The 203,940-nt window shown below is 40.7% G+C and overlaps 18 protein-coding genes across 24 annotated transcripts; 7 read left to right on the plus strand and 11 right to left on the minus strand.

The window, feature by feature from the left end:
• Window positions 1-3,284: 3,284 nt before the first annotated feature.
• On the minus strand, window positions 3,285-12,985 carry pcsk9 (proprotein convertase subtilisin/kexin type 9). Its single transcript, XM_033621281.2, has 12 exons — window positions 12,496-12,985; window positions 11,931-12,122; window positions 10,212-10,344; window positions 9,970-10,103; window positions 9,734-9,875; window positions 9,241-9,437; window positions 8,647-8,830; window positions 8,366-8,536; window positions 8,143-8,291; window positions 7,892-8,057; window positions 3,847-4,013; window positions 3,285-3,762 (listed from the first exon to the last, which is right to left on the minus strand). Exons 1-12 carry the CDS (start codon window positions 12,667-12,669, stop codon window positions 3,571-3,573), a joined length of 2,001 nt encoding a protein of 666 aa, XP_033477172.1. The 5' UTR covers window positions 12,670-12,985; the 3' UTR covers window positions 3,285-3,570.
• A 2,810-nt stretch (window positions 12,986-15,795) lies between these two features.
• Window positions 15,796-17,340, minus strand: bsnd (barttin CLCNK type accessory subunit beta). Its single transcript, XM_033620797.2, has 3 exons — window positions 16,847-17,340; window positions 16,664-16,731; window positions 15,796-15,946 (listed from the first exon to the last, which is right to left on the minus strand). The coding sequence occupies exons 1-3, from the start codon at window positions 17,021-17,023 to the stop codon at window positions 15,841-15,843; spliced, it is 351 nt and encodes a 116-aa protein (XP_033476688.1). The 5' UTR covers window positions 17,024-17,340; the 3' UTR covers window positions 15,796-15,840.
• A 1,401-nt stretch (window positions 17,341-18,741) lies between these two features.
• On the minus strand, window positions 18,742-26,074 carry LOC117253669 (uncharacterized). Its single transcript, XM_033621255.2, has 3 exons — window positions 25,611-26,074; window positions 25,046-25,395; window positions 18,742-19,591 (listed from the first exon to the last, which is right to left on the minus strand). Exons 2-3 carry the CDS (start codon window positions 25,309-25,311, stop codon window positions 19,420-19,422), a joined length of 438 nt encoding a protein of 145 aa, XP_033477146.1. The 5' UTR covers window positions 25,312-25,395; window positions 25,611-26,074; the 3' UTR covers window positions 18,742-19,419.
• A 10,527-nt stretch (window positions 26,075-36,601) lies between these two features.
• On the minus strand, window positions 36,602-41,202 carry LOC117253297 (uncharacterized). The gene is made up of 2 exons (XM_033620649.2): window positions 40,526-41,202; window positions 36,602-37,045 (listed from the first exon to the last, which is right to left on the minus strand). The coding sequence occupies exons 1-2, from the start codon at window positions 40,840-40,842 to the stop codon at window positions 36,808-36,810; spliced, it is 555 nt and encodes a 184-aa protein (XP_033476540.2). The 5' UTR covers window positions 40,843-41,202; the 3' UTR covers window positions 36,602-36,807.
• Window positions 41,203-46,495: 5,293 nt separating this feature from the next.
• Window positions 46,496-62,098, plus strand: dhcr24 (24-dehydrocholesterol reductase). Its single transcript, XM_033620835.2, has 9 exons — window positions 46,496-46,866; window positions 49,099-49,254; window positions 51,835-51,940; window positions 52,421-52,539; window positions 58,103-58,366; window positions 58,448-58,591; window positions 60,231-60,428; window positions 60,525-60,703; window positions 60,827-62,098. Exons 1-9 carry the CDS (start codon window positions 46,636-46,638, stop codon window positions 60,978-60,980), a joined length of 1,551 nt encoding a protein of 516 aa, XP_033476726.2. The 5' UTR covers window positions 46,496-46,635; the 3' UTR covers window positions 60,981-62,098.
• Window positions 62,099-68,564: 6,466 nt separating this feature from the next.
• LOC117254382 (transmembrane protein 205) lies at window positions 68,565-73,848 on the plus strand. 3 transcript variants are annotated; one of them, XM_078168492.1, is made up of 4 exons: window positions 68,565-68,748; window positions 69,674-69,877; window positions 71,183-71,346; window positions 71,429-73,848. In XM_078168492.1, the coding sequence occupies exons 2-4, from the start codon at window positions 69,778-69,780 to the stop codon at window positions 71,729-71,731; spliced, it is 567 nt and encodes a 188-aa protein (XP_078024618.1). In that variant the 5' UTR covers window positions 68,565-68,748; window positions 69,674-69,777; the 3' UTR covers window positions 71,732-73,848. The 3 variants fall into 3 exon arrangements, with proteins under 3 accessions (XP_078024618.1, XP_033478513.1, XP_033478514.1); XM_033622622.2 differs by having other exon boundaries at window positions 68,566-68,867; XM_033622623.2 differs by lacking the exon at window positions 68,565-68,748 and adding an exon at window positions 68,910-69,523.
• Window positions 73,849-75,113: 1,265 nt separating this feature from the next.
• On the minus strand, window positions 75,114-87,679 carry slc35d1a (solute carrier family 35 member D1a). Of its 2 annotated transcripts, XM_078168493.1 has the most exons (12): window positions 87,491-87,678; window positions 85,588-85,621; window positions 85,409-85,495; window positions 85,255-85,322; window positions 85,050-85,121; window positions 84,817-84,885; window positions 84,483-84,585; window positions 83,722-83,818; window positions 82,959-83,022; window positions 82,600-82,678; window positions 80,937-81,019; window positions 75,114-76,525 (listed from the first exon to the last, which is right to left on the minus strand). In XM_078168493.1, the coding sequence occupies exons 1-12, from the start codon at window positions 87,598-87,600 to the stop codon at window positions 76,420-76,422; spliced, it is 972 nt and encodes a 323-aa protein (XP_078024619.1). In that variant the 5' UTR covers window positions 87,601-87,678; the 3' UTR covers window positions 75,114-76,419. The 2 variants fall into 2 exon arrangements, with proteins under 2 accessions (XP_078024619.1, XP_078024620.1); XM_078168494.1 differs by lacking the exon at window positions 83,722-83,818 and having other exon boundaries at window positions 82,959-83,026; window positions 87,491-87,679.
• Window positions 87,680-89,036: 1,357 nt separating this feature from the next.
• Window positions 89,037-91,203, plus strand: aqp12 (aquaporin 12). Its single transcript, XM_033620684.2, has 3 exons — window positions 89,037-89,742; window positions 90,324-90,440; window positions 90,521-91,203. The coding sequence occupies exons 1-3, from the start codon at window positions 89,148-89,150 to the stop codon at window positions 90,643-90,645; spliced, it is 837 nt and encodes a 278-aa protein (XP_033476575.1). The 5' UTR covers window positions 89,037-89,147; the 3' UTR covers window positions 90,646-91,203.
• On the minus strand, window positions 90,643-96,420 carry rpp21 (ribonuclease P subunit p21). Its single transcript, XM_033620685.2, has 5 exons — window positions 96,263-96,420; window positions 96,033-96,133; window positions 92,535-92,617; window positions 92,226-92,360; window positions 90,643-91,167 (listed from the first exon to the last, which is right to left on the minus strand). The coding sequence occupies exons 1-5, from the start codon at window positions 96,317-96,319 to the stop codon at window positions 91,070-91,072; spliced, it is 474 nt and encodes a 157-aa protein (XP_033476576.1). The 5' UTR covers window positions 96,320-96,420; the 3' UTR covers window positions 90,643-91,069.
• Window positions 96,421-98,482: 2,062 nt separating this feature from the next.
• pak2b (p21 protein (Cdc42/Rac)-activated kinase 2b) lies at window positions 98,483-111,129 on the minus strand. Its single transcript, XM_033622361.2, has 15 exons — window positions 110,884-111,129; window positions 109,442-109,812; window positions 109,234-109,340; window positions 108,990-109,140; window positions 107,917-107,948; window positions 107,706-107,819; window positions 107,434-107,566; window positions 107,227-107,290; window positions 105,968-106,016; window positions 104,166-104,278; window positions 103,925-104,042; window positions 103,729-103,828; window positions 102,775-102,971; window positions 99,517-99,654; window positions 98,483-99,421 (listed from the first exon to the last, which is right to left on the minus strand). The coding sequence occupies exons 2-15, from the start codon at window positions 109,629-109,631 to the stop codon at window positions 99,335-99,337; spliced, it is 1,593 nt and encodes a 530-aa protein (XP_033478252.1). The 5' UTR covers window positions 109,632-109,812; window positions 110,884-111,129; the 3' UTR covers window positions 98,483-99,334.
• A 1,317-nt stretch (window positions 111,130-112,446) lies between these two features.
• On the minus strand, window positions 112,447-115,360 carry pigx (phosphatidylinositol glycan anchor biosynthesis, class X). The gene is made up of 6 exons (XM_033621274.2): window positions 115,178-115,360; window positions 114,698-114,788; window positions 114,487-114,622; window positions 113,745-113,958; window positions 113,391-113,491; window positions 112,447-113,272 (listed from the first exon to the last, which is right to left on the minus strand). Exons 1-6 carry the CDS (start codon window positions 115,239-115,241, stop codon window positions 113,135-113,137), a joined length of 744 nt encoding a protein of 247 aa, XP_033477165.1. The 5' UTR covers window positions 115,242-115,360; the 3' UTR covers window positions 112,447-113,134.
• Window positions 115,361-115,588: 228 nt separating this feature from the next.
• Window positions 115,589-120,978, plus strand: cep19 (centrosomal protein 19). Its single transcript, XM_033620736.2, has 2 exons — window positions 115,589-115,871; window positions 118,425-120,978. The coding sequence occupies exons 1-2, from the start codon at window positions 115,742-115,744 to the stop codon at window positions 118,769-118,771; spliced, it is 477 nt and encodes a 158-aa protein (XP_033476627.1). The 5' UTR covers window positions 115,589-115,741; the 3' UTR covers window positions 118,772-120,978.
• Window positions 120,493-127,937, minus strand: ing5a (inhibitor of growth family, member 5a). Its single transcript, XM_078168496.1, has 9 exons — window positions 127,661-127,937; window positions 124,495-124,566; window positions 124,173-124,339; window positions 123,951-124,062; window positions 123,780-123,879; window positions 122,311-122,446; window positions 122,134-122,195; window positions 121,681-121,796; window positions 120,493-121,597 (listed from the first exon to the last, which is right to left on the minus strand). The coding sequence occupies exons 1-8, from the start codon at window positions 127,695-127,697 to the stop codon at window positions 121,757-121,759; spliced, it is 726 nt and encodes a 241-aa protein (XP_078024622.1). The 5' UTR covers window positions 127,698-127,937; the 3' UTR covers window positions 120,493-121,597; window positions 121,681-121,756.
• Window positions 127,938-130,020: 2,083 nt separating this feature from the next.
• On the plus strand, window positions 130,021-137,057 carry plekhb2 (pleckstrin homology domain containing, family B (evectins) member 2). Of its 2 annotated transcripts, none has more exons than XM_033621904.2 (8): window positions 130,021-130,159; window positions 130,933-130,983; window positions 132,706-132,858; window positions 132,963-133,065; window positions 133,197-133,236; window positions 133,515-133,601; window positions 134,970-135,087; window positions 135,178-137,057. In XM_033621904.2, the coding sequence occupies exons 2-8, from the start codon at window positions 130,947-130,949 to the stop codon at window positions 135,312-135,314; spliced, it is 675 nt and encodes a 224-aa protein (XP_033477795.1). In that variant the 5' UTR covers window positions 130,021-130,159; window positions 130,933-130,946; the 3' UTR covers window positions 135,315-137,057. The 2 variants fall into 2 exon arrangements, with proteins under 2 accessions (XP_033477795.1, XP_033477796.1); XM_033621905.2 differs by having other exon boundaries at window positions 134,973-135,087.
• A 15-nt stretch (window positions 137,058-137,072) lies between these two features.
• LOC117253971 (vacuolar protein sorting-associated protein 4B-like) lies at window positions 137,073-145,973 on the minus strand. The gene is made up of 11 exons (XM_033621902.2): window positions 145,798-145,973; window positions 143,785-143,896; window positions 143,555-143,699; window positions 142,693-142,748; window positions 140,190-140,309; window positions 139,958-140,114; window positions 139,727-139,875; window positions 139,554-139,635; window positions 138,532-138,751; window positions 138,289-138,429; window positions 137,073-138,174 (listed from the first exon to the last, which is right to left on the minus strand). The coding sequence occupies exons 1-11, from the start codon at window positions 145,816-145,818 to the stop codon at window positions 138,073-138,075; spliced, it is 1,305 nt and encodes a 434-aa protein (XP_033477793.1). The 5' UTR covers window positions 145,819-145,973; the 3' UTR covers window positions 137,073-138,072.
• Window positions 145,974-149,009: 3,036 nt separating this feature from the next.
• Window positions 149,010-158,549, minus strand: ankrd29 (ankyrin repeat domain 29). Of its 3 annotated transcripts, none has more exons than XM_033621337.2 (10): window positions 158,372-158,549; window positions 157,765-157,875; window positions 157,378-157,476; window positions 154,064-154,162; window positions 153,732-153,830; window positions 153,294-153,392; window positions 153,009-153,107; window positions 152,602-152,697; window positions 149,556-149,654; window positions 149,010-149,472 (listed from the first exon to the last, which is right to left on the minus strand). In XM_033621337.2, the coding sequence occupies exons 1-10, from the start codon at window positions 158,381-158,383 to the stop codon at window positions 149,389-149,391; spliced, it is 897 nt and encodes a 298-aa protein (XP_033477228.1). In that variant the 5' UTR covers window positions 158,384-158,549; the 3' UTR covers window positions 149,010-149,388. The 3 variants fall into 3 exon arrangements, with proteins under 3 accessions (XP_033477228.1, XP_078024624.1, XP_078024625.1); XM_078168498.1 differs by having other exon boundaries at window positions 157,706-157,875; window positions 158,372-158,541; XM_078168499.1 differs by lacking the exon at window positions 158,372-158,549 and having other exon boundaries at window positions 157,663-157,765.
• Window positions 158,550-160,442: 1,893 nt separating this feature from the next.
• cts12 (cathepsin 12) lies at window positions 160,443-166,685 on the plus strand. The gene is made up of 8 exons (XM_033622307.2): window positions 160,443-160,473; window positions 161,901-162,046; window positions 162,126-162,245; window positions 164,313-164,477; window positions 164,572-164,793; window positions 164,882-165,050; window positions 166,140-166,245; window positions 166,386-166,685. Exons 1-8 carry the CDS (start codon window positions 160,443-160,445, stop codon window positions 166,483-166,485), a joined length of 1,059 nt encoding a protein of 352 aa, XP_033478198.1. The 3' UTR covers window positions 166,486-166,685.
• Window positions 166,686-169,689: 3,004 nt separating this feature from the next.
• Window positions 169,690-203,375, plus strand: lama3 (laminin, alpha 3). Its single transcript, XM_078168500.1, has 38 exons — window positions 169,690-169,949; window positions 170,484-170,597; window positions 172,510-172,622; window positions 172,713-172,796; window positions 172,988-173,088; window positions 175,079-175,123; window positions 175,218-175,369; window positions 175,889-175,999; window positions 176,162-176,273; window positions 176,474-176,644; window positions 178,699-178,892; window positions 178,995-179,111; window positions 179,195-179,349; window positions 179,427-179,565; window positions 180,344-180,443; window positions 180,782-180,898; window positions 180,977-181,147; window positions 181,276-181,427; window positions 182,472-182,678; window positions 182,815-182,966; window positions 183,056-183,218; window positions 186,839-186,966; window positions 187,081-187,231; window positions 188,489-188,593; window positions 188,705-188,838; window positions 188,936-189,053; window positions 190,095-190,229; window positions 190,322-190,464; window positions 190,547-190,669; window positions 192,486-192,630; window positions 192,728-192,843; window positions 193,049-193,229; window positions 195,682-195,831; window positions 195,932-196,091; window positions 196,192-196,319; window positions 196,412-196,505; window positions 196,594-196,701; window positions 198,972-203,375. Exons 1-38 carry the CDS (start codon window positions 169,761-169,763, stop codon window positions 199,115-199,117), a joined length of 5,124 nt encoding a protein of 1,707 aa, XP_078024626.1. The 5' UTR covers window positions 169,690-169,760; the 3' UTR covers window positions 199,118-203,375.
• Window positions 203,376-203,940: the final 565 nt, after the last annotated feature.

The raw sequence follows: 203,940 nt of genomic DNA on the forward strand, positions 1-203,940 counted from the left end.
GTTTCTGCTCAAACTGTGTGCTCGCACTCAGATACAATGTCGCTTGCACAGATTTCCTGCTCCACCTTCAGCTCTTCTCCTCACGCTCAAGCTGCTTCTGTGCGTTCGTGGAATTTCTGCTGTCAGATTTCTGCCTTGTGCTTGGATTGTTTTGTGTAACAACCCTGTCAAAATCCCCGACCAACAGAACGCCAGGTTTATATCATTATGTATATTCTATGTGGCTTTTACAGTAAAAAATATGGCTGCACGTGTGTAAATTAACAGTCCCCAAAAGTAGTAAAGAAAGCAAGTGAAGAACATTTAATAAAGCCCTGGAGGGTGGGAGTGGATGAACCCGGGTAAAGAGAACCCACCCGGACGGGTCACTCCAAAACTAAAGCGAGCGCACTTGCACGGAGGCAGGGATCATTTCATTGGTCAACAATAAACCTGGTGTTCTATTGGATGGGGGATTTTGACAGGGCTGTTACACAAAAAAATCCAAGAAATCTGAGAGCAGAAATCTGACAGCAGAAATTACACGAGCGCACAGAAGCAGCTTGCGTGAGAGGAGAAGAGCTGAAGGTGGAGCAGGAAATCTGTGCGAGCAACATGGTATCTGAGCGCACAGTTTGAGCAGATCTAAGTGCAAGCAGAGGCTATTTGAGTGCGAGGGCAGGGTTTGAGGGACAATATCACAAAATCTGAACGTGAAATCAATAAATAATGCTCTCAAACTGATATACCACTCTCTTGAATAAAGATAGGGATAAAGCTCCATACGGACAGAGCCTTCTGTCCATACTGTGCGTTCATTTCCTTTGTATTTGTGCAAAATTTCTGAGAGCTTACACCACACAAAATGGAGCAGTACCACTGGAGATCACGGAGGCAGAAGTCATAGAGGACTTTAAGAATAGCAAACTATATCAAAACATCTGCTTACAAACTCTCGCACAACTCGTGCAATATAATCCAAGTCGTATTTATCCAGTTGTATGTTCAGAACTTCCCAAAGAGACAGCCATTGCCAATGGGGAACTGAACTTAATCCATGCTTTGTGTTCAAAGCCAGACTCCGTAGAAAAAAGCAGTAATTTTACCCTTTACCCTTTTAGTCTGGAGCTGAAGAGAGCATAGATAAAGGGCTGTCGGTGAAGTACTGAGCATATGACTGGATAAATAAGGCCACGTAAGAGAGTTTGTAAGCAGACGTTTTGGTGTAGTTTTGCAGCCCCCCATGACTTCAGTTCATCGGGAATTCTCTCTGTTTTTAGATTCTTTGTTCACTGTGCGAGAAAAACAAATTGTTCGTCATGAATTTAGCATAACGCGGGGTATGTTACTAATATACAAATGGTCCATTAATTGGAAGATCAGTGGTTCGATCTCAAGCTCCTCCAGCCCACATGCCAAAGTATCCTTAGACAAGATACTGAACCCCAAATTGCTCCTGATGGCTGATCAATCAGTGTGTGAGAGCGTGTGAATGGTTACTTGGCAGCAGGTGGCACCATGTGTGGTAGCCCCGGCCACCAGTGTGTGAATGTGTGAATGTGACTCATAGTGTAAAAGCACTTTGAGTGGCAGAGGACCTGAAGGGCGTTACACAAGTGCAGTCCATTTACCATTCATTTGATGGGTGAAATATTCCTGTAATAGCTCATCTGATTTGATCCTGCAGACCATAAATATGTTTTTCATTGAAGACATTTTGACTCGTCACAGCAGGAAGGGCACAGGTGGAAATAACAGAATTACTGATGGCTGAGTTCCATTTAGCTGCTTCAGTTTTAAGGTCCTCAAAGTCACTCATGAGTATTATTTTTAATGCCTGTGCTTTTCCTGCAGGCCTATTGGTTAAAAAATTATGTGCACTGACACATCACCCTCACCCTCATGTCATGGCTGATGTTCTTTACTGAGAGTCCTCCTCACACTGATGACACAAATGTTGATGAAGGGCTGCAACACTTGAGCAGTAATGGTGTCAGATTTTCCTGTGCCAATCAAACCTCAGTCCACTCATCAGTGCGCCTAAGCTGGCAGTGTGGTGCTCTCCATGCTGGAATCAGTCCGTCTGAATCAGTAACAATCAGGATTTAAGTCCTCTGAGTGTGCTTGGTTTAAATGGTGTTTTTCACTCCGTTCACTGTCACATAAAACCAGTTCACTGCTCGGGTCAGACAAATGTGTTTCAGTCAAGCATAAAGCAAAGTGGTTTTGTTCTGTGTGCACCTACTGTTCCAGATGAAATGCAAAACAAAGTAAGCAGAAGATAACTGGCTCATTAATCAAGCTGCTAATCAGGCTGGTTACCCACAGCGCCGCCACCGCTGCTGCTGCTGCTGCTGCTGCTGCCGCTGCCTGGCTCCTCACCTGCAGTCACAGCTGGAAACACTCTCCTCTGCCCGTCATGACAACATCTGTGGTGAGTTGTGTGTGCTCTGATGGGTGTTTCATCTGCTGCCTGTCCTTCTGTGTGTCAACTCTTCAGTGTCCTTTATCACACATTGACACGTCACAGGGGGAAAAACACTGATGTAGATAATGACACTAATGAAGGCTGAATTCCATTTAGCTGCTTCAGTTTCAGGGTCCTGGTGTTGTGCATGACTCAGAGAGCTGTAGTTATGTCTGCTATTAAAAAAAGGCTGATTATTTGGATGCCTGTTAGTTTGAAACTGTGCTCTGCCTTCACTTTACAAACTCATTAGGTAATGTACACATGTCCACATAACTGCCCTGAGTCTTAAAGGGACAGGTCACTGCAAAATCAAAAATGCATGTGTTTCCTCTGACCTGTTGGGCTATTTGTCAGTCTAGATTGTTTTGGTGAGTTGCAGAGTGTTGGCTATATCAGCCGTAGAGATGTCTGCCTTCTCTCCAATTTAATGGGAACTAGATGGCACTTGGGTGGCACAGTGAGTGGTGTGGCTGTTAGCACTGTCGCCTCACAGCAAGATGGTTCCTGGTTCGTACTCCAGCTTCCTCCCACAGTCCAAAGACATGCAGGTTAACTGGTGACTCTAAATTGTCCGTAGGTGTGAATGTGAGTGTGAATGGTTGTCTGTCTGTATGTGTCAGCCCTGTGATAGTCTGGTGACCTGTCCAGGGTGAACCCTGCCTCTCACCTAATGTTGGTTTGAACGTAAACTGTCCCTTTGAAAAACTATAATAAGCTGTCTTATAAATCATAAAGTTTAATTTATTCCGTTTAAGAGCATGCGGACAGTATGTTGGATAAATATAACTGTGATTTTATAAAAAAACAAACCAAAAAAGGAAACTCACAGATGATGTTTGTGGAATCACTTTTTATCATAACTGTTTAGTAAAAGATACAAAAATATTTGGTTACATTTTACAAACTGTATGGTTTAAAAATAGCAAACAAGACGACATGAGATGAGGCAACGTTTGAGACATTAATACCACACTGGAGCATATTTGGACCTAATCCTAAAACTGAAACACAGACAGCGTCACAGAGGAGCTCACAGTCACTGAAGAAAAGACAAGATGACGACGGTAGAGAAAAACCAAAGCTGTTTTCAAGGTGTTTGACATCGAGGTGGTGTGAGTGGATCAGCGAGCTGTGGCGGGCTGCTCTGGTGGTCTGACACGACAGCAAACAGCAATGCCAGCTGCCCCCTCGGCTCCTGTGGCACTGTGGACACGGCATCTGTTGCCCTTAGCAACTGGCCCAAAGATAGCCGAGCCCTGAGAGACGGCGCTACAGTCTGTCAGAGTCCAGCCAGAGGGACAGGACACCTCCACCTGCAACACAACAGCAGCAACAGGTGAGGGCCTGAGGGGAAGTTTGGGACGTGATCATCACAGACATTTGTTTCACATATTCACCTGAGGTTTAACACCTGATATGTTTTCCAACAGGCGGCACTCTAAGGATGGAGCGTGGCAGCACACGGCGTGTGATGTCACCCTGTCTTTCACAGCACAACGCTTCTGATCACCGTGATGTGGACGAGAGTCAGACGAGATCTCGGCAGCGGACCAAGATGTGCAGCCTAGAGAGACACGAGCTGTGTGTTTACATGAGCTCAAACAGGCCAAAACTTTCAAACGTGTGAATTCCATCATGTGAGGCGCTCATGGATGGGTCGACATGGTCTTTGAAACTATATTCCACTCATCCAATGAGCCCTTCACAATATAGAATGAGCAGAGTACACGTGAAGTATCAAAATAGCATCTGTGTGTGCAGTGCTCGTACTCCACTGTCTTCAGGTTTTGTCCATCAATGACTCTCAGACGAGCTCACGCTGACCACACTGGAGTCATCATGAAGGCAGTGAATGAGGTTTATAATGTAATAATGTAAATTAAGAGACCATTCAGGTGTTATGACGGTTGACAACCCCGCGCTTTATACTGCACACAAAGCTGGTATTTATGTTGGCAGGGAGTACATTTTCCTTTCAGGGTGATTGCCATGGTAACTGGCATAATTGACCAAGGTGTTCTAAATGCAGCCACATCAAAAGCTCACGCTTGGTTGAAAGGTTGTTTGTGTACACTACAGTTGGACTGACTCCAGCTCATCAGCAGATATCACTTAGAAAGGAGCAGAGTGACGTTTTCATAAATATGTTGATGTACTTTGTTGCTGAGAATTAGATGAGAGGATTGATGCCAATCTCATGTCTCTCTATAACCCTTTAAAACCTGGAGCGACGTCACTTCTTTTGCTGCTTTCAGACACCGTTCGCAAGCATTTAAACCTTTAAACTCTGAGCTGACTGGTGCGATTTCTTTTTTAAACAAACATGGCGGGGCATCGGTGGCTTAGTGGATAGAGCAGGCGCCATGTCATTCCCTCTCTCTCCCCCCCCCTTCACACTTAGCTGTCCTGTCAATTAAAGGCAAAAACTCTCCCCAAAAAAAATATCTTAAAAAATGGCAGTGAGAAACTTGGTAAGAGTTGTCACACAAATAGCAAAAAAAATTAAATTAAATTTAGAAAATTATTTTTAAAAAATGAGGAAAAATGAAAAAGCTAGGGAAAAACTATTTGTTATTATTATGAGATTTAGAATTATGGTACAGAATTATTGTAATTTTTAAGCACTCTTTTTCAATTAATTCTCTTGTTTTTCTGTCTTGTTTTTCCCAGCAATATCTTTAACTTTAATTTTTAAATCCCTTATAAGAGCAGGGGAGCAACTGTGTTCTCGTTCAGAAGAATATCGTAAGCACAGATATTATTGTCCAACAACAAAATAAAGACTTCCCTTACATGTCAGACATTTTAGAAATAACAAAATACCAACAACACTAATAATAATAAATTAAACGTAATAAAATGACCAATTAAAGGGAAAAAAATGTTTCTCTGTTTTCCAAAGAGGGTTCCTATATTGTCATATTCATGTTTTATTATTTATACCTTCTTTCATTTATTTTTTTTATTTTATTTTAATTTTCCCTTTGGCTAATTTTCTCATTTTAATAATTTCTTGCAAATGTTCTGGGGTAATTTCTTCTTTGGTTGCTCACTGCCTTCGTCCTGTGCTTTTAAAAGAAATCCAGCCTATGTGCTGTCAGGGTTCAAAGGGTTAAAGGAACACTTCACCTCCTAAATGACTGTATATCAGTTATTCATCCTGTGTTATGTTGGATTTGTAAAGAAAACCTAGTTTTTCTTGCATGCCTCAGGTGAACTTAAGAATCCAAAATTGAAGAAAAATTCTTGATGAATTGAACTCATTGGGGTCCATGTTTAACAGCAGCAAAACTAAATCAAAACATCCGTTTACAAACTCTCACGCAACTCGTGCAGAATAATCCAGGTTTCATTTCTCCAGTCGTTTGCTGAGTACTTCTCAAACAGACGGCCCTTTCCAACAGGGAACTGTTAGTAAAACTTATTCACGCTCTCTTCAAAGCCGGACTTCATTGACAAAAACAGCAGCTGTAGGCGCCGCACACATGCTGTGTCTTTAACCGCCTGGAGAACGCAAGGTCGGGTGCCGTGTGCAACTCTTGTGGCTACTCTGAGCCAGCGTTCAAGAGCGCAGACACAGGTTATGTCTGAGCAACCATAGCAAGCACAGTATCGTAGCCTGCTTACCAGAAATCCTGAGTGCAGATCAGCTCTGAGATATATTAACAGAAGAAGGGAAAAATATCTGTGGGCTGTGATTGGTTGTTTGCCATCACGTGACATGCATCAAAAATAGGTGCTCAGGAACACGTCGCAACGGCATTCGAGCAAGCCTGTTCTGCATACACATTTAAAACAGTGGATTTAAGGGCACCAAAAACGCAGCATGTGCACAGCTGAACACGGGAGCTGCAGATCTACTGTTGCCTAAAGTCGCATCATAACACAAACAAACTGATCGCGGCAGCTTCTGTGTTCAAGGAGGGAAAATTATTGTTCGTTTAAGTTAAGTCTGGCTTTGAAGAGAGCATCGATTGAGGGTCATTTCTGCTCAACTTTAGATACGGAGATGGACGGAGCCTTCTCATTCGTTTCATCTGTATTTGTAATCGCCACACAGACCTTCGCCGCCTACAGCAATGCCTCCGTGTAAAGGTACATTATTATGACCTCCTTCGCCGTTGTGTAAAACTTTTGACTGTGCTCTCTAGTGCCATCTATTGGCTGTATCTATGCCATCATAACGGACGCATGGAATTACAAGGGTGGGGACATTTTTGTTTTAAACAGACGTATCTGTTTTCGTACTTTAAAGGTGTATAAATGAGCCTTACGTTTAACGTCTGTCCATTCTCACTGAGCATACGCCTGGATAAATGAGACTTGGATTATACGAGAAGAGTCATGTGAGAGTTTATAAACACGTTTGGATACAGTTTTGCTGTTGTTAAACATGGTCGCCTTTGACTTTAGTTCATCAAGAATTTGCCCTGTTTTTGGATTCTTCATTCAGTGTAACAGGAAGTGAGTAACTGATGTACAACTGATCATTTGGAGACTAAAGTATTCCTTTAAATATAAAGTTGGCAGCGGGAGATGTTTGGCTTATAGCTTAACGACTGGAAATGAGTCTAGTCTGGCTCTGTTCAAAGGTACCAGTACCTGCTCACATATTAATTAACTAGTCCATACCCATTGAGTGCACAGTTGCCCACGTACAGTTTCACATGGTGTGTGTTTGGGATACAGGTCACAGGAAACTGCAGATTAAATAGTCAACTGAACCCATTAAGAAGAGCAATGTATTCAGACAGAGTTTTTGTGAATTTGATTGTACGATTGCTTTATTGAAAGTACAGTAGGACCATTGCCAATAGTGGGATAGTTAGTGGGCTAAAACTGTACATTAGTAGTTGAGGTAGCACGTTGAAAGGCAGATAGTTAAAGTCATTGCCTTATAGAAGCTCAGTTTTAGTAAGTTTTCCAACTTTTGCCAAGAGGGAACTTTAGATATTGGTCCCTAGATTATGTTCACCCAGTTTCATGCAGATCGCTCAAACTTCCTAGGAAGAGATCCATTTGAAGTGTTTTTCAAAAAATTCAAAATGGCGGAAAATCTATATAAGCGGAAGTTATGGGTTCTTGAGGCAAATGTGTTCCTCATGAGGAGAGGCATCTCTGTGCAAAGTTTCATGTCTCTACGACATACGGGGCATGAGATATGCCCATTCAAAGTTTGACATTTCAGTCGGTTGCTATAGCGCCCCTCTTTGGCCAATTGATGTAATATTGCTTCATTGGCATCCTCCCATGACCCTCTACCACTGTGCCCTGGGGAGGGACATAACATAAACATAAAGTTCTGCCCCCTCTCTCTACCCCAATAATTTTCTTACAGTCCCTAAACGTCTGCTGGTTTACATTTAATGGACAGACATGAAAGTGGTATCGATCCTCTTTCTCTCTGCAGGAAAGCAAAGTAGTCTTATAGTTGTTACTCACCGGTCAGGTGGTGCTGCGAGCTGACACACTCAGCATCTCGTCCGGGCTCAGGACTAGCATGGACCTGGCACTGCAGACCACTTATCACACAGCAACGTGCCACAGCATACACACCTGTGCCCCCTGGAGCGTTATAGGCAACACACTCCATCCGCCCTCTGTTCACCTGTAAACACAGAGTGACGGGTTTAAACATAAGACCTCACTTTGAAGTGTTTTTTAGTGAAAAGGAGAAATCAGTGTGAACTCACAGTGATGCTTTCTCCCACGTGGACGTGGTCAGGAGTGTAGCTGCTGCAGCTCATCATCTCCTCCCCCTGACGACAGCGGCTGATGGCCCTGTCAGCACTCGTGACGCCTGACCTCTCTGACCACACTGAGCGACACAGAAGCTCCCTGTCTGCACACCCAAACAGACACACAGTGTAAGTGTGTGTGTGTGTGTGTGTGTAAGAAGTGTTGTGCATCACTGACTTGTGCTGTTGGCAGGAGGCATGGCTGCTACCAGGTTCGGCGTGACGAGGCGATGTGTGTCAGACAGAGAGAGGAAGTTGATGGTGTTGCTGACGGAATGATGCAGCATCACCTGCAGGACCTGCACCGGTGATGCTTTCTGATTGGACGACAGGATCACTGCTGCTACACCTACAGGTGCACAAACCAAAATGTAAAGCACTTCTACCACAGCTACACAGATCATTTTAGTTACTCATGTTCTGTCTTCATTTTAGGTGTGTGTGTGTGTGTGTGCGCACCAGCAGCATGTGCAGCAGCCTGTGACGTGCCACTCCTGGAGGTAAAACAGGTGCTGCAGTCACTACTGGCACTAATGATGTCATCGCCGGGTGCAAACAGATCAACGCAGCGTCCAAAGTTGGTCCCACCTGCTCCCTGTGACATGAGCTGGTCTGCAGAGTTAACAGCCCCTACAGTGATGACCTGCACACACAAGAGCATGAGTATGAGCTTCTTGTCCATGCACACTTCCTTCTCTGCAGTGATGCAGTTGGTGGTCGTCGTTTGGTAGAAAGAAAATAGTTCCTACATGAAACTGCTCTCAACAAGGTCTGTGGATTATCTTGAGTAACTGGGTCACGATTTTTGGAAAGAGACATTGATGTTGAGTTTTTAAAATGTATGGTTTTGGCGCCTTGAGCACCACAAGCCGAGTGCCATCTAGTTCCATTATATTCAAAAGAAAGGAGATATCTCTACAGCTGATATCTCCAATACTCAGCAACTCACACCAAAACTATCTAAATATCTAGAAGTAGCACTACAGGTAAGAGGAAAAATATGTGTTTTTGATTCCGGGGTAAACTGTCCCTTTAACGTAAGGGCTGTGTAACCTCTGGCTCTGAGGCAGGTGAGTAGAGGCAGGCGTCGTCTCTGTAGTTCCCTGCAGCAGCAATGACCACAGCTCCGTTAGCCACCATGTCCCGACAGGCTGCGTTTAATGAACGGCTGAAACCACCAATGAAAGGTAGCAAAACAACCACAGCATCCACAGGACGGGCCAGTAAAGTTGCTCGGATATACTCTACACCTGGGCAGGACAGAAGAGAGATGTTTAGACAAAGAAATCATACACTTAATTTGAATATATAGATATATAAACCCTGATGCTGCAGATGTTGTTGAACATGTTTCCACAAGATGGCTGCATGCAAAAGCAGCTTCATCTCCAGCTAACTACTGTGAATGGGCCTAAAGTGATCCAGTATGCTGTAAAACAAAAGCAAAAAGCTGCTGTGCTTAATGAAGGACAACCAGTGGACAGTGCTGGGAGGCACTGGTCATAACACATTTTCTGTGTGGTACAACAGACAGTAGGAGTCCTACCCGCCAAAGCTCCTGACACGGTCCCTTTCCCCTGACAGTTAAGCACACGGACCAGGTTAACAGTGGTGCCTCGAGCAACTCCAGAGTCCGACCCACTCACGACTCCCGCCATGTGCGTGCCGTGACTGTCACACTGACTGGGCTGTAGAGAAGAGAGGGTTTGACATGCTGGTGAAAGATTTGTTATTGAGCTGCACTGGCAAACATACAGGTTATTTCCTTTGAGTGTGTGTAACCTGTCTGTGAACTCTAACTCCATCCTCTTCAGGGACGCTGTTGAAATCCGTGATGAGCACTCGTCCTTCAACCTCTCTGTGAGAGCTCTGAACACTGCCATCCATCAGATACACCGCCGCCATCCCTCCATCATCTGCAGAGGACAGAGGGTAGGTGGATTTGTGATAATGATTACTACAGGTATATGTGTGTGTGTGTGTGTGTGTGTGTGTTTAAGATACAGACACAGAGGCGGACTCACTGGGTGGCCTGTATGTTCCATTTTCAGGAGTCCCACCATGAGGCTGCAGTAACCTCTGGAGGTTCCAGGGGGCGCTCTGAGCAAAGATGGACGAGTCCTCCTCGATGTAGTGAACCTGAGGGAGCTTCAGTGCCTGGTAGGAACATAGTGAAATTTTAATGTAGGTCTAAAGCAAAAAAAATAAATAAAAGCCTGCACAGGAGGTTGATGACTGTGAAACTGCCCGTTTACTATTGCAACACCTTGGACTGTTTTATGTTTTTTATTTGAATCACAGTGGATGTAATTTGGATTTTTTTGGACAGTGATCAAAGCGGATGAAGGTTCTCAGTGATGTGACTCTAGACTGGTTTGATTCTGAACTGTCCGTCAGGTTCTTCTCCTCCTCTCATGGCCCTCTTTTTTCACGGAGTCCCTCAGGGGTCTATCCTGGGTCCTCTATTATTCTTCTATTCTATTCTTCAATCTATATGCTAACCCTCAGGTTTATCACCTGCAGACATAATATAGATGTCCAATGATATCCAGATTATGCAACTCTATGTTCTGTATGTTCTTCCATTTTCTAGATCAGTGGTTACCAATTGGTGGGTCGTGGGTCCATTCTGAATGGACTGCAAGTGACTTTAGAAGGTGTGTTTGTAAAAAAAAAAAAAACCTTTATTTTGAAGTGCCATTTCCTGCTGTGGAGTGAGTGAATAACAGACAGCTACTTAACAGAGACAACAAACTAGCTTGGTGACGTGGCCAAACACAAGTATGATGCTGAATATTCTAAACTGTGTGGATCTTGAACTAACGGCTAATGACAGATCTGGAACCAGTGGCTGAACCAGTTGGGAACTACTGATCTAGATTTCCAAAAGTGTTGTACTGCTGAATGACCTCAAATTGAAGATCATTCAAATATGTTCAAAATGTTTCCCTAATATATTTATCAAAAACTATAAAATAAAGTTTTCTTTGACTAAAGTGTAAGCTGATTTGCAAGCGCAAATCAATCAACTGCTGACTCCATGGTTACGGCCTTGTAATAACTGCATAGGTGATGCAAGTCTGTATTGATATTGAAGAGTTCTGTCGATCAGTGTCAATGAGCCTCATTTCATCCACTGTGATTCATTCATTCATTCATCTTCTAACCGCTTCATCCATTCCAGCCTATCCCAGCTGACATCGGGGAGAGGCAGGGTTCACCCTGGACAGCTCGCCAGACTATCGCAGGGCTGACACATAGAGACAAACAACCATTCACACTCACATTCACACCTACGGACAATTTAGAGTTATCAATTAACCTAGTCCCCAATCTGCATGTCTTTGGACTGTGGGAGGAAGCCGGAGTGCCCGGAGAGAACCCACGCTGACACGGGGAGAACATGCAAACTCCGCACAGAAGGGCTCCCACGCCCGGGATCGAACTGGCAACCCTCTTGCTGTGAGGCGAGAGTGCTAACCACCACACCACCGTGCCGCCCTCACTGTGATTCAGGTGAGATGAAACCTTATCAAATAAAACTTCCAACAAGGTGAATATTTTCAGTACTTTCAAACCAACTGTGTATTTTTAATGAGGAGCAAAACAAATAAATCCACTGATGTTTACATGAGTTAATAGATTTTTTAGTGTCCTTATATTGATCACCTGCAAGAGGTTAACCCACACCTTTATTTATTCACCACCACATGCAGCATGCTGACAGCCAGTGAAGCAGTTACCAGGTGAAGGACGTCACTGCTCATCTTCACCAGGAAGCCGTGCAGAGCTCCGGAGTACGTCTGCAGGATCTCCAGCAGGTAACCTCTCCTGGCTGCTTTGGCTTTCAGTCTCCTGATGGTCCTCTGCACGTGAGAGTCGTGCGCCCCCTGACGCAGAACCACCAGGTACTGACCGGGCATGCGCCAAGCTGCCTGGAGCACAGCGCACAGAACACAAAGTACAGGTGCTCTGTCCCAATGCAGGTTACAGGAGAAATGAGGCATGCGCACAGAAAGTTTTTTTTAAATGTCACTCAATACTTTGTAATGAGCAGTTAATCACATTCATCCTGCTCATCTGTCAACATGGTTTTAGCTGCAGCAAATATTGTCTCGTGATTATTTGACCCTGAGATAAAAAAAATAATATATGCTACATGTATATAATATAAAAATCATCCCTGCATAATAATGAGGCGATGAAGACTTGTAACTTGTCAGGTACACAGCTCCAGGTATGATAGCAGGCTGTTTGCAGTATGTAGAAGATGCGCTTCAGTGCCCCTGACACAATGATTATTAATACCTTGTTGCACTTGAGGAACTCAGCAGCGGGCTCGGCTCCGGTTCCAGGTGCAGTCCCGTCCTCGCGGATCAGATCCACAATCATCTCGTCGTCCTCGGGGTAGTCCTGCGCGCTCGCGGCCAAAGATGCGCACAAACACAGCGTCCAGCCATACCAGGCTGAGGTGCGACGCATTCTTCAAACCTCTTGGACCGTCTCCAGAAAGATGATCAGGAGAACTAGTGAATGACACAAATCCTGTGATGTGATGAGAGTTTTTATTTCAGTCTGACTTCTCCAGATGTTTTGGTGCCTCTGATAGCCGCGCGCACTGTGTGTGTGTGTGTGTGTGTGTGTGCGTCTGACAGTCAGATAACGCCTCCAACCAAATATTCTGATTTTGGAAGAAAAAAAAAATCGAACAATTGATTCTTATAATTCAAGGCGGGGACTGCTGACGTCTCTGGGGCTCACGCCACCGCTTTTGTATCGAATGATTTCCCTCCGTTAAAAACACCTCTTACTGTGGAGGAGTCATGTTTCACGCTGCCCCTGAAACACCCTGTAGCCTAATTATTACATGTCAATCCAAAGCAATCCCTCTGAGTTCAAGTTCATCTGTTGATGCGGTTTAACGTGTGCACGACATGTGAACACTGAGAGTTCTGCATGCAGGGACTTGTTTATGAACTCATGCTGTGTGAGTGTGTGCAGAGAGGCTGACCATGCTGAGATCATACTTACATTATTTATTTATATTATTTTTCTTTTAATTTTTGTTTTGTCAAACTGTTGGTGCACCTGCAGATCTCCTAACTCTCTGTCACACCCCCCCTCCGTATGTCTCTGTGTCAGTCCAGCTCACTTCAAACAATATTGTTTATGGTTCTTACAGTTATTACTCAGCCTGTGTCCTCTGTGGCTCTTCAGAGGCTTTGTTAAGTGCACATCTGGCATTCTGTCATTGACAGGAGACACAAGTTATGACTGCAAAAGTCTTGCTGTAAAGGAGAATGATAGAAGAGTAAATATTGTGTATCTTGGTAACAGGCTGTAAAAATAACACTGTTATATTATCACCTTAAAAGTTTCTGTGATAAATGTGTTTGCAAACAGTTACTTTAGCTATTACACAGCCAGCAGCAGGGAGCGACATCATCGTTCATTGGGTAGTCATGTTTCTGTCCACCCATGAATGGTAATAATAATAATAATGATTTTGGTCATTGCCTCTTGTAAAACACAAAACATTAAAGGGACAGTTCACCCAAAAATCAAAACTGCATATTTTCTTCTTACCTGTGGTGCTCTTTAGCAATATGGATTATTTCTGTGTAAGCGACCGAGTGTTGGAGTTATCGGCTGTAGAGATGTCTGCTATCTGTCAAATATAAGAAAACATAATGGCACTCAGCTTTTGGTGCTCAAAGCCCTAAAAAAAAACATTTTAAAAACTAAACATCAGTGTCTCTTTACAGATATCACGACCCGGTTACTTGGTCAGTGTTAAGCGGGATTTATACCTCTGTGTCAAACTGATGCCGTACACTGCTCTGTAGCCTGACGTGCACCTCCCCAGAAACGTAACCATATGACACTGCGTAAACTGAAACCATTTCCCTCAGTGGAAACAAAGCTTTTATTTACTTTTATTTCATAGATGAGAAACAATAAATTATGAAGACAATAAAGCCTCCACAAAAATAGCATTTTAAGTCCTGTGTGCGATTTATCCTGGCTTCATATGTGTGGAGGAAATCTCCGCTTGTTGCTAGGCTAATTCATACAATGTAAAATGCCATAGGCTTGTGCTAATAATGTTAGCGTGTTCTATTTGTTTGGAAAACAAGTTTATTATATGACACTAGTTTTGCCGCTGAATCTTGTGAGTTGTAATGGAGACAAATTTTGTAACATCACCTTTGTTACATGTTGCTGTTGTCCCTGGCTTCATATGAGTAGAGGAAAAGTCGGCTAGCCACTAGGCTAATTTATACAATGTAAAATGCTATAGGCTTGTGCTAATAACATTAGCATGTTGTATTTGTGGAGAAAATGTGTCCAGATAAAGACAAGTGTTTGTCTGTGAATGCTGCGAGTTATAGTGAAGCTGATTTGTGTACTTGTGTTTGAAATTATTGCTATTAAGTCATGTTTAATGTGTGTTTAATGTGTGTTTTGAATCAACTAAACTTTACAGGACTTCACAGAAATCACATCACCAACTAGTGTTTTGGAGGTGTAACTGCAGAGTGACACAGACACGCCACCACACAAGTATAAATGCTCACAATGGCGTAGGCCACATGCATAGGCTACGACGTAGGGTCTGCATAGAGCTGACGCGCAAGTATAAATCCGGTTTTAGACACCGATGCATGGAGGCACACTTCAGCAATGGTATGCGACAACCCAGGCAGCCGCATATGATGATGTTCCAGGCAACTACTGTAGTTTAAATAGCAAGAAAGCCTTCATTGGGTGGATGGGTCAAACAAACTCAGGACTTTCACCCAGGAGCCTGCTGTTCATGTCCAGTGTGAAACCAAAAGTCAATCAAGTTGTTTTACTAACAGTGTAGTGTGACAGTTTGTGTAGTATAGTTTGTTTACATCTCATGCTGTTACAAGCATCAGCCTCTCGTCCATGAGTAGGTGCACGCGTCCACCTGTGCCATAATACAGTTGCTGGGTGTAGTTCGGTAGCAAAAAAAATAGTCCCTACATGAAACTGCTCACAACAAGGTCTGTGGATCTTCTTGAGTAACCGGGTCATGATTGCTGGAAAGAGACATTATTGTTGAGTTTTTCAAATGTATTTTTTGGCGCTTTGAGCACCACAAGCTGAGCGCCATCTAGTTCCGTTATATTAAAGAGAAGGCAGACATCTCTACAGCCGATATCTCCAACAATTAGCAGCTCACACAAAAACAATCTTGACTGATAAATAGCACGAAGAGGTAAATACAGGTAAGAGGAAAAATATGTAGTCTTGAGTTCTGGGTGAACTGTCCCTTTAAGAAAGTTGCTTGAGGACCCCTTTAATCACATTATGGGGCAAAAATGTGCCTGAGTGGAATAAATGTAGGCCAGCTCAGTGTCTGTCACTGTCCCTCAAATGTGCTAAACACACACAGCCTCTTTCTTTCATACAGTAAATAGTGCCATCTTCTGGATCTAAGATGCAGTGCATATTCAGCTTTATTTAGACTTCTGACACAAAATCAGTCACTTTATAAAAAAGCAAAAAACAAAATAAATTCAGCTGTTACAGGTTATAAAAATACAGCAGAGGATCTGTCCTGAGTGCAGTGTGGTGTAGTGATTTAATTGGACCAGCGAGGAGGAGGATGATGATGTCCTTGCTTCAGACCAGGTGCAGCGTAGGACAGCTGTGGCTCTTCAGGGCTTCGGGAAGAAGTCTGCTGCTACTCGACTTTTGGCCACAGAAACCTGGCAGAGCCTCAGCATGCCTAAAATTAAATCAAAAAGGGTGGGGAGGAGGGGGGAGAGACAGAAATAGAAGTCTGGTTCAAGTGTTTTGTCCTCATTTTCTTACTTTTTTTTAATCTGAGGGAGGGTTTTGCTGAGCGTGCATGTCTTTATCTGGCTGCTGAACATTCGGAATATTACAAACACTCTCATGCAGGAGCTGCGCAGTACAACCTCCTTTTTTTTTCACCCGCTGGCCACGATACAGACTGAGACTCGAGTGCTTTAATCAAGGGAACATTAATGGTCCTTGTTGGGAGGGGGGGGGGGGGAAGCATTACTCATTCTCCACCATCATGTTTCCAACTAATCCTTTCAGTCAAAACCTTCAAGCCACAATCTCTCCTTTTTCTTCAATCCCACATTTCCTCTCTTGTGCTTCTCTCCTTTGCTCTGCTGCCACAGCTACTCCATTACATCACCATTAATTTTCCCCTTAAGATAATAAAGTTAGTATCCTCAGTGTATTTGTGCAGATCTTTCCCCCCTGCAGACACATTGCATTGCTCCTGTCGCCATGTTCACCCACGAGATGATGGTCGCTAGCATCCTGAGATGCACAGACAGACCACAGGGAATCATTAAGGCCTGAATGAACACCCACTTGTCTGTGAGCCATTAGGGCACTATGCATGTGTGAATGTGTGTGTGTGAATGTGTGTGTGTGTGTGTGTGTGTGTGTGTGTGTGAGACAGTACCTTGCTCCAGCTGCAGTACACACCACATCCTCTGGACTTTTCTCTTGAATCTCAGGACCCAGAATCACCTAACAAACACACACTTGCCATGACCAAATCCATTTCTGTGTGATAGCAATCACACTTTATTTCCTGTCTTCTCTCCCCAACACACACACACACACACACACACACACAGTCTACCTTCGGATAGCACTGGCAGAGGCTCCATGCAGTCCCAACACACACCATAGTGACGCCCAGAGCGCACATTGTGGCATAGATGTGTGGCTGCTCCTGAGTCATGATGAAGAGGCCGACTGCCGCCACACACAGCCCCGCAACTATCAGCCCGTATCGATACGGTTTCCCCTCGACCATCGCTGCAGCTGCTGCTGGCTAATGAAGCTCTTATTTATGTGTAAAACTCAAGCGCCTGTCGTAAAGTTAGAAAAGGTTTGGTGTTGTTCTGTGTCAGGGCTTGAAGGTGAGGCTGGAGGAGGCGCAGTTAGGGTTCCACTCTGCTGGTTATTACAGCCTGCAGACAGCCAGTCAGGTCAGGTATAAAATTGCAGGTGTGTACCTGATAGGTCACCTTGTCTCAAGCTGCTGACAACAAGGAGGCTGGCAACTGAACATCTGAACAGTATTGAGCCTAGTGAGTGTTTGTTTGCTTGGTTTGGACATGATTTTAAGAAAGTCTTTTTGTCTCTTCTCCACCTTCCCAGAGATTTCCCTCTTTAAAGGCCCAGTGTGCAGGATTGAGGGAGGTATACTGGCAGAAATGGAATATAATAAGGCTGCTTTCCTTAGTGTATGATCACCTGGAAACAAGAATCGTGTTATCATAGAGTGAGCCCTTTATATCTACATATGCAACCGGTCCTCGTCCACAGAGATCTACATGTTGCACCGCCATGTTTCTGGAGTAGCCTAGAACGGGCAAACCAAACACTGGCTTTAGACAGGGCTTTTTGTGTCGGCTACTATAGTTAGCAACTGCTTACTTCAATGTTTTTATCAGTTCAAATCACCTGGTCCGTGTTTTTTGGAGAGGTCCATCTACATCCTAACCCTCACCTATGGTCTTACATTTTGGGTAATGACCGAAAGAATGAGATGCCAGACACAAGTGTCCGAAATGAGTTCCCTCCATAGGGTAGCTGGGCTTAGCCTTAGAGATAGGGTAAGGTGCTCAGACATCTGGAGGAAGCTCAGAGTTGGGTCAGTTGACGTGGTTCGGGCATCTAATCAGAATCCTCCTGGGTGCCTCCCATTAGAGGTTGTCTGCGCACATCCAACTGGTAGACAGCCCTGTGGGAGCCCCAGAACACACGGGAGGAATTATATATTTAATCTGGTCTGGGAACACCTCCGGATCCCCCAGGAGGAGCTGGAAAGCGTTGCTGGGAAGAGGGACGTCTGGAATACCTTGCTCCCCCTAGTGCCCCCACAACCCAGCCCCAGATAAGCAGATGAAAACAAATGGATGGATGAGACCTCGGGATAGTTTGGCTCATGGTAAAAACCTGCTGAATGTCTGGATCTTAAGTTATCAGAAAAAAAAGGTGAGCACACATTGGCTACCCGTCTCTGACATGCCAAACAGCATTGGAGAAACACCGAGTTTTAACATGAAACTGTTGTATTCAGTGGTTTTACTGGTTGAAATCGTTGGGTCCATTTGTTTTGGAGAGGTGGAGACCTCTGCAGATAATATTGCTCATGGTAAAAACTTCTGAACATCTGGATCAGAAATAAGGTGGGCACATATTAGCTGGTGCTGGGCAAGTGGCCCGTCTGCAAAGTGCTGAACAGGCTCAGAGAAACACTGATTAATAATATGAAGCTGCTTTATTCAATGAGTGTGTTTTTTAATCACCAAGTCTGTTTGTTCTGGAGAGGAAGAGACCTCTGTGGATAATACTGCTCCTGGTAGAAACCTCCTGAACAATGAACACTGAGCTGAACGCTGGTTGCAATCTGCAGTCCTCACCACTAGATGGCAGTAAATCCCCTTAAATCAAACACACTGTTCCTTTAAATAAACAATCCATTATTTCTAAGTGCGCCACCACCCACAGAGAGCTCAGGAGCTATTCATTAATTTTAGTTTATAGTAACATCACAACATAGAAGTAACAGTGGACATTCTGCAATCACAGGATATAAAGCTGTTAACATTCTGCCGTCACTGGTTAAGGCACTTTGCATTGTAGTAAGCTGTCAATGAACCTTGAGCAAAGTTATGACAGGAGAGAGTGCAGGTACAAAGAGAAGCTGTGAAGCCATGAGAAAAGTTCTTATCGTGTTTGAAGAGGAGTGCTGCGCAGCCACAGTAGTAGGTCACATAAATTCAAGCAGGCCAATAAAATATCTTAATCAGGTGTCTACAGGAGGCTTGCAGCCAGACTGTCGACATGAATCCCTTAACCCTCTTGTAAAAGTTACATAATCCTGGTCTCAAGAAAGGCCCTTAGTGTAGAGAGCAGAGCAGCTGCAGTGATCATTTCAATTCCTTTCACAATCAATCACAACACACACGTTTAGTAGACACGGAGGCCACATTGGGGCTTAGTCTGTACAAATATTAAGTCTTTAACCAGCTGCAGTCTCTTCCTGCCTCTTAGCTTGTGCTCAGGTTTGGGTTTAGGGTGGCTGTCTTAAGGCACAGAAGAGGCCCCTTGCAGCGAGTTCATCAACAGCACCAACTGCTGGCTCGAGGTTCCCACTGAGAACCGAAGACAAAAGGCACAAACACAGAGTAAAGATGTCCACTAGAGTGCGAGGTTAAGCTGCTCGCTGTTCTCCTGGCTCTTCATCACTGTGTCATAGGACGGAGGCGGCTCCATAGTCCAGGGCGGTGGGGTGGACGGGAGAGAGGGTTCGGGATCTGGTGCCCTGCTGACAGAGTCCTCTGACATCTCTCGACGAATTCTGTCCAACCTCCTGAAGAGAATGAGAGAGAGTGAAAGAGGCAATGAGAAGTGTACGTAACTATATTTCAGTCATTAGACCTCAACTGAATCTATACCTTTTATCAATGCTTACACTCCAACCAGCCGTCAACTCCTTTCAGTGACTACACTGTGTTTTGAACCCTTTTCCCACCAAATTGAATGCGTATATGGAGGTTTTTTTAACATGGGAAAACCCGCTAAAAGTAGGCGATACACTCTTTTCTCATTGCAAGTCGTCACACTCACATTTCTGATTTTCTTCTGGTGTGTCACGTTCAACATCATTTTTTTAGCCATTGAGCTCTTTAATAGAAACAGTTTGTAATTGTTTGTTATTCTTTGAAAGCATATTGTAAATATCCTTTGTTCTTTCAACATTGGGCTGTATTGTTAACGTGCCAACTGGCTAATTAAGCCTCGTTTCCACCAAAGACTTTCAGTATGGTACCTTTGGAACCAAAAGTAACCCTTAAGACGTGGTACCTAGACCCTAGTGTTTCCACCGCAAACACTACTCTTGAATGAGGGCGGGGTTGTTGACACTCACTGCTTACTCACCTTTCATTTTAGAGTTATAGTTTACTAATATATGTAAAACTCTCCGTGGTATGAATTTGAGTTGGGTGGTATCTAAATTTTGTTACCGTTAAGCCTTCCCCACATTTTCCCGGGGTATACGGTATTACCGTGACTACTTAAAATTCACTTTGAAGGGCTCAGAGGGAGTCGCCAAAATGTCGGCTTGCACCTATACCGTTCAGAAACAGAATAGCAAACATTATATAGGCCTAAGAATACTGAAAAATAACAACAAAATATGTACATTAACAACTTTTATTAACAAATGCAGCAGTCAACCAAACAGAATGAAATAACAAAAAAAAACTGTCTGTGGGCTACAGTCCACTTCCAGTACAGTAATCGACACAAATCAATTGAATTAAAACACAGCCCTATAGCATTCAATACTTACAGGCTTATCAAATAATAAAAAAGGAACAATAACTAACAAAGGCAGTAATGAAAATGTGTGCTATACAGCGTATCCTCAGACTGTGACGGGAAATACTGTTCGCTGGTTTATTTTTAGAGCCTACCTTTAGTTTGAAAAGTTCACCCTCTCCCAGTCCCAACTGTGTTGTCCGTCAGAGCAGGCTACTCCTCATTGAAAATAACATGTAAACAAACTAAAATGATAATTATAGCAGCATCATATGCTTCAAAACTATTCAAGTTTTTTCGCCAGAAAATCCAGCATGTTAACTGTTTTCCAGCTGGAGCAGGGCACGTAGTGGTTTCACAACTTCGGCCGCGGTGCTGAATATGCGCTCTGATGGAGAGCTCGTGGCACAAACACACAGGTAATTTCGGGCAGCCCCTAACATCAGAGGAAACGTTTGGCTCCATCACATTTCCACCAGAGAAGGAGGTCTTCGTCTTCCTGAATAACAGGCTCGCGACAACAGGCAGTTATTTCTGCTCTAGTCTCTATATACAGACTCTACATTCAGTGAATGTAGAATCTGTAGGCAAACCCCGGAGATCTTGCCTCCTGAAGGAGAACAAAGAGCCCTGGTTTCCTGTTGTAGGCTGTTTGTAGTCCGCGTGATATTGACCAATCACGTTTGAGCCGGCTGCAGTTGTTGCCAGGTTAAACGGAAGTCAGAAACGGAAATTTGCTTCCTCTGCCCAAATCAAACCGGACTGCCAAAAAATCAGGGGTCTGCCCCCAGAGGCTGTATCGCCGTCTGCCGGAAGTCAGACGCCGAATACAGCCGGTGGGTTCCGAAAATGTCTCTGCTCCTGCTCGCTCCTGTATGGTGCCGACCGGACCTGCCACCGCATCGGCTTTTTTTTTTGAAGGAGACTGCCCAGAGTCATCTTCTTTTGGGTGGTTCGGGTTGCGCTTCTCCCTCCTTCACTCTGACGGCCACTGGACCTGCTGCTGCTGCTGCTTGCAGAAGTTGTGAAGTGAAGTTTTTTTTTTTGAACCAACTCGCGGCTTGCCATCTTTTCTTCTCTTTCTCACATCCGAGCTGTCATGTGACGACGTCACATCCAAAAACTTTATCAAATGTCATCTCCCGACAGCAGTTGAGGGCAGTTATAAGAGAAACATTATAGACTACTATTAGTTTTAAATTGTAATAGTATTAAATTGAAAACTCATACACACATACATAGGTGCTGGACAAACACTCATTATTTAGGCATTAAATAAATTAAATTTAATATTATATCAGGCCCCTATAGAGTGTGCCAGGGCTGACGTCAAAACCCGGAAGTTTAGCATGGCGCTGGTTCCCGAAAGAGAAAGTGAATGTGATTTTTGCATTGCGTTTTGGATTATGTCAGAAAATAAGCTCTGTGGCTAACACAAGTTTATAATACTTACAGGTTGTGTTCAGCGAGATAATCTTCACATATGAACACCTTTCATACCGCATCTGAAGCTTAAATGTGATCGCCAGAAGTAAAAAGCTAACGTTAGGCTTTAACAGACTACATGACTACTCCGCGGTCGCATGACTCTTGACGTCACCGCCACTAAGCTTTCAACTGATTTCGGCCGCTTTATTTTAAAACCATTGCATAATGGGGAAATCGGACTGTTTAAGCTAAATAAGAAGCTGTAATGGCGGACTGCCAGCACTCTCGTCTGTTCGGGGGTGATGACGTTTAATGTCCCCGACAGGGTTTGTAGTCGTATTGAGCAACTTGTTAGCAACCGCCTTTTTTACGACACGTAAAAGCTTCAAAATTCACAAGAAGGGTATTTACTGATGTGTTTTATGTCGTAGAACAAAACCTGAAACTCGCTTAAGCTTTTGTTAACCACAGACCTTATTTGAGACATTTTACCAAAATCCCATTCAAAAAACGTATTGACTTTTAGACGAGAGAACCGGAAGTGCCAAAAGCGCTAACGGAGTTCCGGGTTTACTGGCACACTCTATAGGCCTATATGGGCGTAAGATTTTTTTAATGATGGTAATGAAACTGATACTGTTGCTATTTTTAGATACCGCCTACTGGTGTGGAGTTATTTCCTCTCATGCAGGTTCAGAAGAAGCTGGCTGTTGGGTGTAGAGTTTGCGTTGTGTTCGGGTGCAACTTTTTGGTCTAGACACAGGTGACGTGAGGCCTTCGTCGCCACTTGTCTATGTTGGTTGGATGTGTCTGATGAGACCTTAACTGATCATCAGCTCCTCTCAGCACTTAACACTTTAATTTGAAATTCAACTGCTTTCAGTTCTGACACTTCTTTCCTTTGAATTCCTTTCATGCTTCCACTATTCAACAACACCCTTACTTGTTCTACAGTTCATACTCCTTCAGCTGTTCCTTAACTGATAACTTTTTCAGTGGTGTATTTCAGTTCGCAGCATTCACGCCACATTTCCTTCTGATAATGCATTCTGTTGTTCGCATATTATTCCCCTGTGATAATTCACTTCATCATTCTCTTATGAGAGACATTTAATAGAACACAGTTTTGTCTCACAGTTATCAGATGGTTCAGGTTTAGAGTTACTGATCACTGAGTTTTGTCAGTGTCTGGAAACAGAAAAAGCGTGTATGATGGATGGTGCTGCTGGCGCCTCTCTTCCTCGGTGCCGGACAATGAGCAGAGCATGTCTTGTTTAATTTTGCCGGCTATCATCACCTCAAACAATGCCAGGGGAGTCTGTCAGCCACATGCATGTGTGTCTGCTGTTTTCTCCATGACCTACTTCTATAACCAGTCCATAATCAGAAAATCTGTTGCAGTCCAATTTCTCAGTGTCACAAGTCCAGTGTTTTCAACTTCCTAATGCGGTTCACTGCTCTTTGCCAAACTGTGCGCTAGAACTAATGTGCAGTGAAGTGTCCAAGAGATCTGTTCAACAACAAGAGTGTTTGTCAGCTCAGTGCTCGGATGGTGTGTCCTGGTATTTGTCTGTATGTGCTTCTATTTATCTTGAACAACACGAGGGAAGCTTGGAAATGTCTTTGCTTCCAATGTTTAAGAAAGCAGAGTTTGTTTATAGAGAAAAAGGGGTTTTCTACGCTCGCTGTCCTCTGTGCCAGGGGTTTCCAACCTTTCAGCCGTGCTAGCGGCATGGCAATATCAGCTGGCCTGTCAGTGGGTCCACCCCTTTGGACCAGATGGAAATATGTCAACAACTATTAGATGGATTGCCATGAAATTTGTTTCATAGTTCCCTGAGGATGAATCCTACTTTCTTTGGTGATCCCAGGACTTTTCTTCTAGCATTCTAGCACCACCATCAGTTGACTTGAAGTCCTTCAGGTCCAGACACACCAAACTGATATCAAAGAACTAGTAGCAACAAAGGCAGACTGTTGTGTTGCTGCACATTAGTAGTGTCACAGCCAAAAAGTTGTGCTTGAACACACCGCAAAGACTACAGCCAACTAGTACTAGCCAAGAACTCTCCACACCAGCAGGTGGCGGTAGTCTGTATTCTTCATTCAAAAAGGGACATCAGGATATCGACAGGATAGTCTGAGTGGGCGGAAGTTCGCTGCATAGATCAGCCTCTCATTGGGCGGAACGAGCCACCCGCTGAAGTCCCGCCCTACCACCTCCGGTTGCAGTTTTCAACACGTCCTTTACTAACTTTTGCGGTGTTTGATCTTGCAGGGATGTAGCCATTTTTCTGCGATGGTTCGTGTCCTGTCGGTGATATTTTTGTGGGCGTGTTACACCAAAACCTGTTTCCCCCCGGCAATATTTTTGCAAGCGCCCCGTTGCTGTGGCACCGCCCAGAACGATTGTGATTGGTTGAAAGAAATACAAGCAGCCAGGGCGTTTTTTTCTCCAATCTTAAAGTGAGAGTCGGCCCAGCCAGACCTTTCTTTTCTTGAGAAAGATCTGGTGAGCGAGACTAAGGACAGGATGAATTCAAGATGCTAATTAGCCAGTTAGCGACGCAACCCGATGTTGAAAGAACAATGAATATTTACTGTGTGCTGGTGAAAAGTTACACAATTATGAACCACTTCTGCTAACGAGCTCAGTGGCTAAAAATAATCTAACCTAGGACAAGTTTGTTTCAATCTCACGCCCTCTTGACTTCAGCCTTTTTTTTTGCTTTTATCATTTCTGTTTTTCTTGGCGTGTACGAAGTTTAACTGCCTATCAGAGTGATTTCATTCCTTGGCGGGCTATGCCGTCTCCATCACCAATTCAGTGGGAGAAAAAAAAGCTAAGATGGTGCGGGACACACTGCAAAAACTAGGGCGACAGATGCTCACCTATGGCCCAACACTGACCGACGGCTTGCAGTCGGCTTGGTGTGTCAAGGACCTTTCCTGATCCCTCTGACCCCAATTGAAGGGTACCGACCCAAGAAAACAACAACCCCCAAAACGTCTGCGTTCAAAGCACCATGGCTCTGTCTACCTATGCACGTTCGTCCGTACATTGGTAGCCTACCTTTGTATCGCCAGGGCCTGCTGTGGGCTGAAGCGTGTGCCCGTGCGGGGATGCAGGAGGAAGTGTCCTGGCACTGCCACCTGGAGATTCTTCATGGCCATGCAGAGCCCACTGACCAGCAGGGCTAAGCCCCCCAGGCCCAGGAACAGCCCGACCCCAAACAACGGGGCTGACTGTTGGGGCAGGCCCAAGCACAGGACTATGACCCCGCCACCGGTCATCAGCAGCATGCCCAAGCAGAACAGCATGCCCTGAGGGAGCGGCATCTCCGGAGCCCCCCTGCCCTGTGGGAATTCACCTCGTCCAGCTACAGCTGCACCTCCACCTCACCCTCAGAGGCAGCAGCCAGTCTGCAGGACAGAGAGAGGAGAGGGCTCAGGTACACTGCATCAAGACTACTACTGGGAATGTGAGTGTGTGTGTGTGTGTGTGTGTGTGTGATAACAGATAAAGGAGGAAGCGAGCAGAAGCAGAAGGAAGCTGACACCAGGAGAATAACACGGATATATGCAACACGTAAATCATCCCAGCGCGCGCGTGTGATAAACATCGATCCTCTGTGTACCTGATAGGAAGTCTTGGTGAGGAGCTGCTCAGCAGATGCGTGGCCTGAAAGCTTCACCATTTCTTTTCTCCTCTTCATCAACTTTCACTCTGCTCATCACGTCCGTGTGTCGCCCTGAAAACTGGCAGCAAACAGCTTCTTCAGTCCTGATCCTGATCCTGATCCTCCGCCGCCGCGCCTCTCTCATTCTGTGCTCCTCTGCCGCTTCGCCTTTTCTCCTCGCACAATAAGCATATCCGGGTTTGGAGAGATTACGGCACCGAAAATCTGTAGGAGAGGAGTTGGTGTCGCATGTTGGCCGGGCACTGTGTGCTTTTCATGTGGCAGCAGCAGCAGCGGATCCTCGCTGTGTGAGGAAGTGTTGTTGTATGAGGAAGGGTTTCCAGTGACGAGGAGGAATGGAGGGCAGGGCGGGCGCACGCTCTGAACATTGTCACTTTGCCTCTGTTTAGGCAAGCTGTTTGCACAAGGAGAGAGTTATAGTTCCAGTTCTGTGTGAGCCGATAAAGCCAGTTTGTTTTTGAGCTGAGGTGGAGCTCTGCTGGGGGTGGAGCAGGGGTGGGGGGGGCTGTGTGGAATATGAATAAGATGGAGAGGTTCAGTCACACATCAGTTATCATGAGTCTTTATTGGCAGCTGATCCTCCTGAGGTCCACAACAACACTTAACACTTAACAAAATATCCTGGTAAAACAACAGTTAACATAATCATGCACTTTTTCCATGACTTTATTTGTAACCGCCAGTTTGGGGCTAAATTTTGCTCTGATTACCTGATGATGCTCCTTTATTGTAATATTAGACCACATAATACTTTCACATCTGCATGTTTCCACACACATTACATGTGCACTAACTTGTTTAATCCCAAATTTTCCCAGACATCAAGCTATCATAATCATCCGTCAATGAAAACCCTTTGAAATAATCAATTAATCTTAAAATTTTCATGGAAAAGTAGGTGAAAAAGTGTGTTTTATAGTCAGTTACAAACGTGTTGTATCTGCCATCTAGTGACGATATTAACATGATCTCCAATGCAGTCATCGAAGTTCTGATATTTCCCAGGTCAGATATTAAAACATTTAAACTCAGTCACTGGCAGTCCCCAGCATTGCCACTAGAATACTCTATAATAATATATGTATACACCGATCAGCCAAAACATTAAAACCAGTGGTGGGTGAAGTGAGTAACATTGATCATTCTGCAACAGTGCAATGTTCTGCTGGGAGACATTTGGCCATGGCATTCATGTGGATGCCACATGACACCCTCCACCCACCCAAACACCGCTGTGGGCTAACTAACCCCGCCTCACAGCAACGGTACTCCTCGAAGCCAGCACCCTGGTGCTAGACATCACAGGACACCTTCCAGAGGTCCCAAATAAATGCAAATAATTCAGATTGTCATCTCAGAGCTACACCTGCGTTCAGAGAAGAACTCACATTAAATTAAAAATAGAGAGATTCTAACCCATATCTCTCATGATTTTCTTTTCTTTTGTTTTTTCAGTAGTAGCAATCTATAACAAAATGATGTGCTTATTCTACATGAACTAACAAAAACTGCTCAGGAATGGCCCCAGGAACGTGACAAAGAGCTCAAGGCATTGACCTAGCTTTCAAATTCCCAAGATCCCAATCTGATCAAGCATCTGTGGGACAAACCGGTACCTCAGAGGTCCTTTGTCCAGGATCAGACAGGTCAGAGCCAAGTCCGATCTATGATGGATCTCTGACCTGTCGAGGCCTGGAGAAATTGTTGAAATTGTTGAATCAATAAATGAACTTCCACCAGTACGTCCTCAGCATCAGATGTCCCCCGAGGATCTCAGTGATGATTGGATATTGTGGTGCAGTTGGTTGCTGAAGTTCAGATTTTACAAGTCTCGCGAATAAGTGTATGAGGTGAAATCATGCCACTTGCTTTATTTGCGCCGCTTTATTTGTGTATCCCTCTGGTCCCCCTCGGACGGAAAACATCCCTTTCAGTCATTTTTTATTTTTTATTTTTTGATAACTTTGGCTGTATTCATGCATACAGCATGACATTTGATCAGAAACCTTATTTTTGGTGATATTTTTGAAATTTTAAAGCCGCTCCTAAATCAGGCCTAAAATACACAAATGGCAACCTTTTACGACACCTCGCCCTCTCAGACAAAAAACGTCCCGATTGAAACCCATTAAAACAACATTTTTTGATTCCCCTTCAATTTACATAAAAAACGTGATTTTTTTCTATCTCTGGCAGTCAGGTTGGTTAGAGAGACCCAAGAATGGTAAAAAAAAACAAAAAAAAAAAAACAGATGGGGCCAGTTTCCATTTTTGGGGCCCTGCTGTCTTTTCAATGCAATTCCTGGTTTGGCCACTTGAAGCACTATAGGCCCCTAACAGGGAGGGCAAATGCAGAGTAGATCAAAAAATGGTCTTGCTGTGCTCACAAGGATGTGACAGTGTGGTCTGTATAAAAATATTGCAATATTAGTTTGTGTGTGTGTGTACATGGACTCAAAATACACAATGTCAAATCCCTATGTGAAAATATAGCTAAATGTAAAACCATAAATTCCGTATTTGTTCATCACATCCTCATGGCAACTTAGAAACATGAATTTGATGATATTAGTCATGCATTCCAGAGTTAGGGGATCAAAATGGAAGTTTTTACTAAAATGCTGAATCATACATTTTCTCCTGCTTCCCCAGCAGAGCAAACACACGCTAAATAATAAGCCGTAAAATTGCCTGTATTTTTCTCCTATTTTTTCATTACTGAGGTTTGCGAGCCATTGTTGCAAAAAAAAATTAAAATAAATGCTACGTTAGTGTTGATATGGATGTCTGAGGACTGAGGCTGTATAGATACTAAAAAAATATTGTGTGTCTGTGTGTGTGTTTGCATGTGCATGTGTGTAATTGTTTAGCTAAAAATTGCAAATTATGAGCTGCAGGTTGCTGCAAGGTTACATTACTGTTCTCTCCATCTCTCTCTCTCTCTCTCTCTCTCATACACACACACACACACACAATGAATATTTGGTATGTATAATCCGAGTAGGAGTTGGTTAAAAGATTTAAGCAAAAAAAAAAAGGTAGAAAAAAATATTAATATTTAATATTTTTATGGTTGTTTTTCAACAAGGACGAAAAACGTCCGGAAGGGGACAGGTGTTGGTGTTTATTGAAAAATCGAAACTGCACAAAAAAATAATAATGCATCAAAATTGGTGTTGTTATTAATCATTCACATATCCCAGACTGTGATAATTAGAAAAAAAAATTCATCCAACATTTATTACATAAAAGTAACAGTGACTTCATGTAAAGAAATGGCGTATAAAGGGTTAAAAATCCTCAAAATTAATGAATATTTGATATGTATAGCCTGAGTAGGAGTTGGTTAAAAGATTTAAGCAAAAAAAGTAGAAAAAATATTAATATTTAATATTTTTATGGTTGTTTTTCAACAAGGACGAAAAACGTCCTGAAGGGGACAGGTGTGATTTTTTTATAAGGGGGACCTGAGGGGTATTTTGCGTCATTCACGTCACGTCTAATTGCTTCTTTACATTGACTTTACATGTAATTCACTTGCGCAAATTGTTTTATTCACGCCGAGTGTGAACACAACCGGGCACAACACAGGAGCTCAGCTGAGTGGAGGGAAAAAGGAGAGTGGAGAGTTGGAGACAGCTGCGCTGCGGTGTCTCTGCAAAAAAGCTTCGCAGGTAAAAACACCTGTGTGACAGCTGACATTACACAAAGGACTGGATCCTCTATATAGCTCATTTTATCTGATCCAGATCAGTTAAAAAATGCCTTGATCAGCCCTGAACCCGATCTTTGAGATTCAATCGGGACATCCCTATAAAACATTGAACACCACCCTTACCTGGAAGTTTTTTGGCAGCCCTGCTGAAACGTAATTCTGAAAGGACCAAGGATGTGTGGTTTCTGCCTTTTAAACCTGACTGTGGATCCATTTTCACTCACTAACAGCTTCTCTCACTTCTGTAGACCACAAAATGTACCTATGTCCATTACTGCCAGTGAGTATTGGAGGACAGCAGAAACACAGACAGAGGTCATTTACTGTGGCTGGTTAATGATTCAGATACTGTGTCCTTAATCACTGATTTATTAAATAAAGTTAAATACACACACACATTAAAAACATGTTGCAAGATTATCCCTTGAGTTACCTTTTCCAAGACTAAAGCGTTTCAGGAGCATGCAGATATTCAGAGGTATAAAAGAAACAGTCCTAAACAACATGGTGGATCCTTAATCCTGTGATTCAGTCATCTCCAGAGTGTGTGTGTGTGTGTGTGTTCATCAGAGCAGCTGAAGCCAGTCGTCCTTGTGCTGTCAGAGATCACAACAGTGTATTTGCGGTCATCAGTTAAGTGCAGCATCTTATTTCAGAGGCAGTGAAGGCTGTGGGACTCCTCCACACAAATAATACTTCATGACAGTTGAATGAAGGCTGACAGTGACGACACATATCCATCGAATACATTATTAACAACTATGTAACTGTGAAAAATAAAGGAAACACAGTGTAATGCATGGCAGTTGATAAAACGAAAATTCTTTTGTTTTTACATCATGAATTTTTACAAATATTTTATTAATATCATGATCACCCCGCAGAGACTACAGACATGCATATTCAGTTAAATCATTAGTGGTATCCAATCACTTCTTTTTTAATGATTGTGATTAACAAAGATTTGTTTGGCAGCACGGTGGTGCGGTGGTTAGCATTGTCGCTTGACAGCAAGACATTTAGTGGATTGAACCCTGGGGTGGGGGGGGGCCCATCTGGGTCTGCAAGTTCGCAGGTATGTTCTCTGTCAACTTTTCTAGGGGTACACCAACCTCTGACCACAGTCCAAACACACACAGGTTAGGCTAACTGGTGCCTCTAAGGCTGCTGTCAGACCTAGAGTCGGCTCCTTTGGTCTGAATCAGGGACTCATGTTGTTCCAGAGTTGTATAATTGCCTAGAGTTGGTTCGTGTTCTCACGGCAGCATTTACAAGAGGACCAGATCAAATGCCTTGTGTGAGAAAGCTGCTCTTGATTGGTCAGAATTTCCATGTGGGAAAAATCCAGGAAGTAAAGCAAACGTTGAAGAAGAGTACACTTGCAAGATAAATGTGACACTTTCTAATGTCACAATGGAGGGACAACTACGCAGGTTGATTTTAGCGCTGCTCATCGTGGACTATATTGCTGTCATTGTTCATTTTAGTCAAACCATGCAGTTTGAAAACGAGGCGCGGCTCCAACTAGAAAACAATGTTTTGATGCATTGGATGTGCTGAATGTGCATATTAAGGCAGTACAGGAGGAGGTGCACATTAATAATCCTCCAGGACTGTAACATGCTCATGTTTAACCCAAACAATGTGTCATGTGACTGCAGTTGCTTCAGATCCAGGTCGGAACACCTTCTCACCACAAACCAACCTCACCAGAGTTCGTTTGGAACCGGACTGAGACCACCTCTTCAAGAAGGTCTCGGTCTGGTCGTTTTGGTGCACACCTGAGTGTGATTGCTGTGTTCACACCTGCCCGAACGAACTGCACCGAGGGGAAAACAAACTTGAGTTCAATTGAACAGGTCAGGTGTGAAAGCACCTTAAATTCGCTGTAGGTGTGAATGTGATGGTGAACGGCTATGTCTCTATGTGTCAGCTCTGAGATAGTCTAGTTCAGGGTGTACCCTGCCTCTAACCAAATGTCAGCCAGGATAGGCTCCAGCTCCAGGCTCTAGCTTTTTACATTACATTCATTTGGTGCATGTTTCTGTCAAAGAGATTCAGATTTTGAAAATTCTCCCATATTGGTCCGATGATGTCCTGCTGGGAGTTCTCCAATATACAAGATTTGAGAGATTTCATACTTTCCTTGTTTGACTTTGTACATTTGAGATTCTCACCAGCACCTAAATGTCTCATGCCAAAGGAATTTTAAAACTAGTGATTGATTTTATTTCCCCAAACAAGTTTAGGTTCTCTGTGAGCTTCTTTACACATTCCATTGAAATGTAGGCCTATGGATAGGAACAGACGTCGAAAAAACACTGAAAATCTGAAAATAATGTGCTACAAATATGCACTTTTTTTCACTAAACTATGCACAAACACTGATTTGATCCTTTAAAATAGAGGGATCGTATGGTTACTTAGAGCTCAGGCCATGTTGCCAGTTCGCTGCAGTGGTCTAATGAGCGGTGGAAAAACTCATATGGTCAGATGAGTCATTGTTCCCCTGCTTTCAACAAGCTGATGAGTACGTGTGGCACATGAACTAAAAAAAATGTCTACGGGCCTGACCGCTACTTCCCAACGTGAATTATCATCATGTCCATTATGTGGTGAAGTGTGTTAATCCTGATGGGGAAATATTTATTCAGAACGACAGTTCCGACATTCTCAGAAAAACAAAGGATCACTACGTCGTTTGATAGAGGAGAAAACAAAAAAGTAAACTGCCCTCTGCAGTCAGGAGCAGGAGGATCCCAGAGAGGAGGATTATCCGAATTTGTGGAGCTGAAGTGAAGGGAATCCTGGATTTCCTGTGTGCTTCTGTTACCATGGCAACTGATGCCCCTAAACGAACCTGCTGCAGGTGAAAATCTGCCATTACCAAAGTCAGGAACACCAACTTAATATAAAGCTCAGCCTTTACAAAGCACTTTAGCTCCTGCACTAGAAAACAAGCATTATTATCATGTACTCTTCTTCTCTGTGTTTTAATTCCAATTAAATACAGTTAATAAAAATAATTTGAGACCAGGCCTGTATTTTCAACCATTTAAAGCAACTGAGTCACCTACCGAGGAGCATACGTTTACTGACTGACTGCCTGTAAAGAAACACATTATACTCTCTAGAAAAAGCCTGGTCACATGGATATGAGTGGTGACACCCATTATCTACATGAGCATCTCATGTTCACCTGTGTGGTTTTTGTGTTTTGGAGAGAGAGGGGTGAGTGGGTCACCGTATTTTTTGTCGACTGCACTTTTAAGTTTGTGTCTGTGTGTCACTGCAGAGTCCCTCCAGGATTTTGCATGCTTTTTGGGGACGTTGTTGTGGCCTATCATACTATCATACCTGATTTAATGGCAGCTTTTCTATGAAACTGTGATGCATGTTGCAGTGGGGGGTATTTGCAATTAAACTTTAGAATCAGGTGAAAATTTCATTTATTATTTTATTTTATTTTATTCTATTTTATTTTATTTTTTATATAATTAATTAAAAAACGAAGGCAACTTGTTCCAGTGAGAATAAAACTAAAACACTATTTTGAATGTTATAAGTAACTTTAAACAAGGTGAGAGCTTTATTCAACCTTTTAGGTAAACAGGTATTCCTGTTCAGTCAATAATAGGTATTCCTAACCTATTTTCTTCATTATGCGTGCACTCACACACAAACACACAGTTTGTCACGCAGACAGGCAAGCACACCTCTATTAGCCCTGTTTCCACCAAACACTTTAACCTTTGGAACCAAAATAAAGATATTAAAAGAGTATGTCATTCAAGAGAGACCACAAAACCTAAAGTGATGGTCAAAGTTGTCACAGTGAAATTTAAGGTGTGCTGATGGATTCACGTCATCAACTCATGCATTGAGTAACATTACAAGTAAATGTTCCACCTTAAAAGTCACCGGCAGTCGGCCCATTGAATTTTTTTTTTCTCAGACTACAGCTGCTGTGAGAGGCAGCAAATCAGGCAGCAATCACCACCGGCACGGTGGTGTGGTGGTTAGCACTCTCGCCTCACAGCAAGAGGGTTGCCAGTTCGATCCCGTGGGAGCCCTTCTGTGCGGAGTTTGCATGTTCTCCCCGTGTCAGCGTGGGTTCTCTCCGGGCACTCTGGCTTCCTCCCACAGTCCAAAGACATGCTGGTTAATTGGTGACTCTAATTATCCGTAGGTGTGAATGTGAGTGTGAATGGTTGTCTGTCTCTATGTGTCAGCCCTGTGATAGTCTGGTGACCTGTCCAGGGTGAACCCTGCCTCTCGCCCGATGTCAGCTGGGACACTCAAGAGGATGAAGCCGTTAGAAGATGAATGAATGAATGAGTTTACTAATGTAAAACAGGTTGCAAAACCAGACACAACTCAGCCCTGAGCAGAGTGACCGTCCTCTACTGACCAATCAGACTGCAGTGTTCACAGCTCCACCTTTTAGTACCAGATCTGTGTGCTAGGTAGGGATGTAAGGATTACCAATATTACGGTAAATCTCGGTTAATTTTTACACAGTAAGAATTACCGTTTATGTTTAAATTAATTGCATTATCGCGGTGGGTTATCAGGATATGTAATAACAGCCTCATTCAAGTCTCGCGATGCAGGCGCTGCGTGAATGCGTAGCATGTGTAAACACAAAGAATGAAAACATGGCGGAAGCTGGTGATAGCGGCACTCAGGACATTTCCCCCCCAACTTAACGCACAAAATCTGAGGTCTGGGCGTACTTTGGGTTTCTGAAGAATGCCAAGGGACAGCTGGTGGAGGACAACTATCCTGTGTGCAGAGCATGCAGAAAGAAAGTTGCTGCGAAGGGTTAGCCTGAGTGTCAGACTGAAGCTCCCAGAACCTTCAGTCTGACATCGCCTCCATTGAAGGCGATTTACAAGGGGGAGGGAATTTGATTTTTTCCCTAACCAATCAGTAGAGATCAACGACTCACCCAGAATCTGACGTCATTAGTATCCATGTATCGGGGGGTGCTGAAAACAAGTGAGCATTGCCCGTTTAGCAGCTTCCTTAATTTGATCCTCCATTAACGTGAGTAGTGGCGAAATACCTCGATAGCATCGTTAATGTGGTCTGTAGGATCTGTAGCGGTCGCCATTGTTGCTATCCTCACCAGTTACCCACCGGCATACAGTTTGACATCAGCGTGGCGCTGATTGGCTAATTGCTAGACCCCCGGCGTTCATTGGTCCGTCCATCGTTTGGACGAGATAAATCGCAAATTTATTGCAGTATGCCAGACCAGAGATGCAAGCCTACTCAATTGAGTGGGCGGGGTCTATGGTCTGGAACCAGGCTAGCGAAGGGTAGCAACACTACAAATCTGCTGGCTCATCTCTGTGACCATCATCCACAGCTTTACAGCCAATGCAAGTTATGCTATGCAAACGTCAGTTACTGTGTGAGGGACTTCGGTTTTACTAAGATTGTCATAATGTGTAACTCTTGACGTATACGGGACATTTGAGCCGTATCTGTCCTCCTAAACGGTGACTAGGTTTTCTGTTTTCGTTTAAGACACTTAGGAGCTACCAGCTGAGTAGCTAATAGCCGTATTAGCAGCTATGTTGCTAACGTTAAGTGTTTCAAAATAAAACGGAGCTGAAAACACTGAGCGGAGCCGACAGAATATAAACAGACGTAACGTAACGCTAATCGAGATCAACTATGATTGAATCACTATGATTATGGTTATTGTATGGCGAGCTAGAATCGATATAGATGGCCAGTTATGCTTTCTCGACATAAGCTCAAGGAAACAACATAAAACGCTGCCGTGTTAACCTTTGACCGAGAACCTTAATGGGGGCTCTCGGTTTTATAAAGTTAATTAAATTCACTGCTCACAGTCTTGACCTAACACACACACACACACACATGAGAACAAGCACTCGTTTTCTCATACAGGCACTCCTCTCACATGCACACTTCTAATATGTGAATTATTCTGTGTAATGATGACCATTGCCCTTAGGGTTTTTTGGTTTCTCCTGCACCTTTGTGATATCTATTCTATATATTGTATGTTATTTGTTCTACTCTTGCATTTTTTTGTTTTATATATATTTTTCCTCTCGTGCTAATAAATACATAAATAATATATAAATTGTTTACATATTTTGCTGACTGTCAAGATGCACCAAACAAATAAGCTTTGTTCCTGTAATTTGTTTACATATTTTGTTCATTTAAAATAAATTTTTCTGTTGCTGTGCCAATCCCTTGCCCCTTTAATGTGAAAGTTTCATTTTAATATAAGATTTTGACTGTTAACATTTTAGTATGATAAGGAAGTTACAAGATTTAGTGAAGTTATTTCAATGTATCTATTTTTTGGACATTTTACAGCGCTTAAAAAATATCGTGATATTATTGTTTACCGTGATAATTTGGTCACTATAATTGAGATATCAAATTTTCCATATCGTTACATCCCTAGTGCTAGGTACCCCAACAGAGGGGGGACCAAACATGGGGACGTAAGGAACGGTTCCATTGGTACCATCCACAACTTTTCACAGTGGAAACAGAAAAAATGCATACCGAACTGAACTGCAGCGTACTGCTCGGTGGAAACAGGGCTTATCCTTTTGTGATTTATACAACACTAACATTATCACTAACCATGTATAGTTAATCTCACTCACCTTGATTCTTTCCACATTTTCAATAGATCTGAATGTAACAGCCTCTGGCACAGTGATTTGTCTTGTCTAATGTCCGTGTGTGTCAGCCATTCTCTATGTGTGTTTGCTATACAAAAGTGTTTGTGTTCTACCACAACGTTGCACGCTGTGCAAAACAGTTCACCCCTCTTCTGTGCATAACACCGGGAAATTACCTTGCACAGTCTTAGGCAATAATTTTTGTTGGTAAATGTGAGATGTTCTGAGGCACACTTGTCTGCATCTTCACAACTAGAAACAAGGAGGTGAGACTCATGGGAAACAAGATGATTTGTGAAATATGCAGGAAAGCTACAGTGATTGAACAAAATTGCCAGATCGAGCAGAATTCACAGGGATTGGTTGAATTTGCCTTGATTGTTGCGATTGCGACATCCTGGAGAGACTGATAAAGGCTGGAAGTCGCTGTGACTTGCCAAAAATAGCCCAACACCAAGACGTGGTGTTTTGACACTTCTGTTTTGTTGCTTTTTTGGTCTGCTAATGCTGAATCCGATGGGATCCACCTTTTATTTCACCGTATGTTTAGATATGCATTTACACCTGCATTGTAATTACAGAAAACTTAGGGAAAGCATGCGAGGACCCACTGTTCAACGTCAGGGAGAAACATGCTTCAAGTGTTTGATAAAGTTAGTTGCTGTCAGGAGACAGCTATTGCAGAGTCTGAGTAAAAACCCCAGGCTCATGGCTAATTATCTTGTGATGTACAGTGTCACACCTCAAAGCTGATCTCTCTTGATTGTCCAAACAGGGGCTCTGTCGCCAGGTGTGTGTCTGAGTATGCGCGTCGCAGGTGTGTAGAGCTGCACGTGGTCTTGATGGCAACCTCATAGGGAGGCGGGGGTTCCTGCCATGGAGGAGGGTGAGGCGATGGACTGAAACCACCATGGTCCATGGGAGGGTAGTCGAACTCCTCCCCACGAGCAACGTGCCTGTGGCGTTCCATTGTCCTGCACTCGAGGAAACAGTGGCAGTAAGAAATCATGTGGGAACATTTTATGAGGCCAGAGCAAACACAAATTGATATGTACAGTGCAGTTCTGAGGTGTCAGCGGTTGTAGAGCTCAGACGGAGTCGTGTTCTGTCTGTAGTGTTTCCTGCCAAATACAGGATTTGGGTTTCACAAAGGTATAATGGACATCTGGGCTGTGCGGGATGATAAAAAGCTTTTGAATTACAGACATAAACATGAGCTATGAATACACACTCTTAACAGAACAACAGGAGCTAGTCAGATGTTGAAGTTCAAATGAAACCTGCAGTCTTTGAGTTACAACAGGACCAACTCCTGAATCCAAAATCCAACGTTTATTCATTGTGTTGCTGAGATTAAGATGAGAAGATCGATGCCATTGTCATGTTTGTATGGTAAATGTAAAGGGGACTGCCGAAAAACACAGTTTGATCCTGGTCCCGAGCCTTACGTCCTGTGTCACACAGACTGTTGTGTGTCTGATGCGTGTTTTCATCGGCTCGCATTTGGTTTGGTCACTTTTTGGATAAGCTCGCAAAACCCTAACCTAAAAAGTTGTTTATTAACCTAATCTTAACCCCAAGATTGAAACTACAGGGGACGTCACACTTTACTCTCACTTCAAACAGAGATGATATTTTTTGTGTCCATTATCTAACACATGGATGCACTCAGTTTTTTGCTCCTTGTACTGCGACAATAATTCCCTGCAGATTTTCAAATGACTTTTACCCAACTGCTGATAAATTCTCAAGTTGACCACCATGACATTATACTTAAAAATGTACACAAGTAAGTGGTGCTAAAATATATTGACATTTAAATGGACTAAATTATGGCCAACATAGCAGAAGTATGTAGTATCTTGGCCCAATAGATTTCCAACCCAAAGAGGCTTGCGAGGCAAACTATCAGTTTCCATGTACATATAGGTATGAGACCAAATTACAGATTACAGGAGCACATGAAAAGTATTTTCTCCAAGCCTTCATAACTGACGTGCATCAAATAAACTGATCTTATGTATGAATGTGTTATTAGCTGACCAGTATATCTGATCCAATATTTTCATGGCACATGATATGTTATGACATTCTGATGTTAGCACGACTAGGCAAAACGTAATTCATAAAACGTAACGTAATTCATCCTCCATCTTGGAAAACTCATAAATAAGTGCACAGGGCACGGCTTAGTGGGGCTAAGACAGTCACACAGCTTACCAAAACATGCACTGCTACGTCCTGCAAAATCATGCTCAGCTGGGCGAAACCCCGTGTGTTTAGGGAATCCCAAATGTAAAGCTACAATCAGCAGCCCGTTAGCTTAGCATAAAGTCTGGAAATAGGAGAAAACAGCTGGCCTGGTTCTGTTCAAAGGTAAATAAATTCACCCACCAGCATTTCCAAACCTCACTAATTAACACTTTGAAATCTGTTTTCTTTAATCTGGAAAAAAAACGAAGTGTAAAAAATGATAAATCACGTCTCACTAGTCTTTTTTGGGGGGGGCGGGACCTGGTTGTCAGGCAACCAGAGGAGACTCTAGGAAGTTGCTGGGCCCTGACGGTTAATGGCCTCTTCATTCGTCTCCTTGTCTCCCCACTTGCTCATCTTTACAGTGTTACGTTTCCTTCTTGCTACTAGCTGCTCGCTAATTCCTCGCTAGTTCTTGTTTATCCAGTGCCAGTAGGTCGCACGTGCGGCGTCATCAGCAGCTCCTCCCACAAGTCTTCAACAGCCCCTTCCGTGGCAGAAGGCCACCTCGGTCTGTTTAAACCAAAAGGGTTCCGCAAATATGACTACCCTACGAGGCGGAAAATTGGGCACCTCGGATCAATCCGCTTCTGTGTGTTTAAACGCTCGCAGCTTGCTGTTAAAACGGCCCAACATTCAAGGAAAATCTGGCAGTGTAAAAGGGGCTTGTGCCACGCTTTGAAGCCAATATGACATAGTGGCCAAATGTAGAATTACAACTTCAGAGTCCGTCATGTGATGCCTGGGGGCCCAAAGAGAAAATCTGAGAGTACACTTGTTGAGCATCACAATAGCCCCAAAATGTTGTTTCACTGCCAGAATTTGATCCATTCAGTTCGATAACATTGCGAAAGTCTGGAAGACCCGCACCATTAGATCATTTTTATCCCCATTCAAGTTAGAGGAGGGCCCAACGACGTGCAGGATCTGGGTAAAAAAAAAAAAATTTAGGATCTGGATAATTTGATATTTTTTGGCTTCATGTGCCGCTGAGCAGCTGTCATAGGAATCAAAGGGGGGCCACCTCCAACACTGTATCTTGTTTACTTTATACATCCATGGAGCCAGGCTAGCTGTTTCCCACGGGAAGTGCCCTGAGGTTTGAAGCCAATTTTTGTAGTGGCCACACAGTGGACTACATCCATCACATGATGCCATTGGGCCAAAAAGAGTTTCCCCCCATAGATTTACATGGCAAAGACATGTCTGATACATTTTTGAGCCTCACAAGCCCCACAAAATCAGAATTTCATGCATTTGGTTCGATAACATTTCAATAGTCTAAAAGAGCTACGAGTGAATCATTTTACGCCCATTCAAGTTACCCAAGTGCTGAACCGGAAGTTTAGTGCACCTGCCATATGGGCCCAGTGATGCAGAAGCAGCACCGATCAGTTGAGTAGTTATATCTGCTGCAGTTCAATGTTTTTGGCTTTGTGTGCCAGTTATAAAGGGAAGAAATGTGACCCCACCTTCCAGTTCTTTTTATACATCCATGTGGCCTTCAGTCTTTATGCTAAGCTAAGCTAATCGGCTCCAGAGTCATATCTAGCACACAGATTTGAGAGTGGTGTGGATTTTCCTCACCTGCACTAAAGAAAGCAAATAAGAGTATTTCTTAAAATATAAATCAGTTTCTTTAACTTTATATTTTGTCGTGATTATATTTCAATAACTGCGCATCTTGACTGTAGGCAGCATTAGATGGGATCGGCCCGGGCCTACTATCAATGAAAGACTGTGTAATCCAGGGCTGAGCACGGCCTGCAGAGGGCAAGGTGGCTTTTTTTTCTTCCGAGTTTAAAGGTTCACTTGTATTTTGACCAAAATGAATGAGATTTAATATCAAAGTGGGCATTTCTCTTGAAAAAGTGGCATTGCTGGGGTCTGTGTGCAGGCCTCTCATATACTTGTGAACAGCTCTATCTCTTAAGGACCTTGAAAATTGATAACTGAACCTCTGATGTCATCAAATGTAGAGCTGCAACAGGGAGGATGAATTAGACAACATGGCAAATCGGACAGTAACAATGTCCTTTTAAAATCTTTTCTTCGAGTCAGCTAAACAGTACAGTGCAGGACATCAGTGTATTAAACTTAAATCAATGGTTATCTTATTTTCTGGCTTCAGGAGAAAATGATTTACAAATACAGATTAAACTGTGCCAAATATATTATATCTAAACATTTTTTGTACCCACCTGGGCAGAAACACTGACTGGGACTCTGGGAAACGGCTTCCTGGGGGTGTGAAGAGGGCATGGCTGCCAAAGTTGGGGGAGTCGTTGTATGGATAATGTGGACACTCCGGGTCGAACTCTCGGTGGTTGTAGTTTGCTGCACTTTTGCTGTTCATAGCCCAGAATAACCCCAGGATGAGCATGACCACCCCCAGCACCACGCAGCAGAGGGAGAAAGCCTGCATGCGGCTCTGGTATGAGGCCAGGAAGGCTGTGGAGCCCCCGGTCACAATGAGGAAGGCTCCGATGAAGATTGCTCCGTGGTGCAGGGAAGGCATCCTCCTCCGGGACCGGGACTGTTTCTGAGGTTACTGAGAAGGCTGTGACCGGCTGGATAGTGTCACTCACGTACTAACAGTCCCACGGAGTGCGCTCCCCATGCGCTCTGGCACGGACCAGACATCCAAATGATTTACTCCACAGTTACAGAAGTATTATGAGAAGGAAAAGCTCGTTGAATCTTACTTATTTGTTCCAATCATTTCTCCCATACTGTTAAAAAACTGCTCATCATAAAGTCCAAGTGTTAGTCCTCTCTCTGTAGAGCTCCAGCTCCTGGGGAAAAGAGTTAAAATTAATGGTTTCTTGCTGAACAAAGAAAAATAAAACGGTAAAGGCTCTGATGCGCATCAGGCTGAAGTGGACCAGCAGTGTTTATCATCAAGGCAGATGGACGAGAGGACGGCAGAGCCCATTAAGAAATCTTTACTGGCGCCCCACCCTCCCTCTGGCTAATGTGTCTGAAGGGTACCACTTTAGCCCTGTGTGTGTGTGTGTGTTTGTGTGTGTGTGTGTGTGTGTGTGTGTGTGTGTGTGTGTGTGACAGCAATTTCTCCAAACATAAATGGCCATACTGAAACAGAGGTATTTAGGCCCACTTCCTTTGACAAAATGAGATGTGTTGTACCCCAGTAATGGTGTTGGGTTACATAACTCGAATAAAGTTTAAAATGTTGAAGATGTCATCAGCAATCTCTAGGAACTGCAACATCCCTGCAATGTTATTTAATACAGTTTCTACAACCTTTGCAACCTATAGAATTTATTAAAGGGTTAATTAGTATTTTGCTATCTAGACCTTTAGCTGCCAATAAGGACACTGAGGTCATGTTCTGTTATATAGATTTCAATCTGAATTTGAGGAAAAAATTAGGAGTGCTGCACTCGGTTAAGGCACTATGTAATTAGCTGTAAAAAATCAGGTGCCCTTTAAGGATGGGGCAAATAGTCACATAAAGATAAAAAACAAAGACACAAAAATGCATCAGAGACTCTGACTGTAGTTAAAAACCCTTTATTATTAGTGTCCTGGCACTATTGTAAACCTAGGTATTCTTTAACTTCTTTCCTCTTCCGAGGAAATCATACTTCCCATGGGTGAAAACTCACCAAACTTTGCACAAAGGTCCAGTCTCATGCCAGATATCCTCAGCTGTAAACTCAAGCCAATAGTCCTGATGGTGGCGCTACAGCAAGCGTCTAAAGTTCAAAACTTTGAAAATTCCTAACAAATCAAACATACGTGCTACAACTTCACAACTTTCATCAAACTGTAGCCCCAATACTGAAGAAACTTTTGTACATTTAAACCTATTAAAAATTATGAAGTTCATCGCTGTTTTTTTCAAAAACTGTAAAACTTCTTAAACCTATCTCCTCCCACAATTTTTGCTCAATTGACACCAAACTTGCTACAGAGCATCTTCAGACTGTCCTGCAAAAACTGTGTTTCTCAGATTTTTGATTTATCAAAAATTGAGCCTACAGTGCATCAAAATGTTTGACTGTAAATGGTACTGTAAACATATACATGCAAATTCTTGCTAAATAAATCTTCAAAGTTCATGAAAAAAAAGACAAAATTCTAGAGTCATGGTAGATGATGTGTAGCAAATTTCAGAATTTTATCTCAAAAACTGAATTTTTGACAGCATTTTGAATTTTGCTCTCATGTGAACAATTGGAGTCAATGTAAAAATGGCAATTTTAAACATCCGTTTTTCACTTATGGACCAAATCAATCATTGTTACAAACAAATTACCAACATCTCCATGCTGTCTAGATGCAATATGTGTATTTTCAGATTTTTGTCTTAATAACTGAATTTTTTACAGTGGTTTGAAATCTGCTTTTCCATGCATGGACGGCTGCTAAACCTGCACGTCTGGCTTAGTCAATTTGTGAAGCTACACATGAATTGTAATGACTAATTAGCTCAGTGAGATAGAAATTGATCCTTAGTCTCAGAGGTTGTGAGTTCAAGCCTCAGCTGATGCAAAAGGCAGATTGTGTTGCTAAATTCCTAAATGTCTTCCAATTCTTCTGCTTGTTGCTCGGATTGCCTAAAAATGCCCGGACCCGACCCATCGCTGCGCAGCACCTATAATAGCATACAGTTATTTCATTTTCATTTGCAGTTTCTTTCAATGTGGTTTTTGTCTAGTAGGGCTTCACCAGTATGTCATGCAACCTGTATCACATGACCCCCATGTGAGCTCCTAAATTACACACCTGTTTCCAAAGCATTTTCATGTCTGTACCATGGACTTTTACACCAAGTGAGCTGGCCAGTTGTTTTTTATGTTTAAATCTGAATTTGTCAGTGTGAGAAACCTAAAGAGAGTCTTTATTCTGTAATGTGGAACAGCTAACAGCAGCATTTTATATAGATAGCTTCCCTTTTTTAGAGTCAGTATATTTAAACTCTACAATAACACCAAATAAAACAATATTCACTAAACGCATTTAAAGCAAATAAATACAACCTAAAATGAACAAGAGTCTGCACAGTCATGCTAGCAGCTCTCTGAAGCTCTATTCAGGCACAGTGATGCTATAAGATAAATGTTTAGCATGCTAACATGATCAGGATGACAATACTGACATGCTAATGTGAAGTTGGCGACGGCATAGACTTGGTTTCAGCGCTCATTTCTTTGAGACCTAGTGAGTTCTCCACTCTCACCAAAGACTGTATTCTTTATTTGGTTTCTTGGATACATGTACACCTTTACACTTCTGGTGGCTGTGGCATGATAATTTACTCCAATTGTATATTCATTGTCCTCACTGCTTGTTGTATATTCAAGCGCTCTGGCACCACATTTTGCTTCTTGATATTTCTTTATTTTTTTTAATTTTTTTTTTTTGCCTGGGAGCCAGAGGTTGAGGAAGGGACTCTGGGTGCAGGAGGATGGGGGAAGTAAACTCTGTTTAATTTTCATTATATTTACTGTATTTTTTCCTTGTCATAGAAAATTCAACAAAGAAATCGATCAAAAAAAAGTGGTTGCTAACAAGTGGCTAAATGTGACTACAGAACGTCATCACGTCAAACACAGCTTTACAGTGTCGTTGTGGTGGTGACGTTAAATCATGCGACCATGTCGTTTGATTATAGCCTAATGTTCGCGTTTTACTCATGGCGATTGCATTTAGGCTTCAAACATCATAATTTTGTGTTCACACCAAACGCAATCCGAACTTCAGGTCTTTTTTAAGGCAACAAAAAAGGTTTGTCTTAGGGTGCATCGGTACAAAAGCCTCCTGACACCCTGTGTCCAATGAGGACATCACATTTTTGGTTTACTGGACCTTATACGTCATTCTGCGTAACTTAGACCTCTCGTCCTCATTCTTTGTGTGCCATCTAGTGGCAGTAAGAGCACAATACATTAATCAGTGTAAAAACAAGATGGCAGCCGTCTCTACTGAGTCAGTCTGCAGCTGATCCCGACACAAAAGTGGACAAGGTCCAAAACTTGATCACATTCTATGGTTGAAACTTGTGTATTTATTATTAATGTGTCTAGTTTGACATGCCATACAAGCCAAGACGCTGTTCATTAGAAAGTACTCAGCAGACATTGGGAATTATTCATCAGCTCGTTGAAGGACAGTGGGGCTTTACTGGGGCTTTATTGTTTCCCATTTGAGGATTGTTGGGACTTTATTTATTTATTCATTATCGTTGACAGTCTTTAGTTCCTACTAATCTCAGATAGCTGGGAAAACTGAAAATGCATGCCAAACAAAAGTTTGGGTCTCAGGAGGATAGGCAAACAAGAGAGGACGGCAGAGGAGATACCCGTACACCAATGTAACTGGGACAGACAGATACAAAAAGGTCCACAGCCTGAGATCAGTGCAAAAATAGTCAATTCATTTAAGACAAAAAGAGGTCAAGGTGCAAAAAAAGATCAAGAGCAAATAAAAACAGCAGCAAACGTTTCAGTCCTTGACTCTCATCAATGCTCTTTCATCTCTTCACGTCAGCCTTTATTCCTGTCTCAATCAAAAAACCTTGCAGTGTCCTCAAACTGTTCAGAACTGTTCAGGCTTTTAACCAAACCAAGAGGTACGACCACATCACACCAGTTTCAGCCTCTTTACATCGGCTCCCTGTTTGTTTTAGGATTGACTTTAAAATCTCATTAATTACTTTCAAGGCTCTTCATGGCTCCAGATTACATGTCAGACCTGTTAGTCCCTTATGAACCTTTACGTAGTTTGAGATCCTCAGGCAGAGGTCTTCTGCTTGTTCCAGAGTCCAGACTGAAAATGAAAGGGGACAGAGCTTTTACCACCAGGGGCCCGAGACTCTGGAATGACCTGCCCGAGGGTATTAGTCACTGGCTTCGTCTAAGGGCGCATTCACACCAGGATAGTCCGGGGAACTCGGTTCAATTGGGCGGGGAATGCCAAAAAATTTCACACCTTCATTTGGTTCGGTTCACTTTCAAACTGCATTTTTTAAAGCGGACCAAACTGCCTGGACAACATCACGCAGTTACAACAGCTGCTTGTTTGGGGGCAGTATTGCCCAAAAAGACCACTGACCAGGAAGAAAACAAGAATGAGGAGGAAGAAAACCCTGCTCAGTGATTGGCCAGGACCCAAAACTGAAATACATCCTCTTCAGCCAGCTTGGTTACCACAAAAACAATGGAGCAACACCAAATCTATGCAGTCGTGGGGTTTCTGTTTGACTTTATATTGCTGTCAGTTTTTTTTTTACCTTGATGTGACACTGATCTGCTGACCGATTAAATCCCTGTGCCGCCATCCTCTCGCTTCTCCCGGTTCACGCTGTTGTTTTTTTTTTTGTTGTTGTTGTTTTTTTTCACTTCCTCTCTTTGGTTCACTGGATAGTCCGTTTGCATTTCCCACTGTAAGCGAACCGCACCAGGGTTCACTTGCAAGTGAACCAAGACCCTCAGTTTTCTAGCGGACCAGGGTTCGGTCATTTGTTCTGCACCAGAGTTCGAATAAGTGTTCACACCACTCCAAATGAACCAAAGTATCCATGGAAGCGGACCAGGGTTTCTTTAAAGCGGACCAAATAGCACCAGTTTGAAAATCTATCAGAAAGCATATCCTGACTTTATCTGCAGCTGTCTGTCTATTTAATTGCTGTCTTATTGATGCTATTTCCCATTTATTATCTTGATTTTAGCTTTGGTCTTTGTTATTTTATCTTTTACTAGATGACATTTTATGACATTATTCTTCTTGTGTTTAGTTTAATTGCACAGCACTTTAACTGTGCTTTGAAAGGTGCTATATAAATACAGTTTATTATTATTATTATTATTATTATTATTACTATAATAATGGGATCATTCCAGTTCAGTTATATCTGCCTGAGTTCATGCGGTGAGTGTCAGAGGTTCAGGTTCAGAGTCAGTATCTGGCTGATAGCAGCAGTGTTGTAACAGAGACCCGGGGACAGTGCGCGTGGTGTGACAGCCTCTCTGCTTTGTGATTGGTTCAACCTCAGAAAGGCTACTACTCCACAATTCACAATGGCACATATTTGACCAATGAGCGTAAAGCTTTGACGTCCAGTCCCGCCCTGTTGCCAGTTTTACCCAATGAGCGCGCAGCAGAGGAGGGGCCGACCGACCACCTAGTGCCGCTCACCTATCGCAGTGAAGAGGTGATCAGGAGCAGCTGTGCGGGCTTTCCCTTCATGAACGTCTCCACACTCAGCTGGAGTTTGACTAAAAACTGTGTCTGATAGTTTGAGTTTGGAGCTCGTGCACATCTCGACCCGGCCTGCTCAGACACCATGGACCCGCTGCTGTATTTAGCCGGAGCCGTGATCATGTTCCTGCTGTGGATCAGAGTCAAGGGTCTAGATTACGTGATCGTGCACCAGAGGTGGATCTTTGTGTGTCTCTTCCTGCTGCCGCTCTCCGTTATATTTGATGTGTATTACTATGTGCGTGCGTGGGTCATTTTTAAGATGTGCTCTGCGCCCAAACTGCACGACCAGCGCGTGCGAGACATCCAGCGACAGGTGAGCCGTCACAGCCTGACAGGGTCTGCGTGCACAGGTGTGCGCGTGTGTGTGTGTGTGCAGTGTGAATCTTCTGATTTGATGTGCTATGATATGTTTTACAGTTTAGTTAAAGGTTAAAGTAATATCTAGAGACCAGTGCGGGTGTGCAGTAGGTCAAGTTCTTTATTTAAAATATGCAGAACAGATACAGAGAAGCAAAGACAACCTGAAGTCTCAGGTTCCCTCCAAAAATGCTAATTAAATATTTGTTAAAAAAGAAAGTGCTAGTGAAACTAAGGGAGACAACATTAAATAAACAGTACTATTTGGTATGCTGTGATCATTTTAACAGTTTTATTTAAGGTTAAAGTAATTTCCAAATTCTGCATCAGTATTGATGTGCAGTAGTTCAAGTTCTTTAATTAACATAATTATGCAGAACAAATACAGAGAAGCAGTCGTTGGCAGAGAAAATCTGAAGCTAAAGATTTGTTTTAAAAAACGCAAAAAATAGTCCAAGTTAAAGTAAGGGATAGAATATATATATATATATATATATATATATATATATATATATATATATATAGAAAAAAACCCAAAATATTAGGCCTAAATAATTTAATAATAATTATACAGTCTATGCAATTAGACTCAAATAAACGGAAATGAATATGCATAATTATAATTTACGATAGATAGATAGATAGATAGATAGATAGATAGATAGATATGCATAAACAGTTTTGTAACAGTTAGTTAAAAGTATATTAGAGGTAAAAAGTCAAGTTTTGAGCTCAAGAGTTCAGTCTTAGAATGTCACTGGCATGAGCAGAATGAGGAGCGACATGTTACATGTGTTTTGCAAGGAATCTTGGGTAGTGAAAAACTCAGCGGCTGTGTGTGTGTGTCAGATGTGATGTTATAATTCAAACATTGGTGCTGATGATTTGTCTTTGCTCTCTAATCAATCAGTCATTTATTTGTTATTACATCACATTATTACAACCAGAGGATATTTTACATCGCACGCACACAATGATTAACATTTTGTTAGAACAAGCTTTTCCACCACCAGTGACGCCCCGAGGCTCGTCTCACTAACAAGTTAGAGCCATGTCTGTCACACAAATATTACAAAATCATTATGTGTCTTATAATTTTACATATCTGATGGTCGTTTTGTTGAGATGTGTTCCTGATGTGACTTTTAATGATGGGCTGATTAAACGCCCACTGATTATTTTGGATTTGGATCAATCAGGTCGTGCATGTTCACAACTTTTCCAGTCAAACTGATTGTTGTTGTGACGTTCAACAGAACATATTAATCAAACCAGCCATTACATTTCAAATTGAAATTTGGTATCTATTTGCTGGGGCATATTTTGAAAATTAAATCTCAAATGTCTTTTTCTTTTTCATTTTAATTAAGTGAAAGAATGAGCAGTCTTGAAGAAGAAAATTAAAATGCAAATAGGATGATTGATGACTAATTTTATTTATGAGTCAAATAACGCAGCCACATTCTTAAAATGAAAAAGCATTTCTGCAAAGGCATTTTAATTTAAATATTGGTCATGAATCGCTTCGATAAGCCATGTGATATGAGACAGTGTTTGTTAGTCGTGTGCTGAAGCAGTTCAGAAATGGGCCCAATATCATGAGCTAATATAGAAACTAATCATCACAGTTATGCAAAGCAATCCCAGTGTCCCCAGTATGTCCAGTGGAAGCATGTAAACTGAAGTGTTTGTTTGCATTTTCTCTGGTGTCTTTGTCTCAGTGCTGTGGTGCAGGTAAAAGTTATGCAAGGATGTAGTTGTGTGAATTTAGGTAATCTGTGTGATAACATGCTGACTGGGTAAGAGAGGGAGAGCACTGGGAGCATGCTGGTTTGAGAGCAGACACCTAATACCTTGATTCCTAAAAGCAGTTGGTCAGGAGAGAGGAATCTGACATGAAGTGGAGGTGAATTAAAGTAGCCACAGGCCCGAGAGAGCTTTATCCAAACATGTGGACTTTAGGGAATGATGAAGGAAAGAGGAAAACAGGCTGTGTGCGGTGGGATGAATGGATCTGTGTTCACAAAATATACTTTGAGGAGTTCAAATGAGCTTTATCTCCAAGACTGTCGTCAGTCTTTCATACTAAGACAGCCCTGATGATGGCTGAGGAGATGAACAATCTGATGTGCTGTGTGTCCTTTAAGAGATAATAATGTTCTTCTCTGTATCATGTGACACATTTCAGGTACGTGAGTGGAGGAAGGACGGCAGTAAGACCTACATGTGCACGGGTCGACCCGGCTGGCTCACTGTGTCACTCAGAGTGGGGAAATACAAGAAAACTCACAAGAACATCATGATCAACATGATGGACATCCTGGCGGTGGACACAAAGAGGCAGGTGGGATGATTCAGCAGACACTAGGAATAGGGAATGGGAAGCAGACATCTCGCTTGTTAAATTTTGGGACAGGGGCCCATCTTGTGATGAACATGCTCTTTCAGCTGTGCCTGCTGTGGTGGCTAAACATGCTTTCTGTGCCACCACTGTGCCAAAGCCTGGCTGGAGCTGTTAGCACGGCTGTAGACTGTCAGTCTTTTTACAGGTTTGTCATTTACTTTGCTCATGATAACATTGTATTCTCCAAAGTAACGGCTGAGATTGTAAAGACAGACATTGTTTTAACAGAGCAATAAAGACAAGGAGTCAGGAGATCAGATGGTTGTAAACCAGCCTACACTTTGCTTAATGATTTCACAGTTGACTAGCTTTTTCCTCCAAATGCATCAGACTAACCTGGAGGTTTGACTTCTGCTGAACAGTGACGCTGTGTTTTCAGGTCTAAGCAAGACACTGGACTTATTATTAACTCAAAGAGAATATGGCTGCAAGTGTTGATCATGGGCTTTAAGTCAGCACAGATTGTTAGAAGTTAAAAGCCATGAAGGATCAAGACTTTTTTCCGTTTCTGACACCTGCATTTAGGATAAATCGCAGGCTTTAAGATGATTGAACAGGTGCGCATTCATTGAATCCAAATCCATACCACACCACGCTCTTGTTCTGCACCGTCGTCACCTCCTCTGGGTCAGTTTCAGAGACATGTTGAGGACATGCATCAATAGCTTAATTAAAAATAACCACTGAGACAAACTGTCGTTAATTTATGGCCGAATTTTGCACAAGGCCAATGCATATTTAGAACTGGTGGTGCCCCCTGTTGAGCACTTTCAAAAAATAATTTTACACACATGGTTTAACATTATTATGAAACATAATAATGCAAGTGTTGTAATGATTTGACAAACAATTTCTGATTCATAGTCTGATTTGTGTTATGGCATGCACATTTTTTGCATTTGTGGCACCTCCTAGTGGTCAATTTGAATAAATCTTTAAGGGTATGTTTCAGGTACTCATGTGGACATATCCTGCAAGTTTCTTGATGATTGACCCAGCAGTTGAGGAGCTAGGAGTATTTATGTGCTGAGCCACGCCCCTTTTTAAAATCTGTTGTTCAATATTAGGGATGTTGGTGCCGATACCCGATCCGAGGATCAGACCAATCACGTTATTTTCACAAAATCGGAATTGGTAATAAAAGATCAGAGGAATCAAAACAACAAAAATGGCCTGGTTTTTCATCTGTGTTGTTCATTGTTGCCTCCGCTTTCCAATGAATTGTAACCGAGCGTCCTGGGTTCGCCTAACTGAGCGCAGCTAATGAGCAATAAACGGACAGGAGTCGAGACAACAGGTTCAGCGGCCACTGCTTCTCTCTTTATTCTGAGCAACACAGCCACACCCAACGGCGGAACCTCGTCTACCACAGCCCTATGGCAACTCTGGAGGGACAATTTGTTTACAAGTCAGAATTTGTTTACATTTTGTGCTGCTGAGCCACCGATAAGCTTTTTGGATGCTATTTAAATAAAAAACAAACCTTATGAGACAACTTGGATGCATTCTTTTTTTTTTCTTTCATAATGCTTTGCAAAGTATCAGATCGGACTCAGTTTCAAAATAAAGGACTCGGTATCGGACTCGGTTTCAAAATAAAGGACTCGGTATCGGACTCGGTTTCAAAATAAAGGACTCGGTATCGGACTCAGTTTCAAAATAAAGGACTCGGTATCGGACTCGGTTTCAAAATAAAGGACTCGGTATCGGATCGGATGCAAAAAAAATTTGATCGGGACATCCCTATTCAATGTGTTTGAAACCCAATGAAATAGGCTAACTTTACCTGGTAACGTTAGCTTGTCTGACAATGGTGTGTCCATGTACACAGCTGAAATATAAAATACAGTTATAGTGGACTTTAGTTCACTTTATTGGCTCACCATGTAACAATGAGGTAACTCGTAGGTAACGTGCAACTTTTATCGACCAAATTCAACATGAGTTTCACTTTTCTGACTATCTGCTTCCTCCAGGTTCGTCCGACCCTTTTACATAGTCACGTTCCTCTGTTTCAAATACACAAAGGGATTTATCACCTCCTGCCCTCCATCTGTATTTCGTGCATCATAATAGTCACATGATTGCAAAAAAGCTATGGAAACCTACGGCTCAGGAGGAGATGTCAAAAATCTAGTGAGGCAGACTTTAGTGGTTCCTGGGGCAAATTTGTAGAGTGAAAGTTTTGTGTAAATCTGATTACAGTTGACTTTTAGTTACAGCGCTGCCACCAGGCCGACTGGGGTCATATTTACTGAGCAGCATTTGAACACAATATCCAGTTACTGGTAAAATGTTCTTGTGTCTGTGATGAACCATCTTATTGGAACTGGCAAAAACATTTCTGAAGAAGATAAAGAATAATTCAACACAATAAGGTTTCTGTCTTTGAATTAATGACTAAACCATTTACAGGTAGAATATGACTCATTAAAATGTACCTGGCTGGATTTTGTCTCCTCAGCCTGATGGTTGATCTTTACTCAGAGTAATCTTTGGTATGTTTTTTTTTTTTTTTAGGTGGTGAGAGTAGAGCCGCTGGCCAACATGGGTCAGGTGACCGCCCTCCTCACCTCTATTGGCTGGACACTTCCCGTGCTCCCCGAGCTCGATGACCTCACTGTGGGTACGTATTACTGTGGATCATTTTCTAGGGAATCATCACAGAGTGGCATCATCATCATTTCCTGGGTTTCTAGAAAGATGATTCCACAGCTCATTGTTCAGTGAGGCAGATCCTGCATCACCTCCATCAATCACTGCTTCCTGTTTAGAGCACCAGTGACTTCTCTAATTGTGTTAGAGGATTGATGTTGTAGCTCAGAAGATGAAACTGGGGGGAAATGGCTGCAGCGTTGGAAGCACCCCTGGATCGGGTTTCGTAATGGATTTCTTGATGCCATAAACTGCGCATCAACAATCTAATGTTTTCCCAGCAGGCCGCGGTACATTCATTTATCCTGATGTGGACGTGGGCACACACTGTACATACTCACCCCCAGCAGGCCAACGCTGCTTTCTGCTTGTGTGTTTGCCTGCTGTTGGTCTCACCTGGGCAGAGATTGAATTACTAAGAGTGAATCTTTTATTCTGTCTCCTCTCTCAGGTGGTTTGGTGATGGGTACAGGCATTGAGTCATCCTCTCACATTTATGGGCTGTTTCAGCACATCTGTGTCGCATATGAGCTGGTTCTGGCTGATGGCAGCTTAGTACGCTGCACTGAGGTGAGCACTCTGTGTGTGTGTGTGTGTGTGTGTGTGTGTGTGTGAGTCCAGGTCTCAGGTTTTTCTGCTGTCACAAAGTTGGCTCATGTTTACCCAGGGATCACCATGGCAACATCATCACCGTCAGCTCAGACTGAGAAACTGTCATACAATACTTTTAACTGTTTTTATTCATATATGTTGATTTATTGTGGCAAAAAACACCAGCTGTCATCTTCCATATTCACCTCAGACTCCTGAAAATGGCAATCATATTTAAAGCTTAGGCTGCTGTCAGCCCTAGAGTCGTCTCCTTTGGTCTGAATCAGGGACTAATTTTGTTCCAAAGTTGTATAATTGCCTAGAGTTGGTTCGTGTTCTCACGGCAGCATTTACAAGAGGACCAGATCAAATGCCTTGTGTGAGAAAGCTGCTCTTGATTGGTCAGAATTTCCATGTGGGAAAAATCCAGGAAGTAAAGCAAACGTTGAAGAAGAGTACACTTGCAAGATAAATGTGACACTTTCTAATGTCACAATGGAGGGACAACTACGCAGGTTGATTTTAGCGCTGCTCGTCGTGGACTATATTGCTGTCATTGTTCATTTTAGTCAAACCATGCAGTTTGAAAACGAGGCGCGGCTCCAACTAGAAAACAATGTTTTGATGCACTGGATGTGCTGAATGTGCATATTAAGGCAGTACAGGAGGAGGTGCACATTAATAATCCTCCAGGACTGTAACATGCTCATGTTTAACCCAAACAATGTGTCATGTGACTGCAGTTGCTTCACATCCAGGTCGGAACACCTTCTCACCACAAACCAACCGCACCAGAGTTCGTTTGTAACCAGACTGAGACCACCTCTTCAAGAAGGTCTCTGTTGTTTTGGTGCACACAGTGCGACTGCTGTGTTCACACCTGCCCAAATGAACTGCACTGAGGGGGCAAACAAACCTGAGTTCGACTGAACTGAACCAAGCAGGGCAGGTGTGACAGCACCCTCAGTCTTAGTTTCAGTATGTGGCTGATATTCCCACAGTTTCTATGTCAATCAATCAATCAATTTTATTTATAAAGCCCAATATCACAAATCCCAATTTGCCTCACAGGGCTTTACAGCATATGACACCCCTCTGTCCTTATGACCCTCGCAGCGGATAAGGAAAAACTCCCCAAAAAAACCCCTTTAACAGGGAAAAAAAACAGTAGAAACCTCAGGAAGAGCAACTGAGGAGGGATCCCTCTTCCAGGACGGACAGACGAGCAATAGATGTCGTACCGAACAGATCAGCATAATAAATTAACAGTAATCCGCATGACACAATGAGACAGAGAGAGAGAGAGAGAGAGAGAGAGAGAGAGAGAGAGAGATGCAGGTAATGACAGTAGGTTACAACAACATTATTGAAAGTAATAATATTATAGTTATAGTTCTGGCTACTGTGGTACAATATGTTGAAAGTATGAATTAATATCTGGCAGTATACATGTGTGACAATAGTCATATGTGTATAATAACAGCAGAAGTATGACTAATGACTAATGATGGCAGCAGCAGCAGGAGGCATCTGGCAGGACCACGGCAGCAGCACAACCACACACATCACGCTGTCCAGGTACCGCTGCGATATGAGTTAACCTGAGAGACAGTGGAGCACAAAGGCTCCGGAGAAGAAGCCGAGTTAGTGACATCCAGAATGGCCGAGTTAGCAAGATGCAGTAATAGAATACGAGAGAGAGAGAGAAGGAGAGAAGGTGCCCGGTGTATTATAGGGGGGTCCTCCGGCAGACTAGGCCTAAGTCAGCCTAACTAGGGGCTGGTACAGGGCAAGCCTGAGCCAGCCCTAACTATAAGCTTTATAAAAGAGGAAAGTCTTAAGTCTAGTCTTAAATGTGGAGATGGTGTCTGCCTCCCAGACCGTAACAGGAAGATGATTCCACAGGAGAGGAGCCTGATAGCTGAAGGCTCTGGCTCCTGATCTACTTTTGGAGACTTTAGGGACCACGAGTAACCCTGCGTTCTCAGAGCGCAGTGTTCTGGTGGGATAATATGGCACTATGAGCTCACTAAGATATGATGGAGCTTGACCATTTAGAGCTTTATAAGTTAACAGTAGGATTTTAAATTCAATTCTGGATTTTACAGGGAGCCAGTGCAGAGAAGCTAAAACAGGAGAAATATGATCTCGTTTCTTAGTTCCTGTTAGTACACGTGCTGCTGCATTCTGAATTAGCTGGAGAGTTTTTAAGGACTTACTAGAGCTACCTGATAATAGAGAGTTACAGTAATCCAGCCTAGAGGTAACAAAAGCGTGGACCAATTTTTCTGCATCTTTTCGGGTCAGGATAGGCCTAATTTTCGCAATATTACACAGATGAAAAAATGCAGTCCGTGAGGTTTGTTTTAAATGAGAATTAAAAGACAAATCTTGATCAAATGTTACTCCGAGGTTTCTTACGGTAGTGCTAGAGGCCAGAGTAATGCCATCTAGAGAAACTATGTCATCAGATAAAGAGTCTCTGAGTTGTTTGGGGCCAAGAACAATAACTTCAGTTTTGTCTGAATTTAACATCAGGGAATTGGTGCTCATCCAAGTTTTTATGTCTTTAAGGCAGTTATGGAGTTTAGTTAATTGATTACTTTCTTCTGGCTTCATCGATAAATACAACTGAGTATCATCCGCATAACAATGGAAATTTATAGAGTGATTTCTAATGATGTTACCTAAAGGAAGCATATATAGAGTAAATAGGATTGGTCCGAGCACAGAACCTTGCGGAACTCCAAAACAAACTTTGGTACGTAAGGATGATTCATTATGAACGTCAACAAACTGAAAACGATCAGATAAATAAGATTTAAACCAGCTTAGTGCAGAACCTTTTAGGCCAATTAAGTGATCCAGTCTCTGCAGTAGAATTTGATGGTCAATTGTGTCAAACGCCGCACTAAGATCTAATAAAACAAGTACAGAGACAAGTCCTTTGTCTGAAGCAATCAGAAGGTCATTTGTAATTTTAACTAGTACTGTCTCAGTGCTATGATGCACTCTAAATCCTGACTGAAATTCCTCAAATAAATTATTATCATGGAGAAAATCACACAGCTGGTCTGCGACTACTTTCTCAAGGATCTTTGACATAAAGGGAAGATTAGATATTGGTCTATAGTTGGCTAACACCTCTGGATCCAGGGTGGGCTTTTTTAGTAGAGGTTTAATTATGTTGCCCTTTTCTGTTCTAGTTGTGTGATTACTCTGCATTTATTTCACCTCACTGAGTATCACATTTCTGCTACAGCAGATAGCCTCAGGGCTATCACCGTTTCATCTCATATTCAGAAGTACTCCACTCAGTTCTTCCTCTGTAACGTGAACATGCTCGTCACTGGGGTGGACCTTATGTTTAAACACCCCTCTCCAGGGTTATTCATTCTGTCCCCTTGAAAAACTGCAACACCCTCCTCCCTAATCTCTCAACTCAACCCTGGAATCAAGCTTAAAATGCTCGTGGCCAAATTAGTTGTAATCTCATCAAATGGTACTTCCTGTTTACAGAAACATTCCAGCTGTCTATTTTTGAACCAGAGCTACAAAATAAACACTTAATATCAAAGTTACTGAATGAGTGAAAAGGGACGGGCTTCAGCTCTGTGATATTTTAACTTCACTCATTAGTAGCTCATGTTAGGTCAGGCTGAACATGCATTACATCATATCTATGTGCAGTGTTGGATTACAGAATAAATGTAATTGTAATTGGTTACAGTTATTGAGGAAAAATGTGTAGTTAAATTTCAGTTACTCAAAATGATGGTGATTATAAATGAGTTACATCCAAATATATATATATATATATATATATATATATATATATATATATATATATATATATATATATATATATATAGGTTGACACCTCTCCCTCTTAGTGTGTTCATTAAAGGCTCCCCAAATCTTGAGAAACTTGGAGTGTGCTTTGGAAAGAGTAGACCGAAATTTCTTTAAGGTATGGACAAAAAACCATCTGTGTGTTCTAGGGCTGACCTCCGACGTCATTTTGGAAAATCGAAGCTGAGCTGAGCGAAGAAGGAAAAAAAAAAAAGTCCAGTTTCTTGCAACCCTGTTTTCTTTTTTAATTACATGATAGCTATTCTCCCTTAACTCACCAATAAAGAATACCTTTGTCCATTTCAAATAACCCGTGGCAATAATATTATCCCTGTTCTCTGATTTACTGTGAAACTTTTTTAGGCAATTCATGCAACAATCAGACCAGATGACTTCTTTACTCGGCCTAATGGGGCCGGCCTTTATTTGTCGACCACCCAAAAACAATCAATCAATTAAAAACACAAACATGAAATCTTATATGCCTAACAGACATCGCTTCTCCTTCTTTGAGTTTACATATGGCTAAAGGGGAAAAAAACAACTGTAAACAGACGGCATGATTAAAATTGCACACACAAAAAGTAGCAGAGTGGCGGGGTTAGTGTTGCGTTCAAGGTCCCCCAAAAAAACGGGAGAAAAAAAAGGCTGAATATTAGAATTTTGTTTTTCACAATCGAATCCCGTGCCATCGAACGAAGCTTCAAAGCTTCGAATTTTTTGGGTCAGCCCTAGTGTGTTCCAATACCCACACTATCATACTATATCGTATGCCAGAAAAAGATTTAGTATGTCCCAATACGTGAAATGCAGTATGTCAAAAATACCAGGATGTTTGAAGTATGCAAGCCAGCATGCTTTCTGTCTATTCTGACCCACAGTCCTCTGCACAGGGGATGATGTCATATCTACTGAGCCGCAAACAGAAGTCGCAATGACAGATGACAGCACATTCAGGTGACTGATGACCAGTCGATTGGTCATAAAAGGAATATTAATTGTTTAATTGAATAAAATAATCATAAATATAACCAACAACAAAACGGCGTAAGTTTTAAGTAAGAATGACAGAGACATGTACAGCCTTTGTAATTTTACTATCGTGAATATAATACGGTAGACTCTACAATGTGTACAGTTGTAACATTGCAAAACAACATCAGAGCTGTCAGGGTTGACATCCGTCTCTGTTTTATCTCCATGGTAATGGATATATGTCTAAGAGGGTCAAAGATCAGGACGTAACATTATGAAGAAATAGCAGAGTGCATGCAACACTATGTACTTTTAAAGGGCAGCTGCAGCACCAACTAAAACCGAAAAGAAAAAGTAGGTGATTCAGAACGCACCCCATGTCACCCTCTCTCCTTTTCTGACCCTACCTACACCGCTAATACCTTTCAAACAGTCCCTAACAAACAGAGAGCCAGACTATGTTGAACTTGTGCCACAGGCCCCTGAGCAGCAGCAACATGTTGTGTAACTGTCACACAAAATAAAGCACAAAGATGTGTGTCCTCGGGGAGAAGATGAAGTTGTTGATGCTGTGAGGTTTGCTAATGGCAACATACAAGACAAATAGCCTAACGTTAGAAACCAAGAAGGCTGAGCCCACATTAATCACTGCAGACGTGCCGTGGACATGTGAACAGTTTGTTCTTGTTCTGACAGACGATTTATTCTCACTTAGGAGGAGAACTCAGACCTGTTCCACGCCGTCCCGTGGTCCTGTGGAACTCTGGGCTTCCTGGTTGCAGCTGAGATCAAAATAGTCCCGGCTAAACCGTGGGTCAAGCTGCGCTATGAGCCGGTCAGAGGGCTGGAGAACATCTGCAGACGCTTCACTGAAGCATCGGAGAACAAGCAGAACACGTTCGTAGAGGGCCTCCAGTACACCCGGGACTCTGCTGTCATCATGACGGGAACGATGACTGACGACGCTGAGCCTGATAAGGTAAAGTGTTTATGAGCTGTACTGGACTTGTTTTCTCATGTTGGTTCACTTCTAACCTCCGTCTCTCCTCTGTGACGTCAGATTAACAGAATCGGCCTGCACTTCAAACCCTGGTTCTTTAAACACGTAGAGGGCTACCTGAAAAACAACCACACTGGAGTCGAATACATCCCTCTGAGACAGTACTATCACAGACACACGCGCAGCATCTTCTGGGAGCTTCAGGTATTCACAAAATCACACACAGGCACACAATGTTGTTTCCATGAACTTTAGGATTACATTAACGTCCTGCACGTATCTACAGATATCATCTTGTCATCATCTTATCAACCCGCTTCACTTTATTAGACTCTAATGCTCTGTCACACACACAAACTTTGTACTCACACACACACACACACACACACACACACACACACACACACACCATTAGCCATTAGTGAGAAGGGCTTGGCATCCTCTGTTTTCTGTAACAGTAAATGGTGTGATGAATTATGCATAGTATGGGTTTGACAGATACAGACAGGAGCTGGCTCGGGGCTTTTGGGTGCTCTTTGTCTTTGAAAGGATTTTGCTTTGTCGACGGTGCAGAGGGAAGTCAGATAGAAACAGGGCTGACGGACGCTGTGATTACATCGGCACTTTGTGATAGACATCGCTGATGTGTTGGACGTGGAGATGTGAAAGAGTTTATGGTGCTGGTTGGAAGGTTGTGGCTGCCCTCTGCTGGAATATAAGAGGAGTGACTTATCTACATTACACTGGAACAGATATGACAAATTATATCCTCATATAAAAATGATATAATGTGAAAATGCTGTTTGATTCATATTATTGTAATATTAAATGTTAAGGGACTGTATGAAACTATTTGGGTGGTGAGGAGGGCTAAATCTTACATTTCATTTTCAGGACCTCCACAGCATTATTAACGTTTTTGTTTGGATTTTATTTTATTTCAGTTTGTTGTAATCTATTTTTATTTTATTTTTCATTTTATTCTGTTTTATTTTATTTACTTTATTTTCATTTAATTTTATTTTATTTTACTTGATTATATTTTATTTTACTGAATTATTTTCATTTGATTTGATTTTGCTTGATTTTATTTTATTTTTACAAATTTGTGAAAATACTATTCAAGATCATTAAATCCATTTAGCCAAATTCTTTAAATTCAAGTCAAGTTACAAAAACCAAAACAAAACACACACACACAAACTTTCAGTTTTCGAGACACATTTTCAATTTTACTTATTAATATTTTTACATTGCAGCACTTGAATTATGTTTTATTTATGATTTTTTTTTTTAAAAAGAGAGGAACACAAATCACATGTTTCATATGAGTCATTTTTAAAATACGAATATTTCAACGCTATAATTGAGCAATTAATGAATTTAAATATTAAGAAGTGAATCATTTTCACAGTTCATTATTCAGTTGCTAATAAAATTCAAACTATTCCATCTACTGTTGGCGTCTGTACACACATTGAACTCTGTCTCAGCAAACAGGTCTATAAATGACAATTATTGTCATCATCACGTAGTGTAGAAAACATGAGAAAACAGTAAATAAAATGTCCACAATAAATTTCCAGAGGCAAACATGACATCTTGAATGTGCTTGTCATGTCTGACCAAGAGGACAAAACCCTTAAATATTTTATTTGTAGTCATATAAAACAGAGAAAGACACACACATTGGAGAAACAAATCATGTTTATTGCTTAATAAATTGCATAAATGATTCATTGTTTCAACACCAGTTACAGCACAGTGCATCACATAGAGTCACCTTGTCATCCTCTTTTGACCCTTTCATTTATGTCTCTGTGTATTTGCATCCTTTCTTCAGGATATTATTCCCTTCGGCAACAACCCGGTATTTCGCTGGCTTTTTGGATGGATGGTTCCTCCTAAGATCTCACTGTTGAAGCTCACTCAGGGAGAGACCATCAGACGGCTCTACGAGCAGCACCATGTGGTCCAGGACATGCTGGTGCCCATGAAGAATCTGCAGGATGCCATCATGCGCTTCCACCAGGACATCGATGTGAGACTCAGATGTGAATGAAGCCAATAAATACCCACTGTTTATCGTACATAGAGTGCTCCTTGTTGAACTCCTGCATGTCTCGTGTTATTTCAGGTTTACCCTCTGTGGCTGTGTCCCTTCCTGTTGGCACCAGGCAGAGGGATGGTCCATCCCAAAGGTCAAGAGGAGGAGCTGTATGTGGATATTGGTGCTTATGGAGAGCCTAAAGTCAAACACTTTGAAGCTAAAGCATCAACGCGTCAGCTGGAGAAGTTTGTTAGAGATGTGCATGGGTAGGTGTCAAATCGTACATGAAACTTAAGTGATATCTTTAGAACAATAGTGATAATATCGCACCCACCCAATACATTTACACTGGAGCATTGAGATATATATTTGCCGTCTGCCTCCTGCAGGTTCCAGATGCTGTATGCAGATGTGTACATGGACCGGGAAGAGTTTTGGGAGATGTTTGACGGACAGCTGTATCACAGACTGAGAGAGGAGCTAGGCTGTAAGGATGCCTTCCCAGAGGTTTACGATAAAATCTGTAAATCTGCGCGACACTGACACCCCTCACTGGTGCCTGACCTCAGCCTGGTGTCCCACATGTCACGTCTGGTGACAGCCTCTGCTTTAGGGATGTTTTAATAAATACAAAAAACAGTTTTACACAAAGATACATCTGAGAATTTTCTGATGTTGAATTAAGCTTCACAGACACAAGCTGAAGTTTATGCTATTTATGACAGACTGTGTCTTAAGGGGACTTTCCATCAATGTGAGGCAAAAGCACAACTATTGTGCTTTTAAGTCGTGAATGTATTCTGTAGTCTGATTTCATGTCTTGTGTGATTCAAAACCTGTGTGTGTTACTTGTACATGTTGGGAGCATATTGCATCCAATGTTTTGTTTTTACCTTCTTTTTAATGTGTATATTTGGCCCCATTTTATAACCATAGTTATCCATATTGTACTGTACACCTCTTATTAACAAGTTAGCCTTATCTACAAGTGCCATTCACGCTTAAAACATGACTTTCTAATCTGCTTCATACACATATTTTAAAATGTATGCTGTTGTGATAAATTTGTGGAAAAAAGAAACCAAACAAGATGTTTTGTAACTTATAGATGACTATTTTAATATCAGATTTACATCATATCACCAGGACTGTCCAAGGATTGAATGACTTGATTAAAAACTGTTTTATGCAATAACTTTCATTCTGATGCTTGTTTAAATATAGATTCTGAAGTTGTTGGGGGGAAATACTGTGCAGCACTGTTGTAATCAGGGTTCACATCTGTCACAAACATAGTCAAAGCTGATTTAATTGTTGGGAGCAGATTTGTTTGACTGTACATGGATAACAGCTCAGCTCAGAGCATCTGTTTGTTTCTTTTGTTTATCCTTCTGTATCCTTCAACTTCTTTTTTTAAATGTATTGGAACAGCATTTGGATGTCAAATGAATTTATTTGCTCTTAACAGTTACCTCACTTTATTTGAATAACTGAGTTGATGCTTTGATGGCTGGTTTGTCCCTGTGTGATCTGAAAATCATTAACCATCCTATCCCCACATTGTGTATTGATTTAGACTATTGTATGCTCTTATAATGTGGATACAATCTGGCACCAATCAAATTCATTAATAAACTTCCATTGCAACAGTGAACCATAAATGCATTTCACAATAATGCACTTGCGTTCCAAATCTGGGTACAAAGGAGAGAGAGAGAATCATTGCTTATTCAGGTCATGGTAGAAAGGGTGCTAGTATTGTTGAAACTACAAAGAGTAGGTTACAGAATCTGTCATCTTATTTTTGTAAAAAAAAAAAAAAAAAAAAAAAAAAAATTGTTTAAAAAGAGGAAAGTGAAGTGACACTGTAAAGAGTGGAATCTTCACCCTACAGATAGAAGAGCTTTCAGCTGTCCCTCTCAACGAAACTGTACAAAAAAAAAAAATTCAGTAAAGTATGTCAAAAAAGGAAATACAATGTCAAATTGTCATGTCAAATTACACTTTGTTGTGAAAAAAGTGATAGCATACTATTCAATAAAAAAAATGTAATAGTGTAGCAAGGAATAATAAATTCATAATATAGTAAGTTATTAAAAAGTCCAAACCAAATATCCTAAAAAGTGTCATACTATATTATGTCAACAAAATGTCATGTATTGTCATTGAAATATCATAAAAAACGTCATAGTATAGCATGTCATCAAAATATCATAAAAAAGGTCATAGTATGGTATGTCATCAAAATATCATATAAAACGTCATAGTATAGTATGTCGTCAAAATATAATAAAAGACATCATAATATAGTATGTTGTCAAAAATGTCATAAAAACAGTCATAGTATAGTATGTCATCAAAATATCATAAAAAACGTCATAGTATACTATGTCGTCAAAAATGTCACAAAAACAGTCATAATAAAGTATGTTGTCAAAAATGTCAAAAACAGTCATAATATAGTATGTTGTCAAAATGTCATAAAAACGGTCATAGTATAGTATGTTGTCAAAAATGTCATAAAAACAGTCATAGTATAGTATGTCATCAAAATATCATAAAAAACGTCATAGTATACTATGTCGTCAAAAATGTCACAAAAACAGTCATAATAAAGTATGTTGTCAAAAATGTCAAAAACAGTCATAATATAGTATGTTGTCAAAATGTCATAAAAACGGTCATAGTATAGTATGTCGTCAAAAATGTCATAAAAACAGTCATAGTATAGTATGTCATCAAAATATCATAAAAAAACTTCATAGTATAGTATGTCGTCAAAATATCAGAAAAAACGTCATAGTATAGTATGTTGTCAAAATATAAAAACGGTCATAGTATAGTATGTCGTCAAAAATGTCATAAAAACAGTCATAGTATAGTATGTCATCAAAATATCATAAAAAAACTTCATAGTATAGTATGTCGTCAAAATATCAGAAAAAACGTCATAGTATAGTATGTTGTCAAAATATAAAAACGGTCATAGTATAGTATGTCGTCAAAATATCATAAAAAATGTCATAGTATAGTATGTCGTCAAAAATGTCATAAAAACAGTCATAATAAAGTATGTTGTCAAAAATGTCATAAAAACAGTCATAATATAGTATGTCGTCAAAATGTCATAAAAACGGTCATAGTATAGTATGTCGTCAAAATGTCATAAAAACGGTCATAGTGTAGTATGTCGTCAAAAATGTCATAAAAACGGTCATAGTGTAGTATGTCGTCAAAAATGTCATAAAAACGGTCATAGTATAGTATGTCGTCAAAAATGTCATAAAAACAGTCATAGTATAGTATGTCATCAAAATATCAGAAAAAACGTCATAGTATAGTATGTCAACCAAATATCATAAAAATGGTCATAGTATAGCATGTCGTCAATATATCCTGAAAAACATCATAGTCATGTCATCAAAATATCATAGAAACGGTCATAGTATAGTATGTCGTCAAAATATAAAAAAAAACCCATCATAGTATAGTATGTCATCAAAATATCATAAAAATGGTCATAGTATAGTATGTCGTCAACATGTCAGAAAAAACGTCATAGTATAGTATGTCGTCAAAATATCCTGAAAAACATCATAGTATAGCATGTCGTCAAAAATGTCATAAAAACAGTCATAATAAAGTATGTTGTCAAAAATGTCATAAAAACAGTCATAATATAGTATGTCGTCAAAATGTCATCAAAACGGTCACAGTATAGTATGTCGTCAAAATATCCTGAAAAACATCATAGTATAGTATGTCGTCAAAATATCATAGAAATGGTCATAGTATAGTATGTCGTCAAAATATCATAAAAAACGTCATAGTATAGTACGTCGTCAGAATATCATAAAAAACTTCATAGTATAGTATGTCGTCAAAATATCATAAAAACGGTCATAGTATGTCGTCAAAATATCTTAAAAAACGTCATAGTATAGTATGTCATCAAAATATCATAAAAAACTTCATAGTATAGTATGTCGTCAAAAAATCATAAAAACGGTCATAGTATGTCGTCAAAATATCTTAAAAAACGTCATAATATAGCATGTCGTCAAAATATAAAAAAACGTCATAGTATAGTATGACGTCAAAATATAAAAAACGTCATAGTATAGTATATCGTCAAATTATCATAAAAAACATCATGGTAGAGTACATCATCAAAATATCAAAAACAGTCATCGTATAGTACGTCGTCAAAAATGTGATAAAAACAGTCATAGTATAGTATGTCGTCAAAATATAAAAACAGTCATAGTATAATATGTTGTCAAAATATTATAAAAATGGTCATAGTATGTCGTCAAAATATAAAAAAAAAAGTCATAGTATAGTATGTTGTTAAAAATATCATAAAAACAGTCATAGTATAGTACGTCGTCAAAATATCATAAAAACAGTCATAGTATAGTATGTTGTCAAAATATCATAAAAACGGTCATAGTATAGTATGTCGTCAAAAATACCATAAAAACAATCATAGTATAGTACGCCATCAAAATATTATAAAAAATGTCACAGTATAGTATGTCGTCAATATATCATAAAAACGGTCATAGTATAGTATGTCATCAAAATATCATAAAAAACATCATATTATAGTATGTCGTCAAAATATCATAAAAAACATCATAGTATAGCATGTCGTCAAAATATTAAAAAAATGGTCATAGTATAGTATGTCGTCAAAATATCCTGAAAAACGTCATAGCATAGTATGTCGTCAATATATCATAAAAACGGTCATAGTATGTCGTCAAAAATAGCATAAAAACACTCATAGTATAGTATGTCGTCAAAATATCATAAAAAACGTCATAGTATAGTATGTCATCAAAATATCATAAAAACGGTCATAGTATAGTATGTCGTCAAAATATCATAAAAAACATCATAGTATAGCATGTTGTCAAAATATCATAAAAAACATCATAGTATAGTATGTCATCAAAATATCCTGAAAAACGTAATAGTATAGTATGTCGTCAAAATATCATGAAACACGTCATAGTATAGTATTTCGTCAAAATATCATAAAAAACATCATAGTATAGTATGTGGTTAAAATATCATAAAAAACATCATAGTATAGCATGTCGTCAAAATATCATAAAAAAACATCATAGTATAGTATGTCATCAAAATATCCTGAAAAACGTCATAGTATAGTATTTCGTCAAAATATCATAAAAAACATCATAGTATAGTATGTGGTTAAAATATCATAAAAACATCATAGTATAGTATGTCGTCAAAAATGTCATAAAAACAGTCATAGTATAGTATGTCGTCAAAAATACCATAAAAAAAATCATAGTATAGTACGTCGTCAAAATATTATAAAAAACGTCATAGTATAGCATGTCATCAATATATAAAAAATGTCATAGTATAGTATGTCATCAAAATATCATAAAAATGGTCATAGTATAGCATGTCGTCAAAATATCAAAAAAAAAAAACATCTTAGTATAGTATGTCGTCAAAATATCATAAAAATGGTCATAGTATAGCACATCGTCAAAATTTCATAATAAACATCATAGCAGAGTATGTAATCAAAATATAAAAAACATCATAGTATGTCGTCAAAATATCATAAAAAACATCATAGTATAGCATGTCATCATCACAGATGAGTGTGCTTTAAAAATGTCACAGTATAGTATGTCATTAAAAACTGATAGTTTGGTATGCTATAAAAAATGTCATTTTAGAGTCCATTTTTTCTCAATTTCAATTTTATTTACAGCCCAACATCACAAATCACAATTTGCCTCGGAGGTTTTATAGCATCCCTCTGTCCTTGGACCCTCACAGTGGATAAAGAACAACTCCACAAAAAGAAGAAATAATAGAAATCTCAGGAAGAGCAACTGAGGAGGGATCCCTCTTCAAGGACGGACAGACGTCCAATAGCTGTTGTGTGTATAGAACTGATCAACAGTAATCCATATGACAACATCATACATACAGAGAGGGAGACAGAGAGAAGCAAGGCAGACAGTAATGATAATAGCAACAATAACATTAATTTTATTTTTTATTACAATAATAATCACAGTAATTGTGGTGCCATATGTTGTAAGTATGTATTAATATTTAACATTATATGTATATGACAATAATAATATGTAGTAGTAGGCATCAAGCAGGACCACAGCAGCAGCATAAACACATCCCATGATCCAGGCATAGCCATGATTCGAGGGAACCTGTGGGACAGTGGAGAACAAAGGCTCTAGAGAAAAAGCTGGGTTAGTGACACGCAGTAACAGGACATGAATGTTTGCAAATGTAAACGAGAACCAACTTTTTAGAATCTAAGACCGGGAGAAAGTAAAGAAGGAGAGAAGGGGCTCAGTGTATCAGTATGCCATGAAATATGCTGTAGCATTGTATGCCATCAAAAATGTCATGGTACAGTGTGTCATTACAAAGTGATGGTTTAATATGTTAATATGTAAAAATCTCATAGTATAGAGTGTCATAAAAAAATCATAGCATAATATGCTGTGAAAATGTCAGAAAAAGTATGTCATTAAAAAGTGATTTAGTCTAGTATGCTATAAAAAATCCCATAGTATCGTGTCATAAAAAAACCTCATGGTATAGTATGCCATACAAAATCTCATAGTACAGCATATTATTTAAAAAGGGAATGTACATTATGTCATAAAAATCATAATATAGCATGCCATAAAATGTCATAGTTTAGTGTATCATTAAAAAGTGACGGTATAGTATGTGATAGTAGTGTTTTAGTATAGTATCTCAGAAAAAAAAAACCCATTGTACAATATGCCATATTATAGTATTACATTTTATAAAAGTCATAGTATAGTATGTTTTAAAGAGTAATGCATGTCATTATAAAGGTAGTCTCTATATACAGACTCTACATTCAGTGAATGTAGAGTCTGTAGGCAAACCCCGGAGATCTTGCCTCCGGAAGAAGAGCGGAAGAGCCCTGGTTTCCGGTTGTAGGCTGTTTGTAGTCCGCGTGATATTGACCAATCACGTTTGAGCCAGCTGCAGTTGTTGCCAGGTTAAACGGTCCGTGCGGTGAACTAATGAGGCGGAACATAATTGGCGTCATTGCAAACTCTGAATCCATCGCAATATATATAGAAACGGAAGTTGGAAACGGAAATTCGCCTCCTCAAACCGGAATGCCAAAAAATTGGGGGTCTGCCCCCAGAGGCTGTATCGCCATCTGCCGGAAGTCAGACGCCGAATACAGCCGATGGGTTCCAAGAATGTTATAAAGCTAATAGTATGATATTCCACAAAAAAATGTCAGAGTATCACATGTCATAAAAAATGTCAGAGTATCACGTCATAAAAAAATGTCAGAGTATCACATGTCATAAAAATATCAGAGTATCACATGTCATTAAAAAGTCAGAGTATCACTTCATAAAAATGTCAGAGTATCACGTCATAAAAAATGTCAGAGTATCACGTCATAAAAATGTCAGAGTATCAAATGTCATAAAAAAATGTTAGAGTATCACATCATTACAAAGTGATAATATAGTATGTAGTCATAAAATATTGACATATAGTATGTCATTAAAGTTAAGTTAAGTTAGTTAGTTTTAGTTTATTTACTTTATTAATCCCCCTGAGGGGAAATTCAATGTTTTCACTCTTGCTTGTCAATTACACACAGGTCTGAAAGACACACACATGCACAAACAGGACCTACATCTACAAATTGGAAAGATGTCAGAGTGAGGGGGCTGCCCTTGGTGAGGCGCCCCGAGCGGTTGGGGGGTTCGGTGCCTTGCTCAAGGGCACCTTGGCAGTGCCCAGGAGGTGAACTGGCACCTCTCCAGCCACCAGTCCACACTCCATATTTTGGTCCGGACGGGGACTCGAACGGGCGACCCTCCAGTTCCCAACCCAAGTCCCTATGGACGGAGCTACTGCCGCCTCATAGTAACTCATAGTGAAGTACATCACAAACATGTCATAGTATAGTAGCCGTTTATAATGCACCTCTAACATAGGATTGATGTATAATAAGTTTTGCTGTCTGGCTCCTAACCTCCGCTCACCCCCTCCAGGCCGGGTCACAGAGGGCGTCTTTAAAAATGGCCCCCGAGTGTTAAACAGTTGCGCACGGCCCTGCCCCCCTGAGCTGCTCTATCTTCTGTCTCATCTGAGCAGCAGCTTTAAATCAAAGACTATTGTGTGTAACAACAGACTGAAGGGAGGTTTCGTCTGGAGGCTTTCTGGGAACCTGTTGTTGGAGCCGTCGGTTTTTACCAAGAGCACTTTCACTGTGACACTCGAGGTTCCGCCTCCTTCTTCTTCTTCTTCGACTCGAGTTAGCGTAGCTACTGTCAGCAGTCAAGTTAAGTGTCAGAGCCGAAGACTTCTTCTACAAGCTGTCAGGAGTAGTTAGTAACGCAGGTAGGGCTGTACTCAGACTTTATATTATTTAAATTAAAGTGTCGGCTAACTCTGTGTTTCCTCTGAAGATTACAAAGATGACGGCTGCTGACTTTTAAGGACGTGAACTGTAACTACAGTAGTTATCTAAGTGCAGCTAACGTTAAAACTTAAGCTAACGCTAGCTGCTACTCGGTTGTAATTTTATCTTCAGCTAAACGGTGGTATTATTAAAACTACAGTTAGCAAACAACAGCTGGTTTACGAAGTAGTTTGTTTGGTGAAAGGTGACTTTGAAGATTCGCAACAGCCTCGTTAGTCATTAACGTTAGCAGCTGCTGGAGTTAAATAATTAGGCACTCTTTGTTTTTAGCCTTTAGACTTGAGTTTTAGCTCATTAGCAGATTAGCGCGTTTGAGTGACTGCATGTGCACACCTGTAGTTTGATTTTCCTCTCGGGCTGACAGGAGTGCACTCAGTGGGTAAGGTCAAAACAGCAACCCAGTGATCTTGGCAACAATGCGGAAGTTTCATTTAGGGTACAGTGTGGCCTGCACTGTTTTCACCACTTACAAACACAACACAAACCTGCAGGTTGTGTTGTGTATTTGAGAAGCTGGATCGAGCTGTCGCTGCCCTCATAACAAGAGGAGTTACGTCATAGTTCTTATCTAAAGGTGTGGATGAGTACACTTACTCTGTCTGCTTATCAGCAAGTCACTGAGGCTAAACACACCAGGTTACCTCATTTCAGTTTTTACCCAGTTTACTTAGAAGATGCTGCAAGTTGTCACATCATAGTGATGTGGTTTTGATTATGTTTGCAGAGGCTCCGGAGCGTGCCGTCCAGACAAGCAAAAGAAAGCATCTTTGGCTTTTTGGAGATAACAGTGGAGACCAGACTGGAGAGGAGAGAGGCTGAGGAGGAAGCATGTCCACTGATGAGGAGCCCACGTTCACAGTCAAGCTGCTGCAGCTGCTGCTGCTCTCCACGTACTGGGGAATGCAGATTTGGGTCACCTTCATTTCAAGTCAGTACCCTGCACATAGACACACACACTGTGGAAATGTACACAGAAACACAAGTGAGGGATGTCGTGCTCCGTGCACAGTTCAGTAATGACTGCTATAGGATCACAGTGTGTATTCAGTACATCCTGTATTTAGAGCCCTCAACTCATGATTGGATCGTGCAGAATGCTTTTGTTGTGCCAAGTGTGTGAACAGGATTTCAGTGACACACCTTTGAGTCGTCTCCAACCAGTTTTTTCATGGTCGCCTTCATGCCGACATCCAGATCCAGACTTGCTTTTGTTGTAGCTCAGGCACCAATTATCCAAGATCTACGTGCGATCCAAACTGAACTTCAGGCACTCTTGTGGAGCAGGAACAAATGGACTTGAATTAAGTTTTTTTTTTTAAAAAAAGGTCTTTATTCCAAAAACATGGCTGCTTACATCAAAACACTGACCAGTTTCCACTTGAAGGACTTCATCAGGGTGCAAAAAAATGTAATGTAAATGTAGGCATCCATGTTTTTTGAATAAAGGCTTTTTAACTTAATTCAAGTGCATTTGTTCCTGCTCCAATGAGTGCCTTAATTTCTTCTTCCCATGTGCTGACCATTTTCTTCAAGAGCATCTGTGTTTTTTTTCATGTGAAAAAGACAGTCCATGAGCGCACCACTACATCATTCTCCAGTTATATTCTTAACTAAAACATGTCCTCCTGACCCTCCAGTAGGGGTGCAACTAATGATTATTTCCAGGGTCGATTATTTTCTTTATTAATCATTCAGTTGTTTGGTCTATTAAGTGTCAGAAAATGTTTCAAAATGTTGATGTTTCCCAAAGCCCAAGATGACGTCCTCAAATGCCTTGTTTTATCCACAACCCAAACATATTCAGTATACTGTTATACAGGAGTAAAGAAACCAGAAAATATAAACATTTAAGAAGCTGGAATAAGAGAATTTGAAACAGATAAATCAATTTTACTTGGCAGTTAATTAAATAGTTGACGACTACTTGACTAATCGTTGCAGCTCTAACCCTCAGTACATTCCAACACCTGTGCATCCTGCTAATATTTAACCACAAAGTCTATGTGTTGTCATGTTTGATGACTGTGGTGAACCATTGTGGCTGTGTTCTTGCAAACACAGTTGTTTTAACAGTCCACTTAAAACCATAGAGCAGAGGAGTAAGGTAGAGCTCGCATCAAGCATTTGGATTCATGTATGTGTCTGAAATTGCAGCAGAAACCCTGATATTTTATGGAGACAAGAGACAGGAGGCCCCCTGCAGTGTTAACGAGTTGTTCTGCTCTCTGCACAGGCTTTGTGATGGACAACCACCTGAACAGACACACTTATGGGTTTATCCAGAGTCGTCTCGTCCCGTTCTACCTCCACCTGGGTTCAGCTTGTGCCTTCTTTAACCTCACCATCTACGCTGTGTATCATCCCAGCGACCTGCTGGACGACAGAGAAGCCTTCCAGGTGTGTTCATTCCACATCATCACACTGCATAAAACCCATCGTAGAATATTACTTCAATCTCTGACTCTACTCTCCCCACCAGATCTTCATCTTCTTTGTGTCGGTGACGGTTGCGGCTGTGAACGCTCAGTGGTTTGGCCAAATGACGTCAGAGATCATGGCAGATATGCACCTTATTGAGCAGGCGTGCGGATTGGGTCAGGACATCGGCCTGTCGTCCAACCGTGAAGCTTACGCCAAGCTGTGTGAGACGGATGTCAAATACAGACACCTGAGCGGTCGTCTGTGGCTGTACAGACTGCTGTCCTCGCTCTGTAACCTCTGCTGCATATGCTGCAACTTCTACAGTCTGTGCTACATGGCTGAGAACCTCGGTACACTTTAAAGTGACACTTTGCAGCTGGACTGTTTCCCCCTCCCCCTCTTTCATCACTCTTATAAATCTAAATTCATTTTTGTATCAAAGCATAAGTTATATATTTAATACCTGAAGTCTCTCTCTCTATCTGCCTTATTAGTTGTGAGATACAAAAGTCAGGTAAGCCTCGCTGTTCTTGGGGAATAATGAAAGGATACAGCTTCCATGCCTCGACTTTGGCCCTTCTGTTTTATTTGTTTTTAGACAATCAGCGTCACTAAAGCTACATTTCTCTCCTGAAGGTCGGAGGGAGATAAATCAGTTCCTGCAATGACTAATGTCTCACCTTTCACCTAGTGTGGCTGAGGCAGGCGGCGGCCTTTATTATTTCCTTTTACAATTACGATACGGTACCTTTCAGGAACCTAAATATAAGGGATGTTTTTTAAAAATAAAACTTGGAGTACCAGAAACTCCATAGCTGAAATTAGCTCACTGCGTTGCACCTTATTATATGTAAGCTAAAGAAAGGTGTCTTTATTAAACAGCCTTAGAACTGCTTCCATGCTGCTTAGTCCTGCTCTTCCTGTTTGGGTGCAGTTTGAATACTTTGTTCTCAATCCAGTGACACAGGTTTGTCCGGCTTAGGTTTATGTTAACCTTAGAGCACCTGTGAGGTAAAGTGAGAAGCTGTGCTATCTTAAGCTGCCCTGGCTGCTGGTATGAAAAAGATGTGTTCAGGAATTTTTACTATGTGGTTCACAGTACTGTCTGTAGCCCATCCTAAACACACTTTGACCAGTGGTTTGTTCATTTGTACATTGCAGTTCGACTTTATTGGAGTACATGCAGAGCTCCAGCTTGTTGCCTTGTAAAGGAGCAAAGACCGTTGCTCCTTTACAAGATTTGTTGTTGCACAGCAGGTTGATCTAGTTGTGAGTAGAAAGGATGGTATGATAGAAAGTGTTAAGACTTATTGAGATGATGTGGGTCATTAAGACAAATAATAGTAGCACAGACTAACTAATTTTTCAGTCTTGTAAAATAACTTCTGTGGAAGTACTAGCTCAGAACGAAAACCTTTCGTGGAGCTTCGTATATAAAGACCTGAATGATATCTCTGCACTCAACACTTTACTCATCCCGTGTGATCTCCACGTATGTCGTTAACTTGCAGTGTGCCTCAACTGAAAATTACGTCAGATCAATATATAAATTGGTGAAGGAATTTAAAGATTTGCAAAGCTGTCGGGGCTTTAGCTGAAATTATTCAGGTGTGTTTTGCCTTGTTCTCTAACACCTCCATGTGCCATATGTGTCCAAACGTTACTGAGCTGTGGGGAAATGATGCAGCCATGACCAGAGCTGAAGCCAAATGAGTTAAGTTGTAATTGCACTAGAGTTGTGATCCTGCAGTAAACTTCTCAGGTGTCAGAGCTTTAATTTTCAGTTTGAATGTTTCTGCATTGTTTGTTTTGTGTGCAGAAAGGATCTGCGGTCACATCACTAACAAGCCCCTCGGTGCTCCTTTTTGTAACTGCTTGGTGAAACTCTTCTAACAATGTATTGCCTCCTCTTCCTGTTTTTCTAGTCTGTGTTTGTGTTGGCCTGTAACATGCCACGTTTTAGGTAAAACACACCATCACAAACAACACTAATGTCATCAGAGCAGAGGCAGCAGATCCTGAAACCTCTCTCTGAAACATTTTCTTTTTTTGTTTTGTTTGGTTCGACTGGACTGATGAAGGTGCTTATTATGTGCCCATAACTTGCAAAGACAATGCAATATTACCTAGTTTTAAACTGAACATATTATATTTTGTGTATGTTGCCTGTTAGCTCAGCCTCTTTACATTAATATAAAATCTCAATTCAAATCATTTGACAGTTTTGTGAATAAATGCAAAAGCTGTATTTGTTTCCTTTTTACCACTTTACACTAATTTGTGTATATTTATACCGGTTTATTGATATGAGATGATGGGTTGTAAGTGTAGTCTGGACTGTGTTATACTGAATGTGAGTTGCCTGAAGGCCAGTGAGGTCAGAGGTCATGAGCTATTAGTAGTGGTTGGTAGTGGGAATGTATCATAAATTATGTTGACATGTATGGTCTGTTTTTTGTATTAAAACATGTTCTCTCAGTTTTGTGCTTCAGTTTTGTGCTTCAACTTCTCCTTGTTTATATTTAGATTAATTTGTAGTATTTGCCAGGGTGTCTGCAGGTTCTTAAAATTACTTAAAATAAATTTATAAACATGAGGCCTTGAGTAATTCAGTAGTCTTACGTTTGAATTTGTGATGTCCTAATTGTCACAAATATTTGGACTAATTTATTTACCCATCTTTTAAAGCTTTTCTGTGTGAAAGTCTTTAAGTACTGTCTTTCTACTTAGTTGCACCTACCTGTTTGCAAATGTAATGTTACTCAACCATATACCAACATCAAACCTACCTCTGCATTGGACCACATATATACTACTTACCTGCAATGACTGAAAAACACCAGAATTACCGCCTTGTGGTTGTATGCCTCCGCAAACCAGTCAAGCTGCACTTTACATGCCTGTGGACACATGGATGCTTCACACACACCAATTCAGTATCTGACCAAATGTTCCCCCTCTGAGATGTGATGTTGAGGAATGGCCAGAAAGTATTACGATGTCACGGTGATGTTGACCTTTGACATCCTGGATGTAACATGTCATTACTTTATCGTTATATCCTGTTAGATATTTGTGTGAAATTTTGTCATAATTAGTGGATGAATTCTTGAGTTATGGCTTTTGGGAGGTCGCAGTGAGGTCGCAATTGACTACCAAAATCTTTCAGTTCATTGCTGAGGCTAAGTGAATGTTTGTGCCAAATTTAAAACAATTCCTTCGAGATATTCTTGAGATATCGTGTTCACAAGAACGGGACGGATGGACAACCCAAATACATACTGCCTCTGGCCGCAGTTATTGCCAGCACAGACGCATAGGAAAGGTGTTTTGTCCAAAAATCAGTCTTAAATTTGGTACAAAAAAACCTAACTGCATTAAATGTAAGTGTCTGATATCTGCTCAGGCAAAACTTACTTAACCCTGATTTTATTTGTGCAGCAGAATTACTCCTGTGGGTCCAATGTGATGTCACATATTTGGCCAGAAGGGGGAACCATTTCTTTACTGTTGTCTATCATCAGCTGCAAATACAAACAGAGGTTCAGTTACAGAACTGCACTGAATTATCCAAGATTAAATGACAATAGATGGACTAAAAAATATTACAAATATAAATGGAATTACTAATTTAAATGAGACCAGTTGGATATCAGAGGACACTGGAGAAAATAGAGTAACCTGAAGATCACCGAGAAGTCACTTTATAGTCACAACCTGAACAACGAAGCCAAAAGAATACGTCGTGTCAACAAGGTGTTTTTTTTAATGTAAAAATACATCACTGTGTTTCAGCTACAAATCCATGGTTACTGTGTTTGAGATGAGATCAACATCAACAATTCACAAGCCACTCCACCTACAAAATGAATATTAGTCTAAAAAAAGTAATAAATATAAAATGATGTACATAAAAATGTAAAAAAAAAAAAAAAAAGAAAAAGTCAACGCTTGTACCTGACTATTAAAGGTTTAGAAAACCACGTCTCTTTTGTAATACTTAAAAAACCTGAAACGTACATTTCAGAAGAATACAATAATCTCAATCCCAACAATGAATGTAACAGGTGAGGCAAATCAGTTTCACCCTTTTGCAGGCGCTACCTCAGTTAAAAGTGCGTCAACATTGTGTCAAGAGAAAAAAAAAGAACACATGGATCCCCTTGTACACATAACAAACTAAGTTTGATAAGTCTGCATAGAGAGGACCAGTCACAACAAACATTCTGTAATACTGAGGGAGCAAAATGTAAACTGTAATCTTAAAATTATCTCCCAAAAGAAGGCAACAACATTTATTTAAAGCCACAATCCTTGATGGGAACTGACGGCCCACTCACTGCCCATCCACTTTGGTTGTTTGAAGGATGAGGTTAGATCACTGTCATTACCGTTCGTCCGTAACAAGCTTATAACAGTGTATGCGCAAAAATCAAAAGAAATGTACTTAAGACTGAAACAACAGATAATGACAGTGTCAGTGCATCTCACTGTGCTTAGAAGGCAGCTGAAGTTACATTCCTTGTAAACAGCAAAACCGAAAAGGCAATAAAAAATAAGGATTGTGCCTTTAAAATAGCCATTACTTAATAGTCCCACCATTCGTCAGTACACACCCATGCTTAAATAACCACTGATGCCAGCTGTTCACTCCTGTATTCAGGAAACATTACATCATCCCAACGCTTTAACGTTCAGTTTGTCTAAGTGTTTAAAAAATGTTGTAAGATAAATAATATTGGTTCCACGTTTCCCTTCTTCTCAATGCTCACATGTACAGTATCAAAATACAAATATTTAAAAAGAAAACACCATCTTAAAAAAAACAACCCACAATCCCTCTGGAGGGTTTGTAACCATGGCAGCAGCAGGAGAGTCATGGTGACCGTGTGGCTCTGTTTCCACACAAACACACACACAGACGTTTTCCCCAGCACAGTTCCCATCATCCCACGCCTCGGCTGCTAAAATACTCCATAAATAAAAGTCGTACTAAAAATAGAGTTTTCTCGTTCATCAGCATAAAAATAATTAGATCCAGTGTCTCTGTCATACAACCACCTTGCCCTTGATGTCCAGCTTGGTGCTTTCACTTGCTTTGTTGGACTGCTCCTCTGTGAGGGTGATGTAGGAGTACACCAGGCTGCCTGCAATACTGCAACACAGACAGACACTGTGTTTAAGTATACAAACACACCTGTACAAGATCACTGAATGAAGGTTAACACACGTTAATGTTGGCATTTAATCTGACCCTCTGTGAGGCTGCAGTCGGGCTGGGCAATATAACGACTATGTACAATATATGGACACATTTTCAATCAAGATCACGCTGTTTATATTTATATAGGTTCAAGTTGCATTACGTAACGCATACCAGTGTGCATCTCTCTCTCTGCACAGCTCCGCCCCACTCACTCACACACACACACACAAGTTCTCCAGCAACACTCAGAGAGACACAGAGCTGCTCCTCTGTTTAATCTGTCTGTTCATTAATCTACAGTGCGACATCAGTCTATATGTTGCACGTGCTACTGTAAGTCAGTCTGTGAGATGACCTCAGCACATGTGCTGTCCAGCGCTGCACTGCTAGTTTGTGTGTGCGGTGGATCATAGCACCGTCGCCATTCTTCTTGGTAGTTGTGGTCTAATGTGCGACACTGAGACAGCGCCTGGATGCAGGCGACAGATCTGTTTAAAAAATGCGGCGACACCACAGACATTTCATATACAAGACGTAGGCTATAAAACACAGACAGAGTGTCTCTCGTTCCTTCCTCTCCTTTGGCCTCTCTGGTGTGCTATGTGCAGAAATATGATTAATGCTTAAGTAACTAAAAAGATTTAAATCATTTTCCAGCACTGGATTTATTTGACAGGCCACAGAAAACAACTTTTGAACTCCCCCCCAGAAAGATTTTTAAGCATGGTCTGTACCAAACATGCATGTTCCCTTCTGTCTGGAACATGATTTGTAGGTCAGGGCATCTCCGTGGCAAAACAATGCTTCATTCATAATAGCATGTTGTGACACATCTGATAATAATTAGATTAATCGTGCAGCCCTACCCTTCTGAAACCCTTCTGAAAGGCTGGTCATCACTGTGTTTACTGAGATTCATGTGTAAAACTGAACAATGAAAAACTGGTTTTCATCATCAGGTGTTTGAAACTTTGAGCATATTGTAATTCAAGTGAACTGAGAGAAAACTAGACTTCTGCACCTCCTCTTGACTCTGTTCTCAGGACCTCTGTGACATTATTCGTGCTAAGACTCCCCCAAGGTCACTGTGCTCCTCTGACCAGCTGCAACTTGAGGTCCCTATGACACAACTGAAAACCAGAGGTGACCGTGCTTTTTCAGTTGCAGCACCTAAATTGTGGAATGCACTTCCATCCCATGACAAATCTTTTAAATCTCGTCTATGATTTGCAAAATGTGCTATATAAATATAGTGGATTGGATTGGATTTAAAAAATATAGGCCGTGATGGGAGACTTTAGCCAATCACAGGTCATTTCAGAGGGAGGGTGTTCCTACTGGTTGGTCTACAAATGCAGCTGCACGTCCCTTCAGTGAAAGCCTAATTCAATGTCAGAGAATCCTGCAGAAAAAGTTGCTAGCACTGGCAACAAGTGCCTGCACTGCAAAGCAACCATAAACAGAGAGATGGACTTATCTAAAAATAATAATAAAAAAAAAAGTCTAGAAGAGAGTGACTATGAACACAAAACATGCTAGAGAGCTAGAGCTAGAGATGGAAGCTAATAGTTTAGCCTTCTGCTAACTGTAGCCAAAGGCTCACAGCTGCAGCTAATTCAGGTTCATATCTATGAAGCTAGCTCAAGTCTCGAATCACACTGTGTAATTATAAAGAGCTTTACAGGTCCAAGAGTTGGCAAAGGAAACAGGGTGGTTCTTCCATTCTTGTTGTCATTATCCTTTGTTACAACAGTCAGTAACAATCTAGGTTATCATAAATAATAATGATAATAATGATAATGATGAGGATAATAATGATAATGATAATTAGCAAGCTAATGTTGAGTTTCAGATGCTTCCATCAGGGTGGAGGTTTTGCCTCCCTGAATGTAGCACTAAGTGTTACAGATCGTCCTTTGTCCCGTCTGCTATCACTTATCTTTACCAGCAGTGGCCACTAACTGTCCATGATTTACCCCTGACAGTGTGTCACACTGGACTGTAATGGATGTATTGTACTGTCTGTTTTGTTGTAGAAGTACTATCTGTATCTTACATTGCCCCTCAGGGACATTTAAGTTTTACCTTACCTTACCTTACAGCTTAACCCACGAGGTGCTCAACTTTATCAATGACCAGATGTGTAACACTGTTTATAAGCTACAAGTTGTTATCTTTCTGTTGTTGCCTGTTTAGTTACTGACTGTGTTTCCTAAATTCAGATTAGGGGTGTGCCATATCATCTTGCTCATGATAATACTGGTATAATTCTTTATATCATCTGAAAAATTCATATTGTGATACCCACAATATTTCAACTTGTTGCCATAATGATATACTGTTATCAACGGCAACAACAAGCATGGCTGAAAGCAAAATTATTACTGACTCTATGGTGGTTCCACAAAAAGGAGCAGCTTCAGTAGTGTGAAATAAACTGTGGCGTATGTTTTATGAACAGCTCCGGACTTCTCAGACTCTTCTAGCGACTTACCGCTCAGAGGGAACTCATTCAGCGGCTCCTCTGGCAGCAGCACAGCGTCTCTCCCTCTCCTGTCTCGCCGTGTGCACACAGGAGTCAGTGTCGTCAACTGATTTTGTCATAAACCTTTGGTAATGTAAACCTATGAGACGCTTGCAGCTCAACAAAAACTAATGTGTAGTAGTTATCGTGGCAGAACAGCCTGTCACAGGTTACAGCGTGATGATTAGAGGAGAAATGGCAGAGCATAAAGGTCCAGGTGGAAAAAAAAACCCAACTCAATCATTTAGGATTTTACTGAAAGAAGGGAATCACCTGTTGATTTATTTATATATATATATATGTATATATATATATATATATATATATATCCCAGGGGACCTTTTTGTATTTGGGAGCTGTTTAAATGTGTAATTTGTGGTGGATTTTATTTAGTTGAACTATTAATATTGAGTTACTGAGTTACTACTCTGAGTTACTGTTGTTGTTCACAAACTATGGAAATGAGAGATCATTTTTGTTTAGTTTTTACTGAATATTTGAAGCGAAGTGTAAAAATAGATCACTTGTTTTGCTGCAGTTCTATGGTCTTAAATTAATATGTGTATATATTTTTCTTTTTACTGATTTGACTTATCGAAAAGAATAACCTTATCGTAAAAATACCCTGACATATCAATATCAGATAGCCTGTATCTGTCACGTTGCTGATAATAGTGCAAGGACTTGAACTGAACTCAGTAGTGTAACGAAGCAACTCCCGACAGCCTAGCCTGGTCATGTGACCTGCTACTTGTTAAGCCATCGCCATATTAGTGATTTACTGATGAAGATGCACTGACCCCTTGTGGTTATATACCATGTAAAATCCCCAATTTGATGCCACTGTGAAGTAGCCTTATTATTATTATTATTATTCTGTGTTCTGTCAGGAGCATTGGAAGGTTACTGTATGATGCACATGTATATGCCCATGCTTATCTGGTGGGAGGGACTGGGAGAGGAGAGCTGCAAGAGAAGGGCTGCATTCTCAAATTCTGGCCTATTTTTGGGTTTGTTTTGTTTTTTACCTTTTCCAGAAAACTTGCCACCCCAGCTTTAATGTCACAGAGGCTAAAAAAACTTTCATCTGATAGTAGTTGTCAGAATGAGGCTTGAAAATCAAGTTGTCATTTGTCATTATCAGCATAAAGTTGAACATGTTGCAACGCATCACAAAATTCATCATGTTTCCAGACAAGCTCCAACATGCACATGTAAATTCCTGCAGCTGATTGGCACACTAGTATCAGTAATACCAGTGTCAGCACTGACCTCTGTCTTTGCTCAACAGAGACAAGCATCATTTGGGATTTCACAGTTTAGGGAGGACTAGTCTGACTCAGTGACAGTGGACCCTCCCTTGCTATTTTAGTTGTTGTCTACAACCAGAGACGAGAACAATGGTGAGAACTAAGTTCAAACTAAGAAGCTACATGTATAATAAGCCTTGTGGCAAACAAAAGTTCCTCAGTGACAAATCTCATAGCAATCCATCCGATAGTTGTTGAGATAATTGAGTCTGTACTAAAATGGTGGACCAACCAAGCGATGCTTCTATCTATAGAAGCATGTTGCTAACGTGGCTTTAAAAAACAGCGTGGTATGATATGATATGGGATTTACAGTTCGCTTTTCTGTTTATATGTAACTGACTCAATCTGCTGTGTGACTACGCAATGCCAAAGTGCTGAGTGCCAGATGGGTGAGGCTTTCTGTTGGGGAGAAACTCTGCACAGAGCCCCAAAACAACATGGAACGGCCCAAAAAAATCTATCCATCTATGATGACAACTGGATAATTCAGCATTAATTAGGAAATAAACCTGTCATTTCATACCTGATATTCAAACCTATGAAGTTAGTCCAAGAGAAGATGTAGTCTCCACTGAACACCATCCCAATGTATGTCACCAGCACATTCTGCAAAATGGAGAAAGTATTAATTAAGCTAATTAAAGCAACATTATGCAACTTTTCCCCTCCGTATAACACCTTCAACATCATTTAAATCAGTTGTTCCCAACTGGTGGGTCACGGTTCCTTTCTAAATGGACCACAAGTGACTCGCGAACATGACAAGTTTGTAAAAAAACCACACTTTATTTTGAAGTACAGTGAATTTTCGGCACAGAGCTTTTATCTTGAAGTACCATCTCCTGCTGTAGAGTGAGCAATTAATGGACAGCTACTTGACAGAGACGGTAAACCAGCTCGACGACATATTCAAATGCAAGTATGACACTGAATATATTAACTGCGTGGACCTTGAACTAAAGACTAAGGACAAATCTGGAACCCATGGTTGGACCAGTCAGGAACCACTGATTTAGACGGCCCACATAGGGAGACTTGCGCCTCTGTCATTCCAACTTCATACCCCAAACACCTGTTCCTGCACTATGTACCTTTAATGAACTGGTAAGATCTACCGGGAGAGGAGCATAGTGCTTTACGGCACACAAAGTGTAGTAAACTTGTTATATAACTGTTTCAGTATAGTTGGCAAAAGAAGTAGAGATGTTCCTGACGACTTAATTTCCCTGATGTTTAAATGGAAGTTTAGTCAACTAATCTAAAAGTAAAATAACATTCAGAAAACAGTCAAAAATGAGCACAATTTAATCTAAAAGGTTGAACGTATCTGCATATAGGAGCCTATTTGAAATCTAATCACATTTTTCAAGTACCAATTTGTATTTTATATGCAGCCGAACAGACCAGTCTTTAGGAAATATGGGCAGGGGGACAACATTTTCCAAAGTGGGCCCTTCTTGCACACCCACGGGGTTAAATCACTATGCACAATTTTATACTTCCTGCAGTTATAATCCAGTTCATCACATTTCCACATGTATTTTGTTTTGCTTTTTTGGCCAAAAAATGTCCTCCAATGAATAGTTAGAGAAAAGTAAAATCAAACACTGACTGAAGAAATTACTGCAAGTATTAGAAGACCAAATCATGAATGAAAAAACTACTACTTTAATCAAATATAGGTCAATTTGTGTGCAGAACTGGAATAGTTTGAAAGTATATGGCTTCTGGCCCCTTTTCCAACAAGTTAGCATGTCATGGTTGGTACCAATACATGCCCTAGGTCCTCTAGTTTAATATGATACCAGTGTCTTCACTGTGGCTTTAAAACTGAGCCCATTACAACAGGTTTTATTTGCAAACATTAGTCTACCTCACTCATCAGTCTCACCTGTCATACCTGGTGCTTATTCACTTTTCTTTGCCAGATATTTGGACGTGAATCGCCCTATCTAGAGCCTGTCTTTGATTTTTCAACTCTGGGCTGCTATAGATCAACATGGCAGACTCTGAGGACGAGGACCCGCTCCGTATGTAGATATAAAGAGCTCAGTCTAAGGCATTTTCAGGTGATTATTAACTAATGAAAACATAATTATAAATATTAAATACCATTTAATCCTAAACAACAGACCTTTTCTTTCAGTGCATTTAACTGTTTCTTCACACACAGATCTGCAGTTTACCTTGATGCAGCCCACAATCGTAGTTGTTAATGCAGAGTTGTACTGCGTACAAAGCACAGTGGAATACATCAGAACAAACCTGCAAAACAAACATGTTATCATATTACAAATGACTCAACACTTCTTGAAGCAACATGTCAGATTTTCACAATGTTGACGCAACATGGTAGCCAGACTTGACAAAGAGTCTTTGTGAGCGTCAAACTTAGTCGAACTGTGGCCTACAATCTTAAACCACTGGGATAGTAGCAATACCACAAACATTAGTACAATCCAGATGTTCAATGTTGGCAAAAAAACAAAACCCACACAATCCTTGCGCATGCATGCACGTCACACATGAGCTTTGGCTTTCTTACCCCATGATGCAAGAGAGGATGAACTGGGCGAGGAAAATCATGTCGGACCAACCCTCATATTCCACTGCCTGACAAGAGAAGCAGAAACAACAGAATTCTGTGAGTGAAAACACACACATAAAAAGCATATAAAAACAGGAGTAAAGCTGGTTATGTAGGCAGTTGTGTATCAAAGATCATTTATGGTCAAAATATTCAGGTCCTTAGAGATGTGTCTGGTCTGGCGTTAAGTGGAAGGAAGGATTAACTGAGCAATGCAGAACTGTTTAGGAAATTGGACGGCAAGACACAACTAATACTTACGCACTTACAAATTCAACACTGCGTTTCCAATAGCTTTAAAAAGGTAGTAGTCTGTATCTATACTGAGGTTTTTCAGTCAAAGGGGGCTGTAGGCACTGCTGTAATAACTCTACTAGGTGCATAATAGCAGCTTTGTGCCTTTCTGGCTGCTGGGCCCCAGCTGGGCAAACCAGAAGGTCTCTGCCAACACTGACCAACTAACAGACAGCCCATATTTACGGCACACACTCACACACTTAAACACATGTGAATTCACTTCAATTTGGGATTAAACCTCGCAATCACGGATCACTACCAACCCCGTAAACTAACTACAAAGACTTGCTGTTCAAACACTTTCATTTTCCAAATCTTATAAATACATCTTCTATGAATAAACATCTTTAGAGGTTTTAAATGAAGATAATTAGAAATAGATTGCATAGAGGAGAAAGCACAAACAAGAGAGGAGTCGAACTACTTGCCTTCTGCATATCCCCAGTCACATGAGCCAACACAAGAGTGGGAATTATCATAAATAATGCATTATAATACAGTAATCCATATTTCCCCAACTCCTGTGAGAAAGAGCATAGAAACAGATGGAGAAACGGCAACATGAAAAATAAGCAGAACAGAGAGGGTTATTCACAAGTCTTTCAGTACATTCCTCACTAACTAGCATACAGATGTCATGCATGGCCAGCCCACTGCACTACCTAGAGCCTCTTGTTTGCATTAGTCTGATTCCGCTTCACGTGGCTCCATCTTTCACTCCCTTGTAATATCACTCACACACACCTCTCTGTCTTGTGCCATAGCAGATGGTGCACTACAGACATCACAGACTAAATCTGGACCCAGTTCAGCGTCTACTGTAATGTGAGAGCTGAGCATGTGACATAAAAAAAAAAAACGACTAAAACAAGCTACAAGCCATTTCAGACTCAACAGTCACACAGTAAGTGACCTGACTGTTATAAATAATGCAAGAAAACATGCTAAATAAACAGTAAAGCAGAGGTTTGGTGATACTTGCTCTGCAAAAACAAGTATAAACAGCGATAACCAACTTAGAGGGGAATAAAAAGAACCACTCATGGTGTTTATGTACACAGAGTTCCCTTAAGCCAGACACTGAAAGACAGTTTGGGTTTTCTATATCCACCAACATCAGCTCAATGCCAAAAACAGCTCCAGTCCAACAATGGTTATATTCATCAAGATGGCGCTGCCACATACCTTAGCATCTAATTTTTGTTTCACATAGGCTCCATTGGCTGCAGTCAGCACATCGTTCATGAGAATGAACACGTACCCTTGCAGGTCAAAGGACAAGTCAGCACTACGAACAGAGACGAGAGAAAATGAAGGAAAGTGTTTAGGAAGTAAATAGGTGCTCTGTCACTAACAACTTAGCTTCAGGCTCCTTTAACTGCAGGAGTATAACATGTGTCTAATGACCCTGAAGACAATATCACTTAGAGAGGACATAAATAAGGACAGGACAACCCTTTGTAGCGAAGGTAATTGTGGTTGCTTTACAGCCAGGACACCTGGATGTAGTAGAACGTACCTTGCGGCTATGAACGCCCCGAGGATCATTGTAAATACTGTCAGCTGGACTGGCCTGGAGAACTTCTTTCTGGCAAAGGTGAAAGACAGTAGAGCAATGAAATTCTAGCTGGCTGCTTTGAGATGTGAATAAAAACCACAATAGAGTACATAAAGGGCAGCTTTGTGTCCCGGTGAGTAATAGGACCAGTAAATGACTGAGAAAAGTGGGTTATCTGCCATGGGCCATCTTACTTGAGAAGAAATCCCTCAGCCAGCATTGTGAACAGAATGGAGAACCTCCTGAGGACAGTAAACATCGGCAGACTGGTGGAAGAGGACATAAGTTGCTTTAACTCAGCCAAACATTAACAGCCATGCCCAATGAGCTCATGATGGCACCGAATGAATTTCCCCTTCACCATCATTTGGCCTAGATAGTTTAGGGATGAGGACTTACTTCAGCCTTTTGGTTCCAAACAGACCAGTGATTTGATTTCCCACGTAAAGGAGAGGTAGAGGAAACGTCTGTAAAACCAGGTGAACGTAAATGAAATCACTGCCCTGATCATGGTGAACTGGAAATCATTTCATTGATGGAAAGGTTGTCTCACCTTGCGAGGTATGCTCTCATCACAGTCTGGGAAGCTGATCACCCTCGCAGCCTTGCCCACCCACAGCACAACCACTGTGGCCAACATCTGCACACACAGTTAACAGGAAGCAACTTAAACTCTGACTGATTTCAGCAGGTGACGATCACTGAAGAAAGACGGGAAAGCATTCAACTTACTTGTCCAATTCCGACACATATTGAGGAGGGGAACCTGGAAGAGCGGAGTTGAGTTCACGTTAGTCCCAGTGAAACAGAATCAGCTTTAATGGCCGAGTAACTTAAGTGTGCATGGACAGATCTGACACTTAGATTTAACGCTTCTTAATACCTCTTCCAACCAACTGATTTTTGGACAAATCAACCTTTTCTTATTCAAGGAATGACAGTAAGTAGTATGCAATTCCATGCAGAGGTAAGGTAAAGTGAGGTAAAACTTAAATGTCCCTGAGGGGCAATTTGAGATACAGACAGTAGTCGTAAGTAAAACAAAACAGACAATACAATACTGACACACATAATCCAGCATCACACACTGTCAGTGGAACAAAGGACGATCTATAACGCTTCATGTTACATTAAGGGAGGCAAAACCTCCGCTCTGACAGAAGCATCTGAGACTCAACATGGAGCGGACTTTGAGAGAAGGTTTTTTGTAGGGAGGTGGTTATTAGAGTGAGTAGATTAATCTACATTTTGGCGACAGGTAAGTGCAGGTAGACAGTAAAAAGACAGCATTAGGTTCAGCGTTAGGTTTAAAGATTTGTAGGATCATAAATGTGGAATTTCACACAGAAGATCTTGACTGATGATTAAATGAAATGAGATAAAATGTCAATTAAGACCTCACAAAAATTAAAATTTAAGACTATTTAATGACATTTAAGGCCTAATATTTACAAAATAAAATGTATTCAAGACGCTGTAAGACTTTTAAGGGCCTGCAGACACTCCAGAGGTGGAAATCACCAACGGATCCACGATACGATATTATCACGATACTTGATACAGCATTATTGCGATTTTAAATATGTTGCGATATGCTGAGCGTTGCGACAAAACACATTGCAGTTTATTACTTGTTTTCATTCATTCATTTCCTTAACCGCTTATCCCCTTGAGGGTTGCAGGGGGGAGTCAAGCCTATCCCAGTCGCAGTACCTGGACAAAAATCCTGTCAGGCGACAGTGCTAACCACTACACCACCGTGCCACCCTATTACTTGGTTCGACAATTGTAAATTATTTCCCCAAAGAAAAACCTAGTTTGCAGTCTGTTGATCAAACTTAAGCCATTTTTTTGCAGCAGCAAAATGTATCTAGTGGACTGATTATTCTATTCTAGTTGGTATTTGTACTATTAAATAATTCATACAATTAGAAAAATCAATACTTTGCACTGTGATGATAAGATATAAATATCACGATACTATGCTGTATCGATTGTTTCCCCACCCCTAACACACCCCACTCCACACTCTGTTTTCTGCTGCTCTCAATGTACAAACACAGAATAAACATGCAGCTAATAACAAGGACAACAAATCTGAATGGAGTAAACATTTGACTACTATGTACAGAATGGATGTAAATAAATAAATAAGTAAAAACACAATGAAGTTTGTAAACAGTAAGACAACAGTGCAGTGTAATGATAAGCTAATGTAACAGGTTGCTTGTACACATGATGTAGATGGATGTGACAGTTTATACAGTGTAAACAGGATGCTCTGATTGTGTCTGCGATATTTCTAAACGTTTAAAGTGTGTATTTAAATGATTAATATATATATAATTCATTGGTAACTGGAAGGTTACAGCTAAAGTTAGAAGCTGAGCACACAGCACGTTAGCTAACCTCATCCTTAACAAAGCTAGGTTAACACATAGCTTGCTACAGTGCTGCTGTAACTGAAGCTCTCCTGTTTCAGCTCGAGCAACGTCGCTAGCCAAAAGTTGCTGTTAGCTTAATGAGCTCCGCCGCTATTAGCCAATCAAACTTCCACGGGCTAGGTTAGCTAACACGGTAGCTCCCCAACTAACGTTAGAGCCGTCCGAGCCGTTAGCACAGCCGTTAACGTTACCTGTAGTTGGTCAGCACACTTTTGTTCACCACGACGATGAGAAACGAGCTCAGTCCGTAAAATCCAGCGGCAAACAGCTTCACGAACACCGTCAGAGGTTTGTCCGCCATCCCCGACAAGTTCTCATTCCTCTCTGACTGTCGGCTCTTCCCCTGCCATCACTTCACTGGCCGCACACACACACACACACACACACACACACACACACACACACACGTCGACGTTTCACAACTTCCGCCTCTAGTCGGAGCATCACCGACACAGAGCGCTCAACAAATTTAAAGCATGTGGTGACTTTACTGTCACTGACACACACTGAATTACACTCTGGGAATAATTTAGCTTACATAAATACTTTGATTATAAAAAGCTTTTTTCACATGAATATAATAATATTGATAATAATAATTATGTAATTTACAATATTTTAACACAAAATAAGGCTTTTTTCACATGCTTTTTCAAATGCAATAATAATATCGATAATAGTAATTTACATATTTTGATAAAAAACGCCCTTCCCCCCAAAAATAAATAATAATAATAATAATAATAATAATAATAATAATGATAATAAACTATTATTTATTGTCACTGAAAGCATAGTTTTTCATTGTCATTTATTTTGCATAAATATTTTAAGCAAAAGTGCCTTTTCCTTAAAAAACTTAAAATGTAATAATAATGATAATAATAATAATAAACTATTATTATTTTATTGTCACTGAAAGCATATTTATTTCAGTCAGTCATTTATTTTACATTAATATTTGAACAGGAAGAAAAATGAATTTTATCCACAAAATAAATTATTATTTATATTTATTTATTTCTACTGTAAAATTATTACAATTATTATTTTACAGTAAAAAATAAAATTACATTTTTTTCAATAATAATCATAATTTTACTGTCAATGAAGGCACACTGATATACATTGTGAAATTAATTTATCTTACATAAATATTTGAAAAGAAAAAAATGCATTTTTATCCACAAAATAGATTATTTATATTTATTTATTTCTACTGTAAAATTATTACAATTATTATTTAACAGCAAAAACAAAATTACTTTTTTTCAATAATCATAATTTTACTGTCAATGAAGGCGCACTCATTCATTGTGAAATTCATTTATTTTACATAAATATTTGAATAGAAAGAAATGCAATTTTATCCACAACATAGATTCTTCTTATTATTATTATTTATTCCTACTGTAAAATTATTACAATTATTATTTTACTGTAAATAATTGAATACTTTTTTCAGTAATAATTATAACAATAATTTTATTGTCAGTAAAAGCAGACTGATTTTCATTGTGAAATCAATTTATTTTACATAAATATGTCAAAGAAAAAAATAGACTTTTTAAAAAGTAAATAAATAATTATGATCAAGTATTATCAGCAACGACTGTCTCTGTTTACTTGTTGATGTTACAATAAATATATTATTTCAAAAAAAAAAATAAAAGAAGCACTAAAACTCCGTGTGTATTTTGGCAGGTGGTTGTGGGATAAAAACCTGACGTGTCACTGATAACAAGTGTCTGCATGTGCCACGTTGCCAAACAGTCAGCAGAGTTGTTGAGTCAAACCCTCATTCATTTCTTTTGGAGAAGAAACAGCTGGTGACACCCGTTCTGAGCCATGTCTGGACTGAACGCATCTCTCGGATACTTCCTGGCTGCTGTCATTTTTGCAGCCTCGGTTCGGACTCTCCTCAAAAAATGGCCACGGTTTGGATTCATTTTGGAGTTTGCATCCTCTTTCATGCTGGTGGCGTGTTGGCTGGAGGTGCAGACCATTGTGGAGGTGGGGGAGTGGGCCGGGGGCTTGGGGCCTGATGTGACTTTAACCATACTGTTTGTGGTGCTGCTGACCCACAGCGTGATCTGCGGTGCTGCATCAGGGAATCCCACCCTGGTTGTGCTGAAGTTCCTGCAGCTGGAGGCCAACACCCTGCCCACTGTCCTTGCTGTTGCGGCCCAGTTTCTGGGGGCCCACCTTGCCCTTCTTGCAGCTGTGTACTACTGGAGTCTGGAGCTGACTGACATGCACATGATCAAAAATCTGATGGTGAGAGAGTGCAGCACATCTCTGCTGGTGTCTGTGCTTCAGGGTTTTTTCACTGAGTGTGTCTGCACGCTCATCTTTCATCTCATCCATCTGAACCTGCGGCGCAGATCTGCTCTGATCCGGGTGCCGCTGATCGCCGTCCTCCTCACTTTCCTGTCCCATACAGGTACGTGTCAGGTGAACCTGGCCCCTGATTTATCATCACCGAAGAAAGGGTTCAAAGTCCATTCATACAAAGAAACTTTGTGTTTGCAAATATGAGACAACGAGCACAGGAAAATTACTTGAATACTAAAATTTAAAACTTCTGCAAATAAAACAAAGGGTCACTGAAATACTGGAACCCTGTGAGAAATCAGAATCAGTCTCTCTGCAGCTACATAATGCAAAAAAGCACTGAGAATTTTGTCTGTGCTGCCCGTCTCTTACTTTAAATAGTAGCCTAAATCCCCTGCAACCTATATTTTCTCATGTCTCTGTGTATGAAGTGGTTACTAACCTCTTCTACTGGAGAATATTTCATTAATAGTTTTTTAATGTTCATGATCAGGACTGTGCTTCAGTTTCTGCTTTTACAAACTCATACACACTAGAATGAGCTCCTCGGACTCCACCTTCACATTAGTCATGCGTGTGACCCTGTTTCAACTGTCATTTGATAGACTTATGCATCTGTTTCCACTTTAAAAGCATCAGTTTAATAAAGAGCGACTACCATCATCTGTATTTGTCCGTTCCCTCTTGCAGCCCGAGGCTACACCTCAGCTTACATGAATCCCTCCTTGTCCTATGGCCTCACCTTCCACTGTCCTGGATTTACCCTGACTCAGTACGCAGTAGTCTACTGGCTGGGCCCTCTCACTGGTAACTTACATTAAAATGACATATATGTGTATCATTTCTTTATAAGTGAACAGTGTTTACAGTGGATGTCTGTTTTCTAGGCATGACTCTGGCTCTGCTCTTGTACATGGGCCATGTACCAAGGATCTTTGCGAAGAACCTACTGTATCTTCAGAAGACACGTTTCCGAGTGCCAAAGGGAGAGAAAGGAGAAAAGAAGAAATAGAGAAACTCCATGTTTTTTTAAACAGCCTTTTAGGAAATTACCTGGTTAATGGTGAAGAGATTTTGTATGGACAATTTAAAATATTAAGGATAAAACTTAATGACAAATCAGTTCAATTCTTCCATTCTTGTCATTGGTTTTAAATTATTGCCATCAATGAAGTATTACTTTTGGAAAAAAAATTCACCATGTTTAAGACACATGGTTGCCATCTGTTGGTAGCATAAAAAAATCACTTGTACACACTGCAGAAAACCACTGAAAATGATCTCACAGAGGCCAAAAAGTAACTTAATCAATAAAATGACAAAAAAAAAAACTATGGATATATTCAACATGAGAACGCTACCCATATCTACAAGAACAGCAACAGAAAATAAATATCAGTCCTTCATATTTGACAGTCAGAAGAGGGGAACTGCTGCTACGTGCTGGCGGTGCTCTGGGCAGCACTGAGTGTGGAGGACACTGACACATCAGGCTTTTTGCCTTTAGGCTGTTTTTTACCAGACGGGCCTGGATCTGTGGATGACAGAGAATAAATAATAACAGTCAGTACCAAGTGTTTTCCCTTTTTGTTGCCTCAATGGGAGCTGAAACAGCTTGTAAAAAAGGGTTTCATGCTACAAATCTTGATGCTTCAGCTAGAGTGTTGTTTAAATAAGCACAGCCTCGTTTCCACCAAACACTTTCGGTATGGTACCTTTGGAACCAACAGTAACCCTTCAGACATGGTACCTAGACCCTCGGTCTGTTTAGCATTTCCACCACAGACAGTACTCTTAAATGTGGGCGGGGTTGTTGTCACTCACTGCTCCGTCCAGCACTCGCTGTATTTCCTCCTTTATCAGTCTGCACCTCGTTTATCGTCCACAGAACGAACATTCAGAACAAAATAGAACAGGCTGCACTGAGAGTCTCTCTCCATGGGATATTTAAAAATAGCAGCTTTGTGCTTTTAGTCCTTCTCAGGCAAGCTCAGGGCTTTAGTTTTGCTGTAGCCCACAGGAACAACGCTCCACTATGCTTTTTTTTTTGAGTGAAGATTAGAATATATGCACTTCACATAACCCAGTTGAAATTTATATATATATTAACGCTTGAGGATCCACTCATTACTAAAAGTGTATGTCATACAAAAACTAAAGTGATGGTCAAAGCTGTCATAAGTTAACATTCCACCTTAAAAGTTGCCAGCAGTAAGTCTAGTGAACTGAGTTATCTTTTCTCAGACTCCAGCTGCTGTGAGAGGCAGCAAAACATCCTTTCATTTTATAGTTACAGTTTACTAATAAAACTCTCCACAGTATGAACAGTGGTTACATGAGCCTCAAAACCAGACACAACTCAGCCCTGAGCAGAGTGACCGTCCTCTACTGACCAATCAGACTGCAGTGTTCACAGCTCCACCTTTTAGTACCAGATCTGTGTGCTAGGTACCCCAACAGAGGGGGGACCAAACATGGGGACGGGTGGAAACGAACTGAACTAAACCGTACTGCTCGGTGGAAACGGGTCTTATGTGTATGGAGAGCATCCTCTGTGAGGCTGGTGTGTCGTGTAGAGTTGAGGGTTGTCACCTGGCTGCTTTTGGTTCTCCAGCTGAGCCTCCGGACGCTCTGCCCATAAACAATAATCTGGATCATTCAGTAACGTCTTGCTCTGGCCGCAGCTGAGGCACCGCACAACAGTGAAGCGGGTCTTTCTTTTTTTGCCTAACGACACAAAGTCAACAACAGACAGTCAGTTAGTGTCTCTGACCATGTTTCTTTAAATCTACCATACATATTGAGATTTAACACATCAGTGAGCCAGTTAGGACACCTACAAGCTGATTACACTCAGTATGCAATGCAAGGTAACAGGGGAAACATAATGAATTGACTTACGTCGTTGTCTTGTTGTGGCCGTTATACCAGGGATGAGCAGTGAGCAGCATTTCTTGCATAATGTTCTCTTCACTGACGGGTCTCTGCGATAAAATCCACAATTAACTGATGTTGAAAATCTATTTATGTTTGCACAGGAAAGACACTGAAAGAATGAACACTTTTGATGTTGGCTCTCATCCTTAAGCTCACTGGTTCCTGTTGGAGCATCAAATCTTTTAAAATGGGTCACGCATGTTTAGATTCAGTTTTTAATCATCAGTAATTTTCTACAACAGCTCGCTTGGTTGTTTTTAGTAAACGTTTCTCAAACAGGAGGAGACTGTGCACTTGTTGAGGACTATTTTCAGCGCTGGATTAATATACATTTGTTACCCCAGTCAGTGTTAACAGCAGGAGGACAGTGTTTGTAGGACTGACTCAGAATAAACGGCAGCGCCCATGTTCATTGTAATAAAGGAGCATTTCACCCTGTGCAACAGTGTGGCTCAGTGTGTGTTTGTATTAGATTTTTTGACAATATCAGGCTTTAGCTACACAGCAGTATTAATTCATTGTTGGTTTTAATCTTTTCATGGGGTTTGTTGATGTGAACAAACAGACACATCTGTTCCACATACAGTACAGGCCAAAAGTTTGGACACACCTTCTCATTCAATGCGTTTTCTTTATTTTCATGACTATTTACATTGTAGATTCTCACTGAAGGCATCAAAACTATGAATGAACACATGTGGAGTTATGTACTTAACAAAAAAAGGTGAAATAACTGAAAACATGTTTTATATTCTAGTTTCTTCAAAATAGCCACCCTTTGCTCTGATTACTGCTTTGCACACTCTTGGCATTCTCTCCATGAGCTTCAAGAGGTAGTCACCTGAAATGGTTTTCCAACAGTCTTGAAGGAGTTCCCAGAGGTGTTTAGCACTTGTTGGCCCCTTTGCCTTCACTCTGCGGTCCAGCTCACCCCAAACCATCTCGACTGGGTTCAGGTCCGGTGACTGTGGAGGCCAGGTCATCTGCCGCAGCACTCCATCACTCTCCTTCTTGGTCAAATAGCCCTTACACAGCCTGGAGGTGTGTTTGGGGTCATTGTCCTGTTGAAAAATAAATGATCGTCCAACTAAACGCAAACCGGATGGGATGGCATGTCGCTGCAGGATGCTGTGGTAGCCATGCTGGTTCAGTGTGCCTTCAATTTTGAATAAATCCCCAACAGTGTCACCAGCAAAACACCCCCACACCATCACACCTCCTCCTCCATGCTTCACAGTGGGAACCAGGCATGTGGAATCCATCCGTTCACCTTTTCTGCGTCTCACAAAGACACGGCGGTTGGAACCAAAGATCTCAAATTTGGACTCATCAGACCAAAGCACAGATTTCCACTGGTCTAATGTCCATTCCTTGTGTTTCTTGGCCCAAACAAATCTCTTCTGCTTGTTGCCTCTCCTTAGCAGTGGTTTCCTAGCAGCTATCTGACCATGAAGGCCTGATTCGCGCAGTCTCCTCTTAACAGTTGTTCTAGAGATGGGTCTGCTGCTAGAAATCTGTGTGGCATTCATCTGGTCTCTGATCTGAGCTACTGTTAACTTGCGATTTCTGAGGCTGGTGACTCGGATGAACTTATCCTCAGAAGCAGAGGTGACTCTTGGTCTTCCTTTCCTGGGTCGGTCCTCATGTGTGCCAGTTTGGTTGTAGCGCTTGATGGTTTTTGCGACTCCACTTGGGGACACATTTAAAGTTTTTGCAATTTTCCGGACTGACTGACCTTCATTTCTTAAAGTAATGATGGCCACTCGTTTTTCTTTAGTTAGCTGATTGGTTCTTGCCATAATATGAATTTTAACAGTTGTCCAATAGGGCTGTCGGCTGTGTATTAACCTGACTTCTGCACAACACAACTGATGGTCCCAACCCCATTGATAAAGCAAGAAATTCCACTAATTAACCCTGATAAGGCACACCTGTGAAGTGGAAACCATTTCAGGTGACTACCTCTTGAAGCTCATGGAGAGAATGCCAAGAGTGTGCAAAGCAGTAATCAGAGCAAAGGGTGGCTATTTTGAAGAAACTAGAATATAAAACATGTTTTCAGTTATTTCACCTTTTTTTGTTAAGTACATAACTCCACATGTGTTCATTCATAGTTTTGATGCTTTCAGTGAGAATCTACGATGTAAATAGTCATGAAAATAAAGAAAACGCATTGAATGAGAAGGTGTGTCCAAACTTTTGGCCTGTACTGTATGTCATCAACTAGGAAGCCTGAAAAATAAAATTATCACCCAAATAGATTTGTATAACTGGATTAATGTCTGTGTACATATGAACCCCTGTGCAACAATAATAATAATAAAAAAAAGGAAGCAAACGTGGTGCAAAATGAGTCATCATCAATCTGAGTGACGGCACTCTGCTTGTATAACAACTTCCTCTCAAGATTCACCTCACCAGTTACTTCAAAGGAATGTGTAGTGGTTTTTGATGCTTTGCCAAGAGGTGTACTTTTGCATTATGCCAGTGAGATGAACTGGCAGAACATTGTGCTACTTAAGGACAAATTCTGTCTTAATAATAAAGTTAAGGTGGTTTCCCTTAATAGTTTTCCATCAAATATATCTTTCAAAAACAAAAAAAAGCTGGTGATGAGGATTCTTGTATTGTCTGTGAACATTTATCACTGTATGTATACCAGAATATTTTGGGTTGATGAAGACATTTTATGCTTTGAAGATAATCAGAATCAGAAATACTTAACTGATCCCTGAGGATTCGTTACAGTTGCTCTGATGTAAAGAAAAGATCATTCTTAGAAGTAGGAATAGGAGTATGAAATAGAAATATATAAATATTGGCAATAAACTAAAATAAAATAGCAATGAAAATATCAATAAAAATACTAATAAAATGTGCATTATGCTACAGTGTGTAACACCAGTACTTAGATATTAAAATATTAAAAATAAAATGCGAAAATTTAACTATAATATGTACATCAATAGAGTAAAACAGTAACAGAATAAGAGTAAACACAAAGAATATGTTCAGTTATGTGCATTAAATGTTGAATAAATATATGCATTCAAGAGGTGAACATTTATTTATTTATTTTTTCAATTTTAATGAATAGGGAACAATTATTATCATTATTATTTGTAAAATAAATTTTAATATTGGGAATATCTGACATTCACAAGATGAGGTAGGTGTACTCCAATCCAGATCTTGGACTTTACTTTCAAGAATGCACCACAATAAAAGGCCTTCAGAATAAAATGACAATTAAAACTTATTGTGTTTGATATATTTCATGTCATGTGGGCCAGTAATACATTATATGATTATGTTTTTCTCTCTCTGCATATGAAGCCCTGGTATGAACATTTTTGTGTGAACATAATGTTGATGTACCCAAAGTGCTGTAATTCATCCTTCAAAATAAAACCAACCCCAGATGAAACACACTACACAATAACACTGAGGTGACTAACTTACTGTCGGAGCACTAAACGTCTTGCGATGGTCTTCTGTGTGAAGCAGTAGAAACGAGCCAGCTCCACATTCTCAGGGTTTTGTGCTAAAACACAGTGAGCAGCCTGCAGAGAGATGAAACCAGAGAAGTTCAATCATTAGCACACCTGATTAGCACAGCTAGCATGTTAGCAACGTGACTGCTGCCGACAACACGACAGCCGTTAACTTTCACCTTATTATTAACTTCCTACCTGGTAAAGATAGTTCAGTCTCTGGTACGCGTCTTTGTCTTTCAGTTGAACAGCCATTACACACAGAGATAACAAAATAAATGGAGTTGCCGAGCAGTTTTGTTAGAGCGGAAGTAGGAAGTACAGCAGCCCAGTCTCAGCCGGGGTTAAAAACTGTTACTCTTCCGGGTAAGAACTCCAAAATAAAAGCGCCCGATAAACTCAGAAACTTTTAAATTGTGCTCAAAATGGAAAAAAAGAAAAAAGAAAAGATATGATTGTCAGCATACAACTTAAAAATAAAGAAACCTCGAGCTCTGTCATCTGAATCCTCTTTTGAAGCCATTAACCCTACACTGACATTAAAAGAGTCTTTTTTTGGTCCACCTCAAACACACAGTACAGATAGGAGATGTTATTAACCTCCTTCTTTTTGGTGTGCAATTTCTCCTGGCTATTTGGGATAATAATATTGTCTTTTAACAGACAAGGTTTTGAAAATACAAAACAAAACAAATAAACAAAAAATTGTCACAAGTGTGTAATAAAGTATATATACATACTTCATTTCAATATCTGATAATTGTTTTGCAAAAACAAAACTGCAAACAATGCAACATTTGTTCGATGTTTTGTAAATCTATGGGTCAGAGGCAGGGGTGTACATATAGACAGTGCAGACGGTGCAATTGCACTGGGGCCCACAGGGTGGGGGGGCCCTAAACTATAAAAACTATAAACTATACTTCATTACTGATGGCACTCCCTTGTGTGCGACGTCACAGAGTTCTCACTTTCTCATCTACCTTTGCTCATGTGCAATAAAAACTGGAAATGTGCAGTACCTTTTATGTGAAACACCTTTCTGAATGCCCTGCAGGTGGAGTTTATATTCTTGTATTTATTATACTTTTATACCTCGTTGTGTAAACTTTATCTTTTACTATTCTTTACTTTTTATGACTTGTCTATTTCTGACTCGAGTCTGAGCGTTTTTGCACAAGAATGTACCCAGCCTGCGCAGGTGTACAAATGGCAAATAAAGTTATCTTATGTATAAAAGCTATTCAACTAAGTTAATATTTTTCTTATTTTCTTTGGTATTTTTGTGATATACAGGCATGAAATCATGACTGCTGGGTGGTATGGATTTTGATGTTGTAGTGACCCCCTTTGCTTATCAATCAAGGTCACTATCACCTAGTTGCTGATGGTGAGTGAGTGCCTCACCTGGCTGATTATATGACCTCTCACAGTTCACAGCAGGGATGCCCCCAGTGGTGGGAAGCTCACAGCAAAAATAAACAAATAAAAATAAAAACACATGATGACATCCAGATGTCAAGTGTTTTTTTAATCATGTGATCAGACGAGATGAAACATGGTCACTACCTGGCAGGAGGGCCCCCTCACATTAGCCTGCACTGGGGCCCGTCATAACTACCTTACAGAGCTGGTTGGGGGTCACTGTTTAAGTCTGAAACTGTTCAAAGGTATTAATTTCACAGCCTGAACATGGCTGTGCAAAAGCAAAAATATTGCAAATAATGCAACATATCTACAAGTCTTAGGATTTGTATATTTTGTTTACTCTGTAGGAATATTTCCCTGCTCCATACTCCAAGCTAGCAATGTTATTTTATCTGCAGGCACCTGACTGGCCTGTGTGAAATGCTGCCATAACACAACAAAGTCCTAATGTCTTAAAATGAGTATCTTCTAATTTACAGGGTCGTAAAATAAGTCAAATGTGTGTGCCATAACCATAAAATGAACCATAAAATGTGAGCAGATTTTGTACCTTGTCCACTTTTGTGTCGGGATCACATGTAGATGGACTTGGCCGCCATGTTTTTACTTGGATTTCTACCACTAGATAGCGTGAGTGTCTATGAATGAGGACAACAGGTCTAAATTAAGCAGAATGATACATAAGGTGCAGCAATCCCAAAGTCCTCATATTAGGATGCAGGAGGATGATGATGCTATATTGCACCACTCACATTAGTCTTGTCTGTCTATACAAGGTGACATCACTACACAACAATCACTTTCACGCTTAAATCCCAAAAGCACGAACAGTTGCATTTATTTGAGTACGCAGACAAGGTTGTTAGTCGCCCAAAAGAAAAAAAAAACAGTCAACAAATTGTCTTAACCAGCCTTCGACAGCTAACCACGGAGATATGGCCACTTTTTTTTTCAAACTAAACATCAAGTACACAATATACACATGGGTGAAGCGCATTTGTTTAGTTCAGAAGAACACAAAGGACAGAGTTCAACATACAATACTCATTTTTAATAACAACAATAAAGAAGAAAGTATAAACCCTGTCAATCTAACATTTTTTAATTTGCCTGTAAGGTGCACCTCTGGTATCAGGAGACTAATGAAACAGGGGACGAACTGGTACAGTAGGTCTGTCAGGTGTGGCAATCGAAGAACGACACAATCACAGCATGTTGTTCCTGATCACGAATGTACTGAAATGTTTCCTATAAAAACCGTCAGAGAAAAATGTCCATAAAACACGAGTCAATGTGGAAATAGCAAGAGTGTTCATTGAATGAGACCAACTATATCACAAGAAGGGGGACAAATATGAAATTCAAGTATCAAAATAACTAAGACACTGACACGCTGAAAAGGTAAATTACAAAGGTAGTAAAAATCATGGGAAGAGAAACATTGACACAATCAACAATACATTAGGCAACATTTTGCATTTGTTTAAGGCAGTTGATTAAAAAAACTAAATAGAACTAGGCATCTTCTTCATTCCAAGTTAAATACAAGCCTAGCCCTAACTTGTCACCAGGAGATTTGTTGTACAAAATAACTACGCCCGACTCTAAGCACTTTAGTTTGACTTGTCTTCTGACATCTGAGTGAGAATAGAGTTCATATGGACAGCGGTGGAGTTGTGCTCTATATTTTTTGGTCTTCTTCACAGTGAGGTTTGTCAGGGCTTATAAGGCTGGTGCGTCAAGAGTGGAAAGTCACTCTCAGCCTATTGTCTGGCACGAAATCTAAATGGTTGGCACATATCTGTGCACAGCATGGGAAGGCAGGGTAGCTAGGTTCATCAGCTAACGATTGCCCTTCATGGCCTCCTTGGCTGCCAGGATGAGAGGTGTGAGACTGGAGAGGGGCTTCGCCAGCTTCAGGAACGGATGCTGAATATCAAGAGGAGGGGAGAAGGGAAAATCATTTAATCAAGTGCACGATATATACAAATGAAAACAATCTAACAACAGGAGGAGGTTTTAACCTGCAGCAGCTCTTTGCCTCCGCCTCTTTTCTCTACATCCATTTCCAAGCAACGGTTGAGGAAATCTCTGAAGACCGGAGACAGCTTCTCTGGGTTCTGGAGCTCGGGTGTGCCGTTTGTGGCGATCAGGTATAATGCCTGCCAAAAGTTGAAGAGATGTGAGAAAAAAGGAACAACTGTGAAATCTAGTTTAAGGAAATAACTCACTTGCAGCAGGTGAATCAAGTCAAACTGGTAAAGTGAGGACATTTTAAAGGTCAGATCTATTTTGAATTAATGCTATGAGGGTGTTACACTCCCTCTTCTAACACTGCTCTCACACGGCCACCGGAAAGTGCTTTCACTTTCTGTAATGCTTAATGACAGCTGAGTAACCTGACTTTACAAATCCATACAACAAACTGTAGGTGATACCAGGTCACTGCTTTAATCAAGTACATGTACTGTTGTACAGTGTTGTGCACACATGCATATACTGTGCACACATCACTTTTGGTGTGTATAAAGTTATGGAGTGAGCTTTATAGAGGAGGGTTGCACGATATTGGAAAAAACTGACATTGCGATCTTTTTTTTTTTTTTTGCAATATATAATGTGATATTAAAAAATACAAGAATTTTCACCAGATGACTTAAAGCAAGAAAATTAAAAAATAGTGTCGGGGCTTTTACTCACCACAACTGCAGAGGCTACCAGCTTCATTTGAAACAGACTACATAATAGACGGTCCGTTATTTATTAATCCCTCTGTATCTTTACATTTTTACTTTTCATCTGCTCCTGTTGTCTTCATAAAGTTAACAAATCGCGTCATCATTTCAAACTCAACACTTCCTGATTTTCCTTTAAATTAAAAGCCCCTTATAACCTCAGCTGAGTGAATCCCTTCATTTTCTAAACAGGCTTTTATTGTGAAATAAAATAGGAACTTGTTGTGGAGGAGTCGGTGACTTCTATGTTTGCATATGGTACGTCAAATGTAGCTCCTGCCATCTGCCGGCGCTTTTTACGTTACTACAACAACATGTCGGCTGGCACATGAACAGACACAGTGACTCAAATAATAGTAAAAGTAATAAAAATAGGACAAGAATAACCCGATGACATCACACACGTTGTGAAAGACGGCCGGGGATAATTGTACCATCGTGTAGTGTGTCATGTCTGTCGGCAAAGTCACGACACGATTTTATGACTCCGCAATTGTGTAATGTGACATAGTGACTATCAGAACGGGCAGGAAAGTCGTGTAGTGTGTACCAGGCATAAATCCTCCGTTACCGTTTCTCCCTCTTGCATGTCACTCACTTTCAGTGTGTGACTGCAGTGTGTGCATGAGAGGGGGAGGGGCTGCTGAGTGCTCAGAGAGGTGAGCGGAGCAAGGAGCTCTCTTCAGAGCTGCTTTTCTGAAGCAAAACAAAAGTTTACATGTTCTAAAAAAAGAGAAAACACTACTGGACTATTGCACATACGCACATCACGATGGTGATGTTCAAACGATATATCGTGCAGCCCTATCATAGAGTGATTTGATCTTTCCTGGGTGTCCATAAATTTATTTCAATTTTGCCCATTAGTGGAGATATGAGATGGGAACCTCCAAGCATCAGGCCTTGGCTCTGGAGTAGACTTGTGAAGATGTTGGATCAGAGACTCACTGAAAAGACTTTTAATTGAGACACATTCGACTGTCATCCCCGGGCTGATGAGCTGAAATTGAACAATTCGTCATTTATTTTCCAGAGCAGGTTAACCTGTGATATTCAGGAGATTAGGAGTGAAATGTCTCGTATGTTTATGTTTACGGTATAAACCAAAACTACTAACTTACTGTCTCATAAAGAACAGCTACAGTGTGGAACCTTACATGAAGTATAATCAAACAAAAGACAAAGATCTCCACATGCACAGCTGAGACCAGGAACATTACCATCAGCCTCAGAGACTGGAGGGTTTAACGCCACTACAGAGGACGACAGACTTTGTTTGTTGTGTAATAATGAAGACTGATTTCTTTTGGTTGGATGCTGAATTTCTTTGCCAGGCCTGGGATAGAGGGCAGAGTATTCTGTTTCTGAACTGAGCAGTAAAATAACATGAATTTTTGATTGTAACAGTGTCTTGTAAACCCATGAGGGTTGGGCACATTTAAGTGTGCATGACACAAATAAAAAAAATCAACCAATCTATCAATCATAACTTATTTACCTTACACTCTCTGCACGCCCACACATCCTTGCACTCACTGTTTACAATTATGCTTATGCCACTATCACACTGGGATAACCTTTCAGACACCACTAGTGATTGTCACTGCTCACATATGCTCTACATTCAGGACATTACAGTCTTATGCCTCTTCACACACGCTATGGCGATGCAGGAACAGATGGGACATAGGACAGTCCTGCAACATGACACAAACCAAATGGGGCAAGGCTTGACGTATGTGTAAGCAGCAGTTTTATTTTCAGGAACATGGCGGACGAGGAGCTGTTTGACTGGTGCCAGTGTTCTTGTAATGGAGGCCTCTGTATGTAGTGTAAATAACCCGTGAGCGCACCGGCATAAATGCTACACTGTTAACACGTTGTGGATTCAAATAAGTCATCAGAGGAGTCTTGTGATTGGTTTGCTTGTTCCACATGAAAGCGACTTTCATCAGACGGATGTAACCCTTTATGTGCTCGTCCCTGCAACGTTACTGCTGTCATTCACAACACATTGGCATCAGCATGTTCCCTGAAATGTTAAAAGGTCTTCAAGTGGAAAACTGGCCTGAATATTCATCCCTGCTACCATTCACACATGAACACATGCAGAAATGTTCCTGAACATTTAAGGGACAGACTGCATGTCTGCATCAGTATAGTATACTGGCCTAATTCCCTGTATGGCTGAACATATTTAGCCAATACAGCCGATTCTGTAATGTTCATACCCAATTAGAACACAGACTCTATGCAACAGAAGTAGCAGCAAGGTGGACAAAAATATCTCTATCTTGACAACAACTGATGTATTAAACGCCTGGCTTATTCCTTAACTGTTGCTGTTAGAGCGTAAGGAGAGCAGGACAGACTCTTATGACACTTGTGAGTATTTGTCCTGCTTTGACAGGCACATTAAACTGTGCCTTAGAAATGAACCTTAATCTTTTCACAGAGTTGCTTACTGTACAGGTGATACAAATGAGACCTTCATGTCAAAGTGTTGAAAATGAACAACATGGACAGTTGATTTAAAACGTCACTCACTCGTAGTGGATTCTCGTTCAGGTAGGGAGGCTCTCCTTCAACCATCTCGATGGCCATAATACCAAGTGACCAAATGTCTACTTTAGGCCCATAAGCCTTCCTGGTCACCACCTCAGGAGCCATCCAGTAAGGCGTGCCTACCATGGTGCTGCGCTTGCTCTGCTCTGGAGTGATCTGGGCACAGAAGCCAAAATCGGCTGTCGAAGAGATGGAGAAGAGTCAATGCATACTGTAGTTACAGTGGGAGAACAAAGCAATCTGAGTTTAAAGAAATAGTTTGGATTTCTTGAAGTGGGGTTGCGATCGGCATGCCCCCAGTTTGGAGAAACAGACATGAATACCAGCATGGAAGCTGAGCAATGGACTGCTCTGGACGGGGGCAGCAGCAAAACATATCAATTTAAGTGTATGCTATATTTAGAACATTGTCACTGCTTTACCTTGCTATCGGACAGCCCTCTCTAAAGGGGAACTGTAGCCGTTATATTAATCTGTGCTCTCTTTAAAACAACCAGACTTCTTTGACAAAAACAGTAATTTTACCTCACACAGCACGGAAGTTGCTGGTCAACCACAGCCTCGATCGATTGCTTGTTCTGTGAGGTATATTACTGTTTGTCAAAGGAGTCTGGTGGCTTCGAAGACAACAAAGATAACGGCTTCAGTTCCCTGACACAAAGAGTTGTGTGACGACAAGCTAAAGAAGTAAAAATATTCCAAACATAGCGTACACTTTAAATGATACTGACATTTTTAGATGGCTAAAATACGCTTTGTTGCTGCCCCTTTCCACAGCATTACATCACACCTTCTGTGGCGGTACTCCTGCCTGCTTCTCCAAATTGGGAGTGTGGTGATCGCACCGACTAGAGATAAGTACCTCATACAACCCCACTTCAAAGAATCTAAACTATCCAATTAACAGGCCGCTTAGCACATCAGTACAAGACTTACTCAGCTTGACAGAGCCATCCATCCCGAGTAACACATTGTCACTTTTGATGTCTCTGTGAATAACCTGGTTCGCATGCAGGAATTCCAACGCTTGTAAACACTGTAGGAATGGAGACAAATTGGGAGGGAAAGAAAAAAGTTAAGACTTAAATTTTTGTTTTGCCTCTTAGATTTGTTTGTGAGAAGTGCAGCGTACCTCCCGGCAGACAGCAGCTATCTGGGCTTCATCCATACAGGTCTCTGTTACCACATCTGTCAGTGAGCCACCTGCCAGATACTCCATCACCACAAACAGCTCCTCCCCCATCAGGAAACTGACACACAAATACACAACATCACACACTGGTGTCCAACCATGCTACTGTGACAACTTTTTGAATTTGTTATAATCAGGCTCAGATTTTGCTTTGAGGCTGCAGGTTTACTTTCAGTCTCACCTGTCTAAAAAGTTGACGATGTTGGGGTTCTTCAGCTCCTTCATGACTAGAATCTCATTGATGATCAGCTCCTTCTTCGGCTGCTTTTGTAGGTTGATCTGTTTAATGGCAACCTGTAAGAAAAGTAAGCGTGAGAGACCAGATATGTAGAATCATTGCTGTTGTTCAAGGGATCATGTTAGTATAAAATCTTTAATATCAAATTTTCCAAACTTCCCCTCTGTCTTTATTATGACTGAATAAGAATATGTGTTATACATGTTCAACTGGTTTCCCTAATTGTCATTTTCTCTCTCGAAGTAAATCATTCAACTACATAACAACTACGTAACCTTTGAACAACACATTCTTTCTCTTACAGATGAAATTTTGAATTCATAAACAATAAAACACACCCTTCCTTAATTCAATGTGCTCGGAGGATTTGTTTTCACAATCATACTTGGTCTGGTATGAAAGGTAGCTTATGCTGACTAATAGCTGACGTTAGCTAACGTTCAGCTGCCAGGCTTTTAACCAGAACCAAGAAACGTGATCAGACCACTCCAGTTTTCGGCTCTTTAGACTGGCTCCACCGATCAGCCAAAACATAAAAACCACTGGTGCGTGAAGTGAACAAAATTGATCAGCTTGTTACAATGCAATGTTCTGTTGGGAAACCTAAACACCAGCGCAAACCAGGTACCCCCCTTATGGCAGCAGCACTCCCCAGTAGTAGACCGGTACGATAGACCCACCGTGGATCGGGGGTACCTGTGGGGTACCAGCACATCACTCAAATGTTCAATCAGATTGGGATCTGGGGTATTTGGAGGCCAGGTCAGCACCTTGAGCTCTTTGTCCCAGTCCTCGGGTCATTCCTGAGCAGTTGTTGTGGTGTGGCATCAACAAGTGCCATTACCATAAGGGGGTTTACTTGGTCTCCAATGGTGTTTGGGTGGGTGGAGCAATCAGGTAGCATCTATATGAATGCCAGGACCCAAGGTTTCCCAATGGAATATTGCATGGTAACAAGATGATCAATGTTATTCACTTCACCCACCAATGTTTTTTTTAATGTTTTGGCTGATCGGTGTATTTTAGAATACATTTTAAGATTTTACTGATTACTTTAAAGGCTCTTCATCTCCAACCTCTTAGCACTGTACACACCAGGACGTACTTTGAGTCCTCAGGCAGAGGTCTTTTGTCTGTTCCAGAGGCCCAGCTGAAAATTTAAGGGGACAGAGCGTTTGCTGTCAGGGCCCAGAGGCTCTGGAACAGTCTGCCTGAGGTAATAAGGTCGGCCGAGTCAGTGATCTCTTTTAAGTCCCATCTTAAAACATATTTTTATCGGAGAGCCATTCCTGATTTTACTTGAGTTTTCAGCTCATTTAAACTGTCTTTTATTTTCTCAGTTTTTATAAACCAAAGTGTTTTAATCAGTTCTTCTAAAAGTTTCCATGTCTATTTTAATCATTGGCACGTAAAGCAATTTATAAATAAAGATTATTATCATTATACATAACATTACAGTACTGGGTCAGTTTGCTCACGTATCTTTACTTATGCTACTGTTACACTATGTTTTAGTATCTCCTAATTATTACTTGCTGCCACAGTGGCAGCTGTTCAGCAGAAGTTACAGTCTCACTTTACAGTTACTGGCATATCTTGTGGAGAAAGTGGTATAAATAAAGCTTACTGTTACAACTATTGACTTTCATGTGTAATTTTTATGTCATGTGCTCCACTATTTTACTGTTGTGTCCCTGGTTGGTCTTTTTATAGCCTCCACAACTCATCCCTAAAGTCACTCTTACCTCCTGTCCTGTGGCAACATCAATGGCTGTGAATACTGTTCCTGACGCCCTGTAAGACAAATAAGATGAGCAGTTTACTTCAACAGTTCACTCAGATCAGTCTGCATATGTATTATTCACAGATGCATTTATGCTGTCATATTTTCCTGACATTTTCCCCACAGGTGTGATTCAGCTAACAAAGTTGTGACATAACATTTTGTTTGTGTAATACTGATGGAGAAACACTCAAATGCTCGCATCTATCTCATAGAACAGTTAGGATATCATTGAGATATCTGGCTTTATTAACCTGACTCTGATGAAGCTCCAAAGATGACCTCACAAAGCTCTGATAGCTCCAAAATGTTTTTTTATCTACTTAAATTTTGACTCAGACAATTCACATTTTCTGCTTTTCAAGACTGGGCTATTAGGATACAATAAGTAAAATATTTATTCCCAGTACTATCTGGCATCCATTTCCTCTATTTTAGAGTAAGGCTGCACAATATATAATTTTTTTAATTGTCATTATGATGCAAACTTTAATGACAAAACGTGTAAGACTGCAATACTGCACTCAGGGATTGTTTGACTTAGTTAAAAGAGAGTATCAGTAGGAAACTGTGATTTAAAACGTAACTATCAGTCTTTATTTGTGCCTTTAAGGTTCAGTTCAATTTTCAATTTCTTTAATAAAACAATTATGTAAATAATTTCCTTTAAGTGTTTGAACTCAAGAATTTGTTGTAGTGTTGTAGCAGCAGAAAAGCAGAACTGAGTACTAGTGTTAAACGCTGTCGCATAATGCACATTTTATTATTTCTATTTCAATGCACACTTTCATTTCTACTTTGTTTCATTTTATTGCTTTATATTCACATACATCTAGTTCATACTTTTTCTTACTTCTTATAATTCTCTAATCTTTACATCGGAGCGACTGAAACGAATCACAATTTGCCCTCAAGGATCAATAAGGTATTTCTGATTGGTGATGTCATGCACCTTTTTTGAAATATATCTAACGAAAAATCTCTGCAGGAATTGGGAAGGCTACACGACATCTTAGTGTGGATTCTGTTTCAGTCAGCAGGCTCTCTCTGAGCCAATATCAGCCAAGTGTGTGCACCTTGTTTTTGGAAGTTTAACAAATGTAATTTTGATTCAAAAAATGACCAGATTTTAAGAAGAAAGAAGAACATATCATTATTATAAAAGCATTATTACATAGTACACACTATCACACGTTCTGCAACTGGTGGATCTGCACTCACCCCTGACCAATTTTTTCATATCTTGTGTACTTCTTCTTGGGATCTCCGATGCTGACTATCGTTCCTGTGTGACAAATAACAACAACATATGTAAAGGAAATGACGTGGCAATAAATAATGAATATAAGTACATACCGTAACAGGTGGAATTTGACCTGCTATATGGTAACAAAAGATTATAAGATTAATGATTTATTAATCATTTACTCAGTTTGTCCATGATCTCCTCATCCGACATCTTGCCCTTCTTTTTCTGTCTGTCTGCAGCCTTGGAGGCAGAATCTCCATCTGTGCAGGTGCTCGGAGCTGGGATGGGGTCAATTACAGAGCGAGTATACACCTGTGCAACCAGACAATGACCAAAGAAGAACAAATAAACACATTTCAAGTTTACAAAGAATGCCACAGAAAGTGAAAAAACAGTCTTAAGATGAAAATGATCATTATGATTTCGAGGCTACTTGAAGCAGGTGACTTACACTCTTTGTGTGCTCTGGTCTTGGTGCCACGACAGGAGGAGGAGTTTCATCATCATCATCATCGTCAATGTCTTTGATATTCGGAGAAGAGGGTTCAGTGCCTTTTTTGACAGGCTGATTTGGAGTGAAAGAAAGTGTTGTTAGCCTTCGTAAGACAAAACAAAGCACAAATAAAACAGTAAGGTTGCTTTAACAGCCTTGAAACACTTACAGACTGAGGCCCTGGAGTGAATGCGTCTTTTTCTGTGAAGTAAAATAACAGAAGCAGAGTTAGAAAAAAAAAGATGTTTCATATGTTCTGGTAGTCACAGATTAAAATCACATGAAACGTACAGCAGAGTGCTATTTCATTCTGTATATTTAAACGTTTCCTGTAGAAACAGGAAGCTACAGAGGAACCTGTTGCAGATATGGATATGTGTTTTCAGTGGTTAATTGTGCTGAATGTTCATTACGCTCCCCCCACCGCCAAATTACAGACTGACAGTCGCTACTAGCTCAACATGAAGAGCAGCCATGAGGACAGCCTGCTCTCTGTCGTCGAGGACATCTCGCCACCACCATCACCTACACCTGCAGTTTTTACCACTGAATTGAACAGGGATGAAATACAGGTAGAAGACGACCATGGTAAAGTGCTTTTGGAAATGAGGCCGAACATGTCCAAGCCTAGATCTAAAGCCGGCAGTGCTACTGGTGAAGAAGAGATGCAGGCTCATCCCCAGGGTGGAGCTGATGCATCCCAGTGGAACACTTGTGTCTGTATTATTATCTGCTCGTGCTTTTTGAGAAAGCATTTCACTGGGTTCAAAATAAGTACGCCCTTGAGTGCAGGATGAGTCATCAACATAGAAAGAAAATAAATAAATCATTTTTCAGGAAACTACTTTTCTGTCATTGCTGGGCCGGGTGTGTGTGTGACAATCAGCACACAACATATGTGATAAACTTTAACATCATTTTGATTTCATTGGAACTTTAAACCTGGTGTTCTCAAAGGGCTTTATTTCGAGGTTAACATGTTGTACTGTTTTACTCATTACTGCCTGGTCACTCGTTGTTTTGCATGAATTGATATCGATCAAATTCCTCTTCACGCGAAAAGAGACAATGTTATCTACCTGAAGACAAAAGGGTGAAGTATAATTTAGGCAATAATTAACTTGTACAGACAAACATGGCGGAGTCTTTTATCTAACTTGAATTTAACAACGTGATACAAATTTGTAACGCCCTGCTGGTAACTGAATGAGCTAAATGTCTGAATTAAACTTCGAGCCTCACCAGAAGATGAGAAGCTGAGGTACTTCTGACGACCGTTGCCTGTAGAGTCGTAGAACTTAAGAACGTCAAGCACGGCCTGCGGGTTTTTCTTCTGCTCTGACTTGGTGATGTTTGAGGTCTGGAGTAGTCGAGCCCATTGCTCTGGCATACCCTGTGTGTGTGAGACAAAGACAGCAAGGTGTGAGAAAGGTGCAGACTGAAGTGTCAAAAAGCATGTACAAATGTGAGAACAACCAAAACTCACAGTGAACTCCCCCGTGACAGCATCAAACCCAACATGTATGGTGTGTTCAAAATCTGAAGGTGGTGAGATCTCTGGTCGCTCTTTGTCTCGATCTTTCTTTCTACCACCTGAAAGTGAAAAAGCATGACAACAATCACACATGAGCACACATGGCCACTCACAAACACAAGAACACACTTATAAATAAATATCTTTCCTCCAGACTCACCTTTTTCAGCCCCGGAAAAGATTGAGATGATCTTGTTGCGAGGTTTCCTCTCCTCAGGCACAGACGGCAGTGGTTTAGAGCTGTGGTTGGCTGAGAGTGAGTCTTTGCCAGAGCCAGTGCTGAAGATGGTGCTGCTCATCCTGACCGGAGGGGCAGGGGGTTTATCCTCGGGGTCTCCGTTATCACACATCACTAAGGGTTGTTGTGAGCCTTACAGGGCTGAAAGGGCAGGGGAGTGCAGCGGGCGAGGATGGCAAACAGAGAGGGAGCGAGGCAGCGCTCACATCAGCATGAGGCACGGGTGTGCTCATGCGCTTCGGGAGGATGTGCCGAAAGAGACAGCAGAAGAGAAAGGAAGCACCGAGTGGTACCTGGAAGTAAATCATACATTCATCAGATCAGAAACATACAATAATAAGGTTACAAACACAGCAGATTTTGGTGAATAATAATCAGGAAACCACTTAATACTGTAAAACTGTTTAATAACATGTATTATTGGAGCGTTGTAGGGTGGTATTGGGGCCGAATAAATACTGAGGAGAGGGAAATACTGCACACAGGCTGAAATACTCTCAGTCTTGTGCAGTTACAATATTTAGGCATTAATAGTTTAATATTAAGGAAATTTCTATTCAATATTGAGAATTGGCACTACTTAGAGTACACATAAATCCATAGGAAGGTGTGCTAATTGAAACACTGCAGAAATTACAGTGAAAACAAACTATTTGTCATTATCTAGCTTACTCATAACGAGGAGAGCAGACACTGCACATTCAAAAGTAACTGAGAGACCATGAATGCGAAACTACAAGTGTCCACAGCTTATTTTGCCTCAAGTTATCCTTTCTTAACGAACCCTAATATTAATTTGAGAGATAATGACAGCAAATACAGTGATATAGTTTATTTTTGTGTCCTACGTCGCCTCTGAAGGAGACTACAAGAGGAGCCCAGATGAGGATAAAAGAATAATGCAAGTTGCTCTTCTCCTCGTACACTCGATATAGAAATGAAAAGCGGGCATTTTATTGCCGCTTGTGGCGATAAAACATGTCAACATATCGACGTCCAGCTCATTGTCTTCCCACATAACGGTATTTCTGTCAAAAATGCCCTTCAAATGAGTAACAGCAGGGGCGGCTAGCAAGCTAACGTTAGCACCAACTACTTGGCCAACAAGTGTGCTAGCTAGAAGCTAAGGTTAGCATGACAAGCTACACCACTGCTTGCAATCCTACCAGATTAGCGTTAAGCTTTTAGCTAATGCTAACTAGTCTGGCGACCCAAGTTAAAGGCTTTCCCTGATTAATTAACATCGCCAAGCGGCGGTTTACACAAAGCTACAGATGCTACAAACCACCCGGTAACAAATCCGCTTTATTTGCAGGCTAGCGAAGACGACGCAGGAGCAGCAGAGCTCACCGGAGATTCCTCACCAGTTAAACTTGAACACAACTTCACTCCCGGTTTGGAAAACGTTTGTTAATCCGTTAAAAGTACTTCCTCCGTTACATGGGGCCTTGGCGGTGCGCGACGCGTACAAATAAGTTAGTAAAAATGTGGCTACAACTATTTACAAAGCGACTTTTCTTCTATCTTTTCGGCCCTTGGATAATTCCGTTATGGCGAAGGGGAAGCGGAACTACCGACCCAGCCCTAGCCTATTCAATAATGCTTCAAGTGAATGGTGTGTGTGAAGTTTGTCTGCTGTCTGTCTCCTCACTGTGCAGCCCCTGTGTGCATACTCATCTGATCATATTATACTACACCAACAGCTCTAGTAACAAACATAGTTTTCATAATTGGTCATATTTAAAGCCAGAAATATGTTAAAACATCAGAAACTGGAAGTTAGAGGTTGAATCAGGTCGAAAAGCATTTTAGGTAATGTAGTTCAATATTTATAATATGTGACGAGGAGGCTGAGTGATACCAGACTGTATAAATAATCCATCAGATAGATAAGATAATTTTAGATAAGATAATTTCAGATGATTTAAGATAATTTCAGATAAGATCATTTCAGATAATTTAAGATAAGATAATTTCAGATAAGATTATTTCAGATAATTTCAGATAAGATAATTTCAGATAAAATAATTTAACATGATTTCAGATAAAATAATTTAAGATAATTTAAGATAAGATCATTTCAGATAAGATAATTTCAGATAAAATAAGATAAGATAATTTCAGATAAAATAAGATAATTTCAGATAAGATAATTTAAGATAAAATAATTTCACATAATTTAAGATAAGATCATTTTGGGGCATCGGTGGCTTAGTGGTAGAGCAGGTGCCCCATGTACAAGGCTGTTGTTGCAGCAGCCTGGGCCCTTTGCTGCATGTCATCCTCTCTCTCTCTCCCCTCTTCACACTTACCTGTTCTGTCCATTAAAGGCAAAATGGCCCAAAAAATATCTTATAAATAAAATAAAATAAGATAATTTCAGATAAAATAATTTCAAATAATTTTAGATAAGATCATTTCAGATAATTTAAGATCATTTCAGATAAAATAATTTCAGATAATTTAAGATAATTTCAGATAAAATAATTTCAGATAATTTAAGATAAGATCATTTCAGATAATTTAAGATAAGATCATTTAATTTAATTTAAAGGGATAGTGTACCCAAAAATGAAAATTCAGCCATTATCTACTCACCCATATGCCGAGAGAGGCTCAGGTGAAGTTTTAGAGTCCTCACAACACTTGCAGAGATCCAAGGGGAGAGGAGGTAGCAACACAACTCCACCTAATGGAGGCTGACGGCGCCCCAGATTCAAACGTCCAAAAACACATAATTGAAACCACAAAATATCTCCATACTGCTCGTCCATAGTGATCCAAGTGTCCTGAATGTCGGGGCTTCAGGACACTTGGATCACTAGGGACGGGCAGTATGGAGATATTTTGTGGTTCTGTGGCAGACCATGACCTCTGACCTTCTTGGTGATTTGAGTGAGCTCGGAAAAAACAAACATCCACTATAATAAAATGAAAACAAAGTTTGCCCTTGTTTTATTTTTTACACCAACTGTCTACATCGGTCGACATATTGTGCTCAGTCTACACACTCTGCAGGAAGTGCTCTGGGGTTGGGTATCAGACAAGCATCTTTTAACCATCTTATCTGCTGCTGCGTTCATATGCACGGTAGCCTCATGACACTGCAATCATACTTTCAGAGTTATAACACAATACAGCAAAAAATACAGTATCTTTGGTTCAAGAAGACAAAAATCAGCAGGTGGAGAGAACAGATCTTATTATTATTTAGAGTGTAAATGTTTGCACTTGGGATAAAGGACATCCTGGTAAAATGATCACTGGTCACAGACATTAATGAGTTAAGTGTTTCAAGCTTAAGTATGCTCTGGGCTATGTCCCTATTCCAGGAACCTGTTCATCTGAATTATCTGGATTACTTCACAGAGTAAAACCTTGAACATCCTCAATTTTGTAACCTAAATAAATAAAAAATAGAATAAAATAGACTTGTTCTGTTTGTGTCACATCAGAGGTTGCATTTCTCAGATTAAATCGTTCCTATTTTTTATGTCCTTTTGATGTTTTATGTTAAAAACCTTGATCATAGTGATGCTGGAATGATCCTGGCATCAAACAGAAGTGTTACAGGATCATGAGTTGTTTAACACACGATATGTTGAGAGTCATTGTTTAAATGATGCGATGTTTCCATATGTATCTGGACAGTGCCGCACAGCAGAGCATTGTGACAAGAAGAGTTCCACCGCACACAGGCGTCACCAAAGACCCTTCACCAACAGGAAACTGTAAACCCACGGGGCCTCGCTCCTGCAGGATAGAAGATATGTTTTTTAGGGATAAAAGAAAAGAAACAATGGACAATTAGCATCATAAACAGTTGCAAGTTTTTCCCACTTCAGATTATGATAAGATTTATGAGAACCACCTGCTGAGGCTGGAGTTTAACCCACTGACATGTGCTTGAATTGTCATGGGTGCAGGGGGCATCCATGACAGTATGAGGCCCGAGGTTGTTGAGCTGTGTACCTAGAAGTAAGAGAGAAGTTTGGATTAAGGAAATTAGTTAACTTTCTGTCTCTGTCAGCTACACTTTTCATCCTGTGTTTCTGACAACCACTAGGAAGGGCCTTTAATAGTGAAGTAATTGTTATAACTGTATTTTATTGATATATTACCTTAATTAAATAAAACATATATATATATATATATATGTTAGGAAAATTTAAAAAGTTTCTGAGGAGACAGACATATGACAACACAGTAAAGACGATCCACTTACATTTTTCAGTCCGCAGCAGCAGCTCTGGAGGTTCTATGTCCACAGATGTAAATGTTTCGCCAACAAAAGAAGGCTCATGGTAGCGACCGTGTATTGGAATTGTGACTTTAAGCAGTCTGGGATTTGGTCCATCAAGGGTGGGATACACATAGGTGACAAACCCTGCAGTCTTGTGAGCAGGCAGCTCGAGGTCGATGGCTGAATCTAGTAATATCTTACAAAGGAGAACACGTACACAATCAAATTAATACAAATATGACAGTGTACATGAATGTGGTTTGTAATAGGGCTGCAACTAACGATTAGTTTCATTGTCGACTAATCTGTCAATTATTTCTTCGATTAGTCGACTAATGATTTTATCGAAAAATGTGTTAAAATGTTGAAAAATGTCGGTCTGTCTCTCCCAAACTCCAAAATTATGTCATCTAATGTCTTGTTTCATACTCACGCCAAAGGGTTTTAGTTCACCGTCATGGGAAAGTGTGTAAAGCTGCCAATATTTGAACATAAGAAGCTGCAATGGGGTATTCTGGGGTACTTTTATAGTGCTTTTCTATGAAAAATGACTCAAACCGATTAGTCGACTACTAAAATAGTCACCGATTATTTTCATAGTCGATTAGTCATCAATTAGTCGACTAATCGTTGCAGCCCTAGTTTGTAATGTTGATTTCCACAAATGTTTTGGCTGAACTGCTTGATAGAAATGTTAGACGAGTCTGACAAGTGTCGGTCTTACCTGCCAATTACTTCGCTCGCTCAGGGATGCCAGCTGGTATGGATCAACATAGACACCTCTGGGCCATGTATGAACCAGCAAAACCCTGACCCCTCTGGACACATCAGGGCTGAGCTCAACAGTTGTTACCACCTCCCTGAAACACATCAGAAATCACGATGAGCGAGCTATGAATATGGTTATTTTTTAAAAAAAAATACACTGCCAATACCTGTGAAAACCCTTCTTGATGATCTCCACTGAAACTAGTGAGGATTCAAGCCACTGCTTTAGAAGACCACAGTGGTTCTCCTTCTTCTCATCTACAAAAATAGTTAGGTTGTATCGGTCAAGACCACAAGACTAGACAGGGAAGACTTTTTTATTACAACTGTAATAAAACACATTGATTTGTTATTTGTTAGGAATGAAAAAACATTAAAAAAGATGCCCCAGAAGTGGGTTCGTGGGGAACAGCCAGATACATAAGGTTAAATTAAAAATTAATATAGGATTGTTTGATTTTCCACCACCCAGGAAGCTAATGATGCTTAACTCTAACTTTTTTTATACTTAATAAGAGAATTAGACTGCATTAGACTCCCCGTCTTGCTTTATCATGCCAGAAAGAATGTTAATTTAAATTAAATTCAAAGTTTCAGTGACACACAGAACTAATCAGTTTTAGCTCGGTGTTAACAATAAACCTTACCCTTCTCGACCAAACAGTGGCATGTCGATAAAAAAGTCAACAAAGAATAAAGTACAAAATACATCAAAACAGTGGTGGTGAACTACAACAAGATTTTACAGCGTATTTATTTCATTTAGCGAGTTTCTTCTGTCACAACCGCGATGATGGCTCTTTGAAATTGTTTCCGGAAGAGAATGTTGAAGGACCCCTTCGTAGTTTCAGGACAGCTGCAGCAGTGCCTGTCTAAAAATACATAAACGGGCATTGTGGGAAAGCTTTGAGACAAAATTTATGATTTAAAGGACCACTCAGACAATTAAATGTGATTGATTGGGGTTACTGTAAGTGAAATAGTTAGATTTTAAAATATATTGATTCAAAATGTAGTCAGGCTTCGTCGAGCCCGACTAACGTTAAGCGCCCAGGCAACGCTAATGCTCCTCAGCTCTCATCAACTCGACTGTCAAACGCCCTTTTACCGTAAACTGTGTTAATTATTTAAGTTAAAATGCTTTAGCCTTTAATATCTGAACCTAAAGTGGAGACCAGTTTGAACCAGACTGCTGCAGACATAAACAAGAGATGAGTTTCGAGGCAAAGCGATGTGGAGTTCAGTTCAGTCCCCCCTCTATAGTTTTAATTTACCAACACAAGGAAACTAAAAATGTGCGAAAAAGAATAATACCTGTACGGAACTTCTCAAAGTATTCTGGTAAGGCAAGACAAGTATTTTGCAACTCATACATAAAGACAACTTGTATTTGTTTTTTGTTTATTTGTTAGAATTTAATATTTCACCTTCTGTGCCTCTTATAATAGTTTACGTTTTACTTTAAGCACCTTCTATAAAAATGTAAAATATTTTAAGTAAAGTTATTTTTCATTACTTCTTTATTTTACCCTAAATTTCTGTTCAATTTAGACTACCCTGTGAAAAGGGGCCTCAAGTTTTTTCCCCTTTGAAACTTAAGGCTTAAGAGATTTACTTATCCCTTAAAACATGTCCTTAGTTAAGGAAGAACATTGAGGCATTTACTGCATTGAAAATGATTTCACAGTTTCCATGTGGACTGTTTGTTTACTTGTGATACCTGAGATCTCTTGTGCAGCTGTTCAACTAATTTAAAGGGATTTCTTAAGTATATGTATAAGTATATATATTAGTATATATATTTCTCAATTTCTATTTCCCTTTTTAATCGACTGTTTTTATTGTTTTAAATTGTCTTGTTGCTTTTAATGTCTGTGTAAAGCACTTTGAATTACCTTGTGTTCAATCAATCATCAATCAATCAATTTTATTTATAAAGCCCAATATCACAAATCACAATTTGCCTCACAGGGCTTTACAGCATACGACATCCCTCTGTCCTTTGGACCCTCACAGCAGATCAGGAAAAACTCCCCAAAAAAACCCTTTAACAGGGAAAAAAACAGTAGAAACCTCAGGAAGAGCAACTGAGGAGGGATCCCTCTTCCAGGACGGACAGACGTGCAATAGATGTCATACAGAACAGATCAGCATAATAAATTAACAATAATCCACATGACACAATGAGAGAGAGAGAGAGAGAGAGAGAGAGAGAGAGAGAGAGATGCAGGTAATGACAGTAGCTTACAACAACATTATTGAAAGTAATAATATTATAGTTATAGTTCTGGCTACTGTGGTACAATATGTTGAAAGTATGTATTAATATCTGGCAGTATACATGTGTGACAATAATCATATATTTGTATAATAACAGTAGAAGTATGACTAATGACTAATGATGGCAGCAGCAGCAGGAGGCATCTGGCAGGACCACGGCAGCAGCACAACCACACACATCACGCTGTCCAGGCACCGCTGTGATATGAGTTAATCTGAGAGACAGTGGAGCACAAAGGCTCCGGAGAAGAAGCCGAGTTAGTGACATCCAGAATGGCCGAGTTAGCAAGATGCAGTAATAGAATACGAGAGAGAGAGAGAGAGAGAGAGAAGGTGCCCGGTGTATTATAGGGGGGTCCTCCGGCAGACTAGGCCTAAGTCAGCCTAACTAGGGGCTGGTACAAGGCAAGCCTGAGCCAGCCCTAACTATAAGCTTTATCAAAGAGGAAAGTCTTAAGTCTAGTCTTAAATGTGGAGACGGTGTCTGCCTCCCGGACCGTAACAGGAAGATGATTCCACAGGAGAGGAGCCTGATAGCTGAAGGCTCTGGCTCCTGATCTACTTTTGGAGACTTTAGGGACCACGAGTAACCCTGCATTCTCAGAGCGCAGTGTTCTGGTGGGATAATAAGGCACTATGAGCTCTCTAAGATATGACGGAGCTTGACCATTTAGAGCTTTATAAATTAACAGTAGGATTTTCAATTCAATTCTGGATTTTACAGGGAGCCAGTGCAGAGAAGCTAAAACAGGAGAAATATGATCTCGTTTCTTAGTTCCTGTTAGTACACGTGCTGCTGCATTCTGAATTAGCTGGAGAGTTTTTAAGGACTTACTAGAGCTACCTGATAATAGAGAGTTACAGTAATCCAGCCTTGAGGTAACAAAAGCGTGGACCAATTTTTCTGCATCTTTTCGGGTCAGGATAGGCCTAATTTTCACAATATTACGCAGATGAAAAAATGCAGTCCGTGAGGTTTGTTTTAAAAATTGTGCTATACAAGTAAACTTGCCTTGCCTTGCCTATGTCCAAGATAAGCAGAAAACCTTAAATACTTAGGTGAACATTTTAAGGAAACATAAAGGAGAAGACTTAAGGCTGTTGTATTTTTTTTGTTTTGAGGAAGCCTTAAATCATGGTGTTTTGTGCAGCCAGCCCGTGACCCTTAGGTGCCCTCAGGGCTCCAGAAATATAACTTTGTAATTAGTTTGTGGCAACTTGATCAACTGCATTTTTTTTTTGTGTGTGTGTGGGAAATGCACTTAAAGGAAGGTCATTAATTTCACCTGATTCTAAGGCCCTTTCTGTTTGTGGGCCCTGTATCCAAACTTTAATTATTTCAGTTTACATAATAATACATATTCCTTATATGTTCAAATTACTACAAACGAGGCAGGGAGACTTCCAGTCTAAATTTCTGGGAAAATAATGAACATGCCAGGTGAAGACAGACATGTACACTGTTCCTGATGAATGCATGAAGGCAACAGGATACATACGTAGTACTCACAGATTGTGAGGGCACCAACAGAGGAGCCCCAGCAGGTTAATGTGACCCTCTAGTCTTCCACAGAGTAGTCTGAATCCTTGATATCCTCTCTCCTGAACCTCCAGACTACAGCATGGCTGCAGAGAGGCTGAAGAACCACCCCCGGCACAGGGACTACCTGGAGGGTGTGTCACAGAGCCAGCTGGAGAAGCTTCACATCATCCTGCGAGATCACATGCAAGGCTACTCCTTGGAGCACAGCCTGGCCTCGCTCCGCCTGGACCCTGACGAAGACCTGAACAAACTGGACGATGACGAGCTGGCTCGCAAGAAGGGCCAAATGGACGAACTGTTCGAGAAGAATCGGAGGCGCAAAGACGATCCTGACTTTGTTTACGACGTGGAGAAGGATTTCACCAAGACCGCCCAGGAAAAGTGCAGCTGGGATGAGGAGTCTGATGATGGATTTTGAAACTGTTCTTCAATCCTTTGACCTTTCAGACTGCAAATGACCTGACGTGATGTCCTCTGAGAGAACAAGACAATCTGCTGAGGTTTACTACAATGTTTTACACATGGTTAACTTCTGATGTTTGGTAGCTTTTTCCAGGATATATCTTCTTGCACACAGATAGTTAATTAGGTACACATATTTAAAAATGCACCAACTGTGATAAACTATCTTCACAGAAGTTATACTGCCCAGTTTTAGAGTGTCATATGACTTTAAGGGGTGGAAGGAAACTTTTTAAAAACTCTACAGTAGGCCTTTATCTCAGCATTTAATTTTCTGTGAAGGCAGAAAACTAAATGAAATACTTCAAGTTTGGAGAACGGTGACGACCTGAATACAAGCTACATTTACAGAGCCTTCACTCTCTGCTTAACGGCATCAGCCTGCATTAGAAAAGTAAGCAGTTAAAACTAAAGCGCTAACAGGACAATGGCCATATAAGAATTTGTTCTTAATTGCTTGCCTGGGTAAATAAAGTTTAAAAAAAAAAAAATACACACTAGGAGAGAATCATAAAAAGTTGCTAAAAATATTAGTAAAACTAATCCCTGATGCAATATTCACATGAAATAATCTGCTCAAGAATTCATCCGTATCACTCCTTTTACAGACTTTGTGTTATTGTGGTCATCATTTGGATAATTGTTAAGTTTGTCAGTTGCTTGTGCTGTCACAGACATGCATTAAATAGAATATGAAATAGCCTTGAAATGTCAGTAAGTCAGGGATCGTCACTTTATATAATGATAGAAAAGGAGTCCACAGGAAACCACTGTTCTAGTTTGTTCTACCTAATAAACGTATCATAAAGTTATAGGAGCTTTATGCTGAATCCAAATGTCCACCCTCTGGGCTTGCAGACTGAGCCCTCGCGGACTTCTGTTGTATATGCTGTGACGAGTTCACCGTCATCACGTAAAGTCTGCGAGGGCAGAGACAGCAAGCAGCTGATAGACAGCACTCAAGACTGGTTTACTCAATGCCATGGAAACGTTCGAGTGACGATTACAATAATTGTTACTTCAGTCACATTCTGTCTTCTCATCTGTCTGCAGAGAGGATAAAAATCTCATGTATGGGGTCATTTAGTGAGTGAATAAATTAAATTTCTGTATAACGTATAGACTGCAGACATTCAAATAGACATGTTTGTAAATAAGGACCAAGCTACGACTAAATAAATCTGGTAGGTTTTTTTCCGGCCACTTTTCTAGCCTATATATTTAGCATCACACTGCCCAACCTCTAGGGTAGGCTGCAGTAATACAGTGCATTTTGTTTCCCCCCCAAAAAACCCCTAATAAACTACATGATGTCTGTATTGCAGTGAATTGTGTGCAGTTAAATCAGTGGTCTGCAGAAAGTCCGCTTTAGGTCCTTTGTGACTGGAGGAATAGTGAGTTTGGACAGCCCTAAGCACTGCCAGACTTACCGGGAACATGCCTGTAAAGTCCGTGAGTCTGCAAGTGCGAGCATTTGGATTCAGCCTCAGGTACAATTAGGAGTGGATAGTTGAGAACAACGCCCACAGCTACAGCAGCTGATCAGAACATTCCCAAACAATGACAGCAATAAAGACAATAGGTACCCCCATGTCTTATTTACCACTCAGGATAAACCGTCACTTTAAACACAGATCACATTTCATTTCAAACCGCAATGAATGAAATAATGCATGAATTATAGTGAATATTTATTTGTTATAAAATACTGAATTTTACAAAATACAAAGACTTTGGCTCTTTTATTTGTGGCTTACACCTAAGTGAGTGATATTCACAGTTGAATATGAAAGAAGATGCTAAAATCCTATTAAATAAAATTTGAGTGTACACCAATAAGTAAGCAATACAACAAATATATCTTTGGAAAAAAACTGTGTCCACAAAATATTGTATCATATCATACAAAACATATATGTGTGTATATATATATATATATATATTTCCATATAGTTTGAAGTGATGCACTGTGGCAAAGTTTTAACGTTTATCATAAAACCAAGCCTGCAGGATCAAACCTCTTCAGGGGAAAATTTCATTCAAAGTGCTTAAATACCTCATTCAGTTGATTAGAGACACTGACTGACTGACTGACCATTAGTACCACAATACATTCAAAAAGGTCGCAGGTTTCTTTGAAAATCAATAAACTGGTTTACATTGCTTCGCTTGTTTGGTTTAAGATCTTTTTTTTTTTTTTTTTTTTTTTTTACACTGGTATCAATTGCAGTCGTTCATGCAGTGCTGACATTTTCCCTCAGGAGGTAGGTAACTGAAAATCTGACACATAATTCCTTTCACCACCAAAATTTGGTCAGGACTAAAAAGGTGTTTAAAATCGTTAATTCTCAGCAGGCTGTTAATTTGTTTTAAAAAATAGTTCTTTATAAAATTGATATTTCAAGTATGCTAAAGCCACAATCCAGGATTTCTGAGTATGTTAGTAATGACAATATATACACACACACACACACACACACACACACACTATACGACTCGACAGGAAGGACTCTATGATTGGTGGTAATTTGTGCAACGTTTAACTCCACTGCCCAGACTACTTTAGCTTGAGTGCACAGATAATATATACATGTGAGTTGATTATTATAAAGCTATTGGACAAAGACAGCCATCTTACATCCAATGACACTGACATAACATAACTGAAGTAACTGTAATAGAGTGAGATAATGGTGCTACAAGCGTAGCTATACACTGAATCTGGATTAGGCCTTAAAAAAAGCTGTATGACCCACCATCTATGGAGAGTTATAGGGCTGAATATATATATATATATATATATATATATATATATATATATATATATATATATATATATATATATATATATATATATATATATATATATATATATATTACACTATAAACTACACCAAAAATACATACATTATTAGCTGAGTATTTTTGAAAGTAAGGATTCTCATTTCTTCTTCTTGTCTTGGGTGCACCTCGGACAAAACCTGTGAGATTTGACAGGGGAGGGAAAAAGATTGAGGGCAAAGAGGACAATCATGACAAGTCTGCATTAGTAAGGCCCCCATCACACAGAAAGTGTTTTAGCAGCTGCTGGCGGCTTTTTGTAATTGTTTTAAATTAGAGTGAAGCTTTTTGCTCGCGGTTTTCGTGACGTGATAAACCTTTTTTTTTTCTCTAGTGGTATTCAATTAAAACAAAAAACAAAAAAAAAAGGCAGTGCGGCACGGTGTGTTTTGCAACGTGGAAAACGCTTTCTGTGTGATCGGGGTCTAATAATATTTTCATGAACAACTCTAGGTTAACATCCTTCAGAGTTCTTACCATTTTCCTTTGGGTTTTGAGGCGAGATCAACACAAGCAAAGTGGAACCACTCAATAGGACACTGAGGGATGAAAAACAACGTCAGTAATATGAAACTTGCTGAAAAAGTCAAAGTGGTTCTGATGGTAAAGAAACAAATTTAATTTCAACAAGAAAGAAACTCTATAAAATCTTACATCTGGGTTATCGCATCCAATCATCTCTCCATATGACACCTGGTGGCACAGGCAGTACGTGGGCTCATTGGGATCGACTGGCATGTCCAAAACGTCTGATGGTTGCATGGGCAGGAGGGCGTCACTCAGGTCTGGGCTGGAGGTCCAACATCAAACACACAGCATAATTAGTTGGGGAGGGAGGGAAATAAATCGATGTTTAGATGCATCACGATGCAGACGTGGACGATTCCAAATGTCAATAATCGATTATGTAACTGTTTGTTCATCACATGATGTTGACGGAACAAAGGAGGCGGAACTCAACTGCAAAGTCAGTGTAGCACCCCGACAGTCTACAGCACGGACGAACTGAAGTTAACTTCACCAATTCATCTTCATAAACGACAGCGGTTGCAGCTCGTTTTAATTTAATGTCTAAACAATTACATTTGCGAGGCGAACATTGGGTATACATCAACGAGAGGAGCAGTGATCAGCATGTGAACCAGCTGACCAACACACGCTGCAGCATTAACCAAATGAAAACACCTCTGTGGTGAAGAAAATAACTCTCTGCTCAGTCTGTTTTACCTTTAAAGACCCTGTGCCTGACCTGCCCAGTGTCTTGGCTTTCACCAGCACTAACAGAGCACTCAGCCTCCCCCTCATGTTATTCTTATACACACAGGAGACTGTGAGGTGCTTTCAAATCCATTCAGTCATGAATCAATGCAGTTGACTTTTCAAAATAAAAAGCATGCAGACCACATATTATTGAACAGAACTTGAGTTGCAAACTGTTTCAGGGGAAATATTACAGTAGGCTATGCAAACACTGGACCCTATGCAGGTGTGTGTGTGTACATCCCATATATATATATATATATATATATATATATATATATATATATATATATATATATATATATATATATATATATATATATATATATATATATATATATATATATATATATATATAAAAAATAAATAAATAAATAAATAAATAAATCAATCCCACAATGGACAAGCGTGAGCATCCACAGGAAGATACAATCCAACTGTCGCCCCCTGGTTTAAAAGTGAGGTTATGGAGGTTGAAGGGGAAAGGGACCTGGACAAGAGCCACGCTGTATGCAAGTAAAATAATCTGTTAATTTAATTATGGATCACCAAAAATGCAGTCTGCTATATTTTAAAAGAAAGAGAAAAAGAAGCCATGTGTTGAAATCAAACATTGCGATGCATCAATAATCGTTGTATTATTGAATTGTTACCCTCTGAATCATAATCACATCGTGAGGCACCTGGAGATTTCCACCCCGAATGATTGGAAATAAACAAATTTAAATTGGAGGCAAATTAATGAGCCATTGGTAATCTGAGTTACCACTGGTTAGAGTAATACAGATTTTCAGGTCTGATAAAAATGTGTATTACAGACTCTGACAGGTAAACTCTCAGTCTGACTGTGCCACCAAACATACCTGTTTTTTAGCTTTTTCTTTTTGGGAGAATCTTCATCAGAACCTTTCCTTCCTCTTCCTCTGGATGTTCGCTTCTCTCTCAGTCCACGGGATTCACCCTCTGTGGAAAGGATTTACATTTATAAATGTGCATCAAACCGTTTTGGTCGCACAATAAAAGCCTCGACTTACTTTTCAGTGCTCTTCCATCTGTACTTTCGTATCCGCTCACTTCCAGTTTCTCCTTTAGCTCATTCTCAAACCGCGCCAGATCTGCATCCAGTCGGCGGATATGTTTGTCCACCTACAATAAAAAAAAAAAAAAAAAATCATGTGATTACAATTTGACCATATGTGCGGTTTCACTTGCAAATCAGGAATATATGATAACCAGATTATATATTTTGGACTGACCATTTCATATGTCTGCATTGCAAGCTGGACTTTATCATCACTGAACTCTTTGCACTTGCTGTAGGCATTCTGGATCTTCTGCAGGTGTTCCACTCTCTGCTCTGAGGCCAGGTTCTTCACCTTCGCTATGTACTCTTCAGCCAGTTTGTCAATCTCACTTTTCTTTTCTGCACAACAATAGGATTATAACAGTTGGAAAACCAGGCACAATTTTTGCTTATATACCTCTTCAGCTTTTACAGTTGGTTTTGAATGGTACAACACAAGAATGCAACACTTGAGAGGCCCTGCACACAACATTTAGATGAGATTAAGCCATCACCTTCAGTCCTGTTGTCCAGGTCCCGCATCAAAGTGAAATTTCTCTGCAGCTCACATGGTAGGTTTTCAATACCTGGAGATGAAATTAATATAAGGATGAAGGAGACCAAGAGAGAGACACTCCATCCCTACCACTTCACTTATCTATCCACTTAATCAATGTAGCGTCACTCCAGGTCAAGTGCCGTAACTATAGCCCGATCGATAATGGATTTTAGAGCGTTAAACCTGCAAGAACCATTTCTCCAATAATAACATTAAAACAAATGCCTGTATGACATAAACGGGTCACCCACACTGCCAGGATCACCCAATGTCGCAGCTTGATGGGGCTTTGAAGAACCCATGTTGAAAAAAGTCAGATTTCCATGTCTTATTTAATTCATAACATAAAAAATATTGTGAAAAGATCAATACGCTAAATGTATTGATAAACACAGACAGTCGATATTCAGAAGATGTGCCTTTGAATTAGGGATGGATCACAATTTTCGAATTTTGAATAGTCGTTTTATTTTTGAAAAAAAAATTTTTTTTAATGCGACTATTACTATTCGCCGTCTTATTTCCCCCCTTTATTTGACATGCAATTCAGCTCCTAACCGCACGAGGGCAGTATAGGATTGCTACAGCGGTGTGAGATGGGCTACCAGCTAGTTTGATGCTCTTCCACAAACAGGAGAAACATGCAGAGACTTCGAAAAATTGTCGAATAGTTGCCACGATTTTCGAATAGAGTTTTTGCTTGTGCTGCCCATCCCTACTTTGAATGAGGCATCAGGACGTCTGTGAAGCTGTGATGTCACAATTATACTATCCAAAGGTAGAAACTGCCGCTACAGTGCCGTTACTGTCATTCCCAGGCTGTAGTCATTATGCAGAGATGCTGAGATGATAATTACATTATTACTAGTATTATTATCAACAATCAGAATGACCCTTAAAGGAATTAAAACAGAAGGGTTATGTAACAAACAATTTATTATCACATTATTTGAAACTCAAACCATTTTTAATGGAAGTATGTGTAAAAAAATCTCCCATTGCAAACAAAGTTGAGATTTTCTGTCCAGTAGATATTGTAGATAAGCAAATGTGCACGGTACAATAACCATTAATTTTAATATCATCATGTACCGTGAAACTGGTAAACCGTTGCAACCCTAATCAGAGCAAACTGGGCATTCTCAGGAGGTGGGCTTAAAGAGACAGGTGCGAAACTGGAGGATAGGCTGACTGCAGGTATATTAAAAAAATGTATTTTTATTTCACCTTCAAACATGTAAACATTTTCTAGTAGGGAACCCAAATGCAAGTATGCACCTAAAACTCTGCATAATATGTAGAGCTGTGCCAATACCGATGCCAGTATCGGGTATCGGGTATCGGCGAGTACAGCCTATGACCAATCCGATACCACGTAATGCCTCACATCATTACACATACGCACGCTACAGGCAAACAAAACGGAAACGGAGCTGAGTTTAAAAAGCATTCTACTGTAGCCTTTAAAATGTCTTTTCTACCAAATTTTGTGGCTGCACTTTAACCTGTGTCTTGATCTGTGTCAACACTGGATAATAATAATTAAAAAAAAAAAAAGTTTTATGGCATTCATTCTACTATTATGTATTTATTTCTTAATATTTTACATTGAGTTTTAGGAGTTGAGACATACAACAATTCATATCCCATCCATTTTTATTTTTGCACTGGTATCGGATTGGTACTCGGTATTGGCAGATACCTAAGGTTCAGGGATCGGAATTGGTATCGGGAAGGAAAAAGTGGTATCGGTACATCTCTAATAATATGGGACCTTTAAAAATGTGCAAACACATAATTAGCCTGTAACTGAACGCAAATTCACACATTAATGCATTTTTAGGGTGACACAGGGCTATAAAGGGGAGAATATTATATGATCAATTACAAACTATAACTCCAAACATGGGCTGGCACCCCAGTATATTGTTAAACTTGTCTACCCCTACTCCAACTCCCGACCTCTTACCATCTCTCGATCCTCTGAACAATGACTTTTAACTGTCCCACGATCGAGACTGGTGGGTGACGGAGACCGTGCCTTTGCAGTAGCTGCTCCAAAGCTCTCAATCAAATGCTCTCCTTCCACTGACACTGTTTTATTATATCATCCTTTTTACATATGCAATTGTTTTTACTGGTGTCATTCTTTTAATTTGTACAGCACATTGTTCAACTTGGTTGTTTTTAAATGTGCCATATAAATAAACTTGATTTGATTTATACACCATAAAATAAATTATTGTCCAGAAATTTAATTATTTGAAAGGTAATAAAATGTACATTTCTGCCACTTACAAAACCAATTTCGCATTTGCAAAATAAGTTTTTTGTTAAACCTTTAATACACATTTGTTTTAAGATAGTTGTGTCTTCCTGTTGATCCTATGCCATCAGTCACCTCAACATTACAGTCAGTATATGCAGGATAACTCGATTTATATTGACATTGATGATAACGTTAATATAACATGATAAGTGTATAATATATCTAACAGTATATAGATTAATATTGACCTAAAGGAGAGACGTGTGTGAGCTGGCTCCAGCCTACAGTGTTACCCACTGTCTGACAGCTCAGTAACGTTATGTTATATGGCTTCAAAAACCCCGCCCCGGCGCGTAATGCTTACGGGAAACGCGGTTATCAACAGGTTGTAAACGCATGGTGTCTGCCTTCCTACAACAAACACACATTTACACCAAAATGGACGCAGTTTTAAAGTCTCATAGCACTGAGTATAACTATCATTTTAAACAACCTTATAAAACCAGTGCTAATTTCTAGGTCACCTAGTAAGCTCCTGTGACAGAGCCCGACACTGACAGCTGACTACAAACTCTATTAAATATCTCACATGTGCCCAGGTGGAGCTCACACTGCCCCCAGATAGAGTTTAACACCATGCATGTGGAGTTTACCTAACTTTATACCACCAACGATTATATCGCGATGCTAACCACTTAGCTAGCGAGCTAGCAGCTAGTTGCTAACGCGCTATGCTGCTGTCTGCCAGTCATCCGCCGAGCGAAAAAGTCTTCGATACAGTCAAACTAAACCTCAAACACGCGTCACATGTTCAAAACGTTAATACCAGCACAGTGTGTCACCGAATACTCACTGTCAAGGTAATGTTCCAAGTATATTGCCGTCGCCATTTCAGGTTAGCTGTTTGGCCCCTGCGTTATTCTCGTTAGCTCTCAAACTGTTGGCCGGAGAGTTGTTGTGCTTCTTTTATACCCCAGCGTCCCCCGGCGGTCAGTGGCTCGGAGACACTTGGCTCTGGCGGGCGGTGATGAAGCGACGCGGACTCGCTGCTGCAGTCACGCAGGATCAGTTTCCCTCCAACACACAGGCACATGTGTGGAGGCTCAGAGAGGCTGTGGTGGGTTTACAGTTTGTTTGTTGTGTTTCCTTCCTGTGTGGCAGGCACAGTCCTCTACATTAACCCTGATCTGAAACACTACATGTTATGCTACGGTTCCTACACTACTACACGTTATACTATGTCTCATATCCCATACTATAATGTATACTACACTCAGTGTTGGGGAGTAACTAGTGACGTTAAACTAGTAATGTGTAATTAAATTATAAGATAAATGGAATTGTAATTAATTACAGTTAGGGACTGTTCTGTTGAGAGGGAAGGGAGGTGCAAACTGGGGACAGCACATCAAATATTTCTTAAGCACTGGAGAGGCACTTATTTTTTTATTTTGGCTTCAGGGGAGGGACATACAGCTTTTTTTTTTTTTTTTTTTTAAAAATCTCCTTTACTGATAATCAGTCTATTAACTTTTTAAAATTACTATTTATAGATTCAAATATTCCACTGAACTCCTTGGCATATTTTTTTTATTTTTTATTTATTGCTCATCTATTTATTTGTCAACATGTTACTGTATGTTGCAGTGTGTGTGCACAGCAGGCTGTTCAAACAAATTGCCCCTGCTGGGATTAATAACATTGTCTGAATCTTATGTTTATAATTGAAAAAAGAAAGAAAAACTGTAAAAAAAAAACTTCCCATGGCCCACATATGTGCAGCGAACACTTCCAACAGGTAACAGCAAAAACTAAGCTTGAGCAAAATATTGCTTTGTTATCAACTGGCATTGCTAACAATGGCTAACCGGGCGTGAATTGGTAATGCTAATAACATCATGGTTTTCTGTCTTGTTGCACTGAAACATGATCAACTCAGGTGTGATGTCATTCCCAACCCCGGCCCTCTGAGGTAAATGTAATGCACCATAAACGTGACTGGTTATGCTGTCGGAGCACCAACGTACACTGTCATGTCTTTCCCCAAGACAGGCGAATCATTGTTCTGTAAAAGAAAAGGAAGAAAGAAAGATAGGGCAAGAGAGCAATCTGACTTCATTACAAAAATAAAAAATCTAAAGGTGTGTGAGAGACACGGTTCGAGAGAAGATGGGTGGGGGCCCCACAGAGACTGCTTATGCACAGGGCCCAGAATTTGCTGCTGCACCCATGCGCACTCCTGTCACTTTATGAGCACCACTATGACTTCACCATATTATTTTGTTTCCAAATACTCCTGTATTTTTATTTTATTCTTATATTCTATAGTTTATGTAGGCTACTTCTTATTATTTGTTTCTGTTACTTTCTATACTTGTGTGCTTGTAACACTGCAACAGAATTTCTCCACTGGGGATCATCAAGGGTTTATTTTATTTATTTTTTTTTAATTTTATATTATTGCATTGTATTGTATTGAATTGTACTGTGATGTGTTTTATTTCATTGTATTGCATTGTATTGTATTGTATTGTTTTCTTTTCTTTGACTTTTTAATTTTATTTTATTGAATTGTATTGTGATGTGTTTTATTTTATTTCATTGTATTCTATTTTATTTTATTGTATTGTGTTTATTGCATTTTATTGTATTCTTTTCTTTGACTTTTTAATTTCATTTTGTTTTATTTTATGTTCTTTTATTGTATTGTATTGTATTGTATTGTACTGTGATGTGTTTTATTTCATTTAATTTTATTTTATGTTGTTTTATTGTATTGTTTTCTTTACTTTGACTTTTTATTTTATTCTATTTTATTGTGTTGTATTGTACTGGGATGTGTTTTATTTCATTTCGTTTTATTTTATTTGATTTTATGTTGTTTTATTGTATTGTGTTTAATTTTAATTTAATTTAATTTTATGGTTTTCTTTTGTTTTCTTTTTAATTTAATTTAATTTAATTTAATTTAATTTAATGGTAGAAACCATGTTGCACTCATCTGTTTACACACATGAACCCGCCCCGCTCAGGACACACACAAACGAGCGCGCCGCCCCTCGCTGAGTTTGCTCGCACTTTCCAACGCTGTCAGCTGATGGGTGACGTCACGCGAATCAAACACCTCCTTCTCCGAAGACGCTCAACGTCCGCGAGGATGCTGCGTGGGCGGGGCTAAGAGCAACTATCGAAGATCAAATAACGGCCGCAGACACGCTGTGTCCACTCGGTTTGCTGGTCAAGCTTTTTGACTCCGAAGTGGGCATCTTCGTTTTTTTTGTACATCTCACTTCCGTGTTCGCTGTCTTCTCACGAAATACTTAATCTTCTCATAAAACATACAAATAAACAAGTAAGTAACCAAAATACACCATTTTTATATGTCCGTATCTAATTAATGTGCCGTTATCACCGGTTATAAGGACCAGTGTTGGTATTTTAACTAACGTTGAACACTGAACTCGCTGCTGCCATGTATAAACAAACGTTAGTTAACCAACGCTAGCTAACTTCGACTGCGTTTGACACCAGTGAGGAAACATTAGCTAAACTTGTTTGCTACAAGTGATTACTGATATTGTGCCTCACGTTACATTACCAGTATTAAACATAGTCTCTCCGGTCTAACTTGTGTTAATAAGAAATGAGGATGACCTATTCACAAGTGGCCTGTTGTTACTTGAAGCCATTATGTTACCGTTAGGATAGGTTAGCTAGCCAAGGTGCGATGACACCAAAACAGCTGGATGAATAATTGAGCGCTTAAACGAACCTTAACAGACCTGACAGTGACAGTTATCTAACGTTACCATCCAATAATGCTGTCACCAATAACCATATGGTATCAAACGTTTCTATTCACGTCCCCATGTGAAGTTGTAAAGTCAGAACTGGTGGTGATAATAATAATAAACTCGTGTGGTGGCTTTATATCTGAAACTGTGAATAAATAAAGTTCTGCTATAAAGCCTTATTCTTAGCTTATCTATGTAGTTCTGAAAATATAAGCTAATTGTGTACTTATGCTAACAGTGCTAACAGTCACGAGGTTTGTTTTGGCAACGTCACACCCAGTCATCAGCCCTCAGTGTGTGCACTGACTGACATGTTGTCATGCTGTTTCAGGTGTTAACTCTAAGATGGCTATGGTGAAGAGTGGCTGGCTTCATCGACAGAGTGAGTATTCAGAAATAGCATCAACAGCTTATTAACAGTGGGATGTAAGTACATTTACCCAAGTACTGTATGTAAGAATAACTTCAAGGTACTTGTACTTTACTTGAGTATTTCTATTGAATGCAGCTTTATACTTCTACTCTACTACATCTCAGAGGAGAATACTGTACTTTCTACTTCATTACATTTGTTGGACAGCTGTAGTTAATTTACAGATCACAGTTCTTCTTTCTGTATCTCCAGATGTATTGATTTTGAATGTTTGTGATAAACTGAATCTCTGCGTTCCAATACCCACACTGCCATACTTTATAGTATGCCAGAAAAAGATTTAGTATGTCCCAATACACACTATGTGAAACGCAGCATGCCAAAAGTACCAGGATGTTCTATTACAACTGGTTGTATTTTGCAGTATGCCGTCCTCTGCACAGAAGACGGCTTGACATCTCATTGACCGCTGTCAGAATTCGCAATGATGGATGACACTCAAGCCATCCGTCAAACATTAGCAAATATTACAAACAGGACATAACTATAAAAATAACAATGACAGAACTCCACTGTCGCAAATAAAATATGTTCGAATCTACAATCTGTGCAGTTATAACTTAAAAGTTAAACATATATTGCAAAGTAACAACAGCACAGCTCTCTGGGTTGATTTCCATCTCTGGCGAACTTGGTGAGTGGCGTTTGTTTTATCTCCAAGGTAACGGATATAAAAGCAAGAAGGTCAAAGTTCAGGGTGTAATGTGAGAAAGTGGTATGTCCTGATTGTGTGCATACTGCATGCAACAGTACGTACATTTTAGGGGCAGCTGCAGCACCTACTCAAAGTAAAAAGAAAAAGTATGCATTGAGAGTGTGTTAAGAAAATTCTCCTACTTCTTAAAGGTCCAGTGTGTTGGATTCAGGAGCATCCATTACAGAAATATATGGAATATATTAGTTTTCATTAGTTTATAATCACATAAAATTAAGAATCGTTGTGTTTTCGTTACCTAACAATGACCAATTTATACAGTTTATATCTAGATATAAACATCTGTCGTTTTACACCTTGTTAATGTATACTGTGATTTGTTTTGTGCTTTTATTGTTTTCTATTTGCTGTAGTCAGGGCGTCCTTGTAAAAGAGAGTTTGCTCTCAATGGCCTTCCTTGTTTCCCTGTCCCATATTGTTCTACAGTAACCCAGAAAGGACACACCAAACACTGGCTCTAGATATGGCCATTTGCTTTTTTTGCATTGGCCACTATTTTTCTCCTGCACAGTTTACCTTGTGAAAGTGCAAACATATGATGATCTTATAGAATATGATGCATTGCTGTGAATTAAACGACCCAGCCGTATGTAATAGAGTGAAAATTGGCATGGCCTTAAACATCTACGGCAGTAAAATGCAACATACACATTAATGTAGCCGTGATATTATAGTGACGTAGTTACTGCACAAAGAGTACTTTTACTTTTTGTACTTTTAAGTACATTTTGCTGATTATACTTACATATTTTTACTGAAGTAAGGTTTTGAATGCAGGACTCACAGGCTACTGGTGGTGGAGTACTATCACAGTGTGATATTACTACTTTTAGTTAATACTTCTTCCCCCACTGCTCATTAAATGCTGTTTAAAGATGCTGGTACTGTTGGTGTGATATATAGTATAAACAAAATAAGTTTGGATTGAACTTGACTGTGTCATATTTTCATTAAAGGTACCATACTGCGTCGGTGGAAGAGGAACTGGTTTGACTTGTGGGCTGACGGACGACTCGTGTTCTACAATGATCAACAGCGGCGTGACATGGAGGATGACATCCACATGAGGGTCGACTGCATTAACATCCGCAACTCTGCTGCCTGTCAAGGTGCTTATCATCTGCCGCATGAGGATATCATTGGCTGAACGAAACTTTTGTTCATAATTTTAACCGTGTCACCTCTCTGTTTGTTCTGCTGTATTGCCTCTCAGATCTGAACCCACCGGACGGGAAGATGCGCGATGCCTTGCTCCAGATAGTGTGCAGAGACGGACGGGTCATCAGCCTGTGTGCAGACAGTGCAGATGATGCTCTGTAAGACAACACATACATACTGAGGCGTTATATCAATTTGATGAATTATTTTGGCCTGATTGAATGTTGTAGTTTAAGGTATTAGTCAAATATTATTTTACATCCAAGATGACTTTCACCTTGTGTTGCAGGGCGTGGACCATGGCACTTCAGGATGCTAGAATTAATGCGGTGAGTTTCTGCCACATCTTGAATCGCATGACTTGTTTACCAAAATAATAACAGGAACAGCTGTAAAAAGTGCGGGGGACGGAGGGCACAGATACAGGAAGTGCGGGGGACACGCCCCACGCATACCCCGCGTCCACTACGCCCATGCACTCCAGTGTCTTTAAGTGGGTTTTTCAGGATTCTCCTCTGTTTGTCCGAACATGACGTAGCTCAGTTATGTTCGTGTTCATTCCCAGCCTTCAGGTGAGGTGGCTTCATTTGTGTTTTTTTTTTTTTAGATGGTCACTGCACCTCAGATCGGCTTTGCACAGGACGTGATGGCATCTGCTCCCCCACCCTACTCAGAATATGCTCCCCCACCTCAGGTAAAGATGTTTCACACAGATGTTTTATGTACCTGTGTATTGCAGGCTAAAGCATGGTTTCCTTTACCCAATAAATTGGTCACATTTTGAATTTTATGAATCCCTGAATAGTATTGTTATGAATGTTTTACAGGAAAAAGTCTTTATAATTACAAGTCAGTATGTGCATCTACAACAGCTGACAGGCAATATTAAAGGCATTAAAAACTTTTGGTTAGGTTACGCACAATATGATTTACTGTATTTAGAATTTGGACTCTGCATCACCTTTGCTTTATATGTTGTGCAACACAATTAGGTTTGGTTTGGGCTGCTCCAGAAGCTTTCTTTATATCATTCTATAGCTTCCTTGTAGTGTTGCTTATTTATTCAAATCTGGAAATTCAAATCTTGGTCGAAATTGGTATATTTTAGTGTCAGAATGCTATTTTCCCAAACATGTCTAAAAACGTTCTCCCACGTGATCTGCCATAGGTGTCTGCATGATTACATTGCTACATATAAATCGTATAAACTGTTGCTTAGGTTTCAAAAATCACACAACAACACAAAGCAACTGAACGTAAGAAATTATGTTTCTGTCAGTGGAGTCTGGTGGCTTTGAGGGGGCAATAAAACAGCTCCAGTCCCCTCTCAGATCAGGGTTTCTGCTGACAGGGTAAAGCCGTAAAAATAATGTAAATATAGCATACACTTGAACTGATATTAATATTTTAAGGTGGCTAAATTACATGTTGCTGCTGCCCCCGTCCACAGCCACCAGACTGTTTTGACAGACTCAGTAATTTGACCTCGCAGGACACAAGGAGTTGCTGGGCCTCTGATGCCTCTGATCGGTTTAGTTTGTTTGTGTTATTGTGTGACTTTCGGATCCGAACTAACGTCTGTGCTGCACCATCTGCAGTGAAAAAGCAGTGTTAGATTATATTGAATCTCAAGGTGTCTTCACTCGGCACCACCTTCTCCCTCCAAGCTCAAACCTTCCCAGCTAACACTTTCCTCCTTCTCTCGTCTAACACTGTCAGTGAACGGCATGTGGGGTTGAGGGAGGGCATTAGGGCTGTAACCTATGTCACTGCTTTTCACTAACGGCTGAGTGGGAGTTTCCATTTGTAGAACAGAGACATGAGCACAGATGGGCCCACCCTTTAGGGAAAACCAAGCTAACAACAACAAAAAGACTGCTGCCTAACAACAGACAAAGTTAAAGCCTACCACCATCTACTGGTGGAATCATGGAAGTGTTTAAAAGCTCCACCAAGCAGCGTTTATGACATTTAACACTGAATCAGACAATGTGAATGGCTTGCTGGCATCCCCAAAAGGATAAGTAGAGTTGTCATGGTGTTTCTGTCTGTCATTATTCAGCAGGTTTACGCCCCAGGCCCGTACGGAGAGTATGTTGCACCTCCACCACATGCCACACAGATTGTATACTCTGCTGACGGGCAGCCCTACGCTGTAGCGTATCCTTACCAGTACCAAGGTAAATATTAAGCATCTCTCAGAGTACATGGAGGAGGAAACCATCATACCAAACTTGACTGAGATGTCATGTTGCTTCTGATCTCTCTAGGTGCGTACCCCGCTCCTGGAGTGAACCACGTTGTGATCCGAGAACGCCAGCGTGAAGACGGAGGAGACGTGGCTTTGGGCATGCTCGCCGGAGCAGCGACTGGTTTGGCCCTCGGCTCTCTCTTCTCAGTCTTCTAGTGTCAGGATTAACGTACAACTATTAGCACAGCGTCCCCTCGTATTAGCAGCATTTGGCTTCTTCTCTGTGCCGTCACAGGAGTCGGAGTGAAATGTGTCTGTTGGGCTACTACCATCTATGAAGCATGATTGTGATGGGCAGTGATTTCCTCCCTATGTGTTCTATATATACAGAGTAAATACTGTTAGCACTTTCTCACATGCCCTGTGTGGCAGCTTCCCAACCCTCTTTGTGTTGTCTGAATATGAATGTTCTTAACCAAAAAACACAACTATTACTCACTTTTTAAGAGTCATTTAAACAACAGGAAAAACACTACTCCTTCTATGTACTGTACATTTCAGGTCCTTGTTGTTTTTCAAGTTATTTCTGTTTCATGGAGCACATTTGTCCTTTATATTTATCGAAGTATCTTAATAGCCATAAATGTGTGTGTGTGTGTGTGTGTGTGTGTGTGTGTGTGTGTGTGTATTTGTTTTTTTACAGGTTTTGAGTTTGCCTCTGTACCTTTTACTTTACTTTAACATGTATAACTTGTCTGTTATGGTCGTGAATATGCAGTGTTTCCTTCAGCTCTTCAGGTTGTTTGTGGTGGAGACAGGCTGAGACGAGACACACATAAAGCAATAATCACTTACACTGTAGCGTTTTGAGGTACCTGTTTGAAATCTGGTCGTGATGGATGCCTGATGTCATCACCACATTTAAGTCTATGTGTGAGGAAACACTGGCGTTACAACAGTGTGCTTTGAAGTGAAAAGGGACGTCACTCCTAATGCTGCGTTCACGTGAAATCAAGGAGACGGCAGACGAAAAACTGGGGATCATTTTAGTGGACGAGAGCTGGGCGGTAATATTTGGTGAGATGGAAGATGGCATCGCCGGTCAGAGTTAAAATATTTTAACGTTTGCTGTCCTCCACGATGAAATTTAGAGCCAGATGTTACATAGCTTCCTTAAAACACAGATGATCTGGACATTTCTAGAAAAAATACATAAAATAATTAACCTGAAATTATTTTATTTAATATAAATAATTCTTTGTAGGCAGTATGGCATCGCCATTGCAACATACCATTCTGTCAGGCTGTTTTCCCCGTGTGTTGCCCGCCTGCTGTCTACCGTCTGCCTGATTCCCTGTGAATGCAGCATAACTCATATTTGCATGCATTATTTATGGTCTTTTTTCATTGGCAGCTGTTGTATCATACGTTTTATTTCATTTAAAATGTGTTCGAATTTTCATTTCAGCAGGCTCAGTGCAGCAGTTTGCTCAAACACCAGTCAGGTCGATCAGTCTTTTGAGTTTCAGTTACATTTCACTCGGCCTGGACTTTTATTTATCACTCCAAATGACTTAAATATTGTACGTTTTCTCCATTATTTACGTGACTTATGACAGCATTTACTCACTTTGAAATATCAACTTCTGCTTAGTAGAAAACAATTTGGTCTGCTCTTCAAAAACTCTGCATATCTTTATTAATGACACTAACACACGAGATGTTTAAGACTTCTAGTTCCACATCGTTTCATTTCAGCATCAGCTTGTGCAAGCAGCGTAACATCGATGTCATTTTTCTACAGGTCTTAAATTGTTTAAAGATGTGAAATTAACCTGTTACATTTCTCCTATCAAATGTACTAATTAAATTATGATCTATCCTGCATTTAGAGTACAAATATGACAGTTAACTAAGAGATGTATTTTAACAATTAAATATATTCACAAAGTTAATTAACGAGGACTCCTGTTGTTTTTCTTTGTGTTGTTTATTTAACCCTGAGACTTCAGTTCACAGAACATGTCGTAGAGGATACAACAAAAGTGCAAATGACCACCTTCACAAGTTTTATTTATGTAAACCGTAAGAAACCTCTGAACCCCAAAAACAGACTCTTAAATAAAGACATATTTCAGAACATACAGCAACTGACTACTGAGGTCTGAAACTATATGAGAGTAGAAAATATATGCAAAGACAGAATTTAAAGATGCTTTTAAAGGAATATTGTGCAAAATTTTGATTCCTTTAAATTCAGTAACTCAATAGAAACCCTCCAAAGGTGTTTTACATGTTTAAAAGAGAGCCAGCATTCCTAAATATTCTAGTATAAATTCCCATTTTCAAAAGCAAACCCTGAAACTGATTCTGTTGAGTGCAATATAACTCCCCTCATACTATATCAGGAGGTATGTAGTGATGAGAATGTGCATTTACCTGATGTATATGTTGAAGGACAGTGAGAGTGATTAAGTTTTCTTTAAAGATTATGACTTTGGTCTGAGAGATGCAAAATAAAAGCAGCAAGTAAAAGAAATATATAAGCTAACAAAAGAGTGGATGTAAACAACAGCATCAGTGGATTGACTAATAAACAGTGCTGAAACAGTTGATTAGTGGATTGGTAAAAAAGTCGACAATTAGGTGTTTGATCATTGATTAACCGTTTTAGTCAGTTCTCCAGTAAGAACAGCAATTTCATATCCAAATTAAACCTTAAAGGAACACTTAATGCCCTATCTACTGACCCTTCGCCAAGTCCCGCCCCTGGATGCAGTAACTTAATTTACATTTTTGATCGCCAATCAAATTTGAAAAGTAAGAATTTTGGGCTCCAGTAACCTTTAATGGACATTTCCCACCATTTTTGACTCTTTTTAGACCAAACGATGAATCAATTTATCACAAGCATAACTGACAGTGAAAAGAATAGTTAGTTGCAGTCTTATTAACGAGCAGAGTGCGAGTGTTATTAGCCTTCTTGACCAAAATCCTCGGTAAACTTCTTCAGCTTGTCCAAGTCCTGCTCGTTCACCGTCGGCTTGGTGTTTGCCAGTGACCTCAGCATGTCAGGCTGCACGGAAAATATCACGGAGGTCACTATAAATGCTGATCACTGCAGTTTGTGCTTTTCAGTACCACTCATGGACATAACATGCACTTCTAAACACTTATAGTGTTTTCTTACCATGGACACGACTGGCTCTAGAAGTTTATCCCCAGGAACGTCCACCCACGTCATCTCTATGGCGTTGGGCTCACCGGGCGAGCACGGAGTCAGGAGGTCGTCCACCACAACATCGGGATTGTTCCATAAAGACCCACGAACCTTAATTAGGGTGTGTTTGTGTGGGCATGGACAGAAGTAAGGACAAAGACACCTTTTCTCTCAGCTTCAAACAGGACAGGTAATGTGTTAGTGTGTTTTTACCTTTTTGAAGTGAGTGGCTGACTGAACCTTCCTGACAGGCTGCATGAGGGCGTCCCTAACGATAATACTAATGTCCGCCCCGGAGTAGCCCTCTGTCTTCTTGCCCAGAGTGATGAAGTCCGCCTCTGTCAGTTCGTTGGGGGTGGAGCCCAGGTGCAGTTTGAACATGAAGGAGCGAGCATGCTCCTCGGGCAGAGGAATGTAGATTCGCTTTTCAAACCTCAAACAGACAAAAGAATAAATCAACCATTATGAAGAGATACATGAACTGATGTTTTAACTACAGGAAAGATGGAAGAGTTGTGTGAGACTGCGAAATTACTAAAACTAGTTTAAAACCATGCCTAAGATCTTCGTCCTTTTTATCCCAAATCAATCAGAATGTTGAGATCAACAACATTCATCAACAATGTCCTTAGTTTTTGGATTCTTCGTTCACCAGAGGCATGAAAGACAATTGTTCATCCATTCATCCATCCATTTTCATCTGCCTATCCGGGTCCAGGTCGCTGGGGCAGCAGGCCCAGCAAAGCAAACCATACGTCCCTCTCCCCAGCAACACTTTCCAGCTCCTCCTGGGGGACCCCGAGGTGTTCCCAGGCCAGACGAGATGTGTAATCCCTCCAGCTTGTTCTGGGTCTGCCCCGAGGCCTCCTACCAGAGGGACGTGCCCAGAACACCTCTAACAGGAGGATCCTGATCAGATGCCCGAACTGCCTTAACTGACCCCTTTCGACACGAAGGAGCAGTGGCTCTACTCCGAACTCCCTCCAGATGTCCGAGCTCCTCACCCTACCTCTAAGGCTGAGCCCAAACACCCTACAGAGGAAACTGATTTTGGCCGCTTGTATGTCATTCTTTCGGTCACTACCCAGAGCTCATGACCATAGCTGAGGGTTGGGATGTAGTTGGAGCAGTAAATCGAAAGCTTCGCCTTCTGGCTCAGCTCCCTCAAGACAAATATTTTCTTTACAAATTCATATAACACAGTGTGAGGAATTACCAAAGTAAATGTAACTAACCTTCTCCTGATCGCTGAGTCCAGTGTCCATGGTATGTTTGTGGCTCCGAGGACCAGGATTCCCTCATTATCATTTCCAACACCTGAGAGAAGAAGAATGATTCTTGCACTTACAAACAAAATACTGATATTTAGATTTCAGCTCACATCTTCAGGTAATCTCCTCTTGCTCACCTTGCATCTGGACGAGGAACTCTGTCTTGATTCTGCGCGCTGCTTCACTCTCGTTCTCGCTCCTGGAGCCGCAGAGGGAGTCGATCTCATCGATGAAAATGATCGATGGCTTGTTTTCTCGGGCTAAACTGAACAGGTTCTTCACCAGCCTGGAGAGAGACAGAAGGTGGAGATCATTGTCAAGTTTGCTGTATCGCAGTTTAATCATCACGTAAAGAACTCAAGCCTCACTTTTCACTTTCGCCCAACCACTTGGACACGAGGTCGGAGGAGGAGATGGAGAAGAAGGTGGAGTTGTTGGCTTCTGTGGCCACTGCCTTGGCCAGATAGGACTTCCCTGTTCCTGGAGGTCCGAACAGAAGGATCCCCCGCCAAGGAGTTCGCTTTCCTACACAAATAAAAACCGTATCGTTAAATACTATTTATTTTCAGGAGGTTTAAAGTCAGCTCTTGTTTTCAGTACCTTGGAACAGATGGGGGAATTTAATGGGCAGGATCACAGCCTCTTTCAAGGCTTCTTTAGCACCCTCAAGTCCAGCTACATCGTCCCACTTAATGTTTGGCTTTTCCATGACGATGGCACCTGTAAGAGGGAGGGGTGATTGTTACATGGAAGCATTATAATTTTCTGACATGTCATGCAATGATAATATTTCGCACTAAGGATAGACCGATACATCGGCTGGCCGATATATCGGGCCGATATTTGAGTTTTTTTACTTGTATCGGCATTGGCCGATACGCGCGTGGGTTCGCGGATTTATTTTTCCCTGGCATGATTTACAAACAGGCATCCACGGGCAGCTCTGTGTTGCCGGAAGACCCTGCAGCGCACATGCAGCGAATCATACTGTGTACAGTAGTTGTTGTTTTATTTATGCTTCAGCTTAAATATTTGTTTATTTTATAAAGACATTACTGGAAGATTTAAGAGCACTGAACTCTTTTTTTATTTGAATGTATAATAATAATAATAATAATAATATTCTACCTGTTCTACCTCAACTTTCCATCTTGTTTTAGTATTTTTTACTGTTCAATAAATGTTTCTTATTTTAAACTTGAGACCTGTAATATTTGTTATCATTGTGTCATTTTCTTGATGTAAATTGAGGGAACAAAAGCAGTATCGGCCCCAAATATTGGCTCAAGAAAATCGGCAGTCCATAATCGGTCATCGGCTAAGGGTGATGGAAAAAAATCGGTATCGGCATCGGCCCTAAAAAATCCATATCGGTCTATCCCTATTTCGCACATCATATTTAAAGGCATACTATGCAGGAACTGTCTGTAAACACAACATTAAAACTCGGCCCCTCCTCCCTTCACTGCTTCTATGTACACTGCAAGTTACTGAGCTATTTTGGGAGCCTTACATTTGGTGTGATGGGAAAGTTAATACTCTATCTTTACTTTTATCTACCTGTCCAACATTAAAGAGGTCAGCTCTGCATTGCTCTTCATCCACATCCTCCCCCTCAGTGCATGCCAGCAAAAGTGGGCGCCAACCCCAGAATCCTCCTCGTTTTGGAACGAGCCTTGTCCGCTTGGCATTTCGCCTCGCTATATTTGCATTTTTTTTTGTTGCTGTGTCTGCACTTCTCACAGCTTCCCCTTGCATGTGTATTGTCACTACGTGGTGCAACCAGTTTATTAGGTTCCAACCTCACCTGCGGTCACTGGCAGGGGGTTACACACCACTGCCTACAGGTTGCAGCCCACAAACCTGACCGCAGCAAAGTAAGATAAAAATACAGGCAGAGGGAGAGGTCTCTGCGGATTAATCACCCATCATACTTGGGAACTGGGACAAATCGTGTCCTGCCAAAAAAGGAGACCCTTAAAATTATTTGTTTCTGGAGTGAAACATTATTTTAAAGAATTTAGTTAAATGAAATAAACATGATTCATTAAATATTTTCATCTGCTTTCATTTTTGAACTCCTAAACTTGCCCTGTGCCTAAACATAATTCTCCCTGACGAGAACTCACTTCTTTAAAACAATTACAAAATGTGTTAAAAGCCTTCGAAACTAAAACAAACAGTTCGTACTGAACATCACTTTAAAAATGTGCTGCTATAATCATCTTTGTTTTATTTCTACTGTATATTTTTGTAAAAATTTTGCCCCTTTAAGATGTGCTCCAGATTTGTCAACTCAGTCAGATTTTTACAAAAACATAATTTAATCCGGCGTAAAAGGTGTTAGCTAAATCCTAATGACTCCTGTCTCACTTCCTGGTTTCTAAAAAGGTGGGAATGATGCTCAAGTACTGGCAAACTTTCTAGTTTTTGGTAAATTCATTAAATAATATTGCTACCAGGTGAGTCACAACTATAACATGTCAACTCCATAGCCCTTCTGAGTCAATATTAAGAACTGATTATGATTAAAAAATTAGTATTTTGATTAGCATTAAGACAACCCTGAGCAGCTTTAAAAATAAAATGGCTTCTCACTGTGAGTGCAATGACATTAATAGATATATAACTTTTTGTCAACTCTGTAAAACCTCAGCTCCGTCAGATCTTACCTCTGATATACATCATGTATAATATTTTAAACTAGAAAAGCACTCGGAGAGCGCAGACCTCCGCCAAGCAGCTCGGATTTCCTGTCATTTTATTATTTTATTCACTTTGCTTCAACCGATCACCACCAAAATTTTACCATGTGTTCCTTGTCCCATTATCAACATTTCTTGCAAATTTCATTAAAATCCGTTCAGAACATTTAGAGTTATTTTGCAGACAAACAAACAAACAGGTAAACGCCGGTGAAAACATAACCTCCTTGGCGGAGGTAAAAATCATTGGGAGGTTGGTCCATTACAAGGTTTAACAGTTAAGACTTTGATCTTTTGAAATGCATGGAAAATGAAATGAACTGAAATTCCTGCACAGTGTATCTTTAACTGCTGCGTATGCGTCTGTGTTCATGCAATGCAGTGACAGCGTCGTTCACCTGAGAGTTGATTTTGGAACTTCTTTTTCTCCGAGTCCTCCCCATCGCTTTCATCCCTGAAATCAAATGGCAATATAAGATTTATTGATACTTTACTGAACACTGAAATAATTACTTCTTTTTTCATGGATATGCAGTAACACTTGATTTCACAGATCCTATAGTTTTCAGGAGTTGTGTCCTAATTATAGGTGTGTTCAAATTAAATACTTAATTCTCTTTAACTGAAACCTGAAACATACAAATTTGACTACAAACACTTCCACACACCTTGACTATAAGGATACACATGCATCTCTTATTTATTAGTTATTCCTGTAACTAGGATTCCAGCTGTTCTTTCAAGGAGGCTCTTTTGGAATTAAGCATTTTCTTTAAAACTTAAAGGTAACCTGTGGAGTTTTTGGCCACTAGCAGCACTATGGAGGAATGTTTTTACGAATGGGACTCTGTCTTGTTTGTCTCGTGCATGACACAATACACATTATTATTCCTCTGATCTACCGATGGTGGTTATGTGTCAAGAAATGCAGAAATGTGCCACTAAAGACGGGGAACATAAGACTGCTGGGACGTAAACATGGATGTAACCACTGCAGGTTTTAAACTGTTCAGAAAACTGGTTTTGCAAATGTTTTGTGTGGAGGGAAAAACATTCATCATGTCTGTCAGACCTAAAAGACACACATGATGCATTTGTTGAGGTTTGTTAACTTTGTGTGTTTACAAGAAAACTCCACAGGGAAGCTAACAAGACTCAAACTACCGTCTCTGAACTCTGCAGATATGACCCTCATTAGTTTGAATTAAGACGAGTACTAAAGAAAGAACCACAGTAACAAACACTGAGATCTTGACTCACCCTTTATCACCAGACTCTTTGACGGGTTTGGCCGGAGGAGCCTTCTCCTTTTTCTCCAGATATTCCTTCAGCTTCTCGGCTCTGTCCAGGTACTCGCCACACTTGGCTCTGATGCTCTGCGCCGCCCGGTCACCCTTGACCTCATCTGCAACACAGCAAGACGCTTAGATCACAGCGCTGTGGTGAATTACACAAATATTGCAGAACTCAAACACTGATCGGCTCCTCACACTTGATGACGTGGAGGAAGTACTGCACTGCACTCTCGTAACATCTGAGGGCCTCTTCGTAGTTTTTGGCTTTGTCCTCTGTTGCAGCTTTGGTGGCGAGATCTATAGCTTTCTGAGAACAACAGACGACATGAAAGAGAGGAATTTAGGAAACCACATTGTTATAGGTTATAAAGTTTTATAAGTAGTTACTAATGAGTTTATTAGTGGTTAATGAATAATTTGTACAGGCTCTGTTATTTGAAGCTGGTGATGTTAATAACTTTGGCATGTTTGCCACAAAATGGTTTGTGTTTATGGTTTTTATTTGGTAATAATGTTGTTATAAAAGTTAGAAGACATAATTTAACACTCTTTAATTAGCATATGATTTATTGACTATCAATAAAGCAATTACTTGCAACTTAAAACGTTTTTATGTGGGTGCTTTACTAGAAAATGGTACAGAAAGGGCAGAATCGAATGCTTTTTAAGAGTCTTTCAAGATAAATTTTAACCTAAATTTAAGACTGATTTTTGGACAAATGATCATTTTCTTTGTCAAGCATCGCAGGTAAGTATATGAAGGTTAAATCGTAGAGTATGTATATACTGTATGTGGTTATGTTCAGAGGTAGGTTTTATGACAGAATATGGTCATAAGAGTGAGTTAAGTTGATCTACATTTTGCCAACAGGTACATACAAGCCAAAAAAATAAAGTATTAGGCTTTAAGAGTTGTAAGAGCAGAAACATGGACTTAAATTACAGAAAATGTTTTGTTACAACCTCACAAATTCATAGTTGAGACTATTTAATGACTTATAAAGCCTAATGTTAATGTAATTGAATTTAAAACACAAATACATCACAGTAAAAATACTCCATTACAAGTTAAAGTCATTAAAAATGTATCAAATGTCTAAAAAGTGAGAGTATGATATATTAAAGTGAAGCATTTTACTGGTGTAACTGGTCCAAGTGGAGCTGGTTTTAACTACTTTGTGATTTAGTCCAGTGGTTACCAACCTGAGGAATCAGTCTCCTCCAAATGGTGACAAAATAAATCTGAGAGGTCGTGAGATGATTGACCAAAACAAAAAGTTTTGCTGCACAAATTTGCACTAGCTTTTTTAAGTGAAATAGTGATTAATCTGCCCTGCTCACGCCTCAAACAGTTATTTAAATTAAACAATAAGAAATAAGTTTCACGGGCAAATATCTCTTTAGTGGAACGACTAAAAGCTCAAAGACGTCTGAAACGTTTCCATCATTTACCATCCATCTATAATTTTGTCACCCTGATGGTCTACACTATAATTTTATTGTGTGCTGTGTCTTGAGGTATTTCTTTTTTCCCAATTTGGTGGTGGTTTGTTTCTTATCAGATCGAGGGTCCAAGGACGACAGGTGTTGTATGTTGTACAGATTGTAAAGCTCCTTGAGGCAAATTGTGACTGGGCTAAAAAATGTAGGAGGTCACATGTGTAAAAGACTGGGAACCACTGGTTAATGTAACAATATGGTGTATTTTACAAGCTCATCAAATGATTTATATGCAACATGTGAATCTAAAAACTAACCAGCAGCTCATCTACACCTGTTAAATAAATGCAGTGAAGCAGAAAGTTTAGTATTTCTCTTTAAACTTATATGTAGAAGCATAAAATACTCAAGTAGAGTACATCAAACCCTTTATATACAATACTTTAATATTTACTTTTCACCATTATAAATGAGTAAACACAGGTCAAATGGACTCCTGAGTGTTATCATTAACTTGATGATCCAGAAAGCATTAATAAATGACTTTAAAAAACATTAATAAAACCATGAATCACCACTTCTACACCTGTGTACCGAATCAGCTCTTCTTTATATCTAAATAAACGAACTTCTATGCGCTGAATTTGCCATTTTAGTACATTTAAAGCTGACAGTTCATCAAAAAGCACAATCGTTAACGTCTCTTCTGATGTCACAGTCTTACGTAACCAGGTAAGTTAGCTAACTCGCTACAAGTCCATCACTCACCTGTAAATTACCTCCAGCCATTAGCCTGAGATGAGTCGGTCAAACTTAAACCTGTCGCGTTGAATAAACCTGTGAACCCGCTAACTGTTTATTTATCCTGTCGCCTATAACTTCAGTTTCATTGTACACAACAACTTCAGTCGCAAAGTCTCTTCCGCATCAACACAAAGTTGTCTGTCACTTCCGGGGTGGTCACGTGACAATGTTTTTGTCTCCTCCAGCAGCTGTGAGGTCATATTTCAGTCATGCTGGTTTCACAGGCACATGGGAAGAACTTTCATTAAAGGCTTTCTACAAGAAACTCCTGTCTCACAGAAACCTGATCATTTGAACCCAAACCACGACTTCTGTTCCTCCCAATCTTTACCAAGAGATCCTTTCTGGTAGAAAGCCCTCGAGGAAACTGTCTCCCAACTGCATCTCTCACTGAACATATCTTTAACCCTTTGAAACCTGGAGCAACACCACTTTTCTTGTGCTGTTTTAAGACGCCTCTCTCAAGTATTTAAAGCCTAAAACTCTGAGAACATTGGTGCGTTTTATCTCAAGACCATGGGAAAAAGGCAACGAGCAACTTGGTAAGATATGTCCCACAAACTCCAAAAAGAAAAAAAAAAATGGATTTATAAAATTATTTAAAAAAAAAAAGTTTTTTAAGGCATAACTTTCTTTTTTACTATTGTTTGTTTTTATTTTATTATTTTTATTATTTAATTGTTTTACAAATTTTCTTGTTTTTGATTTTCTCTCACTTTTTTAAAAACTACTTTCCCATATTTTTGAAAGAAAAGATCCAAGTGTGCATTTTCTGTTATTATTTTGGATCTAATAACTGTATGTCCAGTTATTCTAAGACACTGGGAGACAACAACAGCCTTGATGGCATTGAAAGAATTAATTAAAGGTTAATGCAATGGTGGAAAAAGCATCTTATGAATATGCTCAGTGAAATGAATGGCAGTCAGGAGAAAGGAGTATCTTCTTGGGACCAGTTATGGACTCATATCAAAGTGGAAGATAAGCCTACATGATTATGAATTGGAGTCCACCTCCATATTAAAAAACATATGTGCCTTGTATTCTTGTATGCCCGGAAAATAATATGTGTATGCCGTGTACTGAGCCTTTCAAACCAATAAAAAACTTGAATTATAAAAATTCAACAATAAAAAAACATTTGTTGTCAATAAGGAGCGATATGTGAAACTACTTTCTAATTCTACGTAAAAAAATACCCTAGCTCTCTGTATACTAACCCCTGTATACTGAATGTGTATTATGTTTGATATATTAAAGAACTAAAAAATCAGTTATGCTTTTGAAAACAAATATAATTCAGCGTTACTGCAGAGATGTTGCACTGTTAATGACTTTATCATGATGAGTTATTTTAATCTACTTTTGATAATAATGATTTTTGTCTAGTTAATGTGTTTGTTTGTTTGTTTGTTTTTTACCATATATTACTGATTTCTTTGACTTTATGATCTAGCTGCTTGTTTTAAACTTGAAATGCACCTATAAATAAAACGTATTATTATTATTATTATTATTATTATTATTATTATTAATAATAATATTAATAACAATAAATATTTAGAATTATTTTACTCTGCAGAAAAAAAAAACTGAAATTAAATAAATCAAACATAATAAAATTGTGTTGAAGGTGTGAGGCAGGTGTACATTTGAAAATACTGCCCTCTAGTGCAGTGGTTCCCAACTGGTCCGGATTTCTCCTTAGTCATTAGTCCTTAGTCACACAGTGTAATATATTCAGCGCCATACTTGTGTTTTGCCAAGTCATCAAGCCGGTTTACTGTCTCTGTTAAGGAGCTGTCTGTTTGTCACTCACACAACAACAGGAAAAAGCACTTCAAAATAAAAGCTCTGTGCTGGAAATTCACTGCACTTCAAAATATAGTGTTTTTTACAAACTTGACACCTTCATGAGTCATGCAGTCCATTCAGAATGGACCTGCGACCCACTTTTGGACCACCAAAAGTAGTAAAAGACCTCCAGTTAGGAACCACGGTTCTAATGAGTATTAGTCATTAAATTAAAATCAATTAAATAATATTGTTGCTAGAATATGTAATCTTACTATATAAAGACGAAAACTGTGTGTGTGTGTTCCATGTTTTTCTCCTCACTGACTTGGTCAATCCATGTGAAATTTGGCACAGTGGTAGAGGGTCATGGGAGGATGCCAATGAAGCAATATTACATCAATTGGCCAAAGGGGGGCGCTATAGCAACCAACTGAAATTGCAAACTTTGAATGGGCATATCTCATGCCCCGTATGTCGTAGAGACATGAAACTTTGCACAGAGATGCCTCTCCTCATGAGGAACACATTTGCCTCAAGAACCCATAACTTCCGCTTATATAGATTTTCCGCCATTTTGAATTTTTTGAAAAACACTTCAAATGGATCTCTTCCTAGGAAGTTTGAGCGATCTGCATGAAACTGGGTGAACATAATCTAGGGACCAATATCTAAAGTTCCCTCTTGGCAAAAGTTGGAAAACTTACTAAAACTGAGCTTCTATAAGGCAATGAATATTGCGGAGGGCGTGGCTCATCACATAAAGGTGTATAACATCTCAAGGGTTTCACCCATCACCACGCAACTTTGTAGGCATATGATCACACATAATCTGAGGGGACCCCTCCATTATTGACCCCATCAAACAAAATGGGGGCGCTAGAGAGCTCATTTCTTATCTAGGCCTAACCGCCATATGGATTTTTACTAAACTTGGTAGATATGTAGAACAGGACGCCTCAAGGTGACTGGAGAAATTTAACTCTAATTGGCAACTGGGTGGCGCTATAACAACAGAAAAATGCTTCAAAATGGCTAAAATGCGACCAATCGCTGTGGCTCCCCCTGTGGACCAATGTTGGTGTTGTTTCTAATGTTTGGTATGACTAAGTCATGGTATGGTATGCTGTACATAATCACGGAAACTGTCAGTGTGTCATTCTGTCAGTCAGTCATTCTGTCTGTCCCATGTTTTTCTACTCACTGACGTGGTCAATCTATGTGAAACTGCACATAGGCATTGAGGACTGGCATAAGTAGAAGGTGACAAAGCTACCAATGGCTATGGACTGGTATCTATTTTAATACTAAAATACAAATCAGAACGTCTGACTTTTGAAAATAAAATGACTTGACCCTCACACATTTAATAAACATGCACGTTGCCACTTAAGGATTGAATAACAAATTTACACTTTATTACATCTATTAAAAAGGCAAATAAAAAGTGTGCAAAATATCTAGAAATCTTACAACACCTGGGGTAAACAAAAATAAATGCATAAACTGTAGAACAACAGAGTAAAGGAGATGATGCACATGGCAGACAGATGCATTTTGGTTGCACGTTGTGTAGCTCTAGATTTTGTCCAGGTTTTATTCAACATATGACAGCTTCATTTCAGTTGCAATCAAAAGCAAGCACCATGTACAGTACATATTGTAGGTGAGTAGATTTGACACTGTATTGTTTGTTTTAGTTTCCCCTCGGTACACGTCACCGCTGTGGTACAGGCAGGAAGGCAGCAGTCAGGTCGGTCATCAGCTGTCTCCATTTAACATTTTTGGATTTAACAACTTTAGGATGCGATCGTTCTTTGTTAGATCTGCAGGGAGTTCATTATTCTGCAAGACACACATGAGAAATAGTTTAAAAGCTGAAGTCATCTACTTATCATCAGCTCATCTTTCAAATCTAAGTGCTTTACCTTGTTGGGTAGAGTGGGGTCTGCGTTGGCCTCCAGCAGCAGCAAAACAGATCGAAGATTTCCACCCATAACAGCAGCATGTAGGGCAGTGGAGCCATTCTGGAGACAACACATAAATGTTATCCAGTGTTGCAGGGTTAGTATTAAAGGGACAGTTTCACATTTTAGGAAATATGCTTAATCCCTTTGTTGTGAAGAGTTAGATGAGAATACTGACACCACTCTCATGTTAGCTTAGCTTAGCAAAAAGACTGGAAACAGGGGGAAACAGCTGCTAGGCTCTGCCTGAAGGTGACTGACTGTTCAGACTGAGGAATAGTCAGGCAATATGTCTTCTTCTTATGTGTGGTTATGTATGTGTGGTTTTATCTTGTGTGTCAAGCCCTTGTTGTTTTGACTGTATTCACCACAACATTACTGGTCTGAATTACAGTTGAATAAAAATTATCTACCACAAATGTAAATCCATCTTTCGTGAGATGGATCAGTGGTTTGGCGCAGTGTCTGCAGTGATGAAGAGGGAGCTGAGCTGGAAGGCAAAGCTTTCAATTTACTGGTCCATCTACAACCCAACCCTCACCTATGGTCATGAGCTCTGGGTAGTGACCGAAAGAATGAGATCACAGATACAAGCGGCCAAAATGAGTTTCCTCTGAAGGGTGTCTGGGCTCAGCCTTCGAGATAGGGGGAGGATCTCGGACATCCGGAGGGTGCTCAGATAAAGCCGCTGCTTCTTTGCGTCGAAAGGGGTCAGTTGAAGTGGTTCAAGCATCTGATCAGGTTGTACTGGACACGTCCCACTGATAGGAGGCCCCGGGGCAGACCCAGAACACGCTGGAGGGATTACATATCCCGTCTAGCCTGGGAACACCTCGGATTTCCCAGGAGGAGCTGGAAAGCGTCACTGGGGAGAGGGACGTCTGGAATACTTTGCTTGGCCTGCTGCCCCTGTGGCCCAGCTTTGGATAAGCGGTTGAAAATGGATGGATGTACAAATGTAACTCAACATGACCTCTTCAACCTGAATTAATATTGTCCAGCATTATTTTAAGGCAAATTTAAATTATGAAATGTATATTATGTTATTATTTATGTGAGCTCCAGAGGTTTTCCTCTTAACTGCACCTTAAAGGGAAATTTCAGTTTATTTCGACCTGTCTCCTATCGTCCTACATTTGTTTCAAGTGACTAGTGACATAGAAATAATAGTTAGCATCTTAGCCGTTAGTCTAGATACAGCCGGGGCGCATAGTTGCGTCAGACCTGTTAAAACATAAGTGAACGGGCAACCTTCAAGTGCAAAGTTAGTCCACTAAACAAGCTTTTTTTCCACAAAGACCGCCTCATATCGTTAGGATAAATGTCAGAGAACATATAGAAAACGACATGTAAAAATATTGCGAGAATAAGCAGAGATCTCATACTGTGCCTGAACAAGCAGCAACAGCTGGAAGGCAGAACCGGACAGTAGCCTGAAAAGTTCATTCATTTATTTTATGAAAGATTTATAGAATAATGGCTGACTTTTTGCCAGATTTTGACTTTGTGGAGGAGGAATTTGATTTTGCAGAGTTTGATGGCCGCCCTTATTAATTTGAGCCAGAATACACTGACGAAGAGCTTCGTGAAATTGAAGAACGGAGGAGGAGAGAGAGAGAGGCGCAACAGGTAGAGGACGAGAGAGGAGGAATGGCTGCTGCAAGGCTGCATAGCTCTGGAGATTGGTGGTGTACCTGTGAATGCTGTGCCCCAGTGCCCACAGAAGAGGAATGCCTCTGTTGCAAGGAATGGGACCGGTTGCAGCCTTATTTTCAAGGTCTGGATGTGACCGAGGACGAGACACCTCCACCTGGAGTAGTATCCAGCTGGGCTTTATCTAGAGCTCGCAAGATATATTTCAGCCGCGCTTTGGAAAGCAGAGCTAAATGGTCAACAAACATGGCAGCACACCGGTAAGGTAAGACAACACGTTTACATGTCGTTTTCTATATGTTCTCTGACATTTATCCTAATGATATGAGGCGGTCTTTGTGGAAAAAAAGCTTGTTTAGTGGACTAACTTTGCACTTGAAGGTTGCCCGTTCACTTACGTTTTAACAGGTCTGACGCTACTATGCGCCCCGGCTATATCTAGGCTAACGGCTAACATACTACCTATTATTATTATGTCACTAGTCACTTGAAACAAATGTAGGACGATAGGAGACAGGTTGAAATAAATTGAAATTTCCCTTTAACCTCGCCATCATTCCTAATTATTATATTCAATGGGTTAATTATTGTAACTGTCTGCCTCGCAGTCGGCCATAGGACAGTCTGAAGAGGCAGTGTGTTTTGGGGGGGTTGAGTAGGTCCAATAATCTCACACTCAAAAATACTTACTAAGAGTATAAATGCTGGCATTTCTCAAGTACACAATCTCCACATAGTATGCAGTTGGAATGCACTACATACTTAATTTTACTTCATACTTAGGCCTCGTCCACATATACATGGGTATTGTTTTTCGTTCTCATTAAAATATCCTGTCTAGACAAGCACTGTTCTACAGCTAGTTTATGTAGCAGTGATGCGTCTGTCTCAATATAGTGGAAGAGTAACTTTACATTTACTTGAAAACATGTAATACTAAATATTTTAGTATGAATATGTTTGTATGCAGAACCAACTTTTTGGCTGTGGGCTCTGACCTTCTGAACAAAGCCAAGCTGTTTCCCTCTGTTTCCAGTCTGTATGCTAAGCTAAGCTAACTGGCTGCTGGCTGGAACTCTGAATAAATAGATGCGAGAGAGGTATCAATCATCTGATTTAACCCTGTACAGTAAAACTCGAATGAGTTGAGGTTTGTGTTTTGTGTCAGACTATTTCTTGGCCCGGTGCAGGAACTTCCTGGAGTCTTATCGTGTATGCCAAGCTCATCATTTCCTCGCTGTAGCTACATAATTTACCATACAGACATTAGAGTGGTATTGATCTTCTCACTCAGCTCTTGTGAGTGAGTAAGCAAATTTCCAAAAATGTTAAAGTCAGTGGCAGCATGCTTTACCTTGAGAAGTCCAACTGAAGGAGAAAACTTGAGAAGTTCCTCGATGACGCTGTTGTGTCCCTTATACGCGGCTTTGAATAACGCTGTTGATCCATCCTTGAAAGACAAGAGAACGCATACAATCATTTAACAAAACAGTCAGGACTCAAGGTCCTCTTACTCACTCACTCTGAGGCTTTTGGCTATATTACATGGTCCTCATCAGCAGAAAGAGTTTGCTCTGTAGATGCTCAAACTCTGAGATATTATGTGTGTAATAGTATCATAGAAATAGAGTGACATCATTTTATTTGTACGAGTAGTACACAGGCCTATAGAATACAAATGTTCTTGACTCATCTACATCAATCAATAATCCCTTTATGTTCATTTTTATGTACTGAGATAATTCTAAAAGAACTACATACTTGTCTGTCAGCATCCCGATCAGCACCACGTAAGAGCAGCACCCTCACCACCTCACTGTGACCCATCTGAGCTGCCATCCACAAGGCGGCAGTGCCATCCTGGAGGACACACAGACGAGGGAGGGATGCAGAGGCAAAAGAGGGAAGAGGTGAAAAGAGAGAGAAATGTTAGAGTCGATGCAGGCATGGAGGGATGAGGAGGAGGAGCTGTGAGCTAAAGAGGTGACCGTATGTGTGACTGTGTATTTTAAATCTAGAGAGGTGCTAGAGAGGTGAGGACGTTACCTCCCTCGCTTGGTTAACCTTGGCACCGGATGACAACAGCTGACGAATCACATTCACATGACCCTCCTGTGCAGCCAGAAACAGAGCGGTGGCACCATCCTGAAACAGAAAAGAATCACGTCACATGCAGGGTAACACTTTCCTGCTGTACCTGGATCTCTAAAAACTGTTAAGAAACCTTCCAGCTGATAAAAAGTGCATTCACAACATGTTGCTATTTTACTACTATTCTATAAATATATGTATGTGCAGTCAGGTTGTTTTCCCCGGCCTAAGGACAGACACTAATCCTGCCAAATGTCTGTCAGGTCTGACTCAGCAGTCTGCAGAAACCTGAGCGGCTGGATTCCAGCTGCTGGGACATTGTGTGCAACTAACCATCATGTTCCTGACAGACAGAGGTGCTGACAGTGAGAGGGGACAGAAGACTTGGCTCACATTCAGCTGGTCGTGAACATTGGCTCCATTCTTCAACAGGGTGTCCACCACCTTGGAGTGTCCGTACTGGGAAGCGACTGTGAGAGCTGTGCCGCCGTCCTGCCACAAAGCACACAAGAAAACAAGTTGACAGTGAGAATAATAGTTAAAGTCACCACTGTGTGTTACAGGCTGCAGAGAGAGTGTCTCTTAAGTCTTCAGCATATTTTTTTGCATCATATTTGTCTCTTTATCTCGACATGAAGCACTCTGAGTCACAGCGGAGATGCAGCAGTCTCCATCACACCCAGTATTATAGACTGTGATACGTGTCATTGTGCCCTGCAGCATACCTTTGTCTGGAACTCAGTAGAGGCACCAAATTCAAAGAGGAGCTTCACAATTTCATTGTGTCCATGCTGGGAGGCGAAGAACAGGGCAGTGGAACCTGTCTGAAAATAATAAATAATAATACCAAACTTTATTTATATAACACCTTTAAAACACAGTTAAAAAGTCCCTCACAATACAAACAGACCACATTTAAAAACATAGAGAGAGTGAAATGAACTAAAGAGCCAAAAACTGAGCACAAAGAAAAACACACTGTCAAATAAAATTTCATAAAACTCGAGTGAATTCACAGAAAAGCAATTTTAAAAAGTGTTTTCTTAAAGTAATCTAAAAGATGAGACAGTTTGCAGCCCTGGTCTCCTCCCTGGTCACTCCACCTTTTTCTGGACGTTTACAGCATATCCACCTACTGCTTTCTGAAAGTTGTTCCAGGGGGGAATTTTGCTCTCATCTTGCTGTTCTTATTCTCAAACCCAAGATGATGACATATGTGTACTGATGTGAGTTTTTTTTAAGCCAAACTATTTTTTAAACTTAAAACTGACATTACAGAACATTTATCTAAAAGCACAGTTTGACATTTTGGGGAATACAGAGAGAGCTGGATGAGAAGATCGACACCACTCTCATGTCTGTACGCTAAATATGTCCAGCCAGAGGAAAAATAGCTTAGCTTACCACAAAGACTGGAAACTTATTTGTTTAAAGGTATACTATGCAGGAATTGTCAGCTGCTGTTTGTAAACACTATCGCCAGTGAAAGCGAAGGCCGACCCCAGCTTTGTCTGCTTGGCGTTTCTCCTTGCTATATTTGCTTTTTTTGCACTGTGTCAGCAATTTTCATAGCTTCCTCTTTGACATGTGCTGCTTATGATCTACTACCAGTTGTCCTCACCTGCGTGTTGTGCTCAGAAACATCCCAGACACAGAAAAATAAGAAGTTGGCTAAAAGTGTCCATTGTGAGGGAATGCTATTTTACAAGTGTGTGCTCCAGGAAAGGAAATTAGCATTTTAGCATTCCTGCTGTACCTCCCCTTCTCAATATACCATTTTCTACCAACTATAATAAAGGTTCTTGTGACAAAAACACAAAGTTTTGCAGTCTGGAGATGTAACAAGAGAGTTAAAAAGAAGCTGTGGCAAACACTGCCCAGTAAGGAGTCCTAAAACCCAGAGATGAGTTAGCATTTTACCACTCCCGGTTCTCTCGTCTCAAAGTCACTGGATTTTTGGTTAGATATCTCAGATAAGGTCTGTGGTTCACACAAGCTTAAGAGACTTTCACGTTTTGTTCTACAACACAAAATACATTGGTAAATACCCTACTTGTGAACTCTCTATGTGTCCTAGAAAAGGTGGTTGCTAACATGTGGCCAACTGAGACTACGGAACATCATCATACTGAACACAGTTTTACAGCTTCGTTGTGGTCGAGATGTTGAGTCATGCAACCGTTGTGTAGTTTATTTATAGCCTAACGATAGCTTTTTACTTCTGGTGATTGCATTTAGGCTTTAAAAATAATGTAAGTGGTCATTAGTGAAGATTATCTTGCTGAACAAAACATGTAAGTATCATAAACTTTTGTTGCCACAGAGCTTTTCTTCTGCAATAATCCAAAATCCATCAGAAAAATCCCGTAGGTTTTCAGATGAGGAAACTGCAGGGCAACGCTAACGACGTGTCAGCCTACAGAAACGTGTCATCCCTGGAGCACTTTTTAGGCTACTTTTTTTTTTAGGAAATCCTGCGTAATATACCTTTCTGTACAAAAACTGTGTTAAATATTAACACAAGTACAACATAAGCACAGTTTATTGGCTGGGAGCAATGACTTCCTGGACTCTCCAGCAGCTGGTTAGCTTAGCTTAGCACAAAGACTGGGAACAGGGGGAGCAGTTATTCTGGCACGGTTGGTAGCTAAAACAAAATCTACCAACTAGCACCTTGAAAGCTCATGTGTCATATCTTGTTTGTTTAATGCCTTCAAAAAAAATAAAATTTGCAGTTACTGGGAGTTATATGCAAGACTATTTCCTGACTTCCTGGAGTCTCCTCTGGCAGCCAGCAGCCGGTTAGCTTAGCTTAGCACAAAAACTGGAAACAAACGAAACAGTTAGCCTGACACTGTCCGCACCTAAAAATTTTTTTTTACCAACTAGTACCTTGAAAGCTCACTATCTTCCATGCTATACCTTGTTTGTTTAATTCATTTAAACAATTACATTTTTGCTGTATTACAGGGGGTTATGTGTCAGGCTATTTCTTGGCTGGGAGCAGTGACTTCCTCGAGTCTGCAGCAGCTAGTTAGCTTAGCTTAGCACAAAGACTGGAAACAGGGCAAACAGTTAGCCTGACACTGTCTGTAGTTAAAAAAATTAAAATAAAAATCCACCAACTAGCACCTCAAAAGCTCACTAACTAACACGTCGTATCTTCATTTGTTTATGTGATCAAAAACTTAAAATTTGTGGTATTACTGGGAGTAATGTGGCAGACTATTTCTTGGCCAGGAGCAGTGACTTCTTGGAGTCTACAGCAGCTAGTTAGCTTAGCTTAGCACAAAGACTACGAACAGGGGAAATAGTTAACCTGACACTGTCCGCAGCTAATTTTTTTTTTTTTTTTTACCAACTAGCACCTTGAAAGCTCACTATTTAACATGCTATACCTAATGCATTTAAACAATTAAAATGTGCTGTATTACAGGGGGTTATGTACCAGGCTATTTCTTGGCTGGGAGCAGTGACTTCCTGGAGTCTGCAGCAGCTAGTTAGCTTAGCACAAAGACTGAAAACAGGGCAAACAGTTAGCCTGATACTGTCTGTAGTTAAAAAAATTGAAATAAAAATCCACCAACTTGCACCTCAAAAGCTCACTAACTAACACATTGTATCTTTTTAGTTTAATGCGATCAAAAACTTAAAATTTGTGGTATTACTGGGAGTTATGTGCTTGGCTATTTCTTGGCTGGGAACAGTGACTTCCTGGAGTCTCCAGCAGCCGGTTAGCTTAGCTTAGCACACAGACTGGGAACAGGGGAAACAGCTAGCCTGACACTGTCTGTAGCTTACATAAAAAATAAATCTACCAACTAGCACCTTGAAAAAAATCAAAATTTGCCATATTACAGAGGGGGTTATGTGACAGACTATTTCTTGGCTGGGAGCAGTGACTTACTGGAGTCTCTACTATTCAACTGGTAACCCTTTAGTGACGAAGAGACTCCAAATTTACTGTGACCTTTGGTTTGTAATCCAGAAAAGTCTTATACTGTTTTGTATGGGAGAGCCAGTTATTTTCCCATCATACCTCTCTCTGGTAGTTGATGTCAGCTCCTTGCATGATAAGTTCTTTGACACAATCATAATGGCCGCTGTAGGACGCCACCATCAGCGCTGTGGTTCCGTACTGAAAAGAAACACTGCAACGATTAATTAGCAACCTTGCTGGTGTTTTTATTGTAGACGTCTAGACAGCATGCTGAACATGAGCTGATGAAACTGCTTAATTCTGCAGATTTTTCCAAACTAAACACATGAAACCCTCACCCTTAATTATGATGAGAAAAATAAAAGGGTGGTACTCAGCACACACATGCAACCACAGAGGTGAGGCTTGAAGCTCTCTGTCTCCCTACCACAGGTGGGTTATGGTTAAAGCGTGCAGCTGAGCAGCCAGGACATGCAGCGGCCGTACACTGTCTCTGCAGTCTGCGTCCACGCGCCCACTGTTGAGCAGCAGCTGAAGTAGAGCCAGGTTCCCTTTCCTCGCTGCCCAAAACACAGCATTAGCCAGGGGTGTTTCCTTCTGCAGGGTAAATACACACAACAACCAGTGACCTTAAACCACCATTATGGTATTATACACACACTGACAGTGGAGGAGACAGTGAAAACACAACAGTGTCCTTTGCAGAAGTAGAGGTTTACAGTGTCTCACACACACATACACTGCTTTCTTCTCTCTCAGAATAGACATGAGGGATTTGAATGAAGTGTTTTGCATCAAACAGCACGTGCACACTATACAGGATTATATGAAATCTAAGCAGGACCACAGGCCAAATCATACCCCATTATACCCACACACAGACACAATGCTAGACTGTATGATTGCATTAAAGTCTGAAAGCAGCCCAGTTAATTCCAGCTCACACCAGCTTACATTTAAACACCACATCGTTAAATAAACCCTCAAAATGAACAAGTGTACACTTTAAAGAGGAAGCTGGGATGATGTTGTTCCTCGCTGAGGCCCTGTGGGGCTGCGTGCAGAGAATGATGGATGCAAAAGGCTGCCTTACCTTAAAAGACATCCTGCAGACCTCATTCGTGACTCATGTTTCTTCCTGCGCACTCGTTCATTAGAGACGATGCTGAGCTGAGCGCCACTCGCCTGTTTTGCCGCACTGAGTTTGGGTGTTGGCGGCGCCTGTTTGCGGACATAATAACAGGCAGACGGTCAGCTGAGCTCATCCTCTGCAGTCAGTGCTGCACGGACGGAGGAGACACACAGCGGGCCGCTGGGTGGCGCTGCTGAGCACACAGAGGCATCTGAGTGTAGAGCCAGGTGGACTGGTTCAGTGGTGGAGAGTAACTAAGTACATTTACTCAACTGTTGTTGGACTGCTTGAGTTGCTATATGTATTTCTTATTTCACTACATTTATTTGACAGCTGTTGTTACAAGTTAATTTACAACTTAATTTAATAAACAAATGTATTTATTTATTAAATTTAAAACAAATGAGCAGTGCATCTTAAGCAAGGGCAAAGTTTTATTGGTTAGTTATTTATTATCATTATTTATTCTGTGTGTGTATGTGTAATTTATGTGTGATATGTCTGTGTAATCTATGTGTGTCGTCGTATCCACAAAGTACATGTATGTGTTTTATGTATTGTGCCCCCCGGAGACATTAAAGGTCTTCTAAGTCTAAGTCTAAATGTATGAAAAACATATAAAGTCATCCTTAACTTTTTTGGCTTGTGTCCCATTACAGTCAGGTGTTGCCCATCAGATTTAATTTTCAACGGGAGACACTGCAGATAAAATCATGCACTGGTCAATTTTGAGATTTTGGGCTATTTTGCTACTATTATATGTCTTTTTTTTAGACGAATGGAAAGAAACTGTCCAAAATACACATTTATGTTTATCTTAGTTCAGATTTCTGTTCTGGAAATGTATGCAAAAAGCACATATTTAATTAAATAATGCCTCATATGCATATTTAAATCTCTTAGATGTCTTAATTTAAATAATCAACTGGGGAAGTTTCATGGTGAAATCCATGAGTTAACATTTTTACCCTACTTATCTGTGTGTTTTTTAATCTAAAAATATATGGGATCTAAAAAATTCCCATGGCAAAAACCTTTAACTCTTGTACGGCAACAACATGAAACATGACCTGGCTTTGTCCAAAATGTACGCAAAATTGTGCATATATAATAAGATGTGTCCTGATTTTTGCATAATTAAACATGATATTTTAGAAAACTTGTAACACATAAAAATATAACCTCAATATATGTAATCAGCTGGGAAGGTTTCATGGTAACATTTATCAGTTTGAAGTTTTACCGTCTTCACCTTTAGTGTCTAGGTGTTGAGTTGTTTCAAGAGTGATTTACACTTCTGCTGCACGACTGTCAAATCATACATTATTATTAAAAAAAAGTTTGTTTCTTAAATATTAACTTCTGTAGCAGAACTTTGTATATTTTTCTTTTCTGACCCAGTAATCATGTCACTGATGTTTTTATGACCTCCTGACCCCTTAAACTGAGAGCCGCTGGACTACCCGACTGTATATAAAGCAGCTCCAGCTCAACCAGCTACAACAGCAAACTGCTGCTTACACATTGCTGCATCAACAATCCAACAATGTAACATGTAATAATATAACTTGTGCAGAATACGTACTTTTACTTTTGATGCGTTGGGTACATTTTTCTAATTGTACTTCTATACTTTGACTTAAGTAGGGTTTTGAATGCAGGACTTCTACTTTCAGTGAAGCTTTTTTTACATTAAGGTACTTTTACGTAAGCAAAAGATTTGCGTTCTTCCTCCACCACTGTTTTGGGAAAGTTAGATGTCAGGTGTAAGGCTCAATTATAAACCGGTTATTGAGGGATTTACAATATTGCAGCTTTAGCTCTCTCTCTGAATGATAATAGAGATATTACGGAGGAGGAGCAGGGAAAGCATCTTATTTTGGTTGACTAATGTCCTTCTCAGGTGCTGGCAGAAGTGCTGATTAAAGGATTCGTTAAAGTATAGTGGAAACATGCACTTACTGCAAAGCTATATAAGGAAGGTTGACAGGGAGTCTGTCGCTGTGTCGCTGCCCAGAGTCCCTCTCAGAACATGGGAACAAAACAGACTCACATCAGTGCAGGTAAGCTGTTTTTTTCATATGGAGTATGGTGTTGGAAAAACATCTGTGTACCTTTTATTTTTAAGACAACTTCCATTTAAAATGCAGATTCAATGTTTCATTTAATGTCCTGTCTATAGTCTATGGATGCTGTTTGTGAGTAGACAATGTGTTGGCCTTTGGGCTCTGCCACAAAACTCATTTGTGTATTTGAGCTTACAATTTGCTTTGTACAAGCAGCAACATGTAAAGTTTGTGTCATCATTCACTGACATCACATAGTCCTCATTTATGATAGATCAGACATCAGACATGTTATATATTTTTACATCAAAGTGCATTTATAGTGAGAGTTCAGTCGTGAGAGTGACTGTGTTTGTCTGTGAAGAACATGTAGCCTTAACAAATTAGAATTTTCAGCACAGTTTCATAAGATAGCGAGCACCAACCCCACTTTAGAAACAAATATATTTTTCACTTTTGAACACACACCTTGCATTTTTACTGTAGACAGCTGCTGTCTTATCTTTGCACTCAACAATCTATTAAGTACAGAGCACATTTTATTATAGAAGTGCTGAAACGTGTCATGTTTTGCTTTTGACTGGCAAAAATGGTGCATTCTGCATTTGGCAGAGGTTTTCAAAAGAAGATACGGAAGCTGTAGCAGTCACAAAACTGATGCTGCCACCCTGCATAAAATTACAGCCTAATGTTAACGAGTAAACTGCTGCATAGAACAGACAAGGTGCTTTATTTTTCTCGCAACTAAAGCAGATTATTCTTGCATCTCTAAACCGCAATTCTTTGTATTACCTGTTTTGTTAAGGTTACAGCTGTTTGCAGTCTCACAGCCTCCTCACCCTGCAGGTGAAATGTTAGGCGTCTTCCTCTCAGCTGTACACAACAATTCAACCAGAAAGAAACTGTTCAAGAAAATGGTTTATTTGGAAATTTTGGATATTAAGGCTGCATTAGCCACTGCTGAGTAAATGCTAAATGGACTGCACTTGTGTCTTGCCTGTCTTCCGACCACTCAGAGCGCTTTTACACTACATGTCGCACACTGGCTACCATACAGGGTGCCACGTAGTGCTCAGTAACCATTCACACACACTCACACACCAGTGGAACAGCCATCAGGAGCAATCTGGGGTTCAGTATCTTGCCCAAGGATACTTGAGGAGCTGGGAATTGAATAACCGATCTTCCAATTTACCTCTGAGCCACAGCTGCCCTAGTTTATAGTAATTTCTGCTATTTGCATTTGATTTGATGATACTACTGACCATAAATTCAAATTTCAGTCAATAAAAAAACAGCATTTCAACACAACTGTGCCGTGCTTATGCTGTTGGTTATGCTGTTATGACAGAACAATTCACAAGCTGTAACAATAACAATTTCTTTAGGTACAAATAAAAGATGTGATGCTCTTGTCCTCATAGTCCAGCAGGCCAGCTTCCTGCTGAGAGCAGCTCTGCTCTCCGTCCTGCTGTGCGGCCCTCAGCACGTGTCCTCAGACTCAGACGAGGCCGTCCTGACTGAGTGGCAGATCTGGAAGACCAGCCATGGCGTCTCCTATGAAGAGATGGTGAGGTTGACTCCATGCACCAACAGTAAATGCATACATGATCTGATTCATGTGACTCTCTCTGTTATGTGTTTTGCAGGACGACATGCAAAGGAGGGCCATCTGGGAGCAGAACAAACAGATGATTGAAGACAACAATCAAGGGTTCTTCATGGGGATGAGGCCGTTCACTATGGCCATGAATAAATATGGAGACCTGGTGAGGAGTGAATTTCTCTCTGTGCTAAAAGTTCCACTGCTTAAAGCCTTAATTGGAGTTTTCCTAAGTAAATATAAAGACTTCATGGCATTAACAAACTTATCATAAGTTTACTGATAACATTCGAAAATCCCAACATGGCTGAACTATTGATAATCCTCAACAGTAAAGACTGAGATAAATCTGTGATTGAGCCAAGATGTTTTTAGTATTTTCAATACAAATCCTGATAAACAGATTATCAATCAATACAAAATGCATTTATTAGATTTATTTGCATTCATTTGGACGCATCTGTCCAAAGTGACAACCTTTTAAACTTACATACACTTACTATGCTACTAATGTTGTTCAGTTATTGTTTTATGAACTGCGACATAAAGCAGGAAAAGTGTCAAAATAAAGATGACTCTCAAGAGTTAGATCAAAACATTGATACCACTCTCCCGTCTACCCAAAATGAAGTTCAAGCATGCAGCCAGTTAGCTTGGCTTAACATAAAGACTAGCAACAGGTGGAAACAGCTGGTCTGGCTTGAAAGTGACTGCTTCCTGCCAAGGAAACAGTTCAGCACATAATCCCTTGTATGGTCATGTCTTGCTTGAACTACGCTACACCGCCCCCACTGTTTCTAGTGGTTATTCTCAATTTTGTCTGTATCCTTAAGCTTTTAGGAAGGATGTGGAAAAATGGATAACACGAACGCAGAGTAGGCCTGTGCATAGAAAGATCCATGTGTGTCAGTATACAGATCTAACATTGAGCATAAATGAACCTTTAATCTGTGAGTTTTAAAGGTGCAGGTAGGCAGATTTTGTTACCTCTGGACAAAGCCAGGCTTGCTGTTTCCCGTGTTTTCAGTTTTAGTGCTAAGCTCTGCTAATCCTAGCTCTGGCTTCATATTTACCTCAAAAACCTGAGAATGGTATCAATCCTTTAATCCTTTAATCCTTTAATTAATGAGGAAATTTATGCCTCATGTCCACTGCATGGCTCTGCTCAACTCGAATCAGCTCTCTTTTAGCACCAGGTTCTTTTCTCTATTTCATTTTCCACTGCAGACAGAACCTCCTAAATGTAGGCTGGATTCTCAGTTTATCACTACAGTGACACTAGTGGCTTACATCAGCAGCCAGAGAACGACTGCACTACATCAATTGTGCGGTGTAGTGTACATACTTTATGTTGTAGTATATGGCGTAGTTTTGCGCAACACATTCTCACTCCGACCTCCTCACATATCGACGTTTGGTCATGGACTTTCCATGTTGAGATATGATGGATGTTCCCTGGATGCGTTGGTTGTTGACGTTCTGTGACACCGTGTCAACTTCAGTCTGCTACATGCATTGTCTGTTTTCAAAATACACTTCCGTTTTCACAGGAAATGTACAGTTTGCACACAGTCTCTTTCAAAATAAAAGCACTACGACAGTACAACACCGCAATTTGCTGTTTTTTTCTTCGACAACAAATGCACATGGTTACGTAAGTGTAAAAGAACGTAAGTGTAAAAGAACAGGGTTTGGCTTTACAATCATACAGGAAGTGAACACCAACCTCTAAGGTGAAAGTCAGTGGTTGTTGGACTCATTTGCCACCCCTGCCACCTGCCCTACTCTGACTTTCACCCTCTTAACTTATGTTGCTGTCTGGCTGTGTTTCCCCTGATGCCGCCAGGTTGCCACGTACCATGCCAGCGTGAAAGGATAGCATTTTTCGTCTGATGCTGGAAGTCACTGCCCAAGTACTGGTATTCGACGACTTTGGAGTGAGACTGAGTTGTATTTAAAAATAGTGGGGTTGTGCAGGATGTCAGTGGTCTGCAGTGTTTTGACTCCACCTCCTGTAATCGATTCAGCTCGCTTGGAATCTCGACTGAGGTAGTGCCACAAAAAAAAAATCAGGTTCCAGGTACTATCAACTTTTTCGTGTAGAAAAACAAAATATTGTGAGTCGAGTTAAGCCGTGCCGTACCATGCAGTGGTAATGCAGAAAAAGTTAGTTAATTTCCCCAGATATGAAACGCCTCCTTTGAACAATCTTTCTGATGTTCTCCATGTGTAGACGAGACAAGAGTACCACGTTTTGCAAGGTGCCGTGATCGACTCCCAATTTGTGAAGAGAGGGAAGACCGTCTCGGCCAGGAGGCTGCGTAACAATGCTAAGAAGTACGACACTTTGTTTGTGGACTACAGGAAAAAGGGTTATGTCACTGAGGTGAAAGACCAGGTAAGAAATGTATAAATTCATATTACGTGGGTTTTATGTAGACTGAATTATGAACACCTTCAAATCTACATTATGTTTTAAATGATGTTCACAGGGTTACTGTGGCTCGTGCTGGGCCTTCAGCACTACAGGAGCTATTGAGGGACAAATATACAAGAGGACAGGTCAGCTTGTATCTCTGAGTGAACAAAACCTGGTGGACTGCTCCAGATCTTATGGTACCTATGGCTGCAATGGTGCCTGGATGGCCAACGCCTACGACTATGTGATCAGCAATGGGCTGCAGTCGACCAGCACCTACCCATACACCTCAGTGGTGAGGCTGCTGACTCCGCCTCAAAGCAGCATAAACCAGTTAATTAACCTGTGTCTGTTAATTTCTCGCTCTGTATTTCTCTCCACAGGACACCCAGCCCTGTTACTACGACAGCAGACTTGCAGTTGCACATATCAGAGACTACAGGTTCATACCCAAAGGAGATGAGCAGGCTCTGGCTGATGCCGTGGCAACTATCGGGCCAATCACAGTAGCTGTTGATGCAGATCATGCAAGCTTCTTGTTCTACAGCTCAGGTTAATATTAAAATACTTCCTCTATACAATCATTATGTTAGTGATTAATATCTATATATATTTTTTAGCTGGCGTAATCAATATTTTCATACTAACAAAGGAATCAAATCACTTATGTTGCTCAAAGTGACAAACCAGTAGAGAGCTTTGCAGCATGTTTCAGCTCATTGTTTTAGTCCGCAACTTCACTGTTTTTGGTTCTGATAAACTCACTGTACGCTCCCTGCTCAGTGCTAAAGAGCAGACAAAGGTAGCAACTAGGTGGTGGAAACTGTGGAACATTTAGCAGCTAAAAAGCCATGTATGACAGAACTAAAAGAAGAATGAAAATTGGAGTTAGAATCATCAAGTGGACGTAAACATGTCTCTTAATGAAATGTACTGTCACTCCTTACCTGATGTCTTTAACTGTAGCCTGTGCTAACAGGTTTGTCTTATTAGTTTGTACTGATCTGGCTGAAACTGTTCAACCTTACATTTACACTCTTAACTCATGAATTTGCCATAGGATTTATGATTTGTCCCATAATGGCGTTAAACAATAATTTCCTTGAGCTCTGCACCAACCTGTTTGCAGATGACTGTCCCCTGAGGTCCGATGAAGTGAGAGTTAATCCATTTTTCCTGAAACTTCCATTTCTTCTCAACCATACAGTGTTTTGCTATTGTGGCTTTTTCCAGCTCACCTCCACATTAAACTGCTAAGTTGTCTACTAAGCTAACTTATTTTAGCTGTAACACTGATGACCTAATGTAATTTCCGCAACACTAGCAAGGTTTCCTACAAGCTGTCATTCCTACCCTGACAGACACTCATTAGGGAGCTATAGTTTGATGCAGTAGTGGAGTAGCGTATTAAATGTGAGATATTGCAGGTAAAATTATTGAAATTGCCCATGGATGATTAAAATGTAATGGATGCATTTCATGTAACATTTGGAGGTGACACACAATGGCCACTAATGGGCTGCACTTTGAGCAACTATGCCTTAAAAGGTGATAATATGTCAGTGTTGTCTTTACAGCTTGTTTCTGCTGCCCCCAAGTGGCCAAACAATAAATTAATGCAGGTTGAAATTTCCTTTGCAGGAATATACGATGAGCCCAACTGTAACCCGAACAATCTGAGTCACGCGGTGCTGCTGGTTGGCTACGGCTCTGAGGGAGGCCAAGACTACTGGATCATCAAAAACAGGTCAGAGAACCCCTCCCTCCATATAATAACATGGGTTGATTTTGTTGAACACTACATTTCGAATATAAATCATATGTACACGTTTCTTGTATTTTCTTTTAATATGAATCCCTGTTTTTGTTCTTGTTTTTTTTTTTTAGTTGGGGAAGCAGTTGGGGCGAAAGCGGCTACATGCGAATGATCAGAGACGGCAGAAACACATGTGGCATTGCGAGCTACGCCTTGTACCCTGTCCTATGATTCTGATCAGATGCCTCAGTTGTGTTTTAATGATAAACTCACTGGAGTGTCGGAGGACCTCAAACAGCATCAGACATTACTGATACAGCCCATTTTATCCATATTTTTGAACCTCCTAATGAAATTTATGGAGGATGGAAACTACCAAAATAAAAAAAAAAAGAAATGTAATCATCAATAAATAAATGCAGAAATACTGAAATAAAAAAATAACAAAAAATAAATAAATAAATTTGAAATAAAAAAATGCTAAATAAATTTTAAGATTTATGAAATAACTAAATAAAAAGAAAACCTAAATAGGAAAGTAAATAAATAGTGAAATTATATAAAGGGAAATATTAATTTATTTGTCCAGTCATTTATTTATTTATGTTTGACTTTGGCATTTTTTTGTCCTCCATACCACCCTTTGTGACACTGTGGATAATGTTTGGTGCTCATATGGACCTTTAACAATGAACACATTGCTTCTCTCAGGGACGTACACATACCAGCCTCTGTGGCCACAGATACTTCCTAAAATTCTATTGATTAGTCTAACTTGTAGTTGCACAAAAATAATAATTAAAATAGTCCCTGAGCTCAAAATGAAAAATGACTAACTTAATTGACCTCCTGATCCATTAATAGATTATCTAAAAGCCTTGTAGCCTTTCCTTCAGGCTAATTGTTTTTATTTGAGTTTGCAAAAAATGTTTGCTCTTCTAGATAGCTAGCAATGCTAATGATTGCTAGCAAGCCAATGAAACTACAATACTATACTACTACTACATGTTGGTATGTAAGCCTACTATATAGAGTGCTCCAGGGATGACGCTTTTCTGTAGGCCGATGCAGAAGTTAGCATCACACTGGTTTCCTCGTCATAAAAGCCTGTGGGATTTTTTAATTGGATTTTGGATTATTGCAGAAAATAAACTCTGTGGCAAACAAATGTTTATGAAACGTGTTCAGCAAGATAATCTTCACACCGCTTTTATGATTTTTGAAGACTAATGCATTTGCCAGCAGTAAAAAGTTAATGCTAGACTATAAACAAACTACACTATGTTCGCATGATGTAACATGACTACCATAACATGACAGTAGGCCTAAAGTCGTGTTCGAAGCCATGTGATGACGATCTGTAATCTCATTTAGCCACTTGTTAGCAACATAGACTGTATAAAAATATGGATGTAGTCACCGTGACGTCACCCATTGGTTTCTGAGGAGCGGGTTTGAAGCTCAAAGTAAGTAGTTCTGGCCGTCGCCATCTTGGAGCCTGACTCCGCCCAACTCCTGGCCAATCAAAAATGGGCAAAGAGGTGGGCCAAATGAAGCCTGGTTGCTTAAACACGCACACCACGCTCGAAGCTGCTAAGTTAGCTAAGGCTAACAAGCTAGGCTAACAAGCTATGCTACTTTGGCTAGCCCTGTGGTGTTGGCTGCTCCCGCTCATGCTCCTACTTGGTGCCAGCTCCCTCATGAAACAAAATATCCAAAAGGCACAAACACGGCTGAGAGGTCAGGTACAAAGACTTGCGAATTAGCTGAGATGAGGCCTAGCAGACAGCCAGCAGCTAGTTAGGCACCCATGATGGCGCCACCTGTCACTCAAAGTGACCACGCCCTTAATTATGCGCAACTTTAAGCCTTAATAAAATTTAAACGGATGAGTTATAAAAAAAAATCACCACCTGTACAGGGGGTGAGGAAATTAACTATAGAGACCAAAACCGTTTCTTGTACGAGGCTGTAAACATGTTTATTTCTGCTGTAAAGTTGAGCATTTTAACATGAGGGTCTATGGGGATTGACTTGCTTTTGGAGCCTGCCTCAAGTGGCCATTCAACGAACTGCAGTTTCTGGCACTTCCACATTGGCTTCACTCGTCATCCCTGGAGGTTGCCGCTTGGTTAGCAACCGCTTTTTCTAAGATGAAGACACATAAACTAAAAATTTCATGAGTTGGGTATTTACTGACGTATTCTATGTGGTAGAACAAAACGTGACAGTCTCTTAAGCTTGTGTTAACCACAGACCTTATTTCAGGCATCTACGCTTGAGAACTCATACCTGGAGCACTCTATAACAGGTACATACAAACATACCGTAAAACTTAAATCAATAGCCCGAGCTATTATTTGCTTTTATCACTGAAATTAACAGACCTATATTTGGGACAGGCCTTTAATTCCTTTTACACAAAACAGTTGCTCAGCAAAGATCAGGAAATACATTTCAATTGTTTAGTTAAACCAGTATGAGTATTAATTGTAATTCAGGAATGGACACATAATTTGAGGTAGCCAACAATCTGCTTTTATACATCTGAAGAACTACAAAAAAAAAGACCAGACCGGGGCTCTAACTGAGACAGGACTTAGTTTGTCAAAAATGTGTAGCCACACTGGGTTAGTAAAAGGGACTGGGTGTTAAACTGAATTTTTACGGTACAAGAAAATCTAAGTAACTAATGTTTTGATGCAGGACGCCTCAGAAAGGGACATCTCCCCCCATGTTATTCATTAACATTATACAAACCCTTTAATTTTGTAGAGTCTACAAAACAATGTACATTTTGTGAATTTTAAACACATCACACTTCTGTGGATACCGAATGACTCACTGAGCAATGTGTGCCACAGTTTATTTTTCACTCTCTTTGTTATATCTATAGACTGCAAACCTTTGGTATTTTTGTTGCAATAACTTTTATTATGCGTGGTAGAAAATGACAAACTGAGAAGGGGAGGTGTTGGTGGTGGTGTTGGTGGGGGACACACATTATGAAATAAAGTATGAGCCTGGTGGCTTCAGTGTTTCAGCTTGAATGTGTTTTGAAACAGAACAAACTTTTTATTTTCAATGCAAATAAATGTTTCAGTTTTCTTTCCTGTGGCTTTTTTTTTCTACCATTATAAACAATATTGTATCAGTTACTTACTGGATCAGCCGACATGTCTTAACTTGTGGACTGACTGATAATAAAGTGATAACCATTTTCTCCTGTGTGTATTTGTCGTGTTATCTGCACTTTGCATTGTTCAACTAAACACATGCGCCACTGCTTCCAAAAGACCATAATGTCTGCAAGCTCAACCACACCTCACTGAACCTTGAGCCCAACTGTGCACCACGCTCATCACACTTACTGTTTCTCACTGTCCAGCTTTTTTTTATGTGTCTCGCATAAAAAGCTCCAAGGTTCACCTTTTGCAGGGTTTACCTGGGAGGAGGAGCTCTCAGAGGCTTTTTTTAGACTCACATGGCTCACTGTATAGTTCATAATGCAGTGGAATAAATCTTTGCTTTGCAGTGCAGCGTGGTTGTTTTTGCTTTGCTTGGCTCCGGTTTCTACTGAGAAACACTCAAAGTGTACGTATGACAGACACAGTCAGATCCACCAGAGGACACACAGCACCAAAAAGTTCTGTGATCCTTCATTCAGCAACCAGACAGCAGGCGCCATCACACAGGTAACGCAACGCTTTGTTGGGGTTTCATATATTTATTTTACACTTGTTGTCCGTAAGGAGATTACACTGCAGACTATGCTGCAAAATAATGTCATGGGATAATTTAATGATCCACCTAATACTCTTCCAACCCCTTTTAGAAAGTTAATTTTATGCTGATGTGGGTTGATAAAGCTACTATCACTATTAGATGTGCATTTTATTATGTCTCTAGAACAAAAAAAAACTCTTTATGGCATCCATTTCTAATGCAAACTCTCTCTTTAGTGTGTATATCACCATGTGAATTTCCCTCTGCCTCCATGTCACACCCTAATTTACAACTCACTGGAGACTATTAATTTCCTTTGTGACAAATGCATCTGATACTGTATGTAATTAATATGATTAAATCCACATGTTCTTGCCGTTAATCACTTTGCAGCGTGATTACTTAGTGATAAAAGGTTTCTCCTGAGCAGGTCAGTGGGGTTGGAGTGTTTGCTTGTGTTAATTGTCCCACAGTCGACTGTTCAGCTCTCTGTGTCTGTGCAGAGGTGCAGCTCCGGCTTCTACAGAGAGCGGGCCGGACCATACCGGGGTCAGTGTGTGCCATGTAGCTGCAATGGACTCTCCAATGAGTGTGATGAGCGAACAGGGAACTGTGTGGTTGGTGCTCACACACGTGCACACATACAATGGCACAATTGTTGATTTACAGCACACTTAAAGGTCCAGTGTGAAGGATTTAGAGGGATATATTGGCAGAAATGGAATATAATGTAATAAGTGTGTTTTCTTTACTCAAGATTCCTCCTCATTTTCATGGACCAAATTTAAAAACCTTCCCATGATTTATCGAAGACCCATAATATATATATATATATACTGTAAAACTTCAATTAATAGCCCGGGATATGATTTGCTTAAATCAGTGAAATCAACAAGCTTATATTTAGGACAGGCCTTTAAAGGGATAGTGCACCCAAAAAAGAAAATTCAGCCATTATCTACTCACCCATATGCCACATCCCTTGCGGAGATCCAAGGGGAGAGGAGGTAGCAACACAACTCCACCTAATGGAGGCTGACGGCGCCCCAGATTCAAACGTCCAAAAACACATAATTGAAACCACAAAATATATAGGCTAAAAAAAAAAAAGGCTAAAAAGTTCAGATGATGTTTTTCCAAACAACTTTTTATGTCGGGGCTTCAGGACACTTGGATCACTACGGACGAGCAGTATGGAGATATTTTGTAGTTTCAATTATGTGTTTTTGGACGTTTGAATCTGGGGCGCTGTCAGCCTCCATTAGGTGGAGTTGTGTTGCTACCTCCTCTCCCCTTGGATCTCTGCAAGTGATGTGAGGACTCTAAAACTTCACTTGAGCCTCCCTCGGCATATGGGTGAGTAGATAATGGCTAAATTTTCATTGTTGGGTGCACTATCCCTTTAATTCCTTTCGCACAAAACTGTTGTTCAGCAAAGATCAAGAAATACAGTACAATACAAAAAGTGAGTTAAAATAAAGCTGATGAGAAACATCTGGTAACTGACAACAGGCAGGTAACTGAAAGTCCAAATGACAGCAGTACCAAAACTAAACTGAAAACCAACCAGGATAATACGATGAAATTAGGTATAAAAAATCCAAACACAAGAGCAGGCAGGAAACAGAGCATGGAACAACGCCAAGAACACAGCAATGAACACAAGGCATGAACACAGACAAACTGACAAGGAACAAAGTGAAACACAGGTATATATATACACAGAAAACTAATCACAAAAATGAGACACAGCTGGAGCAGGAGGACACGGGCAGAAGGAGGGAAATGGGGATTGGCTAACAACCAGGCTGTGGTGGGAAACACTAGGGTGGAGCAAACAAGACTAACACAGAACAGGTGTGAAGGGAGACTCTGGAACAGGGAAGGACTAACGAGACAGGTGTGACAGAAAACAGGTGGGAAAACACACAAAGACAGGAAGTAAAACCAGACACGACACATGAGGAGAGAATCTACAAAATAAAACAGGAAGCAGATTAAACATGACTGAAAGTAAGAACCATTGTGTTGTTGTTACCTTACAATGAGCCTTTTTTATCTACATAGGGAGCGGGTCCACATCTACAGAGATCACTGATCAATCAGTGTTGCACCGCCATGTTTTTCTACAGTAGCCCAGGATGGACAAATCAAACACTGGCTCTGGATAGGACCATTTGTGCTTTCACGTTGGCCACTGTGGTTCATAGTCCCTTCCACATTGAAACAACAGATTTCTTTAAACATGAAACTGCTTTATTCTGTGTTTTTTGGGTTTAAATCACCTGTTCTGTTTATTTTGAGGAGAAGGAAACCTCTACAGACCATTTGGTTCCATGTAAAATCCTCCAGAGCAATGAACAAATAAGGAATTAAAAGCAGGAGAAGTTTCAGCTGCAGTCTGCACTCGTCACCTCTACATGCCACTAAATCCCGCTAACACTGGACCTTTAAAGGCTGTGGCATTTGTGGGCCAACCCAAACAGAAAACATGTTGCTCATGTTGTGTTTGATCTAACTCACCCCCAGAACTGTCAGTTTGACTCCACCGGGGACCGCTGTGAACGGTGTAAAGAGGGTTACTATGGAAACGCAGCTGAGAGCACCTGCCGTGCCTGTCCGTGCCCCTTTACATGGAACAAGTCGGTCTCTTTTTTTATTACCTAGCTCAGCCAAGCTCACCTGATTTCTGCTCTGCATCAGTGTGAAGACCTTATTATGTGTCTCTGCAGTTTCGCTCTGGCCTGCCTGGACATTGGCTCAGGAGTGGTTGAGTGCTTGTGTAAACGTGGTTACAGTGGAGCCAGATGTGAGAGGTTTGTCTGCTGCTGAGGAAGTGACACATAACCAAACAAAAACATCATCTACGTCTCATGATTATGAGCAAAATGTTGCACCCTAATCCCCACTGTCCACTGCTCGATGCAAGGCACATTAATTATATTCGCACGTAGGATTGACAATAAAAAAAATTACAGTTTACCCTCCTATTTTTCTTCTCTTTAAGATGTGCATTTGGTTACTATGGTAACCCAGTGGTGTATGGAGGCAGCTGCAAGCCCTGCAATTGCAAGGACAGCTCGAACATTTGTGATTCTCTGACTGGAGGTAAATATATATTTTATACAAATACAGACACATAAAGGTTAGATTGAAATGTCTTTCAGTTAAACACAAAGTTAACAGTCAGTTTTCCGAGTATGTGTGATTATCCTTAACCGAGGGTCAATCAGTACAATTTCTTACTTTATTTTGAAGGGATAGACGATTTAATATTGGACCTCCATAAAGTCGGGGGAGTCATACGAGACAGATTTTAAAAAGAATGGTCAAAATCAAAGTTTCAGAGGCTGAGATATCCTAACTTTTGGTCCCCAGTATGGTCAAGCTCCAAAACACCATTAAGACTAGTCCATACCCATTGGTAGCTTTGTCACCTTCTACCTATGCCAATCCTCAATGCCTATGTGCAGTTTCACATAGATTGACCACGTCAGTGAGTAGAAAAACGTGGGACAGACAGAATGACTGACTGACAGAATGACACACTGACAGTTTCCGTGATTATGTACAGCATACCATACCATGACTTAGTCATACCAAACATTAGAAAACACCAACATTGGTCCACAGGGGGAGCCACAGTGATCGGTCGCATTTTAGCCATTTTGAAGCATTTTTCTGTTGTTATAGCGCCACCCAGTTGCCAATTAGAGTTCAATTTCTCCAGTCACCTTGAGGCGTCCTGTTCTACATATCTACCAAGTTTAGTAAAAATCCATATGGCGGTTAGGCCCAGATAAGAAATGAGCTCTCTAGCGCCCCCATTTTGTTTGATGGGGTCAATAATGGAGGGGTCCCCTCAGATTATGTGTGGTCATATGCCTACAAAGTTGCGTGGTGATGGGTGAAACCCTTGAGATGTTATACACCTTTATGTGATGAGCCACGCCCTCCGCAATATTCATTGCCTTATAGAAGCTCAGTTTTAGTAAGTTTTCCAACTTTTGCCAAGAGGGAACTTTAGATATTGGTCCCTAGATTATGTTCACCCAGTTTCATGCAGATCGCTCAAACTTCCTAGGAAGAGATCCATTTGAAGTGTTTTTCACAAAATTCAAAATGGCGGAAAATCTATATAAGCGGAAGTTATGGGTTCTTGAGGCAAATGTGTTCCTCATGAGGAGAGGCATCTCTGTGCAAAGTTTCATGTCTCTACGACATACGGGGCATGAGATATGCCCATTCAAAGTTTGCCATTTCAATGGGTTGCTATAGCGCCCCCCTTTGGCCAATTGATGTAATATTACTTCATTGGCATCCTCCCATGACCCTCTACCACTGTGCCAAATTTCACATGGATTGACCAAGTCAGTGAGGAGAAAAACGTGGAACACACACACAGACAGAGTTTTCATCATTATATAGTAAGACTACATGTACCAAAATGCACAACACATCTTTTTTTGTCATATGCTCCCTGTCTGATACATACCCATTTTAATGCTGCATTCACATGCTCCTTGGATCCCTTTGAAGGTCATTCTTCAAGCTTTGGTGTGTTCAAAAGCTATCAGTCGTAATGTGGAAACAACATGGACGCTACAGATCAGATGTGTTTAATCTTATGGTTCAGAGTATTTAAACAACATGTTGATAACAGTCTGACGTGATTTTGTTGCACCAGTATGTCTCCTAAAACTACTAAAATACTGCTTTACCTGACTAATGCTAAAAATTGGCAAACACTCCTCGTGGACAGCAACCTAAAAAATTAACATGCAATATGTAGATTGATAAAATGTTTGTTACTATCTTTCCAAGATGTTCCGACTCGAGGAGGCGTTAATGTGAATTTTCCCTGTTGGGAACTCATTTTTGTGATTATTCCGACACCACGTGAATGCAGGGTAACTCCACGCTACAGTTTGTAACAGAGGCCTTCTGGTATAAATTTGTAGTCTCAAAGCTTGAACTGAGGAGTTATTTCCTCAGACATTATACAACCATTTTCACAGGCTGAGTAGTGCTGCTCATGACTGGTAAACTGGCCTTGATGTGATGAGATTTGTTTTTTAATATCCTTTCCTTTCAATAGAGTGCATCACATCTGGAAACAGCAGCTGTGGTGCTCACTGCCATGGTGAGTTTGTGCTCAAGATCCATCTCACAATCATGTTACATAAACAATTAGACTGTATTACTCTGATTCATCCTCTTCTTGTATTTACTGACAGAATGTGACAGCTGTACTATGTCCTTACTGCTCGACTTGGAAAGGATGGATGATGTCCTGGCTCAGCAGAAGCAGCAGCTGCAGAACGTCTCTGATGCCGCTGGTTCCATCTTCAGGCTGAACGACCTGCAGGCTAACATTTCTGAAACCAAGGTAGAGTTGATGAAGTTTTACGATATGTGTGTGGTTACGAACCATCCCAATACCAAGTGTGCATCTACTGCCGGCTCACCTAGCACCACTGAGCTAACTACGTTACAGCTCAGCTGAGGAGGACGCCGTTAATGTTTACATCTCTGTCACGGGCACAAGACTCTTGACAATAGATGCACGCTTCCTTCAGCGCAGTGATAGTTGGCAGGTGTAGTTCAGTAGACAGAAAATTGTTCTGACATGAAACTGCTCAAGGTCTGTGAATTATCTTGAGTCATGATTTCTGAAAAGAGACAAAGTGCCATCTACATTATTTTAAAGAAGTCAGAAATCTCTACTGGTGATATCTCCAACACTTGACAATTCACCCAAAAACACTCTAGACTGATTAATAGCACTACAGGTTGGAGGAAAAATATGTATTTTTAATTTTGGGGTGTAGTGTCCCTTTAAAAAAGTCCCTTAAGCGTGTGCCAAAGAGTTTGCCAAAAGAAAAAACTTCCCACCCGTGTTTTGCAGATTCGGGTTTGGAGGTACAGCACCGCCGTGAGACACCTGGATCCAAAGGTTGAACAGCTGGAAGCAGATGTGGATGCTGTCAGAGATGACTTGAGTCAACTGACCGACCAGGTACCTGGAGTGAATTTCCAACAGTTAATCAAACTAAAACTCCACCAGAATAACTGCATTTTCAGTACAGCACATTTCATCCACAGAATGCTGCATTAATGTACATAAATTGATCTAAAAGCACATGTTGACACAATTTTGACATTTCTATCAAATATCCAGACACTTGAAGCTGTATCAGATCTGGAGGAAGTCTTGCAGAATGCCAGTGAAACAAAGTTAAAGGCGGAGGATCTTCTCTCTGAAGCTGAAACTCTCCTCACAGCAATACAAGGTACATCAGTTAACATTAGTATGATTTATGTGTTTACACTGCTGTGACATTACCCACTGCTCTGTGGGCTGGCTGAAGTCAGACTGGGCCAAGCCTGAGAGTGGTCTGTGACTTTGTAGGACTAGAAAGGAAACTGAATGATCGGCCTCAGCCTCAGGTGTGTCATTAAGAGCAGTGTCTCTGTTATTGTGATGTGTCAGATTTGATAAAGCAGCAAACTGAGGTGAAACCTGGAGAGTCGGCTACTCTGTCTCAAAGTGACAGAGCCAGGATGATGGAGGAGGCTCAGCGCGTCGTGCAGGAGATGAGAGAGCGAGGCTGCGCTGGTCAGAGAGGCCGGGCTGGCAGAGAGCAGGAGGACGCACACCACTGTGAGATTTTCCTTGAAATGTATTCATTGGTTGCTTTCTGGCATAGAGATTATGCTGAGCTCATGAATGAAATGGTGCACCTGTTATTTGGCTCCTCACTATGATGACGCAAATCACACTCACTTCACAATGATGTGAAGCAGAAGGCACATCTAGGGCAGCCACTTACAATGATTCACAACTCTCCCACTTTTAAAGCTGCAACCACCACAACAAACTTTTCTTCAAGAAGATTCGTAACCCTCTCAGCGGCACTCGCAGAAAAATAACAATCATTTTAAAAGAAAAAACTTGGACTCTAAAATCTTGATTTAGTACTCCCCAACATTTTGGGAGTATTTACTTTTTTCAAGACCTAGAAAGGACGATTGATAGTACTCTTATATCCATATGCTAAATATGATGGTACAACTTAGCATAAAGCCTGGACGCAGGGGGAAACAGCTAGCCTGGACTGATCTTTAGAGGTACTGCCACCAATCTGTACCAGAAACTGGATTTGTTCAGGTGCCATCCTGAGCCTAATCAATCAAGGTCAGTGCTTAACCCCAACTATCTCTGTAAATGTTGAAATGCTGGCATTGTACAATTCTGCAAAACACCAATATGTTACATTTTCAGCCATGTTTCTAATGACAAAAATGGATGTTTTTTAACGAGAGTTTGGGACATTTTCAGTTGTGTTTGTAGCCACAAAAACCAACAACCTCGTCACAATGCGTTGCTTGGTCATCGACTTTCCATGTCGACATATGATGTGCAAGGTAGCCTGGGTGCATCTGTTGTCTGGGTGCATCTGTTGTTGATGTACTGGGATGTCATGTCAACTTCAGCCTTTTACACACATTCTGTTTTTTCAAAACACACTTTCGTTTTGAGGGGAAATGTGCAATTCTCTTTCAAAATAAATGAACTACGATGGTACAACATCGAAATTTGATATTTTTTCCCTTCAACAACACATGTACCGTGGTTACGGTTAGTCAACACATGCACGTGGTTAGGTTAAAGGGATAGTGCACCCAAAATTGAAAATTCAGCCATTATCTACTCACCCATATGCCGATGGAGGCCCTGGTGAAGTTTTAGAGTCCTCACATCCCTTGCGGAGATCCAAGGGGGAGCGGCTAGCACACCTAATGGCAGACGGCGCCCCAGACTAACGTCCAAGAACACAAAATTCTCCATACTGCTCAGACATTAGTCTGGGGTGCCATTAGGTGTGCTAGCCGCTCCTCCCGCCGATCTCCGCAAGGGATGTGAGGACTCTAAAACTTCACCAGGGCCTTCATCGGCATATGGGTGAGTAGATAATGGCTGAATTTTCATTTTTGGGCGCACTATCCCTTTAAGGCAACGGAAGCAGGTGGTTAGGTTTACAAAATAATAACAGGGTATGGCTCTACATTCATACGGAAAGTGAACACTGGCCTCTAGGGTAAAAGTCAGTCATCGTTGGACCCATCCAACACCCTGCCCTACTTGGACTTTTCGCCCCTTACGTTGTTGTCCAGCTGCGTTTCCCTCTGACACTGTCAGGCGGTGCTACTGACCAACGGCGCTCAGCAGCTTATCATGCCAAAGTGAAAGGACAGCTTTTTTAATCAGTGTCTGATGCAGAAGTCACTACCCATATGCGCTGGTATTCAGCAACTTCGGCAACAAAATATAATATTTTCTTAACCCTAACCAAGTGTTTTTTTGTGCCTAAACCTAATCACATGCTAGTTTCAACATATCTGCTACATATGAAACATACAAATGACATACACCTGGTTTGCAGAAACGTTCAGTGCCAACATTTGCTCTGGCGATTGGGTTGTTTCACGTTTGGATGAACAAAAGACATGAACAATTAAACCAATGAATAAAAGGTCAACAAAGATAAAATGTTATTGTAGGTTAGTATAAATATGCAGCTCTGGTTGTTGAGAAACAGACATTTTTTTAGTCAGTGTTCAATAATCATGATCTACAATCTTGCAAATTACCATCAGTGCAACCGTGTAGATTGTCTTAACTTGTAAAATCCAAAGTCTGTGTGTTCTCCTCAGTGCTGGACATAATCAGGAACATGACAGATCCTGTGGAAACCAACCAGGCTGTGTTAAATCAGACTGCAGACTCACTGATGGCCTCAGACTCTGCTCTGAGGGAAGTGGCTGTGCTGCTGTCAGACACGAAGGACAGAGTCAACAGGACACAGAGCCTCAACCTGAAGAGTGGTGCTACCCTACAGCATCTGGAGGTGACACGAAACATAGCTGGCATATAATGTCGGATCATACAGTTCTCTCTCTTTGTAGCATCACACAGATGTTTTCACCTCTCTTTGTTCAACGTTTGCCAGCATCTTCAGTCTCAGCTGGAAGGGGAACAAAGCGCGCTCCTTCCTGTGACTGGAATGACTAGAGACCTGCTAAAGAACACCACCGACGTCTTTTTAATGCTTGAGGAAATTAAGAGCGTAAGCAGGCATCTTTTACCGCCATGATTACAGGAGGCAAGATTTTGAGTGTTCAAACTGAGTTTATTGTCTTTACACTGCAGGAATTTGAGAATCACGCAGCTCAGTTAGACGGTGCCAAGCTGGAACTCTTAAAGAAGTTAAACAACATCGTCCAGATTAAGACAAAGGTGGATATTGTGAGCAAAGCTGAGGAGCACGCAGAGAAGCTCAACAGAGAGGCAGCAGAATTTCAGCAGTGAGTGTGAAACAGAGGAGCTAAAGAAAGTGGATAGATAAAACTGTAGTGTTCATGTTGACTTTATGTTTTTGCAGGGTGCTTCATAACTCTACCAACAGTACTGACCTGCACAGTGTGCTGAGTGTAGGAGCCTATAATAACATCATAAAGGCCATAGAAGAGGCAGAGATGGCAGCAAATCAGTCCAGAGAGGCTGTTGATCAGGCCTCAAAGGTAACTCAGGTGTAGGGCTGAGTATCGTTTAAAAAATACCAGTACCACAACCAGTACCCTTTAAGATATCAATATTACTTCGTTTGATACGTTTTTTTTCAACCTTATTTGATACCCATCACATGAGTGGAAGCACTTGGTTGCATAAAATGCCTCCAGATGCCACAGGTGTGCAGTATACCGTTCTTTTGAACAGTTTGGTGGCATCTTGGCACGCTGAACTTCTGATCCATACAACTTCAATACACCACAGACTAAAGCCCATTTCCACCGAACACTTTAAGTATGGTACCTTTGGAACCAGTTCACACAACCCGGTCGAAATTAATATATATAAACGCTTGAAGATGATCTACTGACCAATCAGACTGCAGTGTTCACAGCTCCCTCTTTTAGTACCAGATCTGTGTGCTAGGAACCCCAACAGAGGTGGTATAGAACAGTTCTATTGGTACCATCCACACCCGTACTGCTTGGTGGAAACGGGGCTTAAATGGATTGTAGCTGCTGCAGTAGAGGGCTAACCTCAGGTGCCATTTAGAATAATGCTCGTGCTGATTGGCTGCGAGCAAAACCATCCAAGTAGTCATTGTTTTCCAGATCAGGGTACGAAAAGGATCATTTATCATTTGACTGGAGAAGTTAAATACCACTTGGTACTGGGTTATTTCAAGTACCGATACCCAGCCCTACTCAGGTGCTATTAGTAATGTAACCTCAATGTTTAGCAATGGTAATGAGAATAAAAGACTGATATGATTCTGTTTCTGTCCATTAGGATGTGAAGGAGGGAGGCCTCGTCAACAGGGCCGAAGGACTCAAAGATAATTCAACTCATTTACAGACAGAAGCCAACGAGACTCAGCGTAAACTTGAAAGTGCGTAAACAGTAGGGGTGGGGGAAAATATTGATACAGCATAGTGTCGGGATACTTTTGTGTGGCAGTATAGTATTGTCACACAGTTCCAAGAATCAATTTTTTTCATTATGTAAGTTATTAATATGACAAATACAAATTCAACTTTACATTACATAACACAACAAACATTTTGCGGCTGCAAAAAAATGCCTGAAGTTGAACCGGCTGAAAACTTTATCTTATTTGATAAAGCAGACGTTGACAATTTTTTCCTTTGGGGACATAATTTAAAGTTGAAAAAAGGAGTTCTGAAACCGTTCTGACAAGTAAAAGACTTTTCAATTTCTTTTGACCAGCGCTGTCACATACAGTGAACACCCTCAAAGACCATGTGAATACGCAAAAGGAAAAAGGAGAATCTCTGAGAACGGACATCTCAACCGTCACTGACAACCTCAACAAGATCAAAAGAGGTTGGTGGATGTCTTGACAGTAAGAGATGATATTCCATGTCTGCGTCACAGTAGGTCATAGCTGTCTTTTGATTTCAGATGACACAGACGTCCTGATAAAGTCTGCAAAAACAGCTGCCTCTGCCTCCAACTCCACCGTCAATGATATAACAGAGAGAGTGAGGAACCTCAGCCAGGATGTGGAGAGAATACCTTTGACTAATGTCAGTGTGAATATAGATGATACGTTGGCTGAAGCAGAGCAAGCATGTGAGTGTTTAATGGCAGAAATCAACTTCTAAAAGTATTTTACTTTTCCACTGTTTCAAGACTTTTCAAATTCATTGTGATCTTGCAGCTGGAATATATGTTAGATTTTGTTTCCTGTGTCTATTCAGTGAAGAACTTGAGCACAGCCCTCCCTGTGTTGGAAGACAAAATCACACAAGTTGAGGCTCTCAGTGAGAAGGCGTCTCCCGGTGCCAACATGACAGAAAGCATCAGGAGAATCAAGGACGTGATAGAGGAGACAAGAAACTTTGTTGACAGGGTAAAGTAGTTTTTTAACTCGTTGTTTCTCACCTGCCTGATTTAAATCTGCTATAAACGGCATTTATATATGAACAATGGATCAAATGATAGTGTGTAATGTGAAAGGTGTTGCTCATGGTGATTAATCCACAAAGGATCACCTGACTTTGCTTTAAAGCGTCTTTCAGCTCATTGTATTGGGTTTACAAAATGTAGAATTTACTGTTTTAGTTTGGGCTCACTGTCATCATGACATCGTTTTCAGTTGCAGACAACACATCCTCACTCTGACCTCGTCACATATTGACGTTTGGTCATGGACTTACATACGACGTGTAAGGTACCCTGGGTGTGTTGGGTGTTGATGTTCTGGGATACTGTGTCAAGTTCTCTTCTTTCAAGATATACTTCCATTTTCACAGGAAATTTAACATTTACATACAGTCTCATAAAGGCACTACGTCGGTACAACACTGCGAATTGCCGTTATTTTTCCTTCAACAACAAACACACATGGTTGGGTTTAGATAACAAAAATATGGTTAGGTTTAGGAAAAAAAACAGGGTCTGGCTTTACAATCTTACGGGACACAAACACCGCTCTCTCAGGTGAAAGTCGATGTTTTTGTTGGACCCATCCACCACCACTCCTTGTCCCTCTGCGTTTCCCCCTGAAGCCACCATACAAAAGCGGCAACTAGCTGCATATCATGCTGACATTAAAGGACACATTTCTGACGCCGCAAGTCACTGCCCAAGTGCTGGTTTTCGACGACTCTGAAGTGAGATCATGGTCTTGCAGCAGGCAGCTATTTTCACCAAAAACACCCTAAAAACCTACTGGATGCCATCTGCGAAACAACAAATGGCAAAGTTAGCCGCTAACAAGTGAACGTATCGCTGCATTTAGCTGCTAATGAGCCAGATTTATCCTCTGGAGTTGGTGGAGACCAAAAACAGAGCTAAAACAGAGAGAATATTTGACTTTTATTCATCAGATGGACACAAGCATGACTTAGATGTAAATAAGCAACTGTTTGCCATTTCCCTGATCTGCTCACAGCTCTCAGTTGCCACCACCTTCGACGGAAAAGGTCACGTTGAGCTTCGTCCTCCGAGAAACCTTGACGACATAAAAGCATTTACAGCCGTTGATCTGCTTCTCAATCGCCATCAAAACAATCCCTCCAAGGCTAACTACAGACGGAAGAGACGGCAGAACAAACACAGAGATGCCAACATGTTTGTTTTCTACCTGGGTAACAAAGATGTGAGTATGTGCACAGAGATGCTTCTGTCAAGTGTTGCAATACAGCTGATGTACGTCAGATTAGCAGGAAGTCATTTTAAGTGACAGAGCAAATTTGTTTCTCATTTTATTTGTCATGTGTTTGTTTCATGTTCAGGCTTCCGGAGACTACATCGGGATGGCTATCAGCAGCAATGTGTTGACTTGTGTCTACAAGTTGGGTGGAGTCGTCCATGAGATTGTTACCAGCCCAATAACAACAACCACCAATGTGAACTCCTCAGACTTTGACAGGGTTATCTTCCACAGGTACTTCATGCACACGACGGAAGTTTAGGAAGCAAAACATGGATTTAAGTGTAATTAGCAGATTATTTCTAAGTCAATATTTCCTGCAGAGTTTACCAAGATGCTGAAGTGAACATCACAGGGAACTTCACATCACAGAATCCGATCCACCGCTCACCTAAACGTAACCATCCAAACACAATGACTGGTGTCCTTGAACTGGATCCAGTCAGCGTTGTGTTCTACGTGGGCGGTTATCCTAAAAACTTTATGGTAATGAGTCCCTGCTGTCATTTTATTATGCCACAGTGTATTTCATTTTTTTACACTGGAGTTTCTTTAGGCTATGAAAGCCCACTTCCATCAACAAAAGAAAAAAAACAAAAAACAAGATGAGTTCGGCATGACGAAGAATAAAAAAATACTAATGGTTTGTCAAAATGTTGAATTACTATTTCAAGACTATGAGACGGTAAGGCCACATTTTGACTGTGAGTAGTTTTTATTTTTAACCAATAATTTTGACAAGAGATAATATTTTGACTTACTATCTCACATTACCTGTAACGTGTGTGATTTGAACCCAAATGCCGCACTCCAGACGTCTGTGACAGTTGGTAGTGACCTTTAATGAAACACACACAGATCAAGAAATACAGGTAACAGTTTGATCTTCAGGCTCAGAGTCCACACACAGTCTCTGGGTTCAGGGGCCAGATAACGGGCCGGGCTGGAGCCAATCAGAAGGCTGGTGAGTTTACCGGGAAACAGACGATGCAGGCAGGTCAGAGGCAGGCAGGGTTGGGCATGGGAGATCAGGCAAGTAAGAAGTGCTGGAAAGTCTTGCATGTGGGCGAAGATAAATCTGGCAAGGAGCTGAGCTGAGAGGATTGTATGTATGGCAGGTAAAAAGTGCCCAATGTGCCAATTAACGGCTATATACTTTATTAATCCCCGAGGGGTACACCAAACACACATGGTTAGGTTTAGGCAACAAAAGTTCATGGTTAGGTCTAGGAAAAAGAACAGGGGCCTGGCGTGGGGGCTGGGTGCTGCCCGCGGGGGGTGTTCTGGTGCTGCACAGTGTGGGCCTGCCCGTTGGTGTGCGGCCGCCGGTAGGGGGCGGGTCGGATGGGCTGGGGGTCCGGCTTGGGGTCTGTGGCGGTCTGGGGGGGTACTGGCGGGGTTGCGGGTTGGTCTGTGCTCCTGCGCGTCGGGGTTCGGGGGGGCTGGGTGGGGTCCGTCGTCCGTGCACCCTGGTGGCGCGCCTTGTCCTTCTGCTGGGGGCCGATTTGCTGCGGGCGGTGTGGCCCAGGTCGGGACCACTGCGGGGGCCCGACGCTGCAGTTGCCAGGGGGGCGGGGTTAGGTGGGGGCCCATTGGGTTTCCTTGGGGCCCGCCTGGCCCGCTGTCCATGGGCGCTGGGGGCCTCGCGGCGCCGGGGTCTGGTTAGCGCCACCTCCTAGCCCCTCCCATCCTTCCCTCCAGCCCTCGGGCTGGGCCTACACTGGCCTGGCCTCCTAAACCACATTTAGTTCACTCACCACATATTGCACAGTTTTAATGCACCACATACACTCACTCTTTGAGGTGCAGACCACGGATGGATTGGGGGGCTTCATAATGGGGTAGGCTATGGGACAGTGGTGTCCGGTAGCCCTCCATGCTGCCCCCCAGCCCATCCTTATCTGTTCTCCAATTTTAAAGCACCACATACACCTACATCTTGGGGGACAGATGGGAAGAGGTTCCAGGTGCCTTATGGTTGCACGGGCTGCAGGACAGCAGTGTGCTGTAGCCATCAGCCTTGCCCCCACCTGTCTCCTATGTCCCTCAATTTTAATGCACCACATCACACTTATGGGCACTCACATTCCCGTGGCCCTGTGGCGGGTGGGCCGGGTGGCGCCCTGGGGGCTATGTGGTTTCCTGCTGGGGTTCTGCCTCCTGACCGGCTGTGGTTTATGGGCCCTCTGCTATGGGGTCCCGATGGGGGATTGACTGCTTGTGGCGGTCCGCTCTCTCCTGTGTGTTGGTGGGGGCCCGTCCTGGGGGGTTTGGGTGGGTGGCCCTTCGCGGTCCCCTGGTTCCCGATGTGCCGGGGACATATGCCTTGCAGTATCACCGCCTCCTTGCCTCCCTTGTCCGCCCGGGCCTGGGTGGGCTCTCATTACTGTCCGGTCCGGCGTCTGCTGGTGGCCGGCGCCTGGTGCGGGCCCGTCCGGTGCGGTGCTGGTTCTCTCCCTGGGGGCGGTGCCGGGCCCCCGCGCCTGGCTCCTTGGGTCGGGGGCGGTCCCTGGGTGCGTCCGTGGGTGGGGGCGGGCGGGTGGTCGGGGGCGGGTGGTGGTTGGGGGGGGTGGGGGCGGTCCGCGTCGGGCGGTGGGTGGGCGGGCCCTCCTGCCCCGCCTGTCTGGGGTGTGTCTCTGGCTCTCTGGGGGTGCCGGCCTTCGCCGCCCTGGGTCCTTGGGCCTGCGTGGTGTCCTGCAGCCTCTGCGGCTCCCTGGTCTTGGGGTGCCATACCGCCCCCCTTCCCCCGCAGGGCTGGCCCTGGACCCTGGTGATGGTTTTCATAAACACATTGGGAGGACACACCGCGCTGGCAACTCTTCTCTGCAATTGGGCTTTCCCCCTCCACCAAGACTCTCACATTTTTGGTGTTCAGTATAGACTTCTCTTTTGTTTTTGTTTTTCAGTACAGTATAGTAGACATGTATATGTTTATTTTCGATAATCTGCATGGAGCACAACCACCTCAAGGCCACAATACATCAGCTACACTGCCTGTTTCTCCCCTGTTTTTTTTTCCGTTTGTTTGTTTATTTGTTTGTTTTTCCTCCTTCTTCTCCGCATGCACTATCACTATATAACTCAGGACTTAAGCACCTGCCCCCTCCCCCTTGCTTGTTTCCTTACTTTCCCCCTGACACACTTTGGTGTATCACGGCCCTCTCTGACTCATATTAGGAAGTTTTTCCAATAAAGGCTGATAGGCTAGTCTCCAGGGAGGGTGGGTGACGGTCACAACCACGCATTATGGGTATAAAATACTTGACTGCAAGATTAACAGTGCATCAATCTTCACAAGAAGCTTACACCCTTTAGTGGTGCTAAGCTATGAAGACCAATGCAGACAAGTAAAAGAAAAAAAAAAAGAAGAAAAAAAAAAAAAGATAAATCTGGCAAGGAGCTGAGCTGAGAGGATTGTATGTATGGCAGGTAAAAAGTGCCCAATGTGCCAATTAACGGCTATATACTTTATTAATCCCCGAGGGGTACACCAAACACACATGGTTAGGATTAGGCAACAAAAGTTCATGGTTAGGTCTAGGAAAAAGAACAGGGTTTAGCTTTAGAATCTTACGGCACGTGAACACCACTCTCTCAGGTGAAAGTCGGTCTTTGTTGGACCCATCCACCTCCCCTCCTGCTCACCCTACTCAGACTTTCACTGCCTTTACTTTTGTCCTTGTACCACCGTGTTTTCCCTTGAAGTCGCTGGGTGCCGTTAAATTATAATGGCAACAGTCCGTGTATCATGTCGATGATAAAGGTCGCCTTTTTTTGTTGGTTTCTGATGCCGCAAGTCACTGCCCAAGTGCCGGATTTCGACGACTTCGGAGTGCTCAATAAGTGGTAATAATGGTAATTGTTACATACCATTAGTATTATTTTTTATCTTTACTATCTTTTTATCATGTCAAACTTTTTTCTTTTCTTGGCTGAAATGGGTTTCCATATAAAAATGACACAAACCATAAAGTCACTGATCCAATACATCAAAGTCAAAGATCCAATAGATGGTCTTATGTCTAGTCTCATGAAAATCTACTTGGTGAATTCATCCAGTCATGACATGTTAATGTCTTCAGACTCTCTTCCTCTGACTTTTGTAGCCTCCAGTGCAGCTGCGTTACCCACAGTACAGAGGAGCAATGAAGCTCTCCTACATAAACAATAACCCTGTGAGTCTGTTTAACTACAAGCGTGCCGTCAATATGGATGCAAAGCAGCCTCCCATCAAGTAAGCATTATTTAAGTTTGGAAACGCTAAAGCTACGCTGCATTACACAGAGATGTGTTGTTACAAAGATTAGAAAAGGTAAAATAAGGATGAAACCTGTCTTTATTTGTTCAGGATTCCCCACTCAGAGGTGTCGGATTATTACGATGGAACAGGTTACCGCATGGCGATTATAAGGGAGCCACACAAGATGAAGAGAAGACTGTTCAGATTTCACACTAACAGCCGAGAGACAAATGCCGTGCTGTTCTTCATCGGAAATGAAGTAAGATGTTTCTGCCTGAGTTGAACTGATTTGCAGAAGCACCTGTCAAACACTTACTAGGGCTGGGCGATAAAACGACTATGTACGGTATATCGATATATTTTCAAGCAAGATATAAATTTAGACAACACAGTTCATATCGATATAGGGTCAAGTTGCGTTACATAACATGTACCAGTGTGCATCTCTCCTCTCTCACCCTCTCCGCACAGCTCTGCCTCACTCACTCACTCACAAGTTCTCCAGCACAATTTTTAGAGGCGTAGCCTGACGTGCACCTCCCTAGAAATGTAGCTGCACGTTGCGGCGACACAGACCTCCTGTCTATTTCTGTAAGCTGAAACCTTTTACCTCAGTGGAAACTTTTATTTACTTTAATTTCACAGATAAGAAACAATAAATTGTGAAGACAATAGCCTAAAGCCCCACAAACTAGCAATTTATGTCCTGTGTGTGATTAATCCTGGCTTCATATAGGTAGAGGAAATCGCCGCTGGTTGCTAGGCTACTTTATACAATGTAAAATGCCATAGGCTTGTGCTAATAATGTTAGCATGTTGTATTTGTTTGGAAAATGTGTTTAGTATGACAGTTGTTGTCAGTGAACCTTGTGAGTTGTAATGGAGCTGAATTTTGTAATGTAACCTTTGTTAAATGTTGCTGTCGCCCCTGGTTTTATATGAGTAGAGGAAAAGTCTGCTAGCTGCTAGGCTAATTTATACAATGAAAAATGCCATAGGCTTGTGCTAAAAACATTAGCATGTTATGGAGAAAATGTGTCCAGATAAAGACAAGTGTTTGTCTGTGAATGCTGCGAGTTATAATGAAGCCGATTTGTGTACTTGGGTTTGAAGTTGTCTCTATTAAGCCAATGTTTTAGGAGTGTTTTGAATCAACAGAACTTTACAGCACTTCCACTGCCAACTGTGTTTCGGAGGTGTAGCTGTTGTGCAGCTGCATATTTTCAAACAGGGGAATAAAATCCCTTTCTTTGCATTTTATTTTGATCACAGTCTGTTTTTTTAAACGGCCTGTCATCACAAACGTGGCTTTGATTTGTAACTGAACTTGTAGCCCATTTCGTAGAAAATACTGAGTCAGCCTGTAAATACCCAGATATGAATTTTTTTCCATATCGCCCAGCCGTAACACTTACTGATAATTTTATGCTCTGCAAATAGAAAATGTAATATCATTGAGTAAAAACAGTGTAGGGGAACACTGTATGGTACTGAGTTTGTGTTCTGTTTGTTACAGGGGTCTTTTTTCTGTGTGTTTGTGGAAAGAGGCTTCCTGGTGCTTCAAGGACAGCAAGCTGGTCGAGAGCTCAGAGTTCAGAGTGCTGACAAAGTGTCTCTATTCGTAAGCTCATCTAAAATTATTAACTCAACATATTGATTATTGAGCAGTGTAAGCTTTCTGAATTCATGTTTTTGTTCCATTTATAAACTAACAGTATGTGTCCTGTCTCAGGACAAACCCTTTGCAATCACCATTGCAGACAGGTTCATTGTGCACTGTGGACCACAGCAGATCTCCACAGAACACAATCAAACAAACTACATGAGTTTTTACATCGGGGGTGTACCAGCACAGCTCAGACAGAGGTATGTGTAGCATTCACAGCTTCAGCTCTTCAGATTAGCCTTTTTAAACATTTGTATATTTGTTGTTTGTCTGTCTATTTACACCTTTGAATCTCAGACACAACATCACAGCTCCAGCATTGAGAGGATGTGTGGATCATCTGACAGTAGACACTGAGATCGCTGAGTACGTCAGGACGATTGGTGTCAGCAACAGATGTCCAGTTTCACTACTGGTAAAGTACCACAAAGAGATGAGCAGGATTCATGGCTGCTCTAAGCTTCATGCGCGACTGTAAAAATGTGGTTACACTTTTCTAGCTGATTAATTTTGAATATTCAGCTTTTTACTCACATTTGAGATGGAAATTCATGTCAGTGTAAAAAATAAAAGTTAAATGTTAATGTTAATATCAAGATTTAACTTTTAACTGATTTATATTTAGCATTTAGATTTGATTGACTATTTAAATTTTGATTTATTATTTAGATTTTGATTTATTATTTAGATTCAACATTTAAGATTCAACATTTACCATATAGATTTAACACTATTCTTAACATTTAACATTTAGGATTAACATTTAAGATTCATTATTAGACTGAGATTTAATATTAAGTTTCTCATTTAACATTTAGATTTATATGTCATGTTGAGATTTAACATTCAGATTTAGATTTAACATTTATATCTATATTGGATTTAGATTTTAAGATTCAACATTTAACCTTTAGGTTTAGAGTCAGTATTTAACATATAGCTTTAACATTAGTTTAATTTTTAGATTCAACATTTGAATAATCTAATCTGAGCTAAATAATGAATCTAAATGTTAAGATTTAACATTTAGACATTTAGATTTTAATTTATATTTCTTATTTATATTTAACATTTCTATTTAATATTTGGATATAGATTTAACATTAGATTCACTGTTTTTGATTCAATATTTAACATCCAAATAAGCTAACATAAATAACGACTCTAAATGTTGAGATTTAACATTTAGACATTTAGATTTATATTTCTTATTTAGCTTTAACATTTAGATTTAATACTTGGATTTAGATTTAACATTTACCTTAAGATTCAACATTTATTTTATATTACTTTATATTATTTTATACAAACATTGTGTTAAGAATTACGTACATGTTTTAAATATTTAAAATATAACAGCAAGAAAACTGTAACCTTTTTTTTTTACTTTCAGTTTCACATTCAGTAAGGACTGAACATTGAGAATCTAATACTTGTGTGTTTCTGGTTTGTGCAGGGTGTTCGTTCAGCTACGTTATATTCAGCTCTGTCTGTTGATTCCTCGGCTCTTTGGGGTGAACAGACGGCCGGAGTCTCTCTGGGCTTCAGGAGCACAGACAGAGACGGTCCTCTTCTCAGAAGCAGCTCTCAGGTAAACCCTGCATGCCTCACATCCTGCTTTACAAGAGAATCAAAAAGGTAAAGATCATAATGACTCTATCAGTATTCTCCGATTTTCTGCAGGGCTCCACCTCTGTCCACAACTTTAAGCTGTCTCTGGATGACGGCTATGTAGTATTTAAGAGTGATGATTACACCTTAAGGTCGGATGACAGGTACAGTGACGGAAGCTGGCACTACTTGTCTGCAGTAAGGAGGCCAACAGGGTAAGATCTGTCCTATGTTTGTAGCTTAATCACAATTAAAATTTAAACTGAACTTGTGTTGAACCTGTCTTAATTTTCTCAGGTTGGAGCTCAGGATTGATAATGTAAAGGTGATTCGGGGACAATCACCTGGTTTGAGGCTGGAGGATCAAAATTCGCAAGGAGGGAAATTCAAAAGCTGCATCGCTAACCTTTACATCAGGAGGTTTGGAAACATTACAAATCTCTTTGCAGTTTTTAATATCACAGCTGTTCTAATACAAGCTGCCAGAGGAAAATGTTTGCATTGTATGTTTCTGGAAACCATGGATATGTGACATTTATACACTCACTGGCCACTTTATTAGGTACACCTGTTCAACTGCTTGTTAATGAAACTAGCTTATCAGCCAACCACATGATTGCAACTCAATGAATTTAGTCATGTAGACATGGTGAAGATGAGCTGCTCAAGTTCAAACTGAGCATCAGAATGATGAAGAAAGGTGATTTAAGTGACTTTGAACGTGGCATGGTTGATGGTGCCAGACGGGCTGGTCTAAGTATTTACTGGGATTTTCAGCACAACCATCTCTAGGGTTTACAGAGGATGGTCCCAAAAAGAGAAAATATCCAGTGAGCCAAAATGCCTTGTTGATGCCAGAGGTCAGAGGAGAATGGCCAGACTGGTTCAAGATGATAGTGTTGTTTATTGAATAGCGATGATGTGAAGATGATGAAGGACACTCCGCTGACACCGTCTTGCTTGTATATAGAAAGGTTTATTACAAGAAGTACAGCATCAAATCAAGCACCTAGGAAACCTGAGAGAGAGGTCGAAGCCAATATGAACTGCTCTGAATAACGGCTCAATTTACCCTGCATATATAGGTCGGTTGTTTTGATGAACTTTGAGACAAAATGTGACAAGTGACAGAGAGGCAATCTAGATGGAATCCAACCTTTCATCTTACTTATCTATCTTTGACCTAAGCCATAATAAAATCTTGACCTGGGCCCCTAACTAATCATGTAAGACCCCAGTCGTCACATAACATGTGGCACGTCAGATACTACAATAGAAAGGCAACAGGAAATCAAATAAGCACTGGTTCCAACCAAGGTGTGCAGAAGACCATCTCTGAACCAACAACACCTTGTCCAACCTTGAAGCAGATGGGCTACAGCAGCAGAAGACCACACCAGGTGCCACTCCTGTCAGCTAACAACAGAAAACTGAGGCTACAATTCACCAAAACTGGACAATAGAAGATTGGAAAAAACACATTCAGATGGAAGCATGGATCCATCCTGCCTTGTATCAACGCTTCAGGCTGCTGCTGGTGGTGTAATGGTGTGGGGGAGATTTTCTTAGTACCAACTGAGCATGGTTTAAACACCACAGCCTACCTGAGTATTGTTGCTGAGCGTGTCCATCCCTTTATGACCACAGTGTACCCATCTTCTGATGGCTACTTCCAGCAGGATAACGCACCATGTCACAAAGCTCACATCATCTCAAACATGACAATGAGTTCACTGTACTCCAATGGCCTCCACAGTCACCAGATCTCAGTCCAATAGAGCACCTTTGGGATGTGGTGCAACGGGAGATTCTCATCATGGATGTGCAGCCGACAAATCTGCAGCAACTGTGTGATGTCATCATGTCAATATGGACCAAAATCTCTGAGGAATGTTTCCAGCAACTTGTTGAATCTATGACACCAAGAATTAAAACGGAGGTCCAACCCAGCGCTTGCAAGGTGTACCTAATAAATTAGCCAGTGAGTGTTCATTTCAGACCTATATTATCAACATTTCTAAAGTGCTGTAGTTCTGATTACATGCATATGAGCTGACTTTGTCATTGAGAGGCAGTGGGGATGCTGGATGTCATGTCATGACCAGTGCTTGAGACCAACACACAACAGAAACGGTTTGCAGAAACGTACAATTCCAACATTTATTCTGGCACTTGGGTTGTCTAATACAGATGTTTGTCCCTTTCTCTTATAATAATACAATTTATGTTTATTTAGGCCCGAGCAGAGCTTTATACCTGCTGATCTGAGCTCATTTCCACAAACAGGAGTTGCAGTACTTGGCCTCTGCAGTCTCCATCAAGCACCGCACACCAAGCTTCTACAAGACCCTGTATTAAGAAGGTCCCAGAAACACAAACCTGTGAGTGCAACAAGCCGTTATTTCTACAGCACCATAACAATCTGCCTATTGCTTTTAATTAGATGGTGAAGCAGGTCATTTCTCTGCGCTGTGTTAGATTCAGGTTCCAACAGGGAGTCAGTGTAAACACCGGCGAGCACACCATGAATACCAGCTCACTGAGGAGCACAGTTGGCTCAGTTACACGGTGCCACAGCAGGACCTTAATCACAGGTAACGGTGGTAATGTATGAACAGTAAAATACCTTTTCGTTCCTGAATATGAGGATATTATGACAGAGTTGTTCAGAAATGTTATGGTTTGGGTTTGGTATTCCCTTAGGTTTGTTGTCCCTCCCTTAATCCTTTTTTATTCAGCCATCATTCACTCAAATTACCAGTATAATGGACTTCACTGTTGTGTCCTCTTGTGTCTCAGGCCTCACTTTTCCCTTGACATAAAGACCAAGTCGTCCAAAGGGCTTATCCTCCATGTGGCAGGGAGAGGAGTCGTCCCCTTGCTGGCTCTGTACATGGCAAATGGCAAGATCAAGATGTCTCTCGGGCAAAACAGAATCATCCTGCACAAGCAGCAGAGCAACGACGGGAACTGGCACAGAGTAATTGACTATTTGCTAAGCCTCACGCTGTTGTTGCCAAACCTGTTCAACTTTCCTTTTTTCATATGCAGTTAACAGTAGTTCCTTACATACACTCTTCATGGCGGGAATGTTGTGAATGTTTCTCGATGTTCTGTATAATACGTACAAACATAGAATAGACGGACACTGTTGTTCAGCTGTTAAGCCAGCAATTGAGCTTGTAACAAACCCAAAGTGACGTCTTTCAGTATTTCAGTTCAGCGTGAAACAGCAAAGGTGGCGTGATAGCTGATCTTCTTTATGGCTGTATTGTGGAATCTCTGTTTAAAAGGGGCTATTATGATGGTGGCAAATTTATCACTCAAAATGTGGTTGTGATTGGTGTAAATTTGGGTCTTTGATTGCCCACAATAGCAAAAAAAAAAGCAGCTGTTAATTTCCAGTCGATGACTGTGGATATGGTATGATATCTGGAAATGTCTCTGGCAGATTACATCATCTTTAGCAAGCTATGATGAGCCAACGTTAGTGCTTAAATTCCATGAGATAGTTGAAGCTGAGATCTCAGTGTTTCCAAATTATTTGCCATGAAACAAAAACTGCAAAATGATCCAAAATCTAAACATGGCAGCCACATACATGACAGTGATGAGTTTGGCTCCCACAGCGCAGATATTCCAGCTCTGAACAAGAGTTTTTCTATTGTTACCTGCACCTCCACGAAAAAATGTAGTTAGCTAACGACATGCCCGTTGACGGGAGCGTATCTATGTTTCCCGGGTTCTATGTTCCCCACTTAACCCAGCAACAAAGGTTCCCCGCTTACACAAAAAAGGTTCTATGTTTCCCGGGTTCTATGTTGCCCACTCAACCAAACGGGAAACACAGAACCCTTTTTGTGTAAGTGGGGAACATAGAACCTTTTTTGCAGGGTTAAGTGGGGAACATAGAACCCGGGAAACATAGAACCTGGGAAACATAGGGATGACCCCCCGTTGACTATGACAATAATGCTAGATACTGTAGGTAGCCAGTAGGAGGCCATGATGGTAATCCACCCCATACTCTTGATTTGGTTTTCAGAGGTTGTATGCACACAGCTCTAGAAATGGATGTACTGTAATAAGCTGGTGGCTAGCAGTTGATGGTGCTCAAAGAGTGCTCACAACAGCAACAGTGCTGACAGAAATAATGGTGTTAACATATTTTATTTATTCCCTGGGATATCCAGGTGCTCTATCCGATGTCAGTCCTGCCTGGTTTAAATTGTACTACATTTCTGAGACTGAGCATTTGATATGGGCAGCCTACAAATTTCAATTGAGTGCGTTTACATGGACAGTTTAATTCCCTTTTCATTCGGAATGAAAGTTCATTCCTATTAAAAGTGATCTTGTAAACACCTAATTCAGAATGAAAATGGCCAATGCAATTGAAAATTCACTCTGATGTAAGGGGCTGGAATATTCCGTTTCTAATTGCGAATGGCAGAATTTCTCGCACTTGTATACACTCATTCCTCTTTAAGTTCATTCCGGTCTTTCTGCGCATGCTCGTTTCCTTGCCCTTCTCTTGCGATGACGTACATAGCATGCATAGCAACGGGCTGAGATAGAGCAGTCGGACTCGTTGCACTCACCGGTTTCCATTCGCCAAAGCACGGTCTTCTACCTCCCTTCTTCGACCTTCTACCTCCCTTCTCCTCCTCAACAGACGAAGCATTAGCAGAACAAGGTTGTTGTCGCACTGCTGCTTCAAGAATATAAGCAAAACAAGCCCGAAAAAGGCACTAAGAACAGTGTCGTCAAGCATCTTGTTATCCGGAGCGAGGACTGCAGTGTTTTCTTCCGGTAAATGTAGACACGTAACATCTGCCCCGCCCCCTATCCAATCAGAAACCTTCCCTGCCCCAAACCTTGCACAGACCCGAATAAAGGCGATTAAACTGATCTCAGTGTAAACTCTCATTCGGAATGAATATTTCTCATGTAAACTACCTGGAAAGATTTTAATTCCAAATGATTTCATTCAGATTTATTTCATTCCGAATGAGAAGCCATCATGTAACCGTACCCAGTTTTTACTTTGGTTTAGTTTTAACTGCTCTGAAGGTAGAGCATGGTGGTTGGAAGGTACAGAGTATACTTTATTTCAAAACAAATGAACCAACAAGCCAACCAAACTGTTGGCAGTCACTCCTCCACTCAGGGAGCTCTACTACTCCATGTGTGTGGACTGCCCATAAAAATATAGTTAACATTTGGAGTAAAGTGTACAGTACATCTCTGTTCAGCAAAGTGCTAACACTGTATTAATGCTCTGAATATTGAAGCTGCTTTAAATGCTGAATAGGCTCTGATAACAGTTTCATGCACAAGGCTTGACAGGCCATGTGACAGTAACCTAAAATCTGTTTGGCTGAGGTCTTTAGGAGAATGTCTTGTGTTGTGTTACGTCACCTGTGTGACAGGTGGAGCTCAGTGTGGAGAGGAGCACTTTCCACCTGCTGGTTGATGGGAACCGTGTGACTGATGGAGATCTGCCCAACAACGAGGGATCATCTTTAAACCTGCACAACCCCGTGTACCTGGGAGGTGATCCCAGGAGCAAAACCACAAAAGTCTGTATCACACCTAGCCTGTCACATGATGTCACATATTTTCCCCTGTTTGTGTACATAATGATTCTCATCCCTTTTGTCTTCCTGTCCTCCCCTTCAGGGACATAACATCCCCACCAACAGTGTTATTGGTTGTATACGGGATTTCAGAATGAATGACGTAGTTATCGGGGAGCCTGAGGAAAGCCACAAAACTTTACCCTGCATGGACGGGCTCACAGAGATGGGGACATACCTCGGCGGCGGTCACATCATCTTGGGTTTGACTACTTCCATGGATACTGGAGTATTTTCCTGTTGTAACATATGAGTCACAACAATCACTGACCTCAAGTCTCACATGAGATATTTCTGTTCTAGATAATTACTTCTCATTTGGCTCCCCGTTTGCGCTGGCTTTCGAGCTGCGGCCTCAGTACCTGACAGGTCTTCTCTTCCATGTTCAGAGTCACAAGGCCAGCTTTAATGTGTTCTTAATGGAGAACAAGGTGAATGAATAGCTGGGGAGGCAGCAGTTCAAAAGAAAAACTGCATTCAATGAATAGAACATTATGTTAAGAGACTGTAACCTTGTTTCCAGGTGGGTGTTGAAGTGCATGACGGTGAGGAGGCTGTCAGTGTCTCAATAACTCCTCCTGAGAGCCTCTGTGATGGAAAATTTCACATGGTTACAGGTACGGCTTCTCATGCTGACAACGTTACACAAAACTGATGATCAATGAGAAGCTATGAATTTTAAATTCTCATGCTAATTTCCTCCAGTGTCCAAACAACGTGATGTTATTGAACTGGCAGTGGACTCCATGTCTGAGCAGAGATACATTCCCTTCACATCCACCTCAACAACACTGGAGACACTTTACATCGGAGGTAAATCCATCCGACATTTCATAGAATATCTTTATCAGCTTTTTTCTTTTTATGCCTCAACGCTGGCGACAGCAGTGGCTACCTATCCTTGTTTATTCATGGCTTTTCTTGTTCATGTAAATGTAGAATAAGCATATCATTTTATTGTAGATTGCCACTGCCTATTTTGCAAAAAAAGAAAAGAAAGAAAATCCTGACAGAAATGAGTTTGCATTTTTGAGGGCATATATAGCAAATGGCACCCCTTCTAATTTAAGAACGAACGAAATGTGAATTTATGCCCAAAAAGTAAAAAAAAAAACCCAAAACATTAGACGCTGGCCTTGACATCTGTACCACAGAGGAGACTGAACGATCTGTCAGAGTCTGGATGTTTTATACTGCAGTGGCTTGATTGTAGATGAGGTTCAGTTGTGCGGGTTCAGCAGCTGCTGGTAGCTACTCAGGAGGATTGGCAGGAGGAGGGGACCAGAGGGCCACGCCCAGCAAACACACAGAGACAGGCTGAATCCAAATGTCCACCCTCTGGACCTGCAGACTGAGCCCTCGTGGGCTTCAGTTGTACGCAGTGTGATGTATATACTGTCATCACGAGACTGCAAATGTCTGATAGACAGCCCTCGAGACTATTATACTCATATTTATATATGTCATATAAGTTGATGAACAGTGCTGAACTCATCTGTTCCTGCAGATAACAAGATTTAAATCCCATGTACGTATGGGTATTTACTTACATTAAGGGCAAATTCACACCAGGATAGTCCGGGGGACTCGGTTCAATTGGATGGGGAATGCTGAAATATTTCACACCTTCATTTGGTTCGGTTCACTTTCACACTGCACTTTTTAAAGCGGACCAAACCACCTGGACAACGTCACGCAGTTACAACAGCTGCTCGTCTGGGGGCGGTATTGCCCAAAACAACCACTGACTAGGAAGAAAAAGGAATGAGGAAGATGAAAACCCGGCTCGTCGATTGGCCAGGACCGAAAACGGAAATCCATCCCCTTCAGCCAGCTTGGTCACCACAAAAACAATGGAGCAACACCAAATCTATGCAGTCATGGGGTTTCTGATTTTACTTTGGTGTTCAAACCACGAGACATTTCCCAACTTTTTCTTTTTTTTATCTCTGCTTCTCCTGGTTCGTGCTGTTGGCTTTGTTGTTTTTTTTCTACCCAAAATGCACTGCGATCTACGTCACTTCCTCTCTTTGGTTCACTGGCTAGTCCGTTTGCACTTCCCACTGTAAGCGAACCACACCAGGATTCACTTGCAAGTGAACTGAGACCCCCAGTTTTCAAGCGGACCAGGGTTTGCTCGAGGGTTTGCACCAGAGTTCAAATGAGCGTTCACACCACTCCAAATGAACTGAACTATCTGTGGAGGCGGACCAGGGTTTGTTTAAAGCGGACCAAATAGCGCCAGTGTGAATGTGTCCTAAAAGACCTTCTTTAATTGTTTTTCAGCCATTTTCTTTTTTAGCCTTTTACACTGCACAGTCTGCAACAATAACATGCATTTTCAGTCCCTCTACAACCTTTACATACACATATCTCTGTATCATGATGTGGTTGAATATTATTTTTGGCCTACACAACTCAAGTAGCATTTTAGCAGGCCTAACTATTAATAACTATTTTACACATTCATAAGATTTTTTTGTCGGCAGTTGAAAAACCCACAACATCACGTCTGTATTGCAATGAATTGTGGGTTATTAAATCAGTGAAGTCTGCACCCCAAGCGGACTCTTTGGAAGTCTGTTGGACAGTCATCTTGTGGACTTGTTGAATTGTGAATTTGGACAGCCCACAAAGTCTGCACATTTGGATTCAGCCAAACTGAAAACAGACTGGGAAAGGGAAAAGCTGAAATTTGGTCAGATACTATATTGGAGACACTAATCAGTGGTGTCCACCTTGAAACTGTGCTGATTGTTCAGATCTTCTGTGCTGCCGGACTGAAGATGTGTGAAACATTCACATCTCAGAATTTGTAGTTTCTCTGCAGCAACATCCATATGAGTCGGCTGCCAGCATTACATATGAGTCTGGACAGACATAGCTATAAACTGTAACTGCAATGTGACTGGTTGGTGGAGGCATACTGTATAACTGTGAGGCGGTAATCATTGTTTTACCGTCACATTTGTTCTGTTTTGAATCTGTGTCAAACCTACAAAACCTGATCAAAAACGAAAGGGTAAAAAATAAGTTTGCACACACATATTCTTCTGTGTCTACTTTTCTTTGTCTCCATTCAGGGACAACAAAGCAGACCAGAGTCTCCGTGTTCTCACCATTTGTGGGCTGCCTACGAAATGTGAAGTTTTATGGAAGACCTGTTGCACTGGAGACAGGATCCAGGGTGGTCGGACCTGTCAGCATCAACACATGCCCAGCAGAATAAGACGTGTAATTAACGGGGGACATGCCAACATCTTTTACTCCTCAGAGACATCATTACAAAGTGCGCAGACAGGCTTTGTTGAAACCCTAAAACCCAGCGCCCCTTAGCTGCTGTTGCTACACCTGTCAGGTTTTACTGTTTCACACCTCACACAGTTTAACTAATAAAGGAACAGATATACACCCTGAAATAACTAAACCTCTGTCAAGCTAAATTTAGAAACACGATTTCAGACAGAGAAAAACAGACTTCTCACTTCTACCTGACGACCATTGAACGTCAGCTGAAATGACATCTGTTGCTACCAAATTTAACCAGCTGTAGCTAATTAAGCTAATGTTTAGACAACGTCCTTAGTTGGCTTTTTTTGCCTCCTGGGCACTGCAGCGGTGCACTTAAGCAAGGCACTGAACCCCCACCTGCTCAGGGTGCCTGTCTATGGGCAGCCCCCTTGCTCTGACATCTCTCCATTTAATGCATGTATAGGTTCTGTTTGTGCACGTGTGTGTATTTCAGGTGGTTCAGTGGTTCCCAGCTGGTCCAGCCATGGGGTCCAGATTTCTCCTCAGTCATTAAGTCAAGGTCCCACAGTTTAATACATGCAGCGTCATACTTGCATTTGACCATGTTTCCTCTACAGCAGGAAATGGCACTTCAAAATAAAAGCTCTGTGCCACAAATTCACTGTACATGAAAATAAAGAGTGTTTTTTCAAACTTGACACATTTGCGAGTCACCTGCGTTCCTACCAGACTGGGTCTGTGACCCACTTTTGGACCGTGACCCACTAGTTTGGAACCACTGATCTTGATAAAATATAGCATACACACATATGAAGCAGAGTTTTGGGGGTCAATGAATGAAGCTCTCGCAAAAGTCCAGCCAGGACGACAATACTTTTCATGCTCAGGCTCTAAGTTTTCTTTCTCACCCTCTCACCTCGCACTCATGATTTCTAGGTGTCATTATCTGGGTCTGTCCACTGAGTCATCAACCAACAGCACAGCGACACACCCTCTCTGTCAGCCTATCATCTTACCGCTCCTCAATTTAAATATGGTTCTTTCTCTGCCATCGTTTTTTCTTGCTTTCTGGTGCTCCACCTCCCCATCACCACCTAGTCTTTACAGATTCATCAGCCTCATCCACTTCAGCAGCCTCAGAATCATCAGCCACCACCTTGCTGGTGCTCAGATTTCCCACAATCACAAAATATGTCCCTCTTCTGTTAAATCTTGATTAGCACAAATCATCTGTTAATCTGTACACTCATATTCTGTATCAGATGTTATCTTTACTTCATTCTTCTGTCTCTCCTGATCGAAATGCACATTTTAAATATTGAGGGGGACGTGTACCCTGCATCCCTCCTGAAAGCTACACTTATGATTAATTATTATGATGCACAGATTCTGTAACCAAAAAAAAAAATAAATAAATAAACCTACTTAAATGACAGCTTTTAAATTGTGACCTTATTCATCTTTTTCAGATTTATTTTGGTGGGCTGTGTAAATGGATAGATTTCAAAATTATCACCCCATATAGAGGCATAAAGACATTTAAACATCAGTGGGTTAAACATCATGTGGCTGTTTGACTCTTACTTTAATCTTTAAGTACACTGCTACAATACAGGCACATACATGTACCTCACAGTGTCAACTTCAGAGTAGCATTACATGACAAAACTCTTTCAACTATAGCATAAAGCTTAATCTGATATTCTACCTTTGACCATGAGATGGAGTGCTTGTCCTAATAAAATGTGTTCAGTTAGTCCCACTCTGCTTTCAGGGAAGTTTTCCTGTATGTATCCAACTATGTTTGTTCTCTAATGCACCCGTGACTTTCAAGTGATGCGTCCCCCCTCACTCAGTGCATGCTTAAACAGGCTGCAGTCATCTGTGACTCTGAACAAGACTAAATGGGTGATGAATGAGACACTTACAGAAAGGAGCTACAATGTCAGCCAAAGGTCACTACTTTTGGAAAATGACCAAATGTGTGAGGAACAGTCTTCAGGTAAAGTCACATCAGTCTGTGATCAATGAAACTGCCCTGCGCTCAGCCCTGAAAAACAAAATCATAGATAGAAAACAGTTAGTGACATAAATGCACTACGCGAGTTACAGAGGCAAAGACATTTCCAGTCGCCTCTTTGTTAGCTCTGCAGAATTTGTGCTTACTTTATGTTAAATTGAGTGGCCAATAAAGAGGATTAGGGCCATGTTAAAGAAAAAAAATCTTAGATTTTAAAAATAAAGTTGTAAATCTATGAGAATAAAGTAATAAATCTACGAGAATAGAGCTGTAAATCTACAAGAATAGAGCTGTAAATCTACGAGAATAGACCCGTAAATCTACAAGAATAGAGTTGTAAATCTACAAGAATAGAGCCATAAATCTACAAGAATAAAGCTGTAAATCTACAAGAATAGAGCCGTAAATCTACAAGAATAAAGCTGTAAATCTGCAAGAATAAAGCCGTAAATCTACAAGAATAAAGTTTTAAATCTACAAGAATAGAGCTGTAAATCTACAAGAATAGACCCATTAATCTACAAGAATAGACCCATAAATCTACAAGAATAGAGTTGTAAATCTACAAGAATAGAGCTGTAAATCTACAAGAATAAAGCTGTAAATCTACAAGAATAGAGCCGTAAATCTACAAGAATAAAGCTGTAAATCTACAAGAATAGAGCTGTAAATCTACAAGAATAAAGGCGTAAATCTACAAGAATAGAGCTGTAAATCTACAAGAACAAAGCCGTAAATCTGCAAGAACAAAGCCATAAATCTGCAAGAACAAAGCCGTAAATCTCGAAGAATAAAGCTGTAAATTTACAAGAATAGAGCCGTAAAGCTATGAGAATAAAGCAGCATTCATTGTGTATGTGCTACCGTGGCACAAGAGCGCACCGCTCTGCCGCCGAGCTGTTTGTATATTTGTTCATAGCAAATAAAACAACGAAAATTATTGGGTGGTAAATAGGTTTGTCATTTAGCTTTAGCTCTGACCTCTGGATAAATAAAGCAAAAAGCTAACGTTAGCGGGAGCATCACTCGTATTGCCAACGTCATCAAACGGCGCACGCTGACTGTTATTGTTGCAGTACTCGGAAAAACACGGCAGATGGCGCAAATGGGCAAAACTCCACAGGGCAGCTTTAACACAGAGGGAATTCTAACCGGAAGACGTTTCAGCTGGTTGCAGTCTGTAGTCGTCACTGCTAGATGTCACTAAATCCCCCTAAAACACTGTTCCTTTAAATACACCTATTGGCAGTTATTTTCTTATTGATTTAGTATTTGTGGATTTGATTTATCTGGACTTTTTCTCACATTAGCCTGTTTGCAGTTATTTGTTAATTGCATGTAGTCGAATTTGTCCCATTTAATATTGCATTTAGTGCACTGGCAGACAATGACTGTTTGTTAATTAGATTTATTTGGAATCAAATTTGTACTTCACATTTGTGCATCAGCAGCATGAAGAGGGTTGATTTTGAATTAATTCTTGAGTGCCAAAAATGATTACTCTTTCTATCTCTCTTGCCATTTCAGTTATTTGCTTTAACACATTTGCTCTTTGATTCTGAAAGTGTTTCTTTGAATGAATCTGTCGATAGTGCTTTTTAAATTGATTTATTTTGAATCAAAATTATCTCATTTAATGTTTTTGTAGATGTAATCAAAGTAGCCTGAATGTACACTAGTTTTTGTTAGTATTTGTTTCTCAATAAACATCAGACATGTTTCCATTGGTTAGCAGTATGTGTTTGTGATTTGTTGCATTATGATGTGATGCAGGTTGTGAGTCAGAGATTTAAATATATGATCTATATAATTCAAAGACAACATTGCAGGTGACGTTGCTGTTTGTGGAGGCCCTGAGCTGGTGTGGTTACATGAGGTCTGTGAGGCCGGTTGGAAACGACATCAGAGATGGCTCATGGTTGTGGATTAAACATTCAGTTCACAGGCAACAGCTCTGTTGGACTTTCCTGCAGTCAGCATGCCAATGGCACACTCCCTAAAAACGTGGGACATCTGTGACTCTGTGTTGTATGATCCCACTGCTCATTTAAAAGTGTCCTTTTATTGTGAGCATCCCAGGACACACCTGTGTAGGAATCAGGCTGTTGATGTGCCACACATGTCAGGTGGATGAATCATTTTGAATACATCAAAAAAAAAAGTCTTAGATCTTTAACTGAAACCTGTGAGAAATGGGAGAAAAAATAAAACCATTTGAAGTGTTAAAATTCTCTGTGTAATTTTCTTTTCAGTAATTTCTCTCATTTTGTGTTATCTCCACATAACATGAACACATTTTAAAGTCAGTTAATATATATCCTTCAAATGACAATATAAAGTGAGAATGAACAGAGTAAATGAAAAGATGATGATCATGTGAGCAGACGTTTGGCTGATTCATCACATTTTGTCATCATTGTGCAACCAGGAAGAGAAAGCCATGCTGACGTCCTGTTATTCAACTTTTTCTTTTTCACTACACAACAGCAAAACTAACTGACTCTTTTCAATGGATCATGAGACGACGGGCCCCTGGGCACAGAAATGCAAAAGGCCCCACCACCTCTCCTACATAGGAGCAAGACATTGATTTATTTAACCTCTTTTTGATTTTACTCCTGCATCTCCTTGTAGTCGTTACACAATTCTCAGTGGGTTTTTTGTGTGTGTGTGTGTGTGTGTGTGTGTGTGGTTGTTTTGCCCTTTTTTGTCGTTTTTTTTTTGTCTGCAGTTGATTCTATCTCTGAAATAATTTCTGTCTCTTTGTGGTCATTTTGTGT

Source organism: Epinephelus lanceolatus, chromosome 6, assembly GCF_041903045.1.
Source record: "Epinephelus lanceolatus isolate andai-2023 chromosome 6, ASM4190304v1, whole genome shotgun sequence".
In the NCBI taxonomy this organism is placed as follows: Eukaryota; Metazoa; Chordata; class Actinopteri; order Perciformes; family Serranidae; genus Epinephelus; species Epinephelus lanceolatus.

Coding starts and splice junctions, on each gene's coding strand:
- cts12 (XM_033622307.2), top strand. CDS start 160,443: ATGGGAACAAAACAGACTCACATCAGTGCAG. Junction 160,474..161,900: donor ACAGACTCACATCAGTGCAG/GTAAGCTGTTTT, acceptor TTGTCCTCATAG/TCCAGCAGGCCAGCTTCCTG. Junction 164,478..164,571: donor TCACTGAGGTGAAAGACCAG/GTAAGAAATGTA, acceptor TGATGTTCACAG/GGTTACTGTGGCTCGTGCTG.
- lama3 (XM_078168500.1), top strand. CDS start 169,761: ATGCAGTGGAATAAATCTTTGCTTTGCAGTGCAGCGTGGTTGTTTTTG. Junction 179,566..180,343: donor CTGTTGATCAGGCCTCAAAG/GTAACTCAGGTG, acceptor TCTGTCCATTAG/GATGTGAAGGAGGGAGGCCT. Junction 196,320..196,411: donor TGTTCTTAATGGAGAACAAG/GTGAATGAATAG, acceptor CCTTGTTTCCAG/GTGGGTGTTGAAGTGCATGA.
- LOC117253297 (XM_033620649.2), bottom strand. CDS start 40,842: ATGCCTTCCCTGCACCACGGAGCAATCTTCATCGGAGCCTTCCTCATT. Junction 37,046..40,525: donor CAGTCAGTGTTTCTGCCCAG/GTGGGTACAAAA, acceptor CCTCGAGTGCAG/GACAATGGAACGCCACAGGC.
- dhcr24 (XM_033620835.2), top strand. CDS start 46,636: ATGGACCCGCTGCTGTATTTAGCCGGAGCCGTGATCATGTTCCTGCTG. Junction 51,941..52,420: donor GCTCGATGACCTCACTGTGG/GTACGTATTACT, acceptor CTCCTCTCTCAG/GTGGTTTGGTGATGGGTACA. Junction 60,704..60,826: donor TTTGTTAGAGATGTGCATGG/GTAGGTGTCAAA, acceptor TGCCTCCTGCAG/GTTCCAGATGCTGTATGCAG.
- LOC117253971 (XM_033621902.2), bottom strand. CDS start 145,818: ATGGCTGGAGGTAATTTACAG. Junction 139,876..139,957: donor TGGTTGGGCGAAAGTGAAAA/GTGAGGCTTGAG, acceptor GTCTCTCTCCAG/GCTGGTGAAGAACCTGTTCA. Junction 138,430..138,531: donor CAGCCACTCACTTCAAAAAG/GTAAAAACACAC, acceptor ACCCTAATTAAG/GTTCGTGGGTCTTTATGGAA.
- pigx (XM_033621274.2), bottom strand. CDS start 115,241: ATGTATTTTGTACTTTATTCTTTGTTGACTTTTTTATCGACATGCCAC. Junction 113,492..113,744: donor GCTGCTGCGGACTGAAAAAT/GTAAGTGGATCG, acceptor TCTTACTTCTAG/GTACACAGCTCAACAACCTC. Junction 113,273..113,390: donor TTAAACTCCAGCCTCAGCAG/GTGGTTCTCATA, acceptor TCTATCCTGCAG/GAGCGAGGCCCCGTGGGTTT.
- LOC117254382 (XM_078168492.1), top strand. CDS start 69,778: ATGTCCACTGATGAGGAGCCCACGTTCACAGTCAAGCTGCTGCAGCTG. Junction 69,878..71,182: donor TTGGGTCACCTTCATTTCAA/GTCAGTACCCTG, acceptor CTCTCTGCACAG/GCTTTGTGATGGACAACCAC. Junction 71,347..71,428: donor ACGACAGAGAAGCCTTCCAG/GTGTGTTCATTC, acceptor TCTCCCCACCAG/ATCTTCATCTTCTTTGTGTC.
- aqp12 (XM_033620684.2), top strand. CDS start 89,148: ATGTCTGGACTGAACGCATCTCTCGGATACTTCCTGGCTGCTGTCATT. Junction 89,743..90,323: donor CACTTTCCTGTCCCATACAG/GTACGTGTCAGG, acceptor TCCCTCTTGCAG/CCCGAGGCTACACCTCAGCT. Junction 90,441..90,520: donor CTGGCTGGGCCCTCTCACTG/GTAACTTACATT, acceptor TCTGTTTTCTAG/GCATGACTCTGGCTCTGCTC.
- ing5a (XM_078168496.1), bottom strand. CDS start 127,697: ATGGCGACGGCAATATACTTGGAACATTACCTTGACA. Junction 123,880..123,950: donor AGATGGAAGAGCACTGAAAA/GTAAGTCGAGGC, acceptor TCCTTTCCACAG/AGGGTGAATCCCGTGGACTG. Junction 122,196..122,310: donor TTGGATGCGATAACCCAGAT/GTAAGATTTTAT, acceptor TTCATCCCTCAG/TGTCCTATTGAGTGGTTCCA.
- plekhb2 (XM_033621904.2), top strand. CDS start 130,947: ATGGCTATGGTGAAGAGTGGCTGGCTTCATCGACAGA. Junction 133,237..133,514: donor AGGATGCTAGAATTAATGCG/GTGAGTTTCTGC, acceptor TTTTTTTTTTAG/ATGGTCACTGCACCTCAGAT. Junction 135,088..135,177: donor GTATCCTTACCAGTACCAAG/GTAAATATTAAG, acceptor TGATCTCTCTAG/GTGCGTACCCCGCTCCTGGA.
- rpp21 (XM_033620685.2), bottom strand. CDS start 96,319: ATGGCTGTTCAACTGAAAGACAAAGACGCGTACCAGAGACTGAACTAT. Junction 92,618..96,032: donor AGACGTTTAGTGCTCCGACA/GTAAGTTAGTCA, acceptor ATTTTATCGCAG/AGACCCGTCAGTGAAGAGAA. Junction 92,361..92,534: donor GGCCACAACAAGACAACGAC/GTAAGTCAATTC, acceptor TTGTGTCGTTAG/GCAAAAAAAGAAAGACCCGC.
- pcsk9 (XM_033621281.2), bottom strand. CDS start 12,669: ATGCGTCGCACCTCAGCCTGGTATGGCTGGACGCTGTGTTTGTGCGCA. Junction 10,345..11,930: donor GCAGTGACGTCCTTCACCTG/GTAACTGCTTCA, acceptor TGTTCCTACCAG/GCACTGAAGCTCCCTCAGGT. Junction 8,831..9,240: donor CACCTGCCTCAGAGCCAGAG/GTTACACAGCCC, acceptor TTGTGTGTGCAG/GTCATCACTGTAGGGGCTGT.
- cep19 (XM_033620736.2), top strand. CDS start 115,742: ATGAGTTTCGAGGCAAAGCGATGTGGAGTTCAGTTCAGTCCCCCCTCT. Junction 115,872..118,424: donor GAACTTCTCAAAGTATTCTG/GTAAGGCAAGAC, acceptor CTGAACCTCCAG/ACTACAGCATGGCTGCAGAG.
- ankrd29 (XM_033621337.2), bottom strand. Junction 154,163..157,377: donor ACATCAACTACCAGAGAGAG/GTATGATGGGAA, acceptor TATTATTTTCAG/ACAGGTTCCACTGCCCTGTT. Junction 149,655..152,601: donor CTTCAGTTGGACTTCTCAAG/GTAAAGCATGCT, acceptor TGTTGTCTCCAG/AATGGCTCCACTGCCCTACA.
- slc35d1a (XM_078168493.1), bottom strand. CDS start 87,600: ATGGCGGACAAACCTCTGACGGTGTTCGTGAAGCTGTTTGCCGCTGGA. Junction 85,622..87,490: donor AGTGTGCTGACCAACTACAG/GTAACGTTAACG, acceptor CCGCTCTTCCAG/GTTCCCCTCCTCAATATGTG. Junction 83,819..84,482: donor AACAAAAATTAGATGCTAAG/GTATGTGGCAGC, acceptor TCTTTCTCACAG/GAGTTGGGGAAATATGGATT.
- pak2b (XM_033622361.2), bottom strand. CDS start 109,631: ATGTGTGATAACGGAGACCCCGAGGATAAACCCCCTGCCCCTCCGGTC. Junction 109,341..109,441: donor CTTTTCCGGGGCTGAAAAAG/GTGAGTCTGGAG, acceptor TTTCACTTTCAG/GTGGTAGAAAGAAAGATCGA. Junction 106,017..107,226: donor TATGAAAAAATTGGTCAGGG/GTGAGTGCAGAT, acceptor TTTGTCTTACAG/GGCGTCAGGAACAGTATTCA.
- bsnd (XM_033620797.2), bottom strand. CDS start 17,023: ATGGTCGAGGGGAAACCGTATCGATACGGGCTGATAGTTGCGGGGCTG. Junction 16,732..16,846: donor TCTGCCAGTGCTATCCGAAG/GTAGACTGTGTG, acceptor TGTGTTTGTTAG/GTGATTCTGGGTCCTGAGAT. Junction 15,947..16,663: donor TGTACTGCAGCTGGAGCAAG/GTACTGTCTCAC, acceptor ATTTAATTTTAG/GCATGCTGAGGCTCTGCCAG.
- LOC117253669 (XM_033621255.2), bottom strand. CDS start 25,311: ATGCCGCTCCCTCAGGGCATGCTGTTCTGCTTGGGCATGCTGCTGATG. Junction 19,592..25,045: donor CAGGCCCTGGCGATACAAAG/GTAGGCTACCAA, acceptor CATTCTCTTCAG/GAGGTTGGACAGAATTCGTC.